This window comes from Nyctereutes procyonoides, unplaced genomic scaffold, assembly GCF_905146905.1.
Source record: "Nyctereutes procyonoides isolate TBG_1078 unplaced genomic scaffold, NYPRO_anot_genome, whole genome shotgun sequence".
Lineage (NCBI taxonomy): Eukaryota > Metazoa > Chordata > Mammalia > Carnivora > Canidae > Nyctereutes > Nyctereutes procyonoides.
The window spans coordinates 11,027,922-11,316,279 of NW_026575132.1; the positions used below are offsets into that span (position 1 = coordinate 11,027,922).

The window sequence follows — 288,358 nt, forward strand, 5'->3', positions numbered from 1 at the left end:
CTAGGGTTGAGACTCAGACCACTGGGATTTCTAATGGCCTTCTGTCTCCTGCTGCCCTGAGGGAAGCAGCAGAGAGCCCAAGAGCATGTGCCAGCATAAAGATTGAGGTGTCCCTCATGGACCTGGTCTTGAGACAAATATAGTGACAGATCTTCTTGACTATCCAACAGAAACAGACTTTTATGTGAGTTCCAGAGAATTGCTTCTGTGCTTAAGGAATCTAAAGATCGAAACTAGACAGGTTCCATTTCTGCCAAGAAATCCACTTTCTAGTCAAGGAAAATTCTCGGAGCCAAAAGCACGCTCCACCACCCCGCCCCAACATGCACTACAGGGCACCTGTAAATAAAACCATTGTCTTGTCTGAGCTCAATGTGAATTCCTCAGCAGTTAAAAATGTTGGTTTGTTTTTTCTTGCTCTTTACAGGCTGGTATAATTTCATTAGATACATTTCCTTCATTCCTGCCTTGCTACCCCCAACCTTTACCTTTTGACATCCTTCTCTTTTTGCATCTCTGAGATCTTTACAGGGCATTGTCCTAAGTTATTTCCCCACAGAGAATTGTCAAATAACCAAGTAGCTGGTCCACTTACTGTTCCATTTACTCCTTACCACTCTTGGAATGCACTCATAACTGAGGTTTTCTAAAGACACATCTAAGAGGGTGTGGAGATGCACAAAGAGACAAAGATACCTTTTTTTTTCTTTAAAAATTTTATTTTTAATGGCATAAGTCTTTTCTTTCAACATTCAGGATGCAAAGAGATTGAATCCTGGGGAGAAAGATGACTATTCCCGAGTCAGCAGGGAAAGATTGTGGCCTTTTACCTCCTTTGTCTTCTATCTGGGGCTCTACTCGACCATCGTCCCTAAGTATTTCAATAGAAAATGTTCTTGTTACAAACACCGAAGACCAGCAGGCTGAGAAATGGATTTTTCAGCCCTAAGAGGGAAACTCTGGTCTAAATAAAAGCTAGCCAACCAGCCTCAAGGATCTCGAGACCTATAAGAAGTGGAGTTACAGCTGCCTTTCCTGGGGACAGGAGTCAGAGTTGCCGCTTGCTATGCCCGGTATAATGGGGCCAGGCAATCTAGAAGTTAAGAGCAAGGATGCAGGTTTATAAAGCATGTGCCTGGCTTACGAAGTGCCTCAACTTCTTTCTGTGTTAGCTTGGGTAGGTTACTTAGCATATCTGTGCCCCAGGCTCTTTGTTTATAAAATGGGGGTAATAAAAGGAGCTACCTCTTAGGGTTGTTACAAGGATTAAATTAGATAATATATGTAGAGCAATTAAAACACTGCCTGGAGGGGCACTTGGGTGGCTCAGTTGGTTAAGTGTCTGCCTTCAGCTCAGGTCATGATCTCAGGGTCCTGGGATGGGGCCTCCCACCTGGCTCCCTGTTCAGTGGGGAGTCTGCTTCTCCCACTCCCTCTGCCCCTTCCCCTGTTTGTGCTCTCTCTCTCAAATAAATAAATATAATCATAAAAAATAAAATAGTTTCTGGTGTATCATAAGCATTATATAAACATTTGCTATTTTTTATTATTATCCTTGCAGTAATAATCTGATGGTAGATAAAACCCATGTTTCTCCAATGGGCTCTACAAAGCAAGGTTTGGGCAAATCCTTCATTTCTTCAGATATTTCCATGCACAGAGCATGGCTCCAAGTGCCAAGCCTTTATGAATCCATCAGCCCATGCGGAGATGCTTGAATCCTAAATTGTCACTGCGGGCCTGTCCTCCTGCTTGCTGGCACTGAGCTGGCGGCCAGTCCTAGCCCCACCTCAAGGTCAGAGAGGAAAGCAACAGAAGGCCAGCTGCTTCATCTCCTTCGGTCTGGGGGGACATGGCAGCAGGGAGCAGCAACAGTTGGGGCTTTGGCAGGAGGAGTGAAGTCCCCAGCCAAGGAGTGGCCAACCAAGCATGAGACAGAGTCTTGCTCTCCTCCTGTCATATACAACCCCCAGCACACACACTCACCACACTATATAACTCCCCAACAGACACACGCCGTCCCCAACACACATAACACCACAGTACTCCCAATACTATACAACGCCACGCCGTACCACACACATGCAACACCCTCAATACTACATAATACATCAACACACATAACATCCCAACAACACACAACACTCCCAACACTATACAATACCTAACACCGATGCCCCCAACGGTAGCTAATACCCCAACACACCTCACCTCACCTCAACACCACACAACACTTCAACATACAGAGATGCTGACAAAGCTGTCCTGTTCTCTTTGCCATTTGCTCTAGGAGAGATCTGAACAGGGAAGCACTCTTTGAAAAAAAAAAAAAAGATTTTATTGTTAAGCAATGTCTACCCCCAACATGGGGTTTGAACTCACAATCCTGAGCTCAAGAGCAGCATGCTCTACCAATGGAGCCACCCAGGTGCCCCTAGGGAAGCACTCTTAACTCTCATCTGTGATGTAGGACTAAAGTGGAAGGTGAAGGAAGGTGGCAGGATGGTGCGCAGTCATTGGAGTTAGAGGGACCACATGGATCCGGGTTCATCTGTGTACGAGCTGTGGAAAAGGGAGTTCATCACCCCACACTTCATAATAATGCCTTGTCCACAAAATCATAATAATGCCTACATTCAAAGAGTATCCTTGGGACTGACTTAGATAATAACTGGAATACATTTGACAGAGGTGCCTGGTCTGCAGTCCTGCCCTGGGAAACGGTTGTGGTTGTCGCTCTTGCTGAAAAGAGGGCGGGCACAGGGAAAGAAAAGGGATGCGGAGGGACCCAAGTGAACCATCAAGTGAGGGCCATCTCCCCACCCCAGAAAGAAGCCAGTACCCTGTGTCCTCTCCTCTGAGGATGCTTTCCACAGCATCCTCAGAAAACCACATCTGTTGTGATCCTCACCTTGAGTCCTTAAAGGGGGACAGCCATTAGTAGATGCACTAACTAGTGTCATATTATTGAACCAAACAGTTATTTGACCAGAAGAATCCTTGCTCTGTTATCCCAACTGCCTGTCAGCAGGAGACAATGTGGTTGTTTCACATGGTCAGAGAGTACCAGCCCCCACCGTGTTCTCATGCAAGACCATTCCCCACAACTGACCCTGGGCGGGACCCCAATTTACTCATTAATGACCAGCCTGTGTTGAGACATTCACCCAGGTTCTTGCTCTCAGCCACAGCCAACCCATCGTCCTCTCCGATAACGGCTCTTTCCCTTTTTAGGCTCCCAGACCGCTTTGGGAATCTGGCGAAAGAGACAAACTCTTTGCAATTTTGTTCCAACTGGTGTCTGGGCCCCCTGAAGCCCCCCCGTGCCAGGAGATGGGGGGCATTGGCACCTGCTTCCCTTCACGGCCCTTCCCTGCAGAGCGGACTGGAGTTTGGCTTCCCTGCGGATCCACAAGGCCTTCCCCTGGTGGCCTGCATGCAGCGAGCTGGGTGGACTGAGAGGCCCGGTACACACCCCTTGGCCCTGCTTAGACCTTGGATTCTGGCAGAGAACCCAAAGAGGGCCAGGTGGGGTGCACACACACACCCTCTTCCTCCAGCAGCAGGAGGGAGCTGCAGAAGCTCAGTTGTCTGCACAATTTTCAGATTTGCTTAACTACCCTACATTTCGTGGAGAGGGAAGGACTGGGGGGAAAAAAAAACATGGACCAATTCCCCAATATTCTACAGCCAAAGAGAAGTATTTGGCCCCGACCAGGTGCTGGGGAGAATGGAAGCTCTCACCCACGCCGTAGCCCAAGTGGAAGCTCGCAGTGCTAACTGACATAAACAGGGCGCCCATTCCCTGCTGCAAGCCATGGTAATCATGTAGCTGAATTCCCTCAACAACCTATGTGGTCGAAACTATTATTATCCTCATTTTATAGATAAGAAAAAAGGAGCACCGAGGTAAAATAACTTGCCAAGATCCCAGCATGCAAGAGCTAGGATTTGGCCCCAGGGAGTCTACCTCCTAAGCCCAAACTGCTAACCTCTACTAGGCTGTACCACCCCTGCTATCCTTTGCCTCAGCACTGTTATTACAGAAGTGGCGAAGGGAAAACAGGAAAAAATAAACTTTCCCACAGTGCTCACCTCTGGCATCCTCTCCATGATGTCACACTCCCAACAGAAGTGAATCTAGGGAAGTAAAGGAACTGGGGAGCAGGGTAGTTTCCCTGACGCCCTCTGGTCCTTCCCACCCAGAAACAAAAGCCACAAGAGAGGAATGCGTGTTGAGCTCAGTGTCAAAGGGCTCACTTCTCTACCAAATTAGGACATCTAGGCTTTCCAGATCCAGACCAGGGGACCTCATCCCCTCCTTTCTCCACCCAGACCCACTCCTTATGAAAGTACCTTCTCATGGCTGCAGGCCAATCTCTTCACTGGCTCCACAGTGGCCCATGTGACAGTAGGCATCAAGACTCTAAGCACATACCCTGGTGGCCACCAAAAAAAGGCACCAGAATACTTTCATCTGAGTGATGGAATTGAGATATAGCTTTCCACCCAAGAACTAAAAGAGAAGATGAGCTGAGCCTAGGTGTTATTATGTCCTAAGTCACCTGTCACTTCAAGGACCTAACTATAATTCCTGCCCCAAATTCCAGCTGTGAGTGCACCCCCTCAAGTACAGGCTAGGTACAGAAGACCAACAAATAGCTCATTTCACCATCACATCTCTACCAGCAATATCATGGTAGTGTAAACAAGACTATATTTTTTTGTTTTTAAATATTTTATTTATTTATTCATGAGAGACAGAGAGAGAGAGAGAGAGAGAGAGAGAGAGAGAGGCAGAGACACAGGCAGAGGGAGAAGCAGGCTCCATGCAGGGATCCCGACGTGGGACTTGACCCCAGGTCTCCAGGATCAAGGCCTAGACCAAAAGCAGATGCTCAACCTCTGAGCCACCCAGGCGTCCCAACAAGACTATATTTTTTTACCAAACTCACATACTTTTAGACACCTGATAATGCTAGCAGAAGCTTCCACATCCAAAATGCCAGAAGGGGGAGCCTGACTGGTTCAGTTGGTAGAGCACATGACTCTTGGTGTTGGGGTCATGTGTTCAAGCCCCACATTAGGCATAGAGCTTACTTAAAAAAAGAAGAAATAAAGCCAGAGGGCTTCTCTGAAGATATTCATATATTTTTTTATTTTATAACCATTGACATATGAGAATAGCACGGAAAACCCATCTTTGTCACCATGCTGGGATCTTGATGGAAAAACCCAGAAGTATCCAGATGTACAACTTGACTTCTTCCCGTGCTCCGGATACCCCTTATTTGACTTTCCCTTGTGAAGGACCAAAATGAGAGAATAGTTTAGAAGATCTGAGCAAAACCTAGAGAAAGCCTTCTTCTACAGATTTGGGAGCTGAGACCCAGGGGAGTCAAATAATATCATGTACAATATCTACTGGGAAGGTCCCAGTGTTTGGAGACAGACTTGGGTTGGACTGCCTCTCTGACCTTGGTGTCGTTATGTAGAAGCCTCAGTTTTCTGGTCTGTAAAAGGGGGCCATAAGCCCCATCTCACAGAAGAGATGCAGGGATTATATGGGGTACTGTAGCTTGTGGAAGGGCTTTCGAACATGTAGTGGGTTGTGCAAACAGTGTTATTATGTATTATGAAAGGCTTACCCCACCGCACCACTCTTGTTCCTTTCTCTATTGAAAAGATCAGAGGAGCAACGGTGGATGATGGGAATGTTTGTGCTGGCTTTACACACGTTCGGTTCTCTTTTAATTAAGATCCTATCTTTTCTTTTCCTCAGGATGGGGGAGAGCCTGGCCTGGCCTTAACAGCCTCCAGACCTGCATATGTCACTGCTGTCAGCAGAGGACAAAACCCAAAAGGAGAAGGAGAAAAATAAATCTTTTGTTTTTGAAGCTAAATAGCCCAAAATGCAGCTAGAAAAGTTCCATAAAGGTTTGGCTTTCACCAACACAGAGTGGAAACAAAGCTGATCCCTCCCCTGGCCATGCCCTCTGACCCCTCTGCCTGGAAGACCTCTGCTCTCTCAGCCAGTGGGTTTTCCTTGAGGGCTGTTTGCCTTTGCAGGTTGTGGAGGGAGTGGTTTCGCACCAGCCCCCAGGTTCCCAGTGGCTGGAGGAGCTTACAGATTAATATTCCAAACCGTGCTTATGCTGTGGTGCTTTCTTGTGCAAGGTGCTGTCCTGGAAGGAATATGTTACAGAAGTGACCCTCCTGCCACCACTTTTGGAGATTCAGGGCTCAGACTGTACATACTTAACAGTGGGAATCTCCTTCCCTTCTGTTGTTTTCCCCCTGCCCCCTACCGTCACCCTGTATTTATTAAACCCATCTCCCTGTTTAACAGGGGTCGTATTTCCTCTGGGCTCTGTTCAGTTTGGGTCTATGTCCAGAGATTCTCAGAAAATGTTCATAAATCCCTTTAGCTGCTTTAACATAATTGATAGTAATGCTCTGTCTGCTGTGAAAGTTGCCTCTGGCCACAAATGTGGAGCTGGGAAGAACATTGTATCCTTCCTTCAGATACAACCTCCGGCCAGGAAGGCCCAGGCCCCCAGGATGAACTTAGAAGCAAAGGTGAGAGGCTGAGGTGATTTCCAGTCATGGGGGCAGGGTATCCCCTCTTTCCCAAAGTCAGTGAAGTGTTCTGTCGGCAGGGGTATTCTCACTGGCAGCAGGTGAGGACAGACCAAGAGGGGGGAGCTGGGAAGCAGAGGACTCAGTGCTGAGAGCCGTCTTTGAAGTCTGCTTATTGGAAAATGGAAGAAAGGAGAATTGCCTTCTCTATTTCACAAAAAATGGGGGAGGATAGAAGATGGCAGTGATTTTGGAGGCCTTTATACACAGTCCTGTCGTGCCTCGGCTGCAAAGCCCTGGCTCCCAAAGTCTTCATGCTGTCTCGTTGCCAATGGCATGGCAATGATCAAATGATAACACGGATTCGGAGCCGGACATGAGCAGAGGCCCCCTGATGAGCCCTTCTCCTGGACTATCTCATTTAACTCCCACAGCAGCCTATTGATTACAAATTTTTCTTACTCCCCCTTCACATGGTGAGGAAACAGGCCAGCAAGGCTGAGTAACTGGCTGAAGGCCACGCAAGGTGGCAGTGGCGCCAGGTCTTGAACCTGGGTTTCCTGCATGACCCTGAGCAAGCTGCTTCTCCAAACCTGTTTCCTCATCTGCCGCAAATAAAAGAACTGCGTAGGATGATTGACAAGACCCCCTTCAGGCCTAAGGATACTGGACTGCCATTCCCAACAGTTCTGTTGGAGTCTATCAATAGGCCAAGACCACCACCCGTGGACATCCTTAACGGATGTCTGTGGGGTGGACGAACCGGCGGCAGGGTCAGCCCCACTGCACGCACCTACTCCCAAGAGGCCCTCCCTGGCTGCACCTACTCCCAAGAGGGCCTCCCTGGCTGCATCTACTCCCAAGAGGCCCTCACTGGCTGCATCTACTCCCAAGAGGGCCCCCCTGGCTGCATCTACTCCCAAGAGGGCCTCCCTGGCTGCACCTACTCCCAAGAGGCCCTCCCTGGCTGCACCTACTCCCAAGAGGCCCTCCCTGGCTGCATCTACTCCCAAGAGGGCCTCCTTGGCTGCATCTTCCAGGCCTGGTGGCTCCTGTCGGTTACAGCAGAGATCTAGCCTGTGGGGTCCATGCCCAGTGACAGGAAAGCTCCTCAGTCAAGAGACCATGGGCTGCGGAGCCGGCCAGATGGATGCGGCTTTTCCCAAACAGAGGAAATACTCTCCCTGGCACCCAGCCTCCCTGGCTCTGTGAGCAAACCCAGAAGAAAAGCCACCCTGCAGCCTGCTGACAGGCATTGTGATGGCAGCCAGCCAGCTGGTGCCCACAGCCCTCAATCAGCCCATTCTCCTCACATCTTCCCTGGGGCGCTGCTCCGTTCCTCTCACAGGGTCCCAAGAAAGGAAGCGAGCCTAGAGCAGACTGAGGCAATCCCGCTCCCAGTCCGGTCTCTCCACAGGGCGATTTCAAAGGCTTGACTCTGTGGGAGTTGCTGGGGAGGCTCCAAAACCGGAATGGCTTCAGAGCCTCCAGAAAGATTTCCTGTCTCACCTTCACCCCCGCTGCCTGCTCTTCCCAGAATATGAGACACATGTATACCGGAAAGCTCATGCTGACATGTGAGATTACCTTCTGAGGTGCCATAAACATACCAGAAAGGAGAGTCATATTGCAGTGAGAGGAAGAGAACTTAGCCATCAACTGACTCCCTTGGCATAACCTCCAGAGGAGACCTCAGCAGCTCTTTGCCTCAGTTTCCCCTAGGGCAAAAATGAGGCCCAGTCCAATTTGTGGCCAGCCCGACTGTGGGAGTAGCTCTGAGACTTCAGTCTGTATTACCAGATACAACATGACTCTTGACGTGAAGACTTGAATTTTTTTTTCAACTTTACTGAGATGATTGACATATAACATTGTGTAAGTTTAAGGTGTACAATGTGTTGATTTGATACATTTATAAATTACAAAATAATTACTACCATAGTAGTAGCCACCACCTCCCTCTCCTAGTTATTTCTTTTTTGTGGTAAGAACATGTAAGATCTACCCTTGTAGCAACTTTCAAGTGTATGATACAGTATTATTAACTATAATCACCATGCTGTGTATTAGATCCCCAGATCTTGTTATCTTATAAACGGATGTTTGTACCCCTTGACCAATATCTCCCCATTTCCCCCTCCTCCAAACCCTGGGAACCCCCACTCTACTCTCTGTTTCTCTGAGTTTGTCTTTTTTAGATTCCACATATAAGTGGTATCATCCTATATTTATCTTTCTGTCTCTGACTTATTTCATTTAGCATAAAGCCTTCAGAGTCTACCCAACTGGCCACAAACAGCAGGATTTCCTTCTAGATCTAATTATAGGATAAAAATTTTTTTCTATTTATTAATTCTTGGGTGACGCTGATCTCATGACCTATGTACATCCACACCAAGTTGCTGAGAGTCAGAACAGAGAAGGCCTTACTTAGCATTGTTCTAGACCTGATCCAACTTAGGAAATTGATTTTTTTTTAACCTCAACAGAACCACCTGTTCCCTGCAGCAGCTGGTAGATGAACTGCATGTGAGAGGTGTTGATTTTGTGCACCCCCTGCAATCCACTTGTAAAGTGCAGGGGAGACTCCAGGTCTTCACTGACAGCCCTAGAGACCAGTTAGTCCACCAACCACAGAGTCAGAGCTTCTCAAGAATCCCCTGCTTCCTTCTACGTGCATAAGCAATTCTCCCCAAAGACAAAGGAAAAAAACAGGCCCTAGAGTGTTTTTCAGGTTCCTCCCAATCACACGTTCTTGCTTCTAAGCAATCCTTATTTTCTCCATTGGCTAATAGACGGGAATGTGTATTACCAATCGGGGTCCAAGGATTTAAAGACACTATTTATATAAAAAAGCATCTCCGTGGGCATGAGGACAGCCAGGGCTGATAAGCAAGTGATTCATGTGGCTATCTCTGCTTCATTTTTCTCCATCTGTAAAAAGGGAGATGTGCTTCCTTAGCTCTTTGGGATGATAGAGAAACATGAGATACCAGGGCAAGCATTTGGGCAATAAAGTTTAAACATACTTGAGGATTGGAGGGATATTTTAAAGTTGTAAAAAAAAAAAAAAGTTGTTTTCCTTTGATAAATTCACAAGAGAAAATTATTATTTTGTGCCCAAATTTACCTGGACATCCACTATTGTATGGATTTGGCAAAAGTCAGTTGGATAGTTTTCCTTTACCAGGAGGCTTCACTGACCAAATTCTGCTACCACAAAAATATCACCCTGCACCCCATCCTTATGCAATCACACCTCGCCTTCCACCATGACTATGTGATCCTCAATATATCAGGTGGCTTTGAGACAACTTCAAGCGGGGTTTCTAGGCCCAGTGATGGTTCTGTGCAAACCCATTCAGCTCTTCTCAAGTGGTCTCCTTGGAGGCCATAGTCAGGTTTAGCCAGGCAAGGCTGGTCATGGCAAGAGCCACAGACCTGGAGTCGTAGCAAGAACAAAGCTGACAGATTCACGTGGGGCAGGAACCTGAGACCTCAGGCGTAGCTGAGCGGTAATCAACGAGGGTGAGCAGCCATTCCCCAGGGTTAAGACTAACAAGTCCCAAGACATACTTAGTCACCACTCAAGCCATTAGATAAAGACACTTGACCACCCAGACTGGAACTATAGCTCTTCATTTAATTATTTTACAGATTTTGGCATCTCTCTATAAATTTGTTTTCAGAGTTTTTTCTTTTACAATCTAAAAATTGGGTTTTTTTGCTCGTATATATTAAAAGCCCAAGACCAATGCCCAACACACTAGTAGATATGAAATAAATACTTATTTTTTAAATAAGTTCATTCGGGGGATCCCTGGGTGGCGCAGCGGTTTGGCGCCTGCCTTTGGCCCGGGGCGCAATCCTGGAGACCCAGGATCGAATCCCACATCGGGCTCCCGGTGCATGGAGCCTGCTTCTCCCTCTGCCTGTGTCTCTGTCTCTCTCTCTCTCTGTGACTATCATAAATAAATTAAAAATAAAAATAAAAAAAATAAGTTCATTCGGGGCGGGTTGCCAGGGTGATTCAGTTGGTTGGGTGTATGATTCTTGGTTTTGAATCTCAGGGGTCATGATCTCAGGGGACTGGGATCAAGTCCCATGACAGGCTCCATGCTCAGCAGGAAGTCTGCTTCTCTCTCCCTCCCTCTGCTTCTCTACCCCTGCATCCGGTCCCATTCTCTCTCTCTCTCTAAAATAAATAGATAAATCTTTTTAAAATAAATAAAAATAAATTCATTCATTCATTCAATAGATATTTACTGAACACCTACTAGGTACCAGACATTATTCTAAGCCTTATGGGATACTACAGTGAATAACACAGACAACAGTTCCTGACATCAGAGACCAATAAACAAATAAATATATGAAGTCCTATATGAAGATAAATTAGACAAGGTAAACTTGAGTGAAATGGTGATAGATTCATAAGGGAAACTCTGAAAACATTTGAGTGAAGACCTGAGTGATCTGAAGAAGGAAGTTGCAAATAAATCTGAGACAGAGCATTCCAGGAAGATGAAACAGCAAGAGCAAATGCCCTGAAGTAGGAATGTGCTTGGCATTTCTGAGGAACAGTAAGGTGGCCAGTGGCTGGAAGAAAGAGGAGTAAGAAGGGATGGCATTGAGGAGGCTGCCACAGGCCAGAATAGGCTAAGTCTTGAAGGCCATAGTAAGGCTGTGGAATTTTATACTGGGTATGGTGGGCAACCATGGGAGGGTTTTGAACAGGGATGTGATATGTGATCACACTGTGGACAATAAAGTGCAGGAGAGGGGCACCTGGGTGGCTCAATCCCTTAAGCCTCTGCCTTCAGCTCAGGTCCTGATCTCAGGGTCCTGGGATCCAGCCCCACATCAGGCTCCCTGCTCAGCGGGGAGTCTGCTTCTCTCTCCTCTATTCCTCCTCCTGCTCATGCTCACATGCTCTCTCTCTCTCTGATAAATAAATAAATAAAATTTTTAAAAAAACTTTAAAAAATAAAATGCAGGAGAATAAGAATAGAAAATAGGAGACTAAAAAAAAAAAAAAAAAAAAAGGAGACTATGACCAAATCCAGATGAGAAATAAGGGTACCTTGGGCCAAGGCAGAAGCTGTGGAGGGTAAGAAGCAGTTATACATGGGACATACTCTCAAGGTAGAGCCAATAGGATTTGCCAACAGATTGGAATGAATGAATCAAAACTACTTAAAAAAAAAAAATCTCTCAGGCAGACCCGGTGGCTCAGTGGTTTACCTCTGCCTTTGGCTCAGGCGTGATCCCGGGATCCCAGATCAGGTCCCACATCAGGTTCCCTGCATGAGGCCTGCTTCTCCCTCTGCCCATGTCTCTGCCTCTCTCTGTGTGTCTCTCATGAGTAAATAAATAAAATCTTAAAAAAAAAATCTCTTAACAAGCCAATTAGGCCTCTTTGAGCTAAGAAAAATGTCTGTGGAGGCTTTTAATTTATATATTCACTTTCCTTAATTTTACTCAGTTCTTTAGTCATGGGTTCTTAGATTTACTACAACAATAAGTGTTTAGTTATATGCCCAAATCAGGCTCCCCTTGACCATTTTTCTCATAAGCCAGATCCAAGAGGTTAGGACCACACAGATTCATTCATTAGAAATGCCATTACTAATTTGCTTATTCTGTATGCTATCTTGAGATAAGTAGGCCTAGAAACATTTAACTTGTCTAGGAAAACATGCTGCTAAACTTGAGGACATCGATGAAAAGTACCAATGGAAATTGTGGTGTAAAGGCTGTATGATTTTTCTAGTAATAAAAACTATGGGAAAACACTTGTTTTTAAAAAGAAAACATTTTAAGAATCTAAACGCGTGAAGGGGAAATTTCATTCTGTTTCAGAATCTAGGCAAAACAAGCAAAAGAAAACAAAACCAGAAAAGCCTCATAACTTGATTACTGATGTCACTGTGAATTATCCTCTTTGTCATTTCTACCCATAGCATAATGACAGACACATTACATGCCTGAGGTCACACTCCAGGCTGAGGCCTAGACCTCCTAGTTCCCTTTCCCCTAAATCATATACTACTGGGGCAAGATGGATGGATCTAAAGGAAACCTGGTGAGGATAAAAATAATTTATGGGGAGCATAAATATGCTATTTATTGGTTTTAGTACACCATGCTTCATCCTGCATTTTATACAAGGTGTACTTGGATCAGAATATCAAGATTATTAAAAAATGAGGTTTCCCTGCCTAGAATCATACAATCACAGATACACAAGAATGTTGAGATTATCTGGTCCAGATTTAAGATATTTGACAACTGGAATGTCAGGCCAGAAGATAGCTGGACCCCTGGACTGATGCATACTAGTTCGATACCAGCCTTGAACCCTCAAGGAGCTTGACATCCAAGGACATGGAATGACTTGACCGTGATCACATACCAGGCTAATGGATGAGCTTGTCCCAAAACCCCCTTTTGAGAAAAGGGGGAAGCAGAAGATAGAATGCTCTGCCAAAATATCCAGGAAGCTGGATGATATTGGCAGAGGTATAGGGATTTAGGGACCATTGTACATGCTGATGGGAGTGTGGGATGTTGCAGTAGTTCTGAAGAGCAATCTGGCACATTTGGTGAAATTAAGTAGAGGTAAACATTATAACAGAAATTCCACTTCTGGGTCTAAATCCCAAATACATTTCTAACTTATAACGCTGATTGCAGCATTAGTCATGGCAACGCAGAACTAGAAGCAATTTGAATGTCCATACTGGGAGACTGAAAAAGTAAGAGTGGTAAACACTCACCACGGAATATTCTGTAACACATAAAATTTTGGAGCTAAGAAAAAAAAAAGGCAAAAGGCAACATGAGATACGTAGTAATACCATTTATAGAAATAAATACAAGCTGAGAAAATTTAACACTGCAACTTTCACAACCCCTGATCCCTCTGATCCCCCTTTTCTGGATTATTTTATCCATAGCACTTAACACCTTCTAACATACTGATAATTTCTTTTATGCATATAGATTATTGTCTCTCATCTCCTGTTAGCATGTACATTCCTTGAGAGCAGGGATCCCTGATGGTTGTTCACTAAAGTATCCTCAAATGCTGGGTACACAGTAGCTATTCAACAAATGTTTGAATAAATCAATGAAAAGGAAAAAAATATACATTTTGCAAGAACACCATACAAACCAAAAGAAGATCCACTTTAAGCACATGACAATAATGCTTAAATAAGACCTCAGGCAGAAGGGGCAGGAGGGATGAGATGGAGACTGGAGGGGCCAGGCTGTGCAGAACATCCTGGATGAGGGCAGCCTGGGTGGCTCAGCGGGTTAGCACGGCCTTCAGCCCAGCGTGTGATCCTGGAGTCCTGAGATCAAGTCCCACATTGGGCTCCCTGCCTGGAGCCTGCTTCTCCCTCTGCCTCTCTCTCTCTCTCTCTCTCTGTCTCTCATGACTGAAGAACATCCTGGATGATGGAGCATATCCGTGTTTTCTTAGTTACATTCTCCCACCTCCCCTCAGCAGGCCTGGACTTGAGATCAACCATGCCTAACTTTTCCAAGACCTCAGGTCTTGAAAACAGAAGCCTCATGACGATACAGAGTCCTGTCCTGGGAGACCAGCATTCAGAAAGATTCCAGGTGAATGGCTCTCCCCAACCCTATTTTAGAAAAGGAGTTAGCTGCAGGAGACTGTCCTGGGGTCTGCTCAGGCCCCTTAGAAGTTGGGCCAGATTTTGGATTTGGAAATCCCAACTGGTTCACGTGCATTAGCAGGTTTAAAACGAAACAAAGCCTGTATTCATCCTAGAAGGTACCTTATAAGTCATTGTAAGCCATCAGTTTCCTCACCAGTAGCAGGAGAAAGATCTCAGGAGCTTTGGAAAACAAATTCTCAAACTTAATCCCCACGGAGATTTGAATTCAAAAGATCTTAGGGGGCCCAGGAATTTGTTCCGTTTGGTTTTAACTGCCCAGGTGATTGTGGCCTAGCCAGGACCAGAGCTACCCACCCCCCCACCTCCCCACCCCCGTGGCTCCCCACCGGCCAACCAGGCTCTCCCCAGGGAGACAGGAAATCTGCGCTTCCCTCCAGCCCCCTCAGGAATGCGAGAGGGGGCGGCAGGGGGAGGCGGTCGGACCTGGGGCGGAGGTGGGCAGCGAAGGGGCCGAGTCCCCGTCGGGCCTGCTGCAGCGCCGGCGCCCCGGTCACCGGGAGACCTCACGCGCGCGCACAGGCCCGAACCTGCCCCTGCGCCCAGCGCGCTTCTCCAACTGCTCCCTCCGCCCGCGGGTACAAAGGCGATTGTTCTCCCGGGAAAGGACGGGGGGAGGGGGGGGCATGTGTCTACCCCTGCCCTTCTCCCCCCTCCTCCCCTGATTCTTCCCCCACTTTGGATCCCTGGGAGGGAAGGGAGCCTACGAGGCTAAGTCCCCTCTCCAGCTGGGACTCGCACGCCCGCGGCCCGCGTGTGTGACTGCTGCTTGTGCACAATCCCTCCCTCCCCGGGCGAGCACCCTCGGAGACCGGAGGCACATTTTGTCCACACCTGCAGGATGCAGTGTGGATAGACGAGGGATCTTAAAAAAAAAAAAAAATGCACGTTTGGCGTTGCCAGCCTTCCTGTGGGAACCATCCTACTCCTCACAGGATGGATTGGGCCTGTCCCTGCCCCCACCTGATGGGAGCAGTAAACTGTAACAAGAGAATCTGGCTCAACAAGTTTCCGATTCAAATGTTATCTTGTGGACAAAGAACTCTTTGAATATGGTTTCTGTGTTTGGCTTCTTGGGATGAGGTAGAAAGTTAGGTTTTCACTGTTGCTGGAATAGGCTCTGCTCTGCAGTGTCTGGCTGCCGCTGGTGGAGAGGGCAGTGTGGGCTGGATGGGGACAAGGGGACCCTGCGGGAGGGCTGTGGCCAGGCCTTTGCCTGCTAATGAGCACCTGGATTTCGGTAATATTTCCCACTAGGAAGCTGCCCAGGATCAGGCCGGGGGTCCCCTGGGGTCACCACGTCATCAGTAAGCAGAGGGCCCCTTTCTCCAAGAGCCCCTAATCCAAACATGCTTGGGGCAGGTGATTGATAGAAAGCTCCATTTAAAAAGGTTTCCAAATCCAAACAGAATGTGTCTGGTTACTGACAAAATTAAATTACCCTCCGTGCGGGAGGAACTTCTTCCAGTGAAAACAAACTCATAGTTAACAGATAAAATACAAACTCGGGCATAAATTCTTAGAGGCTTTTAACAGCAAGCAAGTGTGATTGTTAATTTTATGGGCTGATTTTATTTTAGATTTGTCCCATTTTGATATACTTCATAAAGGAGAAGGTACAAGAGCTGGTTTTTTGGGGGGGTTTTGTTTGTTTTTGTTTTGGGTAATATTTGAAGGGTCAAAAGTCCAATAGACTGGTTGAAAGTACCTAGAGGCTCAGGTTTTACTGAACCTCTTCTCCTGGCTCTTTCAGAAAAAGAGGAGAAAATACCTCTTTTTCTCCCTAAAAACACAACAACTAGCCTGCCCAGGAGAGAAGGAAAAGGCAGACACTTTTCCTGGGCGGTGGCCTGTCCTTCTCAAGGAAAGATTACACCTAACACCCGGCCTTCGTGGACGTTTCTCATCGGTCTTTCGCCTCACTTTTGTTCCTTGTTAAGTTTCTGCTTCCGGCCGCCACAGTTCTGGGCCCTGAGAGGGATCTAGCAGGCTTCAAGGGAACTAATGTTTGCGGACTACATTCCCGTTTACAACATGCTTTCACTCGCCATAACTCAGCTGGATGCCAAGAGAGAGGGAAAAATGTCCTCTGGATTTAAAATGCTTAGTTTGGGAAGGGAGCTCGGATTGCAGAAAAGAAACCTCCAGAGAATGGTACAAGGCCTCGCTTAATCCAGGTCTGACCTGGGAGAGACATATCAAAAGTGCTGCAGCCCAGAGAAGAGAGATCAGTGAGACCCGGGCCCCCAGGTGCGCCCATCCAAAGAGTCTAGAATTTCCAATTCTCTGGGTTTGGTTTGTTAAATGTTTCAGCTGGAAAGATGTCTTCCTCTGAGACTGAAACCTCAACAATAACGCCCCACTCTTTCCTTTGAAGCCAGTTTCGAATCTCTTCCCTGACCCAGAAACTTTATCTCCTACATCCTCTGCAGTCTTCTTGGTTACATCCATGGACATGAAGCCGGCAAGTCCAGCTGGACCCTGCCACAGTTCTGTTCTGAAGAGGGAGATGTCATCAACATGGGTTTATGTTTGGGGGAAATTTGCTTTTATTTTGTTTTTGATTAATGCGCTAAGATGTTACATTAGAGAAGGCGCCCCCATTCGTGGGGCCCACAAAGCTGGTTGGGTTCTCCGGAGAGCAGCTGAGGCAAATGTGAACATGAGCGTTCCCAAGGCTTGGCAGGGCTGCACGTTTCGAGGCGATGGCTCTTCCATCACACTGTCATCGCAGTGGAGGAAACACCCCAAGCAGCCCAGCTGCAGCACTGCTGGCAACAGAGAGCTGACCATGAAGGGAAAAGCACCCAGCCAAGCCTTCCTGTCCTTCACAACCTGCCTGTGATGCCTGTGCTAAGTGACAGGTTCTTCACTGGCCATGAGACCACTGACCCATCGCTGGGCTGAAGCAGTCCTCAGATGCCATGCTGAGCAATCTCAGGAAGACTTCGGTGTGCCCCGTGTTTCCATCACTACCATTTATTACCACTGTTATGAAACCACCCCATCCCTTGATATGCTCCAAGACAGTCCCACCTGGGCCCCCTTTCAACCAGATGGCCATTCATTGGTATGGTGGTGGTTTTAAAATTCAATTCAGGGGCACCTGGGTGGCTCAGTGGTTGAGTGTCTGCCTTGGGCTCAGGTCATGATCCCAGAGTCTCTGGGATGGAGTCCTGTATTGGGCTCCCTGCAGGGAGACTGCTTCTCCCTCTGCCTGTGTCTCGGCCTCCCTCTGTGTGTCTCTCATGAATAAATAAATAAAATTTTTTAAAAATAAAATACAATTCAATTCAGAACAATTGAATGAGCATCAATTATCTCAATTCACTGCACATTTATCGATCATCTACATGCCTGCCAATGGGAATACAATAGTTAGTAAGGCTGGCCTTCAAAGTTTAGCAAAGGAATGTCCAGAACGGTGCTAGTCATTTATTCTCCAATCTTCCTGAAAAATTCCCAGATGCTCTCTCCACATTTATTTGGCTTCTCCTACAAAGGTAAATACCCTCAACAGTTGGCTAGAGTATTAGAAAACAAGAGTACAAACGACTGTTTATAGTTAATAATGCTGCAGAGTTTATTTGAAAGTTACTAAGAGTAAACTTAAAAGTTCTCATCACAAGAAAAAAATTGTAACTCTGCATAGTGACAGATGGTAACTAGGCTAACTGTGGTGATCATTTTGCAAACAATACAAATATCAAATCATTATGTTGTACGCCCGAAACTAACACTATGTCAATTGCACCTCAATAAAAAAAATTTCTTAGAGTGTTTAAAGTCAGACATGGGGTTAGAGTGCCTGGCTGACTCCTTCAGTGGAGGCTGAGACTCTTGATCTCAGGATCATTAGTTTGAGCCCCACTTGGGCATAGAGATTGCTTAATTTTATTTTTTTTATTCTTATTTTTTTAAATATATATTTATTCATTCATGAGCGACAGAGAGAGACAGAGACACAGGCCGAGGGAGAAGCAGGCTCCATGCAGGGAGCCCGATGTGGGACTCGATCCCAGGACTCCAGGATCACGCCCTGGGCTGAAGGGTGTGCTAAACCACTGACCCACTGGAGCTGCCCTTGTGTTTTTAGCTGGGGGAAGTCAGAGAGGGCTACAAGGGAAAATTACAACTTTTCTCCTTTCTTCATCACCCTAGACAAGCAGAAAAAATAACTTTGAGTTCACCCAGGAATCGTGCACTCACACCAGATCAATAGTTTATAGCTGAGCCTACACAGTGGTTAGTACACAAAAATAGAGAAAAACTTATATGTTGACTTGAGTTTAATTATACAGAAAGGATTTTCAGTTTTAAAGATAATCTTTAGGGGTGCTTGGGTGGCTCAGTCGGTTGAGTCCTGATTCCTGATTTCAAGTCAGGTATATCAAGCCCCACATCAGGCTCCACACTTGGAGTCTGCTTAAGATTCTCTCCCTCTCTCCACCCCTTCCCCACTCCCTCCCTCTCTAAAAAAAATACATAAGTAAAAACTTTAGTTTTGGCTTATTAGGCCCAAGAAGATAAATGAGACAGTTACCCCACATGCATGAAACAATTTCTTTCAATCAACACAATAACCATAAAGTGGTTTTATGACATCCATTTTAGATTTGGTATTGAGACCAATTCACAATTTGGGTAGAGTTTTTCTATTTTTATTGCCACTACATTCATATGTATATTTTTCACCATTTAAATCAGAGGGAGAAGTTTCATCTAGGATTATTTTCACTCATTAATTTTAATTCATGTGCCTCTGGAGAATGTATCTTTTGTACAATTTTATTTCCAAAAAACCAAAGGAAAACAGAAGATGAGGTGCTATTGGTTAGTTCCTTTAAAAGGTTGTTTGGAGGGGGTCTCTCCTGAGCTGCTTTTTTTTTTTATAAGTCATATTTCAAGTCTTTGATCTTGACAGCCCTGAAATACTACCTTACCATTACATCATAACTATGAAATGGCTTTTGTTGGCTAGTGCAGTGACTTTTCAAAAAGTTTCCACTAAATACACAAATACTACAGTGAAAGGATGTCAGATATTCCAAATGATTAGTGATGGTATTAAAATTGCCAGTATTGCCATATATTGTACCCCTAAGAATTTAGAATATTTATGGCAAGGCCTTCATCTAAGTAGTCTGTTGGGGTTTTTTCCTCCTTTTTACTATTTTTTTTCCTTTTTAAAATGATGGATATTTTCTCCTTTGCCTTTTTCACATGCTTTGCTATTTCTAAAAGCCATTTAAACCATTTTTCCAGCTTATATTCATACAAGAGTCAATAGAGCCACTGAACCAAATAATGTCTACTTCCATCTCAAATATTTATTAATTCAATAAATATTTACTGTAGAATCATAACATATCATATGACATAGATTCAACTATGCACATTTGGCCCATTCCCCACTCCCTACCCCCAAAAGAAAGAGAAAGATAACACTTTCAGTAGTGTGGATAATCCAACCACCCATCCACTCAGTAACAGGACCTAGAGTGGACCTGCTGTCAGCTTGGCTGGTTTTACTTCCTTTGTACCTCTCAGAAGTAAGGGTGAATGTAAGGCTAGGGCTTGAAAGTGAAGTGTTTGGGGGTACATCAGGGCCTCTAAATAAGGGCTAGCTGATTCATCTGGTTCCCAGCCAAAAAACAATCAAACCAAAAAGCAGTCTGATCCACTGCTGGAGAAAAACCTGGCTCTATTGGACCCAGCGAGGGCTGTCCCTATATTCCATTTCATAAAACATTAAAGGGGTTTATCAAGGATAATCTTGATTCTAAGGTTTATTTGCTGTACTCCTTGTGGTAGATACAATGCAGGTAAGTAAGGTACACCTGCTGTATACAAAGTTTTGTCCTCAAATTACAGGGGGAAATTCCTAGTTCGCTTAGTGAGTATTTTAGAAGTATAAGAACAAGTTTATTCACACACATGCATATACATACACACATATAACCTGAGAATGAGTCACACTTTTTAGAGTGGGCCAATCTTGACATGTTCTTTCTAACCTAATAGTTTGTTTCACTAATCTTCACTTTCTCTATTAGGAACTGTGAGGATGTCAAATGATATAAATTTAAGAGGTGAGATAATAAGACACTTATTTTTAAATTTCTGTTTTTAGAACTAATTATCAATAGAGTTGGAGATTTAGTGGTTGGTGTGGTGGCTTTTTAGTACAAACTAGTGATTCAAAACCAGAAGTGTAGGGATGCCTGGCTGGCTCAGTTGGTGGAGCATGTGACTCTGGATTGTGAGTTCAAGCCACGTGCTGGGTGTAGAGATTGCTTAAATAAATAAACTTAAATTTTTAAAAAATTAATCTTAAAAATAGAAGTGTAAACAGTTTTATTTATTTACTGATCACTGAGACACATTAGCCAATGGGAAGGCTTTTATCAATAATATATATAATATGTATATTGTGTATACTCATGCGCCATAACATCAATCATTAGATGATACATACACGCTAGCTCCAGTGAATTGCCTCCTTGCCTGCAAACAGTCTCAGTTGTACCAGATCTGAAATGCATCATGCCAAATATTTCCTCCTAATTGTTTTAACGAAGGATCTTTTCAAGAAAAGTTAATCCACCTATTTCTAATTCAGTTACAGCTTATTCCCTTAAGATGTTACCTTGCCTGAGCTAGCTCTATTTAAAAAAAAAAATCTTTTTACTGTCTTTTTTAAGGTTTCTTTGCAAACAGGTGGTTCTTCAAACGGCTGGGGGCCTCCCCAGCCCTCAACTCATGTTTGATTCAAGCTCAGAATGAGCCTTGTTTAATCAATTGGACTCCCCAAGAGGTTGGAAAACATACCACCCCATGATGGAGAGGAGAGACCGCGAAGCAAGCATTGAATTTTCTCACAACTCAAATCTAATCTTTTCCTCTCTCCTAAGATCAAATGGAAATGGCAAAGGTTACATGCAATACCTCATTCCAGCTGACCTTTTCAGTAAAAGAGAAACAAGAGTGTAAGACAGAGAATGTGACTTTTAGACAGAGGGCCATCTTGTCTGGGGACAGGATCATTGTGAGGATTACATCCGCAGATCTTGGTAGCTTTATTTTAGAATTAGAAAGGGTGGCAGGAAAAGCAAAGAACATCCTCATTAAAGCTGATTTACTGGAGAGGCTCAAAATCCTCCTTTCCTCTTTGGTATCACCCAAGTTACTCATGCCAATTTGTGAAGCTGCACATCATTATTTTAATTGTCTGCAGCCCTTGGGTGAGTTTTAATAATCTCACTAGGCTGGCTACAAGCAGGACTCTGGACACTACAGTTTTCACAGAGATACTAGGTGGTCACCAAGTCAGGTGAAACTAAAGGACTATATTCATTGACAAGCTTTGGAACAAGATTTGGGGTATTTCCCCCCCTAATCTTATAACATAGGAGCTGCCTATCCTCTGATATAACATAAATTGGAATCAGGCTGGGGCAAAGGTTTTTTTTTGATCAACAAAACACTGCACAAAAAATAGTCCTGCATTTCCCTGCTTTCTATAGCTCTCTCTTCTATAAGTTTATCCCTGCCAAAAATATTCCCTCTTCTCAAACCTTCCCCAAAACTTTCCTAAACCACTGAGCCACCCGGGCTGCCCTACCCAAAACTTTCCTAGAGGAAAAAGCCCTAAACAACAGCTCCCATTGCACAGAATGTTAAGTATCAGGCAATGGACTGTCAGTGAGTCAGCTTCAGAAAAAGTATTTAGCCAGAGCGAAGGGAAATCAGCCTGTGCTAGAATCAGCTACACTTATGTCCTTTCTATTGCTATTCATTTCTCCTTATGCACCATCATACGTCTTTTGCCCTGGAGAACCCTCAGGACTGTATCTCAAATAACCCCCTAAGCCCCCAGCTATAGAGCTGATAAACCCCAGATTCTACCCACAGCCTTGGATGCATCCTGCCTGAACTCTGCTCTTTAGTCAAAGATGATTGATGAATGGAAACTTCAAATGTTCTTTGGATGCTCCTGATATTTGAATCACTGTTTAAAGAGGTTGAAAATTAAAAAGTTTGGAAACTTTTTTAAGAAAGGGAAGAAGGTGAGGGCAAAGAGGGGAACTCTCTATCAAAAAAGTAGGTGAATCTACATTATGGCAGGGCAGATCCATACAGTAAGCCATACAGTTGTCTTCCGGAAAGCAAGTGTGCTGTGAGTTACATTTGGATGGCCCCATCAGAGACTATGATGTTGTTGTTGTTTTTTAAAGATTTTATTTATTTTTTCATGAAAGACAGAGAGAGAGAGAGGCAGAGACGCAGGCAGAGGGAGAAACAGGCTCCACGCAGGAAGCCTGACATGGGACTCAATCCCAGGTTTCCAGGATCACACCCGGGGCTGAAGGCGGCCCTAAACTGCTGAGTCACTTGGGCTGCCCTATGATGATTGTTAATACAGCTGCCACACTTCTGTCCTTACGTTTTTATTTCCTTTCTTTCTTTCTTTTTTTTTTTTTTTTAAGATTTATTTATTTAGGGGATCCCTGGGTGGCGCAGCGGTTTAGCGCCTGCCTTTGGCCCAGGGTGCAATCCTGGAGACCCGGGATCGAGTCCCACGTCAGGCTCCCGGTGCATGGAGCCTGCTTCTCCCTCTGCCTATGTCTCTGCGTCTCTCTCTCTCTCTCTCTGTGACTATCATAAATAAATAAAAAAAAAAGATTTATTTATTTATTTGATGGAGAGAGAGAGAACACAAAGAGGGGAAGTAGCAGAGGGAGAGAACCAAGCTTCCTGCTGAGCAGGGAGCCTGATGTGAGGCTCAATACCAGGACCCCGAGATCATGACCTGAGCTGAAGGTGGTTGCTTAACCACTGAGTCACCCAGGTGCCCCTGTATGTTTCTTGTAACATTCTTCAACACTACTTCAGATTGGTGTGATTCTAAATCTCCATGGCTACACAGAGAAAAATGAAGTCCAGCTGAAGTAGAAGTAGAGAGATCTTCTTGTAGTTTTGCCTTTAAGTGAGTACTGAAAAACAAGGAAGTTGAGAAGGTGAGCTGGGCTCTCTGGAGAATCTCTTGGACTGGAAGACAGTTGTGGCCCACTAGGAAGTTCTCCAAAGTAAAGGGCAAGATCTTTAGTGCCTACTGACATTGCCAGAGAAATTGGCATGGAGGAAGTCAGCCCGCAAGGGCCCTATTAATAAAGACCTCAGATTTACTGGCACACACGAGGTAGATGGATGTGACAGGGAAATGGAGAAAATGAGGTGAAGGCAAAGAGGGAAAGTGAAGAAGTGAAGTCACCAGAGTTACATGGATATAACGATCCCATGAAGGACTGCAGAGCAAACATTGAGGGCTGGTTGTTATTGAGATTCAGAAAAGAAAAGAAAAGAAAAGAAAAGAAAAGAAAAGAAAAGAAAAGAAAAGAAAAGAAAAGAAAAGAAAAGAAAAGAAAGAAGAAAAGAAAAGAAAAGAAAAGAAAAGAAAAGAAAAAGAAAAGAAACTTTCTTTAAACAAATCAACAACATATTCCTGCCATGAAGATAGGAAAAGCTGGGATGCCTGAGTGGCTGAGTGGTTGAGCATCTGCCTTCAGCTCAGGGTATGATCCTGGAGTCCCTGGATCAAGTCCCACATTAGGCTCTCTGCATGAAGCCTGCTTCTCCTCCCTCTGCCCACGTCTCTTTCTCTGTGTCTCTCGTGAATAAATCAATAAAATCTTTAAAAAAAAAAAAGAAGATAGGAAAAGTAGTGATGCCCAAAATCATCTCCAAGAGCACCAATCTGTTTGATTTCCCAATATTCTCTCTTCTCTTCCTTACAGTGCAGAGTGACGTTAATTTATTAAGCCTACGTGAACTTGGGCTCCCTGGGTGGCTCAGCGGCAGGCCACCTGCCTTGGGCCCAGGGCGAGATCCTGGAGTCCCGGGATCGAGTCCCACGTTGGGCTCCCTGCATGGAGCCTGCTTCTCCCTCTGCCTGTGTCTCTGCCTCTCTCTCTCTCTCCCTGTGTCTCTCATGAATGAATAAATAAAATCTTTTAAAAAAAAAGCCTACGTGAACTGAGGTTAATTTAATTTTGAGGATTTCTCAACAGGCTTCAGATCATTGGACACTCTAGGTTGTTGTGAAACTACAGCTGGAAGTCCCTGCCATTCTACAAATCTAGGCCCAGAGGTGCAGACTGATCACCTCAGGCAAAACAAGAATAATAAGAGAAGCCTCCTTTCCCAGATACAAATAAATTGAAAAAAAAAAAAGATTTTATTTATTCATTTGAGAGAGAGCGAGAGAGAGCCAGAGAGCACAAGCAGGGGGAGGAGCAGAAGGAGAGGGAGAAGCAGGTGCAATCCCAGGGCTGATCCCAGGCTGGGATCATGACCTGAACCAAAGGCAGATGCCCAACCGACTGAGCCACCTAGGCACACCAAGAAGAAGCAATCTTATTTGATAAATGAATTCAGGGCCTCTGAGATCTGCCCTCCAGCATCCAGCTGTGGCCTAGCACTACCTGCCTCCTCTGTGTGAGTGGAGACAGTAGGATGAAGGCCTGGCTAAGAGCCTTCAAAGGTAAATCAAGCAAATTGGTAAGTTTCCTAAACAAAGAACACACACAGGCACAAGTACTTGACTGAGGACAAAATTCTGTAAATGTTTCCTTCTGAGCAAAGTTCAAGGCACAGGCCAGCCTTTCCCCCAACAGAAAAGGAGAGAGATGATAGAGACAATTACTCCATCAGGACTCACTGGTTTTCTTTGTGAGGTCATGATTTTTCATTATTTGCCAGAAGTAATAATGTACATACTGAGACAGATAAGCCATCTAACACGAACACCACTGAGTTTACAGCTCAATCTCCTGTTAGAAAAGAAGTCTCTGAAATTCTTTGGCTCTGACACAACTCCTTCCTATGCCTCTAGACCAGGCTTTTCAGAGAGCAGCAGGGAATGTTTTCAATCCTCTCCAGCTCAAGGCTACATCTAAAGGGAAGATAGACAGGTTTAGCTTCATCTAGGAAAGCGGTACAGCAGACTCGTTACTGAATATCTGCCTTCTGCGTGTCCTGTGCTGGGTGCGGCCCTGGGGCAAACTAAGGAACAGCACCCAGTTCCTGCCCTTGAGAAGTTCATGGTGTAGTCGGGGAGCCAGGCCGGAGGCTGCACGCATAGTAGCTGCTCCTGAAGGGGCATCATGGTTGCTAGGCAGCTGGTCCAGAATAGCTATTCAAGTTGGGAAGTCAAGTCCTGCTTTTAGCTCTGCCCTTTGACAAGTGAGATAAGTCACTAGTCTCAGGATCCTCTCTGCCTACAGTGTAATGTATATAATTAGGAATTACTTAACATCTCTCCTATAATGAGCTAAGGTTGCATATACCTAGATATATGTTAATGATTCAAATTAAAAGGGAATATAATTCTGTTCCCAGGTCATCTTGAGTAAAATCCAAGCACCTTTTCCCACCAGTCTTACAGGTCATTATTTTATTTCTTTGGTGTCCTCCCAAATGTCATTCACAAATTCAGTAAGTATGTGTAAGAAAATGAGCAAATGACTCAAGAATCATTTGGATTTCTTTCGATCATTTGCTGGATCCTCACATTAACAATGTCTAGCACTTAAACAACTTTGTCTTTCCCTCTGTCGTGGACATCTGCCCCATGATCCATTTCTCCTTTTTCTAGTAATATGGCTTTGGGAACTATACCTTCTTATTAGATATGATAATAGTGGTTCCTTTATACAAACCTAAGGTAGGCGAGAAACATAACAATCTTGAATGTTCTTGAGGATGGTCAGAGCTCAACAGATACTGAAGTATCCTGAAGAGATTATTCCTTAATTCCTGTTGTCTGGATCCCAAGACCTGTCCTGGCTCCCATCCTCTCTGAGCCTATATTTTCTGCTTTCCATTTCATTCTGTGACCTACCTTTATATCCTAAATAAATACCTTTTGTGCTTAAATTAACTAGAGTTGGTTTCTGTTGTGCTTATAACTGAAGTATTCTCTTGTACACACCTTCAGAAAAGGTCCAGGTAATTAAACTGGGACACCAAAATAGAAAAAGAGAATTTTCAGAGCTAAAAGAAGTCTTCAAAATCTAGTCCAACCCTTTTATTTTGCAGACAGTTTGACCAAGAGAAGTTAAGTGACGTGATCAAAATCCTAACATTGGTTGATGAGACTCAAGCCCAGAACCCAGAAGACTTGGCTCCCTGTCTTTTACTTTTTCACCATTTCCTGTCCTCGGGCCACTTCTAAGGTTATTGTATATGGCTATTCTCATTAAGTAGTTACAACACAGGACATAAAGTTCACAAAGCCTAGAATATTTACTATGTAGTCCTTTACAGGAAAAGTTTACCTACAACTGACATACATAATATATATATATGATATATATGTATATATATATACACACATATATATAAATGAATGAATGTGAATATGTTCTAATAAAATTTTATAGACACAGAAATTTGAACTTCCTACCATTTTCACATGTCTCAAAATATTCTTTTGATTTTTTCAATAAAAATGTGAAAACCATCTTAGTCAATGGACTGTACAAAAACAGGCAGTAGGCCAGATTTGACCTACAGACTCTAGTTCACCTGGTTAAGCCAGTGTGAATTAGGGTTCTGCTACTTGCAGTGAAGTACACCTACTTGGTACAATAAAGTCATCATATGTTTATTGATAGTCTGCTGTGCACTATGCATACAATAAAGAATAAGATATAATCCCTTCCCCAAGGATTTAGGGCCTTCCATAATGATAGTCACCATTTATTGAGGATTTGTTACAATGTGCTAACTGCCTAGTGCTTTATTTTTTTTATTTTTTTTTTGTTTTTTTTTTCTGCCTAGTGCTTTAAATGAAGTATCTCATTTAATCTTGATTAACAATGCCACAAGATGGTTTATATTATTATTCCTACTTTAGAAATGAGGAAAGTGAGGCTCAGAAGTACTTGCCCAAGGTCACCTAGCTAGTGGATGGTAGAGCAAGATCTGAAGCCAGGTTGCAGGACTCTGAAGTCTGGGGACCTAACCACTGTGTTAAATGAACACTCCATAGGGTGCCTCCAACATACACTGTGATTCCCATTATCCACCTCTGCCTTCTCTCAGACTTCAGGATTCACCGTGCCCCACACCTGTCCTGCACAGCTTTCCCTGCAAGGCTGCTCAGCTCTCTATCCTAGTCTTTTGACCATCCCAGCCACCAATTCTTAGTAACCACTCCTTCTGAACACCCATACCAGCTGGTGTCTAGATTACTCATTTTAAGCTTATAGAGGGTTTTGATTGTCATTTCACTTTTTCTGTGTTTGTTCTCTCTCTCCTAGTCATAGTATCAGTAATAGGGGGTGGGAACTTCCCTCTGCCTCTTTGAGTAACCTCAGCAACAAGCACACAATAAGCTGAAAGTTGGGAAGAAAGAAAAAAAAAAAAAGCAAATGAATGTGATAAAAGGATAGATAAGGCCACTAAAGAAACCATTAAAAACCAAACATCATCACCTTCTATAAATGAGAAAAAATAAAGACATTAAAAAGTTCAGGGGGTCCCTGGGTGGCTCAGCGGTTGGGCGCCTGCCTTCAGCTGGTGGCATGATTCTGGAGTCCTGGGATGGAGCCTGCTTCTCTCGCTGCCTGTGTCTCTGCCTGTGTGAGAGAGAGTCAGAGACATGGGCAGAGGGAGAAGCAGACTCCATGCGGGAAGCCTGATGTGGGACTCCATCCCAGGACTCCAGGATCACGTCCTGGGCTGAACACAAGCACTAAACCGCTAAACCGCTGAGCCACCCAGGCATCCCTATTTATTTTTTATTTATTCATTTGAAGGAGAGACGGAGAAACAGAGGGAACACAAGCAGGAGGAGAGGCAGAGGGGGAGAGAGAAGAACAGACTCTGAGCTGAGCAGGGAACCGGATGCGGGAATGGATCCCAGGACCTGGAGATCATGACCTGAGCCAAAGGCAGATGCTTAACCATCTGAATGACCTGAGCCAAAGGCAGATGCTTAACCATCTGAGCCACCCAGGAGCCCCAAACCTAATGTTTTATTTTTAAAAGCATGCATAATAGGATCCTGCTACTATAAAATTATTTCTGTCTTATATACGCATAAAATGAAGTCTGGAATATATCTATTAAGTGTTATTTGTTATTTTTGAATGGTAATAGTAACAATAGCTAAGTCTTATTGTGGACTATACTATGTATCAGGCACTATCTTAAGTACTTTATATGCATCTCCATGTTTAATCCTCAGGAGATTCCTAAAGGCTAGGTACTCTCATCACTCCTACTTCACAGGTGAGGCACAGGGTTGCTTCCTAGGGTGACATAAATGGTGATTGGGAGAGCTGAGTCAAGCGCAGAGCTTCAGGCTCCAGTCTGTGCTCTTCCCCATTACCCTCCATTGCTTCTCTACTAGGTAAGTCATTTGTTGTTTTTCTGTACTTTGAATTTGTAATTGATGATTACGGATCGTTAAAAAAAAAAAAAAGTCATTACCAAACGTTAAAAGCTTCCACAGGAAAAACAGGATGAATACTCCCAGGTTTAATGCAGGCCAACTGAGCAGAGCCTAAACCACTTCTCCCCCTCTCCCCCCTCCCCCCCACATCCCTGTCTCCAGACCACTGATCTAGCCTTACCTTGGAGGCAGAAGGGAGCATCCAGAGGATAAACTCCTCAGCAAACCAGCACAGACTTTGGAACAATAGGGGGGGGGGTCTGAAACTTTAATGATAATCACTGCAACGGGGTGGATCAAAATTCAAAACAGCATACCTGTATTTTACTGGCTTTGGGCAGATTAGCTGGAGGAAATAAGCATCCTTAAGGGATCATCTCTAAGAAAGAAGAAAATGTGTAATAAACAAAAGGTCTAAAAAGTCCCAGGTGTACGCAGTCATGCATCCAGGTTACTGCATCTCTGAACCACTTGCTAGACTGACACGGCTTCATTTTCAATGACACAGCTTAGCCGGCCTGGCGCACTCTGCGGTCCACGAGCTATATAATAAGGGTGGTAATGGGGAGCGGCTCCCGGGAGGGCAGAGGAACAGCTGTCGGTGTCACCTGGGAATGGCGCCTACATACAAATCTCATCTCTTTGACAACGATTCTAAAGTCCCCCTGTCACTGTCACTCACCCGCAAAATTAATGACTAAAGGGGAGAAGGAGAGGAAATGCCTAGGCCCTGAAATGGAGAGAAAGACTGAGAGAGGGACAGAGCAAGTTAATAAATAAAACAAGAGCCTGAAGGGAAGAGCTGCTTTGTCAGAATATAAATATTTCCCTTCCCCTTTTATCTTTAATGTAGTGTGAGAAGCTTATTAAAGGGAAATGCATCTCTGTCCCTGGAGCCCTCGCTCAAGCCTTGCGGGGAGCTGCCTGCAGAACGGGCGGCCGACCCCACGCTTATAAACCCTTCCCTGCTGGAAGTGAGCGTGCGGCGCTAAAGGAGGCTAAAGGAGGGTTGAGGGAAGAAAGGGAAGCCATTGTGGCCATTAGGATCCTTATCTTGATGGGCCTGGTGTCATGTTATGCTAATCGCTGGGTGATGCTGAGAGACTGAGGCTGAGGAATGCCTGCCTTGTCTGCTCAAAGGCTTGGCTTGACATTCCAAGGGAAGCTGGCATTGCCAGACTTAGACTCCACTCCATTAGATGGAACAATATCCAAATTCAGACAAAGGGGGAATTTGTCTCCAAGAGTAAGATAGGCTTAGAAGCTGGGGGGGGGGGTAGGTGGAGGGGGCTCTGTAAGTATTCCTCCTCCCAGCTGCCTCTCCAGGAGATCAGGATTTGGGGTCCGTTGAGCTCTGGGGCTGGCACATCCCTTCTGACCATTTAGAGACATCCGGCCATGTGGTTACACGAGGATAAGCCCCCCATTCTTCAGCTGCCATGTTCTAGCCCAAGGCCGGAGTGGGAGTGGGGGGCAGAGACGAGGTGCCTCTGCTTCATTCTTCTCAACTGAGCTTTCCAGAGAAGCTGGCCTCAGTGGCTTTACTGCTTTACCCATCCCACAACATACCCAAGCATCTTTATTTCTACAAAGTAATTGATGGAGAGGACACAAATTTTTTTAATCGGCATTTCTGGCTCTCTTGCCAGGGAATTCATTTATCTCCTTGCACTTAGCAAGGTTTGCTGCTATTTCAAACCCCTCAGGGACCACATAATCACTCCTGCTGCAGAACCTACTTCGTATCCCCATGCAGGCTCCTCCCCGTTACGATGTCTTTTTCGGTCTCATCCTCGCTAATTTTGTGCATCTGATTCTCTTTCCCACTGAACCTCACCTAGGTTGGAATAAAGACTCAGCTAGTGCTCAGTTATTGCTATTCCACTGCGACTACCACTTTCAGGACCAATTATATCTCATGACAATGTCTGCGTTACGAGGAAGTGTATAATTCAGGCACAGTGAGCCATTCTTAGCGGGATCCTAGGGGATTCCTTGCCCACCATTCTAAACATTGCCTAGGAGCTATTTACAATATGCACCTGATTGAACATTCCACCTCCTGCATAAGCCCCATTTCGCCTCCCTGAAGCCCCAGCTGCCCGCTTTGGGGGCCTGGAAACTTGAGAGGGTCCATTTCTAGTGTTCCCACAAATAGTCTGGAGGAGCAGGAGGTGGGGGAGGAGGGTGGCTCACACTTACCTGAGGGGCGGTTGTGTGAAAGAGGGATTAAATTTGTGCTGTGAAGATCAATGAAAGCCTTGGAGAGGCAGATTTCAGTTCAATATAATGAAGGACTTTCTAACAATTAAAGCTATCCAAAAAATGGGAACCCCTTAAAAAGACTCTTCTCTCCCTGGAGTTCAGGCAGAGGGGAGATCCTTCCAGCCAGAACTGTGCAAGGGCTGGACACACACACACCTGCAGTGCCTCTAGTTCTTGAGCCAGACGACCTGGGTTCAAACCTCAGCCTAAAACCTACTAGCTCTATGGTCTTGGGCAAGTTTTTTAGCCTCTCTAAAAAAATGCAGATAAAAACACATTAGTCTTTCTAGGCAATTGTGAGAGGTTTTTCGTTTGGGTTTGTTTTGTGTTTATCAAAAGAATCTGTAGTTTCTGAACAGTAAGATAGTGTTCTAAGCCCTTTTGTGCTCAAAGCTCTTCCTGATTTATAGACATGATAAAGAGAGGCCACCATTTACCAGCAACTACAACATAAAACAGAATTTTGTAATTGCTATTTTACATACATACATAAACACAAATGTTAGTGTTGAAGCTTTTAGAAATTGTGATGAGGAAAATTCTCTTAAACCAACAAGTTGAACTGTATAGGGTAAAGAAAGGTAGGAAACAATAATTCATTTATTCAGCAGGTATTTATTATGCACCCAGCTAGTGCAAAGCTTCTTGGGAAATGCCAGGATGGCTTAAAAAACAACTACTGCCTGCTGGGGGCTGGCCAGGTAGCAAATAATTGTTTCTGACCCCTCCACTTACAAAAATGGACAGAGTTCCACAGGCTCTGAAAATTTTAAGTGCTCTGTAGGACATTTTGCATTGGTTTGTATCCACATGAAATGGTCAGGGCAATAATATAAAATAATAATATAAACACAGTAGGAAATGGATCACCTAATTTTCTCCCTATTTTCCGTTAGAAGTTCAGTATTTCTGAAGACTGATGAACTCTATGTGCATTTTGCCTAGGAATGAAAAATAACTTTTTATTTCATTTGTACTTAGCACAGTTCTTGGTTCTGAAAGCCCGATGCCTAAAAAGGACATTGGTAGGAATAAACATGAGATGCCCAAAATATCTCTTTCCTATGGGTTGTAGACATCCAGATTTGGAAAAGAAAGTTTTCCCTTCAGTAGCTCCTGTAGTCTGTAGCAACTGTCAAATATCCATTTCTCGTGCTTATTATTTTTAAAAAGATTTTATTTATTTATTTGAAAAAGAGAGCATGCTCACAAGAGGCAGGGGAGGAGCAGAGGGAGAGACTCTCAAGCTGACTACGCTGAGCAAGGACCCTGATCAGAGCTCAATCCCACGACCCTAGCCATAACCAAGAGTCAGACACTTAACCAGCTGAGCCTCCCAGGCGCCCCTCCAGCTTATTAATACATTGGAAATATGCAGACAGAAACATGACTTTCCCTGGCCCTGCCATTTCTACAATATTTTCATTCTCAACTTAGCATAGTTGGACGCTGGTAGCTTTCTGAGAAACCAGAAGTTTCAGCACCCATGTCTGCCTAGACCAAATTGTCTTTTTAAAGCACAAAGAACAGTAATAATTACACTTTATTAAGCATTTACAACATTCTAGGTACTAAGTTCATTGTACTATCTCATTTGTACTTCACAATCCTATGAGGTGGGTGCTGGTATTATTACCATTTTACAGATGAGAAAACTGTGGCCCAGAAAAGGAACTTGTCTGAAGCCACCTAACAAGGATTCAAATCCATAAAACCTGTGCTCTCAACCATTGCTATCAGACTGCATCTCCAAAGAAAGGGGAGAGGAGTTCCCACTATAAAAACAAGAGCTTTCCAAACAGTTAATGGAAAAATGACTTTATCACTCCCCACAGACTGAGTAAGGTGAGATGGCTACCTGGGGACACCCACTATCCCATGGAGGTCTGTACCGGCCTTGGGATGTTCTCCTTGACAGCTGGCTATAGCAGAGGAGGGAGATAGAAACTCATAGAGCCTTCCATAGAAAGCACAAGATCACCCCGTCTGTTTGCTCTCGGAGGACTTTCTCCAGACCAGACATACTTAGGTGTTTAGGAGGCTCACGCTCTTAGTGGTAGACTCAACTTCCCTCTTCTTCTTTCCTTCCCACAAGCTTTTGTTTTCTCCAGAGTGAGAACTGGGTTCCAAAGGCCTGTTCTTTTATTCATTATCTGTGTAATTTTGAACCTGTCTATACCTTGGTTTTCCATCTGCAAAAATGGGTCCAATAAATAGTAGCTACTCAAAGGGCTGTTGTGAGAATAAAGATTCAGGGAGATGGTGCGGGTCAAGTTCTTAGCACAGTGCCTGGCCACGGCAAGCACTCAATAAATGCGAACTGTTAACAAAAATAGCAATGATACAACTAATACCAGATGTTGGAGTCAGACAGCTGGATTTCTCTTCACTGTTCAACTGGAATTTAAGTCAGGATATCATCAGTCCTGGGTGCTAAGACACAGCAAGACCAATATGGTCCTCAGAACCAAAGCCTTAAGGTAGTGGGTAATCTCTGAGCTCCAAGGACCAGCTTTATAAATTTAAGGCTAGGGGAAGAGGAGGAGTGAAGTTTCACAGGTAAACCAAAGCCCCTTTTGCTAGGGTGAGAAGTCTGTCGCCTATTTTGTTTATCCCTTCTCTAAATGTTTCCTCTCCCGCCTCCTGGGATGTCTTCAAAACTGCTCCGTTTTGGTAGCAGCTCTTTACAAGTCTGCTGGAGGCCACAGGAACAGGCCGACAGCCCTTTCCCCAGCTCAAACAGCCAGCAGGAGCAGCCCCAGGGCCCTCCCCCTGCCGAGGTTCCTGCAACCCCCCTTTCAGTGGTTTCCTGACCAGGCACAGCTGAGGAGGGAGGGTCAGCTCTGGTTGTGGCTCCAGAGCAGGGCAGCAGCACTCACCTGCTTCCCGTAGATCGCCCGGGCCCAGCCAACCCGAGGCACCTCGCCTCGCAGGTCCCTCTCATTTTTCACTCCAGAGCTCACACAAGCCCGTTTCCAGAGTGAGGTGAGCAGGAAGCAGAGATAAATAAATAAATTGATAAATAACGTGGGCCCATTCTGTGCAAAGCTCTTGGATAAAGTTCACCTCTAGGTACCAAAAATGTGGATCCTCATTCCAGTTCTTTCTGTGAACTCTTGGACAATTCAATCCACCATCTTGGGCTTCGGTACTCTCATCTGAAAAATGAAGGAAAAGAATTACCTCTGATGTACCTTTCTGAAAAATCCCCCAAACCATTCTTCAACTCGGCCCCTCCTTTTTCATGACAGGATGGGCTGGCTCCCAGCTCAGGGCCCAAGTCCCATTATAAGTTTGAGACACACTCAAGGTCACCACACAAAGCCAGATTCGTTTGTTCAACAAGACTATAGAAGTTCCATAACAGCAGGGACACAGTATACTACCAGCACCCTGCCCAGCGCCTGCCACATGGTAATCTCTAAAGACATTTAAATAAATAAATAAATAAATAAACAAATAAACAAACAAATAAATAAATAATAAATGCCATGTGGTTTTATTTCATCCTTTTCAACCTAAAATGTACCTTATTCATTCGTGCACTCAGCCACTTACGGAGACCCACCGTGCCTAGCATGCATCTCACTGCAGTGTAACTCCTGGGGATTTGAATAAACTTCTGTGACTACTTATAAACAACACAACGACTAAGGAGGCAGAACTAAAAGCAAGGAGAAATTCGTCGATATATTAATGAGTTAGCTAAGAAAGGACTTCTCTGTTCCCATCCCAGAGACTTCTGATAGCCAGCATTCTAATAACAGTTGCTTTAACCAGCTTCACACTTTGAAAGCCAAAATTAACACCGTACAACGAAAGGCCCCAAATAAATTCAGAAGGTAAGACCTGAGCTAAGGAGGGCCTTCTGTTTCCTAGCGAAGAAGAAACACCTAAGGCCCTCTCTAGTCTCAAGCCAGCTCCCCTGCCCTCTCCTAACCACCTCATCATCCCGCCACCTCCCTTGGGGACCCCGCCAGGTGGCTCGGGCCCAGCCGAGCCTCCTCCCTCAGGTGAAGCCATTCTCAAATTAAATCACAAAGAGGGAGCAGCCAGTCTGCAATGATCTGTGTTTATTTAGTAAATGGGTTGATTGCCCTCATTTGTGGAGATTAAGAGTTAATTTCCCAACGCAAAGAGAACAGATTTCTCGAAGGGCAGCCCCAGATAATTAAGAGGGAAAAAAAACACAAAAATTCAAATACCCACCCCCCCAAATCCCGCCCCTTCCCACCCACTTTTGGCCTCTCCTTGGCCTCTGCAGCCAGGTAGCCACAGGCCCCCGTTTCACTGAAGTTCTGACTGGGGAGAGGAGGATTTGGTAAACAAAGGCTTAGGAATTCTTTAGACTCCTTTTACACTGACATCTGGCAAATTCTCTGGCAAATTTGAGATCACAAAACAAGTTTCTCTACCCCACCCCGCCCCCACCCCCTCCCTGGCTTTGAAAGGCAAATGTTTTGAGGTTTGTGTCCGGTCCCCTCACAAAGTTTTTAATCAAGTGGAGTCAAACCACTTTGTCTACACCTTAATTGAAGAGCCTGGCTCTAGAGGTTAAAGTACTGTTTTACAATAACGAGGAGGAGGCAGGAGAGGGAGACGGGACTAAGTGGAAATGTGAAAGGGAAGAAAAGCCATGGGCAAGTGGCCCTTAAGGGCACACTCAGTGTACAGCACGCCTGGCCTTCTTCCCGGCACCCATTGGACACAGTGCACAGATAGCAAGCCATGAGCCTCCACTGGGCCAGTCCCCGGGAACTGGGGTGAGACTGGCTCAGCTTTGCTGGGTAACTTCCACATAACACATGAAAACGCCCCTACTGTGGGAAATCTCAATCCAGGTGAGGAACCCCCAAATAGAACCAGCCATAAGACCTCAGAGCGGGCCCAGCTTCCTCACTTCACTGATGAAGAAACGGGCCCAGAGAGGTAAACCAACTTGCCTGAGGCCAAGGGGCTCGTGCCAGGACCAAGATCCTCAGAATTCTTCTCATTTCCCTGGCTGTACCTGGGCCCTTTCCTCTGCTGGATCCTGAATAGAGATATGTACTACATCCATCTCAAGACAAACTTTCATACACTTCGAAAGACAGTTGAATGACTTCATAGATAATTCCTACATTCCAAAGACTTTACAATCAATCACTCAATTAGAGCAACTCCGTGTCAACTACAGTCCTAGGAGGTATCCATTCAAGTTCTTTTTTTTTTTGTTTTTAAGATTTTTATTTATTTATTCATGAGAGACACAGGGAGAGAGGAAAAGACATAGGCAGGAGAAGCAGGTTCCTTGCAGAGAGCCCGATGGCAGGACTCGATCCCAGGACCCTGGGATCATGAGGCAGGTGCTCAACCACTGAGCTACCCAGGTGTCCCCTTTTAAATTCTTTATCCAGAAAAAAATAATAAATTCTTTATCCAGGCCATTGAACAAGATGACAGTGGCTGCAACACTGTCATTAGCCAACCCTGAATGGATAGATCCCTGGAATGGGCTGGTGGTGGTCCTTGGAGGTCAGCCTTCTGCTGCTGTGGGCCCATCCCCCAGGATGAAGTCAGAAGAGTTTTCATCCTTTCCCAGGCACCAGACACGAGAGTTAGTGAGATTCTCTCCAGTTATTAGGAATAAACAAGCAGTCAGGTGGCTTCGCTAATGGTGATGGTAGGCTTCTAAGCAAGGAGCTAGGAAACGGCTCCTGTAACCTAGTCTCCTTGTCTTCTCCTTTGGAAATGGGTTCTTTCTCCTCTTCCTTCCTTTCTGCCATAGTCTTCCACCAGGAGGACACTGCTTTCCTGCCTTTCTGTCTCCTGCTCCTGTTGCTACCATCTAACGGCTCTCTCCATGCACTTCACTACCTCGTGGCTTTTGTTTCCTCCAAGGTTCTATTGCTTTCTATTTTCTGCTTGTTCCTTTCTCAATGAGTGTTTCTCAGCTTCTGCCACTATATGCTACACTTAGACTCCCCAGATGAAAGGATCTGATTGGGTACCACTCTGTACCCAATCAGCACACCAGTTGGACGAGGTCTCATGCCAGACAACCTCATGGTTGGGTCGGATGCTTGCCTATTCCTGGCTCAATCATCTGAGGTGAGGGTTCACATGGTACAAGGTACAAGGATGGCAATGTCAGTCTGAGGAAATGCTGTGGATAAACTGTGGGGTAGCAGTTGCTACATTTTAGAATTGCCACCATGAACTTCTTAACTTCTTGAGGCTCATGAATAAAGTCCCAGGCCCAACATCACATCATCCAACCACTTCTGTCTCTCTCTTATATCTCTCACACACACCTCACATACCCCATCTTCCCTTATGCTTCTCATTATTTCATCCTTCAGTTCAAAACACAATCAGGTAAAGTGAGAACTTTACAACAGACCAGAGATTTTCTATAAGGAAGGCATCAGTGGCAAAGTACACTGCTTTGGAATACAAGTCTGGGTCAGTGGTTCTCAAACCTGCCTAATCTAAAAAAAAAAAAAAAAAAAAAAAAAATCACTTAGTGAGCTTTTAAAACTTAAACCCCCAAATCATGATTTGGAGGTCATGACTATTGTGAGTCTTGTTTCTGCAGCTTCTCCTCCTTCTGCTCTGCTGACTTGGCCTGCCAAGATGCTCTGATGGGAAGGGCCTGACACACCGACCATAGTAAACAGAAACAGTGCCCCCACATCTCCTAATCTAGTTCCCTACTGGCTCTATTTTCAGCAATGGAAATTAAACTGTCCCTTGAAAAATCAGAAAAAAAAAAGTAAACATTACCAAGTGGTTTTGAAAACTGTAGAGGTATAATACTCAGCGGGGATCATAACCAATCTGGGCTTGATATCTCAAGTCCAGAAATTCTGGGGCTCCTCTAATTTTTGGAAGGGCTTTAAAAAATATATTTTATTTATTTATTCACGAGACACACACACACACACACACACACAGAGGCAGAGACACAGGCAGAGGGAGAAGCAGGCTCCATGCAGGGAGCCCGATGTGGGACTTGATCCCTGATCTCTAGGATCACGCCCTGGGCCAAAGGCGGCACTAAACCGCTGAGCCACCCAGGCTGCCCTGGAAGGGCTTTTGCTAAGACATATAAAAGGACAAAAATTAGTGATGTTTACCAAGAAGACATCAAGTAGCAGTTCAGTGCAAAGCGAAAAATGTTATATAAATCTAGGTTTTAGTCCAGACTTTGCTACTATAAAAAGGAACTGGTACCTAGAAACTTGAAGAATTGTTACAAAATTAGAAATATTGTACCTAAAGCACCTGGTACTTTACAAATGACAATCATTCTACTAAAAATACAACGATTTTAATGCTCAAAATAACCTGAAGAGAGTAAGTTCTATAAACCCAGTGGTGTGCTAAAGCCAGCTCTGCAGGGCTTGTGAGAGCTGATTACCTGCATCTTTTCCAAAATCCAAGTTTAGTAACATAACGTTGGCTTGAAATAAGCCACAGTAGCAGTATTTACACCATGGAAATTGGCAAATGTACAGATCAGAGCTTTTTTCTTAGAGAGCTGGTCATTAAACATTTACCAGCATACTGCTGAAAAAAAAAAAATCACGACTTTAGCAAAGAGCCAGAGCCCCAAATTATGCACTGAACTTGGTCTTTTGTTTCTATGATTTGCATCCATATAACCAAACTAGGATTCTGTCTTCAGGAATTTTTGCCCACAGATCACAAAGCACTGCATAAATACTTCACTAATTCTCCCAGCACACAAGGGAGCAAGAGAGGTTAAGTGACTTGCAGAGGAAATCAATGTTGGAAAGCACAACTTCACCAGTCTGTGCTACCCACCTCTGCCAGCCTTCCTACCCGTCAGTACTGGGCAGACTGGCATTAAACACGTAGGTATCAGTTACTAACAGTGCTTCATCTCATAACCCAAATAGCCAAAGTCTTGTTCTAGAGACGATGATCCAAATGTTCTGTCCTTGACTACAGATTTGACTCCCCAGAATGGTCCACCCTTTCCACATGGAGTTTTCTCCTCAGGATTGCTGATGGTCGTTCATTAATCAACTTCCTCCACATTCTTTCTTCCTCAAGTCCAATGGCATGTATTTGAAAAAATGGCTGGCCACATTTAGGTTTCTGTTGGAACAGATGCAAATGGCATCATAACCAATCAACATGCATTTTTTTAATAATTTTTTTAAAAAATTTATGATAGGCACACAGTGAGAGAGAGAGAGGCAGAGACACAGGCAGAGGGAGAAGCAGGCTACATGCACCGGGAGCCCGATGTGGGACTCGATCCCGGGTCTCCAGGATCGCGCCCTGGGCCAAAGGCAGGCGCCAAACCGCTGCGCCACCCAGGGATCCCAACATGCATTTTTTAAAAAGATTTTATTTATTCATGAGAGACACAGAGAGAGAGAGGCAGAGACACAGGCAGAAGGAGAAGCAGGCTCCATGCAGGGAGCCCAATGTGGGACTAGATCCCGGGGGGTCTCCAGGATCAGGCCCTGGGCCGAAGGTGGCGCTAAACCGCTGAGCCACCCGGGGTGCCCTCAACATGCGTTTTTATTTGTGACCTTCTCTGGACTCCCCAAGGGCAGGGACCCAAGAATTGTTTCTCTCTGTGACCTCATCTCCATAATAGTTTAGGAATAAATGAATAACCCTTATGATAAACTGTCTCTAAAATGGATCCTAATGATCCTCACCCTCCAAAGGGTTTTCATTCCCTAGAGTAATCCCTGCTACTCCTTGAGTGTGGTAGACCTAGTGAATTGCTTCTAATGAATAGAATATGGCAAAAATGACCAGATGTCACTTCTAAGATTACACGAAGACTGTGACTTGATTGCCGTCTTCTGTGTTTTCTGTCTCTCTTTCTCAGCATTTGCTCTTAGGGAGTAAGGTGCCACGTTATAAGTGGCCTTAGGAGAGGCCCACAAGGCAAGGAACTGACGTCTTTGGCCAACAGCTAGTGAGAACCTGAGGCCTGCCAACAGCCATGTGATGACCTTGAAAACAGATACTGTGAGACCTGCCAATAGCCACATGAGTGAGTTTGGAAGTGGATCCTCCTCCACTCAAACTCTGAGATAACTGCAGCCCCAACCAATACCCTGGTAACGGTTTGCTGAGCAACCCCAAGCCAGGGGATGTAGCTAAGCCCATCCTGATTCCCAACGTACAGAAACTGTGAAATATTAAACGTCTGTTGTTTTAATCTGCTAAATTTGGGGGGTAATTTGTTATACAACATAGATAACTAATGTGACCCTCAAGCATCAAGAGAAATGATCAAACAGATTGAACGATATAAATCACCTCTACTGGGTGGGGCCTAGCACACCTATCAGGACTTCAGCATGGCTGCCCTCTTATTCAATCTAAACATCTCTAACTTTCATTACAGTTGGAAGTCTGCTTAGGGATAACAATGTTCCCATTCTGGGAATGATCCAACACCCCAAACTAAAATGAAAGGAACTCAATGGCAACTTGGCAACTTGAAATTCCAAGTCCTTAATGTTATAAAGTCAAAAATTGTCTGGTAAAAGGCCAAAAAGGAAGTATATGTTAAAAGCTGCCCTTTCTGGTCTCACATGAGTAATTCTTGCAGCTGGAGTTTCACTACAACCACAGGGTTGTGGTACCACGAAGGTGGCCATTTTCAAATCTGGCCTGACATCAGAATGTAATTCAACTAGATAAACCTGGGACTTGGCCAAAATAAGTAGCATTTACATAACTGGAGCCAATGAATACCATCACTTTTCTATGAGACCATATGACTATGATGTGAAGAAATAAAAGCCTTTGTTGTTTTAAAGGGCAGGGACAATTGGAAGTTTTGCAGCAGACAGTTACAAAATTTTCCACCCTTAGCTCTCCAAAGAAGATACCAGTTAGTGGCTTTGGGAGTTGGGTGTGGAAAGAATTGCTTGGAAAAGAAAATTAAATTGATCCTGGACAGAATGTGAACCAACACTACTACATTTATCATAGAGTCTAAAGTAGGCTATTTAGCCCCCTACATTGTGAACTGGCTTTTCTGATCTACATCCCTTTATTACTCAGCTCCTTGAAATCATAGAATTCTGCATCGGGCAAGGCACAGAAGGCTACCACACCCCTCTCACAAACAGCGAATTCTTATTTTTCAGAATAATTTTTTAGTGGGTTTTTAAAAATCACTTTAGAAAACAAAACACTCCAAAAATTAGTCTTTGCTTTTATGCTTTTTGCACTTGTCTGCTCACAGTGCTCTCGGACTCAGGATTCACATCGGTGATCCTTTCCATCTGGGATAGGTTTTCTGCAACTCATGTAGACTGTAGACTTTTTTTTTTTTATTTCATTCATCTCTTGTATTTTCTTAAAGGGTTCTCCTTTTTTCTTTTTAATTATCCCTATTACCTATCATCAGGGAGCTGTCTGGGGCTATAATATGGGGAGTAAAAGCTCATCAACTAAACTGGTTTTAGCTGTATTTGAGACAGAGTATTTTATCCTGTCGGTTTTCATTTTATTTGATGACAGTGCTTGCAATTTCTCCCTCAATAAGCAAAGATGACTTAGATCAGTGGCCTGATGAATAAGCATGAAAATTTGATTTAGAAAAGGAGGATATCCAGAAGCTCACAGAGAGAAAAAAGAATTTCCAACCCCCTACCACACACACTTTAAATGACAAAGCAAAGCAGCAGCATTGTCTTTAAACAACATCTTTCAAGGCAATATCAATGCTCCCCAATGTTAGGTAGTAAGAATAATAATTTAGAAAGAAAAAGAGAAGCCTTTAAATATATATAGGGAAGGAATAAAATATTTTTAAAGTAAATGTCATTAATCCTTTGTATTAACTTGGGGCAGATAACCCAAAAGAAAACAAATAAGATCCTGGGTGTGAGGGGGGAAACTGATGCTTGGGAAGAAAGAAAAAAAGGGGGGGGGATTCCTGTTGAGCAGCGGATGGAGAATGTGAGCTGTCTGACACCCTACCTTGGCCCAAATGATTCCGCTCTCCAGATCCATTAACAAGAGTGGGAAAGGACAAAGAACTGTGAAGTGGTAGGTAAGATGCTCAGTAAACTTCAGTAATAGAAAATAAAGAAAAACAGAGGAAGCCAAAGTCTCCAACAGAAGGGAACCCAATGAATTGTCTTACATTTCAGAACCTGTTTTTTCTTGCTGGAAAAGCAGCTCACCCGAGTCAGCAAAAGCAGCAACTTTTACAAACACGCAACCTGATCAGAAATCTCACAGGGTCCAGCGCCTGGAACTGAGGCTGGCAGAAGGAAAGGCTCAGCCAGGAGTAACGTTTTCTTAAGCATAGTATTGGGTGTGCATGTGTGTGTGCGTGTGTGTGCATGTGCGTGTGTGCACGTGCGCATGTGTGTGTTTGCATGTGTGTATCAGAGACAGTGAGAGACATTTAGCCTTTCTCAAACTGTCACTTTCCTGCATGGGAATTCGCGATACTCCCTGCTTCCCGGAGAGAGGGGAGAACCCCCCCCCCCCGGTGAATTCTGACCTCTGAATTCTGACCTCGCCCGGAGTAACCGGGGAGCTCACGGGAGCGCCCAGTGCCGCGAGCAAGACCGAAGATTTGACCGGGAACAAAAGACCGCTAGCCCGTCAGAAAACGCCACTGGAGCACACGGGTAACCTCTCTTTGTGTTCTGAAAACTCCTTAATTAGCAAGTGCCCTGGTTTCTAACACGCATTAAAACTCCTCTCCGCGCGTCTCAACTACAGGATCAGGTCGCTGCTGCTGCAGCGCAGAGGGGACCCCGGGTGGCCACGCGCCCGAGATCCAGGGAAAGCTCCGCAGTCCAAGACGCGCTTCAAGCCGTCCTGTGTGCCCGGGCGTTCGGTCTCAGGTACTTTAAAATCATCCCTCCCCACGTCCCCCCGCCAACCCCTAGTTTTCCTGGAGCTGCTCTAAAGCCACAGCAGATTGCTAGGCTCCGGGCCGCGCGCGCGGGCGGGGCGGCCTGGGGGCCCCGGGGGCCCCGAGCCCCCTAGGAGGGGTCTGCACTTCCTCCCGCTTAAGTCGGCCCCCTCCTCCCGACTCCAGTCCCTGGGACGCGGGGCCCCTCCTCCCTCCTGCAGCCGGGAGAGGGGGGTGCGAGGGATTGTGGCCTCACGTGGTCTGTTTGGGTCTGGGGAGAAAAGGGCGACCTGGGAGGCGCACCCTTCTCGCTCGGTACCGAAGCCCGCACTTAGGGTCCAGCTGCCCCCGAAGCGCCCTGCCAATCCCAGCGCTGCCGGCCCGGGCAGGGCCACCGTGACTCCGGGTCACGTCCCTCTGCTCTGTTCCCAGCGGCTCCCAGGAAAGCCTCCCTCGCTGCGCCCTCCAGCTCGAGACGAGTGTTTTAGCGGACCCGGAAGAGGAACACATCTTTATAAGCCAATTCCCTTTCTGGTGCGTTTTACCCCCCCACCCCCCACCCCTCGAGCGAATTCACCGTAAAAGTTTTTCTGAACTTTTCCGTCCCGGCCCCCTGCCCCTCCCCTCAGGAATCCGCCCAGAGCGCTGCAGGCTCCGCCCCCCCGGGCCTCCCTCGCCCCGCCCTCCAGACTTCCACCCAATCCGGAGGCCGCCACACGGAAAACAAAGGCTGCCATTGGGCCGCCCTGGAGCCCGAGGGCCCGCCCCCGGCGTGGTTTGTGAATGGGGGGAGGGGAGGGGGCGGGGCGGCCCGGGGCCCCGCGAGCCCGACGCTTCTTCTGGTGAGTTGCGCGACTCCGAGGCGTTACTCTGCGCTCCCTCCCGGCGGGCGGCGGCGGCGGCGGCGGCGGCGGCGGCGGCGGGCGGGCGGGCGGGCGCCGGGACACTCGGGCTGGGGCTTCGCGAGGCTGGAGAGGCCAGGCCCAGGCCGCGGGCAGCGGGCCCTCGCGGCTTCCGACGCAGTGCGACTGGATTTCCAAAAAGAACTCGCTGAGCTCTTGGCTGCAAAGCGCCGATCGGACTCGGAGCGAGGATCGCCCGCTTGGCAGAAACTTGGGGGCCGAGCTCTCGGGGCTGGAGAAGGAGCGGGGGAGTAGGAAAGGCGGCGGCGGCGGCGGCGGCGAGCAGAGCCTCGAGGCGAGGAGGCGGAGCAGCACCGCCTCGGCGGCGGCCTCGGCTCACGGGCGGCGGCGCCGGCTCTCGCCCGCCGGGGGCCGGACTCGGCGTGGGGGGCGCGTGCGCTGCCGTGCGCTGTGGCCCGGCCGACTTTGGGCAAACTTTGAAGGGTAACCCGAGACGCTTGTTGCTCCTCGCCGCGGAGAACGCCGCACCGTTACGTCGCAGCGGGAGAAGGCGGCGGCCCCGGTCCGCGCCCCCGGCCCGGGCCGACGAGTCCGGGGCTCCCGGCTGCCGCCCCGCTGCTGGGCGGAGACGGCGGCGGCGCCCCCGCGGCGCGGGCACCCGGGCTGCAGCGCCCTGAGCTCCGCGCCGCCCACGCCCCGGCCGCGGCGCCGGGAGGACTCTCATGCGCCGGGCGCGGCCGCGCCTCCCCGGATCCAAGCCTCTCGCGGCCGCGTCGTCGCGCTGCTCGGGCTGAGAGCGCCGCCGCACCCGTGGCCGGCGATGCGGGGCCCCGGCGCGGCCGCGGCGCGCTCGCCCCTGGGCCTGTGCACCCTGGCGCTTGCGCTGCTGGGCGCGCTGCCCGCCGGCGCCGGGGCGCAGCCGTACCACGGCGAGAAGGGCATCTCGGTGCCGGACCACGGCTTCTGCCAGCCCATCTCCATCCCGCTGTGCACGGACATTGCCTACAACCAGACCATCCTGCCCAACCTGCTGGGCCACACGAACCAGGAGGACGCGGGCCTCGAGGTGCACCAGTTCTACCCGCTGGTGAAGGTGCAGTGTTCTCCCGAGCTGCGCTTCTTCCTGTGCTCCATGTACGCGCCCGTGTGCACCGTGCTGGACCAGGCCATCCCGCCGTGCCGCTCCCTGTGCGAGCGTGCCCGCCAGGGCTGCGAGGCGCTCATGAACAAGTTCGGCTTTCAGTGGCCCGAGCGGCTGCGCTGTGAGAACTTCCCCGTGCACGGCGCCGGCGAGATCTGCGTGGGCCAGAACACGTCCGACGGCTCGGGGGGCGCGGGCGGCGGCCCCACGGCCTACCCCACTGCGCCCTACATGCCGGACCTGCCCTTCACCGCCCTGCCCCCGGGGGCAGCTGACGGCAGGGGCCGCGCTGCCTTCCCGTTCTCGTGCCCCCGCCAGCTCAAGGTGCCCCCCTACCTGGGCTACCGCTTCCTGGGCGAGCGCGACTGCGGCGCCCCGTGCGAGCCGGGCCGAGCCAACGGCCTGATGTACTTTAAGGAGGAGGAGAGGCGCTTTGCCCGTCTCTGGGTGGGCGTGTGGTCGGTGCTGTGCTGCGCCTCGACGCTCTTCACCGTGCTCACCTACTTGGTGGACATGCGGCGCTTCAGCTACCCCGAGCGGCCCATCATCTTTCTGTCGGGCTGCTACTTCATGGTGGCCGTGGCGCACGTGGCCGGCTTCCTGCTGGAGGACCGCGCCGTGTGCGTGGAGCGCTTCTCAGACGACGGCTACCGCACGGTGGCGCAGGGCACCAAGAAGGAGGGCTGCACTATCCTCTTCATGGTGCTGTACTTCTTCGGCATGGCCAGCTCCATCTGGTGGGTCATCCTGTCGCTCACCTGGTTCCTGGCAGCCGGCATGAAGTGGGGCCATGAGGCCATCGAAGCCAACTCGCAGTACTTCCACCTGGCCGCGTGGGCTGTGCCCGCTGTCAAGACCATCACCATCCTGGCCATGGGCCAGGTGGACGGGGACTTGCTCAGCGGGGTGTGCTACGTGGGCCTGTCCAGCGTGGATGCGCTGCGGGGCTTCGTGCTGGCGCCCCTGTTCGTCTACCTCTTCATTGGCACGTCCTTCCTGCTGGCCGGCTTCGTGTCCCTCTTCCGTATCCGCACCATCATGAAGCACGATGGAACCAAGACCGAGAAGCTGGAGAAGCTCATGGTGCGCATCGGCGTCTTCAGCGTGCTCTACACGGTGCCAGCCACCATCGTCCTGGCCTGCTACTTCTACGAGCAGGCCTTCCGCGAACACTGGGAGCGCACCTGGCTCCTGCAGACGTGCAAGAGCTACGCGGTGCCCTGCCCGCCTGGCCATTTCCCGCCCATGAGCCCCGACTTCACTGTCTTCATGATCAAGTACCTGATGACCATGATCGTGGGCATCACCACCGGCTTCTGGATCTGGTCCGGCAAGACCCTGCAGTCTTGGCGCCGCTTCTACCACAGACTCAGCCACAGCAGCAAGGGGGAGACTGCGGTATGAGCCCCGGCCCCTCCCCCACCCTCCCTTCCCCCATCCCCAAGCAGGGGGAGAGACGTGGGAAGGAGAGAACTGTTGAGGGGGGTGGGGTTCTGGAACCTGCACACCCCCCGCCCCCTTCCAATGAGAAGTGACCTGGAAGAGAGATGATAGTTGTAGATTTGGGGCGAGGAGTGGGTTTGGAAAAGGAGGCCTGGGTGGAAAGACGGTTTGGATGAAAAGACTTATGGCAAAGACTTGGAGAAAGAGGATGATGATGATGATGATGGTGATGATGGTAAGGCTGATGTTAATAATCACGCCAGGTGCGGGGCCAACCTGGGCCTATCGAGATTGAGCCCAGCAGAGATGGCTCTGAGTTCTTCCTGGCCCCGGGGCTGAACTGAGACTGAGCGATTCCCCTGCTGCAAGACAAGTGGCCTGTCCTCACTCCTGTGAGGCCCGGGTGAAAGGTACAGCTCTGTCTGCGGCGGCGGCTTTGTTGGGAAAAGGGAGGACTCCCTGCGGTGTCCTTGTCAAGCGGTGGTCAAACCATAATCTCTTTTCACTGGGGCCAAACTGGAGCCCAGATGGGTTAATTTCCAGGGTCAGACATTACAGTCTCTCCTCCCCTGGCCCCTCCCGCCTGTTTTTCCTCTCCTACTCCTTTCAAGTCTTGTAAAATAAGCATTTGGAGGTCTTGGGAGGCCCGCCTCCTAGAATCCTAATGTGAGGATGCGAAAGAAATGAAGATAAACATTTAGAGATGAGGCAAAGGAGATGAGTAGTAGGTATTTCTGCTTTTTTATTTTCTGAGGAAGGCAGAAGGAAGAAGGTATTTTATTTGGTTTAATACCCTGAAAAGAAGTGATGACTTGTTGCTTTTCAAAACAGGAGTGCATTTTCCCCCTTGTCTTTGTTGTAAGAGACAAAAGAGGAAACAAGTGTCTCCTGTAGAAAGGCATAACTGTGAAGACAGCAACTTTTATAGGCAAAGTAGCACAAGTCAGAGGTTTCCCTTTGGATGTTAATTTGGCTGAGATAAACATTCCTTTTTAAGGAAAAGTAAACGGCACCATGCTTCCATACCCCAGTCAGAGGTTCTGACTTGGCTAAAGGAAATGCAGGGGGTTTTGTTGTATTTGTTTTAAATAAATTTAACTCAGAACACACAATCCTATCTGCAGGCTCTGTTCAGATGTTCAGGGAAATCTCTCCCTTTATTATTATTTTTTTCTTCCTATAAACCTGCCTTTAGGTTTTCTATTTTCTTCTGATTTGAATCCTTCAAGATAAAAGGAAAAGCATAATGCCCTCAGCCTCCATAATAAAGAAGTTAAAATTTTTAAAAAGTAAAGAACCATTTTGTCCTGTTTTCTTAGTTCCATAAATCCGTTTATAAAACATCATGTGTATGCTGACCCTGTCTTTGTGTGGCTGGGTGGGGAGGTGACCTGCAGAAACGGCAGTGAATGAAGGGGACAGTTCAAACCATGGGTCCCATTTTTAAGGAAAGTCATTAAAAGAAGGTAAACTTCAAAGTAATTCTGGAGTTCTTTGAAATGTGCTGCATGACTTAAATTTATTAATCTTAAATCATGTACTTTTTTTTTCTATAATAGAACTGATTCTTTTGCATAATGCTCTAAAGCTGAGCAGAGAATCATGGGAGGTAACCTTTATTCCACCTTTGACACCACCCTTCAATCTTGCAACACTATTATATTTCTCAAAACAATTTTTAAATGCTGTTTTAAACAGTTTTTAAACCATAGAGGGTACTGTCAGGAGTACACGTTACTTTATATATGTAATGTTCAGTTGAGTGGAGCTGCTTTTTATATTAAAGTTAACATCGACCTTGTATTTCTTAAACCTCCAAAATGAGTCTCATTTGTCAGATTTGAAATGTCCACTACACAGTTTTTGGCATCTTTTGTGTTGTATCTCTTGCATGTGAAATTTGTAAAATAGAGACAAGTGCAGTATGTATATTTTGTAAATCTCCCATTTTTGTAAGAAAAATATATATTGTATTTATACATTTTTACTTTGGGTTTTTGTTTTGCTTTAAAAGTCCACAAGGAAGCCCCACTTTATCACATGTACAGATCACAAAATAAATTTTTTTAATACAAAGTGAATGTTTATTTAGTTTATAATTCCTATATATCTTTAAGCCAAAGAACAGAACTCTGTGTTATGAAAAGGTATAGAGGGATACCATTGGCTCTGTCCCTCATGTAGATGTTCTATATTTGAAGTCTTTTCCTTGCCCTTTAAAATACAGTGTAATGAATGCCTTATCTGTCCTTTAATTTTTTCTTTTTCTGTTGCTGCTTCCTGCCTACCACCACACTACCATTCCACACATCCCTAAGCCTTTTAGTATCCTGCTTTGGATAACTTATGGAAGGTATAGAATAGGCCATCTCGTTAAGAGAAGTGCTTATCCGATCCATGTTTTTACCACTCTTCAAAGATGCAGACCATATTTGAAAGAGGACTGGAAGATATTTTCGGTCTGCTTTTCTGGTGATGTTTTCCGTGGGAAGAATTCAGTGAGTATATTTTGTTTGTCTGTGTATGTTTCTTTTTTAAATTGTTTTTGTATTCCAATGCACCTTACCTAATTTGTTAATTCTTAAATCCTTTCGGGTCTTGTGGCTGGAAAGTCAGTAGAGGGTTCCAGTTAATAGCAAAGGCCTTTGGGATGGAGCCTTCTCAGCTGTAGGCTTCACTCTACCTTCTAGGTCAACTGAACCAGAGGTCAAGTGATTCCCCGAGGTGGCAGTGACTCAGCAGCTCCGGCAGGAATAGACTCCGGCCTGACCCCAGGATGGCCTCAAGCCACTGAAGCTATTCTTTTCTCTTTTCGGAGAGGCTAACTTTGGAATCAGATTAGACTGAGAAGCCTTCCTATCCAGCCACTTTGATATTAAACAGTCCCTCAGGGAAATGATAAAGGCATTCTAAATACTTCCAATTCCAAGCCTCACTCGCTTGCCTTTTTTTTTTTTTTTTCTTCTTCCCTACTCGTTTCTCTGCTTTAATTCAGGTGCCTATTTCCTGGCTTTTCCTAACAGTTGCTTCATTCTTGGGCAGCCATCAAGACCCAGCAGCAGACTGGACGCTGCTGTTTCTCCTTCCCTGCTTCAGCTCTAAGCTTCTGTACTTCTAAAGCTCAACAGAAACAGTTCTGTTTTTGTTTTAATTAACAGGCTTGCTCACATGGCTGGTGTGTTTTACAAACACACAGAAGGAAAACCAGTGACAGTCCTCACCAGGAGGAGGAAGCCACGCCGCTGCACTCTGTGCAGAGCATCTTTTAAGATCCTCCTGGGTTTTGAACATCACAATGGCTGTGAGGTCATCTTAACCTGTGAAGATTTTGGCATCAAGGAAGGAAAAAAATAGCGACTTAAAGGCTCTTTAGGTTTATCCAGTTTTTGCTCATAAAGTGACACCTTTTAGGTTAAAGCATGCCTCTTTTAACACCACACTAATACCTCCTGTTAAGAATGTTTGCTTTTAGAGTAGGTCGAAGGCTCCCGATGGGGTTTTTTGCTCACAAATTAACTGCTAAAGGCACTTAGACCTTTGTGTGGGGAGAGCTGTGTGACTGCTCCTATAAATGTGTCCCCCCTCTTGTCGGAGCTGCCTCGTTCTTCAGGGTGCTCAAAGATTGAAGAGCCTTGGTCTTTGGTGAGGGAACAAAGACTGTATGAATAAATTACTACCTGCTTTTTTGTAAGCAAAGATAAAAGTGTTCAGTCTAATTCCTTTCACATAGGGGTGCGCCCTTACACAGTTGATTCTTACCTAAGAATTTTAGAAGCTCGCAGATTTTTAAAGAGACACATCTTAGCAGAAAATATGTGAGGGAGACTGTTCATGAAAGGGCATGTGTAGGGTTTAAGAAAAACATTGGCAGTAGTTTGGTGTTAATCCCTAGATAAGGAGCAGAAACACTTGTGAAAATTTTCTGTAGTTGATAAAACAAAATTATTTACACAATAACCATACGCAACACCTAATCTTTTTGAGTAGGTATGTGAGAAATCATGGCAATAAATAAATGTCCTGTGGATGACATTTGCCATTAAAGATTTTTTTTTAAGTGTGCTTAATAAAAAGTAGTGATATTAGAAATTCTCTTGGTAGAACTACAGGAGTGTAGCAGCTGTAGGTTTGAGCCCTGTAATCACACTGGGAAATTCTCTTCTAACTCATCTTTAATTTCACTGAAAAGGCAGGTAGCTATTTATAGATGGTATATTTTTATATATGCATATGTGGGTGGTGCATAACAGTCTATAGGGCTCCAGGAAATCCTAGAAGGGACCACAAGCACACCAATGTGGACTTAACAATTCATAGGCCTATTCTCTTTTTCTATTACTTCACCCCTACTGGCATTAAATTGATTTCATAAACCTTGCTCCCAGTGTGTGACATTTCTTACATCTGAAACTGTATTCCTCACATTTATACAAAAATGAACTAGTTAAGAGGGCACATGAAAATGTCAAATCTTTGGTAACCACACATTGTGCCTCTTATTCTCTTCAGAAAAAAAAAGTTGAGTCACTTGTAGTTTTCTCAGTACAACAGTGGTAGAAAAAAGGAAGTTTGTCCAAGACAATAGTAGTCTACCATTAACTGATCCACTTCAAGAAGCACTGCTGCAGATTCAGTCGGATCTGGGCAGCAGCCACAACAGCTCTCCTCTCCTCTGACCCATTTTGCTATCTCCCTTTGCTTCCGGAAGCATGGCCTCTGGCGTGGCGGTTCCAACGGTGTCATCAAAGTGTTCAATGAGATGAAGGTGTGTAAGTTCCCAACACCAGAGGAGGTGAAGAAGCGCAAGAAGGCAGTACTTCTCTGCCTGGGCGAGGACAAGAAGAACATCATCCTCAAGGAGGGCAAGGAGATCCTGGTAGGTGATGTGGGCCAGACTGTAGACCACCCCTACGCCACCCTTGTCAAGATGCTACCAGACAAGGACTGCTATGTCCTCTATGACACAATCTATGAGACCAAGGAGAGCAAGAAGGAGGGCCTGGTGTTTATCTTCTGGGCACCTGAGTCTGCACCCCTTAAGAGCAAAATGATTTATGCAAGCTCCAAGGATGCCATCAAGAAAAAGCTGACCGGGATCAAGCATGAATTACAAGCAAACTGCTACGAAGAGGTGAAGGACCGCTGCACCCTGGCAGAGAAACTGGGGGGCAGTGCTGTCATGTCCCTGGAGGGCAAACCTTTGTGAGCACCCTCCAGCCCCAGCCTGGAGCATCTGGCAGCCCCAGACCTGCCCATGGGTATTGCAGGCTGCCCCCTTCCTGCCAGACCCGAGTGGCTAGGGGGATCCCAGCAGAGGGAGGGCAATCCCTTCACCCCAGTTGCCAAACAGCCCCCTGACCCCCTGGACCTTCCTCCTCCCTCTATCCCTGACGGTTCTGGCCTTCCCAAACCATTTTTGATCTTGTGATTCCTCTTGGGTTGAAGCAGACCAAGTTCCTCTCAGGCACCCCAGTTTGGAAGGGCTGTATTTTTTTAAAGACACCCCAGTTCCCCACCTGTTCCTCCCTTTTCCCATGCTGCCAAATTCTAACCACAATAGTGACTCTGTATTTGTCTGTTTAGTTCTGTGTATAAATGGAACGTTGTGAAAAAAAAAAAAAAAAGGAAGTACTGCTCAAGCAGTAACTATATTGGAGGTGCTCTGACAGGGACTGGAGAGAAACAGATAAAAGTAAGAAAGGCAGGGGATCCCTGGGTGGCGCAGCGGTTTGGCGCCTGCCTTTGGCCCAGGGCGCGATCCTGGAGACCTGGGATCGAATCCCACGTCAGGCTCCTGGTGCATGGAGCCTGCTTCTCCCTCTGCCTATGTCTCTGCCTCTCTCTCTCTCTCTGTGTGTGATTATCATAAATAAATAAAAAAATTTAAAAAAATTTAAAAAGGCAGTCCATCTGGAGTAACTGGGGACATAGTTCAGGGTGAACATGCTGTCGCCCAAGGAGGAATAAGCAAATAATTATATTTCTAGACAGAAATTGACAAATGTCATTATAGAGACCCAAGTGCTGTTTGGAATATTACTTAACATATGGTGGCGGGGCACCTGGGTTTTATTTATTTATTTTATTTATTTTAAATAAATAAATCTTTTTTAAAAATAGGAATTAGGGCACCCCGGGTGGCTCAGCGGTTGAGCTCTGTCTTTGGCTCAGGTCGTGATCCTGGGGTCCTGGGATCAAGTCCTGCATCAGACTCCCTGCAGGAAGCCTGCCTCTCACTCTGCCTGTGTCTCTGCCTCTCTCACTATGTCTCTCACGAGTAAATAAATAAAATCTTTTTTTAAAAAAATGTGGTGGCATTTACTGTTTTTAAAAGCTGCTTGCACATTCATTATTTGACTGTCCTCATAACAACCCCATGATGTATAATAATTCCTTTTTTTAAAAAAGATTTTATTCATTCATGAGAAATAGAGAGAGAGGGAGAGAGGCAGAGACACAGAGGGAGAAGCAGGCTCCATGCAGGGAGCCCAACGTGGGACTCCCGTGTCTCCAGGATCATGCCCTGGACCAAAGGTGGCGCTAAACCGCTGAGCCACCCGGGGTGCCCTAATTCCTATTTTTAAAAAAGATTTATTTATTTTAGAGAGAGAGTAAGCATGGGGGGGGGGGGGAAGGTGCCGAGAGGGCAAAGAATCTTTTTTTTAATTAAAAAAATTTTTTAAAGATTTCTTTGTTTATTTATTTATTTGACAAAGAGAGAGAAAGAGTGTGCAAACAGAGGGAGTGGCAGGCAGAGGGAAAGAGAGAAGCAAGCTCCCATAGAGCAGGGATCCCGAATCTGGACTCGATCTCAGGACCCTGGGATCATGACCTGAGCCACTCAGGCATCCAAGGATTTTTTTTTTTTTTTTTAAGATTTATTGATTTATTTGAGAGAGAGAGGGAGAGTGGCGGGAAGTGGTAGAGAATTCCAAGCAGACTCCGAGCTCAATGTGGAGCCCTACATTGGGCTCCATCTGGGGCTCCAGGTGGGACTTGATCTCACAACCTTGAGATCACGACCCTGAGTTCACAACCCTGAACTAAACCAAGAGTTGGAGTGTTAACGGACTGCACCACCCAAGGGAGAAGAGAACCTAAAGCTGAGGGCAGAGCCCAATGTGGGGCAAGATCTCATAATTCTGAGTGGAAACCAAGTCCTAGGCTTAGCTGTAGGCCACCCAGGCACCCCCAATTCCTATTTTAAAGATGAAGAAGCTGTGAGGCTCAATGAGGTGATGTGACAGAGAGAAGAAACCAATCTCCTGTCCTCAGATTCTGAACTCCGTGTACTTTCTATAATATACCATGCAACCTGTCTTGAAAAGTACTGTGGAAGTTCAGTTGTAGTGATGACCATTTACTTGCAGGGGCAGGATTTCATCCAGCAAGAACACAGTTCCCAAGAACCCAGATTATCCTCCATCATTTGTGGGCTCTTGTATTGGTTTCTTCACTGCTGTGGGCCTTGCTTTCCTCATCTGGAGAGGGTAACACCTCCTCCACTGTCCTGTGATTCCAGGCAGCCAGTAGGAAGTATAAGCTGACGGTGCAGTCCTATTTGTGGACCATCCATAGCTAGTTTGAAATCCCTGACTATTTGGGGTTTTTGGTTTGCTTGTTCGTGTTTGTTTTTGGTTTCTTCCTGTAGGCCAGTATGTCCTACTTCTTAGCCAACCAAGCTAGTGTGCATTCAGGGAAAGAAAATGAGCTTCACATGGACCTTCACAAGCCCAATTCAGAAAGTAAAATTGTTCCTATGTCACTCTATACTGAAGCAGAATAGTTTTGGAGTTGTCTCTTGAACTGGCTACTGTGTCACTCCTTGCTCCTCCTCATTAGCAATTGCATTCCACCATCTGATCATTCACCTTCCTAAATACCAAAGGGTGCTATCACGTGGGATCTCAAAGACCATGTCTTTATCACACCCAGGGTGGCTGCAGTCTTGCTATCTTAGAATTCCAGTTGCTGGGTATTTCAGTGCCAAATCAACATTTTATGTGGCTGAAATAATAGGATGGAGGCTTTTGATTTGGATCAGTGATACCCAGCCAAAAACTCAAATGCTTCTCTAGGTCATTGTCCCTAAAGTCGATTTTTCAGAAGACTTCAAACTAACAAAATTAAATGGAAGCTGTTCTGAGGTGTTCAAAGATACTTTAGCTGGGGGTCTTTTTTTTTTTTTAAGATTTTCTTTATTTATTCACAAGAGACACAGAGAGAGAAGCAGGCTCCATGCAGGGTGCCTGATGTGGGACTCAATCCCGGGACTCCAGGATCACACCCTGGGCCAAAGGCAGGCTCTAAACCGCTGAGCCACCCAGGGATCCCCTTAGCTGGGGGTCTACTGCACTTTCCGAAGTCCTTTTAGGAGCTCAGCTCCACCTCTTTTGCATTTAGCTTCTTTCAATGTCTCGCACCTGCAAATCTCTTTCTGTGGCTTGACCCTGGCATCAGATTCAGCTTGGATTATCAGATGTGGTTTCTGAGAGATGGGCGTTTCAGGATCGAGAGGGCATTTAGGACACAGAAACAAAGGCAGGGGGAGATAAAGATCCATATAGTCCATGAATGGAAAGAAGCCGCTCAAAGGATGCAGGTAAGACAAAAACCTAATACTGCTCACCTTAGAAAACTTGTTCCCCTAACTTCAGCTTGGCCTTAAAGATTCTAGCAGACAATCAGTCAGTGGGAAAAGTATCTTGGGGAGGGTATGGCAGGACAAAGAATAGGAAATATAGTACCAACAATGAAAGCTTGTGTGGCATAACTTAGCACCAGTTATAGTTTTTAATTTCCAAAGGAAAACAAATGGCATGTAGCATTTAGTTCCAGTTTCCAGATCTGGGATAGTTGGAAGGAGAGATGGGTGGTAGCTGGTCCCCGAGGTACAGCAGACACAGAGTCCCTGAGCTAAAATCATGAGTTTCTTTAGTGCCAGCAAATTTTTCCTTAAGGACCCAGGACATGGTCAGGTGCTACACCAGGCCCTCAATTTAGCACACAGACTTCTGGAAGGTGTTTCCTGAGTCTTAGCCAGAGCTAAGCACATGTTCCTCACCTCACTTACTTCCCATGCCAGCCTCTCAAGTGGGGATTGAACCAAAAACACCATCCTTTGTGTTTACAAATTATCGTTCTCCCTACAGTCCTAAAGTAATAACAACAAATGAGTAGCAGTATGTTTTTTTCTTTTCTTGAGTAGCAATATATTTTTAATATTTTATTTATTTATTCATGAGAGACCCACAGAGAGAGAGAGAGGCAGAGACACAGGCAGAGGGAGAAGCAGGGTCCCCACAAGGAGCCTGATATTGGACTCAATTCCAGGACCCTGGGATCACTACCTGAACCAAAGGTAGACGCTTAACCACTGAGCCACCCAGGTGCCCCAAGTAGCTATGTCTTGATCGCATTCTGAAGATGGGAAATCAGTGAGGCTAAAAGCAGCCTGTTCAATGTCAGGAGTAATCACAGGGGGCCAGGCCACACTGAAGGGTCCACCCAGGTGTCCCAAAGACTGAATCTGGCTATCTCTCCCCCAAAGCAAGGTGCTTTGAAGATGTGGTATGGTCAGAAGGAGAGAACCTACAAAGGAGAGGGGAGTGACTGCTGATTTAGACTAGCTTTGTGAAAGGGAGCTTGATTGTACAAATCTGCCAACAGCAGTGAAGATTGGCTCTTCCTACTTTATTAATAATGACCACTATCTATATAATTGCTAACATTTATTAAGCATTGACATGCTGAGCTCTGGGTATGATATTGTCTAATACTTAAGATAATCTACACAAAGGCATACCATAGTACTTGGCATTTAACAAATATCAATAGCTGTCAGCATTATTATTATTATTACATAATTATCTCATTTATTCTTCATAACAACCCTATGAGGCAGGGATCATTATTTCCCATTTTACGTACTAGGAAACTCAGGCTCTGAAAGGTGAGCCACAAAATTGGCTGTAGCTTGTGGCCCTAATCACCATGCTATAAATATTTACGGAGGCCTAATGTCTTCCAGTCTCTATTATTCTTTTTAATTTAATCCAGAATTGAAGCAAGAATAAGTGAGGAGAACATTTCACATGAAGACTGAGTGGAATTGACGAGGGCATTTTCAGTGCTGGTGCTCAGGAAATTTGGGGGTTTTGTTTTGCTTTTAATTGAGAAGCAGAAGACTCATAAATGCTATTTTTTAAAAGACTGTATTATTTATTTATTCATGAGAGACACACACAGAGAGAGAGGCAGAGACATAGGCAAAGGAAGAAGCAGGCTCCCTGCTGGATCCCGGGATCACACCCCCTGAGCTGAAGGCAGACTCTCAACCACCGAGCCACCCAGGCGTCCCATAAATGCTATTTAAATTCTAGAAGGCTGGATGCTCCCTGTTAGTATGCATTTCTACATTGAGGTTCAAGGGCCTGGCAGCAAGAATGAGCCTGAAGAAGTGCTTCCCAGAAATCACCAGGAGCTGCTGGGAAGGTTGGTTTAAGAGTCTCCCCAGAGATTTCCTCCATTGCTATGGCTTCTGGCCCTGCTCTTTCTAGCCTGAGGATCGGGACATGGACTTGGTGGGAAAGCTCTTGCTGCTTGCAAACTAGGATCCAGTGAACAAGAGCATGAGGACCACAAACCCTAGCACCATGAAAACACTCTTCCTAAAGGCCTATTGGGAGAATTACAAGAATCTTCACAGTATTATTTTTATATATATCATAGCAGTATTATCATAATTAGATGATAATATGGTAGCTGTCCTTTAATAAGTGCTCACTACTTGCAAGTTTTGTGTTGTAAGGACAACAACTCAATCAATACAACATTATAAGGTAGAAATTATTCTCCTTCCCATTTTACTGGCCCTCAATATAGAATTCTGGAATCATTCTGCGCATTAGTGTTGAACATGAGCTCAAGAGAGATCATGTGCAAGCACCCTACTCTAAATACCCTTTTACAGGATCCCTGGGTGGCGCAGTGGTTTAGCGCCTGCCCTTGGCCCAGGGAGCGATCCTGGAGACCCGGGATAAAGTCCCACGTCGGGCTCCTGGTGCATGGAGCCTGCTTCTCCCTCTGCCTGTGTCTCTGCCTTTCTCTCTATCATAAATAAATAAAAATAAAAATAAAAATACCCTTTTACTGGGGCACCTGGGTGGTTCAGTGATTGAGCGTCTGCCTTTGGCTCAGGTCGTGATCCCGGGATCCTGGAATCGAGTCCTGCATCAGGCTCCTTGTGGGGAGCCTGCTTCTCCCTCTGCCTGTGTCTCTGCCTCTCTCTCTCTCTCTTTCTCTCTCATGAATAAATAAACAAAATCTTAAAAAAAAAAAACCTTTTACCATCCCCACTTTACAGAAGAAACAACTGAGACACAGAGAATTTATAGGGGCCTTAAGGGTATAGAATGGGGAATATTTTAGGTCTACCTCCTGTAGTGCTCTTTAACAAATACAAAATGACTTTGGGGAAAAAGTGAAAACAATCCAAGACCACAGTTAAGTCTTCTTCCCACCCCTGGCTCTAGGAAGTGTGAATTCTAAAGGTAACACTCTTTTTGTTGTTGTTCTTTAATAAATTAAAAAAAAAACACTCAAGAAATAATTTCACAAGTTCCAACAAGAGCAAATCCAGTGCATGTGCAGAGAAAGAAGTGAGACATTTCCTTTCTCCTGATGCTGAATGGCAGAGTGCCAGAGCTCAGTGCACCTTCCCCTTCTCCATTTCTGTAGGCTTGCAACATTTGCCAGCAAGATAACTGGATTTCCAACAGAGGGAAGGGTCCAATCAAAAGAGACTTTAGAGCAGAAATGGGTAAATAAGCATCTCAGAAGGTTTTGCCCAGCACAACTGTTTGCTAATCTGCTAATTAAAGTCTCTTAGAGGGATCCCTGGGTGGCGCAGCGGTTTGGCGCCTGCCTTTGGCCCAGGGCCGATTCTGGAGACCCTGGATTGAATCCCACGTCGGGCTCCTGGTGCATGGAGCCTGCCTATGTCTCTGCCTCTTTCTCTCTCTCTGTGTGTGTGACTATCACAAAATAAATAAAAATTTTTAAAAAAAGTCTCTTAGGATGAGGATCTTGAGTCCATTCTTTAGTTTATGGGCCTAGGTGAGCTTACATTGCTTTAGAATTCTGCATTTTCACAGAAAGTCAAGGCATGCATAAAAGAAATGAAAGGTTGGTGGTGGGGTGGTAGCAGTGGTGTGTGTGTGTGCAGACTATTTTAAATAAAAGGGGTGTTGTGTGAGAGAGACAGTTCAAACTGGACTTTGATGATCTAAAGGGAGGCAGACTTAAGGAGAGAAAATCTAAATGTTAAGGCAAGATCTTTCTCATCGAATCTGTTATTTAAAGAATATATCTTATATGTGCATCCCCCCTCTTTGTCTTTCCCTTTGTCTCTCTCTTTCTCTATCCTTCATGATTAACGTTGAAATACCATGGTTATGGCTGCATTTCTCATTGTTAACTTCTGGGTTTCATTTCATGCGGGTTGACATAGATGTCAAATGGATGTCATTTGACACCCTCGCACAAAGACGCATACCAGCCTAAAAGGAGACTTTAATTTTTAGCAGAAAATAATTCATTTTAAGGATGATTTGTTGCCATTTTCATCACCATTTGCACTTAACATTTCCAAGGAATTAAATTCGTAAATAGCACACTTTTTAAGGGGAAAGTCAATGCCATATTAATTGGCCACCAGTACTTCCAGCCTCCAGCATAGCATGCATCTGCTAGTGCTTCTTGCAGCATTCTTCAAAAGCCAAATGGCTTGATAAAGTCAAAAGAACCCCAGAAAATGAGAACAAATGTTCCAAACCAAACCATCCTCTCAAGTCACAAAGAAGTTTCATTTTACTGTTAGTACAAGTGGCTGACAAAAAAGGCTAAAAAATAAACTTTCAAGTTCTCCATTCGGGGTCCACTTAGGGGGAGCTCCCTCTAACAAAAGTGGATTCATCCTTCATTTAAGGTGAGAATCTATTTCACTGTAAGAGTTAAGTGGAACAGCAAGGAAATTCAGTTAGTTCATCTCTGATGAGAGGAAGGCAACATACAATTCCTCTATTCACTAAGTGGCTTTTGGTCTACGGGTTGTACAAAATGTTTATTTCAGATAACTAAGTCTCCTTTCAGTGTACGCCACCACTATTATATATTTATAACTGCTCTGTGTCACTCAGGATTGCTCAAATCTGTCCAAGCAGTTCAAGTGGTTACTGAAAAGAATCTAAATGTGATCTTTGCTGTCCAATCAGAGAGCTACCTCAATTGTCTTTTCTTATTTTTATTTTTATTATTTTTTTGTCTTTTCTTATTTTTAAGTTGTAAAACAATTTTCTGCCAGTCAGAACACCAGGCTTGGACCCTGCTTAAAATAGAAATATGCAACAGTTTCCACCTCCAAAGCAGTTACAGCATATATAGAGGTAAACATTATTGTGTTTCTTAACTTGGCCATTTTATTTAAAAAATGAAAGAATTAGTTAGCCTTTTGCATAGGATCATCCTTCAAGAAAAATTAGAATGGAGCTAGCCTCATTCCCCTCAGGGACACTTCTTTTAACCCAGAGATCTTTCTTACCTGTCACTCTGAACCAAGAAAAAGGAAGCACAAAGATGGAAAGCATTTAAAAAAGGGAGAGAGAAAGAAAAAAGAAAAAGATCAAAGGGAAAATCCAGCAAAGAAAAAGAGCAAGATAGCAGGAGAAAATTCTGAACACGGCCCTACTTTTGAGCCCCTGACACATTGATTCAGTCATTCCTTTGACAAATATTAGTTGACTTTCCATTGTTACTCCCATTCCCTGTATCCCAAAGTTATAATAAGCAATAACACTAATTGAGGGTTTTGATTCACCAGACACATATGTAGAGTGTGCTAAACACTGTACACTTCTTATCTCATCTGATTCTCCCCAACCTCTCTGAGAGAGATACTATTATCCCCATTTCCCTAAAGCTGAGATACCAGGAAGTTAAGTAACTTGACTAAGGCCCCTTCATTTCTATATCGTACTGCATACCTCTTTCTGCTTTTTTTTCCAACCCTGATTACAGAATTGTGGGTATCCATAGAATCAACTGTTTCTTTGAAATATCACTAAAACTGTGATTAATGTCTCTTGGGATTGTGAAATACATATATTCCAAGTCATGTGTTACTTGTTAGCAGGGAATTAGATCCTGCTTTTCCATGATCAATATTTAATGACCTCACCTCACATGACGGGGTGTCACAGGAGGATCATGGTCACCAGTGGGGAAGCTTATAGACTTGTGGAGCCAAAGTGGGTTTGGATTTAGCTGATCTCATTGTGTTCTTACATAAAAGGGGTTGCAGAGGAGCCCGATAAGAACCTCCCTGGGGCAAAGTGAATCAAGAAGGTCAACATCCAAGTCCAGATGACTCACTGCATGTGCTCCTCAAGTATTCACCCTGTGTCCAGTCTCCCCCTGAAGATGAGAGATTTGAGAAACAATGACAGATTCTCTAAGACGTTAGGGAGTTGTTTGGAAAAGATGAGTTAATGGCTCTAAGCATGAAACAAAATCACCACTGTTATTCTGATTTGGGGAAAAGACTGCGGCTCAGTTGTTGAGTGCAAGGTGCTAAAATGGTCAAGGGAAACAAGAATGTCTCATAGCCAACCTAGGCTCTGTCTCCTCTCAGCCTGAGATGTCCCTTTTCCTAACCATGGCATCCCGGAATGTTTAAAAGTCTCCCTATCAACACTGTTGGAAGAATAAGGCAAAGCAGGCATCTCTCTATCAGAGAGCCAGTTGTAGCTCCTTCTATGGGACTTGCCTCAGGAAAGAGCGGGTGGTTACAAGGGAAATCACACTCTCCCTGCAGTTGTCAGCCTTCCCCTATAGCTCTGGAAGCTCTGTGTGTTTAAGAGGCATCGTGGACCCCTAAGACAAGGTCAGTGGTTTGAGATCCAACAGCTGGTGTTATATATTTTACTCTGCCAGCAACTGCAATTTATCCTTGGCTCTGTCCTTTCCCTTAACCCCCACAGTTGGCCAACTAACTTGGATTCTAATTCCTTCCCATGACTACCATCTCTTGCTTAGACCATGATAATGGCCCCTTAACTGGTCTCCTTGCCCGCATTTTGGTCCCTCCTCCAATTCATCTGCACCCTGTCCCAGAGAGAATCACAGTAAATGTAATTATGACTATGTCTCTTCTTTGTTTAAAACCATAAGCAAAGCATGTAAGTCCTTCCATGATTTCTGCCCGGCTCTCCAGCCTCATCTCACACCATTCCTGCTCTTTGGAGAGTACTCTGGTAATGTTGATCTGCTCTCAGTTGCCCTACATACTCATGTATCACACAAATTCATTTTTTTAAGGGAAAGGAGAATTTGTAGCCATTTTGACAACAGAAAGTTAATCAAGCTCTGTATTGAATGTACTCCAGCTCTCTTGCTCCTGCAAAAATAGACAGGAATGTGGATTCAGAAGAAAATCAGGGTGAAGGGCTAAATATCTCCGTCATCATCCTGGGACATTCCTATATCACCCTGGGACAACTAAAGGAAACCCCAAAAGAAGAAACCCTACTGGACTAAAAAAAAAGAATCAAACAAGAGCATTAAGTACTATGAGGGCCTAGGCAGTGATTTGTCTTATATTTAACTTCTAATGCTGAGTGCAATATCTATTTTTTTAAGATTTTATTTATTTATTTATTTATTTATTTATTTATTTATTTATTTATGAGAGACACACAGAGAGAGGCAGTGATATAGGCAGAGGGAGAAGCAGGCTCCATGCAGGAAGCCCGAAGTGGGACTTGATCCCAGGACTCTGGGATCATACCCTGAGCCAAAGGCAGATAGATGCTCAACCGCTGAGCCATCCAGGTGTCCCTCTATTTTTTTAAATAAAGATTTTATTTATTTATTTGACAGAGAGAGAGCACAAGCAGGGGGAGTAGCAGAGGGCAAGGGAGAAGCAGGCTTTACACTGAGCAGTGTGCTCAATGGGGGGCCTGATCCCAGGGCCCCAGGATCATGACCTGAGCTGAAGGCAGATGCTTAACTGACTGAGCCACCCAGGGACCCAACACAGTATCTACTACATAAAGATGCTCAGTATTCTGGGTTCATAGTGCTCCCTACCCCCGCCCCATCTGCCAAAGTCCATGTCCTTCTCAGAACCTCAGAATGTGAACTTATTTAGAAATAGGGTCTTTGCAGATATAGTTAATTAAGTTAAAATGAGGTCATATGACAATAGGATAGGCTCTTAATCCAATATGATTGTTGTACTTATAAGAAGAAGTAGAAAGACACCCCAGGATGTTGTCCTTTTAAGAGGAGGTAGAAAGACACACCAGAGTGCCATGTAATGAAAGAGGCAGAAATTGGAGTGATCTGTCTATGAGGCAAGGAACTCCAAGGATTGTTGGAAACCACCAGAGGCTACAGGAGGCAAGGAAGTGTCCCCCTCTAACAAATTCAGAAAGAACATGGTCTTATTGGTATCTTATTTCAGACTACTAGCCTCTAGAACTGAGAAAGAATAAATTTCTTGTGTGTTACAGCAACCCTAGGAAAATAGTACACTCAGGAAATATCTGTTGGATAAATAAATGCAAAAATAAATGAATGGATCACATGTGGAAAATTATTTGAAGCCAAAGAAAGTATTAGTACCCTTAGAGGTATGATTTATAGATTATCAACCAAAATCTATTCCCAATGCCCCATGACCCTGTAACTAAATTAGGCCTGAATGTATAGTTGGAATTCCAAATACTAATCTTTCTGTAAACTGGCTATAATACCTCACTATAGCTAGAGGACAAAACTAAGAACACAAAGGTTCTCAAGGAATCATAGATCCTTTTGAAAACCTGATTGGAAAATATGGGCTCAGTCCCCAGAAAAACACAAATTAGTCATATATCCCCAATATTGCAGACAATTTGCTCCTACCTCCCCAAACTCATTGAACCAAGAGAACTCTAAATTAGAGATACAGGTAGAATATTTAGGACTTTTCACCAATTCTTTGGACACATGGAAAACAGGGAAATGCAACAGAATTGTTTCTCCTTTTTAAATTAGGCCATGCTAAACCATGAGATTCCCATCACTTGGAATGGACTTCCATGGCTCATCCAAGAGTGATAATGAACCACAGCAGAGCAACATAGCCTGGAAATGTAGAGACCTGAATTCCAAATCCAGCTTTGCCATTTAATTCTTTTGTTCTTTCTCTCTTCTATTCACACCCAGCCCCAATAAAATATGGTTGCTTTTAGGGTCAGAGGACAGGTTAATGAGATAATATTGGTAAAGCACTTTGCCCCCAGGAAGATGTTCCTATGTAAACATGAGATATTATTAGACATTTTCAAACTTCGGCCTAGCCAGCAGCAGCCCAGACAGTGGTGAGTCCCCTTTTTTATCTACTGTTTGGCCAAACTGGGTTCTTTTTCTAAGGCAGCGTGTGGGAGGTCTCCCACTGTTTGGTGTAGGGAACTCTGATAAGTGGACCCTATCACCTCTCCTTGAACAGTGCAAACAGATCATTTGACTACATTTGATTAAAGGCTCCATCCTTTGCTAACAGCCCCAAATCTCTTTGTGCAAGTATATTAAAGAAATAATCTTTAGGAAATTCTTCCCTTCCTGTGTGCATTAGCTTTAATGTGAATTATTCAAATAACATCAACAAGAAAATAGATCTTATTTTATATCTAGTGGCTGTGATTTTTTTAATTACCTCTTAGGAATGATTACAGAGAACTTCTCCCTTTATTTCTGCTGTTCTTGACTATTTTGAAAAAAGGAGAAAAACATGATCATTGGTTTCAAGGACATTGGTTTTAGAACTTATTAAAAGTAACAAAAAGAAACGAGTAATTTCTACAATTAATAAACTGCAGTCAGACTTAAGTGTTTCAGACTAACATTTTCTAGCCTCCCAAAGAAGGTAAAAAAAAGCAATTGCTTGAGTTCTATGGAAATTTGTTTTAAAAAAAAATCTCAAGGGAGCTTTTTTCATCATCAGAATTGACAAGGACATAGTGAACTGAGAAAAACCTAAAATGACAGCAGTAATTTTCATCAACATGAAGATGACATAGAATCTTAACTCAGACCCTTAAGAAATCCCACTACAAAGGAAAAAGAGTTCACCCACAATTACCCAACTCCTCATGCACACATATTAAGGGTATCTGACAGATGACATTAGCCAGGGCTCTGCGTTTGGTCAAATAGCATTTCACCAAATTTCACCAGTCATACTTATCAGTCATAAAGATTAACTTGCAAAGAGATTGTTGAGTCCTAACCATACAGAGTATGAGAATCTTCTCTTCTACCATCTTTCTTCCCTTTCCATCTCCCTCTCCTTCCTGTTATGTACCAGGCACTGTGCTAAGTAAAGGTGAATGACATACAGTCTACTGCCTGTAAGATCAGTATTTAAATCATTTAGATTGCAGATCTCACAATTTTTGGATGGACAGAGATGCACCTTCGGAACAGGTAGGACAATTTTCTACCTGTATTATAGGTAGAAAGGGGGAAGGGGTAAAAAATAAGTTTTACTTCTTCCTCTTTTCTCTCCAGTGGACCAAACACTTAACAGCTACTCGGGACCACCTTAAATGACCCCCCCAACCTATGATACATGATCTATGTGTTTGTATCTGGGATACATGTATTCATATTACAGGCTGTGGAGGCGTGGTAGTCTCCTAACTTTTCCTCTCAGAATACTGTGTCCTAGGAACATTCATGCCTCATCAAAAAGGAGGAAGGATGAATGAAAGAGAACCCCAGTAGGTTTCAGAAAAAGTATACATGAAAGTCGTTTAAATACATATTTAACATTTACTAAAAATAGCTCTGATTGCAGGAGAAAATTAATTAAAGTAGACGAAAAGCTTCTAATCAGATTTATGCTATCTGATCGTGTAATTAGACCTGGCTTTTAGGCCATCCTAACAAGTTTATTTGAAAAGGAAGAGAGATCATTGTTTATTGGAATGGCAATAATTTGGGTTTCTTTAATTGACTCCTGGTGTGAATACGTTGATGCCTGCTGTTCTCTAAGAGGCAGCATGGAAAGTTTCCAGGAAAAGTTCACATTCCAGGGGCAGCTTTGGAATCTACTTTCCATTGCAACCCAAGTCTGCCATTGGGGCTTGAATTCGTCCCAACAAAACGCCAGCTTTCAAAGGCAGCCTCACCAGGCAGCAGTCATCATGGCTTGCCAGAGGGCTGGATAAGGAGCCCAGTTTTGAGCGAGGCCATCAAGATAATGGAGGGCATTTCCGAAATCTTACCTTCCCCATGTCCAAAGCACTAAAAAGCACTAAGGGCACCAAAGGCTATGACTTCAAGGGCCAACAGCCAGGATTTTGAGACAGCTTTAACATTCTGACATTGTCAGCCCAAAAAAAGCTAGATCTTTCTGCTCCCAGGGCTCCCAAATTCCCAAAAGCAGTGTTGCCAGTTGCCTGCTAAAAATGAGTACATTCCATAGGAATTTAATAAGGTGCAAAACAAAAATAATCCACAACCTATTTGAAAGCAGAGCACGTTTTCAAGTTCCTCACTACTCTAAGCTCCAATAAATTGATATTTTCTTTATAGGGAGTTTTGGAAAGAAGGAAGGTAGAGAAGACAGAGGTCCTGAAACAGGAAGCAGGGATTTCAAATCCTGGTTTCACTCTGAAGGCCTAAGAGATGATCAACTCTCTATACATGATCCTTCCTTCTTCTGAGAACATCCAGCATGCAACACAGTTCACATGAACCCCACAATATTGGTATAGCACTAATCATGGTCCTTTCGCTGACCCAGTTCCCCTGGAACAAACACAGCTGATCATTGTGAGGGTAGGCATCTGACCCAAGCTGGGTCAAGTTGAGCTTTCCCCAGAGAATTAGAACTGGAATTGAGAAAGAAGAAATCAGTCTCTCTTTGGGTCTCCGGGCCATAGGACATAAAGTCTAGGAGCCATTAAATGCCATCTGATGGACTTCAGAAACAAAAGGCAAAAGCAGCATCTCAATATCATTCAGGTCCCTGATTCTGCTTATTCCTGAGACGCAGCTCAATATCATTACCATCATGCTAGTTAACCTTTTGTGTCCAAACTGGTTTATATTGGGTTTCCATCCTTTGTAATCAAGTGTCCTGACCAATAAAACACACCTTTCTGTTAAAAAAAAAATTGTTTAGGGGCACCTGGGTGGTTCAGTGGCTGAGTGTCTGCCTTTAGCTCAGGGCCTGATCCCGGGGTCCTGGGATCGAGCCCCGCATCAGTCTCCCCATTGACAGTCTACTTCTCCCTTTGCCTGTGTCTCTGCCTCTGTGTGTGTCTTCATGAATAAATAAAATCTTTAAAAAATTGTTTAAAGAAATAATTAGCATAATAAGAAAAAACTAAGATGTCTTTTTTTTTTTTTTAAGAAAGGGGAAGGGGCAGGAGAGGGGCAGAGAGAGAATCCCAACTTGAGGCTCAATCTCCCACCCTTGAATGTGAACTGGTGCAGCCACTCTGGAAAACTGCGTGGAGGTTCCTCAAAGAATTAAAAATAGACCTGCCCTACGACCCAGCAATTGCACTGTTAGGGATTTACCCCGAAGATTCAGATGCAATGAAACGCCGGGGCACCTGCACCCCGATGTTTCTAGCAGCCATGTCCACAATAGCCAAACTGTGGAAGGAGCCTCGGTGCCCATCGAAAGATGAATGGATAAAGAAGATGTGGTTTATGTATACAATGGAATATTACTCAGCCATTAGAAACAACAAATACCCACCATTTGCTTCAACGTGGATGGAACTGGAGGGTATTATGCTGAGTGAAGTAAGTCAATCGGAGAAGGACAAACAGTGTATGTTCTCACTCATTTGGGGAATATGAATAATAGTGAAGGGGAATATAAGGGAAGGGAGAAGAAATGTGTGGGAGATATCAGAAAGGGACACAGAACATAAAGACTTCTAACTCTGGGAAATGAACTAGGGGTGGTGGAAGGGGAGGAGGGCGGGGGGTGGGGGTGAATGGGTGACGGGCACGGAGGGGGACACTTGACGGGATGAGCACTGGGTGTTATTCTCTATGTTGGTAAATTGAACACCAATAAAAATTAATTTATAAAAATAAAAATAAAAAAAAAATCTCCCACCCTTGAAATCATGACCTGAGCTGAAATGGAGTTGGGATGTTTAACCAACTGAGCCATCCAGGTGCCCCAGGATATCTTTGTTTTTTTTCCTTATGACTTACTTATTTGAGAGAGTGTGAGCTGGGGGCTGGAGGGGCAGAGAGAGAATCTCAAGCAAACTCTTTGCTGAGCATGAGCCCAATGCTGGGCTCCATCTCACAATCCTGAGATCATGACCTGAGCTGAAATCAAAAGTCAGATGCTTAACTGACTGCGCCACCTACGCCCCCCTCCCAGGATGTCTTTCTAATCATCTTCTACATCTTCCTTTTTTCCACAGGACTTTCCTACTTCTTACTGCCTAAAACATTTCTTACTCTGGAGAATGAATATCTGACAGTGCCAACTTCTAACACATAGTAGTAATTGGGAAAAGGGTGGAAAATAAAGCAAATGAAACAACAGATTTGTAACACATTGAGGACACCTACCTGACACCTCCACCTGAGGACTGGGTGTCTGTCTGAGTCCTCCAAGAAGCAGACACCAAGACAGGATTAGATGTGCAAGAGATTTATTAGGAAAAACACCTGTGAGGGAAAATGGGGAGGGAGCCAGCAGCACTGTCAGACTGAAGGAGAGGAGGAAAAGAAGAATGTTGGGGCGGAAGTCTCTTGGACTGCGGTGCAGTTCTTAAAAATGCTTTAGAAGTTTGGCAAGGCAGGGGCGCCTGGCTGGCTCAGTTGATAAAGCATGTAACCCTTGATGCAGGGATCATGAGTTCAAGCCCCACAATGAGCGTAGAGCCTACTTAAAAAAATAAAAAAGTTCAATAAGGCAGCCTAGGAGTCCTTGATACAGTCACCCGCCGGGGGAGCCCTCATGTGCAGGGTCTCTGGAGAACAGGCCTGCCTGCTGCAGCACTGCCGTCAATCTCATCAGCTAGGGGCAGCCTGGGGGAAGGTTGGCCACAGGGCAACTACAGTGATGGATTTCAGAGCCAGCAACTGAGGCCCTGGGTCAATTATGCTCCACACAGTCGGAGATCTGAGAGGTGCTTTTTCATCATCACCACAGTCTGCCTCTTCTCTCCACAGGGCCCCATTCAGCACCTATTTCGACAACGTCCACTTGAATGCCACCTGCTTCTCTGCCCTGATTTATACAAGAGAAGTATTCTATCCCTCTGAATTCCCACAGCACTTGCTCCATCCCTCTCTCACACAACCTAATACCTTCTAGCTTCTATTTCTTTCTTGCAATACTTTCTACTTTATCTTGTGAGTGATATATGCAGCCCACCCAGATACAACTAACTCCTGTAAGCCCCTGTTCTATAAGGGGACTGATATGAGGTGGAGGGTGCTTACCTTATTTGCCTACTCCGGGCACCAGCATTTTGACCTAAATACTCAGAGTTTACCCCATTTAGGTAGTTGTTTAATTCCCTCTAGTCTCAGACTCTTATTTGTTCATATCTTAATATTTCTAAGATTGGGATGCCACTTAGAACTTATGTTGAAAGAAATTTGCCACCTGCTGGCAGGAGAGTAAGTTGAGACAGAGATGTTACTGTCTGCCCATGGGAGAACTTAGCACGGCATATTTACAATAAGTGAAGCAAATATTTATTGCTGAAGGCATGACTACACTTTCATGTTTTCTAACAAAACAACGGCCAAGCACTCCAGAGGACACTAGGAGATTGCCAGTCTACACAGTGGGCATAGTAATTACATACCAAAAAAATTGACAGATATCTCAGGAGAGGTGCAGAACTTTTACAGTTAAGGGAGGTTGGTGTGATTAACTCATTTACCACAAAGTGACTCCCAGGCACCAAATATCTTTGAGAATCTTCTTTATAACTTTCAAGAGAAGCTGTTTACAAAAAAAAAAAAAAAAGGAGCTGTTTACCTTCGAGCAAGGATTGATTTAATTAAGAGTAGAACAAAATTATGAACTTAACCAAACAGGAAATATAAATGAAATCCTGGTATACTATAGTCTGGCTAACAATTAGACTGCCTAAGCCTACATTTGCTAAGAAGGTCGAGATCACTAGGCCAAGTGATAAAAAGCAGAGGATCCCCATAATGCTATGTACAACTGTCAACAGTCACAGACGGTTCAGAAGAATCCATAGGCTGAATTTGAAAGAAGTTTATTCTTAGGGTGCCTGGGCTGGTTCAGTTGGTAAAGCAAGTGTCTCTTGGTCTCAAGGTTGTTTTTTTTTTTAATTTTTATTTATTTATGATAGTTACACACAGAGAGAGAGAGAGAGAGAGAGAGAGAGGCAGAGACATAGGCAGAGGGAGAAGCAGGCTCCATGCACCGGGAGCCCGATGTGGGATTCGATCCTGGGTCTCCAGGATCGCGCCCTGGGCCAAAGGCAGGCGCCAAACCGCTGCGCAACCCAGGGATCCCTTGGTCTCAAGGTTGTGAGTTCAAGCTCCATGCAAGGTGTGGAGATTACTTTAAAAAGAAGAGGTTTATTCTCAAACATTGAATGAGGTACTGGAAAAGAATATACAGATAAGTGTTATATTTATAGTAGTGTTTTCCCCCTTAAAACCTATTATTATATTATCAGCGTATCTAAAAATGTATGGCATCTCAGACTTGAGGAACTAGGGTTACTATAATAATACGTGGAATAATTCTTCAACTTTTGACTTTAGGTGGCTGCCAAAATGATTTGTTAAGAATGATTAAATCCACACCCTGTAATGACAATTCTGTACAGTTTAAATAGTGAGTTGGCAAAGTTCAGTAGCAATGGTCCTTGACTGCTGGTTCAATATACAATAGTTCAACTTACGATTTTTCAACTTAATGATGATGTGAAAGCAAATGCACATTTAGTAGAAAACATGGTTAAAAATTTTAATTTTGATCTTTTCCCAGGTTAGTGATAAGCAGTGTGATATTCTCTCATGTTGCTGGGCAGCAGCAGTGAGCAACAGCCCCCAGTCAGACCATGATCAGGACGGTAAACAACTGATACACCTACACCATTCTGTACCCATACAACCCTTCTGTTTTTCACTTTCATTACAGTATTAAATAAATTCCATGAGACATTCAACCCTTTATTGTTTTTTTTAAAGATTTATTTATTTATTTATGAAAGACACAGAGTGAGAGACAGAGGCAGAGACATAGGCAGAGGGAGAAGCAGGCTCCATGTAGGGAGCCCGATGTGGGACTTGATCCCGGATCCTGAGATCCCAGGATCACGACCTGAACCAAAGACAGGTGGCCAACCGTGAGCCACCCAGGTGTCCCTCAACCCTTTATCATAAAACAGGACTTGTGTTAGGTGATTTTGCCCAGCTGTCAGTTTATGTAGGTGTTCTGCGCATGTTTAAGGTAGGCTAGGCCAAACTATGATGTTCAGGAGATGCATTTTCAACTTACAATGAGTTTATCAGGACTTAACCCCATCACAAGTTGAGGAAAATCTGTATATGTGTCACAATTCACTTTCCCTCCCTTGCCTGTGGGAGACATAGCTTATCAGCTATGAAACTTGTTTTCACTAGGCCACAACTCTGCAGAATTATTCTCAATCAAGTGTTCTAGGCAGTCACTACCAACTGGTTGGATTTGGTACATAATAGGAAACCTGTCTGCCATCCCTATGCTATGTTCTTATATGGAATTAGCTCCCAAGAATATACAAGGCATTTTAACACCAGTCTCCCCTCTCTCCACCCGAAGAAAGTAGTGAAACCTCACAATAGCAGGGCCAAAAGAACCATGTGGGGGTCAGCTTGGAATCTTCCTGTGGTTCTAGAATCGCTAGAACCCCCATATCATTGTGAGCCATTGTGGTTCTAGAATCGCTAGAACCCCCATATCATTGTGAGCCACCCCACCTTGTTACTAACCACAGAAAATTGTCTTTGTTACATATTTACAGTATATACAGCTTTCAAATACCAAACATCTTTCAATTGAGACATTCAAAAGATCTTCCTTAAACTGCCCTAAAATGCCTGCTGCCTGTTCTGCTAAGTAATGAAAATGGCAGCATGGTATTTCATAAAATTTAATACTCTCATAGAGTCTTCTGTGTCTTTATTCTCTTGGTCTTTATTTTTTTATTTTTTTAAAAAATATTTTATTTATTTATTCATTAGAGACACAGAGAGAGAGGCAGAGACACAGGCAGAGGGAGAAGCAGGCTCCATGCAGGGAGCCTGATGTGGGTCTCGATCCCAGGACTCCAGGATCACACCCCGAGCCAAAGACAGATGCTCAACTGCTGAGCCATCCAGGCATCCCTCTCTTGGTCTTCAATCAGAGTATGCTATCCTTTGTGAGGAAGGCTCAGAATCACTTCCTGCTTAGAATCCAAACTGAAAACGTGTACCTCATTTCAAGGTATCTTGAAACTTCCTGTGTCATACCATCAAGCTTCTCCTGGAGAAAAGCAGATCAGGATATTACTATTTAATCATGCCAAGCCCAGTAACATATAGGCTTTTTGTAGCACGTCTTATTTTCCCTTGCTAGGCAGTGAGCCTCCTGAACCCAGGAACTATATATACTACTTACTTATCCCAATTATACAATCTTACACCAAAACATTCATATAGGAGATGCTCAATAATTTTTTTCTGGAAGGGGCTCAAAGGGGAGAGAATTCTCCTACATACTAGGATACATCTCCATTTCAATCTGTTGTGACTCTTGGACCTGAGAAAGGATTAAAAGTATTTTGTTTCTATAAATATTAACCTCCTCCTCCTCTCCATCTCCAAGAATCCCTGATATTCAAAGAATTCCTCAGCCTAAAAAATTAACCATAGAATGTCTTTCTTTCATTTGCTTTATCTGTGGTTCTCAATGCTGGCTGAAGACTCACCTAAGAAGTTCCTAAAAACAACTAGTGCCAAGTCCTTCAGCTACTTCAAATAATTTAACCAGAATCTGTGGGATTCGGGCACTGGCACATCATTTCTCCTGGTTCTTACAACAGCCCCACAGGATAGGTGCTATCATACCCATTTTCCAGATGAGAAAACTGAGGCTCTGAGAAGTGAGGAATTGTCCCATTACACATGTACTAGGAGATAGAATAAGCCTGGTCCCCAGATAGCTCCCAAATGTGTGGGGTTTTTTTGACAAATGCCCTCTTTTATATTTTAACAACATGTGAGGTAGCGCCACTGAAAGCCCTCACCCAGCTAAGCTGTGGATAGGCTGGCATCAGACACAGGGAGCCATTCATCCACACACAGCAGCAGGAGAGGACCTTCAGTGGCCCAAGCAGAGCAGCCACAAACCGTAACTGTCTCTGACTTGTGAACCGTCCTGTTATATCTCGGCACCATGACTGGATGACTTTTCTCTTGAAGAACCAGAAAGTCAGGGCAGCATGAATACTAGGGGTGGACACTTGAACACTTCTACATCCCGAATGATGCTTTATGTTTAGATTTCCGTTAGTCTAAGTGCATTGGATCAAGTTTGATTTTTAAAAAGATAAAATGAATTAGATAGACTGATATGGATAAACCAAAAGTGAGAACAGCTCTCCTTCTTCCTCATCTCTACTTTGCTGCTCTCACTTTATGTATTCCCTAGACAAAACAAGAAAACTCAAAGCAATCCTCAGTAAGGCTAAAGAATTATTCCCCCTAAGAATGCCCATGGTTATTAGAGACCTAATAACTATTTTTTTCCTCACGGGCGGCACGGACAGCTACTTTTTCCTGCCATTCTGAAGCTGCTGAGACATCTTGGGGCGGGTGCAACAGCCGCCAGACTCCCCTGGTTCTTGTGGAGGCCGACTTCTTTCCCCAGCTTGTGGCTGACTGGGGACAAGCCTTCCACAATATGGATTTCGTTGTCTGAACTCTCTCAGCTCAGCAACGCCCCTTGTCAGAGCACAGAGCCCACAGTCACATCACAGATCAGCCCAGGAAACGGCTAGTCATGAATCACAGGGGCTCGTGGATTTCTGCCGAACAAAGAACTTCAGCTCTGGGAAACTTTCTGGCCCAGACTTTCTCTCTGTCCCAGTGGAAAAGCAGGTAATTTCCAACCGTCCTGTAGGAAGCCAGAGCAAGATCGCACGAGGCAGGTGTATTCAAACCAGTCATGGCTTTATCTTCTCACATCCACAAATGCTACTTTTCATACCAGCTGCATCCTAAGCCTGAGTTAAGATGGTGATTAGTGGTGGTGGTGGGCGTCTCAGTAGGAGCTTTCTTAAGAAGAAAGGGCTTTGATTGAGCCAATGAAAGCTGTTGCCAGGGAACCAGATGCCATGAACAGGCCACTCCAGCAGTGCAAGAATACAAACCGGGAGTGCTGGACTGAGCATTAAGTGTACTTGGCAGCCGAGTCCTACAATGCCTGTTAACCCTTTGTGCACCTAACCATGTCTAGACGGTGAATCAGGAGAAGGATATCATAAAGATCTTAAAAGCCACTCCTGCTCTCAGAATCTCCCACCAGAAGGCACTATTTCAGAGATGTTCTCTCTGCTTGACTAACTCCCCCTGGACACCTGCTCTACGGCCGGCTGGCATCAGAGGTGGGCATGAGCAAGGGCTGGCCAGAAGCATGACATTCTGCAGAAGGCACTGCTCATATCTGACCACACCTGTTATATATGACACTTGATTCAACTTGTGATGGAGTTTTACCTGGTCTTTTGGCCCCTGGGTAGGGACTCTGCTGCCTCAGGTAGGTCTGCCCCGAGATGAAAAGGAAATGCTTCCCCTTTACCTTAAATGTACAGAGCTTCCCGGGCCACCCAGGAGTTGGCAACCTCTGCCCCATTTTTAAGATTGTTGCTTGAAGGAGCATGGCCACGGACTGGCTCTCAGGAGAGTGGGGAAGTAGGCAAAACTGCTGTGGATGGGCCTCCCAACCTACCTCCCAAGGGATACTGTCCTCAGTCTTGGCCCATTTCCTATCTCTCTTTCTCTCATTCTTCCCCATCAACCCCAATTTCAGGCATCCACTCTGGGTCCCACTCCTTCACAGTGTGATTAATTCACTCTCGATAGGGGGACTTGCATTTGAACTCAGTTCTCAGGAAGATCTGACTTTCCCAAAGGAAACTATAAAAGTTGACTAACAGGCAGGGAAATCACCTGTGGGTTAGGGGCTCCTGGGTTCATAAGGTGAAGTGTAGCAGTGCCTGGGCCCTGAGAAGAAGGTTCTCCCAGAACCCAGGCTCCCTGATGCCCCTTCCTCTTCCTTAGACTGTAAGTTCCAGCATCCTGGGGCTGAGGGTGGGGACATATCAACTTGTACATGAAAACCTTACCAGTGTGGGCAAATGGTGGGAAGAGAATTTGTGTATACCTTGGGTTATGCAATATATATGTCCCCGAAAAAATACATGCCTTATACATCGAATGAATGTTTCCCTAAGATTAAGACAGCTTATAATTTTTACTCTGTGGCAGTTAGAAAGTATAAAAATTATTTTCATCATTGAGTTTAAAGAGCGAACTGGAAGCCAGGTGACAAAGTAGTGTCTGATTGTGTAGCCCAGTGGCTTAGACTTACCATCTATTCCACACGAGATTCCCTACCATGGAGAAATGGCCTTCAGAACATTTTGTACACAAAAACCACACTATTGTGTGCTAATAGGAGAGAATTCATGTGTTTTCTAAATCGTAGAATGGAATTTTAAAAAAGATTTTATTTATTTATTTGACACAGAGAGAGAGAAAGAGAGCACGAGCAGGGGAGCTACAGGCAGAAGCAGAGGGAGAAGCAGGCTCCCTGCTGAGCAAGGAGCCTGATGCAGGGCTCAATCCCAGGATCCTGGGATCATGACTTGGGCCCAAGGTAGCGCCCAACTGACTGAGTCACTTAGGTGCCCCAGAAATTTTTTGTTAAGCAATATTTTCTATTTATTGAGCATGTACTATGTGCCAGAAACCATACGCAGTGCCTTACATAAATCACCTATTTGTTAAACATCTTCATGACAATACTTAATGAAAATCGAAAGAAAACATTTTCCTACAACCATACTAATGACATTCATAAAATATTTTATCTTCTTACTCTAATGTCCAATGGTTTTAAATGATCAGAATCTATGTAGTTTTGATGAATGGCAGCTGCTCTGACATTCTCCCTTTAGAATTGAAAATCACTACTGCTCTCATCAACCTCCACAGGTTAGTTTCCAAGCTCTGTTACTTTTGCCCCGAGTGACGGAGCTGCTAGCCAGAACAGTGATTGCTTTTCCCCATGTTGTGAAAGATCCAAAAATGTGTGATTTTTATTTCTTCTCCAATCTTACTCTCTCCCCACCATAAATTTAAAAGCTTGCAATTACCGTGAGCACTCTTACTAATAAAATGAAGCCCTGAGCAAAAGCATAGCTAAGTATTTTAGACTCCCAAAGCAAATCCTTTGGAAAGATCTAAAATAAATAGATCTTCAGTCCCCTCCCTCCTGAACTAGGCAGGCCATGGGGTCATAATTTATACATAAAGAGAGAAAGGAAGCAGGGAGTCATCACTGATTTTCTCCCTTGCTGTTATTCTATAATATTCTTTATTGCCTTTTGTATTTTCTTCTTTCAAATCTGAACTGTACCACATGAGAAATTAGCCCTAGCCTGTGAGCAAGTCAAGTAACTTATCCTCAGCAGGTCTGTGCTGCTTCCTACAAGTTTAGAGGGCTGTATCTTCCACACTGATTCTCTTGGTGCCTCTTCAGCCTCTGGATGCCAAGTTTTCAGTGGTCAGTCTTTAACATATAGCTTCAAGCTCTGTACTATAAGCAAACTATAGCATATTAAAACAGGCTTTGACCTAATTATCTTCTTTTGTATATCTTTCCTACTGGCCCAATCATTGCACATCTCTATGGGCATGTGAAAAAGCAAGCAAAAAATTTTTATCCAGTTCTTACTATATGCAAGGGTGCTATAGGAAGTACTAAGAATCATGGGACATAGTCCCTACCTTCCAAAAACTTACTGTCTAGTTGGAAGTATAAAACACAAGCAAATTGAAAGAGACTAAATAACACAAGGCAACACCGATGTCATCGACACAGCCTATATTTTTAAAAATCCTTTTATTTTCTTGTACAACTTGTCTTTGGTCTTACGGTAGATAACTGTGGATGGTTCTATCAATCTTCATTCTATCTTCTCCCCAGAAGAGGAGGTTGAAAGAGGTTGAGAGTGGTTGAAAAACTGAAAATGTGATTTCCTGGACTCTCCTGCAACTAGACTCACAAGGTAAAGTGAGGAGAAGCAAGGTTGAGGAGATAGAAGTGTTCTGAGGCCTTCACAGAGCCAGACACAGATCTGGTATTCAGTCACCAGCTTTGAGACTGAAGGGGGTGTTACGGTGACCTTGGTTACAGCAGCTTCCTGATTGCTGGATATTAACCACAAGGTAGCTTCTCAGGAATAGTTGCTACTACTCTGTTGCAGAAATGGGATGACAACAGGCTGGGATGAGGACCGAATTTGGACAAGATCCCATTTCCCCTCTGGTTTGTTCTGTGGCTCTATGCAAATAATTTCATCTTTCTGTGCACTTATCTTTCTTCTGTGGGTAATAGGGGCAATACCAATGACTCTTCCTGTAGGCTACCCCTGCAGGGAAATACAATTCTTGGAAAACATTATCATACTGCCCTTTATATTTTTTAACCTTTTTTTTATTAGAGAGAGTGAGAGCATGAGCTGGGGGAGGAAAGGGGGAGGAAGAGAGAGAATCTCAATCAGACTCCATACTGAGTGGGGACCCAATGTGGGCTCAGTTCCACAACATTGAGATCATGACCTGAGCCAAAATTAGGAGTCGGCCACTTAACCAACTGTGCCACCCAGGTGTCCCCATACTGCCCTTTATAGGGAGATGAGGATCCTGACACTATCCCATAGGCCACTTCCCCAGAATGGCATCCATTTGCCCCAAGCACTTTGGTGCAAGGGACAAATTCCTGGATGCAGCACAGACACGGCCATGGAATAACATCTCTTTTCTTTGTTTCATTTGGTTTCTATTTATTTACAGAGTGCCATGGTTATTCATGATGCTTTACAAACCATAAAAACAAGGTCTCCACCCTATAGAATTTACAGTGTAATTTAAACAGACATGCTGCATGGGCTGACAGGTCAGGCATGCCAGGAGATGGTGTTGGTGTTATATAACATGGGTGTGGAGGGTTTCTTCTTGAGTTATAAATACTTTCCAGTTACAAGGGCCTTTCATCTGGGATCCCCAAGCACTTTAGAATAGCAATAACCTCGATTGCTTTCTAAATGCACTTTCCATAAACTTCTGTGGGGACTGAGTAAATGCTTTTAAATGTCTATTAATTGATCTGTACATCTGTTCATTGTCCATATTAAACAGCATGGATGTAAACATGACAGTTTAGGAGAGGCCTGCTTTGGGCTGTGGTCTGGCTGTTCACTGATTACAACTCCAAAGAGGCCTGGGAGCCTGGCCACAGCGTTGGGAGAGCTAGATGGGCACCTGGACTCACTCAACCTAGACTCAGTGAGGTCACTTCCTGGAGCTTACCATGTATGGGTGAGTTAACATTTCCAAGTCAGGTGAGCTCAGAGCAAGAATTCCACTGGAGAAACTTGGAGTTACTCCTCAGTTAACAGTGGTGGCTCTTATTCGGGTCTCCATCCCTCAAGCACCTCCCTCTTGTGCTTATTCTCCTCCCTGAGCAATGGAGTTTTCAAAACAGCAACATTGGTATGTTATTGCAGTTGGTATGGAGGTTCTCCCTCTCTGTCTCACTCAAAGACCAATTGAGCAGGTTTGACTAAATCCAAGAGAAACTTGGCCCAGGCTGTAAGTTCCTAAAAGTTCTCCAAGAAGCTTATGAGATAAGCATCCCTCATTCTCTCCATTCTTTTTTTTTTTTTTTCTTTTAAGATTTTATTTATTTACTTGAGGGAGAGGGAGAAGCAGACTCCCTGCTGAGCAGGGAGCCAGATGCAGGGCTCATTCCCAGGACCCTAGGATCATGACCTGAGCTGAAGGCAGACGCTTAACTGACTGAGACATCCAGGTGCCCCCTCTCCATTCTTCATACTGTTCTCAGGGTTATCGTTCTGAAATCCTGATGGAATCCCATTACCCCCTGGTTTAAAAAACCTACCTGCATGAAGTATGTCAATTATTTGCCAATGAAACCAGAAAAATAAACAAAAAGAAATCAATTCTACTAGAATTCATCCACTTAAACCTACTGTAAAAAGAACCATGTTTTACTACCCACTACAAACAACACAGCATAGAAGTAGCTAAATAAAGAAATGTTTGAGACAACAAATGCTATAGTACTTTACATAGTCTTTTATGTTTACAGAACAAGTGGGACTAATGTCATATAAATTACTCAGAACTACTATGTTTTATGATATATTCCATGTAACTTAATTTTCAATAATGGATCGGGGCTGTTTCTTCCTTTGAAATTCAAAATAAATCTCATTACAAACCTGTGAACCATTCTGAGGAAAGCAGATACAAAAACAAAGTGACCATTAATGTCCATTTCAAGTCTGAAGTTCTATGAAAACACGAAGATTAGGAAATGACATGTATTTTAATGACCAAAATGTTTGAAACAATACTACTAAAAATTTCTAAGCAATCTAATTCTGAATCTGAACCCTTCACATCTATTTTTTCTGCCCCTCTCCTAATCCTGCACCTTCTAAAACAAACAAAGAAACTTGAGGAATAAAGTCCAAAGTGCCTTAGCAGGACACATGTGGCCTTCATGGCTTGGCCAGCTGGTCTATTTCTCCAGCTGCAGCTCTGTCCACATGATGTGGCCTTGGCCACACCAAAGATGTTGCCCCATCCCCAGAGATCTCAAACGTTCCTGTCCATGCCTCCTGCAACATCCTCTTTCATCTTCCCTCCTTGCCATACACTGCTGTCTGTTAAAGTCCACCTTAAATATCCCTCCTCTTTTTCATAGCCTTCAAACAGGCCTATCATCACACAACATCCAGCTACCTCTTTTCCTGGAGCACCTACTCATCTCCACCCCCATTATCAAATCCGTCACATCGCCTTTGAGGTACTGGTTCATACATGCCTGTCTTGTCACCCTGCTTGGTGCTCCTTGAGGACAGGGACCATGTATGGTGATATATATTAATATGTATTATATTCTAGAACTAATTAATAATATGTCATTAACATGAATCTCTCTCAGTCAAGTTTTGTGGAGGATCTTTTTTGCATATCAAAGGGGAAGAGAGGGAGCAACTGTAGCTTAAGAATCCTGTAAACTATTTGGAACTCTCATTTTGTAAGATTTTGTCTCACCTGCTAAAATGAGGCGCTCACTCCACAATAATGCCAACCAATTGGCCTTCAGCTTATAAAGCGATAAATTCAATTTTTAGTTTCCTTTTTTTTTAAGATTTTAATAGTGGTAAAATATGCATAACATGAAATGTATCATTTCAATCATTTTTAAATGTACCATTCATTGACTTTAAATACATTCATGTTGTTGTATCACTACCACCCATCTCCAGAACTTTTCATCTTCCCAAACTGAAGATTAAACATTCAACACTAACTTTCCATTCCCTCCTCCCACTTGCGTTGGCAAACACCATTCTACCTTTCGTCTTTATGAATTTGACTACTTTAAGTACCTCATATAATTGGAATCATGTAATATTTTTCCCTTTGTGATTGGTTTCACTTAGCATAGTGTCTTTAAGTTTCTTCCATACTGTAATAGGAGTCTGAATTTCTTTCCTTTTCAAGGCTGAATAATATTCCATTATATGTATAAGTCAATTTTGTTCATTTATCCGTCAGTGGATGCTTGACAGTGAATGCTTGATGTTTCCATATTTTGGCTATTCTGAGTAATACTGCTATACACACGGGGTATTTATTTATTTATTTATTTATTTTTAAAGATTTATTTATTTATGAGAGACACAGAAAGAGAGGCAGAGACACAGGCAGAGGGAGGAGAAGCAGGCTCCATGCAAGGAGCCTGATGTGGGACTCGACCCCAGGAATCTGGCATCACACCCTGAGCCAAAGGCAGATGCCCAACCACTGAGCCACCCAGGCATCCCAACGTGGGGTATTTAAATATCTATTTGAATCTCTGCTTTAATTTCTTTGGGATTATATACCCAGAAGTGGAATTGCTGGATCATATGGTATTAAGTTTTTGAGGAATTGCCATACTGTTTTCCACAGTGGCTGCACCACTTTACATTCCCACCAATGGTGCACAGGGTCCTAATTTCTTCATGTCCTCACTAACACTTGGCATTTTGTTTTGTTTTGGTTTTTAGTAACCATCATTCCAATGAGTATTGAAGTGGTATCCACTGAATTTGCATAAATTCAGTTTTGAACCTCTACATTCAATGTCCTAATTTTCCATGATAGACCCAATCTAATTATATAGCATGACCTGTATTTCTTTCTCAGGAGACTTGAACCTACCTCCTGGAAAACTGACCACCACAGAGGGAGGTCTAAAAGGTAAGGGGGCCTGTAGCCCCTTGTACTTCTTCCTGAAGGTCAGCAGGGGGCACTCTCACGAGGCTGTATGGAGGTTCAGCTGGAAGACAACGGGGCAGGTTGGTTTTCCAGGCCAAAGCAGGGTTCTAGGTCACCAGCGAAAAGCTCCTTTGGTTTCTTGTCCCTCTTCCCCTCATCCTGCCCTCATAGTGTCAGCATCAAGGAGAGAGCCAAGCAGCCTAGCCTGTAGCTGTGTTTCTCCACGTGGGTGCTACTGGTAAGCAAAGTGGGAAAATTCTGCATCATGCAGGACAGTCCTACGCACTACGGAACATTTAGCATCCCTGGCTCCTGCTTGCTAAATGCCAGCAGTGGTCCCCAGTCATAGTGACAACCAAAATGCACCCCCCCCCCCTCAAGGACCTCCCTCTGGAGATTAGGAGTTGCCTGAATGAGACACGCAAAGGAATCTGGAGACTCCCAGTATCTGCACTCACCCGTGCAAAGCAGCAATTACCATAAAAAGGCCTCATGTCCAGTTGAGGAGATGCTGGAATTTAGCCAAGGAAAACGTCACAGGTTGCTTAAGGTGACAGAGACGACTACTCTGAGTCTGTTAATGGTTAGGTGACGGGAAAAGGCTAGCATATCAGAAGAAAGGGGAAGACACCCTCTAAAAGCAAGATGAGTACTCTAACAAAAAATATCTCAACCTTGCCCCTGCTCCTGCAATTGGGATTTGAAATCTGAGCCTGGTCCCTTAACCGTCCATTTGACCTTCCCTCCCCCCCAGTGTGTGAACACTGCCCTCAGCAGTCTCTGCCTTGCCTAGGCTGGTTTCAGAGACTTCACGTCCCTGTGCTGCCATAGCAACCAGGAAACAACCTCCACTCACAATGAGAAGAAGGATGGTGCAGTGGCCCAGATCTGTAGATGCACACGGCCCGGTAACAGAGCAACAGGACCAAGGGACAACAAGGAAGGAGCAGGCGAAGAAGAGAGAGAGGTTGCCCAGAGAGTAGACAATCCAGAGCTTGAGGAGTCTGGGTTTGCGGTTTATTTTTTCTCCTGACAAAGACACACACTGTCTAAACTGTGTGGCTGGTTGTTATTAAGAAGCTGCTGTACGAAGGAAAAATGTATTTAATAAAAGGCCCAGTGTTTGTGGTCTTCTTGGGCTCACTGCTGAGCTCAGGAAATCTTGAGGTGTGACCAGTTTTCAGCCTTCAAAACCAAGATGAACTACCCTTGAGGAGGGTGGTCAGAAGGGAAACATGTTCACGCTCTCTCTCCTGAGCCGGGGACATGGGAAGTTGGTCCAGAACAAACAGAAGCTAGAAGTCTATTTTGAACCAGAGGTGAGTCTTATAGATGAATAAAGGCAGATTTGGGGGGTGGGAGAGGAATGCTCTCTTTTTCCATTTGGGGCTGAGCCGTGTGTGTTTTGGTTTGGTTTGTCAGGGAGGTTGGTGGGTATCGCCAACAGACTTTCCTTCCTCCTTGGTAAAACTCAAGAAAATAAGGAAGTTTGCTTGCACATCCATATTGCCACTGGGACCCTCTTCCTTCTCCTTGCACACTGACTTACAGCCTCATTTGCTTTAGACTGAAGGAGATTCCAGACTATTTAGAATTCAGATGGTTTGGGTCAAGACCAGAATTTCCACCTGGGTTCTAGGCAAATTGATGGCTGTTTGGTCTTTAGAAGTTGTGCTCTGTGGCTGGAACGCTGTGTATATTCATGCCATTTCGATGGCTTCCTTAAACTTTTTGGAATTCAACCCAGAAGACTCATACTTAACAGAGGCAAAAAATAAAAACATTTTAAAAAAATCCCCTTTTAGAAGATTTTAAAGAGGTGGCAACATTCCCTTGTTCTGGAATTTTATTTCATTGAACCCTGCCAGGAATAAGATATCCAGTGGGGTTCTTTGAAAATTTTTGGATCACATAGAGATTTCCATTGTCATGGTAGTTTGTCATGATATTTGACCTTTGCTATATTAAAAGACATATAAAGTTTCAAAGGACCTCTGTGGCCAATGGCATTTACTTACTTACAAGATATGCAACTACTTTATAGGGTCCTAAATAGCCAAATTAGGTAATGTTACATAGCATCTGGAATGTATAGACATTCTCCCTGTGTACAGCTGAAGTGATGGCTGGAATGAATGGTTTTCCCCTATTTAAACTGCCAGCTAGTCCAGTTCTAATTTCAAAGTTATCTGCTGCCCTTGATAATTGTGACTACTTACTTGCATACCAGGAAATTTTAACTGGCCTATCTAAGCCTCCAGGCATGAATGGCTCTGAAAGTTGTATGGGGCAAATCAGAACCCTGCCTTAGATTCTACTGATTCTGAGATGTGGAGACCAAAACCAGTTGCTAAGAGTGGTTGTGTTCTGTGACACCATGGAAAAAATTCAGAGAAAAACAGTCACTAAAGAAATGTCAAACACCTTGCACAGGTGGTATTCCTATAAAGGGGCCTTGGATCAAGGTGGCTTCTTTCTATGGCAGGATTACTTGAACTGGAAGTCCCCAGAAGATTATGTCCTGGTCAACAAACCGCAGGATAAGGGCAGTGCCAATCAGCACACCTGGAGCCTCTTTCTTCCTAAAACATTCAGTACTAGAAAAGGTGCTCTGATCCTCTACTCAGAAGGTTTAGCCATATCAGCATGGACACCCGAAGAGAGGAGAAGAGGCCCCTACTGCCCCAAAGGCCACAGGAAGAGGCCAGATCTTGAACTACACACACTTCAGGACCTTAAAGAAGCCATCCTGTCATATGGAAGGAGACAGGTAGGCAGAGCAGTCCTGGGCTTGGGGAAGGCTCTGGCCTGCATGTCCAGAAATCCAGTTGTAGCTTTGGCTATGACTTCCTAGGGCCTGGGGAGGTTATGAAACCCTAATACCTCCATTTCTTCATCTCTCAGATGGGATTGTACTCTTGACCCTATGTGCTTCGCATTGTCATGAAGCATAAATGAGATAATGTATGTTGAAAGGGCTCTAAAGGTATCAGGGGCTGTGTTCCCACTATCTCATATCTTCCTTTCTGTTAGAGTAACACAAAGTCCTTTTCAGCTTCAGAAGGATCCAGGCCAGCAGACATTTCATCAGAATCCTTGAAATCCTGTCTTATAGCTACAAGCATCATCCTCACACCTCTGATGTTTTTGGCTTTGTGGAAATGAGAGGGAGAACATTTTAAATATTTACCTTGAGCCCTTCAGCATCTGCAGGAGAAGTTAATGAGTTTTTCCATTCTGAATTTAATATTAAGGGAAAACCTGTATAATCATTTTTCTGATTCATACTTCCTAATGTCTTAGGAGATGTCCACATGTCCCCTGCTTGATGTAACTGCATGCATCAGCCCTTTGGCTGAAGCCATTGAGAGAGTCTGGGAAGAATTATACAATTCTAGGTTATAAATACTGGGTTACTCCCTAGTTTTTTACTTTTTAAGATTTTATTTATTTATTTGAGAGAGAGAGAGCATGAGAGAGAGCAAAGAGCACAAGTAGGGAGGGGCAGAGGGAGAGAGAGAAGCAGAGTCCCCACTGACCAGGGAGCCCAATGTGGGGCTTGAACCCATGGCCCTCAGATCATGACCTGAGCTGAAGGCAGATGCTTAACCAACCAAGCCACCCAGGAGCACCCTGGTTACTCCCTAGTTTAAAAGTCTGCTGGTGGGGCACCTGGGTGGCTCAGTGTTTGAGCTTCTGCCTTTGGCTCGGGTCATGATTCTGGGGTCCTGGGATCAAGTCCCATATCAGGCTCCCATCTACCTCTACCTATGTCTCTGTCTCTCTATGTCTCTCATGAATAAATAAAATCTTTTAAAAATAAATACATAAATAAAAGTCTGCTGACTTCTCATTCCCCACATAATAGTCATTAAATTCTTATACCAGGCCCTTCATGCTGACTTTCTTTTCCAAAGCTACCCACATCTGCCACTTGTTCTTACCACCACCTTAACTATGAGCCCCTCAAGACCCCACCCATGTGAATAGCTCACTGTTCCCCAAACATTCTGTGCCCTTTTCTGACTCTATGCTTTCGCATCTGCTTCTATGCTCTTGCTTACCCTTCAAAGCTCCTGCTTACCCTTCAAAATATGGCTTAGATGTCATTTCTTCAGTGAAGCCTTCTCCCATTTCTCTAGGTAAAGATATCCCATTGCTCTCTCCTCTGTGAACATTCCCATACCATCATGCATTGCAATGTATCTCTTTGTCCATTTGTTACCATCTCTTTGAGGGCAGGGACCATGTCTAAATCATTTCTAGAAAATAAATGCTTGTGGAATGAATAAATCGATCATGTAGGATATTTTCAGTAGTTCTTACATCATCTCCCAGTATCATTATTGGGCAACTTATCACCTATTCCACCCTAGGCAGAGCTTCCAAAAGAAAAGATTACTATGCCCCTCATTCTTCTTTCAAAATACAGAGAAGTTTGTATGTGACCAAATGCTCACTGTCCTTTCTCTTAAAATCATAAATTCTTGAGTGAAAGGAAACCAATTATTGTGGAATGCTTACTATTATATTATGGCTATTATTTTATTTAACCCTCACAGTGACTCAGTGACATATGGTTTTTCTTGCCCCCTTTCATAAATAAGAAAACTGAGGCTCAGAAGAGTTAAGTGGTCTGGCCAATGTCTCAGAGCTAGTAAGTGACAGAGGCAGAACTCAAGCCCAGGATTGTCTACCTCTCTAGGGCAGGCATGCTTTGCACTTTGCCCTATTGTCTGTGGGCCTGGAAAGGCCTCCAGATGTCATTGTACCAGGCTTTTGCCTGTTTGCCCTCACACCCATTTCTCTTTCCTCACCTTTACCTTACTTTGCTCTGCACAAAAGTGGGGTTGACCACAGGCTATATATAATTCCATAAACATCTATGTCAACTGGCTTCTAGTTGAATTTGCCAGTGGAAGACACTGAAAGGAGATTGGAGAGAGAGAAGAGAAAAGCCAGGGTATTTCTCCCCTTCCCTTCTATCTGTAAGTGGTCAGAAACACCTGCATCACCTCTGTCTCCTAGCTCCCAACAGACAGGCCCAGTGTGGCTCCTCACCAGGTTCCTCCAGCTGACTACACCTGCTCCTCCCTCTGTCCCTGAGCACAAGCTTGGTGCTAGCTTTCTGATGTTACAATCTCAGTGTTGCCTCACTCTCTTTCTGGCTTCCGAGCTCTCTAATCACCTGTGCAACCAATTCCCTGAATTATATTTTTGCTGTGTTTAAATACTTAAGAGTGGTTCTGTTTTCCTGGTTGGACACTGCTATGTAGGCTAATTTACTGTCAAGAATAAGAATACCTTCCACAGTGCTCAGACACTTGAATATTTCAGGCAGCAGGGATATTTTTACTTTATAAAGTAGAAGAGTCTATTTGGGGATGGCTTCATCTTGGCTTAAACTTGGGCTCAGTAAAGAGGGGAGGTTCCTGTCTTCCTGTGGTACCTACCTACCAGATTTATAACACACACCTATAACAAAACAGAATGCTGTTGTCTACCCCAAAGAGGGCAGAAGGGAAATTGTGTGAGGAAATCAGAAGGGAAAGAAAATAATAGTTACAGAGCAGAAATTTAGGATTAGAGGACATTGTAGGTTCAAATAGAAGAACTTGAAGGGGTTTGGAATTAAAGGAAATGAACAGCTCAGAAGAGAAGAGCTTTGTAAGTTGCAGACCACCATCGGATTATGAAAGCTACAGACTGGCAAGAGGCTTTTTGCATCATAATACCCAGGGCTGGGAAGGCTATGGGGAAACTAGCTGTCTCATACATTAGAAGCACACATTCACATGACTTTTCCGGACATTTTGGCAAAAGCCTATAAAGAGCTAATACTTTGATTCAACATTCTACTTATAGGAATTTGCCTTAAAAATAATCAGAGATGTGCCCAACAATTTATGCACAAGGATGTTTACTACAGATTATTTTATTGCTACACAAAACATTGAAAATAATAAATCTCCAACAATGAAACATTGATTAAATAAATTATGGTACAGTCATATAATGGATTTGGGGTCAGGCAATAAAGTCATGCATTAGTCATGAATAACATGAGAAAAGTCCACAGTATATTCTTAGAGCAAATTACAAAGTAATATTCATATAATAAAAATACCTAAGCTCATTAACATTTTCTTAGTATTTACTATGTTTCAGCCACTGCTTTAAGTACTTCCTATATATTACTTATATCTGATTCCTATCAGTCCTGAGGGTATACTATCATTATACCGTTTTAGAGATGAAGAAACTGAAGCACAGATTATATAGCCATGTAGATAATCACACCAGAATTCGACACTAGGTAGTACAGAAAACATTGCCTCTCTAATGTAACCCCAACTTTTAAAAATTAGTTATACAAGCAGAATACACATCAACATTTAGCCATGGGTGGTGGAATTAAAAGTCATATTTTTATTTATACATACCTTTTTACCAAACATTTTTATTTTATTTATTTATTCATGAGAGACACAGAGAGAGAGAGGCAGAGACACAGGCAGAGGGAGAACCAGGCTCCATGTTGGGAGCCTGACGTGGGACTCGATCCCTGGACCACGGGATCACGCCCTGAGCAGATGCTCAATCGCTGAGCCACCCAGGTGTCCCAAACATTATTTTTTAAGTCATGAAATTTTAAAAATAAAGGTCTACAGGGAATCCTCATGTTGATATGATTCCCTGTATATATGTAATTAAAATAGATTTCCTCTAGTTAAAAAATAAAATTAAAAAATTTTTAAGTAAAAATCTATTTAAAAAGTAAAAATCTGTTCCTTTGAAAGAAGATGGCAGTGATAGAATGAGGTTGACCCTAGGGAGCCAGGTGGGATCAGGAAGGGAAATGAAATAGAAACAGTGCTGTAAGTTAAGCTCACTAATAACCACACCATCTATTCCTCAGGGTCAGTATTTCATTGTCCAAATACTATATAGTTCAAGAGTTAAAAACACCACACTCAAAGTAAAAGAACCAACAACCAACATGGGGATGTGGAGCAGAGGGAAGGAGAGATAGGAGACAGAGAGGATAGTGCTACTTACAGAAGGATCTATACTGGCTAAATTCTGAATCAGGAAACCTGCAAAATTCCAGCTCATTCACACCTGTGATGCTAGAACCCATCACAGGGAGATGCAATTAAATTTTTAAACCACCTCACATAATTTCCAGTTCCATATATGGATATAATGACATGCATGTGGCAGTAGGTCTGGGTTTTACAGCTCAACATACACTTACTCTCTAACTTTCTTGATAGTCCAACTCCTAATGAGCAAAGGCAAGTGCTAAGTCAAGAGATTAGATGTCATAGTTCTCAAACTTCTAGATACACACAATATGTTGGTTTTTTTCTTTAAGAAAATATTGTTAAAACATTCCCAAAGTGGTAACCATTCTTTTCCTGAGGGCTTTAATACAATCATCTTTCCATTATTTAGAAATCAAATAACTATAAAACATAAATAACCATAATTTGGGGTAGTATCTAAATAACAGTCATAAATGATTCTCTTGAAACATAGCAGATTCATCAAATACTTATCAAATCATCAGAAATATTAAAGAATTTTCACATTGTTTTAGTATTTCCCAGTCTTTTTTAAAAAATACTTTTAATTTTTATTTGGGTACAAAGAGTATGGGGTTTGGGGGGCTTTCATGTTTTTTGTTTTAAGTAAGCTCTATATGCCCAGCATGGGGCTTGAACTCAAAACCTGGAGATCAAGGGTTTCATGCTCTCCGGACTAAGTCAGCCAGGTGCCCTAATATTTTTTATTCTTTTTTTTTTTAAGATTTTATTTATTCATGAGAGACACACAGAGAGAGGCAGAGACATAGGCAGAGAGAGAAGTAGGCTCCCTGTGAGGAGCCTGATACAGGACTCCATCCCAACACCCCAGGAGCATGCCCTGAGCCAAAGTCAGCAGTTCAACCACTGAGCCACCCAGGCATCCCTCCTTTTTTTTTTTTTTTTAAAGATTTATTTGCAGGGGGACAGAGGGAAAGGGAGAAGAGAAGCAGACTCCCTGTGGAGCTCGAAGCCTATTCATGACCTGAGCCTAAACCAAGAGTCAGCCACTTAACCAACTGAGGCACCCAGATGTCCCTCTTATTCTACTTTTCGAATTTTATAAATCTGGTAATATTTTCAAAGGTTCAACAATGGAATATTGATTAAATAGCATATTAAAAATAATTTGTTTCAGGGTGCCTGAGTGAGGGCTCAGTTAAGCATGTGCCTTCTGCTCAGTTCATGATCCTGGGGTCCTGGGATCAAGCCCCGTATCAGGCTCCCTGGCTCAGCAGGGAGTCTGCTTCTCCCTCTCGCTCTTCCTCTGCCCTTCCCTCTGCTCAAGCTCTCTCTCAAAAAAATAAACAATTTTTTTAATTTTGTTTCAAAAATTCAATTCACAAATCATCCCATTTCTCTGTCCCATTGAGGGATAAATAGGATTTAGATTACTATAGTTGATTTTAAGATTGTATTGCTCCTGCCATCTCCCTTATAAATGTGGCTACGTTTAAGAGTAGTACCAACCTTCTTCCACTGAACATATCCCTACACATTCTACATTGCCTAATTTTTCTCCATATCTCAATACTCAAGGCTCTTAAATGTAGCCTTGAGTGTTTATTTAGTGTTTTCAGCCAATGTTCAAGACATGAAGGCACCTTCAGGGTACTGTTTTATCAAGTAATATTGTGAGAAGTATGCTTTTTGAATAAGGTTTATTTTCCTGTCCTATACATAATGATTCATCATACAAAATAGAAAAATACAGAAAAGTAGGTAGAATTATAAATTATGTTTTGAGCCCCCAGGATCAGGAGGAAGAAGTTCCCTTTGTAATAAGTTGCTACTTGTTTGATGGTGTTCCTAAGAAGGGCTCAGTGCTCTGATGGCTATCAACAAAGTGTCAAGCAGGGAAGGGTTGACAGAGTGACCTGACTGTATCCTTTCTACCAAATGTCCTCCATCTGAACAGCTCCTGAGCAGTTATACTTAGAGCCTTTAATAAAGCTAGAAGTAGGAAAGATCAAGAATGAATCATGGTTTAACCATGACAATGAAATCAAAGGTTTTGTCAATAATAGCTAGCCCTTTTGAGTGCTAAGTGTACACCAGGCATTTTATCTATATATCCTCATTCAATTTGCACAAGTCTATGAAGTGGGTGCTAACTTTACCCTCCATTTTGTAGGAGGAAACACTGGGGCTTGAAGTTAATTAAGCCCAAAGTTACACATCTAAGGGGTGGAGTTAGGATTGGAACCCAGGCAACTGATTCCAAAGCCCCACTCCTAAACCCTAAAGGGCCTGATTTTGAACATTCCACATCCTCCAGAGAAAAGCAGCATTTCTCTTGCTTTAGTGGCATTTTTTAAGAAGGGATCTGGGTCTTCCAAAACATCCCTTAAAACCCTTACAATTCTAGGAAAGCAAATCAGATTTTCATCAAAATCAGTCTGGGTTACAGTAATATGTCCATAGCCATATATATGATCCAGTTGACATCTATTTTTCTAGGCTTTATGTGCTTCATCCATTGGTTCCCTTATATAACCAATAGTTCGAGAATATTTATAATAATAGCTAACACGTATATAACACTATTATATCCATCACTATTATAAATACTTTATACTTATTTAATCCTCACAACAACTTTATAAGGTGTATTGTAAAATTTATAACAACTTAAAAAAATATATATATATAACTTTATAAGGTATGTAACATAAAATTTACCACTTAAATTAATTTTAAATATATAGTTCAATGGCAGTAGGTACAGTCACATTGCTGTATAACCATTACCACCATCCATCTCCAGAACTTTTAAAAAATATTTTATTTATTCTTTTATTCTTTTATTTTTTTATATTTATTCTTTTAAACTGATTTATTTATTTGAGAGAGAAAGAGAGAACATGAGCTGGGGGAGGGGCAGAGGGAGAGAGAGAATCTCCAGTAGACTCCCCACTGAGCACAGAGCCAGATGCAGGTGCAGGGCTCAATCTCATGACCCTGAGACCATGGCCTGAGCTAAAATCACGAATCAGATGTTTAACTGACTGAGCCACCCAGGCCCGTTTAAGATTTTATTTTTAAGGCGCCTGGGTGGCACAGTGGTTGAGCATCCACCTTCGGCTTAGGTCATGATCCCAGGGTCCTGGGATGGAGTCCTGCATTAGGCTCCCCAAGGGGAGCCTGCTTCTCCTTCTGCCTATGTCTCTGCCTCTCCATCTGTGTCTCTTGTGAATAAATAAAATCTTTAAAAAAAAAAAGATTTTATTTTTAAGTAATCTCTACACCCAACAAGGGGCTCGAACTTACAACCCTGAAAGGAGTCACACATTCTACCAACTGAGCCTGCCAGGGACCCCCAGAATTTTTTTTTATCTTGCAAAACTAAAACTCTATACCTGATAAACAGTATTTCCTATTTCCCTCCCCATCAGCTACTGGCAACCATCATTCTACTTTTTGTCTTTCTGAATTTGACTACCCTAAGTACCTCATCTGAATGGAATCATATAGTAATTATCCTTGTAGTATTTGTGACTGGCTTATTTCCCTTAGCCTAATGTTTTCAGGGTTCATTCATGTTGTAGCATGTATCAGAATTTCTTTTTTCCTTTAAGCTGAATAATAGTCCTCTATGTATAGACTGTGTTTTGTTTATCCATTCATCAATCAATAGACATTTAGATTGTGTCCATATTTTGGCTATTGTGAATAAAGTTGCTATACACATGATACATAAATATCTATCTATATGTTTGGGCCACCTGCCTGGCTCAGTTGGGTGTAGAGATTACTTTAAAAAAAATCTATCTGTTCATTATTCATGTTCCTGCTTTTAATTCTTTACAGCACATACCCAGAAGTGGAATTGCTGGCTCATATGGTAATTTTATTTTTCATTTTTTGAGGAACTGTCATATTGTTTTCCATAGCAGCAACTGCATCATTTTACATTCCCACTAGCAACACGCAAGGGTCTCGATTTCTCCACATCCTCACCAACACTTGTTATCTTCTGTTTTGTTTTGCTATTTTAAATAAAATCCATCTTAATGGTTGTGAAGTATTTCATCATGGTTTTGACTTGCATTTCCTTAATAAATAACACTGAACATCTTTTCAAGTCTTTATTGGCTATTGATATGCTTTTTTTGGAGAATTGTCTACTCAAGTCCTTTGTCCATTCTTAAAATCAGGTTGTTTTGTCTTGTTTTTGAGTTGCAGGAGTTCTTTATATATTCTAGATATTAATCCCTTATCAGATACATGGTTTACAAATATTTTCTCCCATTCTGTGGGTTCCCTTTTCACTCTGTTGATGGTATTCTTTGATGCACAAGTTTTAAATTTTTATGAAGTCCAACTTATCCATTTTTTTCTTTTGTTGCCTGCTTTTTTTCATGTCATATCCAATAAATTATTTCCAAATCCGATGTCATGGAGCTTTTCTCCTATGTTTTCTTCCTAAGAGTTTTATAATTTTAGCTCTGTTTTTTTAAAGATTTTATTTATTTATTTATTCATGAGAGACACAAAGCGAAAGAGAGGCAGAGACATAGGCAGAGGGAGAAGCAGGCTCCACGCAGGGAGCCCGATGTGGGACTCGATCCCAGGACTCCGGGATCACGCTCTGAGCCAAAGGCAGGCACCCAACTACTGAGCCACCCAGGCAGCCCCTAATTTTAGCTCTTATGCTTAAGTCTTTGGTCCATTTTGAGTTAGTTTTTGTATATGGTATGAGGTAATGGTCCAAATTCATTTTTTTGCATGTAGGATATGTATTTTCATCATCCTCATTTGACAGTTTCTTAACTGAGGTACAGATGGGTCAAGTAATGCCCCAAAAGTCACACAGCTAGTAAATGATGGAGCCAGGATTCAAACCCAGGCAGACTGAGCTCTTATAAGAACTGAAGCTTAATTTTTGTTGTTTTCAATTCTAGTTGTTGTACCTTTGTTTTTGTGACATATGGCTGTCAAATCTTTGATGCTAAGTGGTTTGGTCAGGAATCAAGCCCTATTACAACATTGCAACTATGGAGAAATTCAGACCACCTTTATGATTTTGTCTCTCTCTCTCTCTCTCTCTCTTTTTGAAGATTTATTTATTTATTTATTTATTTGAGAGAAACAGAGAGAGTATGAGTGGGAGACATGGAAGGAGAGGGAGAGAGAATCTCAAGCAGATTCCATGCTGAGTGCACAGTCCAATGTGGGGCCAATTCCACAACTCTGAGATCATGATCTTAGTGGAAACCAAGAGCCAAATGCTTAACCGAGTGTACCACCCAGGTGCCCTCATTCTATTTTTAATGGCTTGATACCCTGGAAATTCAGTTACCAAAGATATATGGGAGAGAGATAATATCATTTGCACAGAATCACAGAAATTTAATCTGCGGAGAAAATGGCTGGCTGAGAGTGGTAGTGTTTACACAAAGCTGATTAAAGGCTAGGGATGGAGAAGGCTTTTGAGGCACAGCTGCAAGTGGCTGTACATCTTTCCCTTCCCATCCCAACCCCACTTCTATTCCAGGTGCACTTAACTGGTATCTCCAAGGCTGGCTCCAGTCACACTTGCACAGGCGCAAGGACAATGGGTGGTCATCCTCTGTGTAAAAGTTTGACCTTTGCCCAAGCACACTGACTCCAGCAAGCCTGACTGAGAAACAGGAGGCACCAGCTGTGGTTCCTCCTCAGAGGAAGGACTTCTGACTAAAGTAGGCAGTTCAGGACACAGGTGTTCAGCAGGAAAGTACAGACATTTTTGGGATTTTCATTCAACTGAGCTAACAATTTGAGTAGTTATTAACTACTCAGTGCCTAGAAGAGTGTCTGACATATGTCAGATGCTCAACGAATAGTCGTTGGGTGAACATATTAGTAGCTAGTGTGTAACAGGGAGAGGCCATAACCTCTACCCAGTAGGGGGGCACAAGGACCAGATTAGAGTGACCATGTCTTGAGGAGGTAGTATTTGACCTGAGTCCTATGGTAAAAATAAGTGGAGAGAATCCTTCTAGTTACAGGTAAGTGAAGGCCTAAGGGGGAAAGCAAGCAGGAGAAATGGTGATTAGACAGGTATGACTCCTAGCTGGAAATGTACCTGGAGAAGTAGGTAGGGTCAAAGGGTGAAGGGCTTTGTCTGCCAGCCCTGGGATTTCTGGACTTCTCTCTCTACTCTGTTGACTCCTGCACACAAAGGCTGGCCACCATCTGTGGTAACATGGCAGTTGACTGTCCTGGGCTTTTCTTGCCTTCCTGGGGAGTCTGGCACCCCGCCGCCCCGTATCTGCTGAGCAGGAGCACAGCCTGCACTGGATCCTTTCATTCTCTGAAAACCCTCACTGACTAGCATTGGGGCAGTGTGGACAGGACAGCCAGTACATGGGTGGGGACAAGTACTGGGGGTCCAACTTGCTCCTCTGCATCTGGAGGCCTGGGGGGGCACTGGGAACATGGCCGGCCAGAGAGAGTCCCTGACTAAGGCAAGTACTCTGGTGGAGTGTGGACACCAGGCCACTCTGTACACCAATTACTCATTTCATTAGAAACCAAAAGCTGGAGTTGATTGGCAAAGCCAAGGCAGGCCTGAGAAGTCTGAAACCATCACAGACAGCCTCCTGCTGTGGCTTATTTCCCCGTTTCAGAAACTCCCTTCTTGGTTTCCTTCTGTCTCCTTTTAACTTTTATAGTTACTTCTGGTGGTTAGAAGTCCAGGATAATGTTGGAGAAGGAATTGAGATTATACCTAGGAGAAGAGGGTGGGTCCAATAAAATAATTTTAACATGTTTTCCATTTATTAATATAATCTAACTATATTAATGGATTTTTAATTTTATTTTTAAAAAGGGAAAAGAAAAAAAGCTGACTGTAATCTCATGCCCAACTCCCTATTACCACTGTTATTAGAACTTTAATATATTTTCTTTCAGTCTTTCCACCATGATTATACATTTATAAAACATACTTTTATGAGATTATAACTGTACTTTACGTCTTCTTTTGTGTCTTGCTTTTTTTCTACTTAACATATTATTCCACACCTTGGAAATGAGTGAATAGATTTAACCCTGACTGCTCTCCTTGGTAACCCTAAACAGGCCTTGGGTTTCTCTCTCAGCGCATCAGTTTATCCAATGAGATAAGAAACTTATCAATCAACTTCATTGGCATGATTTGAGAAACTACTAAGAAAAATCAGAAAAAACTGAAAAGAACCCATGGCAGGCAGAATCATGACTCCCAAAGATGTGATGTCCTAATCCCTGGAACATATGAATATATTAGGTTAAATGGTAAAGGAAAATAAAAGTTGCAAATGGAATTAAGTTTGCTAATCAGATGACCTTAAAACAAAGAGATTATTGGGGTACCTGGGTGGCTCAGGTGGTGGAGCTTCAGACTCTTGGTTTCAGCTTAGGTCATGATTTTTGGGTCGTGGGTCTGAGGCCCACCTCAGGCTCTGTGCTCAGTGGAGAGTCTGCTTCCCCTTCCCTCCGTGCGCACTCTCTGCTCTCTTTCTCTCTCTCTCTCGCTCTTGCTCTCCCTCTCAAATAAATAAAATCTTTAAAAAAGCAGCAATAGGAAACTAACACAGAGACCAAGATCAGCTCTCAAAGTATAGGCAAAAATATATATAAGATACCCCAAATTCCAGGACAAAAGATTCCCTATTCTTCTCAGTAACTCTCTGCCCCATTTACCAAGTTGCCCAGTAAAGCTTCAGAACCAAGCTGATACTTCAAAACTACTCACAAATTGGAAACAACAAGGGGCTCTTGTCCAGATCAAACAGTGCATAATGCCATCTACATAGGGACCACAGCTTCTCAGAGGAGGCTAGGTCTTGTTTCATTCAGAGAGGAGTCATTTGAAGCAAAGATTTTCAGGGAGGAAATGAAGTTCCAATTCACCCAGAAAAGGCCTTAGATCAAATGGCTTCATATTCCATGGCTTACCACAGTGCCCGGCACATAGAAGATGCTCAGTAAAGATTATTATGTGACCAAATGAAAAAAATGGAGTGCATAAGAACTTGAGTCACTTTGCGCCCACTGGGCAGTGGGCGCAAAGTGACTCAAGTTCTTTCTTTCTTTCTTTCTTTCTTTCTTTCTTTCTTTCTTTCTTCCTTCCTTCCTTCCTTCCTTCCTTCCTTCCTTCCTTCCTTCCTTCCTTCCTTCCTTTCTAGATTTTATTTATTTATCCATGAGAGAGACACACACAGAAAGAGGCAGAGACACAGGCAGAGGGAGAAGCAGGCTCCATGCAGGGAGCCCAACTCAGGACTCGATTCCGGGTCTCCAAGATCATGCCCTGGGCTGAAGACAGTGCTAAACCACTGAGTCACCTGGGCTGCCCTCTATAATTCTTTCTTATCCTCTGGAAAAATCCTCAAGATTTATGTGGGACTGAATTATTTGGGATATTTTTGCATTTGAACTACCTGCCACATAAAATATCCAGACCTCAAAGACATCTGGATGCTCTGTTTGGATTCTAAACATTCATTTAATTTACAAATTCTTAAAGAATACAGCCAATTGAATAATTAGCCATGCTTTATTTTCTCTGTTACTCAAATTATTTGTTAGTTATCAGTTTGTCTTATTTGTCCCTATTCCCCCAGTGCCTGGCATCTTATTTGATACACTGTATGAATGAATGAATGAATGAATGAATGAATGAATGAATGATTGAATGAATGTCTACCCTGGGTACCTGTTTCTCTCTCCTCAGCAGATGTATTCCTTTGTCCTATGGACTTTGGCTTCTCAGCCTTCTCTTTAGCTGAAGAGTCTCTGGCGGTCTTGATTTCTCAGCTACAGCTGTAGGCTATCCTTCTGTGGCATTTTGATCTCCTGCATACATCAGAACGGGAGCAAACCACAGATTTGCCCAGCAGAGCAATACCTAAGGCCTTTCTCTCCACATTAAGCAGGTTCTTTATTTCGATCATATTTTTTCTTTTTTCTTTACTTTTTAAAATTTAACCATTTTTCTTTGAGAAGTTCCGACAGGATTTAGCAAAGTTACCCGGGCCAGTGGCTTACTAACCTCAACAATGGTGATTACCTGATGGGTGTGGAAAATTGACCAGCAAGTAATATGAGGGAGCTTTCTGGGCTATGTTTTGTTTTGTGTGGTGGTTACAAAGGTGTATACAATTGTCAGATTTTATTAAACTGAACATTTTAGCTCTGTGTATGTTATCATACATAAATTATGCATCAATTTTTAAAAAAATTTACAAGAGAATGGGGTGCCTAGGTGCCTCAGTTGGTTCAGCACCCAACTCTTGGTTTCAGCTCAGGTCATGATTTCAGGGTCGTGAGATCAAGTCCTGTGTCAGGCTTCATGCTCAGCACCAAATCTGCTTGGGATTCTGTCTCTCCCTCTCCCTCTTTCCTTTCCCCCATTCTCATTCTCTCTCTTTCTCCCTCTCTTTCTCTCTCAAATAAATAAATAATCCTTTAAAAGTTTGTAAAAGAAGGACTCTGAAATCACAATCTGTTCATCAGTCAAGAATGCCATGATTGATTGGTGATGTCTACAGGGACAAGGGGGAGGCAGATAGCTGTCAACACAAGTCCACATCTTTGCTATTCTGTTCTTAACTGATCATCCTTAGAGAGTTCTGCATAATTTAATTAGTTATCTTATTAACTCACCCACATTAAAGGATTATAATGAGGTGAAAGTTCTTTGTAGAATATATATCCCCAGCTAAGTGTGAGATGTTCATATTCACACATTCCCCATGATGCCTTATACAGTGGAACTGACTTTAGCAGGTAGGTTCCCAGAAAATTCTCCTGGGCTGAAATGAAATGTAGCAGAGCCAGATATTTTCAAAATGCCAGGCTTCCCATTAACATGAACATAGTTTGTCCCATTATTCACATTGCAAACATTAACCGGCAATGCTGACTTGTTGAGCTGACTTTCCCATTGCCCTACAGGACCACTTTTTAAGGTACTAAAATTATTTCCACAGGCTGAACTAAGTAATGTGTTTTCTTTGAGGTTCTTATTCTTTTCTGAGGCTTTGTCTCAAGATGGGGTCTGGAATTTCTCATTTCTCCTTCTCCTTCCAACTCAAATCTGCAGGGGCCTTTCAGTGCTTTGCTCTGTGGGTTTTTGGTTTATGTTTGTTGGCTGAGGCATTTGTTTCGGGTGCCCTGAGGCACCTTCCAGGAGGCTCCCAGATTATCCAGGAGGATCATGCTAACCAGCCTGTATCACTGGGAGGTTCAGGACTCAGCAGCCATGCTGTTTCCTGACTGGTGTCCCCACAGAGGGAACAGGACAGAGCCTGGCAACCGTACCTCCACTTCCGAAGCCAACCAGAGACCCAGGCCCAACGGCAGATGCAGCCTGGGTATTCAGCCAAGAGATACCTGCGAGGCCTCTTGCAGACATGGCCCCCTGACACCATGTACAGGCTCCAATGTGCAGGTCAGTGGGGCAATGGGAGGATACACCAATACACCCTGTGATGCCCTGCCTTGAATTCTGATGTGAGGGTGTGTTTTCCATCAAGTCCTGAAATGCTAGAATTTCAGGTACAATTTTGTGTTAAGGCAAAGGTGCTCAAGCTTGGGAACTGAGAGCCTCTATCATACTTTTTGCCCTTTATCTTCCGCCATATTTGCAGAAGAACATAAAACCTGAAGTTTTGACTTCTCTCTAGCTCCTCTTAGGATTTCCACACTCCACATCCCAAGCAAAACTTTCTTCCCAACCTTCCCCACTCAGAGACTTTAGATCCTCCATATCAATCTCTGTCTTTTACAAGACAAGGAAAAAGAGGCCCTGGGGATGGGGGACAAAGCAATACATCCAAAATCATTCAGTCAAAAGCAGGGCTGGGACTAGAAGGCAAATCCTTTATTCACTCCCAGCTCCACATTCACCCCAACATTCCTGAGTTGCCTTCTGAAGTGATCTCAGATCCTCCAGGAAGTAGAAATGTTAGGCCTTCAGCAGAAGGCCTGCCCTCATGCTGAACAGAGACTCCAAATGTACTCTGTAAAGGCTTAAAAATGAAAACAGGAAACTACCGGGGATTCAAGTTGCCAGGTTTAATGCATACACACAGAGACCTGCACAGACATACACACACACACACACACACACACACACACACACACACACACAGAATTAAACTTGCAATATTTGGTACATATTTTTGCTTAAAAATTATTCACTGTTTCTCTGAAATTCAATTTTAACTGGACATCTCCTATTTTATTTGGCAAACCTGTTGGGGATGAGAGGAGTGAGAAATAGGATTTGCCAGCACCCACTGGGTGTTTGCCATTACTTCAGTACAAACAGACAGGACCAGAGGAAGACTGACTTGCTTCTTGTTTTATAGGTTTACCTTGGGAAAGGAGAGAAAACAGCTCTCTCCCCAGTAAGTGATGACTTAAAGGAAAATGAGATGTGGGTTTTGTCCAGTAATTGGTTTTACTTTCATGGCAGGCCCAGCATTATAGGCAGTTCTATTTATTTAACACTTCTGAGAAAAAGCTTCTTAACCAAAGATATGTTTATCATTGGGTGGGGGCAGAGGAAAGACCAGACCACTGCCTCAGAGGCCAGGTCCAACATCTTCAAGGATAAGAACCCCACTTAACATCAAAACACATCTCAGACCCTTCTATGGAAATCATAGGGCTACACTGTGTAGTTTAAGAAAAGATTCATGTGTGAGTGCATTCTTGGGCCCCTTTGCCATAATTAATTACCAAAGCACCTCTTGAGAATGAGACCCTCAAGCTGGAGGAACAGTAGCAATACTGTGGTACGAGATCACTGGCCCAAAGGCCTCTGCCAGGGACTCACATCTCAGAGCTCACTACCTTTGTGAGGCTAGTATGTTTTCTGGTCCCGTCTTTCTATCCCTATAACAACTTCCACACACTTCAGACCCACATTCTCTACAAATGCTTCTCTGACAACTCCAGCCAATATTGAGCTTCCTATTTTCTGCCCTTATATCTCAGTGACATTTGGGGCCACACAGCTAAGCAAAGGAGAGCTTCATCTCTCCAATAGACTATTAGTGCCTCTAAAAAGGGCCCATGCCTAGCCATGGTAAGCCCCCAATAAATATTTGTAGAATAACTGAATTGAGAATCATGGGGCCTACAGAAATAAGTAGGATACATCCAAGAGAAAACTTTGGATTCTCCTCTTGAAGCAGGAGGAGGCTTTTACCCAACCCCAAAGAAGCAGCCATGTCTCTTCCACCAGGGAAACCCAATTCTTGGGAATGGTGAAGTGGAAGAAGCACACTTGAGGCCCAGGACCAGAAGTACCCAAGACACTGAACAGAAAACCTTCTATGGGTTCTGATTTTTAATCCCTCCCATTTTCTAATTGTCTTCTTTAATGGGCAATGTCCAAAGCCAAGACTAGTGTAAGTGGGGAACCTTGTAGGTATCTCCAAGACCTCTGAACTAGCAACCATTATTTCTACCAATGACTCCTGACCTACTCTTCAGGATACATCAAGGATTCTGTGCTGCTCCAGAACAATCAACTTAATGTACCAAAGAATCTCAGGCTACAACAGGATCTTTCAGGTGTACCCCCAAAATACCATCTCCTGCCTGTCTTCCCTCCATTTTGGATTCAACAAGGAAAAACTTTTGAACAAGGTACATGTTGATTTTATGACCAGATCTCAAATATTTGGATTTTTAACACTTAAAATGGAGTTCCCAAAAATAAAATCTAAGGATTCTGGGGTTCATTGTCTTTAGAGTCTAGACCAGCACCATCCAATGATACTTTCTGAAATGATGGATTATTCTATGATATATATTATATATGTATATATAATATAATATATATATTCTATAATGTGTGCTATAGCCAATCAGTAGCCATTAGCCACATGCAGTTGTTGAGCACTTGAAATGTAGTGTGGCTGTGAAATGGAATTTTAAATTTTTACTTACTTGTAATTAATTTATATCTAAATAGCTACATGTGGCTATTGGCTACTGTATTAAGTGGTACAGGTCTAGACTCTAGATTTTAGATTATTTCTTAGGCCTGTTCTACTCTAACATTCTTTAATTTTATGGTTTTGTGGCAATATCATAAGAAAAAAATACAAGCTTTGGAGCAATGCCTGTTCTCTTTCTTACTAGATACTAGATCTTGAGCAAGTCACTTAACTTCTTTGAGCTTCTGTTTGCTCATCTCTGTAATGAATGTACTAAGACCTGCCTCATTACTGTGCAGATTATTATTGTGAATTGTCTGTAAGCTGTTCAGTACTATGGGGATTTTACTTATCAAAGTTATTCTTGGGAACTTGAAGCAATAAAAGAGCCAGAAATTGCCTTGCCAAGGGAGATAGGAAAAGATAACTGAGAGGCACTAATGGACAAAGAATAAGGCATTGGCTAGTGCCAGTTTTTGAGAAAAGAGAAGGAAAGAACAAGAGCCTAATAATATAAAGTTAATTTTTCTGAAATGAAAAAGGAATTTTCCAGGATTAATGATAGTCCCTAACCAAGTCTTGTCCTTGGGAAAGGATCTGGCCAGGATAAGTAGAATATCTGATCAAATGAATGGAGAAGAATGTGGCAGGTTCTCATTAAACATTCCTGTCATATACCTCCCCTAAGTCTTGACTCTGGAACCAGGGAATTTTGGTCATAACCTGATCCACATATAGTTCATCTACAGGAAATATGCTGGTCAAGCAATTGTATTTCTCTTCATAAATTCATACCCTGGCTTATAGAGTCTCTATACACTTTGCTAATGTGGGTCAACATCCCTTAAACCAGTTGATTCTGGGACACTAAAGAGATCAAGTTTCTGGGCCATCCATTTCCAGGGAATGGGTGAATTTGCTCAGGTAATGCTCCTGTGTTGTAACCCTCTGTCCTTCCCCAGGTGGTACCCCATTTTGACATTGCATTATGCCCTCTCTCTTCAAAAATCCTACTGTCTTCAGTTAATATCCTTAGACTTTGATGCCCTATGGTCTATAAATACTGGACAGGGGACTGCAGTAATTTCATTCTGGGAGTAGATCAACACTGCACACCTAAGAGATCAAGTGATTTCCTTAATTACTGCCATATGCCAAGGAGCTGTAACAATCAGAAAGAAAACGGAGTCCATATAGAATTGTAATTAAACATGTACCAATTAGCACCAGATCCCAAGCCATGTGACCTCTCTGGGCTTCAGTTTCCTCATTTATAAAGTAGAGATGGCCATGCCCACTTTTGCCTCATAAGACTAGATGTTGGAATTAAATGGGATAATACAGTATCTGGCACATAGTAAGTGCTCAATAAATGTTAGGTATAGAGCCCTCCCTACCTTGTGTTTTTAAGCATAATTACTAATTGCAATGCTCCATTGCTCATGATGACATGGCTCAAAAATCAATTTGCAAAGAAGTAAAAACAGCTCAGAGGCTATAACTTGAACCCTGACTGATGGTTTTATCAGTTTTAACTTCATCTCCTCTTGGCCTCCCTCTTTTTTCCGGACACTTTATTTCAAAAAGTAGAAAAAGTCCTAACTACGAATATAAGATTTCCCCAACAATGTGATGTTGGTCATGTCACTTATACTCCCTGAATCCTTGGTTTGCTCATTTGTAAAATGGTAGTAATGGTATCTGCATTCTACCCTCTCTGGGTTGTTGTAAAAAAAAAAAAAATCACAGAAGAGGACAGAGGTAAAAAAAAAAAAAAAAAAACTCTGTAGGATCTCTAAATTGCTACTCCAGTTCACATTATTTGGGTAATCTTAATCCATATTTTGAGACAGAGAGACCAAGTTTTGTGATCTCCTTTCAACAACTGAAACTTCCAATATCTTGCTTGCATACCTGTTTCTATTAAGCATAAGCAAATGAGCCAGAGATGATGTTTACTGAGAAAAATCTTGGTTTCCCTTGAATAGATTGAGTCATATAGTCAATATCACTGGGATACAGCCAAAAAGAAGAATGCTTCTCTATATCCCCCTACTCACAGTGCCCCTTGATCCAACTTAGACAGTCTACCATATAAGGCTGTTCACCAAGTGAGTGGCCACTTGGCCAGAGTTTCACTTCCTCTACCCTCAGAAATACATTTGGTTCCAGGTGAATCTGACCAGAAAGCATGGACCTGAAGTCTGACTTGTTGCCAAAGAATAATTCTAGAATATACAAAAAGGTCTTTAGTGCCACACCCCGTATGGAGGTGTGGAGGCCCTCTTAGGGCAGGCCTAATGAGGACCTGGGTCTCCTCAGATTGAGGGGGTCCCAAGGGCTCATCAGGTTTCTCTGGACCACTAAAACCTGAGCAGACCCCTCTGAACCTGAGTCTGAGTCTGCCTCTGTTCTACCAACATTCTTGGCATCAGCTCAGACCCAAGCACTGTCAGGAGCCAGTGGGCAAAGGAACAAGAGCTGGAGGGAGGGAGTAGCCTCAAGAGGGGGCATTTGGCTTTTGATCCAATGACACCAAGGAAGGGAATGACGAGGGTTGGGGAATATAGAGGGAAGGTGAGGCTGGCTGGGAGCCTCCAGAAGTCTGGAGTTCCAGCTTATGCAGGGCCCCTGAACGACTCCCAGAGCCCCTGGGTGAAAGACAGCCCCACGCTGTTCCACAGAGCAGCATGCCGAGAGTAGAGGTGTTGCTAAAGCAGCTCCAAACAACAAAGGTTTGCCAGATAGTTTCAGCAATAAATCTACCTTGAGCAAGTGATGAAAATAGCTGCAGGACCCTTTACCCCATTGATGAAAGATTTGTTAACCATGCTGGAGTCATCTGTTGACTCAGATCCTTCCTGAGGGCTGCACAGACAGGGTAAGTTCAGAGAGCTAAGCAGTCGTCCATCACAGTGCATTCAGCAGAGCTTTGCCCACAAGTAAACAACCAGCAGACAGCCCAGGAAACCAAGGGCTTCAGACAGAGCATTTCAACAGCAACAGAGCAGGGCTGCAGGGCAGCCCCACCACAATCACATCACCGTCACCCTCCAGTCCCTCAGTTTGCAAAGGACCATCACATTCGTGATTTTATATGAGTTCCAGACAACTCTGTGAGGAAGCAAGGGCAAGGGATCAGTATCCCCATTTTACAGATGAGGAAACTGAGTCCAAGAAATGAAGACTCAGTCCTGAGCCTCCTGATTCCTAGTGCAGTTCTGCTCTAGAGACCTGGCTGCCACTTCCATGAAGGTACTAGCAGAAACACAAATAAGGAGGGAAGAGGAACAAGGGCCTTGATCAACACTTTTGCTCCAAAGATCAAGAAGGAAGGTAGTTTGGAAGCAGCTAATAACACAGTGCCCATATCTGGGTTTACAAGGCTGATCCACTGTTTACCTTTGCAGGTCAACAGGGCCTGGCTGGAGGGGAAGCTGGGGCCGGTGGACATGTGGACCAGGGCTCTGTAGCCACGAACCACAGCAGTCAGGGGATTCACTTGCCGCCACTCAGGAAGCAGTCATGGCAGAAAGATGAAACCCAGGCAGAGGTACCATTTCTAATAGGCTCCCTTCTGTCATTGTTCATGACTTCAGAGGGGATATGCCCTTTCTTCACCATTCTTTGGGGTTCCCCCAGAGAAAGGAAGAGTACTTTAAGCCTATTGACCACAGTTTCCCAAAGTGTCACATGTGGAACACTGCCAGCTGCTTGATGAAAAAAAGCATTTTGTAGGTGCCTGGGTGGCTCAGTCAGTTAAGCATCTGCCTTTGGCTCAGGTCATGATCCCAGGGTCCTGAGATCAAGCCACATATCAGGCTCTCTGCTCAGCAAGAAGCCTGGTTCTCCCTCTCCCCTGCCTCCCACTCCCCCTGCTTGTGTGCATGCTTGCTCTCTCTTGTTCTCTCTCCCCCTCTCTGACAAATAAATAAATATAATCTTTTAAAGAAAGAAAGAAAGAAAGAAAGAAAGAAAGAAAGAAAGAAAGAAAGAAAGAAAGAATTAATTTCCTGGCCAAATACATTTGGGAAATGCTGCATACCATGGTCTCCTCCCAGAGAATCACAGGGCATGTGTGAATATGGACCATTTGAAGTAGTTAACTTATGGTTTTCCAAATTTACTTAACCACAGAGTCTACCTACAGTCTTCACCCCATCTAGGCAGCTGAAATCTTCTTTAGAGAAAAGAGCTCTTGGTCTTAGAATTGGAAAAGGCCTGGTTTGGGTCCTGCATTTGACAAGTTGTGGTGAACATGATAAAGAAACTTAACTGACTTTGAGCCTGAATTACCTCCTTTGTAAAAGCTGTTATTATACATATCATATCATATTCACTAGGCTACTATGAGGATTAAATGCATTAAAATATAAAAATGGCTTCTAAACTCTAAGGCCTATGTTTATGAGTGTGAGTGTGTGTGTGTGTGTACAAGATGACAGTGGTTCAGAACAACATACACGACACATGCTACTATCTTTAAGCTCATTTGACTTACAAGAAAATCATGTGCCACTGTGAGCTGGAAAGGGGGAGAAGAGAGGTACCACTGGCTAGAAGGGCAGAGGGAGAAACATTTTACAATGCATACAAAGATACAGAGCTTCATTTTGACTTTTAATTTCTTTGCAAGAAAGCACTATATATAAAAAAAACAAAGAACTATATATCAGGCATGGTTAAAGGTCATTCTTTCTCTCATAATAATAAAATGTTTTATTACAACAAATAGCATTAGAGATCATACTCTTACAACCTTGTTTATCTTCCTAGGCTGCCAAAGAGGTTCCTTCCTTGCAACAACAGTCTAGCCACAAGGTCTGACTGTTAAAGGAACCTGCTCCGTTTCTTTACAAAGCCTGTTTACAGGAATGTGTATCTATCTGTCATTCCCCAGGACACATCAATAGAGAATCACCATCATACACACACTTCAAAGGAGAGCCACAATGAAAAAATACAGCAAACCTCCCGAAGGGCCTTTGGGCATGCCCACATCGATCATTCTTGGCTCCTGAGTGACAAATCCCACATTACATTCTATGGAGGAGCCTTCCCCAATAGAAAGGCAGATCTCAGCGGTAAGAAGCCAAATGTCTTACTTGTTAATCTGGGTATCCCTAATCATGCAGAGTTCATTTGAGAGCACTGAGGCACGCCGAATGTCACTTCCTCATACCTGTCATTTTAGAAAGTAACAGCCAAAGTCCAGCAGAAGGTGGCAACAAGGCCGACAGCCTCCTTTTTGCCTAGTACTCAAGCACACGCATTCTTCAATCAGACTGCCTGGGTGTAAATTACCCCCACTCTTCTAGTTGTGATCTTGGGCAAGGTATTTGATCTTGCTGAGGCTCGGTTTTCCCCATCTGTAGAATGGGGATAACAATAATACCTTCATAAGACTATTATGGAAATTAGGTGAGTTACTGGATGTGAAATACTTTATATAATCCTTTTCCTATATTTAGCACTTACTATGTGTTAACTGTTACTATTATCGTTATCCTTCTCTCCATCACCTGACTTGCCAGCAAGAACTCAACCCAGGTAATGAAATTAGGACTCCCTGAACCTGCCTCAGCTAAAGCCATGGCTGTCTCAGGTCCTGTTCTTACCTGTATTCCTATTAACCCAAAAGTGATAAAAGCTGAAGGTCAACTGTCCATCCTCATACCTGCAACTAATAAGTTCTCATTCCCATCCTGTTTCTACAGAAAGACAAGGGAATATAAAACTCCACAAGGGCAGAAGCAGCCACTTGTTACAGGAGCCTCCTGCTGAAAGATGCCTTTTCCCTCCTATAGCACCTGCTACTGGCTCAGAGAAAAACACAGCTGGGGAAGTGAAGAAGAAAAAGGTTGTGTGTACATGTGTGCATGTGTGTGCATGTGCGCATGCGTGCTTGCCCTTAAAAAATTAATCTCAATCTAGGAACGAGGCAACTCAAAGGGACATCTCAAACAGAGAAATGGCCTTACTCGCTATTGAGCTCACCATGTGGAGCTGAAATAAAACTGTTATAATTTATTAAATGTGGAAAATGGTGAAGAACAAGTTTCAACAGCTCTCAGTTCTACCTTAAAACGCATATTACCACACTCTGGTGGCAACAGAGTCCTTTATGCTTTTAAGGGGCTGGGGGTGATCTGTAAATATGTAAGGACAGAATTTGAGCTCTCAAGCAATTGACCCACTTCAAACTCAAAAAGCTGGAGATCCTGAATCCAGCAATAGTTTTGCTTGAGGATCTGTCACCTTTGAATACAGTGGGTGTGGCAGTTTTACCAATCTTTTCAAAAGTCAAGTACACCTCCCCCCTGCCCCAGGAATGTTCCTAGCTCTCTGGCCTTGTCCTGCTTTGCAATTCTATGGGGGTCTTCGGTGGTTTGAAGTTAACTGTGCCGAGCAGAAGCAAACAGGGGCTCTGGAAAGCTCTGCCCTGTAGCAGCTGCATGAAGTCAAGCAGGTCCCTCAGCCCTCTGAGCTGCACTGATCTTATCTGTGCACACAGAGGATAATGCCCACTTCACAGGCTGATGGAAGGATGAAATGAGATGATGCATTCCTGTGAAAGTATCTCGTCTCAGATTAGGAACTAGAGCAATGTTAGTTCATGGTGGAGATGCATATCCTCTGAAGTGCCGCTGAAGGAGTCACAGGCATTCCAGGTGGACCTGATGCCAATGAGGGACGTTATTTTCAGTCTGTCCAGGATTTTCTCATATTTCTTCTGTCTAACCTGATCCAAACCTTCCCATTCAGGCCAGAAGGCCCTCTGTCTCCCAGATTCCTTTGGGTCAGGAATAAACAGTAGGCCTCATCTGCAGGCCTAAGGAAAGCCTCAATCCCATACCCCAGGTCAGCCCAGACACTTTCTTCAACCCAGGCATATGGTTTAGCAGAGGAAGGCAGTATTTTCTGCTCTATTACAACTCTATAAAGTTTTAATTAGAATAAAGAAATTAAAGATTTGTTTGTCAGCACACCTCACACAAATCATTTGGGTTTACACATAGATTTCTCAATGCAAACCTTGTCAGACTATATGCACAAGGTCAGTATTCAAAAAGGGCAGTTAGTGGGCAGCTGGCACCTGGAAAGTGAAGGCCAGGAACATAAAGATCCTATGTGCGTGCATTTGATTAATCATTTTCTTACTGTCTTGAAGTCCTAAATATCACCCTGCATATACCTGGTTGAATTTCCTTCCTCATTCAACTCTAATCATGGAGGATGCTTATGCATATTTCTGATCATTTTTTTCTCTTTGAACACTAAAAAAATGAGAAACGTTTTTATTTTTCTTCCCGTGAAACTGAACTCCTTGAAACCTAGCACACATGTACATTTCACAGAGCCAAGTTCATGTGTTAAGACTTAAAAAGAGAAATTTTCAGCAACTTTTGTTTTGTTTTTCAAAAATTTTACCCACTTATTCATGTGAGAGAGAGAGAGAGAGAGAGGCAGAGGGAGAAGCACAGGTTCCCTGCAGAGCAGGAGCCTGAGCAGGACTCAATCCCAGGACCCTGGGATCATGACCTGAGCCAAAGGCAGACACTTAGCCACCCAGATGCCCCTGTTTGTTTGTTTGTTTAAGATTTATTTATTTGAAAAAGAGAGAGAGAGAGAGAGAGAGAGAGAGAGGTGGGAAGGGGCAGAGAGAGGGAGAGAGAAACCCAAGTAGACTCTATGCTGAGTGTGGAGCCCAAAACAGGACTCAATCCCACTATGCTGAGATAACAACCTGAGCTGAAACTAAGAGTTGGACACTCAAACAACTGTGCCACTCATGTGCCCCTCAGCGACTTGTGAATAACTGGAAAGAGGAGACTCTAAGTACTACCCCAATGTTTCTCTCTCTCTGTGACTTTTTCTCTCTGGACATACACACACACACACACACACACACACATTTGGGGGCTTTTAGGACACCAAACTGTGCTAAAGGTGTTGCTGATTCTGTCACATGGTGATTCATTTTTAGCTATGTCCACATCGCAGAAATGTAGAGATGCCTAGATATCCTGCAAGTGGCGAGATTGGGCACTAAACCTAATGAGAGAAGAGTCTACTCTCAAAGAAATACAGAAGAAATTCTAATTCCAAACATTATTGTAACTACGTATATTTAGCTCATGTAATACAGCAAACTTATGAGGCAGGAAGTACAATTACTCCCATTTTACAGAAAAAGAAATTGAGGCTTAGACAGTTTACATAAAGTAAGCAAGCACAAATGCATATTCCTACTTTCAGTCCTTTCTAACCTGAAAGGTTGCAGTGTCCTGTACCTTGCTTTTTTCCCTTAGCAACATATGTAGAGGTTCCTCCCTCCCTAAACACAGAAATCTCAACTATATTATTCCAACTGGCATAATTTCCCAGCTGCAAGACAAAGAAAGACTATATTTTGTCTGGAAGGCTGTTAAATCTATCACGTTTATACTTCTCAGAGGAGTGAGGGAGTGGACTAAGGGAGGGGCATTGCTGGCTTCCCAAAAAGCGGCACCAGCTAGCTCCTGGATCAGATAGCTAGCTCCTGGGTTGGTTGGCTCTACTTCCCAGCCATGAGTACTGAAGCTACATCACACCCAGCAGCACCTGGCACTAGATTTACAAAGAGATACAGTGTCATTTGTCCTCTGCAAGCAGCAGTTTTAAAATACCTGCCATGTTGGGTTTTATTTTGTTTTAAAAATTTTCTCAGGTACCAAAGGCTTTGAAATTACCCCCTATCTCAGAAGAACAACCCAGAGTCCTGGATCCCCTGAGGAGTCCATTTAAAGCCAGTGAACCTCCAGCAGAGCTCTTCATCTTCCCAGTGGAGATTCATTTCCATACCCAAAACCCCCCAAAAGGAAAACCACACAGAAGAGGTAGGCCCCCTGTGTTTGGGTGCTCCTGATGGAACACAGGCAGGCCAGTAAGGACTGGGGATGTGGGTCTCCCTAATGTAAGCTTCTCCTAAATCATGGTCGACCCTCCCCAGGGTCATCCTCTTCAGAGAAAGGTTTTTAAAGGAAGAGAAAGTGTAGGATCTAGAAGAAGGTGTCTTCTGGTCATATTCATATGTTCCCATATGGTAGTAAAGATAGATTTCAAAATCCATGAATTGCTCCTGCAATTTCATGCTAACCTCTTATCTGTTAGCCCTACTGGAAAGGATATGCTGTTTAAAAGCTCTTGAAAAGTACCAGAATTTCCTCTCATTGGCCAGGTGTGGGTTGTATGCCCAATCTGGACCCAATCAATGCAGCTAAGACAGTGAGGTTTGTTCATTAGCTAGGCTTCAGTCACTTGCATACCCCACAGTCAGGGAATAGACACAGCTCCACCCAAACCACATATGTGAGCAGGGGAGAGACGGGCCTCCAAAAGAAGAGACAGCTGGCAAAAACCACAGACATCTAAAAAACTTGGCTTTCTCCTTGTCTCCCAGGTGCCCCACAGCCTGAGTCAGGACCGGAAACAGAAGAAAAGGCCAGGCCTTTATGGAAACCTCCCCTGAAGCATACATCCCCAGAAAAGCCAAGGGAGTTAACAGTACATCTCCCAGTGGACACAGGCAAGGACATGCTCTCATGTCAAGGTAGCTATTCATTCCCTCCAGCACCCCACAGAACTCTTACCCTGAAGGGAAGCAAGGCAAGACACATAAGGGTTCTCAGCCATGAGAAGCTATAAGGGAGGCTCGTTCCTCCCCTGACACTTGAAGATGACTTAATTCAGTCAGTAGCTGCCTTTAACCAAAGCGCTATTTCAAAACCAACATAGTTTCTAGCTTATGCAACTTACTAACTGAATCATCCCCCTACTAATAGTTTCTGGTTGTAGATATAAAACAGCAACCAAACTTGCTAAAATTTGCTGTATACTTTATAGTTTATCCTACATTTTAAACCAAGGGAGTTCCATTTCTGATTAATTTATTAAAATTAATAATATTAATAAAAGACTTCCCTCCCATTTTTCAAGACATCATATGGACATTTGAAACTATACACATGAGTGTAGCTAAGTGTATTTTTTTATGTGTTGACAGGCTGGAAATAATGGGTCATATTTAGAAAGCCCTTCATCTTCAGAAAACCAAACCTTCTTTCCAAAGGGCAAAATGACTGTGTGACAAATGCTAAGTGATCTCTGACTAGTAGTAATCACAAGTAGAAGGATGAGCATTCATATTTATGGAGTTCTTCCTCTGTGCCAGGGCCCATCCTTAGTTTATCTCACTACTCCTCATAACAATCCTACCTCACTTCACAGATCAGAAAACTGAAGCCATGAAAGATAAGTAATTTGTTTGAGGTCACACAATTCTAAGTGGCCTAGCTGGCACTGGCACTCAGGCCTTCTGGTGCCAGAATCTGTACTCCTACCCATTACACTGTACTGTCTTCCAGAATAAGCAAAACAATGACTCCAGATCAGGATGTTCTTGAGATATTTCAGTTTTGAGAGCTTCCTTTGATTACTGGGGAAAGGGCTTGTTTATCTCTTAAGTGAGAGTTAATTATCCTAAAGCCTCTGAAGTTTCCTTTCCAAAAATAATCCAAATATGGACAAGGGTCACTCTGTGTGCAAACAGGTAGGAGAGCAGCTTTCCACCTGTGAACACAATGTCCAGCACACAGTCTGACTCATTGGGATCAATGGCAACACCATTGAATTTTATCTTTGGTATTTCTCACTTCACACTGTTCTCCACCTGTTTTGGGCTGCCATGTCCACCAAATATCTAGAACTTGTTCATCCTCTGCCACCCTGCCAAGGGGAAGCTGGTCAAAGAAGTCTCTGATACTTTGTGTGAGTTAGTTCAGTATGTGACCCAACTAGTAGTAGATGCATAAAGAAAAGAATCTAAAGAGGCAAGGTTTGCATGACAATCTTTCCTACAAAGATTCCTGGGGCAGGTGGCTCAGTCAGTTAAGTGTATGACTCTTGGTTGCAGTTCAGGTCCTGATCTCAGGGTCGTGAGATCAAATTCCATGCCAGGCTCCCCACTGAGTGCAGAATCTGCTTGAGACTTTCTCTCCTTCTCCTGCTGCCCCTCTTCTTCCCTCCCCCTAAAATAAATAAATAAGTCTTAAAAAATAAGAAGAAGATTCCTGGGGCAAGGGTGTTGAAAGCTACTAAGCAGGACTGTCCTGTTGCCAGAGGTTGCATGTACTCATTTTCTTGCTTAGCCCTGGATCATCTCACCTTTAATATCATAAAAATAAAACCAGACTTTATATATGTACATATACCATACTTATTTTATTGCTGAACCATTGAGATTAAATTACAGACTTCGTATATTTCTTCCCTTATCAGCACATATGTCCTAAGAGCAATGATTTTTCTTCCTCATAACCACTATATAACTACCACACTCAAGAAAATTTATTTTTTAATATATAGTCCATATTCAAATTTTCAAAATTATACCAATAACGTTCTTTTAAAAAAAAGATTTTATTTATTTATTTATTTATTTATTTATTTATTTATTCATTCATTCATTCATTCATTCATTCATGAGGGACACAGAGAGAGAGAGGCAGAGACACAGGCAGAGGGAGAAGCAGCCTCTACGCAGGGTGGCCAACGTGGGACTCGATCCCAGGTCTCCAGGATCACGCCCCAGGCCGAAGGCTGCACTAAACTGCTGAGCCACTTGGGCTGCCCACCAATAACATTCTTTATAGTTTTTTCCCCCAATCAGTCCAGGATTCTACTCAGAATTAGTACTGTATTTAATTGCCCCATTTCTTTAGAATCTTGTTTTTCATGATATCAACATTTTTGAAGAGGATAGGCTAGTTGCTTTTCAGAATTATGCTTGATTTTAATTTGTCTGTTTCCTTGTAATTAGATTCAGATCCAACATTTTTGGCAAGAATAGTATGTAGGTGATGATATGTCCTTCTCAGCATATCACACCAAGAGACAAGAAATATCCCTTCATATTTATTCCATTTGTTATCATTTGTTTCATTACAGGGAATGTTAAAATTTATTATTTAGTTAAAGGTGGTGTCTACTGGATTTCTCCATTGTAAAGGCACCTTTTCCCTTTGTAATAAATAAGTAGCCTGTGATACTTTGAAATCGCGCTTGAAGCCAGCTTTTAAACACAGCAGCAACAGTGTGTTGAATATGAAATAAAGATCACTCCCAGAGATTAAGACAAGGTCTCAATCACTTAGATTAGTGGGTTTCACCCTTCCTAGAGTAGTCCCTACTGATTTTGAAAAAAGAACTACAGCAAGAGAACAGAAGTGGAGGGCAGGATGTGTTTTGTGGAGCATTATCATCAATCTCATTACTTTCTAACTACCATCTGGAAGGTGCTACTTTGTACTTTCTGACTTTTGAGGAGCCATGTGATCATCGGTTCTGCTCAGAAAAATTGCTTTGTGGTTGGAACTCTAGCCAACAATCCCATGAGCTCTAAAGCTGGAGTCTTTCTAGTTTGAGCCTTTGTTCTAGGGGCTTGAAAGATCTCCAGGCCTCCCCAGTCTTCTTTCCCTCTCAGGAGTCTTTCAGCAAACATGATAACAACAACCATTATTCCAGTTCTTCTAGCTCTTGGAAGCTCCCCAACTGAAGGGTCACTGTGCTAGCCACCTTGGCCTCCACTCCTTAGCAAGGCTAGAAAAGAGGGACAAACTTATGAATGAGTGGAATTAACTAGCCTAAGCATAAGGAGTCATCAACCACATAAAAAAACAAACAAACCAAAACAACAACTACAACAACAACAACAAAAGGTTCTTTCTCCTTCTTGCTGATTCAGAAGTTCTCTCACTCATGTTTTTTCTTCTTTTGCTTTGGAAGACGTTGATGCCCTATTCCAGAATGTGACCCCACCACTGTCCCTGATTAAAGGAAGAAAAAGTCCAGAGGGCCAGCAGGGCCTGGACAAACCCAGGACATCAAGCTGCAGCAGTTCCATAGGCCCCTTGGATATGAGAAGGGCCAGGGGGGCCCTTCCAGCAGAAGAACAAGGTAATCACTCCTGGGGTATGCAGATGCTCCCCCCCACCCCCACCCCCACCCCGCCTCAGCTTGTCTGTTGCTCTGGGATCATTTTAATCGTCTGCCAGGGCCACACAGCAGCTGTGATGTAAACTGTCTGAAAACCACCCCATTGTAAAGGGGAAATCAGCAGTGTTTCCAACAATGTCTGGGATTAACATTCACCATGCATATTCCTAAAAGAGTCAGTACATGTTTTAAGGGTTTGCTGCACCAACACGCACTGCCAAGCTGTTCTGTGCTCTCCTCACTCCTGGCAGCAGTGTGTGATGACACAGCCCCCTTTGCTCATCAGGGAGACACGCTACTGGATTTACCAGGCATACTCAATACCCTCCCTGGGGCAAGGGAGCCTGGTGACATGACCCTGCCAAGAGGAAAAGTCCCCAGAGAGAAGTCACCCTCCAGCCCAGGGCAGAGCCTGAGGCCTGTCCATAGAGAGAGAAGGATTTCTCTTGAAGGGTGAGGCAAAGCAAATCCACTTCCTCTATGACTTAGGCCCACTTAAAGTTCTTATCTTTAAGAGCTTACAGTCTAGAAGGAGACTAAGATGCTTATAGAAGAGCAATAGTGCAGAGGCAGTGCAGTAGTAATAGCTTCCATGGGGGCTGTGATCTAAAGGCAGCTCATAAAGCAAAAACTGCTTAGAGTCCAAATTACCCCTGAATATTCCTTAGGGAGGTGCCATTCTGGACACCTGACAAACCATTTTCTAGAAAGTTCAGCCCAGCCAGCTGTTCCTCCTTCATGAGAGTGTTGGACTGCTGTCTTTGGTTGAACACCAGATGAAGGAGATTGGTATATGCTTGGGTGCCAGACAATGTGAAGAAAGTACCTCTGTTAACAGCAGAATCACACTCAGGGCTGTGAGAAACTCACACTCTGAGAGGCATGTAGGAACCGAGAGCCACAAAGACAGCAGGTATGGCATCTTTCATTTTCATCTCATATTCACTCAGGGACAGGATGCCTCACGATTTAAGTCTCTCCCTCTCTCTCTCCTCCCTCCCTCTCCCAAGCATATATAGTTGAAGCCTTGTAAGCATAAATTAAATACATAGATCAGTAAATCCCTTATGTGTTTGCAGCTTCTCTGTCACTGAAATGGTCAAAATCAAACCCCTCTCTCCCCCCAGCTCTCACTCTCTTTCTCCAAAGACCTCATTTTCACTTATAAATTATTATGGCATGGAATCTTTCTCTTATAGCCCCCTCCCTTTTATATTTGCCTGGCAGTGATCCTCTATTAAATTTGATACAAATGAACCAAACTTTGGTATGGTCACGTCAGTAATAGGGTGTTCCTAGGAGGTTGCATAGCCCAGGACAAACCATAGCAAACACAAACACACACACCCATACTCCGACATTTTCATAAAGGGAAAATCTGATTAGAATGAATGCCAAGGTCAGGACTATGATAAGAGTGCAATCTAAAGCCTCAAGTGTATAGGCTAAGCGTGCATAAATGAATGAGTGTATGTATGAGAGCACATGTGTGTATGAGGTATGTGTATGCTTATAAGCCTATGTGAGTGCTTGTGTATATATGTGTGTGTGTGTGTGATTATGCATGTATGCATGCATGCCTGAGAACAAGTTTGCATGTGTTGATGTGTGTCTTCATTCATGCATGGTACGTGTACATCCATGCGTGCACACCAGCATATGTGGTTGTGCATGCATGTGTATGTGTGGTTGCTTTGCATATATATGTGTCTGTGCACAACTCTCTATAAAAATATTGTGAGTTTCGGTGTGTGTGCAATGCCTCTGTGTGTGTGTGTGTGTGTGTGTGTCCCTTAAGCATCCACTGTGGACAGTGGCCAGCTCTACTCCTGAGCCCTTTACCTCAGTGATAGGGAAGGGAAGGTTATAGAAACACCTTCAATTCTTCTAAACAGCTTCCTTCTCATTAGCCTCACAAATGAGAAAAGTCACGAAGCAGCCCCAGCATTGATCCATAGGGTATGGCTGTACTGTAGAGTGCCGCATAGAGACACATGATGGACAGAGGAAGCAGAAGCTGGAGTCCCCAAGCTTTGTGTCCAGGGGCTGGGCTACACACCCCTAGAAGAAGGGGCTCCTCGCCAACCTAGCCTTGCTTATGTAGGGCTGCTTGAGTCCAGAGGGGCCCCTTTGCCAGACTCTCACAAAGCATGACATAGGCTAGTGGCAGCCCCACCCTGTTCATCTCAAACTGATGTCCAGAGGAAGGGGCCTAAATGATGGCCCTGCTCTGCTGAATCCAAGGAGTAGGGCTGAGCCTGCGCTCTAGCAAGCACCTGAGCATACTGGCATCTACCCACTGGGGATTCAGGGAGCACAGCCCAAGTTAAGCCTGCCTCCCCTGCACTGGTGCTAACACTATCCATGCCTGTGCTTACTTTCAAGAATATCCAAGAGACCCCACAGTGGGACACTTCTTGCTGGATCCAGATGGAGAAAACATCTGCCTGTCCCTCCCAGGGCCTACTAAAACCAAAGAACCTCTTTCAGGTAAAGGTAAGATGATACATCCCAGGCCAGCCTCACTTTTATATGGGAATATTTTACCTGCAGCTTCCAAAACTTCCCAACAGCAGAGACATTATTAAAAACAGATGCAGGTTAGCCAGTTTCTCCCCTCTCACTGACACAGAGGTGCTTCTGTAGCTCAGACACAATAACTCAATGTTTGCATGGCAAGTTTACTCTTGCTGGAGCATCTGGAGAGGGAAGTTTCTGTGGAATAATTTGAAGGAGGTCTAATGTGCCATGTTGATGCCTTGATGAGAATGATAAGCCCTTTTGGTAATTACCCAAACTAAACACTGCATTTTCTCTTGTTTCCAACCACCCTCCAGAGGTGGAGATGGCTAATTGGTAATCCAATCAGGTATCCTTGTTATATGCATTGATTCATCGCTGCGAATCATCTGGCTTCTGACAGATATCAAGGCAGTTTCCAAAAACCCTTCAGGCACGATACTTTTTTGGAGAAGAGATGCTGGCTCTGGGCAATAGCTATTTTGCAAAGGAAAAGAAAAACTGAAGTCAAAGGGTGATGAGGATCAACCACCTAGGAACCACAATGATGTGTATGTGTGAGATGTATGCCCAGCATGCCTCTCGATGAGTGAGATTAAAATCTGCACTCATCTGGTGGGTTATATCACCCCTGGCTTAATAAAAAGAGCACTGATTCAAAGCCAGGAGATTTGAGTAGCCCTGGCTCATCCTCTACATCCATCTATGTGTCAGATGACTTTGGGTCAGTCCCTCCCAGGGTCCAAGGTTCATCACCCCATCCAAAATAAGAGTATCAACTCCTCCACCACCAGCAGCTGGAAAGTCTCTTGACTATTGCTATAATTTATGTTTTGTGTCTATCCTATGAAAGTAGCTGCCTAGTATATGGGTTTCCAGAAACTAGAACGCATTAGGTTCCAAATTCAGTATTAAAGAACTTCCATCACCACTTGGGTTATCTCTTGATATAAATATAAAAATAACTTGGTTCTGAATTGGTAGAAGCAGGATTTGGACAGGTGGAGGCCAATGTCAGTGTGACACAGCTGGTATAACAACTGGAGAGCATATATGATTCTGTTCACCTGCTGCACATTTGTCCACTCTGTTCCAGGAGAAATAGTTCCCCTTTTGGCAAAGCAACAGGCAGAAACAGAAAACCAAGTATTCAGGCTTTAAGTTTGTTGTCACATTGTCGACATGATGCTTCAGTCAATTTGGGATTCTCCGCACCTAACACAGTCCCTGACACATACATAGCAGGATCAGAATCAATTTTCAATGAAAAAAATCCTTCAACAATTTCCACACAAAAGGAAGAGAGAGAGAAATGAAACGTATGATGAATAAATGGAGACTTGCCTGCCATCTTGCGCTAACCCCATGAACAACATATTTAATCCTACTTGTCTCTCAAACCGGAAGGCATTCACTGTAACCTCCTTGAATGAACAAATCTTATCAGTCAACCAGTCAGTTACTGGCCTCTCCGCAGCCTTTCCTCCACATACTATTGGTGGATTTTCCGTCTTGATGGTGATTGGAATGTGCCCCAGAAGGCGAGACTGAACCTGAAGCCCATATCTCCCTACAGGGGCCTATAGGCTCAATCTAGCCTTAGAAGAGTCTCTATGAATGGGAAAGGTTTGTTGCTATTTGTTTTGTTTTGCTTCATTTCGTTTTGAGAAGCAGTCTACAGAAAAAAAAAAAAAGTTCAACTCTTGCAAAGGATTTGCTCCAGTTACACCAAACTCTTTGTAGCTCAGTTTGTTTGGATCCATTTTGATCATCCTCCTCACCCTACCCTTTTAATCTTGTCTCCCATCATATTCGGGCCCACTCTTTTCTCTTCTCTCCAATGGCCAAACATTCAGGCTTTCTTCTCTTACCTCCTAGCTGTTGCCCAATTGCCCACAAATATTGAGAATTGTTTTAAGCTCCAAGCAAAGACTCATCTTTTCTGGGACAGTTTCCTTAAAATTGACCTCTCTCATACAACTGCCTCAGGCCATTCCTCTCTCTCTCTCATTCTCACTTTTGTGATCATTGTTTTTATCTGCATCTGTTTTATGTTTAGTTCCTAAATATTACGTGAGTCCTAGAGAGCCTCTCATCTTTATCATATGTCCAAGAAATGCTTGTTGATTGACTGAATACCCCAGGTGCCACAAAGGAAAGTTCTTTCAGGATCATAACTGGGTATTTTTTTAATTTAAAAAAAAATATTGAATAAAGGAGATAATATGATCTGACTGATCTTTCTGAGATTTTCAGGCTCTGTCAACATCTATTTGGAAATAAATTCTTAGGCAATTAGATCATGATATCCTGCTTTCAGAGAGCATAGAGGAATGGACATAAACCTTCAGAAGAAAAAGAAAGATGTGAAGGCTAGAGCTGGAATTTGACTGTCTTGGTCATGTTGGGATATTGCAACACATAGAAAATTCAAAGGCTGAAGAAAGGAAAAGTTTGCTTGGATGGATACAAGTCAAAACAGTGGATATGCTCTCTGTGTTGCTTATCCTTGGGTCAGATCCTTAACCTACCTTCCCAGTCACAGTGGCCACAAGAGAAGTTTTCTTTCAGAAGTTTTCTTATTCAGAAGTGTCTTATTGCAGGGCCCCTGGATGGCTAGGTCAGTTGAGTATCTGACTCTTGATTTCGGCTCAGGTCATGATCTCAGGGTGCTGGGCTCCGTGCTCAGCAGGGAATCTGCTTCAGGGTTCTCTCTCCCTCTGTCCCTCCCCCAGCATATGCGCACGCATGCACACACACGTGTGTGCGCATGCTCTCTCTCTCACTCTCTCTCTCAAATAAATAAACAAATCTTTTAAAAAGTGTTTCATTGCAAGAAGTTCAAGGATGTCTGTGCCAGTGATTCAGGTTGAGACTTCAGATCCCATGTAAATTTAAATTCTTGATCTCTTTCAGACTTTCCAATTAGCTTGTCCTAAATGGATTTTTAGCTCAAATATGTTCCTTATGTTTTAGTCGTTTAATTAGCATCCTTTTTCTTACAACTTTTTCTTGATATGGTAGTTTTAAAATATGTACACAAGTTTTTTGACATTTGTTCCTCCAAAAGGGAGAGTTTCCCTTATATGTAGACTAGACATAGTTACTCATTTATAATAAGTGTAGAATATGACAGAAGTGATTGTATGTAGCTTCTGAGCCTCAGTCATAAAAAGCACTGTGGCTCCCTCCTTGCTCTCTCTCTTGGGTTACTCACTCTGGGTAAAGCCAACCACCATGTCTGTCATGAGGCCATTCAAGCAGCCTTTTGTGGAGAAGTCCATATGGCAAGGAAGTAACGCCTCCTGCCAGCAGCTAGAATAAACTTCCCAGGCTATGGGTGAGCCATCTTGAGAAGAGATGCTCCAGCCCCAGTGAAACCTTCAGATGACTGTGTCCTGCCTGACATTGTGACTGCAGCCTCACGAGAAACTCCGCACCAGAATCACACATCAAAGCCATTCATAGATTCCCACAGAAACTGTGTGAGATATAATAAAGGTTTATTGTTCTAAGGTCACTAGTTTTGGGAGTAATTAGTTTCGGTAATAGATCATATACTTCGTGTCACTTCCTGGTGATCTGCAATTTGGTAAACAGAAAGATGAAGGGTCTAGGAATATCCCAGCTGGTGTCAAAACACTGATTATTTGGAGGCAAACATATACTAAATGGTTGACTTTCTCTTTGTTTTCCCCATTTGGCATCTGTGATAATGCCGGTTGTGGCAACCTATGGGTATAAGAATATGATTTTCCTTTAGTAATCTTTCTCTTAGCAACTGTTGCCTTAAAGAAGATGCCTGGAGATTTAAAGGAGGAAAGGTTCTTTAGACAGAGTAATATGAGTAGTAAAAAGAAAGAACTCCACAGGCACCTGGATGGCTCAGTGGTTGAGCAACTGTCTTTGGCCCAGGTCATGATCCCATAATCCCAGGGTCCTGGGATGGAGCCCCACACTGGACTCCCCACAGGGAGCCTGCTTCTCCCTCTGCCTATGTCTCTGCCTCTCTCTGTGTGTCTTTCATGAATAAGTAAAATTAAAAAAGAAAGAAAGAAAGAAAGAAACAAACAAACCAGACTAAATGTCCATAGTCTTGAGGTTATTCTCAGCTCTACCACCTGCTATTTCTGTGATCATGGGCAAGTAATTTCACTGCTGTGACTTCAGCTTCCTCATATGGGGAAAGAAGAGTCAGAATTAGACCCAGTCCCATTAGATCTAGTCCCATAGAATAGAATGCCAGTTCCTCACAAGGTTAACAGGCATTATATTTAAAAAAAAAAAAAAAGGTTCTGAGGTCAAGTAGGTGTGGAAGTCAGTGGGTTAAAGCTAAGCAGATTCTCTACTGCAGGGTTTCACAAGGGCTCTAATATCCTAATGTGAATCCCTTCTCTTGCCCAAATGTATTTGACCACTTCGTTCTTTATTGTTTTCAGCAAAGCATTATGTGGATCTAAATCATTTTTGGAACACACTTTGGAACATGCTAAACTGATGCTTTCTATGGTTCCTTCCAGCTGTAATGCTGTATGTTACTAAATATGCCCTTTTCCCAAAGGCATCTTGGTGGGGCAGCTCTGCTGTCTGAATCCTGAAGCAGTATCTCAGCCATTCAATAATTCATGACTGTTCTTGTTTTCATTTTCCAAACATCACTTCTGAATCATAGGGTCTACAATCCATCCTTCTCTGAGTGAGAAGTAGAGGAAGGTAAGAAGAAGCCAGTGTATAATAGGCCCTTTTGCTCAATCAGTGTTTGTTAACAACCCATAAGAAATCATGTTGACAGTTCTAGGGATCTCGGATAAACTGAAATAAAGGAAAACGTGACTGGATATAGTCACTTGGCACCCAGCATTCCTTCCAGTAGGCCTTCCTGTATTGTAGAGTCTAGAAGGCTAAAAACACTTCCCAGATAACCTTTGCCATCAGGAGGCTGCATACAAATTTGGGTTCCGCCAAAGAGCTGCACTTGCAAGGGACATGGAGGGCAGAAGAAAAGCAGAAGCTCGGGGCTACTTACTCGGGCAAGCAAGCTCGTGAGGACTGAGTCTGTCCAGAGGTAGTTGCTACGGCAACTTTATAAGCATCAAGTTCTGTATAGTAACTCCATTCCTTTTAAAAATACCTGGTGGTTTCCATTCTCCACTAAGCTCTGACCGGCATGCTCTCCTTACAGAAATTATGGGAGATTCCCATGAGGCTCGGCATGGGGCTAATTTGGGTCTGTCACATATACCACAGGGCAGACTGTGATAGCCGTGCTTGTTCCTGAACTTCATAGAGAAGTAGGGTTCTTTCCCTCATCACAGTGAGGCCAGCAAAGCCCCAGCAGCCCATACTCGAAGGTGTTCTGATAGCCACCAGCAGAGAGCCACTAAAAAACACTAGGGAGCCTCCTTTCCTTTGACAAAAACCTCTCATGATTCCTATGAGCACAAAGATTCCCCTCCTCACATTTGGCTGAAAATGTGTCATCAGCACTTTACACCTCCCAAAGAAGAAAAATGTCAAAAATAATAGTTCTCTCTGAATCTGCTGGAAATTTTTTAGGAAAAAAATCAGTATGAAGTGCTAAAGAATATTTAGATCCTCTTTATTTTTTGCATATGATGGTACTTACATTTTTTACAAAGCCTGTGAAACTGAATTCTACTTCCCTTGCATTTGTTCCATTTCAGAGCCCTAGAGTCAAGAGTGAATGTAGGCATTGCATCCATCATCGTTTAAGCAGAAGAAGTGCTCAATAGACTTGCTGAGGACACTAGTAGATAAAACTGCAGAGCTCCAGTAGAAGTGGAGTTGGTCTGTGTCGCCCCAACTTCTCCACAGTTTAGCTAATTCTTCCCTTCCTAAGATGGCTCCTAGGCAGGGGTTCTAAAGCCACTGGAGTTATAAGACCACAGTTTGAAAACTCTGTCATTTTGGATGCCTGGGTGACTCAAAAGCATCTGCTTTTGGCTCAGGGCATGATCCTAGGGTCCTGGGATCGAGTTCCACATCAGTCTCCCCATGGGGAGCCTGCCTCTCTTTCTGTGCCCCTCATGAATAAATAAAATCTTAAAAAAAAATAAAAAGAAAATGCTCTCATTTTATAGATAAGGACACTGAGGCCCAGAGAAGCATGGTGATTTGCTCAAAGCCACACAGCTTCTATGTGGCAAATGTAAGGCTCAAATCCAGATTTTTCTGTGCCCACTTAGGTCAAAGTTCTTCCCACTAAATCATACTTGCCTCTGGTCTTACTTGTCCAAGTGTCCAGACTTCAAGGACTAGCTGAATTCCCACCTTCATTGTGATGTCTCAGCCTACACTGATTGCTACTTTTCTTAGGTTCTACTAAGTCTTACTGCATGGGCCTCTCACCAGGCAGTCTATCACTTCCTTTATCTTTTTTACTTTTTTCTTCTTTCTTCTCTGAGATTTAAAATTCCTATGGGTATATCCCCTTTATCTACTTCTGAATATCACAGAAAATACCATGTGCATTCTTGGAACACTGCCCATAGATAATGATTAAAACCATGACTAGCAGAGACTATAATTGTTCCCTAATATTCATTCTTTAATTATTCCTTTTATTAGTAGCACCTAAGTTTAGCTGAATATATGGCTGCTGGCTAGAAATTGTTTCCCAGATTTTCTTGCAACCAAGCATGGCCATGTAACTAAGTTGTGTTTAATAAAATGTGAATAGGAGTAATGTGAACTCCCAGTCATTTTCTTAAAAGGACACTGCTCACTCTTCTCTTTACCAAAGGAGGTCCTTTTCCCCTTGAACTTGGCTGAGGTGGTAAAATAGCTTCAACCATGTGGAAGAGGGCAACACTCTTTGGGATAATGGAACCAGAAGACACAGGAAACTTTAGTGCTCAGATAACTTCATGGAGAAAGCCACCCAGTCTGCCCACCTACCTCTCAGCTCCTATCCAAAAGAGAAATAAATGTTTATCTTTCAGAGTTTTTTTTTGTTATAACAGCTTGCCACATTCCTTAACTAAAATAATGTAACTATAATAATATCTTCTGTCCTAGTTTATACTTTGTAACAAAGCAGATCATATTTGGGTTACCTGGGTGGCTCAGTTGGTTGAGAAACCAAGAGAAACCTCTTGGTTTCTGCTCAGATCATGATCTCATGCAGGTTATGATCTCAGGGTCATGAGATTGAGCCCCATGTGGCTCTGCACTCAGCAAGGAATCTGCTTGAAGATTCACTCCCTCTTCCTTCCCTCCCCACCCCAGGCTCACACATGCACACACTCTTTCTCAAAAAATAAAAAATAAAAAAATAAAAAAAGCCAAACAGATCATACTTGCAGTACATCTTGTAAAGTAGTAAGTAAAATTCTGATATAAAATTATTGGACCTAAAAGAGAGAAGACCCATTAACAGGTATGCTTGACTCCCTTAGTAAAATGTACTGAACACCTACAATATGCTAGGGACAGAGAAGGACGTTGATATTGAGAGAACACTCTCAACCACTGTGTGATCTCATTCCCTCAGCCCAATATTCCCATGATATGAGTATTTTCATTCACATATCATAGGTGAGGAAACTGAAACATAGGAGCCTAACTCCCTTGTGCATGTTGATTTTATCTGGTAGGCAGTGAGCTTATTCATTCCCAGGCCTACCGACCCTAGACCCTAGAGTTCGTACTCTTCTCACCCCACTTCCGAGGCTCAGCACCTGTGGCTACTGCCCTTCAGGGCCTCACAGATCAAGTGAGGACAGACTCAGAAGCAATTAACTCTACCTGCATTAGAGACCTAACCAACACAATTCTGAGGTGTTCAAGGAAAGAGCAATTAATTCTAACCTAGGGGACTGGGAGGGATTTTTGCAGAGAAATCTCATTTGCACTGACCTTTGAGACACTAGCAGATGTGGATAAACAGAGAAGAGAGAAAGACATGGCCAACCAAGGGGCCAGCATGAACAAAGACAAAGACAGACAGGAAAGTAGAATGCATGTGGGAAATGATGAGCAGCCCATGTGAATGGACAGTGAGGGGCTTCACGGGAGGAGATGGGGCTGAAAGTCAGGCCAGGGCCAGACCAGAGAGGCCTTGTGTTCCAGGAGAAAGCTGTGATGCTGCTTTTTAAGCAACAAGGAATAACAGATGTTTGAGGAGGCATGTCATGTAACCTAGCACGTGTGCCAGCATGAAGGAACAGGCAAGAGACAAGGCTGAGCATTCAGGCTACTGCAGAGCCATCCAGGCAACAGCTGATGAGGGCATGAACAGAAGGCAGCACGCAGATGTAGGGGGTACAGCCTGGCTATATGGGGTTGTGCACCAGCCCTCTGAATCCTAGCAGCCAGGGACAAGCCTGATAACAGAGTCTCTACAAAACTGGCTGCAAGGCTCATCTCCAATTTTCTACTCAAATTACTTTCTTCTGTTTTCACTTTCAGTAAAGAGGGTTTCTTTGGGGGCTCTGTGTGTGTGTGTGTGTGTGTGTGTGTGTGTGTGTGTATAACTGTGTGTGTAGTTAAGATAAAGCAAGAGTGGAAGACCCTGGGTCCCATCACCCCCAGGGCAGCACACACAGGGCCACAGCCCTCTCCTGACTGGCATTCAGCTTCAGCCATCACTCTCACTTTTAAGTCAAACTCCCGCCAACACACATATAAAATAAATTCCAGCATCACACACCTCTCACCTTCTCAGTGTGCAATGGGCCTGTTTTCTGGCTTCTGTATTCTTGGGGAAGTGGTTGAGCTTCCTAGCACACAACTGTTGTAAACAGTAAGAGTCCTATGGAAAACTGTGATAGCAGATTTCTTGGGAGCTGTAAGGCAAAGGGCAAGGCAGCAAGCAGTGATGGAAAGTGTGTGTATAACCCTCCTATACCCTCTTACCCCAGCACACATTGAGGTTTCTCTTTCATGATTGTTTTTAGCCTCTTTTTCCTTTCCAACCACCGACCACTCAATTCTTTGAGGGAAAATTAACATTCATTATGCAATTTATCTCCCTCCTTTTAATCCAGAGTGTCTGTCTCCAAGGTCCCTACTCAATAATTAATGTTTGTTCTCATTTCCCATTCTCAAGAGCATCTATTCTTGAACTGTAGGGTCAACAATTAACACTAATTATGGCTTTTCCTCTCTCTAGTGTTGGTTCTTAGAATCTCAAGTTGCCTTGCTCAGCCTAAGTTATGTGTGTGCACACGGCTGTGTCTGTGCACTCCAGGGAGGAAAAACACCCAGGAACAGGCTTTTCCAAGCCCACCACAGTTTAGCAAATCAATAAAAACGAACATTCTTTTTTTGGCAACCTGTCTAGGGTATTTATCATCCATAATGAGACAATGAAGCATGCATACATACATACATACGTGTATTTGGATATGAGTTGGAGGGGCAATTAGAAGATCTCAAAGTCTTTTCCAGTTTGACTTTTCTATGATTTCTCCCTCACTTTTCCTTCCTATTGGTATCTCTTCAATACCTCATATACCCCAAACCCCTAACCACCCGTCCCCACACACACTCCCAAATTTCCCATTAAAAACTGTTCTTCTATCTCAGATCCATTCAGTTGACCTCTTTGCCATCTATCATCACCACACCCTTCCCTTAACTGTTTTTCTCTGGAATATCATGCAAATTCTCCTCATTCATTAAAACAGCATTGTTTTAACTAGTTTTCATTTTGACTGACAAGGACAGCCAGGAAAATAATTCTCGCCCAAGGTAACTTGAAGAGATTGAAAAAAAAATCAGGGCTGTGCAGAAGCCTGTCTGTCCTCTTGGCTAGAATCAGATGGGCTAGAATCCCTCCTGTCCCCCCTGGTCCAACCCGCTACAGCTGCAGGCTGGGGCTCCTCACACTTGTCTGTCATCCCCCTATTGCTGCATGCACTGGGGCCCCACAGCACATCTGCTGTTCAAATCTGGGCATCTCCTCACAGCATGTGTCAAGCATTAACTGTTTCATGCTCTTACTCCATCAAAAGTTCTCCTCTCAGAATTTCAGCATCACAGTCCCTACAGGATTTCACCCTTAAACATCTTAAATAAAAGTATTATTTTCTTCCGGGCTTTTAAAATCCCAGATCAACCTTCTCTCCATGATAGCATCAACAGATTTTTTTTTAAAAAAAACCATTCAATTTATTATGAGGCTTAAGCATCAAAGCTCCACTTGGTTTTCCCTTGTCTTGAAGTAAGAAAAATAGCTTTTTTTCAAGACATTTTCACACTCACAGGTAAAACCCCTATTGTTTTTCAGCCTATGAATCTGTCAATTCAAATACCAGCCATGCAAAGGAGGGGTCTAGTATTCAGCGTCCCCTAAGAAGTAAGATTTTTCTCTAAAAAAGTCACCTCTACTTCTCTGTATCATGTGATTCGCATACACATTATTTTATACTGAGACCTCCAGAAACATGCAATTTCTCCCCTAATATAGCAATAAGTAGGGAAGAGGATTCAATTCTTGGAGAGCCTCAGAAATGTGGTGTCCTCAGGAGTTACTCATGGGTAGCCCCGTGTGCTGTGGCCTGAGTATAAATATTAGGCGAGAAGAGGAGCTAGACCAAGTGCCTGTGCTTAGCAGGCCCAGTAAGGAAAACCTGCAGGTGTGTCCTATGGGTTCTGCAGGTCATATGCTGCACAATTCACATTATAATGAGGTGGACGTTGCACAGCTCAGCCTGCGCCACCACAAATGAGGAAAGTATCTGGAAAATACTCTTGGACATGTATTCTAAATGGAGGACTGAGGCCAGTACTACTTCTTCCAAGCTCCCTTTTATACTTCATTCCCCCATTTAGAAAGAAGCAAAAACTAGGAGTGTAGGTTGACTTTGCAGTTCATCCTCTGTCTACCACCATTGCTGCTTCTGCCTCAGACCAGGGGGAAAGGATGATTATGTAGAGACCTTCCCTCTCTCCTAAAAATCGTCTTTGATTAATAGAGAAATGTGTGTGGTCTTCCTCACTGCTTATTTTGGGGCAGGCAGCAATGAATCCTGAATGAGGGACCTGCTATAGTGACAGGAAGCAATGTCACAGATGGAGTGCTGGAGCCAGAGCTGAGGGGAAGGAATTGTTTTTGCCAGAGACTACAAAACTAGAAGGAGAAAAGGCACAATCATATGCTTGCCAATCTCAAAATCTGTAAGCAGAGAAGTACTTGAGAGCCTGGCATTCTGCATTACGCCTCCTGCCATTCTCCTTGGATGGACATCCTGACCATGGTGGGAAGTTTCAGTGTCAGTTCTGTTCTTTTTCACTTGTTGGTTGGAACTGGGCCAAAACAGCTCTTAATCGGAGCCCTCTACTAGTGAAGGAGGATGATAATGATGATGATGGAGATGATAGCTATCATTGTGTTCTATCTTTGATATGCCAAACATTTGTGCTGAGGGCATTACATTCATTATTTTACTTCGTCCTTACAGCAATGATATGAGGTAAATTCTATCTCTATCCTCATTTTTCATCTAGGATGATGTGACTCAGAGAGGTTAAGTGACTTGCCCAAGGTAAATGGGCACACAGCTAAATGGCTGTGATTTGAACCCCAGAAGCCTGCATTTTTATCACAATGCATGTTTAGCAGTGATGTCAATGTAAACAGGCACGTTTCCATCTGACAAAATGGAGCCTTTAGGAAGTTCCTGATTTTATAAGCCATACAAATAAATGGTTTCTGTTGTACATCCTTTTCTCCCCCAACTCCCCTTACTTAGCATCAGACACCCTTTGGTGGGTAACACTGAAAATGATTTGCAACTTTTAGAGACATGAGAAGAGAAGAAGCTAAAAAAAAAAAAAAGTAGGAATAATTTGGGAGAAGCCAAACTCCTGAGACAGATTTTCTAGGAAGATAGGCCATAACAGGGTAGCTCTCCAGACCAAAAACATTCTTACTAATATGGCCAAAAATGTTACAATTTCACTTTATTCTACTATTAAAATCTTATTAATAGATTCACTTTGAATTCAGAAGTATTCTCTTAAAAGGTTGATACTTCTGATAAGTTAATAGTCATTCACCCTTTAGTTTAAAAAAATTATTTGATCAGATGGCTGTCCTCTTGCAACCTACCTGAGAACTAGCTGCTTTGAGGGACTAAAAATTCTGACAGAGGTAGGAAGAGAGGTGGGTAATTTGAGAGTGAAGAGAGGTTTAAGCATTGAAACATGCATGGCTAGTTGACTGCCCTAGAGGGCTTAGATGAACAGAAACAGCTATATAGAGAAGAAGGCACAAGAAAAAGAAAAGTACAGAAAGGGAAATGGTAGAGTGCCAACGACAAACTTGGACTATTTCAGAATTGCCCCATGGCAAGCTCTATATTCAGGGAAAGAAAAGAAAAAGGTTCATTTCCTCTTTTCTCTACTTCTAGTAGCTAGAAGACCTTAGGCTCATGCAAATCTCTTTATTTCCAAGCTTTTGAATATACTGTTGCCTCTGCCCAGAGTACAATTCTTCATCTCCTCCTACCCCCTGTCACTTTTTGGAATTGCAGTAAAATATAAACAACATAAAATTTGCCATTTTAACAATTTTTAAGTGTACCATTCTGTACCATTGAGTAGATTCTCATCATGGTGCAACCAATTTCCAGAACTCTTCTTGCAAAACTGAGATCCTATACCCCTTAAATAACAACTCCCCATTCCAATGGGACCGCCCACATAGGCATAGAGAACCTCTTTCAAGGCTTAGATGTAGGAAACATTTGTTCCTTTGATTTGCTCAATAACCTTAACAAAAAATTCTTGCATCTCTTTGGCCTTAAAATTACCATTTGTTTTTAAGAAAATGGATATAACAGTATTCTGAAAATATTTGATACTCCCTGCAACTGGGCTCAAAGAGCAATTTAAGTTATCTATTCACTGGAATCATCTATAGATCTTTCACAACTCTTTGTTTTCTTTTTGATCATTTGGTTTTAATGAGTATTTTCAGGAAAAATGATAGGATTATAAAGAATTATATAATGGTGGGCTTTGGTTATTTGTGAACTTGAAGGTCAGCTTCAACTATTTGCAAATGACTTCACAGATCAGTGACACATACAATATGTCATCTTACAGAGGCATGGAATCAAATCAAAAATATAAGGCTGGAAAACAAAAGACCATCACTAAGCTAGTGAGTTCACCTAGCTCTCCTCTGAGCACCCATAGCTCACTGTTGTGATCTATATTCACTACAACACCTGCAACTGCTCTTGTGAAGTTATTTTTCAAAAAGAGGAATACTGATTCTTTTTATATAAATATTGCTAAATGGCCCTAAATAGAAGGTCAACTGCTGGAGCTGATGATAAAAATAAGAGAAAGTGATGTGGTCTAACATTTTTATGATTCTCTGGAAAAAAATAATTTTATAAATCACCCTAACCCTTTATTTTATAGACTCATTAAGAACTTGAAGAACTCCTCTTTTTATTGGGAATATGAAATACACTAGAGGTATTCACAAATCTAAGGATTCTTGAAATTCTCAGAATGTGTCCCTTCTAAATAGCCAGAATCTGCTGTTCACTTACTGTATAATATGCACAAAGGCTCAGGGCCTTGCTCAAGCAGTGAAGTAACGTTTAGCACAATGCATTTTAAGGCTGGTATGGATTTTAAGGTATGGTAGGGTGTGTATGTATGAGTGTGTGAGTATAGTACCAGTATATCTCTCAACCTATAATAAAGTTTAGAATATTATTTTTTCTTCTGTCAGAATGACCAAAAAATTATAACTTTTATTAACTAGTAATCCATAAATACTCCTTTCCGTTTCCTCATGCCTCTGACATTTGTGGCATAAAGAAGCATGAGGCTTTTCTTTAGGATTTTTTTTTCTCCTAGCTTTTTTCACACATCTTCCTGTGGCCTATGGCTTTTCATTTACTGTTGTCTTAGTTCTCTACAATTCCTTATTTGAAAAAATAATGAAGTCACAAGCATTGGAACATGTCCAATAGAGAGTGAGTCTGTTTTACAAAGCACATAGGATTGCTTATTCATTTATTCATTCAACAAACACTAAGGGACCATCTACTAATGCCATATACTGGGGTAGGCACATGAATACAGTTGAGAAACAAAGTCCATGCCTTCGTGTTGTCCACAGTAGTAGATTATGGTGACAGCTATAAATAAGTACAGACTAACTCAGCCTTTGAGAAGGCTTTTGGAATGAGGGAACACGTAAGCTGACTTTCTAAGGATATAGTAGGAACTAGCCAAGTGAAGAAGAGGAAGGGATGCTCCAGGGAAAGGGACCACCTTAAGGTTAGAGAACATGGTGACATGGGAGAAGTGTAAGCAGCTTATAATCACTGGTCCCCAGGGCACAGGAAGAGAAGAGAGTGGGGAAAAGTGCAGTTAGCTAGTGAGGTAGGCAAGAGCTAGATTATGAAATGCCATAGTAACAACTGAGAAATTTATCTCAAAGATTGTGAGATCCTATTTATGCAGGATCTCACAATTAATATAACCAGATTTTTATTTTAGAGAAATGACTCTTCCAACTATCTGAAAAATGGATTGAAGGGGGTAAGCCTAAAGGCTAGAAGACCAGATGTCTATACTTATTTGAGAAGGAGTGACCAAGAATAGTATCTCTCATAGAATTAAGATCACCACTCGAGGGGCACCTGGGTGGTTCAGTGGTTGAGCATCTGCCTTTGGCTCAGGTTGTGATCCCAGAGTCCTGGGATCGAGTCCCACATCAGGCTCCCCATGGGGAGCCTGCTTTTCCTTCTGCCTATGTCTCTGTCTCTCCCTCTCTCTCTGTGCCTCTCATGAATAAATAAATAAAATCTTAAAAAAAAAAAAAAAAGATCACCACCTGAATTGAATTGGTTGGCCACTTTGTAGCTCCACCTTCAGCCATTCTTGTTAATTCTCTTCTTCCTCAGTCTTCCATCACAGGTATCCTTATTAATCCCACAATGTATCTTGAATGAAGGGTTTCTTGTGCAGTTGATATTTTATTGCTGCAAAACTTGAATTTAGATTCTGCCGTCTAGCTTGCCTTCCATTCTGGGTTTGGTAAACTGCCATGTACCTTTGGACCTCTCCATAAAAAATAATTTATGAACTTTTGGGAGAACTTGGTGTTCCCAAAGCTAAATCCAAACCCTTGAGACTGAACTAGACTTGGTCTAAGAAGATATAAGCAAGTAAAAGAACTCTTATTCCAACTTGTAAGAAAAATATTGCCCTTGCATTTACTAGGCATTTCCATATTTAAATTCAGACCAATGTATATCTTCTAGATGAATCTACCTGGCTCCTTTAATAGAGCTCTTTGGGGTATGTCTTTAGCTTGGAGATTTTCTCAGGTCTTGAGTAACTGTTTGATATGCCCATCTCACTCTCCTCTTCACCCAAGATTTAAAGTAAAAAATGTGTAGCATAATCAAGGTCTTAAATCTTATCCCAATAATTTGATAATGACAATACCAAAAGGCCATCTTGGGTCTTGGTTTCCTGCATTAAACAAGCAGATCAAGATTTATTATAACACGTCAAACACTCCATAGATCATAGGCATCTTGAGTCATATCATATAAAATAAAGTATTTTTAGATATCATACTTAAGAAAAGGTCAGCAAGGCTATGTAAAGGCACCAGAATTATCTTCCTTTTATGGTTTAGTTCATACTGGAAGATTTTTTAAATTAATCTGGAGTTTGCCTTTGGATTTTCCATTTTTGACCACAAATACAAAACCATGAAGGTAAAAAAGCTGACTTTCAGGACTCCTCCCATTGGCTTCTGCTAGGGTCAGCAGGTCCATGTGCAAAGCTGTGAGAAGGCAGAGTGCTTTCTGAGATCTGTTTGGCAGTAGATATATCCCCTCTCCAATGAGGAACCACTGCAAATTATGGGGGAAGTGTCATGAGAGCATACTAGGGATCAAAGAGTACTCATCCCTCAGAAATGACATGTGTGGGAAAAGGCCCTAAACATATTTAAATGTACCTCCAAAAGCTACTGCCCTTGTAACCACAGAATGTTTGGCCACTTTGGAGCCTGTGGGTCTGATGTCCTTTCCCAAGCCCTGACATACAACCACGAAGTCAGGTGGCCTAGTCTGCCTGATAAGATGACTTTTTAGTTTGGTCTCTATTCTGATACCAATGAGACCCACCAGAGTATCCCATACCAAGGGAAATAAGCATTCTGAAACAATGGGAATAAATAGGACTATATTTCATTTTTATCAAAACAACACATAAAGACAACTTGGGAATTAAACATCATCAACATAGGTTTAAATAGAAGGAAATTTTAAGGCACCCTATTCCATGCTAGAATCAGATGCTCTTTCCTGCTTTTGAGTGTTTGGTGAAGGATCCCATGATTTGAAAAAGGCAGAAGAGTTTGGGATGAGACCCCATCTTGTAAGGGTCATCTCTGAAACAGCCTGATTATCTGGTGGGAATGCTATCTCCTTGCTAAAAGCCTGTGGTTAGATTAATGCTAGCATTTGAAAATCTGTTCTGGCCTGATGGTGGGCAGCCAGAGAAGGAATGTGTTTTCTGTTTATCTCTTTAGTGGCAGAAATGTTCATCACAGAAAGACTCCGAGCTCCCAGTTTCAGGCAGGCCTGGAAGTTGTGCAGTCTGTAGTCTGTGAAAGTACACATCAGCTCGGAATGATGAGAAAGAGCCAGGTCTGTGTTCACAGCCAGTTGCCTGCATTGGGTGATGGGTCAGTTTCTTCAACTTGATAACAAGGGTAGATCCAGCCACATTGTTGGGAGAGGAAGTTTTACCACCCCCATTGCTTTATCACCCAGGAATGCAGTTTGAGTTGTGTCTCCTCCTTGACAGCATGGACCTCAGTAAATTACCAGGGTCTTGACCCAAGCGATGGAGAAGTCCTAAGCGATTTTTTTAGTCTCCTATCTAAAAATGTGTTTACATTTCTTGAACTCTGGCTGACTGATTCATTCTCCTGGTGTTGCAAGAACTTTCTTTATGCATTAGAATTTATAAGTTTCATTTCTAAAAGACCCAAGTTTCCTTCCAAGCCACAGTGAAGTGAACCTCCTCTCAACACAATTCTGCTGGGCTGGATTTGTCCAAAGGATGGATCATGGCCAAGCAGCTGTGATGTGGCAAGCTCAAGTGAGGCTAATGGAGGGAGTGTGATGTGTAGGGGAAAGTATTAGATACTAAGTCAGGAGATTTGGGTTCAGGTTCTGGTCTTACACTATTTCAAGGACTAGCCTTAAGCCAATCTCTTGAAACCACTCTCTGGGCCTCAGTTTCCCCAGCTGTTTTAAAAAAGAAATGTTTTAAATCTGTCCTAAAGCCATTTTCAAACAAGAACAGGACAGCTGAGAAACAACAGAAAAGGAAAGGTCAGCCCACAAGGAATGAGTAGAAGCTTCAGGTCAAAGAGACAAAGATGCCATGGGCTCTTAAAAGTAGCAAGCATAGAAATAACTTTTTGTTGGACACTCCACCCACACTAGAGACTAAAACCCTTGTCAGTGGAGCCATGTGCTTAGCTAAATCTGTTCTCAAATAAACATTCCTTTATAAACATTAAATTCACTTTCTTAGGAATAAAAAGGAAAACAAAATAAATCCTATCCTTTTTCAGCATGGGGTTGGAGTCTTGGGCTCAAATCATTTCTGAAAACCTCACTTGTTCTACAACCTAAGCTTCCATATCTGTGGAGGGCAGTGGTCATGCAACCACGGAGGACAGTCATGCAGAGTAACACCACATTAGTGTCTGCATGGCACCTGCTTCATGGCAAGCTCTGCGATTTTCCTTTGTCCCCTCTCACGAGCCCTACTTTGGCCTTTGCCTTTGTTTGTTTTATGTTTCCACATCTCCTGTAGCCCCCTCGCATGAGAAGGGAAAAGGGAAATCTCTGATCTCTCTATCTGGAAGGTTGCAGAAGCATTTTCCTACTTCAGTTGAAGTACAATCATGCAAAATTTATATTCAACAGTATCAGCAGATTTTTTTCCATCAATATTTCCTTTTTAATTCCAGCTTTATCTGAATTTTAGTAGCACAAAGAATTTACTTTTTTCTTTGAAAGAGCAACCAAGACAAGAAAAATAGAAATTTGAGTATAACTTCTCAACATAACAATGGTATTTAGATGGTGCTTATAGAGGGTACAGATGTTGTTTGGCGAGTAAATTCAAATGTCATAGGTGTGTGTTTATAATCTTATACACATGACCTGGGTGTGTATGTATATAGTATATATAAAAATTAATGAGACCTAGATCTGACAACTTTAATCTTTTTTCTCTGTGATTTTCACCACAGCAAACACTGAATCCAGAACCTATCTTCTCACGAATCTTAATGAAATCTCACCTTTGACCCAAAAGCCAGAGAAGCAGGTACAGTATTGACTGAACAGCATGAAACAGGGAGGCAGGATGTTGGGTTCTTGTGCTGGCTTGCTGTGTGACCCTGGGTGAGAGTTTTCATCTCTCTGGACCTCACTTGCCTCATCAATAAAATGAGACAAGTGGATTATAAAATCACAGAGGTTCCTTGGAATGTCAGCTCAACTTGGGCTGTTTTGTGTGGCTCTTCGTGTGCCTGAATGAGTTGAATCAGCTTTTCCCTGACTTCTGCAAAGTCAAAAAGGGAATAAGGAAACACAGAAAGGTATCATCCATCAAGGCAGCTGGCACTAAGACTCTGTGCTAAAGGGTCCATTTTTTTCCCATCCAACTCTTATTCCAATGGGGAGGGGGAAGAGTAACAATCAAGGGAAATAAATGTAAGGATACTATAAAGAAAGGAGACAAATGCTTCATTTGGATGGGTCAGAAATATCTATTAGCGTTTCAAGGATGTACATTCACAAATATTTCTAAGTTTGTTCCTTTATTTGAAGCTTTGAGGTTGGGACTCTTCAAATTCACTCTAGAGAGACAACTCAGGGGAATTCTTAGAGCTGTCCCCAGGGTCTCAGAGAACCTGAAGAGAGGCAGCACAGCTCCAGGGCACTCTCAGGTCTCTTCCTGCTGGGCGACAGCCTGGGCTAGGAGAGGGGGGCATGACCTCTATTTCTCCCTTATCTCTGGCTTCCTGCCACAGCCCGGCTTTCTCCTCTGGCCACACATTCATTAAAAAACAATAACAATAAAAGTAGTTTTGTTTTCCTGCGTGTGCCTAGCTGGGTTCTGAGGAAGGACCTGAACTCTCACTGTTAGAACCCCAGGCCTGGGCCAGGCCTCCGCGGAGGTAAAACACAGCTGAGCTGACCCTTCCTGCTACTGAGGAACCAATGAACCAACGTTTGCTGCTGCTTCTTCTTCTTCTTCTTCTTCTTCTTCTTCTTCTTCTTCTTCTTCTTCTTCTTCTTTTTTGCATTCCTGCTTTGAAGAAAGCCTTTATGAGGGATCTAGAAGGTTTTCTTTTTTAAGAGAGTCTGTGACTAAGGAAAATATAACTATGCTATATTTTGATAATTCCACAATTCCAAAGGCCTTGCAGATGCCTCACATAACCCTAAACATGCTCCAAATTCACACATCTCCCCTGCCTGTATTTCAGGAGACCTAATATCACCTGCCATAAAAGAGTGGCTCAGTCCTGTCAAATTAAGCCCTAGACCGAATGATTAACCTTGCAGTCAGAAAGGGGGCACACCAGACCGAGGGCCTTAAACTCTAATCATACGTAGGCTTCCCCTGTGAAGCTGTGGCTGACCGGCTCACTCTGCGAACTTCGGGGGCCTCTTTTGTGAAGAGGGCTGTTGTTCCCCCACAGAACCAGTGGGTTTGTCCAAGTCACAAGTAGCCTTACCTCCTTTTCAAGTGGGGCCCAAAACGAAAGGCATCCGAGGAGACCGTCTAGGGAGCCCCGCCAGCCCCTAAACACAGGGAGAGTGGGGGTGAGGCTGAGGAAGGGGGAGGCGGCTCCCACCCCTCCCTTCTGGAGGCTAATGGCCCTTTATTAGATTAATCACCGACTAAAATTGTAACTACTTCCTCAACTGACTCCATGCAAACGACTAATTTCATGTTGACTATAAAGCATCTGGAAAGGATTTAGAAACAAATTTGTGCCCAGCAGATTTCAGTTCCGTGCCCTGATGGGCCGCGGGCAAACCCAGTGGGCTCCCTGCAGGGTGAGGCAGCTGGGGGGGGCACCCAAGGCTGATCTGCATCCGCATCAGTTTCTACTATTCTCTCCTTCCCATGAGCCCCTCCCCGACTCGGCCTCTCCCTCCCCCCACGGGGGTCTGGCCGCGGGGCGCAGTGGGGTCACCTAAAGCACTTGCGCTTCTGTGTCGCTGCGCCAGCTGCGGGGACGGGGAAACACTCCACCAAAGCCAGGGAGGGCCGCCTGGGCCTCAGCACGCCTTCACGACAAGTCACACGTAGATGCGGGAAACAAGCCCTGACGGGGCCGGGGGCGCGGTGCCGAGGGGGCGAGGCAGGCGCGCCCCGCTTCGCGGGTGGAGGCCCCGGCAGCTGGAGGCCGCCCGCGGTCGCCCCCTAGCGGCCGGACTGGAAACGTCGGCGGCGCGCGTCGTCGCCCGCGGCCAGCGCGGCGGAAGAGCGCGGAGGCCTGAGGCGCCCGGCTCCCCGCGCCTGAGGCGCCCGCCCCGCGCCGCCCGCCGCCGCCGCCGCCGCCGCCGCCGCCGCCGCCGCCGGGCAGGCCCCCGGGCGGCTCCGCACGCAGGCGTGGGAGCCGCAGCAGCCGCCACCACTTCCTGGGAGGCGGAGGAGCAGGCTGAGCCGCCGCAAGAGGGGGAAGAGACTGCGAGGGGGAACGCGCAGATGAAAAGAGCAGTGAAAAAAGGAAAAGGAGACAAGCAGACATGTTTCAACTGCAAGCTCCCATTTCCTCTTTCAAATGAGCTGCCTCCCCACTGTGAACAGAATCAAGTATTTATGAAGGCATTTTTTGCATATTAATAGCTGCACTTGGAGCCTTGCCAGTTCTGAAGTCCTAAAGGTACGATGCCCCCCTATTAATGCGGGTCCTTCAGCCTCCTCACAGGACTTGGTATCCGCCTTCACACACAGTTTCCTTTCTGCCTCGTGGCTCCTCCTCGGGCCTTTCATTTGATTAAGAGAAATTAGTTCCCGCGGACCGTCGGCGACCAAGGGCTGCTCTTACCGCGGTGGCTGACTTCAATCGCTCGAGAAGCTTCTCCTCTTCCCCAGGGCCTCTCTGTGTAGACGCTGCAGGTTGGGTGAGGTGACCAGCACCTAAAAAAAACAGTATTAAAATTGTAAATGAAAATTCCAGCAGGAGACGTTAACATATCTATGCTGTAGGGGCAGAAAAAGCAAAACTTTTTTTTTTTTTTAAGTTTTTTAAAAATTGTGTTCACCACGGCAGCACCGCTATGCTCCATTGAATTTTACAAAAAAAAATTGAGAACGAGTGAGAAAAATAAGTAAAAGACATAATAAACAACGTATGTCAAAAATAATAGCAACAGAAAACAAGTTTGGAAAAATATTTATCCTGAGTGGTGATTTACGCGCAGATTGAGACAACCTGGAGGTACCATTTTATATTTGGGATGTATGCCTCCTCTCGCTTTTCTTTTTTCTTTTCTTTTCTTTTTTTTTTTTTTTAATGGTAACACCCAGTTGTGCCTTTGTTTTGGTGAAACTGGAACACTTACACACTTCTGGCGGGTTGTAATTTGGTTTAATCCAGTGGTTAAGCAAAATGGCAATATAACTTGTGAAGCATGAAAAAATATTCCAACTCATCTATTCAGTATTTCTGACTCCTAGGAATTCATTCTAAGGAAATAATCCAGCTGAAAAAAAAAAAAGTGAGTGAAGATGTCCACTGCAGCATTATCTATAATAAGGATAAATTGGAAACAGCCTAATAGTCCAACATGAGAGAAATGATTTAACTTAATTATGACCTATCCCTCTCAATGAAAGGTTTAATTCATTGAGAAACGATGCTTGTTCATACTAGAAACTGATTTTTTTTTAAGATTTTATTTATTTATTCATGAGAGACACAGAGAGAGGCAGAGACACAGGCAGAGGGAGAAGCAGGCTCCATGCAGGGAGCCTGACATGGGACTCCATCCCAGGGCTCCAAGATCACGCCCTGGGCTGAAGGAGGCACTAAACCACTGGGCCTCACGAACTGCCCAGAAACTGGATTTAATACTCCTCGTTTCTCAGCCCCCACACCATCAATATTTTGTGCTTCCTATACATTGCAGGATGTTGAGCAGCGTCCCTAGCCTTTACCCCGAAGATGCCAGTTGCACAGCCCCCCCTCCCCCAGTTATGACAATAAAAAATATCTCCAGAGCTTGCCAAATGTCCCCTGGGGGAAGGGGGGGGAATAACCCTCAGCTGAGATTACATTTTAAAAGTGGAAATCATGGAAATCAAAGTGATGTTAACTAGAACTGCAGCTATGTAAAAATATAATAAATGTATCTATGAGGAAAAAACTTGCAAATAATGCATGCAAAAAAAGTGCAGTCTTGCTAATTTGAAATTAGAGCTTCGTTGAGTTGAAGTTTTGTTTTTAGTTTGTCTTCTTGTTTTTCGCTGCTTTTTTTTTTCCTTCCAAAATTCTGCCTATAAGAAGGAGAAATGAATCAAGTGGAACACTGGTTTTATTCAAGCCTGACTTAAAATGATCTAGGAGTCACAGTCAACACGTATAAAGCAAGTTAAACAAAGGTTAACACTACAGTGCCATTATCTTTTAACTACTGTTAATAATTTTTTTTATTTATTTATAATAGGCACACAGTGAGAGAGAGAGAGGCAGAGACACAGGCAGAGGGAGAAGCAGGCTCCATGCACCGGGAGCCCGATGTGGGACTCGATCCCGGGTCTCCAGGATCGCGCCCGGGGCCAAAGGCAGGCGCCAAACCGCTGCGCCACCCGGGGATCCCCTCTTTTAACTACTGTTAGATAAAATGATTAAGTTTTTATCAAATTGTTGGACAGGGCCACCAGAATTCTCCTTTTAAGGATCTCAACCCTGGGATCCCTGGGTGGCGCAGCGGTTTAGCGCCTGCCTTTGGCCCAGGGCGCGATCCTGGAGACCCGGGATCGAGTCCCGCGTCGGGCTCCCGGTGCATGGAGCCTGCTTCTCCCTCTGCCTGTGTCTCTGCCTCTCTCTCTCACTGTGTGCCTATCATAAATAAATAAAAGTTAAAAAAAAAAAAAAAGGATCTCAACCCCTTTTCAGCGTTTTATCCCTCTGACCTTAGACTTTGGAGGACAATGAATTTGCCTCTTTTTCTGAAAAGTTAATATCTCAAACTATGAAACTCTCTTGTCCACCCAGATCCAGCCATGTAAGCTTGGAGCAAGAAGGGTCCTTAGTCCACTGTTTATAGAGCTGTCAGGGAAGAGAGGTTGTCAGTAAAGAGTGTTAAAGTACAAACTCAAACCTTAATTAGATTTCCCAAGAATCACTGCATCTCTTTGTTTAAAATAAGAAAGAAACTATCTCACCAGTTTTCACATTGTCAGTTTTCTCCCTTTGTTAAGGAAAGCAAACATCCTTTCTCACATGCTTTATCTTGAGTTTTGTTTTGTTGCTTTGTGGGGATTAGAACTTTGGTAGTGTCCTAAAAATCCTGTTAAACTGGAATTATGTCTCCTTTTTCCCATTTCACAAAATCACTTCTATTTCAACCTATATTATCTCTTAAGTTCAGGTTTCATGAGTTTTTAAGAGCATGAATTCATATTTGATCTTAGGTGTCCTAAATGTGCCTCTTTGGGATTTCAAAGAGTAGCCTGTAATTCTAGCACACTAGGATTTAGGTTGAATAAACCTATGTTTACCCCATCTGTTTCCTTGGTGGTTTCACAGATGGTGTTCATATCTCCTTTCAGCCTTCCTCTTGCAGGACAAAAAAAAAACCCCACACACAAAAACCCACCTGTAGACACACTAAGTTTTTGTACAAACGGGTACAAAGGTAACCTTTTGTTTCAGTGTCCTTCTGAGGCGTACCCTGCCTTCTGCTGAAATTTTTGGCAGATATCTAAAAGAGCAAGCTACTAATCCTTAAAGGCAGACTCCCTCTGCTTTATTCACCTTTGTATCTCCTGTATTTAGCACAGTTCTTGGCACATGGTAGATACTGGGGAAAAATTGACAAATTAATCTTCAGTTGACATTAAGAACCATGGTCTGGGTAGAAAAGCTTATAATCCTCCAAATAATATTTGTTAAAATCGTAGAGATTGCACTTGTTTTATTTCCAGTGATAGTTCAGCTGACATTTCTCTAACAACTCACACAATATCTAGATACTTCCTGCTGTTGGTTGGCACAATTTGGTGTTTCACTCCCTGGGTCATGTGCGGATAGGAGATGTCACTAGGCATCCTTCCTGGAGATCTTTTTGAGGCTGATAAGTAAGATTGGGCGTATTACTGATTCCTAAGAGAATTAACAGTCTGCACCCCCCCCCCGCCCCATCCAGAGAAGTAGGCTGTGCTCCCCACCTTTTATTTCTCATTTTCAAAGGCATGGCACAGAATTTCCCCAGGTTCCATGGTGGTCCCCTCTCTCTCCTCTTCCCCTCTCCCCACTCTTTTCCCTTTTTCTTCCTCCCTGGCTTTCTAAATAGTTTTGATTGTGGCGCTTGATTCAAAGGTTTTTTGAAGATCTAAGCAAACTTCAACTTCTGGTTCAACCTCACCCACATTATTTTGTCAGCCCAAAACTCCATTGACAATTTAAGAATAATTTACTGAGAGGGGTTTGTTTTTAATTACAAAACCAAGGCTTTCATTTATTTTAATTTTCACTCTATCATTTATTCCAAGAAGTCTGTATTTATTGATCTGTTATCGGCGATGATTCCAACCAGACATAGGATGTGCCTCCTTGATTTCTGTTCTTTTCTTTTTATTATGGAAAATTTCAAATACATGCAAAAATACAATAGTATAATGAACCTCCATCATATTATAAATATCCACAGTTATCTCCCCATTATCTTGAGAGGGTCTCTTTTTTTTTTTTGAGAGGGTCTTTTTAAATAATAATAGCAGCCAGTGTTTTTGAGGTTTCTTGTGTGCAGGATTATTATCTTTCTTAATCTTTACAATATCCCTAGGAAATAGGTACAGTTATTATCCCCATTTTACAGATGAGGAAGCAGATGTCACAACAGACAGAGACCCCTCTTTGTAAGTGCCTGTGACCTGCACTTACAAAGAGGTCTGCTGGTTTGGGAATCCCACAAAGCTGCATTGAGATCCCAGCTTCTTCCCAACTGGCTGCTGTGGTTTCAGGCAGGTTATTTAACCTCTCTGAGGCCCAATTTCCTGATCTATGAAGGATAATAATATGTCCCTTATGAGGTCATGACAAGAATTGGATGAAACAACATATGGAAAGGGATTAGCACAATGTCACTAAGCAATCCCAATAAATTACAATAGTAAAGTATTCTATTCCCCTGTTCTCTGCTTGAAAGCCACTATAAAACAGAACTCGGAGCTTGTATACCATCTAAAAGGTCAGATGTGGAAAAGGAGAAGCTTGAAAAGCAGGAATAATTTAAAGGACTGTGAGCCAGTCTACCTACCATTTTCCCCTTCTCCCCTCACACGCCCCGCAGCCCCCAAGCGCAAATATCCCCCCAACCAAATATCCTCTATGCTGTCTAGATTTTGTTTCACTACTTTCAATTCTACCTATTAGAGATTCCTTTGGGTTTCTCATATCTCATTGTGAATTTTTTTTTCTTGTTTTCTCTCCTGCACCTAAGGAAACAGAGTTGAAAGCCTGGGACGGGGTGGAGGGCAGAGGGAGGCAGAGAATTTTGGAGCCAGAAGCCCTGTTTCCAGCAAGGCCCATCCCTACCCCCAGCACAGGGCTGCCCAGGAAAACTTAGAGGCCAGAGGACCAGAGGGCCCAAAGGAAGGGAGCGGGAGGGAAGGAAAGGGAAAGGAGATCTTTGTTTCTCTTCTTCGAGCCCTGTGCTGTCCCAGCACTTCCAGGGCTAATTCAGCTTTTTAGTCCAGCTAAATTATGAGTTAGATAAACTTTCATGGGCCAGTGTGGGAATCAAAGCAACATGGGTATCATTTCTTTTCGTAGTGAAAATCGACTGATTTTAAATGACCTTTTACAGTGGGATCCTTTTGCAAGTTGAGTTTCCCTGTCTCTCTCGATTGGCTGTCAGCTTAGAAAAGTCACACCAGACCCAGCAATAATAAGGAAGTCACACAGTTTTGGGTTAAAGTGTTGGATTAGAAGGAGGTAGGGACTTGTTCAGATTTCCCACCCTGCACCCCACCACCTCTCATCTCCTAGCCTAAAATAGGATGCGTCATTTCTCAAACACAGGCAAAGTTCCAGCCTGAAGACAGCCAGACGCCCCCTCACAGAAAAAGCTAGTTTCTACCTCCCCTGAGGCAAAAGAGTTCACTATTTTGGCTTAAAATTTTTCTTCTCCAGCTCCTGCTAAGCCAGATAAACAATGATTCTGTTGTGTCAACAAAGCACTTAATTAAACTGAAGACAATATCAATTAGAACTCACGGATAAGATTTACTTCCAGATAGTAGAAGCCTGTGGAATTAAGATGTGCTGGGTTTCATTATTCAAATGCTCCCTGAGGGGAACAGCGTGGTTGGTTGGCCCCATTGTATAGGTAGGGAAACTGAGGCACAAAAAGCTTAATGACGTGGCACAAATCCCTAAAGCTGAGACTGGAGCTTGCAGTGTTTCCCTTCCTAATCTAAGTTTGCTAGCTATTAAACTAATTTGTTAAACCCTCAGGAGAATATACAATCTCCTTTCGTATAGTTGAGGCATAAAAAAGTGGATGGAGACCAAAATCTGTGCCAGGAAGGGAAATGAGAAGGCTCTTCCGTGGCTTCCAACCAAACCGTCTGTTGGCTGTGCCTCCTTGCAGAGCCCCTCTGCAAACTATCCATCCCCTCAGCCCATCTCACCAGCACCCATTTTGCCTCTAGAACAGAAAAAGTGGGCCAGGATGTCAGGTGGCCGAGATGGACAGGATGAACCCAGGTGACAGGTACATGGACCACTGGACCCACTTGTGATGAGTGGAAGGAGCCCATGGTTTAGGCTCCTTTCTCCTCAGAAAGAGGCCATGCAGGCAGACCAGTTTATTGAACAGAGATCCTGGTGTTCTCTCTGGCCTCCTAAAGACCAGAGGTCTTCTGCTCCTCCAGGCCAGGGAAACCTAGACAGAGACAAGGTCTCAGAAGGGGACCTCGGGCCAGCTAGGGTGTCTGACCTTGAACAGGCTGGGTCCCCTCCCAGTTACCCTGAGTGTTAGCATATATGAAGTCCATGGTCCACTCAGATCCCTCCCCAAGCAGCCTAGTCATAGGGAGGGCTACAGGGCTCCATTCTCCTCTCAGCTCCCACTGTGTGCCCATTCCTACTGCCCACTTTTAGTTCCACAGGCTTCCATGGGCAAGAAATAACAGGGCCTGAGAAGGCCAGGTACTGGGGAACTAGCCAGATCCTTCAGCCCATGGCCCTGGCAGGAGTGGCTCTTTCCAGGATTTGGTCCCCACCTACCCAGCAGGGCGCATGGTGAGGGGGAAGCTCAGAATCCTAGCCCTCTTCACCCCTCCCCACCCCCTGTGACTAAATCTCTCAGATCTCTCCATTCCTGCTGGGATTCAGAGTCTCCCCAACCCCCAGGAAAGTGGAGGGACAGACTCTCAGCCAAGGAGGGGGGCCTGGTGATCCAGAGGAGAGAATGGCTCTTTTCCTTTTGTTTGCTCACAGGAGGGGACAAATGCCCTGTGTGCACAGAGGTTTGATGTGACAACTTGATAGCCCACATAAGGGTTTCAGCAAAGGCCTCCCGACCCTGCTCTCCATGCATTAAGATAATGATGGGGTGTGTGCCCCAGCATATTTCAGATCTTGGCTACAAAGGCCCTCCTTCCTTCTGTTTTCTTCCTCCAGCTCAGCCTGCCCACAGGTTCCCAGAGACTCTTGGCAGCTTTCTCTCAGGCAGAATGAAGTTGTGAGCTGCGTGGGAGGCAGTTAGACAGCGAGAGTGTTGCAGCCTCCTTAATGAGGGACAATAGCTCTTCTTGGAGCCATTAAGCCACAGCTAGGGAGATGGGGGAACCCCAATTAGAAAGGAGTGGGAGAAGTAAAGAGGAGGGTCTGAGAGATGCCTGCAGGACAGATCTGTATGGTGGCTCTGTGGGACCCATGGGTGGAGATCTAGCTGACTGAGTTTAGAATCTGCTTTCCTTCTTAAGGTAAGTCATTCCAATGACTGTAGAGCCAACCCATCGTGGTGACTCTTCAAAATATACAAGTTGAAAGGAGGAGGAAAAACTATTGGAGAGAAGGGTTTTTTTTAAGTTTGTGGCTCAAATATTATAGGAGCAAGAAAGGAAATGGCATTTATTTAATGGACATCCTCTAAGTTTTACTACATTATATATGTGCACTTATGGATATTTGTATTACAGCCCATAGCTCTCTTTTGTTCTGGCTTTCAACTGAATCACATTATGTTTACAGCAAGATAATAATCCTGGATTTTCCATGGCTCTCTCTGTCAGAGTATAAGATTAGCTCTTGAATTCATTAACAGCCATCTCCTTTTAAATGTCAGATAACTTTTTAAATGCCAAGTACTTATGCAACACCTCTGTGCAATTCAAATCAGCTTTACCAAATTAACTCATTAATCTTTATTGTTTCATTTACTGAAAAGAAAGGCTCTCAGGTGTTTCTTAGCAGAACATGAAAATATTAAAGTAATTACAGTACAGTATAGGTGGGTTTTGACTTTCTGCTAAAGTTCACCCTTCCACCAGTTTTGTAATCTTGTCCAATGAAGTCTGCACAGGAAAGAAACAAAAAAGCTTCAGGCATCTCTACTTTCAACTAGTTCCTCCATTTTCCTTCCCTTCCATCTATCCTTCTGCTTTCTTCTCCCTTTTATGCATCTTCAGCTATTTTGACTCCTGTTTACTATTTATTCTGCTTCTTTGCTCTCAAAATAGCCCAAGAGTTGCAAGTGTAATTATGATTGCTGTCCCACCCAGAAAACAGAAGTGTGCCTTGCAGGATCAGGGATGGAGCCCAGAGGGCTGGTCAGAAGAGGCCTAGAAATCAGGAATTCCACTTTCCTTTTCAGAGGACTCCTGCCTGGTTTTACCTCTAAATAATCAGATACGGGCTACACTGAGTGCAAAAGATAGATCCTCCCATGGTCGACTTCTTCTTATCACCTAGCTCTCCACTCCGCTCATCTCAGAAAGATCTTCCCACATCACCCAAAGGCTAGTCCCACCCCTGCTCACCAACCTCCATCCTATACTGTTTCATTCTCTTCATAGACTATCTAAAATCATCCTGCTATGTATGTGTATGTCTGACACATACAGTATCACTGAATAAATACCAGCTTGATGAATAAATGCAAACCCATCCCAACACATGGCTTTCTTGCCTGGTTTTTACTTTCTGACTTTTTTTCCTCTTCTCACTACCTCCCAGAATCTTATATAGTTAATATAGTTAATATTTCCTTGCCTCCCATCTCCAAAGCCCCCTCTCACTGTCATTTATTTGTTAGAACACTTGAATGTAGTAATAAGTAAAAACAGTTCTTTACAAAATTCCAGTGACTATAGAACCTTCACTGATGACATTCCATCAAGTGAGAATTCATGGCCTCTAAAGTTAAGGAGATGAGCCACACAATTAAGAGAATTGTTTTATCAAAAGATGTACAGGCCACGGGGGCACCTGGGTGGTTCAGTTGGTTAAGCATTCGATTCTTGATCTCAGCCCAGGATTGATCTCAGGGTCATGAGTTCAAGCCCCATGTTGGGCTCCACGCTGGATGTGGAGCCTACTTAAGAAAAAAAAAAAAGATTACAGGTCAGATGACTTGGAGGGACTCTTCTCAAAGCCTCGCAACTCCCTACTCTTCAATCTGAGCCCCACATAAGAAAGTAATTCTAGCCATTGGAACTGGCTGTGACTATGATTTTGTCCTCTGGGCTAACACAAAATCTTCTCTTGAAGATAATGGAGAAATTTCCCTCAAATCAGTATTGTCTGATTTCTATTATTGCACCCAGTGATTCATGCATGATTTTGGAAGCTAGAAAGCTGCTTCAAATTTTTCATATGGTTCTAGCTTGGACCGAATGTTTTCATTTGATCTAGAAATAGGGAGAGGCTGTCTCACTCTGAGAAGCTAATCAGAAAAATGACTGAAATGACAAAAAATTGGACATGTGTTTGTCCAGAAAAGTCTTTAGCCATATTTCAAAAGGGTGGAGATGTTCATCAAAATGACGGCTGTTTGTGGGGCCCCAACTGTTAATTCATCATTAATACTTTAATATAAATGTTATAGGACAGGGAGTTTATAATGGCCCAGAGAGATTTAGTCTCCTAGAAAATATGGAAATGATCAAATCCACACCCAGGGTGACCTCATGGCATACTAGTGACCCCAGCAAATCAGCCCTGAAAAGTAACAAATAACTTTCCTCTTTGGGAATGAGGAGCCAATGCTGTGCAGAGGATTAGCTTCTGGAGGTCAATACATACTTCCTGTAAAGGCGCCTTCACTGGCCTTCCCCATTTTAACTGAATTGGGCCATAACATGTAACTTGCCCCAATGTGATTGTTACTCTTTCGTTCAGTAAATACCTGTCAAGTGTATATTTGTTTCAGACCCTGTGCCAGACACTGCTGTTACCTGGGAACGGCACAATCATGGTACCTGCCCTCATGGAGCTTGTCGTCTAGTGGGGAGGCAAGTTGGCTGCACAGCATGAGCATCATTGTGGGCCATGGGAGAAGTGCTCCATGTTGTGGGATGTCATGGAAGGCCCAGATGAGCCAGACGTGAAGGCTGAGGAGGAATTAAAGGAGAGGAATGTGTTCCCAGGAAAGGGAAGGGAATTGCTCCAGGAACCAAAAGATCGTGTTGGGGGTAGCTTTTTGCACTTGCTATTCCCACAGTGTGGTAAACAGTTCCTACAGGAAGCCCCACAGAACCTTCCCAGGCCTTCTTCAGAGCTTTGCTTAAACATCACTTTCTTATGGTGCCTTCCCCAAGTACCCTGCTTAAAATTGCAGCCTCAACTGCCATCTCCAGCTACTCCTTACTCCCCTTACTGCCTTATTTTTCTTCATATCACGAATCACTGGCAGACATAACTTATGTTCCATTTCCTTGTTATCTCTTCCCTCCCAATAGAATGTATGTGCAGTTTTCACGAGGGTGGAGACTTCTGTCTGCTTCTTGCAGTGCTGTATCTGCTCTACTGGGCATAGAGAAGGGACTCAGTAAATATTTGTTGAATGACTGAATGAGGCAGAAGAGATAGTCCAGGGCCAGGCAAGCAGGGCAAGGTTAGCCATCACACTGAGGGCAAGGGTCTTTTAATGTTTTAAGCAGAGGAGAGGACTGGTGTGGTCTACTTTGCATCTTAGAAAGATCACCTACGTTGCAATATGGAGCATGGGCTAGAAAGCAACTTCAGATCAAACCTTGTTGTGCTCTGAAACATGACATAACTTGTATATTGTGGTAACAGGAAGAGGGCATGGCCCAAGAGATTGAAGAGGCCTTGGGGCCTTCCATTCTTCCTTCCCTCTTGCTAGATTTGTTCAAATCACTCTTCCTAACACATCAAATAAGCTTGCAAATAAACTGGAATTTTACTATAACTTTATCTGCAAGGTAGATTTGATAACCATTTGTGGAAGCCATAGAAGCATTGAAAAGCTCTCATTAAAAAAGGAGTCTGGGGCAGGGGGGTGGGGCGCCTGGGTGGCTCAGTTGGTTAAGCATCTGACTTCGGCTCAAGTCATGGTTCCAGGGTCCTGGAATGGAGCCCTGCATAGGACTCCTACTCCGGGGGGAGTAAGCTTCTCTCTCTGCCTGCTGTTCTCCCTGCTTGTGCTCTCTCTCTCTCTCTCTCTCTCTCTTCCTTTGTCAAATAAATAATTAAAATCTTTTTTAAAAGGTGGAGGGTGGGGGAGCCTGGGGCAGATGGTGATTTCAGCTCTGCCATTTACCAACTATTTGGCTTTGGTCAAATTACATTAAGTAACTCCCAGAGCCCCTATTTCCTCATCTGTGAAATGGGAATAACAAGAACAGGGTTGTTGGGAAGATTAAATAAAATGATTACAATCCTGAAACACAGGAAGGCCCTTTTTCCCCTTTTCCCATTATTACTGATCCCGGGTATGAATTAATAAGTCTTGGATTATCCTCTATACATCTGGGTCCCCTGTGTCTTCAATGGTAAAAATAGGTGTTATGACTAGTGTTCCAACGATGAAAAATTACTTTCTATAAATATTTGGGGATTTAGACTAGCTCTTGTCGCACTGTATATCATTCCTATGAAAGTTGGGCTTTCTGCTTCTCTTCACAGGGAGCCCAGCAGTCCTTGGAGGCAGCAGCTCAGAAGACAGGAGAGCCTCAAAGTTGTATAAATAAAGGGCTGATATGTTCAAACAGAAAAGAATTTTACACGCGCAAGCTGCACATCGACATGACGCCGTTCCTGAAGGTGATCTCACACTGAGAAGACGAGGGGTTTTATAGACACATACACAGGCATTCCAGTTAATACATTTCTGCATGGTACAAAAACAGCTTCAGAAGTCCCTCAGAGTTCCTGCTTTATCAGAAGGGACAGAAAATAGGCAGTTTGTAGCAGATGAAGGAAGAACAAATTAGGACAGTAATCACAGCCAGCCATCGGGGACAAATCAGTTGGGTGTCTGGTTTGGGTGGTGGGGGACAGAGAAAAGAGAGGAGAAAGGATAACCTTGAACTACCTCATAAAACAAGCAAATATAATTCATTTTATCTTGACAGTAGCTAAAATAATTGTTACTGTTTTATCACTGTGACTGGGTAGAGCTGGTGTTCTGACTGAAGGAGAAGACTGATTCTTGGTAACTATTTACAAGTCAACTGCATATCTTCTTTGGATGTCTGACCTTATTTTCTGTTTCCTAAGAGTTCATTATTCTCCTAAGCTCAGCATCATAACTAGTTAAGGGTACTGAGAGTTCCTGTGGTGGGGCGGGGGGAATGTCATTTGTCCAGCTTTGCGATAGTCTCTCCTGCCCCAGCATCTAACACAGTGCCTGGCACATGGAAGGTGTTCACTGAATACCCCATAAATTGGTCCTCTTCTTATCCAACAGCCCTCTGGCTTAGGGTCCTCTTCTTATCCAACAGCCCTCTGGCTTAGGGTCCTCTTCTTTTCCATTCTTTGCCCCCCTAAGAGCTGAACGAACTGGAAATAAATGATCAGGAAGTAAAAGAAACTAATCAGGAACAAAGCAAAGTTTGCCATGGAAGGATCTCCAATTCTTTGTACTACCCTAGAGAACAACACCCCAGGCCCTTGATAAGAAGTGACTAGGAAGAACTGAAACAGAAGAAACCAAATACATGCAGGGTTCATGACGGTGGCACCATCCAATGCTGTAAACTGTCAGAGACTTAGGAGGTCATGAGGGTCACCCTCCTAACCTCAGCTAATCTAGAGTTCTCAGGTTACATCTTCTCTGGGCTGTTCCAATCCTCACTCTGCAATGTGGGGCTTTGATAAGGAGTCATGTATTTGCCCCAAATCTATCTCACTCCATGGCTAGGCTCAGTTTTCCTCTGTTTCCTCTCTTACATAGGTTCTTTCCCCGTGTAGCAAGGTGGTCACTGACTTCTCTAGATTATTCTGGAACTAAATCTCATTGGCCCAATTTGGGTCACATGCCCATGCCCAAATGAATCACTGTGGCCGGAAATTGAAATACACTAAATGACCCAACCTGAAGTTACAGACAAAAAGTGGAGTGGGGGGGAATGTCTCAAAAAGGAGAAATAGGGTCCTTATAACCACAGTAAGAAAGAATGATTCTGGACAGGAAAAAAAATCGTTACAAGTATTCAAAATAATTATTTTTTTCAAAGATTGTACTTATTTATTAGGGAAAGAAGAAGCAGGGGGAGGGGTAGAGGGAGAAGCAGACTCCCCACTGAGCAGGGAGCCTGATGCAGGACTCAATCCCAGGACTCCAGGATCATGACCTGAGCTGAAGGCAGATGCTTAACTGACTGAGCCATTCAGGCACCCCTCAAAATAATTAATTTGTTATTTATATTAGTTTGCTAGTTTCCAAACAAAGTACCACAGGCTAGGTGGCTTAAACAATAGAAATTTATTTTCTCACAATTCTGGAAACCATAGGTCTGAGACCTAGGAGTTGGCAAAGTTGGTTTCCTCCGAGGCCTTTCTCCTTGGCTTATAGGTGGCCATCTTCTCCCTATGTCTTCACATGGTTTTCCCTCTGTGTGTGTCTATGTCCTAATCACCTCTTCTTATGAGGGCACCAGTCATACTGGATTAGAGCCCACTCCGATGATGAGCTCACCTCATTTTAAGTTTTTAAGGACTGTGTCTCCAAGTACAATAACGTTCTGAGGTACTGGTGGTAGAGGTCAATATATGAATTTTGGAGGAACACAATTCAGTCCAAAATACTTATAATAATGAAACTACCTTTTTTTTTTCCTTAGCATCAGTTTAGTTCTCCCCTTAGGGCCTAAAGAATTATGGTTGGTACTTCCCAGGATGGGATAAGATGAACATCATCACTATTCACTCATTCAATCCCTAGTGAACATCTACTACCTACTGTGTCTCTGGCCCTCTCTGAGCATTTGGAATACATCAGCAAACAAAAGAGACCAAGATCCTTGTCCTGCCCTAGGCAACATGTATACTATGTTCAAAGGTGGTAATTACTATGGAAATGAGATAAGTATATTTATAGAGCATCTAGAAATTACAGAATTTAGAGTGTAGAATTTTACAATAATTTTTTGTTCATTTAGTGTCCACAATGCTTTTGGGTTACACTTTCTGTCAGTGTTGGCACCATGTTATAGAGGGGAAGGCATTGTTATCCCTAAGGCCCACGTTCCTGTCCACCCTTTGCAACACTCACAGAAATTGTAATTTTGCCTGCTTCTACAGAGGACTCACAAAGCACACAGTAGGCTTTCTGACACCCAAACTGTCCTTGCCCAAAAGATGACACCTTTTCTTGGGAATATTCAGTGTTAAAAGATCTCCTTAGGTAAACCTTCCCCTTCTTGACATGGTAGCTCCTGGATTCTTAGGAAATCCTAAGTATTGTAGAAAAGGACAAATCTCAGGTCTTGTGTAGAAAAGGATGGTGAATTCAAACAGAGAAAAATCCTGTCTTCAGGGATGCCTGGGTGGCTCAGCGGTTAAGCATCTGCCTTTAACTCAGGTCTTGATCCTGGAGACCTGGGATCGAGTCCCACTTTGGGCTCCCTGCCTTGAGCCTGCCTCTTCCTCTGCCTGTGTCTCTGCTTCTCTGTGTCTCTCATGAATAAATAAAATCTTAAAAAAAAGAAAAAAAAGAAAGTCCTGTCTTCAGCATGTAGAGCTTTATAGAAACCAGCTCATTCTACACATGTCATTCATGCATTTCCTGCCTATCCACAGGGCATTTCATTCATTTTTCCTGGTGCATGTAGGAAGCGTTGCACATTTCAGGGGATGAGGGTAGAAGATAAAAATATTGAGGCAGAAAAGGGGAATGGAAAGAAATACAAATAATCATAATTGCTGATATTACTGAGTACTTACTCTGTGCCAGACTCTGTTCTAAATTTTACATGCAAGAACTTGTTTAATTAAAAAAAATAACTTGTTTAATTCACAAAACAAATATAAGAAATAGATAACATCCCATTTTACAGATGAGAAAATGAAGGCATTGGGAGGTTAAGTAACTCCCCAAATGTCCTACAGTTAGTAAATGACAGAAACAAGATAAAGACAGCCTAGCTCCAGAGCCCATGTTTTCAACCATCTGCCATAAAGCCTCACTGCAGACCCCAAATGAGTGACCTTGTAACACTTCTGGGACTGTGCTTCCTATTTAGTAAAATGGAAATAGTAATACTGGCATCTCCATCCCTGCCTCTCAACAGTGAGGTAAGAATTACATGAAATAATAGCCTTAAAAGAATGTTCATACCTACAAAAGATTCAACTCATAAAGGAGAAAGGAACAAACATTCATTGATTCCTGCATAGGACCAGGCCCTTCACATATTAGAGCTTTATTTAATTTTCCCACCTCCTTCCTGGTGAGTGTGCCAATCTCTGCTGTACAGATGAGGAAACAGGACTGGTAAAATGAGCTGATGATTGGTGACATGGCTGCCAGCAGAGGGAGCTAGAACTCAAAGCCACAAAACCCACAATACCCACAATGCCTGATCTTAACGAGGTCAGTTTACTGTTCCTGTGAAGAATTTAATTGTAGGGATCCCTGGGTGGCGCAGCGGTTTGATGCCTGCCTTTGGCCCAGGGCGCAATCCTGGAGACCTGGGATCGAATCCCATATTGGGCTCCTGGTGCATGGAGCCTGCTTCTGCCTCTCTCTCTCTCTCTCTCTCTCTGTGACTATCATAAAAAATAAAAATAAAGTTAAAAAAAAAAAAGAATTGTACATCTTTGTTGTGGCTTCAGACCCTAGGAGAGGAGCAGAGACTTAATTATATATATATATTAAGATTTTATGTATTTACTTGAGAGTACCAAGTATTTTATATATATATATATATATTTTTTAAGATTTTATGAATTTACTTGAGAGTACCAACAGGGGGAGGGGCAGAGGGAGAAACAGGGGCCTAATGTGGGACTCGATCCCAGCATGCTGGGATCCCAGCAGCTTCACCCGAGCTGAAGGCAGATGCCCAACCAAGTAAGCTACGCAGGCAGCCTAATAATATATCTTAATCTCAAAAACACAAGATAACTTACAATGTTCATAAATTGGTTTTCATTATTAAACATGTGGGATCTTTATAATACACAAGAAAAATTGTACTACCTTGAAATTAAAACTTTTTTTTTCTTTAAGATTTTATTTATTCATGAGAGACACACAGAGAGAGGCAGAGACACAGGCAGAAAGAGAAGCAGGCTCCCCGTCGGGAGCCCAATGCAGCACTCAATCCCAGGATGCTGGGATCACAACCTGAGCCAAAGATGGACACTGAACCACTGAGCTACCCAGGCGTCCCTGAAGTTAAAACTCTTAAAAGACACTGTGCTCACTTTGGCAGCACATATACTAAAACTCTTAAATGATATTGACTTTCTTCTGTTACTAAGAAGGTGTTGAGGGGGCACCTGGGTGACCCAGTGGTTGAGCATTTGCCTTTGGCTCAGGTCATTATCCTGGGATCTTGGGATCGAGTCTCGCATCAGGCTCCCCTCAGGGAGCCTGCTTCTCCTCTGCCTGTGTCTCTGCCTCTCTCTCTCTCTCTCTCTCTCTCTGTCTCTCATGAATAGATAAATAAAATCTTTTTTTTAAAGGTGTTGAAATTAGACATTTAGATGCATGTATTGTGGTATGTTACACAGAATTTCCAAATGAATTTTCCTAAATAAGCCTTTCAAGAAGAAGCCTGTACAAATATTTATTATGACTCCCATTTTACAGATAGAGTGAGGTTCAAAGATAGGTCATGTAGCTGGCTGCAGGCCCACTGGAGCCCCACCTCTGACTCCTGCATCCTAGGCTCCTCCATTCTCCTGGAAGCTCCTCATGAAAGCCTGATGTGGGCCTATGTGCATGAGGGTAGTGGGCAAGACTAGTGGAAGATTCTACAAGAAGGGATGAGAACTTCAGGTCACCTGGCCCAGCCCCTGTCAGTTGAAGAAACCAAGTTTCAGAGTCTAAGTAGCTCCCACGATCTCTAAGGCATGGAGTGTAGGAGTCAGGGCCTCCAGGGTAGGCAGTCTGGCTCCAGGACCCACATCCCAATCATTCAGGCAACTATGTCCTGTGTCTGGTTTCAGTGCTACAGTTTATGTTTACAGAGTGTTTGTTACTATCCCCACTCACTCCCGCCCTATAGGACCACACTGCTGTCAGTGCTCTTTCTAAATACAGCTCAGTCCTATCACTGGTTTGCTTGAAATGCCTTACCATATCCCTATTGGCTTTCTGGTTAAATCCTGGCATCAAAGTTGTATTTCTTTTAGAAATAGAAAAATATAACAAATCAATCCTTTTTTAAACTCTGTACTGCAACCTACAAGATCTGGCCCATATCTAATTCACACTTGTCCGTGCACTGCAGCCACACCAAGCTACCCCCAGACCAGCACATTGCTGCTTCCTCTGCGGGGAACTACCCTACCTCCCCTTCTCTGCAAGACTTAGCACCATGTGCCCTGTAAACAAGCCTTCCCCAGACTAATTTAAGCTTCACCTCCTGTGAGGTCCTGCAGAAACCTGTCATAATCTGTCACAGCATTTATCACAGTATTGCAATGCTGAGGTTTTACATCGTTTCTGCACAAGTCAGTGAGCTGTTTACAAATAGATCTTTCAGGGGCATCTAGGTGGCTCAGTGGTTGAGCATCTGCCTTTGGCTCAGGTCGTGATCCCAGGACCCTGGGATCAAGTCCCACATCGGGCTCCCTGTGGGGAGCCTGCTTCTCCCTCTGCCTTCTCCCTTTCTCTGCCTCTCTCTCCCTGTGTCTCTCATGAATAAGTAAATAAAATCTTAAAAAAAAAAAAGTAGATCTTTCAGCTTGGAGCTCACAATGCCTGACACACGACCTGGCGCACGACACTCAATCAGTGTTCATGCACTAAGTGAACAGATGATGAGCAAATGACTTGGCCAGAATACCAAGCTGGGATCAAATTTCCAGTCCTTCAGTTGTTTCGCTCACTCAGCAAGTGTTATTACGCGTTTCAATCACTTGGTTTAGTCATTTATAGTAATTTATACTAAAAATGACAAATTGTATTTTATTTGGTTTAGGGTTTTTTTGTTTTGTTTTAAAGATTTTATTTATTTGACACAGAGAGAGAGAGCAGAAGTGGGGGGCGTGGCAGGCAGAGAGAGAGGGAGATGCAGACTCCCTGCTGAGCAGAGAGCCTGACGACTATGTGGGACTCTATCCCAGGACCCTGGGATCATGACCTGAGCCAAAGGCAGACGCTTAACTGAATGAGGCACCCAGGCATCCCTGGTTTAGGTTTTTTTAAATTGATACATAGTTGGCCTACAATGTTATGTTAGTAGTTTTAATTTTTTTAACTCAGATTTTGAATTTGAAATATACTCCGATGGTTTTTGAAAAAATAAGTACAAAAGGGTATGTCAGGGTATGTCAGCTGTTCAGTTCCCTGCCCCTTGGGTTTCACTGTTGCTAGCTTCCTGTGTGTCCTTCCTGACCTGTAGTACACATATATAAGGCAGTACACATAGAGGAATACACAGACATACATTTTACACACATTTTAATATTATACACATTGTTCAGAGTTTTACATCTTTTTACTTAATAGATCTTGGAGTTCTTTCTTTCTTTCTTTTTTGGAGTTCTTTCTATGTTAATTCTTAAAGAGGTGTTTTTCATGGTTGCATAATATTCCATTGTGTGAATTACCATAATTTATTTGACTAGTCCTGGATTGGTAGCACTTTTAGGTTGTTTCAAATCTGTTGCAGTGAATGACCTTAGGTGTATGTCATTTCTTACGTGTGTTCATATATCTAAAACACCATAGGTTTTTTTGATAGTTTTCTAAGCAAAAGACAGAATTTCAAATTCAGACTACTTTTTCTAACAGGGATCTGCAAGAATGTTCTTTTGAGTCCCTGATTTCTCTGCCTCCATCTCCCTATCTGTGAAATGAGAAGAATATTTCTTGCCCCTAAAGGCTCATAGCTATATATTGTTAAGACTGAAGGTTAATCGTTGCCTTTGAAATTCTTCCAAAGGAGCAAACTTGTTTCTCCTTTTTAATCCAATTTCCTGTTGGATTAAAAGGATTTATAAACAGGAACTTGTCTTTCGGTTTATCTCTTTTCTACTCTTATAACTTAGCAGTTTATTTTGACTGAGGTGAGTTTTCCTGCTGTAATTTTTCAAAAAAAACTTTCCATTTATTTAGGGATGATTTTTTTTTTACTACACTAAGGCCAAATCTGCTTTTTCTCCAAAATGAGAACTACAAAAGAAAGAAAATTACTGTGCTCACTTCAGCAGCACATGTACTAAAATTGGAATGATACAGAGAGGATTAATATGGGCCCTGCACAAAGATGACACACAAATTTGGGAAGCATTCCTAATTTTTTTTGTACATGTAAAACTAATATACCACTGTATGTTAATGAACTGGAATTAAAATAAAAACTTAAGGGGCACCTGGCTGGCTCATTCAGAAGAGCATGATATGACTCTTGCTCTCAGAGTCATGAGTTTGAGGCCCATGTTGGCTATAGAGATTACTATAGAGATCACAAAAATAAATAAATAAACTTAAAAAGCCAAAAAAGAAAGAAAGAATTTACCTGCTCTGGCTCTTTTTTTCTAAAAATTTATTTATTCAAATAATCTCTACATCCAACGTGTAGCTTGAACTCAGAACCCTGATATCAAAAGTCATACACTCTTCCAACTGAGCCAGCTGGGTACCCCAGCTCTTGCTCTTTTATGTCAGAATGTCTCATTGGCTACAAACATGAAGCTAACCAGTAAGAAACACACAAGATAAAAAGCCCCAGAGTAAGAAGAGAATGTCAAACAAAGTAGCAGACAATTCATTGTCTCTTCCCAAAGCAGTATGGATATTTGATAACAAGGTGGAAAAATTGATTGTCACTAAAGATTGAGGAACTTTAGTCCTAGGAGAGACTTCCAGGGTTTTCCATATCTAGTTCCTTCTCTATAACTCAAATGAAGCTGTGGATTCAGCAGAGATCCCAGTGACAAAGGCCAAGAGCTGGTTTCATCAGACACATGTGGCTTTACTTAAGTCATTGACTACCTGCCACATCACTTTGGCTACCAACAAGTTGCTCTTCTAATAATGCTCTAGAGGACAATGGTGACTGTCAGTCTTGGCTACATATTGGAATCAACCAAGAAGCCTTAAAAATGCTCTAGTTCCAGAAAGTTTATTGTTTGAGGGTCAATACTGGGACTCATACTTTTTATTTATTTATATATATATTTTTAGATTTTATTTATTCATGAGAGACACAGAGAGAAAGAGAGAGAGAGAGAGAGAGAGGCAGAGACACAGGCAGAGGGAGAAGCAGGCTCCATGCAGAGAGCCTGATGTAGGACTCGATCCCCGGACCCCAGGATCATGCCCTGGGCCGAAAGCAGGCGCTAAACCACTGAGCCACCCAGGGATCCTCTGGAAATCATACTTTTTAAAGTTCCACAAATAATTCTAACTGTGCAGCCAGAGTTGAGAACTACTGTTATGGAGACTTTTAGATGGTGGACTGCACAGTTTGTATGACTGGGAGAAAGAAGGAAGAGGGGATTAGATGTGATAAGAAACCATATCCATGGTAATCCTGGAAACTCGACAGAAGGCCAACCTGACGCTTTTGCTTCCCTGCCTTAAACCCTCAGTACCTTCCATTTGTTCTCAAGATAGAGACCAAAGCCCTTAATCTACCTATCTTCAAGGCCTTGGGATTCTGATTCATCCCACCTTTTCCATTCTTTCAGCATCTGCTATCATTGCACCAGTCCTGTATCAAGTCCCTAGAGGTACCTTGTTTCTTTTGAGAGTTGGCTTTTGGGTGTGGCATTCTTCTCCACCACCCCACAACCTCCCCCCCAACCAGTTAAGGCCAGCCTGGAACCCTGTGCACATGAATAGGCAAGCCTCCCACAAGAAAAGTACCACTAAAACCCCAGTAGTGCTCAACACTGTAGCTAAGCCCACCTGGCTCTTTAGGGCTATTCACACTGGTACTAGACTTCTTGGACACTGTAAGTTAAAATAAGTTGACAAAAAAGGAGAAAAAAACAACTAAGAAAACTGGATTTCCTTTTACCAAGGGCACAGACCACAGGAGTATTTGCCTTTATTTTTGTCTTACGCACTTTTTTTTATTATGTATTAATCTCATAGGAAAATGGAGATGAACTGAACTATCATGAAGAACCAGGAGAACCCCTCCGAGAAAATCAAGACACCCAAGGTAGAGATGACTGGATTGGTTTTTAAGTCTTATCACAATAATTGTCTGATGAGGTTTGCACTGGTTCAAAGATATTAATGCAGAATGACCCTTCCATTTCCTATCAGAGCTAGAAGTCAGAAAACATACCAAAGTGCTAAATTCAGACTCTGATTGATCTTAGTGCATCGCAAACCGACTGATGATAACACACTTTTATATCCTTGGACTTACTGAGAGATTTCTTTCCTGCCAGAGACCGCAGATTGATGGAGGAGAGTGGAGACTCTGGGGCATCACAAAAAGGCTACGCAGGCACTTCCACTTCTCTGTTCTTCCTGCTTTCACAGAGACTTGGATATGCAGGTTCAGGAGCTGAGGGTTCCCTGCCTAGAGGGTTAATATTCCAACAGAGGGGAGGGGGACCAGTGTCTTTAGAGACCCAGGCCTATTACCCACCACCTGGGTAACCAGAGTTGTGTGAGTGCGGCTTCCTCCAAAAATGATGCTGCATTTAATAATGTTGATTCTAGGAAACACTGGGCCCAGAACTGGGCTTTTTGGGATCGTTCATATTCCCTGAGCTAGACTCAGATCTCTTCCCAGGGGGTACATGTGCATCTGTGTGATGCTACAGTTGGGTAGACCCAAGTAGCAGAACAGTTCATTATCCTCATTGCATCTTGCAGGAGTGGAGACTAATATGTGAGAGATTCTTGTGTTTTCAAGGGGTGGATACTGTGCTAGCCAGAAAGATTTGTTTGTTGTTTGCTGTACAATGGCATCCAGCAGAGAGAGCAAATAGGGGCCTGTGCTCTGCTCCCAAAGCTATGCACCTCTGGACTGGGAGGTATCCACACAGTGGGGGTTCCTTTTCCTACTCAGCCCTTCTACTGGGGCACCTTGCTTGAATTTACATAGGTGCTCTATATAGGCTAGCTACAGCAGCTCTGAGCAGCTGAGTGGAGGACATGGGTCCTGAAGTTGGACTACCTCTGCCTTAACCCCACTATGCCTCAGTGTCCTTAACTGTAGCTGATTATACTTCATTCATAAGGTTGCATGAGAAATAAATGAAGTAATTCATACACAATAGCCCTTTAACAAATATTTATCTTGACTTGGATATCATAATGATTAAATATCTACCTTCTCATGGTCACAGTTTATCAACCGGTAAAATGACACCTCGACTCTCCCTATCTCCTCTTGAATCCACGAAGTGAAGAAAACCATGAGAGCTCATTAAAGATAAATGTGCAATAAATAAATAAATAAATAAAGATAAATGTGCAAAATCATGCATTTGGGATTTCACCCTAAACTTGGTATCTTTCTGCTTACATCTTTTACTATTTCTTTCAGTTGATATTCTAGACAAAAATGATGTTTATGCCCATTTTAAAAGGTATCGTTGCTGGGGTGCCTGGGTGGCTCCATCGGTTGAGCATAGGGCCCTTGATTTCAGCTTGGGTCATGATCTCAATAGGATCAAGCCCCACATAGAACTCTGCACTGGGTGTGGAGCCTGTCTAAGATTCTCTCTCTGTCCTTCTCCCTTTGCTCCTCATCCCCACCCCTGCACAAGTGCTCTCTCTCTCTCTCAAAAAAATTTTTTTAAACATTTCATTGCTTCTGCATATCATACAATAAAATATTATGGTAGCCCAATTTCTGAGCTTGGTCAAGCTTTGAAGCAGAATTTTGCTAAAATAAGTCTCCTACCCACTCCATTTTTTAAGCTAAGTGATAGTAACCAAGGAAACATGCTCCAGTCTTCAGACCTTTCATATTATAAGTCACATATGCAGAATGTGAAGACTGATAAGACTCCAAGATCTTGGCCAAGTGCAGTGGAGGTTTTAGGCAGTGCAGAACATGGCCAAATCTAAGCAATGACCAAGTTAGTCGAAACAGATTTCCTGTCTCATGACGGAGGGACAGGCTCCAGCTGAGTTCCATAAAGGTTATCCAGACAGTCTTTAATGCAGTGAAATATCACTGCAGAAAATTGAAGAAGGCATTTGCCTGTCCTGAATGATAAATGCTAATGTTTAAAAAGGATTTCAAATCTATGAAGAAAGAAAAGGCGGCATGCCAAGGAATTTTTTTTTAACTATTTAAGGATCAATCTTCCCCTTATAGGTCTTACATCTAATTGCCACGATTTCTTTTTCTACGCTAAATTAAGCAGTGATCTTTGTGTGTTTAAATTTTGAGCAGTGAGCAGTACGATGCCCACTGAGAATATCTTAAGTTTTAGACTCGTGAGATTACCAAATGCAAGTTTTCACCAGACGTATCAAATTGGCAACTTCCAAATCAAAGAGGGTTTGGAAAATTGCTCATGTTAAATACAAAACTCTCCTTTCCACTTCTTTTCCCCACTCCCAGAGCCCAAAGAAAGAAAAAAAATCTATTGTTATTTATTATTTCCTAGGCCAGCGGGCTTTAAACTTCAGTGTGCATCAGAACCACCTGAGAGGGGCACTTGGGTGGCTCAGTGGTTGAGCATCTGCCTTTGGCTCAGTTTGTGATCCAGGAGTCCTGGCATCAAGTCCCACATCAAGCAGCCTGCTTCTCCCTCTGCCTATGTCTCTGCCTCTCTCTCTCTCTCTCTCTCTCTCTCTCTCTATGTCTCTCATGAATAAATAAAGAAAACATTTTTTAAAAAAAAGAACTACCTGAGAGGCTAGTTAAAATAGACTTAGGTACCCTGTTCCCAGAGTTTCTGATTAGATCTGAATTGAGGTCATAGAATTTGTAATTTTAGTAAGTTCACTGGTGATGCTAATGGTCGTGGCACAGGGACCACACTTTAAGAATCACTGCCCTGGGCCTTGCTTCTAGAATTTATTTCTCTAAATTTAACAGTGACTGGATTTCATCTGTTTGTTTGAAAATAATGGGGGTAGAAGTAGTGGAAGAGCTGTCAAGGCTGCATCACAGTGATCAAGAGCACTGACAGCAAGTCTGATTCCCTGGGTTCAGGTCCTCATGTCCCCACTTACTACTGCATGCACTTGAGTATGTTACCAAACTTCTCTAGGCATCTTTTTCCTCATCTGTAAAATAGAGGTACTAATACTACTTATCTCATGAGGTGCCTGAGAGACAAAGGAGTAAATACATTTGATGTGCTTATAAGAGTGCCTGGCACACACTAAGTGGTCATTAAAGGCTAGCTATTAGTCTATTTCTTAAAAAAACTTTAAGGGCACCTTGGTGGCTCAGATGGTTAAACATCTGCCTCCAACTCAGGTCATGATCCCAGGACCCTGGGATCAAGCCCCATATCAGGCTCCCTGCTTACTGGGGAGTCTGCTTCTCCCTCTGCGTCTGCCTCTCCCCCTGCTTTGCTCTCTCTCTGTCTTAAATGAAAAATAAAAAATCTTATTTACTCATGAGAGACACACAGAGAGAGGCAGAAACATAGGCAGAGGGAGAAGCAGGCTTCTTGCGGGGAACCTTATGCAGGACTCAGTCCCAGGATTCCTGGATCACAACCTCTGCCAAAGGCAGATGCTCAACCACTGAGCCACCCAGGTGCCCCTAAAAACCTTTATTTACTTATTTGTTTGTTTATTAGATTGATTCATTCATTCATTCATTCATGAGAGACACACACAGAAGCAGGCAGAGACACAGGCAGAGGGAGAAGCAGGCCCCATGAAGGAAGCCCAACGTGGGACTCGATCCTGGGTCTCCAGGATCACGCCCTGGGCTGAAGGTGGCGTTAAACCGCTGAGCCACCCAGGCTGCCCAAAACCTTAATTTAATAGCCATAAGTTGTACCTTATCAGGAGAGACTAGTTCTAAGCTGATACTGTGATGATTACTTTCTAGATCAATCTCAATGACAGGGGGGCTTGATTTTGGGGGACTGATTGTGTCCTCGGTGTAAGTCCTTTCACTTAAGGCCAAGTGTGGGCAGCGACCTAATCTGAATGAACAGTCCTGCCAGGCTCTGCATTTTGTGAAAGGCTATGTGGCAACAGTGACATAACCCCTTAGAATGTGGCAGAATTTTAGATATTCTTAGGAGAAGGGGGAGATCTGGGGAGCTCTGCATGACATGCAGGGGGTCCCTAATCAGTAGTCTAAAACAATGGGGAGAAAAGACAAAAGGCAAGTGTTACAGAAACCCTTAGAAACCAGTGAGCCATTTTTATTCTATAAGGAAAAAAAGGTTCAGAGTATTATTGTTTTATTCAAGAGATGGATGTGTGGTAGTTAGGATATTGATAAAACCATTGTAACAAAGACCAAGATAAAGTGACTTCAAATAAGATGAAAGGTTTATTTTTCTCCCATGGAGAAGTCCAAGCTGGTAGGCAAGGGGTAGGACAGCTCTGCCCCCAGCTTCCTTCTCTCTGCTATCCCCTTTGGCTGTTTCCTTCTCTACGTGGTCAGAGTTGGCTCAACATTTCCTCACCCTGAGGACAGGAGAGAAAACATCAGTGTTGGATTCACAGCTGCCTTGTAGGAACACAAATCTCCTAGGTGGCCCACCTAGCTAGGGGAGGTTTGAAGGCCTTTCCTGACTCTAGGAATAAACAGCTCCAGAAGGACCAAATATGATGACTTCCCAACCTGTGCAAAGAAGTAAGGAGTAGCCAGTGTTGCAAAAATTTCTCTAAAGCTATGGAAAAAATAGAGAGATCAGAGGTGTGTGCCCAGGAGTTGAGACAGTGCCACTGCCCCAGAATCTACATCCTGGAAAGTGCAACCCCTGCAAAGAGCTGCCACCTGATGTCATTCAGGGCTCCTTGATCGTTGATTTGCTCCAAGCGAGGCCTACGCAGTCACTGCACCCTGCCAGGCTCTGCGATCTGGGGCCCCAGCACTGGGTTCAGAATAATCTGCTAGTTCTTAACAGCCTGGATGGCCTACACACTCTGTTACTGCTTTATTTTTTTCCTTCTGGAAAGTATTTCAAAGTCTTCTTCTATGGTGGGAAGTAATACATCCTTAAGAATGTTTCTGGCTCGTTCCACTTAACCCAGAATGGAAACCCCAGGGAAGTCCCCTTAATCCCAGAACACAGCTGTTGCCCCTTGATCCTGAAAATTATCTTCACCTTCCAGGAAGTAAAGGTTATTTCCAACTTGAGAACCAAATTCATCAAAACCGAAAAGCAGTTGAAACTACCACATTCTAAGAGGTTATGTTACAGTTGTTGCCACACATAGCCTTTCATAGAATGCAGAGGCTGGCAAGACTGTTGGTTCAGATTGGGTCTGCTGCCCACACTTGGCCTTAAGTAAAAGGACTTACACAGAGGACATAATCAGTCCCCCAAAACCAAACCCTCCTGACATTGAGATTGATCTAGAGACAAGGACAACATAAGAAAAGAAATTGATAGACCAATCTCGCTTATGATCAAAGATGCAAAACTCCTAAATAAAATATTAGCCAATCAAATCCTTAAGTTTCTATATTAAATATGTATTTTATGATATATGGTATGTACATATGTATGTATGACTGAATGACTGAATTTGGTTTATCCCAGAAATTCAAAGATGGCCTAACATGGAAAAGTCTGTTTATGTAATTCACATCAAGAGATTAAAGGAGAGGGACACCTGAGTGGCTCAGCAGTTCAGCGCCTGCCTCTGGCTCAGGGCATGGTCCCAGGTTCCCCAGGGTTCGAGTCCCACATCAGGCTCCTTGCATGGAGTCTGCTTCTCCCTCTGCCTGTGTCTCTGCCTCTCTCTCTCTGTGTGTGTGTGTCTCTCATGAATAAATAAATAAATAAATAATCTCCAAAAAGAAAGGAGGTTAAAGGAGAAAAACCTTAGGGTCATCTCAATAGATACAAAAGGAAAAATATTTTTATGACATTTGCCCATTAATGATTTAAAATTATCAGACTGGGAACAGAGGAAGACTTCCTGATTTTAATTTTTGTTTTTATTTTTTTATTCATAGAGATGGGGATCCCTGGGTGGCGCAGCGGTTTGGAGACTGCCTTTGGCCCAGGGCGCGATCCTGGAGACCCGGGATCGAATCCCACATCGGGCTCCCAGTGCATGGAGCCTGCTTCTCCCTCTGCCTGTGTCTCTGCCTCTCTCTCTCTCTCTCTGCATCTCTATGAATAAAAAAAAATTTTTTTAATTTATTTATTTATGATAGTCACACACAGAGAGAGAGAAAGAGAGAGGCAGAGACACAGGCAGAGGGAGCAGCAGGCTCCATGCAGAGGGCCTGACGTGGGACTCGATCCAGGGTCTCCAGATCACGCCCCAGGCCACAGGTGGCGCTAAACCACTGCGCCACCAGGACTGCCCAAGACTTCCTGATTTTAATGAAGAGAGTCTACCAAAAACCTACAGTAAACATCATACTTTAATGATAGAACTTTAAAAGCATTCTCTTTAGAGAAAGCATTAGGATAAGGATGTCCTCTGCCATTGCTTCTATTTCAACATTGTGGTAGTGCAGTAGAGAAATAAAAAGAAAGAAAAGGACAGAAAGGAGGAAATGACGCTGTCATTATTCCCAGACAATAGTATTACTTAGATGGAAAAACCCAAGGGCATCTACAGACAAATTATTAAAAGACAAACAAAAATTCAGCAAGATTACTAAATATAGATCAATACACAAAAATCAATTGTGGAAAAACAATAGTGTTCAAAACATAAAGCACAATTTAAAATTTAATTTTAAGATTATTGTTATTATGGAAAATCCCTAATATACAGAAAGATAAACAGAGCAGCACAAGAATCCCACATGCCCATCTCCTGGACAATATTGTTCACCCACATCCCCAACTCCTCTCTTCCATACTATTTTGAAACAAATTTTCCAGGCTTATATCATGTTACCTATATACACTTGAGTACATACCTCTAAAAAAACAAGAAAAGACACTTTTGACATAACCATAATACCACCATTTCACCTAAAAATTAAAACTATTAATATAATTGAATATTCTGTTTTTTCAATGCCATAATTGTCTCATTATAATTGCTTTAGAATTTGTTTGCAGTTGGTTGGTGTGGCCTTCATATCTCCTTTAATTTATAGGGTCCCCTCCATTTCTTTTTTCCCCCCTCTTTTAGTGTATTTTTAGGAAATCAAGTCACTTGTCCTATGGAGTTTCTCACAATCTAGATTTTGCTGTTGCTTCCTCATGGTATAATATTTCTCTGTCATCTGTATTCCCTGTAAATTAGTACTTGGTTCCTCAGACTTGATCAGATTCAATTTTGGTGTTTCCTTTTGGCAAGACTATTTCATGGAAGGCATTGTGTTCTTCCATCAGGAGACATAATGTTTGCTTGTTCTCTTTACAAAGCCAACAGCTACAGATCCATTCATTCATTAGAGGCTTCAAAATAGAGTTACTGAAATTCTTTTTTTTTTTTTAAGATTTATTTATTCATGAGAGACACACAGAGAGTGGCAGAGACACAGGCAGAGGGAGAAGCAGGCTCCCTACGGGGACTGTGCCCACACAGGACTCAATCCCGGGTCTCCAGGATCCGGCCCTGGGCTGAAGGCGGTGCCAAACTGCTGAGCCACCCGGGCTGCCTGAGTTACTGAAATTCTATCGTTCTTTCTTCACTTATTAGTTAGAAACTCCTACCAGAAGGAACAAAACAACTTTCCTCTTCTACTAGGAAGGCAGGATAAATGTAGTTTTTAAATATAATATATATGTATAGTAAATATATCTTACAAATAAATATAAAAAATGGTATGAGACTCTTGAAGAAATTATAAAATGTTGTTCAATTAAATGAAAATAGACCAAAACAAATATAATATTCTATATAAGGCTGTATATAATGTTCATAAATAGGAAAATGACACTTCTCCCTAAATTAATCTGTAAATTCAGTGCAATTACAGTTTTTTTTTTTACATCTCCAGCTGGGTTTTGGTGGAACATGATAGGTTGATCAAAAATTCAAAAATTCAAAAGGGGCCTAAAATAATCAATAAAAGTTTTGAAGAAAAACAAAGAGGCCTAATACTATAATATCAAAAATCATTTTAAAGTCACATGAGGGACACCTGGGTGGCTCAGTGGTTAAGCATCTGCCTTTGGCTCAGGTCGTGATCCTGGAGTCGGAGGATCAAGTCCCACACCGGGCTCCCTGTGGGGAGCCTACTTCTTCCTCTGCCTGTCTCTGCCTCTGTCTCTGTGTCTCTCATAAAGAAATATATAAAATATTTTTTAAATAATAATAAAGTCATATGATATTGGCTTAGGGATGACAGAAGAAAATTGAGAATCCATTCTCAGTTAAGTGGGTGAGAATGCACCCATATATGGAAACAATACATGGCAAAAGTATAAAGAACAGGCTATTTTTCAGTATATAATTTTGAGAAAACTGGTTATCCAATTAATGATTTACCTCAAAAAATATCAGATGTATTTTAAAAAAAATTTTTTAAGATTTTATATTTAAGTAATCTCCACACCCAAAATGGGGCTTGAACTCACAACCCCAAAATCAAGAGTCTCATGCTCTTCCAACTGAGCCAGCCAGGCACCCCTAAAAAAGCAAAATTTTTAAACTGTTTTAGAAGAATATGTTTATGAATATGAGAAAAGTAAAAGCTTCCTACCCATGATTCAAAACATAAACCATAAAGAAAATTATTGACAAATCTGGCTATATTAAAATTTAAAGTTTTTGAGAAGACAGCAAAAACAAAGTTGAAAGACAAATCACAGGGTTCCTGGCTGGCTCAGTCAGTAGAGCATGCAACTCTTGGTCTTGGGTTATGAGTTCGAGCCCCACATTGGGTGTAGAGATTACTAAAAAATAAATAAATGAATAAAATCTTTAAAAAAAGACAAATCATAGACTAAAAGACAATATCTGCATTGAATAAAACCAAGAAAGTATTAGTATCCAAAATGCAGCAAGAACTGCTACGAGTAGAGACGGAAAAGACAATCAACCCAAATGAAAAATAGCTAAGAGATAAGAACAGGCAGTTAACAGACAGGAAGCCTAAGCAAATGGCCATGTAAAAAAAAGTCAACTTTAAGGGCGCGTGGGTGGCTCAATCAGTTAAGCGTCTGCCTTTGGTTCAGGTCATGATTTCAGGGTCCTGGAATCAACCCCCACACTAAACCCGCATCAGGCTCCCTGATGGGGGCGGTCTGTTTGTCCCTCTTCTGCCCCTCCACACTGCTTGTGCTATTTCTTCTTGCTCTGCTCTCTCTCAAATAAAATCTTTAGGAAAAAAAGCCAACTATGCTGCTAATCAGGAAAATTCAAATTAAAACAGAAATATTTCATTTCATATGTATATCAGGTTAGCAAAAATTTTAAAGTCTGTGAACACCCATCATTGATGAGGATATGGAGTTTTAGAAATTCAGAGCAATTTGGAAATATCCAATAAATTGAAGTTGCGTATACCTTGCAACTCAATTTGATTCCCATGTTTACCTTAGAGAAACTCTTTCATGTATCAAAAGTGACTTATTCATGAAGGTTCATTGCAGCATTGTTTGTAATCACAAAAAATTGGAAATAATTTAAAAAGCCATCAGCAGCAAAATGGATAAATAAATTGTGGTATGTTTATATGATAAAATAGTGTTAGCTTAAATGAATGGAAACTATGTATTATGAATCACAAAAACAAAATGCTAAGCAAAATAAGTTGCAAAATTTCTATAAATGATACTATTGATACAAGGATTTAATGGGTAAAATACTATCATGTTGTTTATAAGTGCATGTATACTGTGGCAAAGATATAAACATGCCTGAGGACTCTGTAGGAGAAGAAAAACTTTTCTTTGACCCTCTTAGAGTCCCTGGCTAGGCCTAAAGATTTAACTGACACAGATTTAAGAGGAGGAAAGCACACAAATTTATTTAATATAAATTTTATGTGATATTGGACCCTTCATAAGAAAATCAAGACCCAAAGAAATGGTTAAGTCTGTTTGTTTTTTTAATATTTTTTATTTTAAAATAATCTCTACACCCAACATGGGGCTCAAACTCACAATTCCCAAATGCTCTGCCAACTGAGCAAGCCAGGCACTCCAAGCCTAAGTAGTTTTTTTTTTTTAAGCCTAAGTAGTTTTATACTAGGTTTGATGAAGAGTGGAAAGTTGTGGAAAAATATGATACAACTTGAAGGGAATGAGCTAAAGGTAATAAATTAGGAGAAACTTAACAAGGCCTGTTTATTTGGATTCCTCTTAAAGTTTCTCAATCTTCAGAGAAAAAGATGCCTCTTTCCTCTGGGGGGCATTTTTGGGGGCATCTCTCAGATGTGGGTTTTTTTTTTTTTTTAAAGATTTCATTCATTCATTCATTCATTCGTTTGAGATAGAGCACACGTGGTAGGAGTGGGCGGGGAGCAAAGGAAAAGGGAGAAGCTGACTCCTTCCTGAGGAGGGAGCCAGATGCTGGGCTCCGGGCTTCATCCCAGGACCCTGAGATCATGACCTGAGTGGAAGGCAGATGCTTATAACCTGCTTCTGGGAAGAAGGGTACAGTGGCCCAGGAATCTTTCCTTCACCTTCTGTTCCTCAAATTCCTTCAGCTTATTAATATTTAATATGCAAAGGTACCATATTTTGGGGCAGTGTGTTGGCTACCACTGCGGGTAGAGTGAGAGACCTGGGATTGTATGGGATACAATGAAGTCTTGGACTGTATGTGAAATGTTTTATTTCTTTAGAGAAAAAAATGTGACTCAGATATGGCAAAATGTTAAGATTTCACAAAGCTGGTGGTAAGTACATCCGTACTCAGTATACAATATTTTTTTTCCTATACTCTGCGTTCTTCAAATATTTTACAGATTTTTTAAAAGCAGTTGAAAGTTGGGACGCCTGGGTAGCTCAGCGGTTGAGCATCTGCCTTTTTTGGCTCAGGGCATGATCCTGGTCCCAGGATCATGTCCTGTATCAGGCTCCCCTGCAGGGAGTCTGCTTCTTCCTCTGTCTCTCATGAATAAATAAATAAAATCTAAAAAAAAAAAAAAAGAAAAGAAAAAGAAAAGTTCTACACAATTAGTCAAAGTACTGCCTTAGTTTTTTCTAATACTTCCTAAGTATCAGGTTATTATATTAGAAGGGGGGTGGCGGCCTCTTTTCTATGGTCCACTTCTCAGATCTGATCGGGTTTTTTTTTTTTTTTTTTTCGGGTTTCAATTCTAATCATTGTCAAATTATACCAATGTAGAAACTCAGGTTTTGGGCAATACAAATGCGCCCTCTGCTGGTCCTGTAGTGCCCTGTCCCAAATTTCTAAAGAGCTATGAAGAGCCCTGAATGTCTTCAGTAAAACAGGTTTTACCCACAGATTTTAAGCCATGTTAGGGAATGGAACAGCCCTTCCCCACTCCCCAGAATTCCCCTTGTCACGAAGATACTTAAATCAGCTACAACTCTCTGTTAATACTGCACATGATCCAAGACAATATAAATTGCAAGGTACTACCCCAGTCAACCTTCTCAGTTTCCCTAACCACTTGTACATGAAAAATTTGGTCCCCATTGCTCGCTCTGGAGGATGTGTGAGAAATAGATGCCAGCCTTAAATTTGGGAATGGCAGAAAAAAAAAACAAGTGACAAAGGTGGTCTGCATGGGAAGGAGTGGGGGTGTCACGGACAACCTTGCTGAAAAAGGAATTAGCTGTGGTATTAATTGTTGGTAGGATTATAGGTGAATTTTTTTTCTTTTCCAATCTTTCTTTAAAGTTATACCTTTAAATAAATAAAATTGAGGAAAGTAAAGTAATTCACACAAGAATCTACACCTCAGAAAGGAGAGAAACCGAGTAGAAAAAAATTAGAGAGGAAGACAAACCACGGAAGAGTCCTAACTCTGGAAAACAAAGGGTTGCAGAAGGGGAGGTGGGAGGGGGGGATGGGGTAACTGGGTGACAGGCATTAAGGACAGCGTGTGATGAATTGAGCACTGGGTGTTATACTATATATTAGCAAATTGAATTTATTTTTTTTAAAGATTTTATTTATTTATTCATAGAGACAGAGAGAGAGAGGCAGATACACAGGCAGAGGGAGAAGCAGGCACCATACAGAGAGCACGATGTGGGACTCGAACCAGGGTCTCCAGGATCATGCCCTGGGCTGCAGGCGGCGCTAAACCGCTGCGCCACCGGGGGTGCCCAGCAAATTGAATTTAAATAAAATAAAAAAATTTTTAAAAGAATCTACTCAAAGAGAAAGAGAAATAGGAATTGAATATTAGAGTTTTCCTTTTAAAAAGTTTTTTATGTTTTGGTTTTGTTTTATTTAATGTTAATATCCATCTTCCCCAATAAAATTTAAGTTCCTGAAACTAGGAGATGTTTCTGTCCTACTCCCCAGTGTATTCCCAGGACCTAACACAGTTCCCAGCGTATAGTAAAAATCTAATAAGCATGTGATAAATGAAAGCAGTAAATGACGGTTTTCTCAGAATATAAATTGGTACAAATTTTCTGGGGAGCAATTTGGCAATAGACACTGTGCCTTAAAGATTGTATATCTTTTAATAATCATAGATGTGAACAAAGAGTAGGTCTTTTAATAATCAAAAACATTCCTTTCAAGGTTATGTTATGCAAAGTTCTTTATAATTATGAAAACTTGTAACAGTCTGAATTTTAAAAGTTACATGATTGGTTAAGTCAGTTATGGTACATCTGTACACTGAAATGCTATGCTGTTATTAAAATCATTTTTAGGGCAGCCCGGGTGACTCAGCGGTTTAGTGCCACCTTCAGCCCAGGGCCTAATCCTGGAGACCAGGGATTGAGTCCCACATCAGGCTCCCTGCATGGAGCCTGCTTCTCCCTCTGCCTGTGTCTATGCCTCTCTCTGTGTGTGTCTCTCATGAATATATAAATAAAATCTTTTAAAAAAATAAATAAAATCATTTTTAGGAATATTATATGAGAGATTATAACAAAGGTAAATTAAAATTATATATAAATTATTTTTTAAATCTATGAGAATGACTATTATATATGCATGAAAGTACATCAAAATATTTGCATTAATTGTATGCAAGTGATCCTGGGTGAGATTTTTTGGTTGGTTCTTGTTTATTTTTACCAAGTGCCAACACTGTTTTGGGTATTTTATTTGTATTAATATTTTTTCTTGGGACTCCTGGGTGGCTCACTGGTTGACTGTCTGCCTTCAACTCAGCATGATCCCAGAGTCCCGGGATCAAGTCCCACATCAGGCTCCTTGCATGGAGCCTCCTTCTCCTCCCTCTGCCTACGTATCTGCCTCTCTCTCTCAGTGCCTCTCATGAATGATTAGGTGAAATCTTAAAGATATATTTTTTTCTTTATTGAGGAATAGTTGGCATATGATAAATTATACATATTAAATCTTATCATTAAGTACGTTTTTTAAAGTGTTAAATAATACTATATTTTTCCTATAAAGACTTTAATGCAGTCAACTTCACTTTTTCTACTTTTTCTCAGGTTTTAATGACTTGTAGTTATTTGATAGGATACAAAATTATTCAGCCAATTACTTTTCTTTCATTGAAACACTAAACATTGCTATGATTTGGGGTATTTTTCCTAGTTTTATTGAGATATAATTGACAGATAACACTGTATTAGTTTAAGGTATACAATGTGATTTATATGTATATTGCAAAATTAATACCACAACAATTTATTAATATCCATCACCACACATAGTTACAATTGTCTCTTCTTACAATGAGAACTTTTAAGATCTACTAGGTAAGTTTTGATATGTGTATACTGGGAATCCCTGGGTGGCTCAGCAGCTTAGCACCTGCCTTTGGCCCAGGGCGTGATCCTGGAGTCCCGGGATCAAGTCCCACATCGGGCTCCCTGCATGGAGCCTGCTTCTCCCTCTACCTGTGTCTCTGCCTCTCTCTCTCTGTGTCTTTCATGAATAAATAAATAAATAAAATCTTTAAAAAAAAAAGATATGTGTATACTCCCATGAAGCCATCACCACAGTCAAGATAAAACATTCATGTTTTCCAAATATTTCCTCATGCCTCCCCCAAATCTAGCCTCCCTTGACGCTAGACAACCACTGATATGCTTTCTGTCACTAGAGATTACTTTGCGTTTTCTAAAATTTTATATAATGGAATCATACCATTTGTACTTTCTTTTAGTCTGGTTTCTTTCATTTCACATAATTTTTTTTGACATTTATACATATTGCTAAGTGTATTAATGCTTCATTTCTACTTACTGCTAAGTAGTATTGATTTGTATGTATACACTAGTTTGTTTATCAATTTGCCTGTTGATGGATATTTGTTTGTTTATTATTTAATTCATGAGAGACACACAAAGAGAGGCAGAGACACAGGCAGAGGGAGAAGCAGGTTTACTGCGGAGAGCCCAATGCAGGACTCAATCCCAGGACCCCGGGATCACAACCTGAGCTAAAGGCAGATGCTCAACCACTGAGCCACCCAGGCATCCCAATTAAAAATTTTTAAATTGAGATAAAATTGATAAATAACATTATATTAGTTTCAGGTATACACCGTAATAATTTGATATTTGCATACACCACAAAATGATCACCACAATAAGTCTAGTTATTATCTACAGTCATCATACAAAGTTACAAAAAAAAATTTTTTTCTTGTGAAGAGAACTTTCAAGATTCACTCTTGGCAGCTTTCAGATATGCTCTAAATATTATTGACTATAGCCACCATGCAATACATTACATCCTCATGACTTATTTATTTTATATATCTAAGTTTGTCTGCTTGATCCCCTTCACCCATTTCTCTCAGCCCCCTACCCTCCTCCCCTCTAGCAACCACCAATCTGTTGCCTGTACCTATGAGTTTTGTGTTTTGTTCATCTGTTTTATTTTTTAGATTCCACATATAAATGAAATCAGGCAGTATTTGTTTTTCTCTGACTTCTTTCACTTAGCATAATACCCTCAAGTTCTCTTCATGTCGTTGCACATGGCAAGATTTCCATTGTGTGTGTGTGTGTGTGTGTGTGTGTGTGTGCGCGCGCGCGCATACATGTATACACACCCCACACCTTCTTTATCCGTTCATCCATCAGTGGACACTTAGGTTGTTAACATATTTTGGCTATTGCAGATAAGCCTGCCATGAACATAGGGGTGTATCTTTTTGAATTCGTGTTTTCATTTTCTTCAGTACTCAGATGTTAAATTGCTGGATAATATGTTGAAGAACCTGCATATTGTTTCCTATAGCAGCTGCACTAATTTACATTCCCACCAACAGTGCATGAGGATTCCCTTTTCTCCACATCCTTGTCAACACTTATTTCTTATCTTTTTGATACTAACCATTCAAATAAGTAGGAGGTGACATTTCATTGTGGTTTTGAATAGCATTTCTCTGATAATTAGTAATGTTGACCATCTTTTCCTGTGCCTGTTAGCTGTATGTCTTCTTTGGAAAAATGTCTGTTTAGATCCTCTTCCTATTTTTTAATTGGTTTAATTGTTTGGTTTTTTTGCTACTGAGTTGTAATGTCTGGGTTTTTTTAATCACTTTCATTTGCAATGTTATAACCACACTGGTGTTTTAAGAAGAAATTTAAGCACACATAAATCTCCTAATCTAACATGTTATTTTCTTTTTCTGTTTTTTCTTCCAGCCCTTATTCATTTACTTATATATTTTAAAGAGTTCTAACAGACTGTTCTATAGTTTACATTTTTACTTCTTTATATCCTATTTTCCATACTGCTTATTATCTTTTAAACTAAATGTCAAATTAATGCATCATGAATTGTTTTCCCAATTTTCCATTGTTGAGTTGTTTCTACTTTTTCATTATTAATAACAAAGTTATAACAACTTTATACAAAAATCTTGTTCTTTTGAATTATTTCCTCATAATAAATACTCAGGAGTGAGATTCCTGACTAAAGACAAGAATATTTTTCTGGTTCTTGGTACATACTGTCATATCACTTTCCCAAAGAGTCTACTAATGTTAATTTCACTCGCTATGTGCCAGTACTGGTTTGTGCAGCATTTGCTAATTTTATAGGTATAACATACTTCATGGTGCTAATTTGCATGTTATTGACTACTAACCAGGTAGACATTTTCCCATGTCTGGAATTCTTGTCTATATAATCTATTGTCCTTGGCTGTTAAGGATGCTCTTTGTCTTCACAGACCAGGAACTGAGGAGTATGACCCTTGACCCCCTTAGTGTTTCCGTGGCTGAGCACATCCAGATCTCTGAGTCAGATACTATCCAAAAGACGTAAGTGTTTAAAGTTGTAATGACATAGACCACTCCACTTTTATTTCATTTTTCTTTGTTTTAAAGTAATCTTTACACGCATCCTGGAGCTTGAGCTTACGATCCCCAGATCAAGAATTACATTCTCTACTGACTGAGCTAGCCAGGTGCCCCTCATTTTTCTGTTTCTAATTGATTTCATTTATGTTTTTTCTAAGCATGACAATTCTTAGGATAATCGTACGCTCTAAGAGCTGAAATTGTTGTCTAAGAAACAGATTCTTAGGACTGTATTATGAATGTTTCCTACTTCAACCATATTCTTTGGCTAGGTGGGTGAAGAATGAAGTTTAGGGGCCCCTGGGTGGCTCAGTCAGTTAAGCATCCGCCTTCAGCTCAGGCCATGATCCCAAGGTCCTGGGATGGAGTCCCATGACAGGCTCCCTGCTCATCAGGGAGTTTGCTTTTCCCTCTCCCTCTTCCACTCCTCCTTGCTTGTGCTCTCTCTCTCTTTCTGTCAAATAAATCTTAAAAGAAAAATGAAGTTTAACAGTGTGGAAACAGCTTTCTCCATTTGTCTATATAGCTGAGAGCTACAGACATGCCTAGAAAAGTGAAGTCTGTCAACTCAACCATAGTTTCTCCTCTCAGCATTCACTCAGCTCTGGGTAAAATAATACTTAATAATACTAACACACATTCCTAACATGTAATAAGTGCTTCCTATGTGCTCACTATGTGCTTACTTCAAGCTCATTGACCAACAGCTCGGCCAGTCAGCCCAACTCACTTGACCTAAGCCCTATTTGGCAGTGGCACCTAGAACGATAGCCTATTGTGACCTCCATCAGTGACTTGAGAACCTGCCCTCACCTGCCTCATGGTATAAGAATTCCCTCCTGGGTCAAAAAGGTTTTATGTTCCCTAGGAACAAAGAGAGAAAGGCACTATCTGGTAGGGAGGCAGATATCTGAAAAACTCCATTTTTAAAATTTTTATATCTCAGCTTTTTCCACAATGGATTTAAATAACTTACATCTTCATCACCAAGAAAAAGGTGAGATAACCAAAAAGAAATAAAAGTTTAAGGCAGAGGAAAAGAAAAAAGAACATCAGCACTCACAAAAGTCATTATAGCCATTGTGACTAAAGATCAAACTTTCAGATTTGATATAGAGATTCCTGAATGTGAAAGCAAAAACACACAAAAAAAAGCAACACAATCAGGTTTGTGATTCTCATTTGCCATGTACCTGTTCCTCAGGGGAAATGAATGTTTTCCTAGCACTAAATTCTAATGGTTACATCTTCTGTGGGTTTTTATAGAGTGACACTGAATGATTTAAAGACTCATATATTTACAGGAAATTCCATTTACCTCATTCAACAAATATTTCTCAAGTTTCTGTAGTAAGGCCCTGTACTAGCACAGCACAGTGAATATAATACGGATTTAGCTAAAAAATAAAATGTCCTGGCACTCAGGAGCTGCTGCTGCAGCTGTTACTAAAACCCACATGGTTGTTTCTTAGGGACCTTTTTACCCAGAGAAATTAAGTCTGTTTTCCTCAAGGCAGATAGTCAATTGACAGCAGTTCTACATGGGATCACACAAACACAGCGCATGACCTTTTGGTGGCTATATTTGATCAAGAATAGAATTCAGAGGGCATAAAAGAATGAATGGATAGTTGCATGTTCCTAAAACAGTCTTTCTTAAAGGTCGTTTATTTTTCAGCTAAGCCTTTGATAGAAGAATTTCAGTTAGATAACCTGATGTCATTCAATTAAAGGCATAAACATGCAACTCTAAAGAGGCGAACTATTTCTTCTCTCTAAATTGAGGATTTAGCTGGAGAGAACCCCACAAGGGAAGACTCAACTTTCTACCCTCCCTAATTCAGGGAGGTGTTGAGAAAAAGAGGTTTGACCAAGTGTATAAAATGCCCATCATAGCACCACAGAGACAGAGACTCAATGTTTGTGCACTTCTCCTCTTCCTTGTCCACCAGAGTTTTTTATTTAGTTTGGTCCTGTTGTTTTGCTCTTTCTTAAAGGGGCAGAGATTATGGTGTACACCATCTGCACAGAAGACTCCCAGGACACGAGTCCCCAGAGCAGTTGGGTCCTGTAGATGCATCTCTTCTCCCAAGAGGAAGAGAAGGGAAGAATGAACCAAGACTGTTCAACCAGCAGGTACTAGCCAACATGAGTGTAAGTGTAAACATCTAGGAGCTTGGTCCAAAAGCTTGCTCCCATCAGGCTACCATGTACAATTGTGTAGATTGCTTACTATATGTACAAGGGGAACTGCAAAGGGGCAAGTGAGAACTGAAATCCAGTCTGAAGTCCATGGTTCAGTCATCGTTCCCTGCTCCAGCCATGGGCTGCATCCTTCTGAAGGATGGGGTGCTCATTTCTAATTCCTACTAAGATAATAAAAGGAAACTTCATCTTCCCTACACACCACTTCTGACACCAAATGTGTGGAGACTTTTCTTACATCAGTCAATCTCCAGCTCAAAGAACACCAACTGGATGTCCTACAGTTCAATTCTGACACTGCCTGGAGTTAGCACAGACCCCACAGGTTAAGGGCTTGGTCACATAAGACTTCCCCCACTTCAAACACCAGTCACAAGTCCCAGGTTGTCACCTATAAATAGAGGGTTCCCACAACCCCTTCCTCAGCTCTGATAATTTGCTAGAATGGCTCACAAACCTCAGAAAAACATTTACTTACTACAATTGATTTATTACAAAGGATTTTTTTAAGATTTTATTTATTTATTCATGAGAGACACACAGAGAGAGGCAGAGACACAGGCAGAGGGAGAAGCAGGCTCCATGCAGGGAGCCCGAAGCAGGACTCGATCCCGGGTCTCCAGGATCAGGCCCTGGACTGAAGGCAGTGCTAAACCGCAGAGCCACCCGGGCTGCCCGATTTATTACAAAGGATTTTTAAAAGATTTTATTGTTAAGTAATCTCTACAACCAACCTGGGGCTCTAATTTACAATCCCAGGATCAAGAGTTGCATGCTCCACCAATTGAGCCGGCCAGGCACCCCTTACAAAGGATATTTTAAAAGATACAATGAACAGCCAGATGAAGAGATACATAGAGCAAGGTCCCCAGGGTCCTAAATGCAGGCACCTCTGTCTCCATGGAGTTTAGAGTGTGCCATCCCCCTGGCATGTGGTTGTGTTCACCAACCCAGAAAGCAATCCAGACTCTCTTGGTTTAGGTTTTTATAGAGGTTTCATTACATAGGCACTGATTAGTAAAAGCATTGATTAAAGCATTGGCAAATGATTATTAACTTCTCCTCTGAGGTTAAGGGTGTTGGGCTGAATTTCCAACCCTCTAATATCATGGTTGATTCCCTTGATAACCAGCACCTCCTCCTTAGATGCTTTCCCAAATCACTTTATTAACACAGTCTCAGGTATGGTTGAAAGGGATTTGTTAATGAAAAACAAAAGCTACTCTTTCACCTTTATGCTCCAGAAATTACAGTGGTTTAATAAGTTCTGTGCCAGAGACCTGGGATGAAGACCAAATATTTTTTTCTTATTATGTCAAAATATCACAGGTACTGAGTGGGTAGCCATGGCCCTACTCTGCCCTCCTCTCTTAGGAGGAATTTCCATTGTTGTCTCAGCCTATGGGGAAATGTGAAGACTGACATGGTTGTGGTCATCTGCTTGAGAAACTTCTGGAAAGTCAGCAATTGATGCAATAGTGAATAAAGCTGACTTTGTTCTAAACTAAACATTAATTGTAGCAATAGCAATCTACCAAAGTTGAAAATTGCTTTACTTTGATCCAACTCTATAGATCACAATTTAGCATCAGAAAGGAGACATCCTAAAGTGTATTCTGTTCCTCTTTCCTCCAACGGCATTATACCTAGCAGTTTTAAAGGAAAGGCTGAACCTTAGGATTTCTGCACCAGCTCTAAGACTCCCTCTTCTGCTTCATGTGGAACCCACACAAATTCCATTCTAAGCCATTCTGTTTTGTTCAACATAATCTTCCTTTGATGTTTTTTTTCCCTTGTTTCCTACACATATTATGGTCCTCTTCCTTAATTTTTCACCTTTAGGAGATGGAGTTGATTGACAAAGCCAAGAGAAAGAAAAGAACCAAAACAGACAAGTCCAAGGTACCTAAGGAGAGGAGAGAAGGAAAGGTCCACAGGGAAGCAGAGGCTGTTGTTGGTAAGGGAGTGTGCCCTTGACCGACGACCCAGGAAAAGACACCTAATGGGGCTGGGACATGTCACAGAGATTCAGCATGAATCCAATGGGACAAACTCCCTGTTTTGAGTCTTTTTGACTATCTCTAGCTAAGACACTCTTGCAGCCTTAATTCATGTCAGTAGAGAAGAGAGGAAAGCAGGGTTTCCTAGAGACCTGTGATAAAGAGGAAATAATAATAATAATAATAATAATAATAATAATAATAGCAGCACCTATTTACTGATTACTCATTGCATTAGGAGCCCTGCATATATGATATCATGAAATCCCCAAAACATCTCCATAAAGCAAGCATTATTATTAAATTGTGTAGTGGTTGAGGCTTGAGAGGGATAAGGTGGCTTGCATAAGATCAAATAGATTGAACTGTACAGTGGTGGACCCAGAGTCTAACCCTGCCATTTGATTCCAAGTACATGTTCTTACCACAGCCTCTATGAGTTGCTATCTATCATAATTTAAGAATTGGGCAGTGAAAGCATTTGGGAAGCAAAAGGTTTTGGGTAGCTGAATGATTACCCCAGCTACCACTTTTCTTCTTGATTCCCTGTGTTGTACCTTCCAAGGAATTTAGATTCCCATGCTTCTGAAGACTTTCTTTAGTTTAAAATTTAGACCCATTCTTTCCTGGCCACATGATTTAGAAGACCCTCCTTATGAATCAAAGGCTGTCAGAAAGGATGACATTGGATTGTTTCCTGGGCCCAATCTATTTTTGAGATTTGCTTTTTAAAGTCTTGCTGACCTTACATTGTTATAGCCCATGACTTGGATTGCATTGGCAGGACTGGGGAAAGGAAATACTTGTGGTCCCCAGAGGCGAATTGAAGAAGAGTGCTTACAGTATGGAAGGCTTAAACTTTGCCAAGTTACAAAGCTGCAACCTCAACCCAGACTCTTGAGGCCTGACTTTCTGTCTGTGTCTGTTGTTTTCTCCTCTGGAGAGTCTTGCCTCTACCATAGGTCGGGGTGAAACAGAACTTTTTTAGTTGTAAGATTATTGAATTACAGTTGATCCAAATAGAATAAGGCAGTTTCTCAAAGGGTGGTCTGTGGACAACCCTTCTCAAAACACTTGGAGTGGTCATTAAAATGCAGATTCCTACAGAATCAGACTCTAGGAGTGGAGCTCAGGAATCTGCACCCCAGGTGATTCCATTGTACATGGAAGTTTAAAAGCTACTGAAAAGGATGCAGAGATCACATTTACTTAGCTACAACTCTGTCCCCAATTGTTCTTCTTTGCTTTCTCCAGGAAAGTCAAAGGAATCAAAGGCTGAAAAGAAATCAGAGCCAATTCCCAAAGAAAGAAAGCCAAGATCCAAAAGGAAAAGGACACAGAAGAAAAGGAATCTGGAAATAGCAAAGCTGAGTGGGCCTGATGTCATTAACCCTAAGGAAACAGAAGACACTTTAGATAGAGGTTTCTCTCCTACAGATTCTTTTGTGGAGGACATTTGGTTTTCCCACAAGTATGATACTCAGGAGAGCCAAGTGTCCATAGATGGAAGATCATCACCCACCCAGGCTATACCTGTCACCGGAAACATGGAATCTAAAGAAGAAAGAAGTTATGAGGACCCTTCCAAAGTAAGGTCCAATATTCTCACCTCAGACAGAGAGATGTCTGTTCTTACTGGTATAAGAGGTGGGAAAAATTGCTGTGAGTCATAGTGCAGTTACTCAAACAATGCTCTACATCACGGTTTTACTTTTTAAAATATTTTCTCCTTTTTAAAGATCTTATTTATTTATTTGAGAGAGAGGAAGAGAGGGCATGAGCAGGGGAAAGGGGCTGAGGGAGAGAGAGAAGCAGGCTCCCCACTGAGCAGGGATCTCAATGTGGGACTCGATCCCAGGACCCTGGGATCACAACCTGAGCTGAAGGCAGAGCTTCACCAACTGAGCCACCCAGGCACCCCTACATCATGGTTTTATTTGTTCTACTTTGATACCTCTGACCCTTTAAGAAGCCAGAGCTGATCAAAGACACAGGGTGGCAAAGCCCCTCTGAAATGATGCACTCTAGGAGGCTCCCACACTGCCACAGCATATACTCATCTCTTGAGGAGCAGGAAGTTGGCACAGCCCTCACAGTTATAGGAGAAGGTAGATTTTGGCCATCAGAGCCAAACACATATCCTTGACTTGGCTGGGAGCTAATGTTTTGATTGCCTCCCAAAGGCTATGGAAATTCCTTCTTTCCCAATTTTCTGTGGCACACAGCTGAGCCACAGGCAGCTCGTACAAACATACCTGTCTGTCTTTACAAGGTGCTGTGGCGTATAATTTTGCTCCAGGAGACTTGATTCTAATGTCAGGTATTTAAGAGAAAAACTGAGTGAGTGTAAGGAAAATTGCCCTTGAAAATCCCTGCAATTAATCAAAAAAAGAAAAAAATACCAACAGATATATCTCTCAATTAGGCCAACACAACCAGTTTTTTCTCTGTTTTTGGAATAAATCACAAAAATAAATAAATTTTTTTTCCACTGGGATGAAGGTGCTGAACTGCATTTAGAGGTTTTGTTGTAGGAGAGAAAAAGGAGTATCTCTAAAACACTGCATTTATACCCACAGCTAAACTGCTGTGGGTAAGCCCACATAAATTACACGTGCGTATGGTACAACTCTGCTGAATCCCGTTTAATCTTTACAGCCACACTTGTGAGCCAGATGGGATTATCCCATTTCACAGACCTAGAAACTGAGGTGTGGAAATAAGTGTCGCAGTTACCAGAAGTTATACAACCATCAAGCAGTAGGGCCAAGACTTACATCCAAGTCCTTTGACTCTAAAATCAGGGCTCTTGTCAGTTTTAAATTATTGTGTTTTTCTTTATTTTATAGCCCATAGTCTTCCATAAAGGATTTCAGACATATTTTTTTCCTTTTTAGTTCCCAGTCCTCCCAGCTGCCTATACTATGGAATTGGAATTCCACTCTACACCAGAGATGAAAATTTTAACCTATGAGCAAAACTTTCCTGAGCCTGCTAGACAACTAGATTTCTTAGATGCATTGTCAGTGCGTGGCGCTGTGCTGCTCTGCAAAGGCTAAAAAAAAAAAAAAAAAAAAAAGCCAAGAAGTTTCACCCGAGTTGGATACACGGAGCACCCGTGGAAGAGTTGCATTCATTTCCCCTCATGGGCGTATTTCTGACAATGGAAGGGGTGTTCGGGAGAAAAAGAAAGCTAAGACATCCTTCACAGTAACTGAGAGAACCTTTCATTGAAAAAGTGGGTTTGTGGGCAGCCTGGGTAGCCCAGCGGTTTAGCGCTGCCTTCAGCCCAGGGTGTAATCCTGGAGACCTAGTATCGAGTCCCACATCAGGCTCCCTGCATGGAGCCTGCTTCTCCCTCTGCCTGTGTTTCCGCCTCCGTGTGTGTGTGTGTGTGTGTGTGTGTGTGTGTGTGTGTGTTGTGAATAAATAAATGATATCTTAAAAAAAAAAGGGAAAAGAAAAAGTGGGTTTGCATGGGAGTGTGAATCTAACGCATTTATACCTAAGACCACCCCTGGTAAGATAACGTTTATCTAGAACCTGTGGTTCCCAACCCTGGCTTCACTAGGATCACCTGAGAAGCTTTTTAAACCACAAGGCCTCCCATCTAGATATTCTCATTTAATTGGTCTGTAGGGGGCCTTGGCCTCAAGTAATTTTTAAAAGCTCCTCACATGATTGTAAAGTGCAGCTAGGGCTGAAAACTCCAGACATACAATGTGCCAGACATTATTTTGGCACTTTCACTATTTCAATTCATCCCGGTAACGGCCCCAAGAGGAAGACAGTATCAGGGAAATTAAGTTGTGACCTCCAAATCCTGAAGCAAATAAGGGACTTGGATTCGGGCCAGTCAGACCCCAGAGCCCAAGCCAGGGGATGCAGTCGGTGTGGAAACCACTCCGTGGTCTGCTGCTGCTGAGAGGCACCACCGGCCTGTGCAGAGGAGGGCTCGCCCCGACACAGGCTCTGCTTTTCACTCTGGTTCCTCAGGCCCTCCTCGCCGAGAGGGAGCAAGAGGGAGCGTCCCGGGACAGGCTGCGAGCAGAGAGGGCTGAGATGAGACGCTTGGAAGTGGAGAGGAGGCGAAGGGACCAGGAAGAGCAGAGGCGGCTCCTTCAGGAGCAGCTGGAGAGGGCGGAGAAGATGAAGGAGGAGCTGGAGCTGGAGCAGCGGGCCCGCGCGGAGGAGAACCGGTGCGTAGAGCCGCTGAGGCTGCGACCACGCAGGAGGCAGCCACACAAGGCCGGGGCTGACCTCCGCTAGGGACGTAATGGGTTCTGAGACTCGTGCCCAGGAGTAAAACAGCACATCTCGTTTTTCTCTGTCCTCAGTTATCCTAGGGACAACCTGGACCAAAGATAAGGTGTAGTGTCCTAGCCATGAGGGTTACTCCAGGTACATGTTCATGGGATCTTCTTGGAAGGGCTTGTAATGCAGCCCTGCATACATTTGTTGAGCCCCTATGACTCTCCACATTGTTCTAAATTCTTTCATAAGCCTTGACTCATTTAATTAATTAATTAAAAGATTTTATTTATTTATTCATGAGAGACACTGAGTGAGAGGCAGAGACATAGGCAGAGGGAGAAGCAGGCTCCCTGCAGGGAGCCTGATGTGGGACTCGATCTCAGGACCTCGGGATCATGCCCTGAGCCACCCAGGTGCCCTGACTCATTTAATTTAATCTTTACAACAACCCTGTTGAGACTAGAGTTTTAAAGCTCATCTTGTAAGAGGGGGAAACGAAGCTTTGGGAACTTAATGCCCTGACGCCAGAGCACTGAGCTGTGTGGTGAAGCTTGGGGCTTTTAGTTCCAGGTCAGTTGTGTTCTGGCTTCAGCTCTTTACTCAGGCTTCCCTTGGACACCAAGATGTCCTCTGAACAGGTCACTCCAGAGCATCGACCAGGGGCTGCAAAGCCTCCACCAGGGGCCCTGCCTGTTGGCTAGTCTCACAAGGATGTCCCAGTATTTTCTGCCATTTCCCTGACCATCCTGTGGGTTTTCTTAGCCTGAGGAAGCAGAGACTGGAAGAAGAACGGCAGCGGCAGGAGGAAGAGGAGAGGAAACAGCAACATCGGTTGCAAGTGGCCCAGGAGAGAGTCCGGCAGCAACAGGAGGAGTTCTGGAGGAAACTGCAAGAACTACAGAGAAAAAAGCAGCAGGAAGAAGCCAAGCGAGCTGGTGAGGAGGGGTTCTGGAGCAATCTGCCTCTCCTATCTGGGGCAGAAGTATTTTTATCCCACTGTGGGTGTTCATTTGAATCTCCTCAGAGTTATTCCTATCCTAGGCCTTACTGTGTGAAGCACTCTAAATGTATAAGCTATTTTTTTCCCAAAGTGATTAATATGAGTGACTACAGTGAGTCAAGATAGAAGATCAAAATAAGACAGACTCACTTGTGGAAATGACTCTTGGGCCCCGCTCCCAATTCAGCCCTCTCCTGACCTGGGACCCTGCCCCTCCCATTGCCATGTTAGCACTGCTTGGAAGCTGCCTATATTGGAGACACTGCCCTGCTCCTTGCTTCCTTCCCTAGCAGACAGAAACCACCATCTGGATAGCTTCGGGCAGCCTGCCCTTTCGGGTGCTGAGATGTAGAATCTCTACAGCCTCACTTTTGAGGAAGAGGAAGGGACTTGAGCAAATGACACTCTTTAGGCTGGTCGGGTCAGCACAAAATTTCTCCAGATCCTGATCTAATGCCTCTCCCCAACTATCTGCATACCACCCGTGAGCACCCTAGGCCCTGGAAAACTTTCCGCCAAGGTTTTGTACTAATTGCACAGTGCACTGCACATAGTAGGTGCTTGATAAAGGACTCCTAAACTGACCCCAACATGATCCCCACAGGAGCTGGCAGCCTCCTGGCAGGTAAGCTGCACACCATCTCATGGGGAATCCCTGGGAATCAGACTTGGGAGTTAGATTTCTCCACTAATGAGACCCCTGCTGAGCCTACCCCCTCTTCTATTCCGTAGAGGTTGAGAGGCAGAAGGAGAAGGAATTGGAAATGCAGTTAGCAGAAGAACAGAAACGCCTGATGGAGATGGCTGAAGAAGAACGGCTAGAGTACCAGCATAGGAAGCAGGAAGCAGAAGAGAAGGCGCAGCTGGAAGCAGAGGAGAGAAGGCAAAGGGAGGAGGAAGCAGCCAGGCTGGCTCTGGAGGAAGCTATGAAACAAGCACAGGAACAAGCCAGGTAGGGGATATTTGGGCAACGGTTGCCACAGGGAGATTGTTTCAAGGGCTTGATTCCCTAGTGCTAGTGCTGCCTTTGGACACTGAAGGTCTCCCACTTTCCATAAGCATGGTTCGGAAGAATTAAAAAAACAGATTCTTTTTGCTGCCAATGTCAGAATTTCTTCATGGCTTATAGAACTTGTATTGAAGCTGGAAGGGTGTTTAGATGTTATCTATCTCAGCCCTCTAGTTTACAGGTGAGAAACTCGAGTCCCAAAGAGGGAGAAAGATCTTGATCAAGGCTAAATCGTGAGGTGGGCAGTGTCAGGACCACATCTCACACACACACACACCAATTCTGAACCACAGCCTTTCTCAGTATTTTTTGTTTACCTGTTGTGTGCTGGGAATTCAGGAGTAAGCAAAACAGAGGTCTCTTCTCCCTTGGCATTTATATTCTACAGCTGGGGGTAGGGAGACAAGTATTTTTTTTCAGCTGCTAATAGATGCTATATAGAAAAAGTTTTAAACATGTGATAGGATTGCAGGAGGCTTAGTTTAGATTGGTCAGCCAGGGCAAAACTTCTCAGAGAAACTGTTATATAAAGTGAAACCTGAATGACAAAGAGCCACATAAACATCTGGGAGAAAAATATTCCAACAGGTACACAGTGAGTGCAAAGGTTCAAAGGAAGGAATGAAACTGGCATGTTGGATGAATAAAAGAAAGTCAGAGGGGCAGCCCTGGTGGCACAGTGGTTTAGTGCCGCCTGCAGCTCAGGGTGTGATCCTGGAGACCCGGGATCCAGTCCCACGTCGGGCTCCCTGCATGGAGCCTGCTTCTGCCTCTGCCTGTGTCTCTGCCTCTCTCTCTCTCTGTGTGTCTCTCATGAATAAATAAATAAAATCTTTAAAATAATAATAATAATAAAAAGGAAGTCAGTATGGCTGGAACCAAGTGAACAAGGCACAAAGAATACTTCGAGATGAGGTCATTGAAGTAATAGTACAGAACTAATATAACAAAGGCCAATGGCATTCCCCCTCTTTTCTTTTACAATAGTATAATGATCATTTCATCTTTCTGATGATAGCATGTTTCTTGTTGTCATTAATATTTTTATTTATTTGAGAGAGAGAGAGAATGAGCAGCAGGGAAGGGCAGAGGGAGAGGGAGAATCAGGCTCCTCGATGAGCAGGGAGCCCAATGCAGGGTTTGATCCCAGGACCCTAGGATCATGACCTGAACCAAAGGCAGATGCTTAACCGACTGAGCCACCCACACCCCCTGATAATGAATTTCTTGAGTAGCTTGGTTTCGACACACTCTTTAAAAGTTAGGTCCCCTGTAGTTGCTTTCTCATGAATTTCCACTCCTTAGTGAAAGTAACAGACATCCCTCTTTAGAACCATCAAATTTGAAGGGTAAAGAAGCACAACACAAAAAGCCATGTGAGTCCAATCTTGACTAAACAGTTTTACCCCCTGAAATGTATTTTCTACAACTTAAGTTGAGTCTAAGCTAATGAAGTACCCCTTAGGAGACCAGGAAGAGAAGGCAGTCAGAACAATTTTATTTCAAGCTTTTCTACCCAATCTTGAGTTATTCCACTCCTGGACTTTATTCAACTTTTTCCCCCCACCTGTTAAGGTGAATTAAAAAACATATCATTACAGAAGTCTTGATTCAAGTCAAAATTATATATTCTACATATCATAGCAGCAGGACTGAGTTCATAAGCATCAAGACCAAAAGCAAGCTAAACAATTTTGTAAAACTAGTCCAAGTAGCTGAGACCAGGAAACCAGGTAACTAAAGGGGTGTGTGAGGGGTCGAGCCTCATTCCACCGAGGGTTACAATTTGATGCCAGCTGGCTGTTTCATCTTCACTTGCGTGACATTGGCCCAGGTACTTTAATTTCTCTGGCCCGTTTCCTCCTGTTTGAAACAAGGGAATCCGTTCCAGCAATACAAGTTTAAGAACTTTCCTTTTACTTTTCCAGTAAAAGGCTCATGAAACTGTAAAACTCATGTGTAAAGTCACTAAATGAATAGAGTATGATCTTCCACTAAAATGCAAGATCAGTAGCCCCCAGTCTAGCTGATGATTGCTCAGATATAAAGTTCTACTAGCTTCTAAGGGCAATTTCTAGGATGCTTAACCATATTGGGATTGTGGGCGGGTTGTTTCCTTAGGCAAAAAGATGCTTTGAAGAAACGACTTCATTTCCATCAAGAACTCTATAAGGAAGCCAGTGGCCTGCAGTGGACACGGAACATTTCCAGATCGTGGGTCTACTCTTACTTCCAGTTTCTACAAATACCCAGATCTTAAGGCTAGAAGAAAACTAAAAAGTAAGTTGGGAGGTGGTGACAGAAATTCTAATAATGGAAATGATATTCCATTTCATCGAGTTCACCTCAACCCACACTGAGCTTCACTCTAGGACCTCAATTCCCACTACCCCTTCCCATCACACATACCTGACTTGAAGTATTTCATTTCACAGTCAGTGTGTCTGAAAGAGTTGCAGATTAGTGGAAATTCTATAATGCAAATAATTCTGAATAAGCTGGGATCCCTGGGTGGCGCAGCGGTTTGGCGCCTGCCTTTGGCCCAGGGCGCGATCCTGGAGACCCGGGATCGAATCCCACATCGGGCTCCCGGTGCATGGAGCCTGCTTCTCCCTCTGCCTATGTCTCTGCCTCTCTCTCTCTCTCTCTTTGACTATCATCAATAAAATAAAAAAAAAAATTCTGAATAAGCTAAGGAGTTCATTTATTAAGAACTTCATTCTCTATAAGGCAAAAACACATTTCATCCTAAGAATCTAAAATTTGTCCATTTAAAACAAGGTAATCTCTTGATAAATGTTCATTTGAACAAAATGAGCCATTTTATTCAAGGTATTCTCACTTCCTCAAAATATAGATTCTAGAGCTACACTGGCCAATTAAGTAGCCACATATAACTTTAAATATGTTAAGCATTCAGTTCTCCAGCTATATTAACCACATTTCAAGTGCTCAATAGCCACATGTAGCTACTGGCTACATTACTGGACGGTACAGATGTAGAACATTTCCAACATCACAGAAAGTTCTCTGGACAGTCCTGTTCTAGACTCAATAATTAACAAATCTTGAGGATTTGTTCCTATGCCTTTAAGATCCAACCACTCACATAACTTCCCCATTTTTTTAAAAAGATTTATTCATTTATCTAGATAGAAAGCACAAGCTGTGGGGAGGAGCAGAGAGAGTATCTCAAGTGGACTCCACCCTGAGTGCAGAGCCCAATGTGTAGCTCGATCTCACAACACTGAGATCACGACCCAAGCTGACACCAAGAGTGGGATGCTCAACCCACCGCACCACCATAATTTCCCCGTTTTTAAAAATCATACTCTATTAAGGTATAATCTTAATTTTTTCTTTAACATCTCTTTAAATAAGTATCTATCCTAGAATGATCATTAAAAGGGATGAGAGATCTTTACAAGCAAGATATATAAAAGGATGTTAAAGCAAGCAGTATCTGAACTTGAATTTTCCTACAAATTTCCTTTGGCCCTACTCTAAACTTCACCGTCTGCAGCTGACAAACAGAGTATTTGCAGAGGATTCCCTCAAATTTCTCACCAATGCTGTAAAGTATTTGCTCTTTACAGGAACCGTACTTCTACAATCCAGAAGTCCAACGTAATTTTTATTCTGTATTGCTATTATCAGACTTGCTTAGATTTGATGACTTTTAGCTATTTGCTTTATTTGTAAAACAGAAAATAAAATGGCCAAAACACTGTCAGTGATTTTAAATATGTCACAAACTTTTTCTCAGAATTGTCCATCCTACTTGCACATTCATTCATTCATTCATTCAAGTCATTCAACAATGCTTAAGCAGGTAAGAAAGGAGCATTTCAAATAATACAAGAACAGAAGAAAGAGCACTCAAGGAAAACATCCTTGTGGGGGAAATTACCATTACCGACTTTATTTTCTCCCTTCTTTTACAAATTTAGGATGTTGCAGTCAAGCACCAGGTAGAGCAGCTACACTAAATGTTATTCAAGGTTCCTTTTCAAATCTGATATTCTATAAAATTGTTGCTGTGAAAGTCCTAGTTTACCAGCACTACTACACCAGATAAGCACATTTTAGTAAGTTAACCATAGCAGAATGCAACGTATTTAGAAGAATCCAATAAACTAAATAAGTTTATTTCCCCAGAGCTAAACTCTACCGCCTAAATGCTAACCTTCAGACAGAGATACAAACAAAATTAAGATACCAACTACATACTCTTGCATTCTGAATAGCTCAAATAGCCTATCAAGTTTGTTACTCAGGCCTGAAATATGCAATTCAATGAGGATTTTTCAGAAAAGGGCCCCATTCCTAGTCACTACTTAATATAATATGATAAATGCCAGGTGACAGTCTAAAGGCTCTAATTTACCTAAGCTAAACATGTACAACACAAATAATTTTTCAGTTAGGGTCAGACATAGGAATTTGTAAGGCAAGCCAATTATTTTTAACAGGTGACTTGAGTAGGGTATTTAAGCTATAACGGTTTATAAAATGTATTAGAGATAAGTTTTATTTGCTCTTCTAAAGTACTCAGATGACATTCTACCTGGAATAACACGAAAGAGGATTATGTGTATGCATACATATACTAAATCCTGTGATTCGTTAAGAGTTAAAAAGCTAAGCCCTCTAATAGGAACTAATTTAGTACTTTAATTTTATACAAAGTTTAAATATTTAAGATGAAATAAAAAGAAAATATAAACAAATATAAACAAAGTATACCAAACCTTAACCTAAGCAGAAAACATTCTGTAAATTGTTAAAGGAAAAACTGAGAATTATCAATATGAATCAATTAATTTTTGGCATGCCCATTTATTCAACATGACTGGGTAACTATATCATAGATATGCACCATACAAGAATATCAAGTTAAAAAAAAAAAACAGAACACTGAGTATTTAAGAAGGTAGCGTGGCCTTAATTAAATCCTTAATTCAAAGGCACTTCAGTAGCTTTCAGTGCTTCAAAGTCATGATCATCATCACTGTACAGTACTGAAAAATTTATTTGTACCATGTACAAACAATAATTTCCAGCATTATGCAAGAAAACTTTTAGGCATTTTCTTTTTTCTTTCTATACAATTAAAAATAAAATGAACATTAGTACGGTTTTTACAAATATTTTGTTTATTTTAATGAAGCTGGTACAGACAATGTCCATTTAAAACCCATATCCCAGGCCAAAAAGTACAAATAAAATCAAAAAGAGCAGTGTTCTGTTGAATACACTTCTGCATGAATAACTTTATTAACTGCTAATGAAAATTAGAACTTTTCTGGGATCTTCTGACAAGACTTTTATCTTAAAATGCTTTCTCTTCAGTGAAGCCATCTTTGGAGTTAGTCATTTACTCTCATCATCTCTGTCTTCTCGACTCCAGCCTGATATTTCTCTTCTTTTGGTCCAGACCCTCAAATTTTAAAAGAAGCTTCAAGTTAAGGAAAGATCATTTTTCCACAGTTCAGTTCTCTGAAAAACTTCCATCTCCCACTGAAAGTCATAGTCCAGGAGTGAAGCAATCACATGCTAGAACTTCAGGGCCAATTGGAAAGTCATCATGAACACTTGTATTGGTCGATCTTATTTATCACAAGCCTGAAAATGCACAGTCCTGGAAAAGGTGGCCTCTCTGTGCACACATGTAATTTTTAAAAAGGAAAGGGCAATATGAAGGGGGCTGAGGTTTGATCACCAAAAATCAGCACAATGAAAACAAGTGATAATGAATAATGGGCACTAGAATTCAAATTACCAGATGTTTTAAAGAGATGGGGTGCCAGTTTTCAATTCCGTTTTGAACACCACATTACAAAAGAACTATTTTTAAAAATAAAAAAGGATTGAGGGTAAAGAAAAAAAATAAAAAGAATATCTAAATCGTTGAATGACCCCCTGTTTGTTCCTGATAAACTTCAATCACATCTTCTTCCTCCATTCCCAGCTGTAAGAGGATAAAAAAATATGTTAGAATATAAAAGCACTAATTTTTTCATTGGCTGCAATTATGTGGCCATTGTTTTAAAATGCAAAAAGATACAGAAGTGATCCATAGTTACCCTGCTCTAAGATTAAGAATCTGGGTTTCCTATTTTTTTTTAAGATTTTATTTATTTATTTATTCATGAGAGACACAGAGAGGCAGAGACACAGGCAGAGGGAAGAGAAGCAGGCTCCATGCAAGGAGACCAGTGCAGGACTCAATCCTGGGAATCCAGGATCACGCCCTGAGCCGAAGGCAAATGCCCAACCGCTGAGCCACCCAGGCGTCCCTGGGTTTCCTTTAAAGAACATAGCGGTAGGTCTTTCCTCCTGATTCTGGCTGTGAAGTCATTCATCTAACCCTGCTGAGCCAGTTCACCTCCCAGTCTATTCAGCATATAAAGTGTTTTTTTTTTTATTTATTTATTTTTTTAGAGCGCACCATGCATACATGAGCAGGGTAGGGGGTGGGAAGAGGGGGAGAGGGAGACAGAGAATTTTAAGCAGGCTCAGCATGGAGCCTGACATGGGGCTCAATCTCACAACCCTGAGATCATGACCTGAGCTGAAATCAAGAGTTGGACACTTAACAAACGAAGCCACCCAGGCACCCCTAAAGTGTGTTTTTTAAAAATACCTCAAAGGAGTTTTAAATCTAATGAAACATGTATTTCATAGTTTAAACAATAGTTTGATGGTATATCTTCCAGAAAACCATTTTACTTTTAGATGTAATTGCTTGATAGAATCAAGATACTTGATAGAATCTCTTTATTTCAAAAAACTTGATCTCACTTTAAAATATATGTGGTTTTGGGCAGCCCTGGTGGCTCAGCGGTTTAGCACCACCTTCAGCCCAGGGCGTGATCCTGGAGACCTGGGATCCAGTCCCACATGGGGCTCCCTGTATGGAGCCTGCTTCTCCCTCTGCCTGTCTCTCTGCCTGTCTCTCTGTGTCTCTCATGAATAAATAAAATCTTTAAAATATATATATATGTGTGGTTTTAGTTAGAAAAATACTGCCTAGGGATTCATTTTGAAGTGGTTTGCTTTGTCATCTATAATTCCTTCTGGCAGTTAACTACTATTTTGATAGTGACCACTCTGAATGTAGAAACATTATCTAGACATCTACTCTTACTTGATAACTCCAATTTTACAAGCTAGATTTGTCAGCCTAGCCCCTCTCAATCCTTAAAGAAAAAAAGGGGGTCCTTCAAAATGCCTTTTACAGAATGCTAAGCAAAGCAGAGGCAATTAATAGTGTGGTTGTTTTGGTGTTTTGTTTTTTTGATGTGTCCTATATGCACTGAAATATTCTAGAATTTTTTCTTAAAGACACTATTAACAATGGCTGCCTCTGAGAAATAGGAATGCAGAGATAATCAGAATATGTTTACTTTCCATTTCATATACTCTGGTAGTTTGCTTTTTATTATTTTCAACTATGAATATTCTTTATTTAAAAAAGAAAAGAGTACGTAAGGGGGCATGGTGTCCCACAGAAATCCAGGTATCACCCTCAGTGAGGGTAAAGGAACATCAATTTGTTGATTCTGGTGTGCAGTCAGGGTTCAGAAGCATTGTTAACAGGCAGACTGAAAACAAAAACTAGTATAGTTTCCACTAAATTACAGTGGATCACAAAAGCAAATGAAAAATAAAAGGAAGTCTAAAATCAGTAATCTCTAATGAGAAAAGTTATAGGTGATATTTTTGGTGAATTACAAAATGTGCAAAGAGTAAGAAATCTAAAAATAAAACAGACAGGGGTGCCTGGGTGGCTCAGTCGGTTGAGCGTCCGACTCTTGGTTTCAGTTCAGGTCATGATCTCAGAATTGTGAGATGGAGCCCCATGTTTGGGGTCCACACTCAGCTGGAATCTACTTGAGATTCTTAGATTCTTTTTCCCTCTCCTCCTGTCCCTCCTCCCCATGATCATGCTATCAAATCTTTTTTTTTTTTTAAGATTTTATTTATTTGACAGTGTGAGTGAGGGCATTCAGGTAGGCAGAACGGCAGGCAGAGGGAGAAGCAGACTCCCTGCTGAGCAGAGCCCAACAACATGGGGCTTAATCCCAAGACCTGGGATCCCTGGGTGGTGCAGTGGTTTGGCGCCTGCCTTTGGCCCAGTGCGCGATCCTGGAGACCCAGGATCGAGTCCCACATTGGGCTCCCGGTGCATGGAGCCTGCTTCTCCCTCTGCCTGTGTCTCTGCCTCTCCTCTCTCTCTCTCTCTCTCTCTCTCTCTCTCTCTCTCTCTCTGTGACTATCATAAATAAATAAATAAATAAAATTTAAAAAAAAATCCCAAGACCTTGGGATGATGACCTGAGCCAAAGGCAGATGCTTAACCCACTGAGACATCCAGGCACCCCTCTAATAAATACATCTTAAAAAAAAAAAACAACACATGGATTTAGGACTTTTTAAGTGATTACACTGCCTCTAGTGTTATGGATATCTTGATTGTGGTGTATATTTGTATATTAAAATAATTATTAAAGATGCTGTTAGAACTTTATTTAAAGATTTTATCCTTAAGTAACATCTACACCCAACGCGGGGCTCGAACTCACAACTCCAAGATCAAGAATCACATGTTCCACTGATTTAGACAGCCACATGCCCCAAAACTTAATTTTAGTTGCGTATATAGCCTGTAAAGATTGCAAGGAATAAAATGCAACATTACAAGAAACCTTTAAGTTGGGGAGGCACCACATATCCTCCAGTTATGGAAAATATGAAGCAGTCAGCTTCAAGAAGTAACTCTGTAGAGATGAATTAATGAGTAGAAGGACATTACTCCCTAAATACCTACTGTCTCTTCCTCTGCCCCATTATGCTTCTGAAAAGATAATCTATTAATGACATTGAGGAATGTGGCACTTAAATATAGTCAATATCTACTGTGTTGTAGAGATTTTACCAAATTATCACTTCTCAGCCTTTTGGCTAAAATCAAGTGGAGATTATATCAAATAAGGACAGGGAAAATACGGGGATCCCTGGGTGGCTCAGTGGTTTAGTGCCTGCCTTTGGCCCGGGGTGTGGTCCTGGAGCCCCAGGATCAAGCTCCACGTTAGGCTCCCGGGATGGAGCCTGCTTCTCCCTCTGCCTGTGTCTCTGTCTCTCTCTCTATGTCTATCATGAATAAATAAAATCTTTAAAAAAAAAAAAAGGACAGGGAAAATACAAGATGAGTTTGAAACATCTTATTGTGCCAAACATTAAGAAAGTACTCAAGGAGCACCGGGCTGGCTCAGTGGAACATGAGACTCCATCTCAGGGTTCAGAGTTCAAGCTCTATGTTGGGTGTAGAGATTACTTAAAAGAAAAAAAGTACTCAAGAAAGTAGGTGGATACTAAACCAGGGAAAAGTTTGATGACAAAGAGGATATTCATGTAGTTTCATAGTTTCAAAGTATGTTTCCACTAATTACAACAGGAAAAATAACAATTACACTGTAATAAAAAAAAAAAGTTAAATTATCAATAAGGGACTGACTTTGTATACTCCAGATATTACATTCTAAGACAGACACATCACCATTTATGTAGTATTCCAACCCCAAATGCAATAACCTGAATCTAATCATGAGGAAATAGACCAGACCAAATTGAGGGACTTTCTAGAAAATAACTGGTTTGTACCCTTTAACAATGTAAATGTTATGAAAGACAAAGAAAGGCTGAGGAACTGTTCTAAATTAAAGATGATTAAAGAGAAACCTAAATAAAAAATCTTAATACTGAACTGGATCATGTGATGGAGGAGAAAATTTGTTATAGGAGATGTAATTGGGACAAATGATAAAATTAGGTTGTAAAGTATTCTAACAGTGTTAAGTGTCCTGAATTTGATAGAGTACTATGGTTATGTAAAACAATCTACTTGATCTTAAGAAATACACACTATCAAGTAGTATCAAGTATCATTTACTAATGACAGTGGTGTCTACAACCTACTCCCAAGTGGTTCTGGTAATAAATGCACATATACACGGGCAGAAAGAAATAACTAAAGGTAGCAAAAATTTAAAAGCCAATCTAGGTAGAAGAGAGTAAAATTTTTAGTACCATTCTTGCAAGTTTCCTGTAAGATGGAAATTATTTCAAAATAAAAACTTGAAAAAAGAACGGAGACATATCAAAAAAGAACACAGACACCAACTTGAAGGGGCCACCACTGGCCAATATTTAAAGAATAATCACAATTTCAAAGTATCAACCCAGAAATTTACTTATTAATTTAAAAGGAAAATAACTTTTTACAATGAATAAATCTGCCAGTTGCCACCTTGACTAAAGTTGACCAAAGTTAATGTTACTCATAACAAAACAAATGAACATCCTGTACTTCCTGATGTGATGCACTTAGAAGTACATAGCTTCACTCTGTACTGCTACTACCAAAAATACAAAACTGAATCTAATCATGAGGCAACATCAGACAAACCCAAACTGAAGGACATTCTAAAACATGGCCTGAACTCTTTAAAAAATGTCAGTGTGATTTAAAACAAAGACTAACTGTTCCAGATCAAAGGAAGCCAAAGAAGGATAATAACTAGTTAGAAGACACTAATCCTAGATGAGATCCTAGGTCAAGTTTTTTTTTAAAAAGGCTATAAAGAGAGCAGCCCAGGTGGCTCAGCAGTTTGGTGCCACCTTTGGCCCGGGGTGTGATCCTGGAGACCCGGGATCGAATCCCACATCAGGCTCCCTGCATGGAGCCTGCTACTCCCCTGCTACTCCCTCTGGCTGTGTCTGCCTCTCTCTCTCTCTTTCTCTGTCTCTCGTGAATAAATAAAATCTTTAAAATAAATAAATAAAAAATAAAAAGGCTATAAAGGGACCTTACTGGGGATAAATAGAAAAGTCTATTTGACTGCATATTCAATAAGAGTACTGTAGCAAAAAAAAAAAAAAAAGAGTACTGTAGCAATGTCAAGTCTCCTATATTTGATAATTTAACTGTGGCTCTTAGGAGGTAACTAAAATATCTAAGGGTAAAAGGTCATATCTGTAAATTAACCTCAAATGATTTACCACTAATAATATGTGTATACAGAAAAAGTGATAAAGCAAATGTATCATAACATTAAAACCAGGTGAATCTAATGAAAAAGTTATATGGGAGAATATTATATACTAGGCTTATAACAACTCTAAGTTTGAAATGTTTCAAAATAAAAAATGAATAACAATACATCATCATTCCCACTATCAGAAATATCAAAAATGTTATCTTGTATTTGGAGGGGGAAATCTGTATAAATATAAAAGCACACACACATACATACTCTCTCCCACACTTTATTACTTTCAGATACCTCTCAGGGGAGGGGGGATATATAAACAAAGTGTCCATACAATGAAACAATTAAAGACACGGAAGCATTAAAAAACACAAATCAAGGTGACAGAGCCAAATATATTAATATATACTAAACTTCTATATTAAGTTCTCAAAATGGGTCAAACATCAAAATTGAACCATAAAAGGTCACCATCACCATGAAAGTGCACCAAAAATTCGCCAAATTTGAGGAATACTTGTTCCTCTTTAAAACAAAATGTGCCTTAAGACAATTGCAATACTCAATTCCTACTTTCCATCTCTCTAAGATTTTATTTTTAAGTAATCTCTATACCCAAAATGGGGCTCAAATACACAACCCCGAGATCAAGAGCTGTATGCTCTACCCACTAAGCCAGCCAGAAACCCCACCACCTCTCTTTTTATTGGCATTTTTTAAGGCAATATACAGAAAGTTCAACTCAAAAGACTTTTTCTTTCTGACAAATGATATACCACCTAAATCAGATAATGTTCAAGAAAAGGGTAGCTTAATACAAGGGAACCAAATCATTCAATGCAGGATTTAACATTTTTCTTCACTCAAAGAAGAAATTAGACTCACTTCTTTTGGAGTGTGATTATCAGCAATTCTCTGACCTTCAAAGAGAAACCTGAGTGAATTCATTGGAACTCCCTAAAAAAGTAAAAAAAGAATAAAAAAACAAAACATATATATATACACACACACACAAATCTTAAAACATATACTAGGAACTTTAATGCACAAAAAGCAAGTATGAAAGCTTCAATAGAATGCATTGAACATAAAGCTAGATATATCTATTCTATCATAATTACCATTTGTTGAGCACCACTTATTTGCTAGGCCCTCCCTATACCAAGTATTTCACATATATAATCATAATGTTCATCGCAACAACCCTGGAATGGTAGGTACTATCACCTTACCTTCATTTTACAGCTAAAGAATCTAAGGCATGGAGAGCGCATATAAGCTAGACAGCAATTTAAGGCCCAATATGTTCCTAAGCTTATGCTCTTAACCACTATTCTATCCGGATTCCTCTAAAATCTCTAAGCTAACATAAAAGATAAAATCAGAAATTGGATGAGCACTCTCACTAGTTTCCAACCATACAAGCAAAATTAGTTTTAAACAAAATTAGTTTTAAATCACAGAAATTTGGTAAAGCACAATAGCTAGCCAGGTAAGCTACAGTAAACCTGTGATGACATGGACTTTATCTTGTGTTGGGGTCAAAGAAGTTTCTATAGAAACCAATCTATAACATCAAAATGTAAAAATGATTCGATAAATATTTATATACTTTTCAATTTCTATCGGGTAAGTCTTACATGTTTCAGATAAATGAAATTTCCTATTCCTTGTAGATAAGTAAATAAAAAGATTATCAACCCTCTGTGAAGCACAAAAACTTTTTCTAAAGACTATAAAGTATACTCTGAAGCATAAATGAGAAAGTTGGAAATGATTCTAAATTGATTCTTTTTTTTTTTTTTTTTACCTCCCCAAACCTAGCACACCTTCATCTTGGATCAAAGTTTAGTTTTCACTTTAGCATTGTGATTTAACTCTTTACTTTGCATTGTTTTGCCTCAATAATCAACTCCATCATCTATAGATGGGGTGAAAAGACTAGGTGCTATGAGGATTAAGTGACAATGCCTCTCAGTGCAGAGTGCACTTCCCTGTAACATCTCCATTTTAGCTTCCAGCAATATTATTAAAATGTGAACTAGCTGAACCCCTATTAATCGAATATTACTGAGTTTAGCAACTAACATCAAAAACAGAGACAGAAATGTTTGTTTTACTTAACACCTAAGTGATCTCTTCTGGCAGAAATGATTTTTATTTTATGCTGGTTACAAATTTAAACTATAAAAAAGCAAACCTTCTAAAAATAAAACCTGTATTATCTAAGTTAATATCATGTAATATGATTCCATTATTAAAATCTTAGTTGTCTCCTATATATACTAATTTCAATTACATTTTCTATTTCATTAATAATGATTAACATTTATTGAGCATTTTTAAGCCTCATGTTAAGAGCTTTGTGTAGGTCATCTGCATGATGTAGGTAATGTTCCCACTCTACTAAGGGAGAAACAAGGCATATAACTTGTCTAAGACCCCACAGTCAGACAGTGGTAGAGACTTTCAATCTAAGTAGATTAAAGGAATTCGTTATTGCTCTAATAAATTGAGCTTACGAAGACCAGAATTTGAGAATCTATATAAACAAGCCTCCTTTATGATTTTTTTTTTTAAAAAGAAAATCCCTTGATGTTGAAAACAGAATGCAATTAGCAGTAATCTGTAGTACTATTTACAAAGATAATATTAGTACTTAAGTTTAACATATGGCTAACCAGGCATGATTAAAAACAAGGAAATTTCACAGTGATCACCAAAAATTGCCTTTACTGTTCTATATACTGGTGAGCCATTAAGATAGAAACATTCATATAGCTTTCTTTACAACTCTGAGTTGCTTTTCAAAATAATTCCACATACCTTATGAATTCAAATTTTGAAATGGGCCACAATGGGAAAAAGGCAATTAAACAAGGTATAAGGAGTTTTCTCCTTGATCTGCTAATGTGAAAATAATAAAAGATTTTTCTTTTGACAATTTTCCTTACAAGAAAAATTAACGACATATAAAGCATTGTATTTATACCATAACATACAAACCTGTCTTTGACAGTATGATTCTTTGAGTTTCTTGAGATGTGTTGTCATTTTCACTTTGAAGTGAATCTCACTGCTATCCTAAGGAGATAAAAGAAAAATAATTATCCCTTTGTGTAAACTATTTGCTCTGCTTGAAACAAATCATTTAATTACACATAAACTACAAATAGAAACATAAACCCTATCACTTATACTTCCACCAAAATATATTCTTTAAGATTTTATTTATTTATTCGTGAGAGACAGAGAGAGAAAGAGAGGCAGAGACACAGGCAGAGGGAGAAGCAGGCTCCATACCTGGAGCCCAATGTGGGACTCAATCCCCAGACTACAAGATCATGCCCTGGGCTGAAGGCAGGCGCTCAACCGCTGAGCCACCCAGGCATCCCCAAAATATTCTTTTTAACATTCCTAACAGAGTTTATTAAAACACTCTAATCAGGAACATCTGGATGGCTCAGTGGCTGAACATCTGCCTTTGGCTCGGGGCGTGGTCCTGGAGTCCGGGGATCGAATCCCACATCAGGCTCCCTGCATGGAGCCTACTTCACTCTCTGCCTCTCTCCCTATGTGTCTCATGAATAAATAAATAAAATCTTTAAACAAAAACAAAAACACTCTAATCATCCTCAAAGATACCTCATGTCCATTTCAAAAGAAACTTAATAAAACAATCTGTCTTGGATGTTAAAATTAGCAGTTTATTTATTTTTTTTATTTTAAGATTTTATTTATTCAGAGAGACAGAGAGGGGCAGAGACACAGGCAGAGAGATAAGCAGGCTCCATACAGGAAGCCTGATGTGGGACTCGATCCCAGGTCTCTAGGATCACACCCCAGGTTGCAGGCCGCGCTAAACCGCTGCGCCACTGGGGCTGCCCCAGCATTCAACTCCCCTCACACAACTAAAGTGTTGTTAAAGGTGGCCAAACCTACAAGAGACATATATATCATAAAATAACAGACCAGAAACTCATTTTTGTCAGAAAGTCACCCTAAAGAGTCCTGTTTCTCTCATATGAGTAAAATGAATAAGAACCTGAGTGAGTCAAATTGATTTATAGATCCACAGATTCTTTTCTTCTTCCTAGACTGTCAAACTATCAAGCAACCATCAGAAAACAAAACTGGTAAAATTTCAAAGCCAATCCTTATAATTACATATCATATTCACAAATGCATTTTAGTGGAGGTTGCACATTTATAATTCATTTTTTTTCTTTTTGCATGTTTATAATTCTTGTTTGTGACTATAAAGAAATACAAATTCTCGGGACGCCTGGGTGGGCTCAGTGGTTGAGCGCCTGCCTTCAGCCCAGGGCATGATCCTGGAGTCTGGCATCAGGTTCTCTGCATGGAGCCTGATACTCCTTCTTCTAATGTCTCTGCTTCTCTCTGTGTGTCTCAAATTAATATAATTAATTAATTAATTAATTAATTAGATTCTTTAAAAAAAAATATCTTCCTATGGATAATTTCACACAAATAGATGAAATTTCTATAGCATACTTCATGCCATACACTAAAATTGTTTCCAGATGCATTAAAGGGCTAGCATTAAAAAAAAAAAAAAAAAATTTTTTTTTTTTTTTACCATTTTCTCTTTTGAGACTTTTTTCCCTAACCTTGACACCGAGAAATCTGTATTCTAAATCAAGACTTTGGCCTAGAAGCCACAGAAAAAGGACACTGATAATTGATAACTCGTCACTCCACAGTTAAGGGATACTAGAGAAAATATTCATAACAGATATTGACAAGAAAAATCAAGAGAACAATTCCTACAAATCAGTATTCTTAAAGAGGTAATTCATGGCATAGGACATATATATCAATGGCATAGAACTGACAGCCAAAAAAAATAAAACCACATATATCTACAGTCAGTTGACTTTTTACAAGGATGGCAATCAACTCAATGAGAAAAGGACAAACTTTCAACCAAAAGTCTGGGACAAATACAAAAGAAAAGTTAGAATCTATCTCAAACCCACACAAAAAGTACTCAAAATCATCAAAACTTTAGTGTAAGAACTTAAAACCCTAAAAAATTTTAGAAAAATCTGTAAGTAGAAATATTTCTGACCCTGGATTAGGCAACAGCTTTGTTGTTGTTTTTTTTTAAGATTTTATTTATTCATGAGAGACACAGAGAGAGAAAGACAGAGACATAGGCAGAGGGAGAAGGAGGCTCATCGGGCAGGGAGCCCGATGTGGGACTCGACCCAGGACTCCAGGATCATGCCCTGGGCCGAAGGCAGACACTTAACCAGTGAGCCAACCAAGTGTTCCAAGGCAACAGTTTCTTACATATGACTCCAAAGCCACAGCAAGAAAAGAATAATTCATCAAAATCAGAAACTGTGCTGCAAAGGATACAATACCCAAGAAAGCAAAAAGACAACACAAAGATGGGAGAAAATATTTGCAAACCATCTATAAGGGTCTAATATCCAGAATAAAGAATTCTTATAACTCAAAAATAAAAAAAACTAAACCTTCACACACTGCTGCTGGGAATGTAAAATTTTAAGATTTATTTATTTTTTTAAATTTATTCATGATAGACAGAGAGAGAGAGAGAGAGAGAGAGAGAGAGAGAGGCAGAGACATAGGCAGAGGGAGAAGCAGACTTCCTGGATCCCGGGACTCCAGGATCGCGCCCTGGGCCAAAGGCAAGTGCTAAACCGCTGAGACACCCAGGGATTCCCTGGGAATGTAAAATTTTAAAGCCACTACTGAAGACAGTTTGGCAGTTCCTCAAAAAGTTAAAGTCCACTGTATTAGACCCAATAATTCCACACCTAGATATATATCCAAGAGAATCAAACACATAAATCCACACAAAAACTTATACATGAATGTTCAGAGCAATGTTACTCATAACTAAAATGAGGAAACAACCCAAAGGTTCACTAACTGACAAATGGATAACAAACTGTGGTATATCCATACAATGAAATATTATTCAGCCATAAAAAGGAATAAAATACTGGTTCATGCTGCAACTTAGAGAAAAATTGAAAATATACTAAATGAAAGAAGCCAGACACAAAAGGCCATATATCATACGATCCTATTTATATGAAATGTCCAGAATAGGCAAATCCACAAACAAAAAATAGATTAGTGGTTGCTAGGGGTTGGTGGGGGAGAGGAGAATAGGAAGTACTGCTAAGGAGTACAGCATGTCTTTCTGGGATGACGAAAATGTTCTGGAACTAAATAGTGGTAATGGTTGCACAGCATTACAAAAGTCACTGAATTATACACTTTATTTTTTTTAAATTTGTATTTATTTATGATAGTCACACAGAGAGAGAGAAAGGCAGAGACACAGGCAGAGGGAGAAGCAGGCTCCATGCACCAGGAGCCTGACGTGGGATTCGATCCCGGGTCTCCAGGATCGCGCCCTGGGCCAAAGGCAGGCGCCAAACCGATTGATATAATCCCGAATTATACACTTTAAATAGTGATTTTTGGGGTCCCTGGCTGGCTCAGCCAGTAGAGCACGCAACACTTAATCTTGAGGTTGAAGGTTTGAGTCCCATATTGGGTATAGAAATTACTTTAAAAAATAAATGAACGTTGGGGACACCTGAGTGGCTCAATTGGGTGGCCAACTTTTGATTTCAGCTCAAGTCATGGTCTCAGGGTCCTGGGATGAGTCCTGTGTTGGGCTCCCTGCTCAGCAGGGGGTCTACTTGTCTCCTCCTCCCTCTGCCCCTCCACCTGCTCCCACACATGGACACTCTCTCAAATAAATAAATAAATCATTTTAAAAAATAAAAAATAAAAATAAATAAACTCGAGGCACCTGGATGGCTCAGTCAGTTAAGTGCCCAACTCTTGGTTTTAGCTCAGGTCATGATCTTGGAGTATTGGGACCGAGCCCCAATCAGGCTCAATACAGACTCTATTTGTCTCTCTCCCTCTACTCCTTCCCTGCCCACCCCAGGATCTCTCTCTCTTTTTCTCTCTCAAATAAATAAGTAATAAAATATTTTAAAATAATAAATGAATTATTTAATAAATAAAATGGTGATTTTTATAGTATGTGAAATACTAAAATTTTTCAAAATAAGATAATCATAAACAGAAAAAGGATATGTGCATACAAAAATCTAAATGTAGTAGCCTACTACATCACAATGCCTACTTCACTTACCTCACTTCATCTCATCACATATGCATTTTATCATCTCACATCATCAAGAGGGTGAGTACAGTAAGATATTTTGAGAGAGAGATCACATTCACATAACTTCTATTACAATAGTTATAATTGTTCTATTTTATTATTAGCTATTATTGCTAACCTCTTACAGAGCCTAATGTACAAATTAAACTTTACAGAGGTATATATGTACAGGAAAAAACACAGTAAATACAGGGTTCAGTACTATCCATGGTTGCAAGTATCCAGTGGGTTCTTGGAATATATCCCCACAGATAATGGGGGATTACTGTATGAAGATTCATTTCTCCAACAATTTTCAACTAATCTTAATTATCAGTTAACATCTCAAAAAAGGTCAATAAAGATACAGTACAAGGAAAAAGAAATGCCAGGAAAGAGAAAGGGGTCAGGAAAAGGGCTGAGAGGCCCTTTAAGGTTGGCCTTAGCTTTATCACTCAATAGCATTTACTATATTTGCACTGAAGATGCTAACCGAGAGAAATGTTTTTATATTTGGAGAAATTAAGATAATCTAAATATGTCTAGCAGATCAATAATACACTATCAGTTTTTTCTAACTTCAACAACAGGTGCATATATAGTAAGAGAAAATGCCATTTTTATTCTAAAGATTTTAATTATTTGAGAAAGAGCATGTGCGTGCAGGAGTGGGAGGCAGAGGAAGAGGAACAAGCAGACTCCCCACTGAAGGAAGTCCGACGCTGGCTGGATCCCAGGATCCCAAGATCATGACCCAAGCTGAAGTCAGACACTTAAGTGACTGAGCCACCCAGATGCCCCCAAAATGCCATTTTTTAAAAAAGATTTTATTTATTTATTCATGAGACACAGAGAGAGAGGCAGAGACACAAACAGAGGGAGAAGGAGGCTCCACGCAGGGAGCCCGATGTGGGACTCGATCTGGGGTCTCCAGGGTCACTCCTGGGCCGAAGGCAGCGCTAAACCCCTGAGCCACCAGGGCCCGTCCCCAAAATGCCATTAAATAATTTGCCTTTTAAATAATTTTTCCTGTGTCAGAAATTACACTTTAGAGAGTGAAACAAGAAAAATAATGAAACTCACCTGTCCAATGACTTTGAGTTTAATGTATTCTCCTTCCTTCTTATCCCCCAAGTCCTCAGTTGAAGGTTTTGCCTCCTGAAAAAAAAGTACATTTAAAGATAAAAGTTCCTATATGCTATTTTAATTACTTTTTTAATGAGTACCCACCACTCTCAGTACAAAATCTGCACTTGAGAATATAAAGAACGTTTTCTCTGCTACATCTATTAAGAAAAAAAAATCCTAAGTCAATTACTGTTTCAAACACCAACGCGCTAGATATCAAGAAGAAGAGAGAGAGAGAGAGAGAGAGAGAGAGAGAGAGAAAGATCGATCTCTTTTATTGTAATATCCCTACAGTAATGGTTCTTAAACCTCCCCACACATAGGAATCACCAGAAGGACTTAACTGCCAGCTAGGCCCCCACTCCCAGCTTTTTACCCCACAGGTCTGGGCTAGGGCTGTAATTTGCATTTCTAACAAGTTACCAATTGTTGCTAATGCTGCTGGGCAGAGGAACAACCTAGAAACCATTACCCTCAGGTCAACTCCTATTAGTTTGAAGAAGCTCATTCTCCATAAATCCTTAAACATTCTGAATTCCAGATTCTCTTCTCATGGCCTATCAGGAGAAGTTAACTCCAACTGCAAAACTGTACCAAGAAACAAACTGGGATGCCTGGGTGCCTCAAGCGGTTAAACTGCGGCCTTCAGCTCAGGGCATGATCCTGGAGCCCCCGGTCAAATCCCACATCGGGCTCCCGGCAGGGAGCCTGCTTCTCCCTCTGCCTATGTCTCTCTGTGTCTCTCATGAATAAATAAATAATATCCTTTAAAAAAACATATATTAACTATATTAGCATAAGCAAAATCTATTTGGGAAGGAAAATTAAAGAGCATATTGGCCTAATGTGCTCTAGAGTCAAAACAAATCAGTTTTACATCATCTACTTATTTTATCTGAAGCAGTCTATTCAATTTTAAAAGATTAGGCTTGGGAGACGCCTGGATGGCTCAGTAGTTGAGCTCTGCTTTCGGTTTAGGGCATGATCCTGGAGTTCAGGGATGAGTCCCACAGTGGGCTCTCGGGGGAAGCCCGCTTCGCCCTCTGCCTGTGTCTCTGCCGCTCGCTCTCTGTGCCTCTCATGAATGAATGAATGAATGAATGAATGAACAAATAAAGATTAGCCTTGGCTGAAAAAACTTAGGGGAATAAGTGTAATAAGTAAAAAGTACAGAGTAGGCAGGAAAAGGAAAGAGGAGACAAAATTCAAAGAGAGAGAAGAGGGCTATAAAATAATTTCAAATGAAGAGATATTGAAATGAAAATGAATAGAATAAGTAGTTAATTCCATTGTAGCTAAGAAAAGCAAGCTGTTTTACTAAAGGAGGTAACGTGGATAATTTCTCTCAGTAATGTGTCAAAAGTAGTAGCTTTCCTGTGTACCTTACCTTAGTTTGACCACAAAATTAGCCACTTATTTAAATATATACTCTTTTGTTCAAACACATAATTTAAGAATATAACCAACTATATTGTATTTTACAAGTAAAATAACAGAGCCATATTACCTGTGTAACTCATGCCAGTAACTTAAAACTAAAATTCTTCAACATTCAAAATTTAACAGAACATATAAACTACAAGGAGCTTTTAACTTTAAGATACAGGATAGAGTCCACGGAAATGCTTAGACAACAGAACTGACTTCGTTAGTGTAAATCCTTGCCTGTTTTTCATTCTGCAGTACCTTCAACATTTGCTGACTACTGCATATTAGGGTAGCAGACAAAATGAACCTTTAGTGAGACAGTATTTCACCTGAAAACTAGAAGAATGTCTTCAAACAGTCTCACCACCACATTTCTATGAATTTATATTCATAGTAAACAGTTGCTTCTTCCTTTAAGTATGTAGAGAAGGTAAGGGCAGCTTATTCCATGCAGTGAAGACCAATAAAGAGCAATGAAACTGAGTTCTCTTTAAAACTGAGAGGAAAAGGGGTGTTAGGAAGCTATTGTTTGAATTAAAACAAAGGAGGAAAACCCTCACCCAGCAGCAATTCATCAGCACAATGGGAGTGATTTTGCTCCAGTTTCTAAGATAGCTATAGAGGCTACTCAAGGACAAAAGAGTTCCTTCCCCTCCTCTGATCCCTCGTCCACACTGCTTTTCTAAAGCACAGTTTCTCTAATTGCACAACAACCTCTAGCAAAAAGCATTAATGGCTCCCAGTACTTTAAGGCCTAGAAGCAAACCCCACAGCACCCAATTCAGTTCCTCCATTACCAAAGTCAAGTCTCATTTTTCCCTCACCACTTTCTTTACAAACCTGAGGATTCAGTTAAACTGGACTATTTGCTGTTCCCTCCAATAAGTCTACTAGCATTCTTCCACCTTCAGCCCTCTGTGGTCTGTTTCCTTTACCTATCTAGACTTAGACTATATGTCCTCCCTGAACCTCTCCTGAAATCACCTCACAGAAACCCATCCCACACATCATTTGAAGACCAGTATTTAAAAAATACTCTTCCATGGGACACCCGGTTGTGCATCTGCCTTTGGGTCAGGTTGTGATCCCGCAGTCCGCGGATCAAGTCCCACATCGGGCTCCCTGCATGGATGCCTGTTTCTCCCTCTGCTGTGTCTCTGCCCCTCCCTCCCTCCCTCCCTCTCTCTCTCTCTCTCTCTCTCTCTCTCTCTCCCTCCCTCTCTCTCTCTCTCTCTCTGTCTCTCATGAATAAATAAAATCTTAAAAAAAAAAAAACTCTTCCAGGAACCAAAGTACCCCCCAACCTTCCAAATGGGACTAATATTTTCCTTTACTGTTCATATTTGCAATTTATTCATATCTTTCATGGCATTTATTCTCAATTCTAAAATATTCCCTCTTCAACCATCTTCTCTAGTTGTCCTCATCTTTTTCTTCAAACTTCTTACAAGAGAACTTAGCATTAACTGTCTCCACTTTCACCCTTAACCCACTATAATCTGGTTTATACCTTACCATTCTACTTGACACTGCTCTCACCAAGGTTACCTGTTCGACTCCTTATTGCTAAATCCATCAGACTTCAAGTCTCATTTTTAATTCTAACGCAATAGACACTGATGACTTCTTCCTTGGAAACTCTCTACCTTTGGCCTCCAAGATTCCATTCTCTCATTTGACTATTTCCTTAAATGCTGGGGTCCTCTGGATTCCATGTCCTCAGTCCTCTGCCTTGTTTTCTTAGATGACCCATGATTCCAACTACTTTTAGGTACTAATGACTCACAGTCATCCTCTCCAACTGCACAATTTTTCTGAGTTTTACACTCATTTATCCAAGTACTTGACCATCTCAACTCTCGATGTCCCATTGATACCTGAATATAAGTATCTAAAATTGAATGCATTATCTCTAACTCCTCTGTTAGTTTTAACTCCCCTTCTGAAAATCACAATAAAAAACAAAAAACAATTCCTCTTGGATTCCCAATTGCAATAAATGGTTACTGTACAGTCAAATGCCCAAAACAGAATCTAAGTGTCATCTTTGGCTAGTCTTCCTCTCTTCAATCTCAAGCTGGATCATTCAACATTCTGACAATGTTATCTCTTGATGGCTCTCAAGTTTATTCTTCTCCATTCCACTGCCTTATGTCAGATACTCATTGTTGCTCATTATCACTGCAACAGATTCCCCCAATCTTCCTCCCTTCAATTCTCCAAACTAACACCAGAACCATCTCTCTAAAATGCAATCTGATTTTCCCAGAATCTTCAAGACAGAATGTTAAGTTCAGCTTCCTTAGCATAACACTGATCCTTCATGTACTGGTCCCCACCTACCAATTTAGTCTTACTCTCCTACCTCTCATGCTAATAATATCCTTTGCTCTAGCCATATTGAACTATCTACAATTCCTTACACATGACACCCTCTACCTTATCTCCACCATCTCCGTACACGTTAATCACCTCTGCTTTCTTAACCTACCTCCCTTTCAATATCACTCAGGCATCACTTCCTACAAAATGATTTCTCCAATCACTTTCTTCAACATTCCAATAATGCTTACTTTTCTCTTTAATAACCACACATTTGCGTATCTGTATCTTCTACCAGACTGAGATCCTCACCACTATACTTTTTACTCTTCGCTATATTTCTGATCAAGCACAATGTTAGGTACTTTGAAAATACTCAATATGTTTGTTAAATAAATTAATGTTTTCTGTGATAGTTTTGTCTTGACTTGGGAGAGGACCCAAGTTTTTTCATCTTTATAATCTCTATAATGCCAGGCAAATACTAGGCAATAATTTAACGCTTGCTGAATTAACATTATTTTCTGTATCATACCACAAAATCTTATTAATGCTTCATACTTCTACTATATACAATAGTCAGTCCAAACAAAAATCCTTTCGGGTTTTTATATTCACAGTTGGAAATAAAAGATAATTCACTTCAACTGCATAAGAACATGTGAACAACTAGGATATGGAATTTCCAAAAAAAATCATATCCTAGTCATACATTTTGGTGATCTCTTCTCAACTCTGAAGCACCAGGGCAATGTCATGTGTACCATTTGTTTAATAGCTTCATGCTTGCCTAATACAATCATCCAATTTTCCATGTACTATCTTTTTTTCTTTTGACTAGTCTGAAAAATGAGAAGATCTTGAACAAAAAAGGCCAAAGATCGTCTCCAGTGTTCTCAGTGTCTTTTGTATGTCTTCTTTCCTCCTCTCCCCTGAAAAAAGCAACCAATACAGAATGGTATGGCACACTACTTACAAAACAGTGAAAGCATTCATTCAGCACTGGGTCTGGGACACTAGGTCATCAGAGAAAACTGAATCCCAGAGAGGGCTGGTTGATTTGATTGGAAAGGAAGAAGCTGGTAATGGAAAGAAAAGTAACTATATGTACAAGATCAAAGAGAGGAACCAAAAACCTCTAAATTTTCAGGTCTGTCAGCCAGGGCCTCAATCATGGTAACTGGAATGGTAAAGGAATTTATCAGGCACCAGGCACTATCAACTCTTCTTTCCAAGACATAGAGGGAACAGCTTGGAAATAGAAGATGGCCGAATTTGGAAAGAGAACTAGACTGGAAAGAACAGAAAACCCAACAAATGTACAAAATTCATGAGAAGAATTTTACTGTGCCATTTCAAAGTCAAAAGAACAAGAACTTTGCTTAGAAGTATTGGCATTTGGGGCAGCCCGGGTGACTCAGTGGTTTAGCGCCACCTTCAGGCCAGGGCATGATTCATCCTGGAGACCGGGATCCAGTCCCACATCAGGCTCCCCGCATAGGGCCTGCTTCTTCCTCTGCTTCTCCCTCTGCCTGTGTCTCTGCCTCTCTCACTCTCTCTGTCTCTCTCATGAATAAATAAATAAAATCTAAAAAAAAAAAAGTATTGGCAATAAAAAAAAAAGGCGGCAGCAGCAGCATTGGCAACCAGTATGTTGACTACTTAATCACATGAAGGGAACATCACACTTAACTACCTCCAATCTGTCAATGACCCTTCAGCTATACAAGAATTGTTCATTCTTGCAGGGCTGGGGGGGGTATCCTAGGGAAACCCCAGAACAAAGATTCTCATTTGATGACATTAACAGATCTGTTCATTATGTAAGGTATAATAATAATACTGTTTAAAGAAAAAGTCTTTCTATTTAGAGATGGAGATTTACAGATGAAACTGAAAGATTTACAGATTAGATTATATAATGACTGGGACTGCCTTCAAAATATGAGGGAGAGGGACGCCTGGGTGGCTCAGCGGTTGAGAAGCCTGCCTTCAGCCCAGGGAGTGGTCCTGGAATCCCGGGATCGAGTCCCGCATTGGGCTCCCTGCATGGATCCTGCTTCTCCCTCTGCCTGTATCTCTGCCTCTCTCTCTCTCTCTGTGTCTCTCATGAATAAAAAAAATATATAAGATTTTATATATATATATATATATATATACACACACATAAATAGATTCCTAATGAAGAAAGTTCAATATGGGTAATTAAGTTGGGTAATTATAATACTTAACATCTGTTACTAAAATATTCAAAACCCAAATTACAATAACATTACAATTACAATTATAAAAACACAAAATACACACACTTTCAGCTTGATGCTGTGTACATTTAAACTTAAGACACAGTACTAGAGAATTGGAATGGAACCAACCAGACTTAATTTCAAGGCTTAAGTCAAGCTGTCCAGACTCCAGATCTTTTGCAAATTTATATCCAACCCTAGAATTGTGGTTAAACACTAGATATGAAATTTCTCAGGAACTAAAAATTATAATTGAAAATCGCACTGGTTGTGTAAACTACTCTTTGAGCCTAGACTATGGACCTACGCAAAGCCAAGAACAAATGGCTTGACTGTATACAAAAGTCTCAGCAAACAGATTTAGAGGTATGGCAGACATTGTTAATTACCTACCCAACATCCTTTTTCCCCCTTTTCCTTATACAGTGGAGCCTAGATTTGCCCAGCTACTCTTATGGCCACATGACATACTGTCCGCCAATGAGATAAAAGGTGATAGACTTTTTGTTGGCACCTACTTTTTCCCTTTACTCCATCCCTTTCTCCAGCCTGGAACAAAGACACAAAGTAACCTCTTTGTGCCCACAGGAGACAGGCATGAGAGTGAAGACATCTGTTATGGATGGGGGGAGAAAGGGGTATGAAGGCATTGTGGAGCTTAGTAGCCCTGAACTACTTATGTCTAGACTTCTTGTTTCATGAGAAAAACTGCGACTTATTTAACATACTATACATCAGGTTTTCTGTTATTCAACCCAAAGGAAATCCAAACAGACATAGAAGGTGCTGTAAATAGGTATCATTTGCCTTATATTAAAAACAGACCCTAGAAAACTACCTCAATATACATCAAAAACAGGGATCCCTGGGTGGCGCAGCGGTTTGGCGCCTGCCTTTGGCCCAGGGCGCGATCCTGGAGACCCGGGATCGAATCCCACATCGGGCTCCCGGTGCATGGAGCCTGCTTCTCCCTCTGCCTGTGTCTCTGCCTCTCTCTCTCTCTCTGTGACTATCATAAATAAATAAAAATTAAAAAAAATATATACATCAAAAACAGAATGGATAAATTGTGGCACAATCACACAATGGAATACAATTTAGCAATGTAATTTAACAACGTACAACTACACACAATATAGACAAATCTCCAAACAAGGCTGAGGAGAATAAGTCACACACAGAAGTATACACCATATGACTCTATTTACTTAACACTGTAATGGCAAACTAATCTAATTAGTAGTCAGGGCAGTAATTCTTTTTTTTTAATAGTTTATTTTATTTATTTTAAGGATTTTATTTATTTATTCATGAGAGACACACACACATAAGCAGAGGGAGACGCAGGCTCCATACAGGGAGCCCAATGTGGGACTCCATCCTGGTCACATCCTGAGCTGAAGGCAAGCACTCAACCACTGAGCCACCCAGGTGTCCCAGGGCATTAATTCTTAATCTGTCTACTGGCTGCACGGATGTGATATCACTTTGTGAAAATTCAGCAAACTGTACATTTATCTGCACTTTTTTTTTAAGATTTTATTTATTTATTCATCAGAGACATAGACATAGGCAGAGGGAGAAGCAGGCTCCCCACAGGGAGCCTGATGCGGAACTCGATCCCAGGACCCAAGGATCACAACCCGAGCCAAAGGCAGACTCTCAACCACTGAGCCATCCAGGCATCCCATTATGTGCACTTTTTGGTTTTTTGTTGTTGTTGTTGTTGTTTTAATTTTTTTTTTTTATTTATGATAGTCACAGAGAGAGAGAGAGAGAGAGGGGCAGAGACACAGGCAGAGGGAGAAGCGGGCTCCATGCACCGGGAGCCCAATGTGGGATTCGATCCCGGGTCTCCAGGATCGCGCCCTGGGCCAAAGGCAGGCGCCAAACCGCTGCGCCACCCAGGGATCCCTATGTGCACTTTTTGATACATACATTAATCTTTGGTGAAACCGTGAAAAATCAGTGGGCCTAGATATTGAGGACAGAGGCCAGCAAACAGAACTCCACTTTTGCTTCATATTCTCATTAGCTCAGTAAAAGGTAATCAAATGCAAAAATAATGGTCAAAAGAAAAGTGTAATAAATACAATACATCTTTAAATAAACTGAAGTTATGTGGCAGGAATATTCACAATTTAAACTGTAAAAGTAGGGCAGCCCGGTGGCTCAGCGGTTTAGCGCCGCCTTCAGCCCAGGGCCTGATCCTGGAGACCATGAATCGAGTCCCACGTCAGGCTCCCTGCATGGAACCTGCTTCTCCCTCTGCCTGTCTCTGCTTCTCTCTCTCTCTCTTTCTCTCTGTATGAGTCTCTCATGAATAAATAAAACCTTTTTTAAAATAAATAAATAAGTAAATAAATAAATAAATAAATAAAATAAAATAAATAAAATAAATAAAATAAATAAAATAAAATAAAATAAAATAAAATAAAATAAAATAAAATAAAATAAAATAAAATAAAACTGTAAAAGAAAGGGGGCACCTAACTGGCTGAGTTAGAAAAGCAGGCAACCCTTGATCTCCATGTCATGAGTTCAAAGCCCATACTGGGTATAGAGATTACTTAAAACAATTTTTTTTAAATTTAACTATAAAAGGTGCTCAATAATACATGTGTGAACACACCACATGACTTTTACAGAAGCAGAGTATTAGAAAATTACCTCCCCAAAATCACTTTTTTTTTCCCCAAAATCACTTTACAGAAAATTCTTAAATGGGATAGGATACTAAACCTATCTTAGAGAAAATTATCCATAACAATCTCAATGTCCTGGAAGTAAATGATTTGATCTTAAAGTTACCAGGTCTACTGATAATAGAAATAAATATCAAGAAGGAATGTAAAAACATCATAAAAGGAAAACTATTCTGACAACCAATCCTTCCTCAATAACAGAACATCATGGAGGCTGAAAGAGGAGGAGAAGATACCAGCTGCTTCAAGTTTTTGAGGCAGCCTTCCAATTTAGGGCCTCTAAGGGTGCCTAGTACATACTGACATTCAATAAATACATGTTAAATGAATGAATCTGAACACTCATTCCTTCAAAAACTTACTAAGTATCCAGTTACTGTGCTAGGCACTTCAGGAAGAACGGATAAATAAAGCCTGATTCCTGACCCTCAAAAGCACTCTAATAGAAAAAGACACTTAAGGGCAGCCCTGGTCACGCAGCAGTTTGGCACCGCCTGCAGCCTGGGGTGTGATCCTGGAGACCCGGGATCGAGTCCCACATCGGGCTCCCTGCATGGAGCCTGCTTCTCCCTCTGCCTGTGTTTCTGCCTCTCTCTGTGTCTGTGAATAAATAAATAAAATCTTAAAAAAAAAAGAAAAAGACACTTAAGTAAATAATTATTGTAACATTATGTATAAAAGCTACAGTAGAAACAGTCTCAGCTTTGCTGGCTGTATCTAGTCAATGAGGTTTATCCCAGGCTCTACTGTTGCTAATATAAAAGAGACATTCTAACTGCTAAGGGGGCTAACAGGTATGAAGACATATTTGTCTTTATAGTTTGAATCTGAACTACTCAGCTAAACTTCATGAATACTCCAACCTTAACAATCATACTCAGTTTTCAAAATACTATTAAATATTGTTTAGATGACATTTTATTTGCAATGTTTTATTATAACCTATATGTTTGCAACATCCACTAGCAGCACCTTATATATCTATCAGAGAGAAGAGACACTGTATCAATCCTCTCCCAGCATTCCTATGGAATGCTCACTGTATCACTAACTACATGCTCAAGTCATAGCTACAGTTTACCAATCTTACTATGTGATATAAATAGTAGTATACATAATTATAAATTCTAATAATTCATCATTTTCTCCTGCTATCTCAAGCTAACGGTAAGATCAGTAAACATCAGCAACAAGGAAGATATAAAGAATATTGCAAGGAATAATGCTATCCTGACAGAAGAAATACCATTAATGTGGTAAAAATAACCATAAATTCTTTGTTACTCTTCCTATTGAGATGAAGCCTAAATGCCTTTCCATTGTTGACTAGTTAATAATACTATATTGCATATTTGAAAATTGCTAAGAGATTACATCTTAAGTTCTCGTTACAAGAAAAAAAATTGTGTGGTGATAGATGTTAACTAGATATACTGTGGTGATCATTTCACAATATATACACAAATATCAAATCATTATGCTGTATACCTGGAGCAAGACGGTGGTGACCTGTCTGGGTGTCCTTTCCACTGGGTGTTCTTCCCTGACTTTGAACTTCGCAGGATTCTTATTCATACTTGAACCTTTCTCGTCACCCCCTCCTCAAAGCATCTCTTGTGTCATTCGAAAAGAGCTCTTCAGACCTTAGACCAAAAATCACCCCTTTCAGGGGGTGGCTGTGGGTGCCAAGAGTAAAAGGGACCCGCTGGTCAATGCTGCTGGTCAATTATATTCCCAAAATAAATAAATAAATGCCTCTCCCTTGAATCTGGGCCGGCCTTAGTGATCTGCCTAACCAACAGAATGCAGAGGTGACCTCCACGGCTATGTCCTAGGAAGCCTGAGGTTTCCACCCAGGGTTCTCTGGAAACATTCACACTCTTGTTAGCTGAGCTGCCACAGATCTATATTCTGGAGTCCCTATGCTGAACAAAACACATGATGAAATCACTCAGAGAGGCTCTGGGACTTTATGAAGAGCCCATCCATTTCAGCCCCCTACCATATAATCCCAGCTGAGGCCCCACACAACAAGGAGCAGTGGTAGGTCTAACCCACAGAACCCTGCCCAAATTGCAGATATAGGAGCAAAATATAAAAGCGTTGATTTAAGTCACTAAGTTTTGAAGTAGTTTGTAAGGTACCAACAGATAACCAGAATTACACAATGCTTCCAAATCCTTGACTGAAAGAACATAAAAGAAAATCATTCAGACTCTGAGGTGGGGGTGGGGAGAGTGAACCTGCTCACAACAGATTCAGTTAGAATTTCAAGTAAATCAGTCACCCAATTATTACAAATTAACAGACCCGAATTAAAGAGATTAAGTTCATGCTGCCTTTAATGATTTGGGCATGGGAGAGAAGCTTGGGGGACCACTATAAACCTGAATATAGGGAAGAAAGGGAAAATATTGGAACAAATTACCCATACCCATTCTGATAGCTTCTGGTTCTATGTAAGTGCTCAGATTTGCTGCAAGGTGAGATCAGGTTAAAGGAGAGCACCCAATGAGATCTACTACTGGTTAAAGGCTAGTCTTTATTCTTTCTGAGGGATCATGTACCTCTGATGAAAGCTATGGGTCCTTTCTCTCTTTAAAAAAACAAACAAACAAAAAAATGCATGTACAAATACTCACAAAACACTCCATATAGTTTCAATGGATTTTCAGCCCTTAGGGTCCATGAACTTTGGGTTTAGAACCTGTTTTAGAGGGTAGCCTGGGGGGCTCAGCGGTTTAGTGCCACCTTCAGTCCAGGGCGTGATTCTGGAGTCCCACATCAGGCTCCCTGCATGGAGCCTGCATCTCCCCCTGCCTGTGTCTCTGCCTCTGTGTGTGTGTGTGTGTGTGTGTGTGTGTGTGTGTTTGTGAGTGTGTCTCTCATGAATAAATAAATAAAATCTTTAAAAAAAAAAAGAACCTTTTTTAGAGGATTATTCAGTAATGGTTCACAAATCCACTAGATAATGCTGGCATTGTCAGAATTATAACGAAGTATTTCAAATTCACAAAACAATATTTTCACTAATCAATGGAGAATCCAGCAACTCAAGTCTTGATTTTAATGTCCACCTATTTTTAAACCTAAAATTCAACTGCAATATCTTAGCACCAAACTTCTGAGAGGTGCCTCAGAAAACGCATCCTTCTAAAAGAACTTGGCTTAAGTTAATACTGTCTTTTAGGGACAGTGGTTGAGTCTCATGCTGTTGATACTGCAAAGTAATAACTTGAGATTCTTACTCTTGCTCATAAGCCTCTTAAGGGTAAGAGTTCAGCTTCATACCACTTTACATACTTAACACCCAACACTGAAATTGTACTGGATCTTGATTATTAATAACGTTGCTGGTCAAACAGACGGGAGCAACAGTTCTCAAATTTTTTGGTCTCATGACTCTTTTACACTCTTAGAAATTATTTAGAACCCCCTAAAGCTTTCATCAGGTTGGTCATATTTATAGAGATTTACAGTATTAGACACTGAAACTGAGAAATGTTTTAAATTTCATTAATTCATTCAAAAGTAACAATAAATCCATTATGTATTAGTAGAAAACATTTTTATTGAAAATATTTTTCAAAACTAGTGAGAATACTACTTTGCATTTTTGCAAAGCTCTTTAATGTTTGGCTTAATAGAAAGCAGCTGGATTTTCACATCTGCTTCTATACTTCAATTGTTGTGATAGGTCATGTTAGTGTCCAGAAGACATCACTGAACACTCATGAAAGAATGAGAATAAAAAGACAATTCCTAGTATTATCATGAAAATAGTTTTGACCTCGAGGACCTTCTAGAAAAGCATCTAAAAAACATCTGGCCACCTGTTCGGGTACTAAGTCCTTTATTTCTTCTTTCATGTCTCTCTTAATGACAAATTCAAACTGGAGCAATAAATTCTACAATTTAGCTTGTAATCCTTTCTTTACATTGCTCTTTCATCACGCTGTAGTACATTTCAACATGCCTCCTAACATCAAAATAAAAGGCTGATGAAACTAAGCATTTACACCTGTTCTTTCCTCCCTGGTAACCAAGTAAACAACTACCCAGGGACATACTTATAACTCCCATACCAATTTGGGAATTAGTCTAGACTGTTGGTTAAGAAGATCCATCCAAAACTAATCTAGATTATGGTTAAGATTCAAAAATACCAGTGTACATTTGCCTCGTAGTACAAATCCACACAAGCCTCGCTTACTCTAGCCAAGTGTTACCAAACTGAACCGAGTTAGAAGCCTGGGGAGTAACTGTGTCAAACTGAAAAGTTCAAGTGCATTATGGAGTTGAATGAAAAACAAGTCTTCCAGATAACTATCACTAAACAAACAAAAGATCCAAAAAAGACTTTCAAAAGTTAGTCATCTGAGCAAACAAAACGAAGTCCAGACAAAAACGTTATGAATCAAAAACTAGCCATAAACGTGGTTTAACTAGAGAAGGGTGAGGAAGAAACTTACCAAGCAAAACTGAACACTGCAGATCGCGTGCAAATCCCAAGTAAATTCTTGATGCTAACGCTGAGACGAAGCGCTCTGCCACAATAGCTTTCTGTGAATATTATGCAACTGCTCTACATACACCCAAGTTTTCCCCATCCTCTCCCTCAAAAGTATCAGCTTGAGGTTAATGCCCAGATCAAACGCTTTCTGTTGCCTTAGCAGTTTCGCTCTACTTTGTTTCTCGGTTATTCTGAGTGCTCTCTTACAACTGGAGAGTTGCGGAACCAATCCCGAGTAAGAAATGGGAAAGTACAAGAAAAGAGGCGACAGCTCTGCACCACTGCACGGAAAGCCTCAGCGGAGCGGCGACGGCCCTGCCCTAGCAGCAATCCAAAGAGGAAAGCTCAGCTTTTTAGGTTCCCAGCAACCCCAGACGCCTCCCGCCCCCCACGCCCCCACTCCTGCACTAGCTCGACACCGAGAACCGAAAAGTGGAGTCCACCCGCTTTTCAGGGCCACAGAGCCTCCCGGGCTGGGATTCTCTCCCGTTACATAACTGGGGCCTAGGGCCCTGCTGCTGCACCCGGTCCCCGGGACAGGGAGACGGACGTGCTCCCCAGGGACCCCTCTCGGGGAGGTGGAAGCTGGCTCCTGCACCTGGTCGACCCCGGAGAAAGAAGGGGGGAACGACTCGAGGGAGGCCTCCGTCAGAGACGCCGGGGCACAGGGGGTGATGAGCAGGCCCGGAGAGGAGCAGGGCGGCTCCCGGAGGCCGGCGGCAGGCCCCGGCGGCTCCGACACGAGTCCACCGCGCCCCCCCTCCGGCCGAGGCCCCACCGGCCGCCCCCTCCCCCATGGCGCGCTCCCCTCCCCCGCGTCTCCATCCCCGGCTCCAGCCGAGAGGCGAGCGGGTCGGCGGAGAAAGGCCTCGGCCACGGCCATCAGACCGCTCCCGCCCCGGTACCTGGTCAGACATAGTGACGGCGGCTTCACCCAGGGTCTCCGCACCGCAGCGGCCTCGGGTAGGCAGAACCTCGCTCCGGGGTTTACAAATCCGTCTCTCTTCCCCACAGCACAACACCGCGGCTGGAGGGACTTCCGCTACGTGTCGCGTCACTTCCGCTACGCGTCGGGAGGCGGGGGGGGTGGAGAAGGAAAGGCGAGGCGGGAAAACGGGGGTGGGGGGGCGCGCGGAGCTGCTTCATCTGTCGTCGCTCCCGGCAGTTCCCACAGGCTCCGCAGCTCCGTCGAGGCCTAGACCTGTCGCCTCCGTCCGAGCGTCGCCTCCGGCGGAAATGTTCCCGACCTCCCGCCTCGGTGTTTGGAGACGGACGAGCAGCCGCCCCCCCGCGCCTCCGGCACCCAGCGCGCCTTTGAAAGCTGAGCTGAGGTATTTCTGTCGTCTCTTCCAGGCCTTGCTCGTCAACTTCCTCAGATAAATTCGACGGGGTTCTAGTGCCGTTGACCTGAGAGCTAACTTCTGGTTAAGCGGCCTCCCCGCCTAACACGTGACCTTGATTTTTATTCAGAAAAGCAAAACAAAACCAAACGACCCAATGGGACACAATCTGGATGGCTACGGATTAAAGACATTCTTGGAAAAGTTTTTACACCCGTGGGGAGGAAAAGGTAATTCAGACCCTGGAATTAATGGTTGTGAGTTAAAGAATGGTTCTTAGATGACTTCTGTGAAATACAGTGGTCCTGCGAGCATAAGGGTAGAGGAGAAGGATTTAGACCCATGAAATAGAATTGAGGTTCTGGAAATAATAAACCCTCACACACAGATTAATTTTTTCGACTGGACTATCAAGACAACTTAAAGGTGAAAGATACCTTGCAACAAATGTTACTGGGACAACTGGATAATCACCCGCAACACACTGAACTTGGATCGCTACCTCACAACATATGAAAAATTAACTTTACATGGATCAAAGTCCTAAATGTAAGAGCCAAAACTATAAAACTTAGGAGATGGGGCACGTGGGTCGCTCAGTGAGTTAACGAAGGGACTCTTGATTTTGCTCAGGTCTTGGTCTCAGGGTTGTGAGATCAAGCCCCGTCTTGAAGGGTCTGTGCTCACCATGGAGTCTGCTTGAGATTCTCTCTCTCCCTCTATCCCTGCCCCTCCCACCTTCGTGCACCTTCTCTCCCTAAATAAATAAATAAAATCTTAAAAGAAAAAAAAAAAGCTCTTAGGAGAAAACATAGGCATAAATCTTCTTGACCTTCGATTAGGCAATGGATTCCTAGCTATGTTGCAAAAAAAACACAAGCAACCAAAGAAAAGTAAATAAACGTCATCAAAATTAAAAACTTTAGTCTTTTGTGTTGAAAAAAATAGAAAGAATGAAGAAAATATTTGCACATAACATATCTGATAAGGATCTAATATTCAGTATAAAGAACTATTACAATTCAATCCTAAAAAGATAAATAGGACAATTTTTAAATGAGCAAAAGATCTGAATACACATTGCTCCTAAGAAGATATGCAAGCGGATAAATGAATGTGAAAAGATGTTCAATCATTAGCCATCAGAGAAATGCATATTAAAACCACAATAAGGGGCAGCCCCGGTGGCCCAGCGGTTTAGCACCGCCTGCAGCCTAGGGTGTGATCCTGGAGACCCTGGCTCTCTGCATGGTGCTTGCTTCTCCCTCTGCCTGTGTCTCTGCCTCTCTCTCTCTCTCTCTCTCTGTGTCTCTATGAATAAATAAATAAATAAATAAATAATCTTAAAAAAAAACTATAAATAAATAAATAAAACCACAGTGAGAAGTTCCTGGGCAGCTCAGTCTGTTAAGTGTCTGTCTTCGGCTCAGGTCGTTACCCCAAGGTGTGAAAGCGCAGACTGGTCTGAAGGCATGCAGGTGCCCTCTGCCCTCTGTGCCTATTCAGCAGTTCCCTACTGAAGACTGGCAAGCTCAACCTGCCAAGCAGCCTGGTCTGCAGCTCCCACTGCTCAGGCTGCTCAGTGCGTTGGAATAACTACTGAGTGGTCTTAAGTTGCTCTTTCACAAAGGCAAACAAATGGAAAAAATGTTGACAGAAAATAAAGTTTCTAAAAGTCAAATAAATAAAAATAAGATGCTTTGGAAAATATTCTGACAGTTCCTCACATTGTTATAGTTGTCATGACCCAGCAATTGTATTAGATATATACTCAAGAGAATTGATAAGATGTCCATACAAAAACATGTACACAAAAATTCACAGCTGATAGCAAAAAAGTAGAAACAATCCAAATGCCAATGGCTAACAAATGGATAAACAAAAGCAGAATACACCTGAAATGGAATACTATTAGGAATACTATTAGGCCATAAAAATGAACTACTCCTACACTGTGGATGACCCTTGAAAATATTATGCTAAGTGAAGGGAAACAGCTGCAAAGTATGATTCTAATTATATGACATGTCCAAAATAGGCAAATCTATATAGACAGATAATAATAGGTTACAGGCATACCTCAGAAATATTGCAAATTTGGTTCCAGACTACTGCAACAAAGTGAATATTAAAATAAAGCCAGTCAAATGAATTCTTTAGTTTTCCAGTGCATATAAGTTATGTTTACACACTAGTCTATTAAGTGTGCAATACTATTATGTCTAAAAAACAATGTACATACCTTAATTTTAAAACATTCTATTGTGAAAAAATGCTAACCATCGTTTGAGCTTCCAGCAAGTCATCATCATTTTGCTGATGGAGGGTCTTGCCTTGATGTTGATGGCAGCTGACTGACCAGAGTTGTAGTTGCTGAAGGCTGGGGCCACTGTAGCAATTTCTTAAAAAAAAAAAAGGGGGGGATCCCTGGGTGGCTCAACGGTTTAGCACCTACCTTCAGCCCAGGGCATGATCCTGGAGACCCGGGATCGAGTCCCACGTCGGGCTCCCTGCCTGGAGCCTGCTTCTCCCTCTGCCTGTGTTTCTGCCTCTCTCTCTCTCTCTCTCTCTGTGTCTCTCATGAATAAATAAATAAAATCTTAAAAAAAAAGATACAATCAGCAGGTATGGCTAATTGATTAGATTCTGATTTGAGTAACCTGACATGGTGATACCATTTTAAGATTTGATAGAAAACTTGAGAAGGGGAGCCTGGGTGGCTCAGTTGGTTAAACAACCAACTCTTGACTCTTGGTTTCAGCTCAGGTCATGATCTTAGGGTTGTGATCTCAGGGTTGTGCAGCTCTGCGCTTAGTATGGAGTCTGCTTGAGTTCTCTTTCTGCCCCTTGCACTTGTGCTCTCTCTCTCTCTCTCTCTCTCTCAAATAAATAATAAATCTTTAAAAAAGAAAGAAAGAAAATCTTGGAGAAGATTTGCAAAGAAAAAAATGATAAATTTTAAATGTAGGTGTGCAGTGCCCAGAGCCATCATCCAAGGGAAGATGTACAGGTGGCAGTTGACATGATTTGAAGCACTGAGAGAATTCTGAGCTGAAGATAAGAGATTTGAAATCACTGGTATATAAATGTTGTTGGAGCACCTGGTGGCACAGTCAATTGAGTGTCCAACACTTGGTTTTGGCTCAGGTCCTGATCTCAAGGTCATGAGATTGAGCCCCACATTGGGCTCCACACTCAGCAGGATGTCTGCTTAAGGTTCTCTCTCTCCCTCTCTCTCTGCCCCTCCCCTGCCATACAATACACTCTCTCTTTAAAAAATATTTATGTGTATATATAAATAAATGATAATTGTTAACACTTATTGAATCTCAGATCCTCTTCCAAGTACTATACATTTATTATTTCACTTAATCCTATAAAGTAAGGAATAAAACTATCCTCATCTTATAGATGAGAAAACAGAGACAAGAGAGATTGAATTGACCCAAGGGATAGAGTCAGTATTTGAACCCAGATCTTGGTTCCAGTTCCTTCAATGATTTTAATAGGTAGAAAGGGCAGAAGAAACGCTTCCTGTAGGATACCCATCAAAATCACCCAAATTTAAGTAAACCTCTGAGAGTTAAATAAATGCTCTTGGAAGTTTATTATTCCTCTTGGTTTTTTTCTCACTCCTCACTCTAGAATCACAGCCACAGTAAACCACAGTTATTGTCAGAAGTGTCTTACATTCCTCAGGTGTGCTATGGCAATAAGAGAGTGGCTTGATTTTAAAACCTGAGAGGTGGGGGGACCCCCAGGTGGCTCAGTGGTTGAGCATCTGCCTTTGGCTCAGGTCATGATCCCAGGGTCCTGGGATCAAGTCCCATATCGGGTTCCTCACAGGGAGTCTGCTTCCCCCTCTGCCTGTGTCTCTGCCTCTCTCTCTTTGTGTCTCATGAATAAATAAAATATTTTAAATAAATAAACAAACAAATAAATAAAATCTCAGAGGTGGAGAAATTCTTGGTAATAACATGGACTAGAGTATGGCCGTGCAAGTGTGAGGCTAATGTGTCCTCAGAAATAAAAAGAGGGACACCTGGGTGGCTCAGTGGTTGAATGTTTGCCTTTGGCTCAGGGCATGATCCCGGGGTCCTGTGATCGAGTCCCACATCAGGCTCTCCGCAGGGAGACTGCTTCTCCCTCTACCTATGTCTCTGCTTCTCTGTGTCTCTCAGGAATAAATTTTAAAAATCTTAAAAAAAAGAAATGAGATAAGGGAATAGATGATTAGGGTATTGGTGGATAATCATATAGAAACTAATTTCACAGGGTGCCTAGGTGGCTCAGTCAGTTGAGGTCTGCCTTCAGCTCAGGTCATGATCCTAGAGTCCCGGGATGTAGCCCAGCAGCAGGCTCCCTACTCAGCAGGGAGTCTGCTTCTCCCTCTGCCCCTCCCCACTGCTCCTGCTCTCTCATTCATTCTCTCTCTCTCCCAAATAAATAGATAAATAAGGGGACGCCTGAGTGGTTCAGTGGATGAGCATCTGCCTTCAACTCAGGTCATGATCCTAGAGTCCCGGGATGTAGCCCAGCAGCAGGCTCCCTACTCAGCAGGGAGTCTGCTTCTCCCTCTGCCCCTCCCCACTGCTCCTGCTCTCTCATTCATTCTCTCTCTCTCCCAAATAAATAGATAAATAAGGGGACGCCTGAGTGGTTCAGTGGATGAGCATCTGCCTTCAACTCAGGGCATGATCCCGGAGTCCCAGAATCGAGTCCTGCGTTGTGCTTCCTGCATGGAGCCTGCTTCTCCCTCTGCCTGTGTCTCTGCCTCTCTCTCTCTCTGTGTGTGTGTCTCTCGTGAATAAATAAATAAAATCATAAAAGAAAAAAGAACTTGGACCAATTTTCTATCATTTCCAAACAAGATTGTTTCATTAAAATTAAACATTACCTGCACATCTATTATGCACCTATGCCTTGGTATTACCAGCTCTTTATCTCTCCTCTCCTTCTCTTCCCCCACGAAGAATCATAACAGGTTTTTCCTGCATTAACATGGCACTGTTGGTGAAGTAGAATTCCTCAGTGATGTTAATTGTTGGACAAACTAGCCAAGAATAAATTCCTGAGTTCTAAAATAAACAACTTCTCTGCTGTCTGAAGGAGGTAAGTTCAGTCTGTAGGAGCCATTAGTAGTCAAAACATTTTTAAGAGCTGGAAAAGGCAGAATAAGTAAAAGTTAAGGAAGGGTAGAAAATAGTAAAAGAGAGTTGCCTCTGTTAAGAAGAGATGATATCAGCACCTTTTGCCTCAGGTGCCGTTCAAAAGAAAAGTAACAAAAAGTGGAAACATTTCCCATCCCTTGGCAGATCACCCAATAAGCTTAGTAGAACTTAGAACTTCAACTATCCTGATTTTTAAAATAATTCCCCTATGGGAATATCAATACCTCTCAAGAAGAGGCCTTTTCAGTTAAACTATAAGTGCAATTAACATACTGTCTTATAAGTAGAACTTTACATAAAATTAGAAACTAGTGCAGCCTGCAACCCCACACTCGTTTTTTTTTTTTAATTTATTTATGATAGTCACACACAGAGAGAGAGAGAGAGAGAGAGAGGCAGAGACAGACAGAGGGAGAAGCAGGCTCCATGCACCGGGAGCCCGAAGCGGGATTCAATCCCGGGTCTCCAGGATCACGCCCTGGGCCAAAGGCAGGCGCTAAACCGCTGCGCCACCCAGGGATCCCCACACTCGTTTTTCTCACTGGGAAAAGAAGTCAGAAGATAGAGAAGTTTAATATAGAAGAAGAAGAAGGACGAGGAGGAGGAGGAGGAGGAGGAGGAGGAGGAGGAGGAGGAGAGAAAGAAAGGAAATGAAGGAAGGAAGGAAGGAAGGAAGGAAGGAAGGAAGGAAGGAAGGAAGGAAGGAAGGAAGGAAAATTGGGTCAAAGGAGAATATATAGAATGAAAACTGACTTCTTACTCTGATACTTTTCCACTTGATTTTGAAAGTCAAATGTAACTTACATGCTCTCTGGAATGTTGATTTTTGCACCTGCTCTATTTTCTGGTCTGACTTCAAATGCATATAGTATATATTTCAACAAAGATGTAAAAATACTTTATTAAAATATTGGGTAAAGTCAGAGTAAATTTTTCTGTAAATCAAAAGGAAAATAGACCATTCAGATGAAAAGAATAGATGAATGTATCAAGGAGAAATGTTAAATAGAAGTATTACTAAACAAAATATTTTATCTAAATCACTATCTGTCATAAAAATTGCTCTACAAAGATAGAACATATTAACAGTAATATATCTTATTTTTTCCCTCTTCAAAAAAAACCCAGCTCATCCCAAATTGTATATGAAATCAGTGGTCTAACCATTAGTGAATTATTTCAAAGACAGTAATCTGATTGTAAATTTCTAACAGGATAGAATCTAGGGATGAAAAGTGTACATTTTAAACGAGTTATATTAGTATTGTTATTCTGAAGCTATTATATATCAAGTATAGAACAAAGCGTATAAATATTTTAAGTCTGTAGAATCAGTAGGATGCCCCCTTTTTATTCCTGATACTGATTGTTCATACCTTCTCTATTTTTTCTTAAACAGTCTTATCAGATGTGTATTAATTTATTAGTTAAAAAACACTTTTGTTTTCTTAATTCTCCATATTGTAGGCTTATTGCTATTTTTTCTGCTTTTATACCATTTTCTTTTACTTTTAATTTGCTCTTTTTCTAGCTTTTTGAGATTAATACTGAGATCACTGATTTTTAACTTTTTTCTTTTATAATAAATACATATATTTTTACTTTTTATTGTTTTTTTTTAAGTAGGCTCCGTACCCATTGTGGAGCCCAACACCTCTTCCCTACAAATCCTCATTGTTTTGCTAAGTCTCAGAGGCTTTCAAATAAAGTGTCTTTTTTCTTTTTTTTTTCCTTCTTGGCCACCTTTTCTAGTAGGCCTTAACAGGGAAGTTAGTCCAAAGCAAGCGAGTTTCTCTCTGCCAGTAGAACTTCCCAAGAGACTAAGGTTTTTGAAAGAGTTATACTGTTTCAAAGAAACCACAATTCTGGATTGAAAAAGTCAGTAAATCTTGAGGCCCTGCCACTTTGTGAGCAAAAACTAGGCTAACAAAGCTGAGCAACTCCCCAAAGGTATGCTTTACAATGTCCACTTCACATAGGACCAAGGAAAATAACAAAAAGAACCTCCCAGAGGGCAGCAGCAAGAGGTCTGGAGAACAAGAGATAAAGGAGTCCTCCCAAGGACCAGAATGAAGGCCTAAGACCACATTCTCCTCTGCAAGGACAAGAGCTCCTTGGACAAGTGACTGCTAGGTGCCCTCCATTATTCCCCTTTCCAAATGGGGGTTTTATTAAGTTGGCTTGACCCTGTTCCACTTCGGCATACTGAGTATGAGGATGCAGATAACTTGACTCCTTAGGTTATGGGTCTCTAGACCACAAGAGACCCACACTTGGACATCCTTTTTTTTTTTAAATTTATTTATTCATGAAAGACACCGGGAGGTGGGAGGAGCCCGATGTGGGACTCGATCCCGGGACTCCAGGATCACGCCCTGAGCTGAAGGCAGGCGCTCAACCGCAGAGCCACCCAGGTGTCCCTCACTTGGACATCCTAAAGAGATGTCCCCACAGCTTCCCTGATGCAGAGGCTACTGTGTATTATCAGGAATTCTGGGTTTTAAGCTTGATGCCCTAACTAAATCACACTTTTGGTTTCTCTCCCTAGGAGGATGGTGAGTGTATCTTACCTGCAGGAAGGAGAGTGAGCCAGGAGAGCAGACTCTGGTATAAAGATTTTTTTTTAAGATTTTATTTATTTATTCATGAGAGACACAGAGAGAGAGGCAGAGACATAGGCAGAAGGCGAAGCAGGCTCCATGCAGGAAGCCTGACATGGGACTCAATCCTGGGACCCCAAGATCATGCCCTGAGCCAAAGGCAGATGCTCAACCGCTGAGCCACCCAGCCATCCCCAGACTCTGGTATATATATGAGTCCTGCTTACCAATGATTTTGGACTCTCAACCTTCCACACACCCAACAGGATTACCAGCTTCTCTGTGGTCGACTGAGGTCATATGACTAGTATTGGCCAGTGTTGTGAACAGAAGTAAGAAAGGTCATTTATAAGAGAACATGTAACAAAATATGTAATTTGACAGTGTGAAACAACCCAAATCTTGTTTTCCTCTAGGACAGAGTTTAGCACCTTTAGACATAGTGACTGCTCTATTAGCCTACAAGCCTGAATGACCATGATGATTAGAGCCCCTTCCTTTGCCAAAACATAGTATGCATGTAGTGTAAGAAAGAAATAAACCATTATTTTTTTTAAGATTTTATTATTTTATTTATTTATTTACTTACTTATTTGATAGAGTGAAGGGAAGAGCAGAGGGACAGGGACAAGCAGACTCTATGCTGAGCACCGAGGCCATTGTGGGGCTCAATCTCAAGACCCTGAGATCACGACCTGAGTTGAAATTAAGAGACAGCTGCTTAACTGACTGAGCCACCCAGGCACCTCTAACCATTTTTTTTTAAATTTACTGACTTTCGGAGTTTTTAGTTACCACAGCATAATCTGTCCTGTCCTGACTAATACATGGTCTTAAGAGTTCCTACTACACTCCTATTATAGACAATGATTGCCCACTCACCCTACATTTATACAAAAAAGAATCATGGTTCTTTGAAAGAAAAATTTTGTTTTAATAAATTAAAAGAACAAATCAAAACCATAATGAAAGTCTACCTCATAACCTGTAGATGGTTTTTTTATTTTTATTTATTTTTTAATAGATTTTATTTTTATGAAATCTCTGCATCTGACATGGAGCTTGAACTCATAACCCTAAGATCAAGAGTCACATGTTCTACTGACTGAGCCAGCCAGGCGCCCCGGTTAATTTTTTTAATGGAAAATAATAAGTGTTGTCAAGGATGTGGGAAAATTGAAAACCTCATACTTTGCTGCTAAAGATGTAAAATGGTGCAGTTGCTGTGGAAAACTGTCCAGTTGGACAGTTCCTCAAATAGTTCAACACAGAATTAAATATGACTCAGCAATTCCATTCCTTGGTATGTATCCAAAAGAAGTGAAAACGTATGTCTACACAGAAACTTGTACATAAATGTTTATAGCAGCATTATTCATAATAGGCAAAAAGTGGAAACAATTCAAATGTCCCTCAGTGAATGAATGTAACATGATTGCTGAATCAGCAATTTGCAATTTCCCAAGCTCCCTGTATGATATTTATGGTAGTGATTTAAGCATCATTGATTTCCTAAGGTATTTTTAAAGGAGACATCTTGGGGTAAAGCAAAACTATCATTTAAAAAACACAATAGTAGGGGCATCTGAGTGGCTCAGTCAGTTAAGCATCTGCCTTCAGCAGAGATCATGATCCCTGGGTCCTAGGATTGAGCCCTGCATTGGGTTTCATGCTCAGCAGGGAGTGTGCATCTCCTTCTCTGCCCTGCCCCCCACAAGTGTTCTCTCTCTGTGCCTCTCAAATAAATAAAATATTTTTAAAAATTTTAGTAAAAAACACAGTAGCAGAGGGATGAATGTTAGCTTTTGCTATGGTACAAGTGTTGATAATGTTTACTAAGTACCAGCTGAGTCTTCATTGGTTCACTTGCTCAAAAAATGAAAAAAAAATGAAGGAGTTGTTGGGCTAAATTTGTACTCAATAAGTCTAATCAAGTGTGATAAAAAGATAGCTGATTCTTTTTATCCTAATCCCATCCCTATCAAAAGAAGGACAGCATCTCTCATAATAAAAGAAATGCACATTAAAATGAGAACAGGGTCACCTGGATGGCTCAGTAGTGGAGCATGCGACTCCTGATCTCAGGGCTGTAAGTTCAAGCCCCACGTTAGGTGTAGAGATTACTTTAAAATAAAAATCTTTAAAAAATGAGATACAGTCTCATTACCTACCTGTATCCAAAGAATAAAATGATAGATAATGCCTACTATTGTCAAGGGTTAGAAGATGAATACTCTTTTTTTAAAAAAAGATTTTATTTATTTATTCATGAGAGACACAGAAAGAGAGAGGCAGAGACACAGGCGAGGGAGAAGCAGGCTCCATGCAGGGAGCCCAACATGGGACTCGATCCTGGGATTCCAGGACCACTCCCTGGGCTGAAGGCAGACTTCTCAACTGCTGAGCCACCCAGGCATCCCAGAAGATGAATACTCTTATTCATGGATGGAGAGAGTATAAATGATACAGTTTTAATAAAGGACAAATTGAAAATATCTATCAAAATTTTATACATACATAAATTTGACATGACATTCCTATTGTAGGAATTTACCCAATAGTGACACAATCGTTTACAGCATAACAGTTCAAGGATGTTCCCTATAACATTGCTGGTAATAGCTAAAAAAACTGTATACCATTCTGTGTCTATCAGTGGGGAATCAGATACGTAAATTATGCTACATGGCTAGAATAGAATCCTATGCCATCAATTTTTAAAACAATGAAATGCCAACAGCATTTTTTCGCAGTACTAGAACAAATAATCCTAAAATTTATGTAGAACCACAAAAGACCCTGAATAGTCAAAGCAATCTTAAAAAAATAAAACTAGGGATGCCTGGTGGCTCAGTGGTAGAGCGTCTGCCTTTGGCCCAGGGAGTGATCCTGGAGTCCCAAGATCGAGTCCCACATCAGGCTCCGTGCATGGAGCCCGCTTCTCCCTCAGTCTATGTCTCTGCCTCTCCTCTCTCTCTGTATTTCTCATGAATAAATAAATAAAATCTTTAAAAAATAAAAATAAAAAATAAAACTAGAGGGATCCCAATTCCAGACTTCAAGTTATCTTACAAAGCTGTAGCGATTAAAATAGTATGGTACTGGCACAAAAATAGATACATAAATCAATGGAACAAAACAGAAAACCCAGATATAAATCCACAATTATATGATCAATTAACCTTTGACAAAGGAGGAAAAAGAATATGCAATGGGGAAAAAAGTCTCTTCAACAAATGGTGTTGGGATAACTGGACAGCTATGCAAAAGAATGAAACTGGACCGCTTTCTTATTTTTTATTTTTTTTTATTTATGATAGTCACAGAGAGAGAGAGAGAGGCAGAGACACAGGCAGGGGGAGAAGCAGGCTCCATGCACCGGGAGCCCGACGTGGGACTTGATCCCGGGTCCCCAGGATCGCGCCCTGGGCCAAAGGCAGGCGCCAAACCGCTGCGCCACCCAGGGATCCCCTGGACCGCTTTCTTATACTGTAACACAAAAATAAACTCAAAATGGATTAAAGACCTAAATCCGAGACCTAAAACCATAAAAATCCTAGAGGGGAGGGGCACCTGAATAGCTCAGTCAGTTAAGCATTCAACTCTTGATTTTGGTTCAGGTCATTATCTCAGGGCCTCGAGACTAAGATGGAGCCCTGCATCAGGCTCTGCAAGCAGTGGGGAATCTGCTTGAGATTCTCTCCCTCACCTCCTGCCCCTCTCCCCAGCCCCTCTCTCTCTCTCAAATAAATAAATAGATCTTTAGAACACAGCACAGGCATGGGGATCCCTGGGTGGCTCCGCAGTTTAGCGCCTGCCTTTGGCCCAGGGTGTGATCCTGGGGTCCCGGGATTGAGTCCTGCATCAGGCTCCCACCATGGGGCTTGCTTCTCCCTCTGCCTGTGTCTCTGCCTCTCTCTCTCTCTCTGTGTGTGTCTCTCATGAATAAATAAATAAAATCTTATTTAAAAAAAAGAAGACAGCACAGGCAGTAATTTCTCTGTTATTGGCCATAGCACCATTTTTCTAGATCTATCTCCTGAGGCAAGGGAAATAAAAGCAAAAGTAAACTTGGGACTAGTTGGAAAATAAAAGTTTCTTGGAGCACCTGACTGGCTCAATCAGCAGAATATGTGACTCTTAATCTTGGGGTTGTATACATTGGATATAGAAATCACTTTTAAAAAAATCTTCTGCACAGCAAAAGAAACAATCAACAATAATATTTTAGGTTTTGTGAGACAAACTGTCACCATTCTGCCATTGTGGCATGAAAGTAGCCATAGATAATAAACAAATGAATGGGTGTGGCTATGTTCCAATAAACCTTTATTTATAAAAATGTGGTGGGATGGATTTCATCCATGTGTGATAGTTTACCTTAGTCTTCTCAGAGCACTGGACTGGATTCTCTCTGCATTTAAGAGATCAAGAGAAATAATAAGGCAGGATAGGAATGGGATAGGACTTCACCATACCCAAGGGCCAGAATCCAGACATATGGCCCCAAGCAAATAAGCCTGGAGTATGCCATTTTCTTGTGACTCAATGAAAGGAAGAGATTGGTGACTAACTAGCCTGCCTGTGGCAGTCAGCTCTTTTTGTTACCAAATATCCTGTTTACTATTTTTCCTTTGTATAGATAATACTTTCTCCATCCCCAAAGAGAACAGCACAAAATTCCACCCAGGAAATATATCCAGCTTAAAGTCCAAGCTCTCCAGGTAATATGCAGTTTCCTCCAACAGACCCAGATATGGCTCTTTATAGTCTGGTGATCTATGAACTAAAAAGACAATCTGCCCAGACACACCCATGCACATCACTAATGCAACAAAGACAGGAAAACTGAAAAACATTCCCATTTAGAACAAGGAAGAATTGGGATCCCTGGGTGGCGCAGCGGTTTGGCGCCTGCCTTTGGCCCAGGGCGCGATCCTGGAGACCTGGGATCGAATCCCATATCGGGCTCCCGGTGCATGGAGCCTGCTTCTCACTCTGCCTGTGTCTCTGCCTCTCTCTCTCTCTCTGTGACTATCATAAAATAAAAAAATAAAAAAAAATTAAAAAAAAAAGAACAAGGAAGAATTGAACACAGAGAACTCACTGTGTCACGGCAATTCTGAAATCTCACGGGTAAATATGGTAAAGGTCTCTTTCTCTGGGGGTGGTCAATACCTCACATGGTTCTGATGTCTCACAACAGCCTGCTGCCCCTCAGGGATGCCCTCACTCTACTCAAGCTCCAATATCCTGTACTGGGCAGCCATCTGCATGGATGTCTTCCTCCCCCCACCCAAGTTCTGACACTGATTGCTAGGCCTCCCCTCCACGGGACACCCTTCTTACCCCTAGCAGGCTCTGACTCCTCAACCCAGGTGACACCATGTTGACACTTAGTTTCTCAGCTCCACCTAATAATTTTGGGGTGGAATAGTTCAGGAAGGGAAAGAGAGAAAAAAGAAGAGAAAATAAAGGGAAAAGGAAGATGAAAGAAAAAGCTCAAAGCCTTTTTTTTTTTTTTAGAGAGAGAGAGAGAGCATGCATGGGGAGCAGAGGGAGATAATCTTTTTAAAAAAATATGTATCTATTTATTTATTTGAGAGGAGACAGAGAGAGAGTATGAGTGGGAGTAGGGGCCACGGCAGAGGGAGATGAAGACTCCCTACTGAGCAGTGAGCCCTATGTGGGCTTCCATCCCAGGCTCCATGCCCAGTGTGGAATCTGACACAAAGCTCAGTCTCACAACCCTGAGATCACGACCTGATCAAGAGTCAGACTCAACTGACTGAGCCACCATGTGCCCCAACTCAAAGCCTTTCTTATTTCTTATTATTGAGGTATAGAAGCAGTCAGAATTTTTACTTTCAAGATTCCAAATTCTAGATTCTGTTCCCTTCTATTTCTTCTTACAAACCCATGAGGGAATTCTTTTCTGATCTCATCTCTTTCTTATAATATCTTGCCACATACTGGTAAAAATAACCTCTATTAAGTTTCTATTTTCTATTCCTCCAGGACTCAGTAGACACATAGTCTGCTGCTCAAGTAATCCCAGGCAACAATTTTGCCAACTGTTTTGTTGCTGCTGCATCTCATGACTAAACTTTTCATGGACAGATTTTAGATTCTTTGCAGCCCACCACCCACTTGCTATGTAAATGCCACATAGGTTTGTTGGTTTGTTTGTTTTTACAGTTGGTTTCCACCTTAAGCAGTGAGCAAAACACATAAAGCCTCTACTCTTACTGAGCTTATATTCTATATAGTATTCTGCTAACATGTCATATGGTTTTATTTTAGGAAGGGCATGACTGGTTTAAAATGTACTCAGGATTTGTTTAATCAGGTACAGTAAGACATGGAGACACAGAAACTGTCATAAGGGAAGAAGTTTTTTTTACTCACGGATCCCTAGAAGCAGGAGGCACGGCACATCACACAAGACCACACAGCAACCACCATGAGGCAGATGGAGAAGGAGGGAGGGGGTGGAGAAGCCTAGGCAAACGCTTTTCTTTTGGCTTTCTCATGAAGGAATGGGTGAGGCAGAGTAAGCAAGTTGAGTAGTTTTAGGATTGGATAGCTTGATTTCTGTGGGCTCTTGGCAATAGGTGTGGTCCCCAGGTGCCCAGTACTCAGCCCTGGAGTGATTTAGGGCAGAAGGTTAGTGTCCTGAACTGCAGGAACCTGACAAAAGGAGGTGTGGACTCAGGATCAGTTGGTTTGCATATCAAAGTCCTGTTCCCAGGTAAGTCCCTTACTACCTTTAGGAATTTGCTAACTCTGGAAGAGGCAGTTCCTTCCTGGCTCCATAAGGTTCCAACATGGCAAAACATCATAAAATATAAAACATTTTAAAAGGCAAGGAACACCGGGGCACCTGGTTTGCTCAGTTGGTAGAGTATATGACTCTTTTTTTTTTTTAAGATTTTATTTATTTATTTGAGAGAGAGAGAGAAAAAGAGAAAGAGAGGGAGGGAACAGGAGTAAGGGGAGGGAGAAGCAGACTCCCCACTAAGCAAGGAGTCTGACCTGGGGCTTGATCCCAGGACCCCAGGATCATGACCTCGGCCAAAGGGATATGCTTAACGGTCGGAGCCATCCACGTGCCCAGGGCATATGACTATTGATCTTGGGGCCATGAGTTCAAGCTCCACATTGGGTGTAGAGATTACTTTAAAAAACCTTTTTAAGATTAAAAAAAATTAAAGATTTTATTTATTTATGAGAGACAGAGAGAGAGAGAGAGAGAGAGAGAGAGAGAGAGAGGCAGAGACACAGGCAGAGGGAGAAGCAGGCTCCATGCAGGAAGCCCAACATAGGACTCCATCCTGGGTCTCCAGGATCATGCCCTGGGCTGAAGGCAGCACTAAACCGCTGAGCCACCCGGGCTGCCCCCACTAAATAAATCTTTTTAAAAAATTAATCATTTCCTTTTACCAGGTGAAAGTAAACTTCTTTGTGGTTCATCCACTGCTGTCTAGGAAATGCCAAATAAAGTTTAGGTGTAACAGTTTTATTATTTTGAATTTGAGGTTTAAATCTGAGGACAGTATTTTAAAAATTTATCAGAGGAAAAATTAATTTTTTAAGGATTTATCAGAGCAGACAAGATAGAACGTAAATCATATAAGCATTCAATTTTTTTAGCATTAATCTTTATAAGCCAATCAAAATAAGAATTCTGTTAGACTTTAGATAAGTTATAATCTAATTTATCTTTTCTTTTTCTTGGAAATGAGCAAAAGTATCCAGCATGTTTACTCAGAAAATGTTTCACACAATAGAAGAATCTTATTTAAATCTTGAGCAAGCTACTTTCTGAAGCATTTTATAACTGGATCTCTCCCTGTGTCATTACGCACTGTGGTTTGTAATACTTGCTCAGTCAGATTATGGACCAATCTAGCGGCACATCTTGAAGATTTACTAACACCTTGTCCATACATAGAGCTTTCTCTCCAACTTGGCTTACTTCATTTGCATAGTTCCATAAGACTTTCCTATTTCCCTTTAAGAAAAGGAGAGACTTGTTTAAAAAAAAAAAAAGGAGAGAGAAAAAAGTCATGCTTCCAGAACCCTTTAGATTTCTTGAGAGATCATGAAGCTCTATACAAGTCAGAAACAACAGGTCCTATTCTATTTAGGTTTCCATTCTATTATATATTCAGGCTCATTCATATAGCTGTTATATAAACCAAATGAATCATTTTAAGGTTCTCTCATCTTTTCCCTGAATCTATATGCCTGAAGTTAGTCAAACCGCAAAGTTTAGAGCCAGCTAGCATGTTTATGGAGCACACAGTCTTCCAAAGACTGCCCTTACTCTGACACTAAATGCGAATTTTAAGGGGTTCTCAAAACCATTCTCAAGTTTGATAATGCACTAGAAGAATCCACAGAATTTATTGAAGGTTGTTATACTCATAACAATTTTTAAAAAGATTTTATTTATTTATTTATGAGAGACACAGAGGGAAAGAGAGAGTCAGAAACACAGGCAGAGGGAGAAGCAGGCTCCTTGCAGGGAGCCTAATGCTGAACTCGATCCCAGGACCCCAGGATCACAACCTGAGCCAAAGGCAGATGCTCAACCACTGAGCCACCCAGGTGCTCCTCATTATTACAATTTTTAAAGAGTTATCTTTAATTAATCTCCACACCCAAAGTGGGGCTCAAACTCACAACCCCAAAATTAAGAGTAGCACACTCCACTGACTGAACCAGCCAGGGGTCCCTCACAGTTTCTATTTATTACAGGGAAATGATAAATATCAAAATCAGCCAATAAAAGAATATGTAAGGCAAAATCTAGAAGAGCTCCAAACACAAAACTTCCAATGCCCTCTCCCATAGAGTTAGGATGTTGTTACTATTCCAGCAATGGTGGTGTTCAACAATACTCATGGAGTACTACCAACCAGGGAGGTTCACCTAAGATTCTAGGTCCAGAGTTGTTTTTTTTTTTAAGATTTTATTTATTTATTCATGAGAGACACAGAGATAGAGGCAGAGACAAAGGCAGAGGGAGAAGCAGGCTCCATGCAAGGAGCCCAATGTGGGACTTGATCCTGGGACTCCAGGATTACACCCAGCTGAAGGCAGGTGCTCAACCATTACGCCACCCAGGCATCCCAAGGTCCAGAATTTTTATTAAAGTTTCATCACATAGGCATAATTGATTGATTGACTGCCCTTTGGGTTGAACTCAGTCTCCAGGTTAGTCACATGGTTGGTCACATGGCCAATTCCCAACCTAAACAAAAACAGTGTGACAGATATTACTTCCCAGAAGCCAAGGGCAAAGGCCAGACCTCTCTTTGAATAAAGTCAAATTATTTCCCATAGATCTTTGAAAAGACTTTCAATTTTTTCTTTCATTGTATTCATTTTCTTCCCTTTGACAGTAATCTTTCTGATTGCATACAAATGACAGATTTTTTACGTTTTTAAAGATTTTTTATTTATTCATCTGAGAGAGAGAGCACAAGCGGCAGAGGACAGTGAGAAGCAGGCTCCCCGCTGAGCTAGGAACCTAACCTGGTGCTTGATCCCAGGACCTGGAAATCAGAACCTGAGCCAAAGGCAGAAGCTCAACCATCTGAGCCACCCAGGTGCCCCCAATGACAGATTTTTATGATAAATTAATCTTTAGTTTTCAAAAAGACGTGGGTAGTCACAGATACAGAAATATAAATGAACCATTTACAAAGGCTCCTTGCCTTTCTTTTACACAGAAGGAAAAGGTTTTCTTCATTTATATACAAACAGAAAACTGGTAGCCACAGTTTTCTAATCCAGCTAAGGGCTGAAAGGAAGGAAACACAAAATATAAAACTCAGCAGCTTGTTATAGCTGTTCCAGGTCTCAAAGAGATGTTTTCTATTCACAGACACATAAAATATTTTTAAACTCATAATGACCCACAGACAGAACAAACAGAAAGACAAACCAACAAATAACCAAACACACAAACACATACACACACACACACACACACACACACACACACACACACCAGAAACTCATGTATGTTAACTATACTTCAAAAATAAAAATAAAAATAAAATTAAAAAAAAGACAGACACTCCTACTCCTGCTACCCAACTGTGACCAGACTCCCCATGTCTGTCTGCCTTCCGGCATAGAACAAATAAATGATCATATCAAAAACAAACAAATAAATAAATACCATTCTCCATGTTTCTGCCACCAGCAATCGTACACAAATCAAAACCAGAACTATATCCAGACCTGGTCATTAATTAGATAGAAACATAGGACCAGAAACACAAGAAAAGACTTTGAGTAAAGTGCTATTGCCACATGAAAGTGAACTCAGGAGTCAAGAAGATTACATCTAGGTAAAAATAGCCCACATGGTACCCTTTCCTGGCAATGCAGTCAACTCAGATCTAATAGGTAAAATCTACGTGAGGGCACCTGGGTGGCTCAGTTGGTTAAGCATCTGCCATTGGCTCAGGGCATGATCTGGGGTCCTGAGATCAAGCCCCATATTGGAATCCCTGCTCAGTGAGGGGGAGTCTGCTTCTTCCTCTCCCTCTGCTGCTCCCCTTGCTTGTGCTCTCTCTTGGTGTCAAATAATAAAATATTTCTTAAAAATAAAAATAAAAAATAAATAAAATCTACCTGGACTTCTCAGTGGCATTGCTAGGAATGCCAGAAGAAGTCTAAAAGAAAGTCATTTAGAAAAAAATTAGCTTGCTAAGAACGTTATTAAAGGGGCCAGTATTTAAAAGACTTGCACATCACAAATCAAAACAAATGAAGGGGATCCCTGGGTGGCGCAGTGGTTTGGCGCCTGCCTTTGGCCCAGGGCACGATCCTGGAGACCGGGGATCGAGTCCCACGTCGGGCTCCCTGCATGGAGCCTGCTTCTCCCTCTGCCTGGGTCTCTGCCTCTCTCTGTCATGAATAAATAAATAAATAAGAAATCTTAAAAAAAAAAGTTCAAAACAAATGAACAAAATATGTATTAAAAGGAAAATATTCACTTAATTTGGTTACCAAGGTTCTTTAAGGAAAAATAGCAGTTTTCTTACATGAATATCTTATCTGTAAAGTTTCCCCCTTGTCTGCAGGTATTACCATAGCAAAAGGCAGGGATAGAGTTGTTTTTGTTTGAGAGTGTAATTTACATGAAGTCTCAAGATTTCATTTAATTAGGGATCTAGAACTAAAACCTGGTTTTGTTGTGTTTTGTTTTTGTTTTCTTCCAACACAATGTGGTGTGTGTGTATATTTTTTTCCCTATGTATAGGATGTGAAATGTATGGTTACCTTTAGTGGAAGCAAGCTGTGTCCATTTTGTTCCTGCTCCTTTAATTTCCTTCTTGATGTCTCCCTTTGGTCCACTTGAATTATTGTCTTAATTCAATTTAATAATGTAGTAATCATTGCCATTTACTAAGCACTTGAATAATGTCAAACAAAGGTATTATCTTGCTTATGTCACAATAACTCTGTGAGGTAGATGTTACTCCTATATTACACACAAGAAAAGTGCCAAGAAGTTAAATCATTTACAAGATCTATTAAGTTGGGGATCCCTGGGTGGCGCAGCGGTTTGGCGCCTGCCTTTGGCCCAGGGCGCGATCCTGGAGAACCAGGATCAAATCCCACGTCGGGCTCCCGGTGCATGGAGCCTGCTTCTCCCTCTGCCTGTGTCTCTGCCTCTCTCTCTCTGTGTGTGTGACTATCATAAATAAATAAAAATTAAAAAAAATTAAAAAAAAAAAGATCTATTAAGTTGTAAGAGGCAAAGCTGAGATTCGGACTCCTGCTTATTTCTACTGTATCGTAATTGTGTTGTACTTGTCTGCTTTCCCCATCAATCAATAGCAGCTCGAGGGCAGGGATTATGTATTATTGTGTGTCTTTGACCAGAACAAAGTATAGAGTCTAGTACATAGTAGACATAAATCAATGAGCTATCCTTTAGTATTTTATAATTTTTAAACACGCATAAACCTTATTTTTGAAAAAGCTATATTACGCTCCATGTGGACAAGGAAAGGTGAAGTTAGAGTGGAGGTGTTAATGTTAAAAATAGAGGTCAGCTAAGTCTATTCAAGCCCATACCATGATATAGTTCAGGGTCTGGACCTTAGCTTTACAAGTAAGAAACTCAATTTTGACCATGAATCCAGAGTTGATTAGTTTAGAAGAAATTGATTTTTCTCAAGCTCACAAGAAAATGATGAAAGATGGGCAGCCCGGGTGGCTCAGCGGTTTAGCGCCACCTTCATCCCAGGGTGTGATCCTGGAGATCCAGGATCGAGTCCCACATCAGGCTCCTTGCATGGAGCCTGCTTCTCCCTCTGCCTGTGTCTCTGCCTCTCTCTCTCTCTCTCTCTCTCTCTCTCTCTCTCTCTCTCTGTGTGTGTCTCATAAATAAATAAAATCTTAAAAAAAAGAAAATGGTGAAAGAGTGTAGCTGTAATTTAACTGGTCAGAGATGAGACTTTTGGAGGCTATTTTGTAAAGTTAGGTGACACAGCTCCCCAGAATACAGATCACCTCTATGTTCCCTGGGTAGGCTACCCTCTCTGGAGCTATTCAAACTGCTTTGTCTCAATGTTCACGAAACTTTTAACTAAAATAGTCAGGAACTGGGATGCCTGGGTGGCTAGTGGTTGAGTGTCTGTCTTTAGCTCAGGGCATGATCTTGGAGACCAGTGATCGAGTCCTGCATCGGGCTCCCTGCATGGAGCCTGCTTCTCCCTCTGCTTGTATCTCTGCCTCTCTCTCTGTGTGTCTTTCATGAAAAAATAAATAAAGTCCTTAGAAAATAATAATAATAAAATAGGAACTAATAGAAATATATGCTCTTCTTTATTTATATTGGGTCTACAGTACACAGGGCAAATAAGGGAAAGACATTAAGATTTTTATTCAGGGAGTACCTGGGTGGCTCAGTCAGTTAAATGTCTGCCTTCAGCTCAGGTCATGATCCCAGAGTCTTAGGTTTGAGTCCCATGTTAGGCTCCTTGCTCAGTTGAACCTGCTTCTCCCTCTCTCTGTCAAATAAATAAAATCTAAAAAAAAAAAAAAAAAAAAAAAGATTTTCACTCGGGGGCACCTGGCTGGTCCAGTCAGTACAGCAGGTGACTACAGCATGTGACTCCTAATTTCGGGGTGGTGAGTTCAAGCCCCACTTTCAGTGTAGAGATTACTTAAAAATAAAAAATATTTTTAAAATATTTTATGTATTTATTCATGGGAGACACACACAGAGAAGCAGAGACATAGGCAGAGGGAGAAGCAGATTCCCTGCGGGGAGCCCAATGTGGGACTGGATCTCAGGTCTCCAGGATCACGCCCTGAGTCGAAGGCAGATGCTTAACCGCTGAGCCACCCAGGTGTTCAAAAATAAAATATATAAAAGAAAGAAAAGATTGGGATGGTTGGGTGGTTCAGTGGTTGAGCATCTGCCTTCGGCTCAGGGTATGATGCAGGAGCCAAATGTGGGACTCAATCCTGGAACCCCAGGATCATGTCCTGAGCCAAAGGCAGATGCTCAACCACTGAGCCACCCAGGTGTCCCTAAATAAAAATTTTTAAAAATTAAAAAAAAAGCCTGACAGAGAGTAAACACTCATATTTGTTGACTACATAAAAGATGTTCACTACTTGAACGTCATGAAAGATCCAAAACATCTCCATCTGTTTATTACAGGCACATGGGGATCTCTGAACACAAGGATATCTATGCTAATATCAGTTGGTCCCAAAAAGTACAAGGAGCCTCCATTAGCACCCTCAAATAATTTAATTCCATTATTCATTCAAATCGTCCATTTACTCATCACTATTCATATTTATGGAATCCCTACATAACGTGCCAGATACTAGCTTGGTACTGGGCCTCCAGCAGTGAACTTCCATGGAGCTTATATTCTAGCTAGGTCAGGCATGGGGCTAGAGGGTGGGGAGGAACAAAATAATGATGTTTCTTTCTCATTCCACCATGTTAAGTCACTACTAAAGTTATAAACCCTTCTTCTGGGTTATCTATACTCTACCATAGTCTCCTCCTCATACTTCTTTGTACTATCTCCCCTTGACCTAGTACTTTGTTTAATGAAGTATTGAATTTCTTATTTTTTTCTTGCAACAGGGAATTTTCAGACAATTACTGTATTTGGACAAGATCCAAATCCAAATCTAGAGTCATCTCTGAACCCCTGACTGAGCTGATTATATAAATGGCAATGTGCAAAGACGACTTCTTGGAGAAACCACAGTAAAGAGGTTTCTCATTGAATAAGTGGTTTCGTTTCTCTTTGAGTAAAGCATGGAGGCTTTACATGCAGGGAAAATAATTTTACTTCCTGCAAACATTCATTCATTAAATTGTTAAGAATTACTTAATGAGGGGCACCTGGGTGGCTCAGTTGGTTAAGCACCCAACTCTTGATTTTGGCTCAGGTCATGATCTCAGGTTCCTGAGATCTCCACCACGTCAGACTCCAGGGCTCTGTGCCTCCTGCTTGAGACTCTTTCTCTCTCTGCCTCTCTCTCCCTGCACACAAGAGTGTACATGCACTCCCATTCTCTCAAAATAAATTAAGTCTTTAAAAAAAATTTAATGAGATCCTATTTCATGATCAGCACATGATGCCCTATACAGATACAATTAAGTGTAAGATACAGAATGCACTTTCTAGCAGATGGCACTTCAGTTAAGAAAACTAGACAGAGGCACCTGCCTGGCTCAGTGGATTTAACGTGTGACTTTTGATTCTGGAGTTGTAGGCTTGAGCCCCACCTTGGATGTAGAGATTATTTTAAAAAAAATAAAATTAAAAAAATAAATCTAGACCCCCCCAAAAGATATATATTATGAAATGATAAAATACCACTAACCGTCCCAGTGCTTCTACTTCATCCACCCACTCTTCCTTTCCCAATCAAGCCATTTTGGTTTTTTTTTTTTTTTTAAGATTTCTATTTATTCATTCATGAGAGACGAGAGAGAGAGAGAGAGAGAGAGAGAGAGAGAGAGAGAGAGAAGCAGGCTCAAAGCAGGGAGCCCGATGTGGGACCCGATCCCCGGTCTCCAGGATCACGCCCTGGGCTGAAGGCGGCGCTAAACCGCTGAGCCACCCGGGCTGCCCCATTTTGGTTTCTCTTGCCTCCCTGACCACACTGAATCCTATGGGTATAATCAACCATGCTCCTGTCTGTACCCTAGATTCCCCCATGCCTTGATTCCCCTCCCCCCTCATCTTTTCTGCTATTCAGTCCAGGATTTTCATTCCTCTTGATTCTAGGTTGCAGAGCCGCTTGGAGGCAAAAAAAAAAAAAAAAAAAAAAAATCAAGTTACTTAGTGTTCCAAAACTTTCCGCAAATTGCAACCTAATGTTTACAGCCATCGGCATATAAGGCCTGGAACGTGAGGAAGGAAATTTCACTCCTAAAGAAAGTCAGACTTGTGGACTAATTGAGGTTTTTAAATCCGTCACTCAAACTGAAAGGTCCCAGACAAGCAACTTCCGCTAAGTCTAAATGCCTATACCCTGGAATCACTGTAATAAAAAAACGGGAGAGGTCTGGGCAGCCCGGGTGGCCCAGAGGTTTAGCCCAGGGCGTGACCCCGGAGACCCCGGGGTCGAGTCCCGCGTCGGGCTCCCTGCACGGAGCCTGCTCCTCTACCTGTGTCTCTGCCTCTCTCTCTCTGTCTCATGAATAAATAAATAAAATCTTAACAAAACAAAAACGGGAGAGGTCTGCATATACGTGAAAGACACCTGTGCTAAGAATCAGTTCGGCCGGGCGTGCTCGCGTAGACAGGGACCGTCCCGCGGCCGCCCGAGAGCCTCGCTTCAAGGCAGCGCTCTCCAGGTGGTAAGCGGCTAGCATTTCCCAATTCCAGACGCCTGGGGCAAACGGACGGAGACGACTCCGCATTTCTCTCAAGGTAAAATATACCACCTATAGGAACTTCAAAAATAGTAAAAAGCGGCCTTCTTCCCTATTGGGTTTCGGCGCAGCTCACCACTTAAAATCTCGCTTTAGTCCAAAGAAATCTCGCGACACTTTCTTTCTCTTTCTCGCTCTTTTTCCCCCCCCTCCCCTCTACCCCTCCCATCACCCATGTTGGCGGGAACATACCGGAAGCGACGGCATGCCGCCTGTCGGAAGTGACGTCAGATCCCAGAAGCCTTGGAGAAGGAGAAGCGCGTTGAAACATTCTACGCACAGTCGGTTGGAACGGTCAGGCAACGTGGTCCGGTTCTGCGAGCAGGCGCGCGCGTTTGTGCCTGGCCTGCTGCGGCCTTGCAGGCCTTTGGGGGCCGCAAGTTTGGTTTCTTTTCACGGGTGTAAGAGCACGCGGCGGGCCGCGCAGTGCCCTGGCCCGGCCTCACCATGCTGGTGCTGTTTGAGACGTCCGTGGGCTACGCCATCTTTAAGGTAAGTTGCAGATTGAACCGTTGAAGAGGCGAGGCTGGTGTTGGGCAGGCGAGGACGGGGAGAGACGTAAGGGGAGGGCGACAGTGCTCGGGATCCTGCGGGAGCCGTTTGTGTCCCCCTGCTCTAAAGTCAGGGGAAGGCTTTGGGCCTGGGAGACTTGTGTTCCGGCGAACACGTGGCCGCGCCGGGTTCTGTTGGGAGGATTCGGCCGGCGAGAGAGGAGGGCAGGGGTCTTACCGATTTCACAGGTAAGGGTAAGGAACTTGAGGTTTATTCTGAGTGGTTTTAAGAACTGATTGAAAGGTTTTAAGGAGAGGAACGACCTGATCTAAAGTCTCTTAATGAAGTTGCTTTCCCGCGTGGAGAGTATATATTACAAGAAGTCAGAAAGGAACCAGGTATGTTTTTTGCCTTAATCTAGGTTAGATGAAAGTGCTTGGATTCAGGTTGGTACGTCGAGAAGCAAATGCCAGGGGAAATTTAGAAGGTAGAACTGGTGGCATTGGGCCGATGAAGAGTGTGGGTTTGGGATTAAGTGGGTACGCGATGGTGGAGAAGAGAAGAAAAACGGGAGTGTTTTTTTGTTTTGTTTTGTTTTTTTCCGGGCGGGGGTTGGGGAAGCAGATACTGAAAAGGTCCAATGTTGCTGTGAAAGGTGGAGCATCTGTGAGATGTGGAAGTGCCCTCGTCATTTTAAACTTCAGACCTAAAAATAATAATAATAATAAAATAAAAATAAATTTCAGACCTAAGGGAGAAATCTAGGCCTATGGTCATCAGTTTGAGATTTGTCTTAATAGGGAAAATCTGAAATTTAAAGATTATCAGCACGGAGCTGGTTAAACAATGGGACTTTCTTGAGATGTTCCAAAGTTGAGGTAAATTGAATGTTATCCATGCCAGGCAGTCTTCTCACCTCTACAAATGTGGGAACAAAAACCAGATTTTTTCGTATATGTGCTGATATTAGGGTAAAAATGCTGGTAACGTGTATAGTACGGTTATGTATGTGCTATGAGTGCAGAAAATCGGGAATCAGCATTCCAAAGTGTTGATTTTGAGGAGCTTTTAACTTTTTTTTTAGATTTTTTTTCAGACATTGAAAATACAGTTCCATTTGCACTTGTTAATGTTAATATTAAGTGATAAAGTCATAAAAGCCAAAAGCTAGTTTTGCTTATTTTTTTCTCATTGGGGTTGTCTGCAGTTGGGGAGTAGTAGAAATTTTAAGGGACTGTAAAAGGCTTTAGATCTTGGGAGTGTGTCTGTTTTACTTTTTCCCGGGTTTTGTAGTCTTTTTACAAAACTTTTTTTTTAAAAGATTTTATTTATTTATTCCTGAGAGGCAGAGGGAGAGAGAAGCAGGCTCCGTGCAGGGAGCCCGATATGGGGCTGGATCCTAGGTCTCTGGGACCATACCCTGAGCCGCCACCCAGGTGTCCCATCTTTTTCTAAATTGTTAAGTAGAATTTTGCACATGCCCCCAAATTTTCCTAGCTAACATGGTCTATCATATTTTGAATTACTGTATATGGATGAATTTCAGGTAAATAGATGTTAGGTATACTGCTCTGCACTAAGAGGGTGGCGCAACTGCACAGTCCACTGGTTGCCTCTGATGGTGGGAGGGAATTGGCTTAGCAGTTGTCTGGTTTCTAGGCCTAGGTCATAAAATATGCTAGGGTATAAAATTACTTTGGTTGCATAAGATTCATGCTTTAATGAGAATGCTTTAAGAAATTTATTTTTTTCATAAATTTTTAAAACTTTTTAACTTCAGGTCATAGTAAGGAATGCGTTTTATATCCTGATCTAGTGTGCATATATCCACACATACAGAGTCACAAAGAATTCAATATTTTGTAAAAGAATTATTGAATGTTAACAAGGTTATATATGAATCCAAAGACAATACTAAAGGAACTATTTCCATTTTTAGAATATTGTAAAAACTCAACCTGTGTGCCTTGTGTCATGTGGCATACATAGTAAGACTAAAGGCATGTCTTTTATTACTTATCCGAGGCCTTCTGTAGCTGTGCTACCCAATATGATTGCCACTACCCACGTACAAATATTTAGCATTTGAAATTTGGTTGGTAAAGCTGTGGAAACGAATTCTTAGTTTTAATTCATTTAAATTTTAATAGTTACATTGTGTAGTGCAGCTGTGCAGTGTAGTGTTGTGTTCATTTCCTTAGGGCCTGGAGGAAGAGATTTTTTTTGTGTATACCAGAGTTTCTATATGATTACTTACTGAGCAGTATGTTTTTCCAGCTTCATTTATTGGGTATCTGTATACCCAATACATATATATGTATATATACATATATATACATATACTGTATAACTCATCTATTGTAAATACAGTTTGATACATTTTAGTAAAATTTATACAACTGTGCAAGTTGCAATCCAGTTTTAGAATACCTTCAAAAGTTACCTTTTGGCTATTTGCAGGTTAGTCAGACCTAGTTATATAGGCAGCCACTGTCTGTATTATTTTGTCATTTCTAGAAATTTCATGTAAATGGAGTAATACATTTTTTTGTGTCTGGCTTTTTTCACTTAGCATGCTTTTGAAGCTAACCTACATTGTGTGTATCAATTTGTTCCTTTTTGAATAATTCACATTTGAGGGACACCTGGGTGGCTCTGGTTTAGGGTGTGATCCCAGGGTCCATATCAGGGACTCCCTCTGCCTGTGTCTCTGCCTCTCTCCGTGTCTCTCATGAATAAATAAAATAAATAAAATCTTTTAAAAAAATAATTCACATTTGAAACTATTGAAAATCATCCTGTAAACAACTCACAAGTTTCTTGAAACAATATTTACCCATTTTGTTTGTGGAGTAAAACTAAAAAAAGGTAGCATGGAATGCTTAAATAAAACAGGATCTCAAAGTAACCAATTAAGTGAAAATTAGGGACAGTCACTTTTGTCTTTGTTTTTTAAAGATTTTATTTACTCATGAGAGACACTGAGAGGCAGAGGGAGAAGGCAGGCTCCCCCCCACCCCGGGAGCCTGAGGCGCCACTCAATCCCCGAGTGAGTCCGGGATAACAACCTGAGCTGAAGGCAGATGCTCAACCACTGAGCCACCCAACTTCCCCAGGACAGTCACTTTTGATGTAGTGTGCACTTTCTTGTTTATAAATTTCATGCCTGTCTGGAATAAAGGAGAATATTCTAGGACTATCAGGCATGTTGTGGGATGCATTTATGTTACTGTTTTACTCTTTAATGTGAAAAATTTCAAAGACAAGTGGAAGATTATATAAAGAACCTCCATGTACACCATCATTCAACTTCAGCAGGCCCATATTGTGGGCCATCTCTCTCCCACTCCCCTTCCCACATTGTTTTGAAGCAAATTCTGCATAATAAGTAGGTGTCATGAGCATGCTAAGAAGGTGCACACACAACTTGTGTCTTTCCACAATGTCAGCTTTATTCTGTTTCAAAGCAAGGTTAATATAATTGTAATGCAGGATTCCAAACTGACATTTCACTACCCGTTTAACTTGGCTTCTTACACATCACAGAGAGCTAAGCACAAGACCCGTTAACACAACAAACGAGATAGAACAAGAACAAAGGCTATAGAAAATTAATGCAGTCTTCAGTTGCACAGGTGAAATTGGGCCTGGGTCTGTTCATGGTACTCATGGTACTAGTTGATTATGATGTTCAGAGGTCGTTGAGGTAGCTACGGTGGCAGCTACCTTTCTGATGTGGTCAGATGTAAAAGGGTTGGCTTTACGAAGGTCTTGACAGTTTGCTGCAAAAATCTTTCATTTAAAAAGAGATTTATTTTTTTTTTTTTTAATTTTTATTTATTTATTTATGATAGTCACAGAGAGAGAGAGGCAGAGACACAGGCAGAGGGAGAAGCAGGCTCCATGCATCAGGAGCCTGATGTGGGACTCGATCCCGGGTCTCCAGGATCGTGCCCTGGGCCAAAGGCAGGCGCCAAACCGCTGCGCCACCCAGGGATCCCCTAAAAAGAGATTTAAAGGACGCCAGGTGGCTCAGCAGTTGAGCGGCTGCCTTCGGTCCAGGGTGTGGTCCTGGAGTCCTGGGATCGAGTCCCACATTGAGCTCTCTGCAGGAGCCTGCCTCTCCCTCTGCCTGTGTCTCTGCCTCTCTGTGTGTGTCTCTCATGAAGAAATAGTCTTTAAAACTAGCAAACCATAATGGCAAAGATTTTATTTTTATTTTTTTAAATTAATTAATTTATTTATTTATGATAGTCAGAGAGAAGCAGTGTGGCAGAGGGAGAAGCAGGCTCCATGCACCAGGAGCCCGATGTGGGATTCGATCCCGGGTCTCCAGGATCGTGCCCTGGGCCAAAGGCAGGCGCTAAGCCGCTGCACCACCACCTGATAAAGATTTTAATGGCAATAACTCTATCCTCTCTATTTTGAAGTGGAAATAATTCCATCTTGATCTAAAATGGTAAAACTTGAGATGGACTTCATACAAATGTTTTTAGATTTCTCTGTGTGACAATGAGTGCCTAAAATTTAAGGTGTGTTTTTAAGGAAATATAGAAGTTATTTCTAATTTTATTTTATTCAGACTATCTTAATTAGTAATGTTCTCTTCAATATGTGACAGCACAATTGGGAACATAGAATAGCAGGGTTTTATTTGCCATAACAGTCTTTGGAGTACCTTTGAGTGGTCATGAATGTTTTCATCATATTTCCTTTGTTACTTTAAAAATGTTGATAATATTTCTTAAATATACCGATTATAACCCAAATGTTATCTTCAAATATACTTGCTTTTCTACCAGAAAAAAATGTAAATTTTACTCATGAGTCATGTCCTCTGTTTGATACATATCCTCTCAGTAGTTCCTGAACTTTGGATATGGCTAGTCACATTATCTGAACAAACTATTTCCAAAAGTCAGAACTATTTTATAAACCTCCTTTATCAGAAAATACCTGAATTAATGTTTCAGTGCATTTATGAGATTTATTGGAATATCTTCTAATGCTGAAGTTCTTATAATAGGCAGAATAAACTGTTAGAGGCTTGTAATTTTTTGTAGGTGTGTAAAGATTTTTTTAGTAAACTCAACACCCAACGTGGAGCTTGAATTTACAGCCCCGAGAGCAAGAGTCTCATACTCCTATCAACTGAGCCAGCCAGGTGCCTCAGCTTTTATTTTTTATTTTTATTTTTTATTTTTTGCCTCAGCTTTTAGTGTTGTTTTTTTGTTGTTTTTTTTAAAGATTTTATTTATTTGTTCATTCATGAGAGACAGAGAGAGAGAGAGACAGGCAGAGGGAGAAGCAGGCTCCATGCAGGGAGCCTGACTGGGACTCTATCCTGGGTCCACAGGATCAGGCTCTGAGCTGAAGGCAGCGCTAAACCACTGAGCCACCCAGGGCTGCCCAATAAATAAAATCTTTTTAAATTATTTTTTTTAATTTTTTATTTATTTATGATAGTCACAGAGAGAGAGGCAGAGACACAGGAAGAGGGAGAAGCAGGCTCCATGCACCAGGAGCCCGACGTGGGATTCGATCCTGGAGCCCGACGTGGGATTCGATCCCGGGTCTCCAGGATCGCGCCCTGGGCCAAAGGCAGGCGCCAAACCACTGCGCCACCCAGGGATCCCAATAAAATCTTTTTAAAAAAAAAAATCCATCCAGTTATTAAATGGACTTCTTGAGCTACTAATTTGACCAAAACTGTATGGTAAGAAAACTGATTTGTTATCTCAATGACAAAAATAGCTTCCACCACTCTCATTTTACATATGCAATTGTACTTGAAGTGTGTAGTTAAATGTATGCCTAAGCTATGCCACTTAAATAAAATTATTTAAATATTTGTTACAGGTTTTGAATGAGAAGAAACTTCAAGAGGTTGATAGTTTGTGGAAAGAATTTGAAACTCCAGAGAAAGCAAATAAAATGTAAGCCACCTTGAAACAAAAAGTTTAGCAGTTACTGTTTAGTTGGTGTTTGGTTTTGGTCGTGGTTTTAAGATTTTATTTATTTTAGAGAGTAAATGGAGGGAGTTGCAGAGGGAGAAGGACAAGCAGACTATGGTGAACAGTCTGACATGAGGCCTGATCCCAGGGCTCTTGAGATCATGACGTGAGCCGAAGTCAGGGGTCAGATGCTTAACGTAGTGGGCCATCCAGGTGCCCCTGTTGTTTTAAGTAATCACTATACCCAATGTAGGGCTTGAACTCGTGACCCCTAAGATCAAGAGTCACATGTTCTACTCACTAAGCCAGCCAGGGGCCCCAAGTAGTAGAATTGTTGAATAAATTGTAGTATATCTATAGATCTCTTACTGTGACTTGGGGACAGGTCAGTGGCATACCGAGAAAACCATGCTTCAGAATGATATGTATAATGTGCTCCCATTTTTGCAGCGTTCTTATATATATGTGCATTTATGGAAGCCTAGGGAGAGATGAGCAAATGCCACTTCAGAAGGGTGGGGTTGGGGGTTGAGGCAGAGTAAGATGAAATTACTGCTTTTCCTACCATCTTTGCCTTGTTAAGAATGGATTTAAGGGATCCACCAGGGTTTTATTCACTGGCAAGTAAGAAAACTGGCCTTAAAACAATACTACTTTAGACAAAATAGAAGACTGGTTTTTCTTTATCAAGGGCTGTATGCTTCAGTTGGCTGAGTTACCCTGATTCATTGTTGTCAATGATGTATTCTTGTTGGAACTGAATATAAATGATCTAACTCAAATATTCGTCACTACCACTGAGACAACAATGAGTTATGAATTAATCGTATATATTTGTTTCAATATAAAATGTTGCTTTGCACATACTTTTAATGGGGAGAAGGAGGTATAAAATAAGGGTAACAAATCAGATTTGATGATAAGGTTTTTTTTTTTAAGATTTTATTTATTCATGAGAGATCCACAGAGAGAGGCAGAGACACAGGCAGAGGGAGAAGCAGGCTCCTCACAGGGAGCCCGATGTGGGACTTGATCCCAGACCCCCGGGATCACACCCTTAGCCGAAGACAGATGCTCAACCACTGAGCCACCAGGCATCCTGATTTTAAGCAATTTCTTAATAGCATTTGTACTAGATGGACAAATCCTTGTTGTGAGATTCCTGACTCAAGAGGGACTCTTAATACCTTTTCTAAGGTCTCTATTCTGTATAGTAAAAGGATCTGTGTCCAGCTTTAAACAGCAAGAGGTTATGTTGAAGCCATAACATTTAGAGAAACTGGTTGTTTTAAGAATAATTTATCTAACTTGGCACCCTGATACCCAGTGATGGGAAGCTTTATTTTATTGGTGTGTGCTTTGGAAACAATCCAAACCTGTTTCCTAAATAATACGGCTTTTGCACAATCAATATGCCCTCATAACTTTTCTTTTTTTCCTTCTAGAGTAAAGCTAAAACATTTTGAGAAATTTCAGGATACAGCAGAAGCATTAGCAGGTAAAGTGAAAGACTAGCTGTTTTGGTTTTGTGTTTAATCTTTTCAATTTATTATTCATATCAAGAGATTATTTGCTTCAGTTGCCTGAGTTAACCTTATTCAATGTTGTCAATGATGCATTCTTTTGGAATTGAATTTAAGTGATCTAACTCAAATTCGTCACTACCACTGAGACAACATTGAGTTAGCTTTTTTTACCATAGGGCTTGTTTCCCCCCCCATGTGATGAGAGGTGAGAAGTGGTTAAATTGATCTCCCTGTGGAAACCAACAGCATAATGCTGAAGCACAATTCAGTAAAAGCTGTTCTACAAGGGACCAAGGTAATGTAGTCAAGTACACAGCTCTCTGATAATTTTAATCCAAGGGTAAAATTGAGAATAGCCAGGATTCACAACTGAAATAATAATAAAGCAGCTTTGGGTGGGTATACGTTTTTAGTTCAAAAGACCACAATATTAAAAGTTTTAGGAAACTAATAGATTTTTGTATGTGTGGGGTTTTTTGTTTGATTTTTTTGTTTTTAATGCAGAAACTACAGAGGCTTGAGTTAAATATGAAGGGGGCATGAAGAATGGATGACCCCTATCCTTCAGCTAGTCCTCATGATGGGAGAACAGACAAAGCAATAGGGCTTATTAACTAGGCTTGGCTTTAGTAGGCAGTTGGTCTCAAGATTTTTTTTTTTTTTTTAAGATTTTATTTACTCATTCATGACAGAGACGGCGGGGGTGGGAGGGCATAGGGAGGAGCAGGTCCATGCAGGGAGCCCGATGTGGGACTTGATCCTGATGTGGGACTTGATCCTGATGTGGGACTTGATCCTGATGTGGGACTTGATCCCAGGTCTCCAGGATCACACCCTGGACTGAAGGTGGCGCTAAACCGCTGGGCCACCAGGGCTGCCCTCAAGATATTTTTTTGATGTTAGGGAAAACAGGAATACTGTATAAATTCAGCTCATAGATTTTTCAATCACTTAAGTTACATATATCAAATCAGCTAACTGCTTGGTGGTAGAATTTGAAAATGTAGGACCATAAGGAAGAATATGGCATATAATTAGGCAAGAATTTCACAGACACAAATAATTTTGTTCATCGGCCCCAAGAGAGGGGTATAATTCTCTTACTAAATTATGAATCTATCTAAACATGCTAGAATATATATATATGTGTGTGTATATATATTTTAAGATTTTATTCATTTATTCATGAGAGACACAGGCAGAGATAGGCAGAGGGAGAAGCAGACTCTTTGCAGGCAACCCGATTGGGACTTGATCCTAGGACTCTGGGATCATGCCCTGAGCAGAAGGCAGATGCTCACCTGAGCCACCCAGGTGTCCCAATATGCTCGAATATTAATGAGCTACCCTAACACTGGCAGAAGGGTAGCTGGAGGAATACCTAAAAATGGGGTCAATTTTTAAATTTTATTTCATTTATTTATTTGAGACAGGGAGCATATGAGTGAGGGGAGGGGCAGAGGGAGAGAGAAAAGCAGACTCCACCGAGGAGGGAGCCCAATGCAGGGCTCATCCGAGGATCCTCAGGATCATGACCCAAGTTAAAGGCAGATGCTTAATCGACTGAGCTACTCGGGTGCTCCAAATTCTTTAATTTTTAAAAATAGTTCTAGGACTGTTTCATCAGTAAGTCAGTAATTTAAAGCCTCATAGGGCCACTAAAGCACAAATATAATTTTTGCCTGGATGTTTTTTTTTTTAATATTTTTATTTATTTATTCATGAGAGACACAGAGGCAGAGACACAGGCAGAGGGAGTAGCAGGCTCCACGCAGGGAGTCCGACGGGATCCCAGGTCTCCAGGATCACACCCTGCACTGGAGGCAGGCAGTCAACCGCTGAGCCACCCAGGGACCCCCCTGTTTTTGTTTAAGTACTCTTACATCCAACTTGGGGCTTGAACTCCCGGCTCCAAGATAAAGAGTCACATGCTGGGATCCCTGGGATGGCTCAGCAGCAGTTGAGGGCCTGCCTTCGGCCCAGGGCATAATCCTGGAGTCCCGGGATTGAGTCCCACGTTGGGCTCCCCGCATGGAGCCTACTTCTCTCTCTACCTGTGTCTCTGCCTCTCTCTCTCTCACTGTCTGTCATGAATGAATAAATAAAATCTTTAAAAAAAAAAAAGTCAATAGGCTGTGATTTGAACTCCTCCTGCTGGAGTTGTAATGTGCAGGAGCCCTCATCCCAAGTGGCTTCTTTGAATTCCTTTTTGCATATTTATTACCTCTTTAATCTTTGAGATATTTTTGACCAGTCTTTATTATTAAATGGATAGATCTAACTTTTACCTAAAATAAAGCCGGTTTTTACTGTTAATAGCTAATATGTTTATCGTTTAGTGGTTGTCAGATTTGTGCTCATCATTTCAAAATTGTTTTTAAATGCTTGAAACAATCCTTTGGAGTAGATGTTTTAATCACTATTGATAAAAAAAAAAACTGAGGGTTGAGGGGTATATCTCCTTTTCCTCCTGAGCTCTTCGTATTCCTTAAAATAAGGTTAGGTAAATGGGCAAAATGCCATACTAGGTGAGAAATTCATTTATTTTATATTTATTTATTTGTTTGTTTTTTTATTTATTTATTCATGAGAGACACAGAGAGAGGCAGAGACTCAGACAGAGGGAGAAGCAGGCTCCATGCAGGGGGCCCGACATGGGACTCGATCCCAGGTTTCTAGGACCAGGCTCTGGGCTGAAGGCGGTGCTAAACCACTGAACCACACAGGCATCCCAAGTTAAATTTTTTAAAAAAGAATTTAAAGACACTTGGGTGGCATAGTTAGTTGGTTAAGTACCCATCTCTTGGTTTTGGCTTAGGTCAGGAGATTGAGCCTGGCGTCAGCACAGAATTTGCTTAAGACTCTTCCTCATTAAAAAAAAAAAAAAAAGACTCTCTTCCTCTCCCTCTCCTGCCCCCACCCCCGACAGGCACATGTTCTCCCTCTTTCTCCAAAATAAATAAATATTTTTTAGAAAAGAATTTATATTGGTCCTAGAAGTTCATATATACCATTTCTATGGAAAGCTTTATTTTTACATTCTAATTTTCAAATTGCAAATCTTCCAAACACTACAGGACAGTTTGGTAGCAGCCTACATTTGAATGAAGTGGGAAGATTATTAGGGGATGCTGAAAAGTGGCTGGTGAAGTAGAGAAAAGATTCAGTTTCCCCCCTTAACCTTGTCACCATTTCTGTCATCTTTTAAAAATTCCTATTATAAAGAGTAATGAACAGGTTTTTAATAATAAAGGGAAGGTAAATGTTAAATCTAAAATAAGTAGAAGTTTTTGCTTACAAGAAATCTTCGTGTTTTGTTTTGTTTTGCTTTGTTTATTCACGAGAGACAGAGAAAGAGACCTAGGCAGAGGGAAACGCAGGCTCCCTACTGGGAACCTGATGTGGGACTCCATCCCGGGACCCCAGGATCACACCCTGAGCCAAAGGCAGACGCTCAACCACTGAGCCACCCAGGTTCCCCTTTGTTTTTTTGTTTTGTTTTGTTTGTTTGTTTTCTTGTTTTTAAGATTTTTACTCATTTGAGAGAGAATGAGAGAACGCATAGGAGCCTAAGTGTGGGGAAGGACAGAGGGAGAGGGAGTCTTGATCCTGGGACCCTGAGATCATGACCTGAGCAGAAAGCAGATACTCAGTGGAGCCACCCAGGCACCCCACAAGAATTTTTTTTTTTTTTAAGATTTTATTTATTTATTCATGAGAGACATAGAGAGGCAGAGACATAGGCAGAGGGAGAAGTAGGCTCCATGCTAGGAGCCCGATGTGGGACTCAGTCCCAGTACTACAGGATCAAGCCTTGAGCCCAAGACAGAGAGAGGTTCAACCGCTGAGCTACCCAGGTATCCCAAATTTTTTTTAAAAAAGGAAAACACTAGGTTAAAATAGATGATATGGAAGACTAAGAACTAGAAGCTAGAAGTTGAATAAAATTTTTTAATCACCAAAGATTAAAAACTAGAAAGAGTATATTAAACTCTACTTGAAAGATTGTGTGGAGTCAGTGTTATACGGTGTGTAAAAGGTTATATAACCTAACTAAATAGCTTGAGTCTCAGCTTCTTAGAGTGTGGTGTAAGAGCTGTATGGTAGCCATATGATTTTTGTCATTACCTTTCATCTTCCCAGATAACAGATGAAATGGATTTGTAACTCAAATGGATTGAGATGTGGTCAGGAGGAAAGAGAAGGTACCTGGCTGATTAAGCATAAATTGTCTCGCCTTAGAAATTGAGGCCAACTTCCTTCCTCACAGGCGTACTTTTTTTTTTTTTTTTTTTTAAGATTTTATTTATCAGAGGTTGAGAGAGGCAAAGACATGGACACAGGGAGAAGCAGGCTCCCTGTGGGCAACCTGATGCAGGATTCGATCCCAGGACTCCGGTATCATGACCTGAACCAAAGGCAGACACTCAAATCACTGTGCCACCAAGGCATCCCTGGCAGGCATACTTTAAATTTAGCCAAAACCCTGACAGATATCGGATGAGGTATTAGTCCATGTGGGTCCAGAAGATCCTAAGGCTAGGCCTAGGAAGGGTGAGAGTTATAAAGCATGAGATTTAGAATCTGCCAAAATGAAAAGCAATCTCAAATTGAATAGGCTGCCTCTTTGGGAGTGTTCTCCATCACTGAAGGTTTACAAGCAGAGGCCTGATAACATACCTTGATTTTGAATTAGCCAAGGCCTCCACGACCCTCCCAAGTGAATACACTGCTTTTTTCCAGTGTTGACAGGATTTTAGGTTATTTCACAGAACATCAGGCCAGTCGGTCTACAGTGACACTGGAGACTGGATCTGTTTGTCACTCTAAAATAGATTGTTTCTAACATTTTATGGTTCTAGTTCTCTATGGGTTCAAGAGTAAATTTTATTTTATAAAACGAAAGGAATGCTGTATCAGCTTTAACACCTAGTTCTAGAGCTGAAGTGAGGGTGGGAAGATCAGATGAGATTGTGAAATGTGTAACTCTTTCAGTGTTTTTTACATTTATCATTTCATTTTAGAAGTAATGTTAAATTCAGACTTCTTGGAAGGAAGTGTTTATTTTGCTTTATTTTTTAAGCTTAAATGACATATGAAGTTCTTAAAATTAAAAACCTGCGAGTTAACTCTTTTGTTTTTCCTTTTCTAAAAAGCATTTACAGCTCTGATGGAAGGCAAAATCAATAAACAGCTGAAGAAAGTTCTGAAGAAAATAGTAAAAGAAGCCCATGAGCCCCTGGCTGTAGCTGATGCTAAACTAGGAGGGGTCATAAAGGTAAATATTTTTCATGCCTGCCAATCAGAACTCACCATATAGCATTGGTGACTACAAAGCCTAGCCTTTGTATGGAGTTGTTTGTTGTAAGTTCTCATACTTGATGTTTTTTCCCTAGGCTACAGAATAATTGATTTCCAATATGATTATCAGGGCTAAGAACATACAAGTAATACCTATTCATTGTAGAAAATATTAATGTCCCCAAAAGTAGTAAAAATTCGTTTTAACCTTGCCACCAGAGTTATGTTAACAGTATGTATATCCTGCTATGTTTTTGTTTAGTCACATTTCTTTTTCTAGCAACAGAATTAAAGACCTGATTTTTTTTTTCTTAATTTATTCATGAGAGACAGAAAGAGAGAGGCAGAGACACAGGCAGAGGGAGAAGCAGGCTCCATGCAGGGAGCCCGATGTGGGACTCAATCAATCCCAGGTCTTCAGGATCATGCCCTGGGCTAAAGGCAGACACTCAACCGCTGAGCCACTCAGATATCCCTTGGTTTCAGCTTCTGTTGTGAGATTGAACCCTGTGTCAGGCTCCGTCAGGAGTCTGCTTGTCCCTCACCGTTTCTCCTGCCCCACACACTCTTTCAAATAAATAAATGAAATCATTTTTAAAAATTCTGTGTAGGGCAGCCCCTGTAGCGCAGCAGTTTGGTGCTGCCTGCAGCCTGGACTCGATCCTGGAGACCCTGATTCGAGTCCCACATCAGGCTCTCTGCATGGTGCATGCTTCTCCCTCTGCCTGTGTCTCTGCCCCTCTCCCTCTTTCTCTCTCTCTTTCTCTGTCTCTATGAATAAATAAAGTCTTTTAAAAAAATGGTTTCTTTAAAAAAAAGCTTCTGTGTATAACTTTTTGATTCCTCAAAACTTTACTGAAAGCCTACTATCGACCAGAAATCTTACCATAACAAATAGTTAACCCGTATTTGTATGTGTATTAGATATTACAATCTTAACTTACTACATCTCTAACTTAAAATAAGTTAGAGAAAAGAATGTTACTAGGAAAATCAGGAGTGCCTAGCTGGCTCAGTAGGTGGAATGTGTGACTCTTGATCTCAGGGGTTGTGAGTTTGAGCCCCACATTGAGTATAGAGGTTACTTCAAAATAAGTCTTTTTTTAAAAAAAGAAAGAAAATCAGGCACCTGGGTGGCCCAGTCACTTAAGCATCTGACTCTTGATATTTACTCAGATCTTGCTCTCAGGGTCATGAATTCAAGCCCCATGTTGGGTTTTACGCAGTCATGGAGCCTATTTAAAAAGGAAAAATCATAAGAGAAGGTACATTTACAGTACTGTTCTGTGTTTATCAAAAAGAATCTGCATTTAGTGTTCTTCCTACAAACAGAAAAATGTGAAATAATGGGAAATACAATTTTTTAAAATGAGAAATACTTAAATCTGCTATTTTAATATGTAAATGATTTTAGGAGGGCCACCTGGGTGTCTCAGCGGTGGAGCGTCATCTGCCTTTGGCTCAGGGCATGATCCCTGGGTTCTGTGATCAAGTCCCACATCGGGCCCCTGCAGGGAGTCTGCTTCTCCCTCTGCCTGTGTCTCAGCCTTCTCTCTGTGTCTCTCATGAATAAATAAATAAAATTTAAAAAAAATAATGGTTTTAGGAAAACTTTATTTCATTAATACAGATATTCTTGTTCTCACAGGAAAAGCTGAATCTCAGTTGTATCCATAGTCCTGTTGTTAATGAACTTATGAGAGGAATCCGTTCCCAGATGGACGGATTAATCCCTGGGGTAGAACCACGTGAAATGGCAGCTATGTGTCTTGGTTTGGCACACAGGTGAGATTTACTGGAAAATAGTCAGTTTATTGCTGTTTAATAAACAGTTGTATTGCACTGTACTTTAAGCATACTACAATTACTAATTTAATTCTTATAATAATCTTATGAGGAAAGTAGTAATATCCTCATTTTCTAATGAATATGATGCCCAAAGTCCATTCACCTGCTAAGTGATAAAGCCTGGATTGAAATCCAGGCAGTCCTCATCATAGGCATTCTCTATTTTTTGTTGAGTCCCACAATTCTTGGGCCTTTTCCCCCCTCTCTGATGTCTGCTGAATCATTTGCTGTCCTTCCATCTTTTCATCTCCCCCAGATTTTTCATCTGCTGTTGTCTCCCTCTGTATCTGTAATGTTTGTTTTACATTGATTTTTACTGACTCATTATTTTTATTTATTTTTTAAAGATTTATTTATTTATTTATTCGTGATAGACATAGAGAAAGAGAGGCAGAGACACAAGAGGAAGAAGCAGGCTCCATGCCAGGAGCCTGACGTGGGACTCGATCCTGGGACTCCAGGATCGTGCCCTGGGCCAAAGGCAGGCATTAAACCACTGAGCCACCCAGGGATCCCCTTTACTGGCTCTTTATAATGCAAAGAGCTCACTCACTTACTATGTTTACCCAAAGAATAGGCATTTCTCTGTACTATAATGTGTTCTGAAAAGCTTGGCATTCTATGAAATTGCTAAAATAACAGGGTTTTTCATTGAGAAAGATTAAAAGTAGACTACTTAAAACCTATGTAACTTTATACTAGAGCACTATCAAAAATAGCCCTTTATATTATTAATACAGTTAAAAAGGATACATTAAGGGACGCCTGGGTGGCTCAGCAGTTGAGCCTCTGCCTTTGGCTCAGGGTGTGATCCCAGAGTTCTGGGACCGAGTCTCCTAGCAGACTCCCTGCATGGAGCTATCCTCCCTCTGCCTGTGTCTCTGACTCTCTCTGCGTCTTTAATCTTTAAGAAAATCTTTAAGAAAAAAAAGGATGGTTAAATTTAGATTAAAGGAATAAACAGAGGTTTGTACTTTTGTACAAAAAATAACATAAATCAGTGAAAGGGTTAAAGCTGCTGAGTTACAAAGATGAGCAAAATGCATGAAAGTCAAGAATAACTTTGTAACGAGCATTTTTAAGAGCACAGGAACTGCTAAACTGAGTTAAGATCCAAGTTTGTGATTGACATTGTATAAGAGTAGTGGTTCCTTAATCATTGACAATTAAATTTTCCTTAGAGGATATTTGGCAACATCTAAAGACATTTTTAATTGATACAAGTGGGGTCATGTCTCTACTAACATAATGGATAGAGGCCAGGAATATTGCTGAATATCCACAATGCACAGAATAGGCCCTATGCCCCTACAACAAAGAATTATCAGGCCTACATTGTTAACAGTGCCAAGATTAAGAAAAAGTTTTGTATAATACTGTTCCTTCATGACTTTCTATTTACCTGCTGATATAAAGCATTGTAAAAATAATATATGAACCAAATGATTTGTACTAAACAGCATTATCCTGTTTGACAAATTCATGTTTCAGACATATAGGACACATATAGGACCTGTGTATTTTCTTTTTAAATGTGTATTTCCTGATTTTTGCATATTCTTGTTCAAATGGTTTCCTATATTGGGAAAATTAACATACAGCTCCTAGGAGAGGGACTTGGGTTTTAAAAAGTATCTTAAGATGTTAATTAGTTTCATAGATGCTATCAATAACTTCTTATTTTCCCCTCTTATATCCAGCTTGTCCCGATATAGATTGAAATTTAGTGCTGATAAAGTGGACACCATGATTGTTCAGGCAATTTGTAAGTATAGTACATGTAAAGTCTGATCTGTCTATTCATCATGACTTTTTCTTGCTGCTAAACTATATCTTTTATGATTTTATCAGTGAGGAAGAAAAGGAGATTCGTGGGTTTTTATTTGTTCGTTTTACGATTTTATTTATTTGAGAGGCATGAATGGGGGGTAGGAGCTGAGGGAGAGGGAGATGCAGACTCCCTACTGAGCAGGGAGCCTGATGTGGGGCTTGATCCCAGGACCTGAGATCATGACCTGAACTGAAGGCAGAAGCTTAACCCACTGAGCCACCCAGGTGCCCCTAGAATTTTCATTGGTGAAGTAAATAAGCTGGAAAATGCAGAATAGAAAAGGGAAGCCACTCCTAATTTGACTAGTTGGAGATAATATAAATTAACATTGGTGATGTTAACAGATTTGTCTTTTTCCATGAAGTAAATCAATAGATAGGATCTATTATGTTGTACTTCTGCTTTTTTTTTTAACTTGGCTTTATAATAGGTCATTCTTCCATATTATTAAGTGAATCAACTCTTAACAGTTTCCAATTTTAAAAATTCCTTTAAATGGCAATTGCATTTCTGGGTATATACTCCAAAGAATTGAAAGCAGGTACACACAATTACATACACATCTGTGTTTGTAGCAGCATTATTTGCAGTAGCCAAAAGATAGAAATAATCCACATACCCACAAACAGATGAATGGATAAACAAAATAGGGTATATACACATAATAATTATTATCTTTAGACCTTAAAAAGGAATGAAATTGGTTTTTTTTTAACATTTTTTTAAAATTTTTATTTATTTATGATAGTCACAGAGAGAGAGAGAGAGGTGCAGAGACATAGGCAGAGGGAGAAGCAGGCTCCATGCACCGGGAGCCCGATGTGGGATTCGATCCCGGGTCTCCAGGATCGCGCCCTGGGCCAAAGGCAGGCTCCAAACCGCTGCGCCACCCAGGGATCCCAAAAAGGAATGAAATTGTGATGCATGTTACAAAATGGATGAATTTTGAAAACATGCTGAGAAATAAGCCACACAAAAAAGACAACTGTTGAGTGATTCTACTTATGAGGTACCTAGAACAGGCAAATTCATAAAGGCCACAAGTAAAAGATATTACCAGGAGATGGGGGGAAGGTGGGGATATGGTGTTATTGTTTAGTACTTACAGACTTTTCCCTTGGGATAATGAAAGAGTTCTGGAAATGGGTAGTGGGTGATTGTTGCACCGAAACCGACAATTGAAAATGGTTAAAATGGTAGATTTTATGTATATTTTATAATTTTTTAAAGCCCTTTTAAGTTTTGTTTTTTTTGTTTTTTTTGTTTTTTTTTGTTTTTGTTTTTCATTTTAATCTACTGCAGCCTTGTTAGATGACTTAGACAAAGAGCTAAACAACTACATTATGCGGTGTAGAGAATGGTATGGCTGGCATTTCCCTGAATTAGGAAAAATTATTTCAGATAACCTGACATACTGCAAGTGTTTACAGAAAGTCGGTGAGTAACTTAATCCTTTATTTTTTAACTTAATCTTTTAAAGCATTGAAAAATAACAATTTTTTTAATCCCACAACATGAGTTATAGGAATTTTGTTTTTCTTTTTTTTTAGTAATTTTTTTTCCTTAAGCTTCTCAGAGTTTCTTACAACTTACATGTATTTTGGGTGTGTAGCTGTATTAGTGTCTGTTAGAAACAGTTAACTTGGACTTTGACTTCAATGGCCTGTACAACAGAGAACATGGTTCTCTGATTTGGTTTTTCTTAAAATGGCTTCTTAAGGTGAAATGTATCCCATAGTAAGTTTACCATTAATACGGGCAACTGGACCTGGAATATGCTACTAAAAATAGTGCTGTCCGTACTGTTAGTGTTGTATCCTGTGCCAGTAGTACAGTAATATTAGCAGAACAACTTAAGCATTGTTAACATATAGGACTTCCCAGGGTTATACTACATTACCGTATTACCACCCCAAGAATTAGTGGCACAGGCTTTAGTAAAATCTTAGCTACAAATTGCCTGTTATAATATCATTAGTCCTATTTTATGTAGTATTTTGTTTTTAATTCTATTTTATATCTTTTTTGGAGGGAGATGGGGAGAGATTTTAATCTCTAAAAATCAGGCCTTACATAAGGGAAATTAGTAAGTCAAACTTGTTAGCTTTTTGTTTTGTTTAGGCATCCTTTTCATTGGCTTCTCTCTACTTTTTCTTTTTTGACTATTTGGATTTTATATAATTTGTTGAAGAGTGATTCTCCCTCATCCTCTGCAAACATTCCATAGGCGATAGGAAGAATTATGCCTCAGCCAAACTTTCTGAATTACTGCCAGAGGAAGTTGAAGCAGAAGTGAAAGCAGCTGCAGAGATCTCCATGGGAACAGAGGTTTCAGAAGAGGATATTTGCAACATTTTGCATCTCTGCACTCAGGTAAACTATACACATGGGGAAATTACTTTTGGTGGGACTGGCTATGTAATAATTTTCTGATGGCAATGATGATTTTTAAGCTTACTCACCTGATAAATATGAGGGTGTTCAGTCACTACCTCATCTGATGCCATCTTGACTTATATATTTCAAGGGGGAAATACATACTGAAGTAGGTTGAAAAATACCATCTAATTTATTTGTATTGTTAGCATTGTCTGGATAATGAATTATAAATTCATTAAGACAAATAAAGATTGAGTTACTTATTTCTAGCCTTTATGTTTATAGCCTCAAGTGCTCTTTTTTCCTCATTTGGAGATAGCTAAACAAGAATCACAAAGAGGAGGGCTGGCTCAGTCCGTAGAGCATGTCACTCTTGACCTTGGAGTTGTAAGTTCTAGCCCACAATTCGTGTAGAGATGCTTAAAAACAAAATATTTTAAAATCATATGCACAAAAAAGAATCACAAAGAGGATGACCAGTGTCTAGCCTCGGAGCTTTAAAAAATAACCGTAATATTGACTAGCATTTTTAGGCAGTGTATTGGGTTGTTTTACATTTATTATCTCATAAAATCCATTAAAACGGGAAACTGAGATAAAGAATGGTTCATTGTTCCGGGATTACATGGCTGACCTATGATAGTTTAGGGCTCCAGTGTGTAAAGACATGTGGTTTTTATATGATTTTTACACAAGTAATTTATGATGTGTTCATTTTGTTTCTTATACTAGGTAATTGAAATTTCAGAATATAGAACTCAGCTCTATGAATATCTACAAAATCGAATGATGGCCATTGCACCGAATGTTACAGTCATGGTTGGGGAATTAGTGGGAGCACGGCTCATTGCTCATGCAGGTGATGATTTTAATGTAACTTATAAACAGGGATATTTAGATTGTTTTCTACTTAGGGTTATTTTTTTCATCTTCAAATTATATTCATTAGAAATTTTAGGTAATAAATAGAAGTAGTTGGTTATAGCTGAGAACTAAGGACCAAGTTAGTGTTCAATGATGATTCTAATGTGTATGCCTGATTTCCTTTTGGATAATGATGGCATCTTTAGTCACTACCTCTTCTGAGACACTTGTGGTCCGTTGTCAGAAGTTTTTTAGCATTAATGAGAATAATCAGATGAATGCAGAATGAAATCAGTTAATGTGTCCACTACTAGAAACTTACCAGAATAGGGGTACCTGGGTGGCTCAGTTGGTTAAGCATCTGATTCTTAATTCTGGCTCAGGTCATGATCTCATGGTTGTAAGATTGAGCCCAGTCACTGGGCTCTGCTCTGGGCATGGAGCCTGCTTAAAATGGTCTTTCCCTCCGCCCTTTCCCCTCGAAAAAAACCCTCACCCTCATCAGATTAAATAGTTCTCACAACAGGTGATACATTCCCTTGTTTGAGAATCTGGTTCACTACTGAATATGCTAATTTTAATATATTTGACATGCAAAATCTTTTTAATGAATTTATAATGAAACTTAAGATGTATATATGGTGATGTTACAAAGAAGGTATGTTACCAAAAATACTGTATAATTGAACATTTGCAAATAGAGTTAAGTACTATTGTTGGAGTCATTGTTACACTCCATCATAGAATATTTTAATGTATCATCTACATCAAAGTGTCTAAACTAGAATAGCACCTACCTATAACTACATCATTATACAGATAGATATGCCATCCAAATACCCTCAGCTGCAAAATTGGGATTATCTGGTTGGTTTTGTTTGCATCCATATTTTCGTAGGCTTAACCAAACTTTTGTGGTAAGAGATGCAGGGATTAACAGAAGTGTGTGTTCAATTTTAAATACATATCTAGTCGTTGAGCATTAATATTGGGGGTCTGTTCTGACAAAATCTGTATAGTAAATCTAATAAAGCAGCAACTTTTTTTATACCTGATCAGTGTACTTACAAGCATATCTCCTCATTCATATTGTAAACAACAGATAAAGTGTGAGAAAGTTATCACATGGTTTTTCTGCTGAGATGTCTGTCCTATGAGTGTCTGTTCACTCTTATGTTTTTTTTCCATATCTAAAGTAGAATACTTGGTGTCTAAAATCCTGCTGGTATGCTAATAGCATGTAGAGTAGTTAATACCGTCTCTCTGTCAAATAAGTATAATTGAACTAATAGGCTTAACCTTCAGTTTAGCATAAGCATTCATTGTAAGCCTCTGCTTATAGTGCTGCATGGTTGAATCACAAATGCTGAGGCTTTCTAGGGAGTCCCAGACTATAGAATCTGTATTGTATCAGATTTTTATTTACTCTGGTGGCTATTATACTTCGACTATATGTCTTGTGTTTAACACATGGAACTTTTTAAATACTTGGAATTGCAATCCTTGTAACTACTTCTTTTCTTTTGAAGGTTCTCTTTTGAATTTGGCCAAACATGCAGCTTCTACAGTTCAAATTCTTGGAGCAGAAAAGGCACTCTTCAGAGCCCTCAAGTCTAGACGAGATACCCCAAAGTATGGTCTCATTTATCATGCTTCACTTGTAGGCCAGACAAGTCCCAAACACAAAGGAAAGGTGAGATGTATTTCTCCTGAGACCGGTCATTTTTTCTTTTTTTTCTCCCCTCCAGATAACTCATTTCCTCCCTACTCTATAGGATGGAGTAAATTTTTCTACTGCTTCTTTTTCATTAGAGAATGATGATTTCTTGAGCTATAAAAGCACTTTTGTGTAATGAAAGAAAATAACATAAAGTGTTATTGGGGGAACCTGGCTGACTCAGTAAGCAGAGCGTGCAACTCTTGATTATGAGGTTGTAAGTTCCCAGCCCCATATTGGGTGTAGAGCTTACTTTAAAAAAAATTTTTTTTTTTTTTAATGATAAAGTATTACTGATTTAAAGCCATTTTCTTTTGCTGTGTTAGGAGTTTTCTAGAATCTATGTGTTGATGAATGGGGAATGAATCGGAAGTTTTCTGGCAGGAAATCAATTTAGCATCATTTATGAATTATAAAATAATAACCATACACTGCTCAACACTTAGTAGGACTTACGTGAATCCTCTTACTTATTTTTAAAGATTTTATTCATGGGGGGGGGGGGCAGAGACACCACCAGAGTGAGAAGCAGGCTCCACGCAGAGACCCGATGGTGGGACTCGATCCCAGGACTCCAGAATCACACCCCGGGGCCAAAGGCAGGCGCCAAACCGCTGAGCCACTGAAGGATCCCCTACATGAATCCTTTTAATAGCCCTGTGAGATACAGGGTATCTTTTACAGATGGGAAAGCTGAGACTTAAGCAATTTCAAGCTTTTTGGTAAGGGCATATAAATTAACAGAAACTGAAATGTTTAAAAAAAAAAAACCTGAAATGTTCTAAAATTCAGAGCAGATTGATGAAAGGGGTTGATGCATTGTTAATTAACCTAAAAGGGGCTATACATTTTCCAGATGATCTCCATGGTGTGGAACTAAGGTCACTGAGTAGAAATTAAAGGAAGACATTAGGATATTTTGAGCTCGTTTTAGACATGAACTACTGCAAGATTATCTCATCCAACAGAACGAATGGGGTTTTGTATATAACCAGTTAGCCATTGAGAGAGATTCAGACATAAAATAGGTGGCTTAAGAGATGCCTGGGTGGCTCAGCGGTTCAGCAGCGTCTGACTTTGGCTTAGGGCATGATCCCCGAGTCCCAGGATCGATCCCCTTGGAGCTTGCTTCTCCCTCTGCATATGTCTCTGCCCCCCACCCCATGAATGAATTAATGAATAAAATCTTAAAAAAAAAAAAGGTGGTTTGAATTGTATTACATTTCTTGATTTTAAAAAATCCTAGAATGAAAGAGTTGATGTAATGCTCCTATTTTCTCATGAATCAGTTATTGATTTTAACATCTCAACTTGGGGTATACTTTAAATGCCTCTAACTTCAAGTTCTCTATTAGATTTCTCGAATGCTGGCTGCCAAAACTGTTTTGGCTATCCGGTACGATGCTTTTGGTGAAGATTCCAGTTCTGCAATGGGAGTTGAGAACAGAGCCAAATTAGAGGCCAGGTTGAGGACCTTGGAAGATAGAGGGGTAAGGACACATCCTGTTTATTGTAGAAGTGTTATCAAAAATTCATAAACTTTAAGTAGTTTATGTACTTACTCATTTCACCTACTAAGCAGTTTTTATTTTATTATACATTTTAGTATGTCTAATATTTTTTGTTCCTGCTATTAAGTTTCCCTTATATTTACCAAAAATTGATATCTTTTCTTAGATAAGGAAAATAAGTGGAACAGGAAAAGCATTAGCAAAAACAGAAAAATACGAACATAAAAGGTGAGTACATTTGGGGGAGGATGGATTAAAAATTTCTGTTTGTGGGCAGCCCAGGTAGCTCAGCGGTTTAGGGCCGCCTTCGGCCCAGGGCATAATCCTGGAGACCCAGGATCAAGTCCCACGTCGGGCTCCCTGCAGGGAGCCTGCTTCTCCCTCTGCCTAACCCTTCCTTAAATGCTTGCTTAAATTCAACGTCTCTAATTTTTTCTTTGCTATTTATAGTTTTCCATATTTCTAATTTTTAATCATATAAATATATTTTTACATTGTAATAAATATACATATAACATATATTTTGGCTTTCCTCTCAGGTAATCTCTCTATAGGTACCTTACAACCCCAAAATCAAGAGTCACATACTCCTTCAGCCAAGCCAGCCAGGCACCCCTTGGCTTTTTCCCCCCTTAATATTTAACTAGTTCATTTTCAGATGTTGAAAGTAAATATTTGTTATTCATAGTTTCGATATAGTATACCATCTATCAACAGAAAATCAATTCATAGTTAATCCACAATGAAACCGGTTTAAAAGACAGAAAAGTCTAAAAATAGCTAAAAGACATAATAATAAAATACTGAGAGCTCACCATGAAATTAACAAAAGATATGTGTTAGGGTCTGGTAGTTTGGTTATTATTTGAGGTAATGTTCAATGCTGGTAATGTGATGGAAGTAGAATGTAATACACCATTTCTGGGAAGCACTTTTACAGTATGTCTCCGGATTCTTTAAATAGTCATTAACCCATAAATTCTCGCTCAGGACCCATAATTCCTTAAGAATTTTAATAGTAAGATTTTAAACTGGGCAAGGAGTAAAATCTTACTTTAAATATTCATATATGTATTTAAATGTACATATTTAGAAAAACTACTTCCTTTATTCTGGAAGGAAATCAAAAGTGTTCCCACTATGGACATTAACTTTATGTTTTAGGAATTTTCCAAGTTTTCAACAATGACTATATAATATATATATATATATATATATATTGTGATTTTTTAAGTCTGACTTGAGGTCTTTAGTTGATAAGTATGGATCTTTGTTTTTTATTATAAATGTTTTTAATGTATAAAAATTAAGCAACCGGGCAGCCCAGGTGGCTCAGAGGTTTAGCACCTGCCTTCAGCCCAGGGCGTAATCCTGGAGACCCAGGATCGAGTCCCACATCAGGCTGCCTGCATGGAGCCTGCTTCTCCCTCTGCCTGTGTCTCTCATGAATAAATAGAATCATTTTAAAAAATAAGTAAATAAATAAATAAGCGACCTTAAATCTACAAATAAATGAAACATTCCTTACCTTGTTTTGAACAGTTTCTTAATATGCCATTATGCTTGTGACTTTACTTTTTTTTTTTTTTTTTAAGATTTTATTTATTTATTCATGGAGAGACACACACACGGAGGCAGAGGCAGAGGGAGAAGCAGGCTCCATGCAGAGAGCCCGACATGGGACTCGATACCAGGACTCTAGGATCACGCCTGGGCCGAAGGTGGCGCTAAACCGCTGAGCCACCCGGGCTGTCCCTGCTTGTTACTTTAAACACATGTTTAAACACAATTATGAGATTACTTCTTGTTATTTTAGGCACTTAGTACGTTGAGTTTTTACTTTTCTGCCACATTAGAACAAAAGCAAGCGTAGCCTTTTAGGGAATCTTTATCCATATGTATCCCCTTGTTCTTCTGCCTTTGGGGATTTTGTGATGAAGTATTCTGTTAACTTGATTTAGGTATTTTGTTTTTTATTGAATTGCCCTATGTTCTGAAACTTGAGTTGCTTCAGTTTTTACTTTCTAGGATAGTCATTTGGTATAAAGAGATTTTTGCCATTTTTCCTCATACTGATTAAATATTTTTCTAGGGCAGCCCGGGTGGCTCAGCGGTTTAGTGCTGCCCTCAGCCCAGGGCCTTATCCTGGAGACCCGGGATTGAGTCCCATGTCAGGCTCCCTGCATGGAGCCTGCTTCTCCCTCTGCCTGTGTTTCTGCCTCTCTCTCTCTCTCTCTCTCTCTCTCTGTCTCTCATGAATAAATAAATAAAATCTTTAAAAAATAAATAAATAAATAAATAAATAAATAAATAAATAAATAAATAAATAAATAAAATATTTTTCTATGCCGTAGTCATCACACTGATTACTGATTTAAATCAGAACTCATTTTAGGGCAGCCCGGTTGGCTCAGCGGTTTAGCGCTGCCCTCAGCCCAGGGCCTGATCCTGGAGACCCGGGATCGAGTCCCACATCGGGCTCCCTGCCTGGAGCCTGCTTCTCCCTCTGCCTGTGTTTCTGCGTGTCTCTCTCTCTCTCTCTGTGTGTGTCTCTCATGGATAAATAAATAAAATCTTAAGAAAAAGAAAAACTCATTTTAGCTCACCACTTCTCTTGAAGTGTGATTGACTTACTTGGAAAATATGGTTGATAACCTCTTTACCTTTTGGAAACTAGTAGTTTTCATAAACTACCCCAAAGCCACTAAATGAGACAGCATTGTATGCTTATGTAAGTATTATTTAATGGCATTTCCTTTAAACTTCTTTAGAATTATTTCAGTTACAAGTATTTGTAGAGATTTTTTATAGTTCTTTGATTCTTTCAGTGAAGTGAAGACTTATGATCCTTCTGGTGACTCCACACTGCCAACCTGTTCTAAAAAACGCAAGATCGAACAGGTGGATAAAGAAGATGAAATTATCGAAAAGAAGGCCAAAAAAGCCAAGATTAAAATTAAAGGTCAGTTTGAAGTTTTATTTATTTTTTATTTTTTTTAAGATTTTATTTATTTAATTCATGAGAGACACACAGAGAGAGACAGAGACACAGGCAGAGGGAGAAGCAGGTGCCATGCAGGGAGCCTGACGTGGGACTCGATCCTGAGACTCCAGGATTACACCCTGGGCGGAAGGCAGGCGCTAAACCCCTGAGCCACCGGGGCTGCCCTTGAAGTTTTAAAATGTTGTTTATATTCTTATTCTTTAAGAAAGACAGACTTCATAAGTCTTGGGGAAATACATGCCATTAAACTTTATTGTGAAGCTACCCATATTGAAAGTTAATGGTGTGGGACACCTGGGTGGCTCAGTGGTTAAGCATCTGCCTTTGGCTCAGGGCGTGATCCCGGGATCTGGGACTGAGTCCTGCATTAGACTCCCTGTGGGCAGACAGCTTCTCCCTCTACCTGTGTCTCTGCCTCACTCTCCGTGTCTCTCATGAATAAATAAATAAAAGGTAATGGTGTGTGTTTGTTTTTAAAGGTTTTATTTCAGAGAATGAGTGAGAGAGCATAAATGGGGAGTGGGAGAGGGAAAAGTAGACTCCTCCCGCTGAGCCAGGAGCCCATCCTGGGGCTTGATCCCAGGACTCTGAGATCATGACCTGAGCTGAAGGCAGATGTTTAACTGACAGAACCACCCAAGCATCTCAGAGAAGCATTTCTTTGAATATATGGAATCACATATTAAGCTGAGCGTACCAAATTTTAGTTCCTACCATAGGAATTATTTTGAGAATCAGCTTAAGATACAAGAAAAAAAGTTCATGCTTTCTAAATTAGTCGTTTCTATTGTATAGAATAGACTAGAGTAATAACATTGAGTACCCTATCATTATAGTAATATTTAATAGGTGCTCTCTGATGGACTGGGCTATCTTGGAAAGTTGGAAAGCAAGTAACCCCATTTGCCAGTAGTACCTGTATTGAATGCCTACCGGCTAGTATAGCAGGAAAAGCAGGCATTAAAGTAATATTTGGTTTGTTTAAAAAAATTTTTGTTTGTTTCTAAATAGCTTTGTGGTCAAAAGTATACTATCAGCAAATGTGGATTCCTGACCTGGCTGAAAGAAAGATAAACAAGGGATCCCTGGGTGGCGCAGCGGTTTGGCGCCTGCCCTTGGCCCAGGGCGCGATCCTGGAGACCTGGGATCGAATCCCACGTCGGGCTTCCGGTGCATGGAGCCTGCTTCTCCCTCTGCCTGTGTCTCTGCCTCTCTCTCTCTGTGACTATCATAAATAAATAAAAAATTTAAAAAAAAAAGATAAACAAGTTATTTAAGTCCTCTGTTTCTATTTACTTATTGAATAGTAAGGTGATCCCTAAGCCAATTAATAGCATTTGAAACAACCAACTCCAGATTCGTATCTCCACTTGTATATACAGTGAGCTTTTCAAACTAATATTCCTCTGTTTTTGTCACTCTCAGTCTGTTTGTTCCTCCACAAATTTTTCTGTCTTATAAATGGCAGTTCTGGTTGCTGTGGCATTTAACTTTTTCTTACAACCCAAACGTATTCTGGCAACAAGTGATCTTTAAAAAAAAAAAAAAAGATTTTATTTTTAAGAAATCTCTAGTCAATGTGGGGCTCCAACTTAAAATTCCAAGATCAAGAGTCATATGCTCGTACCAACTTAGCCAGCCAGTTCTATTCTAGCAACAAATTCAATTCAATTCTACATTGAAAATATTTCCAGAATGTAACTATTCTTCTTACCCACCACTGCTTTTTTTTAATGTAGCAGTCACAGTGCTACCTCCCTTTAACACTGATCTACTTTTACTCCTTGCTCACTCTCCGCCAGCCATACTGGCCTCATTATTTCTTGTTACTCTCCAACTCTGCTTCTCTCCCGGAATAGCCTTAGCATTTACTCTTCTCTCTGGCTGGAATGTTTTTCCTCAGGATAGGTGCGTCATTCACTCCTTTGCCTCTTCCAGGTGTTGTCAGACTATCCTCTCTGAAGTAGCCATATGCATTACTGTTCTTAGTGTTCCTCTTCCTGCTTTGTTTTTATTCTTAGCACTGATTACTGTGTAAGATATTGTGTAGTTTTATCGTTTTTCCCCCTCTACTAATAAAAAAGATAAATAAGGACAGGAATTTCTTTTTATGTCCTGTTGTATCCAGTTGGCTAGGGTATGGCCTGGCACTTATTTAGTAAGTGCTAAATAAATTTTTGGTGAATGAGTTTCTAATGAGATGCACCTATTACTGAGTCTTCTTCTTCTTCTTTTTTTTTTTAAAGATTTTACTTACGGGCAGCCCAGGTGGCTCAGTGGTTTAGCACCGCCTTCGGCCTAGGGCCTGATCCTGGAGATCCGGGATCAAGTCCCACATCGGGCTCCCTGCATGGAGCCTGCTTCTCTCTCTCTCTCTCTCTCCTCTCTGTGTATTCTCATGAATAAATAAAATATTTTTTTAAATCTTTATTTTTTAAAAGATTTTATTCATTTATTTATGAGAGACAGAGAGAGAGAGGCAGACACAGGCAGAGGGAGAAGCAGGCTCCCTATTGGATAACCAGAATTATGGGAAAAAACTGATATGTAAGAGGTCAGGAAAGTGAGGTCTGACACAGTGTTAATTGTTGTGTCTGTATACTTAACCCCATTTAGTTGAAGAAGCCCCAGCAGCAACAGAAGAAGAAGAAGAGGAAGAAGAAGGAGAAGGAGTACTAGTGGTGGAAGAACCGGAGACGTCTGTGAAGAAGAAGAAAAAGAAGGACAAAAAGAAACACATTAAGGAAGAACCACTTTCTGAGGAAGAACCTTGTACCAGCACAGCAATTGCGGTATGTTTTTGTTTTGTTGGCATGGGTGGGGTCTCTGTATTGTTTTATACTCTATGTATTAGAAATGAGCGGGCAGTTAAGATGGTTTTCATTGATGGAACAGTAAAAATAAAAATATTAAAAAAATAAAAAAATAAAAATATTATTAAAAAGGCCATTCCCAAACCTAGAATCTTACTATAAACTGGGTTTACTTTGAGGAAGAGAGAGAATATTTGCTACAGATTTTCATAGAGGTGATACTTACAGTTTTAGGTTTTAATCTTTAACCCAAATTTATTTTCAAAGGATATAGATCGACTTTGCTTTTTATAGGAAAAGTTATTTTTACTAACCCATACATTTACAGCTCTTTAAAAAGCATTCTGGTTTGTTATTTTCAGAGTCCAGAGAAAAAGAAGAAAAAGAAAAAAAAGAGAGATACTGAGGACTAATTGAAGGGAACCATCTTGGAATGAATCATCTGAATACATCACACTTAGGATTCAGTCAGAATGTATCAGAGATGTCCCCTAATTTGAGGGAAAGTTGGATGAAACAGTTATTAATCATTTATACCTTTTCAGACCTATTCGTGTCTTGACATCAATTCTGTTAAACTTGATTGTGTCATCATTTCTTAGAGTCTTTGTTACACAAATAAAAATATTTTCTTTGTATTTTAAGGCAGTTCTGTGATCTCTATACTTTAGGTAGACAATCCATGGCCCTTTCTATGTTTTATTATTTGATAATTATTGCTTTAATAATTCTAGCTGAAAAGTGAGAGTTGTGAATTATTAATTTGAAACTTAGCCTTTCTGAAGGCTGTGATTAGATGGACCAATTTAAGAACCTTACTAATGTTTCTTTTTCCTTTCTAGACTGTCCCTTTTTTTCTCCTTTTCTCCTATTTTTCTGCTTCTGTATTTATTTAAATAAAGCTGTGTTTTGTGTTCAAAACTTTTAAATTAGGTGAACAAAACTTTTGTCCCTAACTTTATTTTACTTCACAGTTCTGAATAGAGCAACAAAATAGTAACATAGATGCAGCCTTTTTTTTCTGAACTAACATTTTTAAAAGGATAACAAAATGATTTTCTAGTAAAGAATGGGGAAATAACAGGAAAACAAGATGACAAAAAATAAAATGTCCATGGGTATAACCAGGACATAGAACACCAAAGAAAAATCTGTTGCTAAAATACAGTATTTAGTGTGTGAAAAACAGCCTGATTGACAGCCGTATGTGTACATATAATCATGACAACCACAGGTTTCATGGTATCGTTAGGACTTGAATCTCTGTATGCCTTGGGCATGATGCTAAAGCCCAGCTCAATAAATGCATTCAGCAAACAAGTGGAGGAGCTAAAATGATTATAGCTTTGGGGTGCCTGGGTGGCTCAGGCAGTTAAGCCTCTGATTTCAGCTCAGGTCATGATACTGGCATTCTGGGATTGAGCTCTGTCCAGCTACCCATTTAGGGGAGTGTGCCTCACCCTCTGTCCCTACCCCCTCTGTTCACGTGCATGTGTTCGCTCTCTAATGAATAAAATCTTTAATAAGATAAAATGATTATAGCTTTGAGTTTCCTCTGCTTTTCAGATAACTAACAGCAAGTCCACAGCCCCTCTTGTTCCTCACTTGTGAATTAGAGATGATAGTCAACGTTACTTCTCCACTAACAGTGGTTTGTAGAAAAAAGATGACACAAATTTTCAGAGGTGTAAGTACATTTCAAATTTAGATATTTGAAGTAAATGCTACATGAAGTACATTAGCCGTCCCTAGACACAGTTCTATAATAAAGCTGGTTATCTTGCTCCCAGAAGAACATTATCATTTTATATTATTCACTAGTACCTTAGACATATTCTTTACTTGGGATTTTTAACAGCTTTTGATGAAAGTTGCCCATAGGTCTGTGCCAAGGGCTATATTATAGTCCAAAGTTTTCTGTTTGAAGTAAGATAGACTTTGAAATGCTAATTAAAGTTTAATTAACATATATTGTGTTACTAGTTTCAGAGGTAGAATTCAGAGTTGCATCCAACACCCAGTGCTCTTTGCTTCAAGTGCCCTCCTAAATGCTCACCCCAGTTTCCCCATCTCCCTGAGTTGTCAGTTCTCTTAAGTGTTAAACTCTTAACTTTAAAACACTAAATAGAAGGTAGATTCTGGTTCCTCTTTGTGCTAAAATGAAGTACTTATTCCTTTGAAGAGCCTTAGGATCTTAGTCTGAAATGGGAAGTGCAGGTGAATTTTATAAAAGCTCATTCTGATTAGCAAACTTGAAAAATTTCTGCGAGTAGGCCACATAAAATACTTAAAACGTACTGATTATCTGGGTGCCTGGCTAGCTCGGTAGAGCATGAGGCTCGAGGTGTTGTGAGGTCAAGTACCACGTTGGGTGTAGAAATTACTTAAAAAATTAAAACTTGGAGATCCCTGGGTGGCTCAACTGTTGGGTGCCTGCCTTCAGCTCAGGGCGTGATCCTGGAGTCCCAGGATTGAGTCCCACGCCAGGCTCCTTGCGTGGAGCCTGCTTCTCCCTCTACTTCTCTCTCTCTCTTTCTCTCTCTATGAATAAATTCTTCAAAAAAATTAAAACTTACTGGTTCTCAAAAAACCGTGATTCTCCACTGTACTCCACATCCTTCCCTTCAAAAATGTAAATTTATACTTTTTTACCACTTCTGTATCAGGGAACCTGGGTGGCTGAACCCATCAAGCATCCCAATTTTTTTGTGTTTTTTAAAAAGATTTATTAATTTAGGAGCACCCGGATGGCGCAGTTGGTTAAACATCAGTTGGTTTCAGCTCAGGTCCTGATCTCAAGAGTCTTGAGTTCAAGCCCTGTGTTGGGCTCCAAACTGGGGCATGGAGCCTACTTTTAAAAATAAGTAAATAAAAATAAACTACTATATCTCTACTACGTTGTGGAAACCTCAGTGTGCTTATCATGGCCTGGGATGAGCTATATTCTCTCTAGAACTCCCAACTTCAATCACTTTTCTGCAGTTCTCTTCATTGCTTTGTTGCTTTAAGGCCATCATTTTTTTTTTTTTTTAGTAAGTGCAGGAGGACGGGCAGAGGGAGAGGACCCTGAAGCAGATTTCTGCGGAGGGCAGAACCTTACCCCAGGACCCTGAGATCATGACCTGAACTGAAACCAAAAGTTGGCCATCCAACCAACTGGTTACTCAGGTGCCTCCAAGGGCATCTTAAAACTTGTTTCAGGCCCATCCCACCTGTACCTCTTAGAATAATGGGCAGTAGAGCCAAGTAACTAAAATTTTAACATGCATAAGAGTCACCTGGCAATCCTGATAAACTGCGAATGAGTCAGTAGATCTAGGATAGAGTCTAAGATTCTTTTCTTTCTTTTTTAATAAGATTTTTTTTTTTTAATTTATCCATGAGAGAGGCAGAGACCAAGAGGGAGAAGCAGGCTCCTGGCAGGGAGCCCGATGGGGGACTTGATCCCCAGACCTGGGGTCATGCCCTGATCCAAAGGCAGGCACTTAACCACTGAGCCACCCAGGTGTCCCAATATTTCATTTTTAGGAAGCTCTTAGATGATTCTTGGTTGAGGTTACTCTTAGGGTATATAGTAGGTGGTAAAGAACTCAGGCAAATTACTTAAATTCTCAAACTTTTAGATAAAACTGGGTTGCTCTGACAAGTGAGAAAATGTTTAAAGGGTTTTTTTTTTTTTTAAGCCATTCTTGAATATTTTTCCATTTCCCAGTCCTAAGAGCTTCCCTGTGTGTTCTTACCTGTCAGAGTTCCTGCAATAGAGTAGGGCCTTCATGTTTGTTTAGTGATGAGTGAATGACCTATCGATGAATTAACTAGGTTTTATGTTAAATTCAGGGGAAAGTAAACTTAAGACCACTGGGGCACCTGGCTGGCTCAGACATTGGAGCTATGTGACTCTTGGTGTTGGGGTTGTGAAGTTGAGCCTTAACAATTCTGATTTATGTTTTCCTCATCATGAGTTTTTTAATTTTTTAAATTTCTTTTTAGTTTTTAATTCCAGCTAGCATACGGTGTTATATTAGTTTCAGGTGTACAACATAGTAATTCAGTAATTCCACACACTACCCAGTCAGTCCTCATCACCTATTTAATCCATACCCCAACCCACCTTCCCTCTTTTAGCCCTCAATTCTCTATAATTAAGAATCTGAGGGCAGCCCCGGTGGCTCAGCGGTTGTGCGCCTGCTTTCGGCCCAGGGGGTGATCCTGGGGTCCCGGGATCGAGTCCTGCATCAGGCTCCCTGCATGGAGCCTGCTTCTTCTTCTGCCTGTGTCTCTGCCTCTCTCTCCCTCTCTGTGTCTCTCTCGAGTAAATAAAATCTTAAAAAAAAAAAAAAAAAAATCTGAGGATGCATGGAAGCTCAGTTCAGGATCCCAGGATCCTGAGATCCAGCCCCGCATTGATTTCCCTGCTCAGCTGGGAGTCTGCTTCTCCCTCCCCTCTCTGCTGCTCCCCCTGCTTGAGTGTGCTCTTGCTTGCTCGCTCTCAAACCTTTTAAAAAAGAATCTGTTCCTTGATTTCTCTTGTTTTCCCCGTTACTTATTTTGCTTTTTAAAATTCCACATATGAATGAAATTATACAGTATTTGTCTTTCTTTGACTTATTTCACTTAGCATTTTACTCTAGTTCCATCCATGTTGCATTTGGTAAGATTACATTTTTGTAAAGATTTTATTTAAGAGCGAGAGCTCTATAGTTTTTATGGTATTTTCTCTATTAAGGCTCAGATAAGCTGCTCCCTAGGTCAAGTACTCATGAATGCCACAGTCCCCAGCTGAGAGGGTGGGCAGGCAGGTGAGTGGAGAGCAGAGGCCTTCCACATCCCCCAAAAGTGGGGCGGGCGGGGGCGGGGGGGTAGGATAATGGAGCCCTGTGCTCATCTAGTCAACTGCTGAGGAGTGAGGGTGACCCAAAAAACCCCAGGCCCGGGATGCTGAGGATGCCTGCCCAAGTAGGTCCCAGGAAAGCGAGGGGACAGGTGCTCGTGGGCCAGGCTGGCAGGTCTGGGAACTGGCCCCAGGAGTGCTTATGGTGGGGAGGGTCTGGACAGGGAGGAGGGGCACAGGCCCTGTGGACAGCAGGCAAAATTCTGGGTGGCGCCAGCACCCCCCTCCCCAGCTCGGGGCCCCACCGGTGCTTGTTCCATTCTATTTTATGCCTGAATAATATTCCATTATGTGTATATACCACATTTTCACCCATTCATCAATCAATGAGACACTTAGTTGCTTCTGGAACTTGGCTATTGTAAATAATGCTGCTGTGAACATGGGTGTGCATGTATCCCTTTGGATTAGTGTTTTTGTATTCTTTGGGTAAATACCCAGTAGTGCAACTACTGGATCATAGGATAGTTGTATTTTTAACTTTTTGAAAAAATTTCATAGAGTTTGACATTGGCTGCACCAGTTTGCATTCCCACCAACAGTGCAAGAGTTCCTTTTTCTCCACATCCTCACCAGCATTTGTTTCTTGTGGTTTTGGTTTTAGTCATTCTGACCTGTGTGAGGTGATATCTCATTGTAGTTTTTTTTTTTTTTTACCTCTATAGAATTTTAAATCCCTTTCTGTCTTTTCCAACTTGATTTACTTTCAACAATTAAAAGAAGATTCATCGGGGATCCCTGGGTGACGCAGCGGTTTAGCGCCTGCCTTTGGCCCAGGGCGCGATCCTGGAGACCCGGGATCGAATCCCACATCAGGCTCCCGGTGCATGGAGCCTGCTTCTCCCTCTGCCTGTGTCTCTGCCTCTCTCTCTCTCTCTCTGACTATCATAAATAAATAATAAAAAAAAAAATTTAAAAAAAAAAATAAAAGAAGATTCATCATACATAAATAATTTCAAGGAATCATATGATAATCTTATTCTTGGGAAAATTTCATGTTTTAGAAGCCATGATTGCAACTACAACTGTTTTGAGCCACACAGCCTCGAGTCCAAATTCTTAGTGTGCATGCTCTTATAAAACCTATGTAACTTTTTTTTTTTATTTATTTATGATAGTCACAGAGAGAGAGAGAGGCAGAGACACAGACAGAGGGAGAAGCAGGCTCCATACAGGGAGCCCGACGTGGGACTCGATCCTGGGTCTCTAGGATCGCGCCCTGGGCCAAAGGCAGGCGCCAAACCGCTGCGCCACCCAGGGATCCCTCATTGTAGTTTTGATTCGTGTTTCTCTGATGATAAGTAATGAAGAGCTTCGCATGTGTCTGTTGACCATCTGGATGGCTTCTTTAAAGAAATGTCTGTTATTTTGTGATCTTTCTTTATGAATACAATAAGAAAACCATTAAATCTAAGGACCTAAGTGATAAACCCATGTTTTGGGACTTTGAGCTCAGTTCTCTGTTATATCCTATGGCCATTACCTGTAACCTTGAATGCTTTCAAAAGTCAACATTTGTTGACTCTTTCAAATACAACTTTATATATTTTTAAAGTGATTTTTTCCAAATGTATTTATTTGGGTGGTGCGGGCTTGGACAGGCAGAGGTAGAGGAAGAAAGAGTCCCCAAGCAGACTCTTGCTGGCACAGAACCTGACAGGGGGCTCGATCTCATAACCCTGAGAGCACAACCTGAGCTGAAACTAAGAGTCGGAGATTTAACCAACTGCTCCACCCAGGTGCCCCTCTAAATTATTTTTTAATAAATTTTTATTTTTATTTTTTTTAATTTTTATTTATTTATGATAGTCACACAGAGAGAGAGAGAGGCAGAGACAGCGACACAGGCAGAGGGAGAAGCAGGCTCCATGCACCGGGAGCCCGATGTGGGATTCGATCCCGGGTCTCCAGGATCGCGCCCTGGGCCAAAGGCAGGCGCCAAACTGCTGCGCCACCCAGGGATCCCCTTATTTGTATTTTTTTAAAGGACTTTCTTTTTCTTTCTTTCTTTCTTTCTTTCTTTCTTTCTTTCTTTCTTTCTTTCTTTCTTTCATTCTTTCTTTGATAGTGCACGAGTGGAGTTGGGGGGCAGAGGGAGAAGGAGAAAGCATGAGCCCAGAATCCGATCGATGTGGGGCTGCATTCCACAACTTCCAGATCACCACCTAAGCCAAAATCAAGAGTTGGACACTTAACCAATTGAGCCACCCATTCACCCCAATAAAGTTTTATTTAAAACCATTTCTGGGGGGATCCCTGGGTGGCTCAGTGGTTTAATGCCTGCCTTTGGCCCAGGGCACGATCCTGGAGTCCTGGGATCAAGTCCCATGTCGGGCTCCCAGCATGGAGCCTGCTTCTCCCTCTGCCTGTGTCTCTGCCTCTCTCTCTCTCTATCATGAATAAATAAAATCTTTTTTTAAAAAATGAATAAATAAAAATAAAACCATTTCTGGGGCACCTAGTTGGCTCACTAGGTTAAGTGTTCAACTCTTGGTTTCAGCTCTGGTGGTGACCTCAGGGTCATGAGATGAAGCCCGCCCCACCGCCCCATTGGGCTCCACACTTAGCAGGGAGTCTGCCTAAGATTCTCTCTTTCCCTCCTCCCCTCCCCCGCTCACTCTCATGCACTCTCTAAAATAAGTAAATCTTTAAAATAAGTAAATCTTTAAAATCAGTTCCTTTTTTTTTTAATTTATTTGAGAGAGAGCACAAGCTGGGGGAGAAGGAGAGGCCTTCTTATAGCAAATCATTTCTTATAGTAAATGTCAAATGTGATTCTTCTGGAGTATTTTATAGTTGTACTGGGTTTCGCTTTAAGGAGAAATTAGAAGTAGTTAGAGAAGTGGTTCTCAAAACATGTAGGAATTGTAGACACCTGGAGAACTTTTTAAAAGGTGCATTTCTGGGCAGCCCGGGTGGCTCAGCAGTTTAGTGCCACCTTTGGCCCAGGGAGTGATCCTGGAGACTCGGGATCAAGTCCTATGTTGGGCTCCTGTGAGGAGCCTGCTTGTGTCTCTGTCTCTCTCATGAATAATTAAATAAAATCTTTAAAAAAAAAGGTGCAGGATCCCTGGGTGGCGCAGTGGTTTAGCGCCTGCCTTTGGCCCAGGGCGTGATCCTGGAGACCCGGGATCGAATCCCGCGTCGGGCTCCCGGTGCATGGAGCCTGCTTCTCCCTCTGCCTGTGTCTCTGCCTCTCTCTCTCTCTCTCTGTGTGACTATCATAAATAAATAAATAATTAAAAAAAAAAAGGTGCATTTCTGATTTGGCAGATCTAGGATATAGGACTCAAGAATATGCACTTTGACAAGCTGACGATGATGCTCACACCTTGAACACTGGGCTAGGAGGGTCCCTTATATTGCAAACTGAGTACCTACTTTGATGGTCGAGATGTCAGGCCAGTGCCTGTTATTAAAATGAGCATCACTGCAATACCATCGCCAGGCAGCAGCTGTGCTGTTTCACTAGTTAATTTTGAGGAGACCCTCGGGCTTGGCACTTAATGTGTTCAGTGCTTTTCCCACATGAATGAGGCAAGCTTTGGATTTGTACTAGAAGTACAATGATCAGCCTTATTTCCTGTCATAAGACTTTGCTTTTGAATGGAATTGCTGATTCTGCAGGTGTTCTGTACATATTTAATATAAAACTGAAAAAACTTAGTCATTTGTTAAGTTTGTGAGAATAAACCCCCAGATTTAAAGCAGCACACACAGAAGAGAAAGCACACAAAAGCGTCTTTGAAAGAAACCTCAATGAGAAGTGTATGGACTAGCCCCAGATGTGCAAGTGGCTGAGCATTTCTCAGGCTTAATTTGGTTGACTATAGGCTTAAAGAATGTGGGAAATCAGTTTTCATACTAGCATCATCATTTTATCATGTCCAAATGTCTACTATTTAGTATTTTCCTTTGGAGTACTTCTAAATTTTGTTTCTGGTAGGTTGCTTTTTTGTTGCCATTTTATTACAAAGCTACAATGAATGTCTTACACATTTGTCTTTATGCTTGTGTTTCTTTAGGATAAATTTCTAGATGTAGATTTACTGTGTCCAAGGGATACAAGTATAAAATAATACCAGCTTGCGGGGCTACCTGGCTAGGTCAGTAGTAGAGCATGTGACTCTTGTTCTCAGGGTCATGCATTCAAGTCTCACGGTGGGCATGGAACCTACTTAAATATGATTTTTTTTAAATAGTAATTTATACCCCAGCCAATAGTGTTAAGAGAAAGCTCCTTTTTCAGGCAGTGTCTCATAACTGTCTTTATTAGCACCTACTCTTAACCCCTTACTAACATAGTTTTGCACAATTAACTTTTTTAAAATATTAACTTGAATTAAGTGGTTTTTTTTAAGTGGTTTTAAACTGGATAGTTTTCCTTTTCTACCTCTTAAAATAATATGGTCAAGATGTACAGGAGGACTCCAGCTTATCAGTACATAACTGAAATCACCTTTAAGGATTATATACTCCCACCCAGCCTTGTGCTATTAACCCAAAGTGGGAATTTGTGTGGATAGAAAATAAATCCCTTCTTCAACACACGATACCACTAGGTGCCAGAAAATTGTCCTGTGACTAGAAGGTGACTGCCTACCTTCCCCCCAGGTTTATGCAAAGATCTGTATAATTGTAAGTACATCCCGGCAGTGCTGCTGTGGTTCTTGATTATGGTCTTTTATCATTTGTCAGCAAGTATAAAGTAGTAAGCTTAAAATGATGATTAACACTTTTTTTTTTTTTTTTTTAAGATTGTACTTACTCTAGAGAAAGAGCAAGCACGTACTCCGGGTGAGGATGTGGGCAGAGCAGAGGGAGAGGGACAAGCCGGCTCCACATTGAATGCAGAGCCCAACTTGGGGCTTGACACCACGACCTCAAGATCACAACCTATGCCAAAACCAACTGAGAGCCACCCAGGTGCCCTGATAATTAACATTTATTGAGCACTTAACAGTGTGTCAGTTACTGTTGATTTTTACTCTAGCAACCCTTTCTAATAAATACTATTATTATGCCCAGTTTACACAGGAGGAAATAGATACACAGATCGCTTAGGGAATTGAGTCAATGTCATTTGAGTCATTAGGGATGCCTCCGATCTTAGTGCTCTCTGCTTCTGAAAAGTGCAAGCTACTCTCTGTTGGAACACTTTCTTAATAGCCTGAAGGTACCCAAATCTAGTTGAAATATCTGTGGGTATATAGATGTCCATCATTATTTCTTTTTTCTGTATTCTTGGAAATGCTCAATTAAAAATCTTATTTTTTTTTTTTTTTAGATTTTATTTATTTATTTGAGAGAGAGAGTGAGCACGAGCAGGGGTGAGGGGCAGAGGGAGAGGGAGATGCAGCTTCCCCACTGGGAGCCCAATGCCTGGCTCCCTCCCAGGCCCTGAGCCCACTACCCCAGTGGAAGGCAGATGCTCAATTGACTGAGCCACCCAGGCACCCGGAATCTTATTCCTTAAAAGCAATAGTATGCTATTTATTTTGCTTTAATTCTATGTTATCACTGAAAACTCTAACTGTAAAGTTAGATCTTTACAGCTTTCTTGGTCAACACGCATTGGGAGACGCCCTCTGTGGGCCAGATACTTGTTCAGTGGCCAGAGCTCAAGGGAGCAGGAGATGCAGCTGCTGCTGCCATCGGAGGGCGCCAAGAACCACAAACCTCAGAGCCTCCTGGTGAGGGTCATGCTATCCCTTAAGTCCTTTCCTGGGGAGCCCGGGCGGGGGGGAGGGGCTACTCAGCGGTTGAGGGCAGGGCCTGCCTTCGGCCCAGGGCGTGATCCTGGGGTCCCGGGATCGAGTCCCACATAGGCTTCCTGCAGGGAGCCTGCTGCTTCTCCCTCTGCCTGTGTCTCTGTCTCTCTCTCTCTCTCTGTGTCTTTCATGAATAAATAAATAAAATCTTAAGGGGGAAAAAAAAGTCCTTTCTTGCTTGAGAAACGGGGGATGCAGGAAATCAACAGAGATAGAAAATGACAAATAGGGGCACCTGGGTGGCTCAGTGGGTTAGGTGTCCCAGGGAATCGGCTTCTTCCTCCCCCTCTACTCTTCCCCCCCACACGTGCTCTCAATCTCTTTGTTTCTCAAATTAATAAATAAGTAATATTTTTTAAAAAAAGAAAATGAGAAAGAGATGATAGAAGGCAAAAGCTGCAGAGTGGAATTTGAGTTTATGAAAAGTGCAAGCTACTCTCTGTTGGAGTTTATGGAAGAGAACTCTCCCCCTTCCTCTCCTAGCCCCAAATGCTATCCACTGAAGACAGTAGGAAACAGAAACCACAGCAGCGGAGGCCTACTCCTTGGCAGGTTATGGAGGTATAAGCACAGCTGCATCCCACTGTATTCATGTCCCCGCCCTCAAACCACTTCCCAACATCTTTCAAGCTTTGGTAGTTTGGTACCTAGAGGCTGTTGCTGTGCTATAGAAGTGTAGGGAATCCTTCAGGTGAGCTCTTAGTGAAACTGCTTTCCTAACCTGAGCCAAGAAGCAGAGAAAGGCCTTGGTTTCTAGCAGAGGTGGATGTGCCTGACTCCAGGAAAATTGGTCAGACAACAAATGCATCTATTTATAACCTATAATCTGCTAGGCCAGCAACAGGCTAACAGCCAGCTGGGCATGATGGAGAGGCCACAAGCCAACTGTCAGAATGGGAAGATCCTTGCACTAGTGGTCAGAGAAAATGATATACATGAAAGTGCTGCATGAGCGAAAAAGCACTGTAAAAAGTGTGCTTGCTATTATGAGCTGGTTTCCCCACTTACTGGTTCATGTCCTTGGGCTAATCAACCTGTGTCCTCTCTGAGCTGCAGTTTCTTTATATAATGTAAATAATAATTCTCTATCTTACAGGGTTCTTGGAAGCTCAGGTAATTTATGCAAAATTTCCTTATAAACTGAACAAATGTATTATTACTCAAAATCAGCTCTACTTAGGGGCACCTGGGTGGCTTGTCTGCCTCCAGCTCAGGTCATGATCCCGGGGCCCTGGGATTGAGCCCCGTGTCCCACTCCCTTCCCGGCGGGAAGTCTGCTCCTCCCTCTCCCCCAGCTGTACTCTCTCATGCTCTCACTCCCTTTCTCTCTCTCATGTAAATAAATACAATCTTAAAAAAAATTTGGTTCTACTTAAAAATAGGAAGATCCGGAGATCCCTGGGTGGCTCAGCAGTTTAGCTCCTGCCTTTGGCCCAGGGCGTGATCCTGGAGTCCCGAGATCGAGTCCCACATCGGGCTTCCTGCAGGGAGGCTGCTTCTCCCTCTGCCTGTGTCTCTGCCTCTCTCTCTCTATGTCTATCGTGAATAAATAAATAAGATCTCTTTAAAAAAAACTGTTAAAAAAATAGGAAGATCCAACAGTTAAGTATTCCAGAGGAGAAATCAGTAGGAGGGATTAGGGAAATTTCAGCAGAAGCCACTTAGTCATTCCCTGGACCCATTTTCTCTTAGTTCTGGGCACACAGCTAGGTAATCCTTCAGCCATATTTGCAGTTAGATGTGGCCATGCAACTGAATCCTGACCAGTGGGATGGTACATCACTTGAAGGCCTGCTCTGTAAAACTCCCCCACTGCACCCAATACTCTAGCCCTGCCACTGGCTCCATGCAGACAAGTGGTACCACTGGAAGCCAGATATTGAGATAGAAAAGCTACAAAGTAAAAGAAACTTGACTTGGAGGCCAGCTATGCATTGATCAGGAGCATCCATTTTGAATGTTATAGAGGAAAAAATAAAATTACTATGTTTGGGGCATTATATTAGCTTAAACCATATGAAATTGCTAATATTTGACTTTATGACCTTTTTTTGACCTTTTTTTTAAAGAAAAGATTTTATTTATTCATTCATGAGAGACATAGAGAGAAGTAGAGACATAGGCAGAGGGAGAAGCAGGCTCCCTGTGGGGATCCCAATGTGGGGACTCGATTCCAGGACCCCAGGAGTATGCTCTGAGCCAAAGCATGTGCCCAACCACTCAGCTACCCAGGGGTCCCTGATTTTATGATCTAAAAAAACTGTAGGAGTGTCAGGCTTGTTCAGTTGGCAGAGCATTAAACTCTTGATTGCAAGTTCTAAGTTTGAGCCCCATGTTGGGTGTAAAATTTACTTTTTAAAAAAGATTTTCTTTATTTATTCATGAGAGACACAGACACAGGCAGAGGGAGAAGCAGGCTCCATGCAGGGAGCCCAACGTGGGACTGGATCCCAGGTCTCCAGGATCAGGCCTTGGGCTGAAGGTGGAGCTAAACCACTGAGCCAACGGATAACCCAAGACTTGACTTTTTAAAAATATTTTACTTATTTATCTATCTATCTACTTATTTAGTTGAAAGAGAAAGAGCACGTGAGTGGGGGGAGGAGCAGAGGGGGAAGGAGAGGGAAGGGGAATTTCAAGCAGACTCCACATTAAGCATGGAGCTCAACTCAGGGTTCGATCTCACAACTCTGAGATCATGACCTGAGCTGAAACCACGAGTTACCAAGAGCTAAAACCAACTAAGACACCGAGGCACCCATAGAATTTATTTTTTTTTAAGATTTTATTTATTTATTCATAAGAAACACACAAAGAGAAAGGCACAGGTGCCCCAGAGTATGCAATTCTTGATCTCCAGGTCATAAGTTTGAGCCCAACACTGAGTGTAGAGATTACTAAAAAAAAAAAAAAGTATGGGGATCCCTGGGTGGCTCAGCGGTTTGGTGCCTGCCTTCGGCCCAGGGTGTTATCCTGGAATCCCAGGATCGAGTCCCATATCAGGCTCCCTGCATGGAGCCTGCTTCTCCCTCTGCCTGTCTCTCTGCCTCTCTTTCTCTCTGTGTCTTTCATAAATAAATAAAATCTTAAAAAAAAAAACTTAAAAAAAACTAAATAAAAATATAAAGTAAACGAACCTTTAGTCAAAAACTATCGTGATGTATGTTTTATCTAAAGCCATGACACTGGGTACTTGTTTTATTGTTTATTGGTTTGGTTTCTCTCACTGCAGAGATCATGAGAAGGATATATGTTTTCAGTTAGTTTTGTGGTTTTACCAGTATAATCACCAAGCCTTTTCCAGTAAAAAAACAAAGTGGGAAGTGGGAAGTATAAAGGAACAAATTATTTGAGTTTGATCATTTCCCCACACTTGCCCTTACTTAATCCCCAATTACTAGTCTTTATACTTAAGGCTGAAAAATCAGCCTTCAATTTCAAAGGTTTTGAAGGTCTCATCCCCATTTTGTAGAGGTGGAACCACAGAAGAGTTAAGATGACAGAAATATAATTCCAGCCTCAACCTGTTATTGTTGTTTTTTTTTAAAGATTTTACTTATTCATGAGGGACACAGGGAGAGACAGGCTCCCTGCAGGGGAGCTCAATCTCAGGATCCTGGGATCACAACCAGAGCCGAAGGCAGACACTCAACCACTGAGCCACCCACGTGCCCCTCTACCTGTTTAATATACTTGAGAAACATGTTTGTGAAATGCTAGAGTAAGGACCAAAGGGTTTAAATATAAGTTAATGCAAATGGTCTGATTTAATCTTAAATTATCTATAATAATTTAGAAGAGCACAAATAGATATGAAGATTTTGCTCTCATTTTCTACTTGTTCTAGATGTGCTTTTCTCTTTCTCACAGTCTTCCGTGGGCGCCTTCCTGCATCTCTGAACAATTCTTCCCAAATCACAAATGTTTTCCCAGCCTGTGAAATCTAGGGACTGGCTGGCCAGAGTATTACGGCAATTGTGTTCCTCTGAAGGAAATCCTTTTTTTAACTGCCAGGAATTTCAGGCTCCAATTTGGGGGGGGGGCGGGGGAGTGGGGGCAGATTTTTTGGCATAATGCCAGGTAATTGCCTTCTTTCCCTTTAGCCATCTGAAGGCGACTGGCTGGAGCCCAAGGGTAAAACCACAGTCTCCCAGGGCTGGAAGGCACGGACTTTCACGGATCCTGGAGATTGAGACCAGTCATTTCTCCTCCATACAGACAGGACCTCTTTTAAACCACAGCCTGCAGAATTTCAATGCCTTACAAGGTGAAATCCTAAGATTCCATTCATTACATCAGTGTTAAAAACAATATTATAAGACATTGCCTTTCATCTACAAGAGTTTGGCAAACTTTTTCTGCAAAGGACCAGTACATATTTGAGGCTTCACAGACCGTAGGCTTTCTATTGCAACTACTTAGCTCCTGCCATAGTAGTGCAAAACCAGCCCTAGGCAATACCTAAGCGATGAACATGTGTTCCAACTAAACTTTACAGACACGCACATGAAACTAATGTAACATTATAAGTCAACTACAATTTAAAAACTGTGGACACCAAAATTTGAATTTCATTTAATTTTCACATGTCACATAAAATAATTCTTTTTCCCCCCAAGCCATTTACAAATGAAAAAAAATATTTTTTTAGCTCATGGTCTGTATAAAAACAAGCAGCTGGCTATAGTTTATTGACCCTTGATCTAAACCACTGGTTTTCACCCTGCTTTGGCAAGCCCTCTGAGGGCAGAAAGAACTGGTTGAGCTAGGTAATCCCCATTCGAGGCTTTCATTATTGGAGCTATCCCCCTTTTTTCCTATTTTAAATATGAGGCTCCCAGGTTTGGGGTTTTTTTTGCTTTCTTAAAATCGAAATATAGTTGATATAGAATATTATATTTGTTTCAGGTATAAAACATAGTGATCTGACATTTATATACATTATGAATTGATCACCACAGTAAGTGTAGTTTACCATCTGTCCCCAACAAAGTTGTTACAGTATTACTGACTATATTCCCTAGGTTGTACTTTACATCTCTGTGAGTTAATTATTTTATACCTGGAAGTTTATGCCTTCTCCGGTTTTGTCTTATCTATGGAAAAGTTTCCAAAGCAAAAAGTCACTGATTTAACCAGAAGCCCTTTTTTGCAATGTCAGTTCATTTTCTTTTGGTCTTGGCCCAGTGAAGATAGAGAATTGTTTATCTAGCTCACTTTGAGGGCCTTTTAAGAAATAATCAACAATTCAATCTTATTTAGTTAGTTAGTTAACTACTTTTTTAAAGAGGAGGGCAGAGGGAGAGGGAGAGAGAGCATCTCAAGCAGGGTTGCATGTCTCTATCTCACTACCCCAAGATCATGACCTGAGCTGATATCAACCAACTGAGCCACCCAGGTGCCCCAATTAACAATTCAACCAAAAATAAGCCTTGTTTTTCATCAA

At 41.9% G+C, this 288,358-nt stretch overlaps 4 protein-coding genes, 5 non-coding genes and 1 pseudogene across 16 annotated transcripts; 9 read left to right on the forward strand and 1 right to left on the reverse strand.

Moving 5' to 3' along the window:
• Window positions 1–44,481: 44,481 nt before the first annotated feature.
• On the forward strand, window positions 44,482–49,958 carry FZD7 (frizzled class receptor 7). 2 transcript variants are annotated; one of them, XM_055345389.1, is made up of 3 exons: window positions 44,482–46,276; window positions 48,741–48,819; window positions 49,480–49,535. In XM_055345389.1, the coding sequence occupies exons 1-2, from the start codon at window positions 44,558–44,560 to the stop codon at window positions 48,795–48,797; spliced, it is 1,776 nt and encodes a 591-aa protein (XP_055201364.1). In that variant the 5' UTR covers window positions 44,482–44,557; the 3' UTR covers window positions 48,798–48,819; window positions 49,480–49,535. The 2 variants fall into 2 exon arrangements, with proteins under 2 accessions (XP_055201364.1, XP_055201363.1); XM_055345388.1 differs by lacking the exon at window positions 48,741–48,819 and having other exon boundaries at window positions 49,480–49,958.
• Window positions 49,959–50,296: 338 nt separating this feature from the next.
• LOC129522878 (cofilin-1-like) lies at window positions 50,297–52,259 on the forward strand (annotated as a pseudogene).
• Window positions 52,260–82,251: 29,992 nt separating this feature from the next.
• On the forward strand, window positions 82,252–190,350 carry KIAA2012 (KIAA2012 ortholog). 2 transcript variants are annotated; one of them, XM_055345357.1, is made up of 24 exons: window positions 82,252–82,335; window positions 83,502–83,786; window positions 98,365–98,524; window positions 100,579–100,734; window positions 104,438–104,580; window positions 105,928–106,111; window positions 106,745–106,887; window positions 109,738–109,906; window positions 110,470–110,619; window positions 113,853–114,023; window positions 114,969–114,975; window positions 116,458–116,558; window positions 126,835–126,903; window positions 134,872–134,948; window positions 148,969–149,106; window positions 158,564–158,633; window positions 174,771–174,861; window positions 176,898–177,060; window positions 178,951–179,062; window positions 180,360–180,694; window positions 183,102–183,304; window positions 184,122–184,294; window positions 185,092–185,311; window positions 187,490–190,350. In XM_055345357.1, exons 1-24 carry the CDS (start codon window positions 82,252–82,254, stop codon window positions 187,626–187,628), a joined length of 3,543 nt encoding a protein of 1,180 aa, XP_055201332.1. In that variant the 3' UTR covers window positions 187,629–190,350. The 2 variants fall into 2 exon arrangements, with proteins under 2 accessions (XP_055201332.1, XP_055201331.1); XM_055345356.1 differs by lacking the exon at window positions 114,969–114,975 and having other exon boundaries at window positions 116,460–116,558.
• LOC129523079 (U6 spliceosomal RNA) lies at window positions 156,657–156,763 on the forward strand. Its single transcript, XR_008667041.1, has one exon. It is a non-coding gene; the product is annotated as a U6 spliceosomal RNA (small nuclear RNA).
• A 151-nt stretch (window positions 190,351–190,501) lies between the features above and the next one.
• Window positions 190,502–219,004, reverse strand: SUMO1 (small ubiquitin like modifier 1). Its single transcript, XM_055345358.1, has 5 exons — window positions 218,856–219,004; window positions 204,692–204,766; window positions 199,429–199,506; window positions 197,308–197,379; window positions 190,502–191,339 (listed from the first exon to the last, which is right to left on the reverse strand). Exons 1-5 carry the CDS (start codon window positions 218,865–218,867, stop codon window positions 191,271–191,273), a joined length of 306 nt encoding a protein of 101 aa, XP_055201333.1. The 5' UTR covers window positions 218,868–219,004; the 3' UTR covers window positions 190,502–191,270.
• A 24,248-nt stretch (window positions 219,005–243,252) lies between these two features.
• On the forward strand, window positions 243,253–272,894 carry NOP58 (NOP58 ribonucleoprotein). Of its 6 annotated transcripts, XM_055345368.1 has the most exons (16): window positions 249,362–249,438; window positions 250,902–250,954; window positions 251,159–251,277; window positions 255,126–255,187; window positions 256,139–256,260; window positions 257,932–258,068; window positions 259,832–259,896; window positions 261,265–261,399; window positions 262,190–262,335; window positions 263,074–263,200; window positions 264,735–264,898; window positions 266,278–266,412; window positions 266,600–266,661; window positions 269,262–269,395; window positions 272,054–272,229; window positions 272,613–272,894. In XM_055345368.1, exons 4-16 carry the CDS (start codon window positions 255,133–255,135, stop codon window positions 272,661–272,663), a joined length of 1,509 nt encoding a protein of 502 aa, XP_055201343.1. In that variant the 5' UTR covers window positions 249,362–249,438; window positions 250,902–250,954; window positions 251,159–251,277; window positions 255,126–255,132; the 3' UTR covers window positions 272,664–272,894. The 6 variants fall into 6 exon arrangements, with proteins under 6 accessions (XP_055201342.1, XP_055201343.1, XP_055201346.1 ...); XM_055345367.1 differs by lacking the exons at window positions 251,159–251,277; window positions 255,126–255,187 and adding an exon at window positions 243,253–243,502; XM_055345371.1 differs by lacking the exon at window positions 255,126–255,187.
• On the forward strand, window positions 250,181–250,269 carry LOC129523098 (small nucleolar RNA SNORD70). The gene has a single exon (XR_008667058.1). It is a non-coding gene; the product is annotated as a small nucleolar RNA SNORD70 (small nucleolar RNA).
• On the forward strand, window positions 251,054–251,139 carry LOC129523099 (small nucleolar RNA SNORD70). Its single transcript, XR_008667059.1, has one exon. It is a non-coding gene; the product is annotated as a small nucleolar RNA SNORD70 (small nucleolar RNA).
• On the forward strand, window positions 262,393–262,471 carry LOC129523103 (small nucleolar RNA SNORD11B). Its single transcript, XR_008667062.1, has one exon. It is a non-coding gene; the product is annotated as a small nucleolar RNA SNORD11B (small nucleolar RNA).
• Window positions 263,349–263,432, forward strand: LOC129523102 (small nucleolar RNA SNORD11). Its single transcript, XR_008667061.1, has one exon. It is a non-coding gene; the product is annotated as a small nucleolar RNA SNORD11 (small nucleolar RNA).
• Window positions 272,895–288,358: the final 15,464 nt, after the last annotated feature.

Excerpts from the sequence above, each read along its gene's own strand:
- FZD7 (XM_055345388.1), top strand. The coding sequence starts at position 44,558 with ATGCGGGGCCCCGGCGCGGCCGCGGCGCGCTCGCCCCTGGGCCTGTGC. Across the intron at positions 46,277-49,479 it reads GCAGCAAGGGGGAGACTGCG|GCTTGCTCACATGGCTGGTG; the intron begins GTATGAGCCCCG and ends TTTAATTAACAG.
- KIAA2012 (XM_055345357.1), top strand. The coding sequence starts at position 82,252 with ATGTTCACGCTCTCTCTCCTGAGCCGGGGACATGGGAAGTTGGTCCAG. Across the intron at positions 100,735-104,437 it reads AGGAAAAACTTTTGAACAAG|GTCAACAGGGCCTGGCTGGA; the intron begins GTACATGTTGAT and ends TTACCTTTGCAG. Across the intron at positions 116,559-126,834 it reads AGAACCTCTTTCAGGTAAAG|CCTATGAATCTGTCAATTCA; the intron begins GTAAGATGATAC and ends ATTGTTTTTCAG.
- SUMO1 (XM_055345358.1), bottom strand. Across the intron at positions 197,380-199,428 it reads AATCATACTGTCAAAGACAG|GGAGTTCCAATGAATTCACT; the intron begins GTTTGTATGTTA and ends TTACTTTTTTAG. Across the intron at positions 191,340-197,307 it reads ATAATCACACTCCAAAAGAA|CTGGGAATGGAGGAAGAAGA; the intron begins GTGAGTCTAATT and ends ATCCTCTTACAG.
- NOP58 (XM_055345367.1), top strand. The coding sequence starts at position 243,458 with ATGCTGGTGCTGTTTGAGACGTCCGTGGGCTACGCCATCTTTAAG. Across the intron at positions 263,201-264,734 it reads ACGGCTCATTGCTCATGCAG|GTTCTCTTTTGAATTTGGCC; the intron begins GTGATGATTTTA and ends TTTCTTTTGAAG. Across the intron at positions 269,396-272,053 it reads AGCCAAGATTAAAATTAAAG|TTGAAGAAGCCCCAGCAGCA; the intron begins GTCAGTTTGAAG and ends AACCCCATTTAG.